Source organism: Lepidochelys olivacea (assembly GCF_965140295.1).
Source record: "Lepidochelys olivacea isolate rLepOli2 genome assembly, chromosome: 1".
Taxonomy (NCBI): Eukaryota; Metazoa; Chordata; order Testudines; family Cheloniidae; genus Lepidochelys; species Lepidochelys olivacea.
Genome location: NC_140411.1, coordinates 54,391,499 through 54,679,856, shown reverse-complemented (window position 1 = coordinate 54,679,856; position 288,358 = coordinate 54,391,499). Strand labels below are relative to the sequence as shown.

Sequence of the window (288,358 nt, the reverse complement as noted above, 5' to 3'; positions counted from 1 at the left end):
CAAGAGAGACAAAAGAAAGGAGCAAAGGGGGAAGCAGAGCAAAATGAATGTGGGTAAAGGAGGACCGTCTTTACTTGCACACACAGCCTGGAAATTTTAGCTGAGTATATTTTAGTCACTTTTATTCAAGTGCTTCTTTGTTATTGTGGGGAGGGGTATGGTACCTCATACCACTAGATACTATTGTAGTAATTTTGATTGGCTATATGGGTCAAAGGTATTAAAATAACTCACTCACCGTCCAACATTAAATACTTGGAAACAAGGTTCGGGGTTTGATATATAGAGACCTCAGCCTGCTTAGCACCAGGGCAAACACACCATTAAAAATCCCTTAAAACCTTTTATTAAAGACACAGGAAAAGAAAACCAGTTAAAACATTTGAAATGTGAAGTATTAAGTAAGGCTTTCAGTTTAGAAATATTTTTGTATCCTTCAGCTGGAAAGAGTTTTAGAAGGAAACAACCCCCTTGATGATGGGAGGCACATGGGGATATCTAGACAGACTGAACTAACCCAGAGGTTGTTTTCTCAAAGCAGGGTTGAGCCTATTTGCTGAACTATGTAGGAAACTGGCATTTTTATTGCTTGTATTATACTTACTGCATTTTGGGGATGCATAAAGAGTTTAGTTTGCAAGGGTGTCAGTCTAGGTCTTTTTAATTCCCCACCTTCCCTCCTCCTCACCCTGCACAAAAACACAACCTAATGCAAAAGGGCAAAGCAGTTCAATTTGCACACACTTTAGTTTTTCTGACTTGCTAACTTGAACAGGCAATGATCTCTATGCTGGATTCTCAGTAGCTTATGACTCAGCTGCTCCATAGAGCTTTAATTCTTGCAGGATGTTTAAAAATACAGAATCTATATTCCTCAACCAATATATGCTCCCAATTCCCATCAATGTTAAAATGAACATCATGAGATAATAGGTTCTGAAGTATTTGACTTCTCTTGGTATTCTTATCATCAAGTTTCAAAGCAGCATATAATCCCCATGAAACTAGAAGTAAAATTTCAGGAGATTGCTGGAATGATACATTATAATTACTAATTTGCCACCATAACATTGAACTCAAAGAACAGTTGCTATGGTCTATATTTTGCAAATGACTTTTTTCCTATCAGAGAACAGATTGTACTGTAGTACACGGTACACTGAGTTGAATTGTTTTCAGCTCATATGTATTTACATTGCAGAGAAAAAACATAGTCTTTAAGTGACACTGGGGTGTAATAATTCTAGTACATGTGAAAACATATTGCACACATGAGGGTGAAAGCTCTTTTTGATATGGTAAGTATTATAGAACTGGTTTTCATGAGATGTATTCTCAAGATCCCAGGTCAGACCCTCTACTGGTGTGAATAAGTGTACCTCCCTTAATTTCAAATGGAGAAATACCAATTTACACCGACTGAATATTTGGCCTAATGGTCACAAGATTTAACTATTTTTCTTAACATTTAAAGGTACACAAAAAAAGTGAGTGGCAGTATCAGATCTTCTATATTGATGTTACCATAAAGACCTTTAGGGCCTGCTTTTTAGTTATGGCTTTTGTTTTTGTGGACACAGTTTGGCTCCCACAAATAACCACACCCAAAATGAATTATGGGTACAAAATATAAGTTTGTCTAGCCACTTTTTTGCATCCAAATCTCAAGCATTTGGATAATGTCCAATGTTTTCGCCCTCACTGAAAAGTGTGGATGCAGCTATTTTGGAATGCAAAATTGTGCCCACAAGAAGAGACTGGGATGAACCCCACTGAAAAATCAAGCCCTGAAAGTTTCAAAAGTGTTTGTGGCATTTATTAAAATAAAAACTGCAAATAGTTGATAAAATAGCACCGGATATTTATTATAGAAAAAGTAGATAAATATAAAAAAAGGAGGACTTGTGGCACCTTAGAGACTAACAAATTTATTTATTTATTTATTTAGAGACTCACTTCATTGGAGCTGTAGCTCATGGAAGCTTATGCTCAAATAAATTTGTTAGTCTCTAAAGTGCCACAAGTCCTCCTTTTCTTTTTGCGGATACAGACTAACACGGCTGCTACTCTAAAACCTAAATAAATATAGAAAATGGTAATAATACCCCTTTAAAATAGTGTCAGACTAGGCAATACAATCTTTACTGCTTAAAAAAAATTATGCAATAGGAGGTGTGTTCTAACTAGAGTAGTCCTTAAATGCTTTGGTTGTCTTATCCCTTTCCTGTGTCTGTATGTTGTCTCTTCAGAGTAGGGACCGGGTCTTCTTTTCTGTTTGTCATGCAGTTGGCACATTGTTGGCTGTATTACTAATTTGTCATTCATTCCCTGTTCATTATTACATTTCCTGTTCATTACTACAAGATGTCCCTATATCCTAAATGCATAGTACTCACCAACTGAAATCAACTAGATTTTGTGGGCTGTATGGTGTTGATTCCCCAAGCCTTGTTGAATGAATAAGCTACAGAGAAAGAGTAGATTCCTTAAGTGAACATACCAAACTGAAGGACTTTTTTTTTTTTTTGGTCAACTGCAATTACTGATAGAGAACTTGATTACACTGATGAAGTAAAACAGCTGGGAACTGAAATGCCTCTCTCTATCTGGTGTCTAATAGAATAGATTCTATTATCATAAATCACACATGTCAATATTGTTGTGGTTTTGGTTCTGTCAGTGCAGTAGTTTTCAACCTTTTTTCATTTGTGTACCCCTAAAAAAATTCAAATGGAGGTGCAGACCCCTTTGAAAACATTAGAAATAGTCTGCGGCCCCCGAGGGGTCTCCAGCCCACAGGTTGATAACCACCACTCCAGTGCAACAGTAATAAAGAGTAATAACAAATCACCAGGACCAGAGGGTATTCAGCAAAGAGTTCTGAAGGAACTCAAATGTGAAATTGCAGGACTACCAACTGTAGTCTGTAACCTATCATTTAAATCAGCTTCTGTATCAGATGACTGGAGAATGGCTAATGTAACATCAATTTTTAAAAAGGGCTCCAGAAGTGATCCCGGCAATTGCAGGCCAGTAAACCTGACTTCGGTACCGGGCAAACTGGTTGAAACTATAGTAAAGAACAAAATTGTCAGACACATAGGTGAACCTAATTTGTTGGGGAAGAGTCAACATGTTTTTTCGCAAAGGGAAATCATGCCTCACCAATCTACTAGAATTCTTTGAGGGGGTCAACAAGCATGTGGACAAGGGGGATCCAGTGGATATAGTGCACATAGATTTTCAGAAAGCCTTTGACAAGGCTCTAAAGCAAAGTAAGCAGTCATGGGATAAGAGGGAAGGTTCTCTTATGGCTTGGTAACTGGTTAAAAGATAGGGAAAAAGGATAGGAATAAATGGTCAGTTTTCAGACTGGAGAGACGTAAATAGTGGTGCCCCCCAGGGGTCTGTACTGGGCCCAGTCCTATTCAAGTATTCATAAATGATCTGGAAATAAGGGTAAACAGTTAGGTGGCAACACTTGCAGATGATACAAAATTGCTCAAGATAGTTAAGTCCCAGACAGACTGCAAAGAATACAAAAGGATCTCTCAAAACTGGGTGAGTGGGCAACAAAATGGCAGATGAAACTCAATGTTGATAAATGCAAAGTAATGCACATTGGAAAACATAATCCCAACTATACATATAAAATGATGGGGTCTAAATTGGCTGTTACCACTCAAGAAAGAGATCTTGGAGTCATTGTGGATAGTTCTCTGAAATCATCCACTCAATTTGCAGTGGCAGTCAAAAAAGCTAACAGAATGTTAGGAATGATTAAGAAAGGGATAGATAATAAGACAGAAAATATCATATTGCCTATATATATATCCATGTAACACCCATATCTTGAACACCGTGTGCAGATGTGGTCGCCTTATCTCAAAAAAAGTATATTGGAATTGGAAATGGTTCAGAAAAGGGCAACAAAAATGATTAGGGGTATGGAACGGCTGCCGTATGAAGAGAGATTAATAAGGCTGAGACTTTTCAACTCGGAAAAGGGACGACTAAGGGGGGGATACTACAGAGTTCTATAAAATCATGACTGGTTGTGGAGAAAGTAAATAAGGAAGTGTTATTTACTCCTTCTCATAACACAAAAACTAGGGGCCTCCAAATGAAATTAATAGGCAGCAGGTTTAAAACAAAAGGAAGTACTTCTTCACACAATGCACAGTCAACCTGTAGAACTCCTTGCCAGAGGATGTTGTGAAGGCCAAGACTATAACAGGGTTCAAAGAAGAACTAGATAAATTCATGGGGGATTGGTCCAGATATCAGAGTTACACATACAGGCCCCTATCCTGCAACTTGTTTCACATAGGCAGATCCCCATGCTTGCGTGGGACTCCATCAAAGTGAATGGGCTTCTGTGCAGGGATCCACTCATGCAAAGTATGTTGTTGGACTGTCTGGCTCTACATAAGTGCACAAGGGAAGACAAATAACCCACTTTCCCACAAGACAGAGACAAATGCAAGCTTTTCACTCAAGGAACACCATGAATGCATGAAACTAGCACTCACCCTGGTACTACTCTCGTCAGAGAGGACAGGAATGGAATCATGAAAATACTTTGCACAGGCCAGCAGATCTGGCACTGTGTGTGTGTGTATAGGGAGCTGGGTGGGGGTGTTCACTGCTCCTTTCAAAAGGTGGTGCATTGGCTGTACACTCCTTAAATAGGAAAAGAAACTGTGTTTAGTTGAGGCATTATACCACCAGGAACTCCTGATGGGTAAGTGCACATGGTACTCTGATATCATGGTGATGAGCATACTTTAAATTCAGAGATGGATTAAGGGAATAGCCTAGCCCTTAAAAATAGTCTCCATAATGGCATGTAGCCACAACAGTCCATTTGCCAGTAGGGGAAAAATTTTGAAGCAATGTCCATTTTTCAGGGTTTGAAATAAACCTGTATTCTGTGACTCATTACATTTGTAATTAAATCATTGTCTTATGTTCACCAACATCTTTCAGGTTTGTTTTTTTTTTCTTTAAAAAAGCTGTTTTTAAGCAATGAGAAACTTTGTTTAAAAACATAACTAAAATCTTCAGGGGGGGATGAAAATTTTCATTGTGTCAACTTTTTTTTTTGCAACGTTTTTTAGAGACCTTTATAATGAACTTTTCATACAAAAAATATTAACCAACTCTAGTTAGAAGGCATTAGAGGGCCTCTTACTGTCTTCAGTGGACTTTGGATGTAGTCCCGGAAGACCCAAAACTAAAATTTGAAACTGATCAAACACTGGCTTAAATGCAAAGCTGCACTTTAGGTTTATTGTTTTTAAATGTTTCCTCACAAAAAAAAAAACCCTTAGAGAAATCTTGTTTATTTGTGTACAATTTTCCCATAATTGGAATCAATCACTTCTAAATAAAATATGAATACCCTCATAATTGTACGAATGTTTGATTGCATTTTTGGCATATTTTATTAAACATAAAGTAGAATTTGACTGATAATAAGTGATTTTATTAGGCACATAGTTTAATTTACAGCATCAAATTTCTCTACTAACTTAAATTTAGATCAAGCTCCACTTCCCTATGACCATTTTGAAAAGTGACATTTCGTATGTGTAGCACTTTAAAATGTGCTTTCAACTAATGGTGTCAAATCGGAAACCCAGAGATATTACAGTGCAGTTGCAAACTACACTGGAAGAATGGTGATCTCTTATAGTAGCTCAGCCACATAAGACATCTGAGTCTGCTACAGCTATAGGACTGCCGAATGCAGAAGTTAGTTCTTTAGCTCAAGTTCAAGAGCCATCTGCTCTTGGTAAAAGAGGTCTTAGGTTCAATCCTGCATCAGCCCCAGGGGAATCAGATTACACAATGATTCCTTGGGGTACTATTATTTTGAGGCTGCACTTCTGAAAGCCATGACTGTACATTGTTTAAGCATTTGTGGGTAATGGAAATGGTTGAAGTCCAGTATTTTGATTCTGGCCTAGTTTAAACTAAAATTTAACAGTGGCTTTGACACTTTATTATCTAAACTTTTATCATTTAATTATACTGTACTGAAGAAAGAAATAACTTACTTGAGCATATCTTTATAAATGAAAGTCATTAAAGGCCTTGAATTGTCTTTGCTGCTTTTGTGTCTCAGTTCTCTTCTCTCATAATTACTCTAGATTAGCCTAAATTTCCCATATTCAATTATTAAAGTAGTGTGTATTCACTGGAGAACACTTGTTATTACATGCATTTCTGATCTGCTTGATGAGGTTAGCTTTGTTTTAAGCATGTGATGCTTTTGCTAATAGATGCAGTCTCCCTTTAACTTTGTCCTTTCAAATCAAACACCATTATTGTGTCAATAACGGCTGGATTGGCCCCTGGGAATAAGTCATCCCTTATATTCTTGCTGCCCGTTTGTTCCATGGGGGAAGTAATTGATGCCAGCCCTTTTCCTGATGCAGTTTGCTTACTTTCACTTCTTTTTCCTTGGTGCCTCAGCTGTGTGGGCTGGTGCATTGAGAGGGCAGAGGAAGATTCCATCCACCCACAAGGGAAAGAAAGTGAAGTCATGGCTGAGCACCCAGTACTGTCTCTCCGCTATAGTAATTGTGCAACCTTATTCTGGTGCACGGGCATCTCCTTGCCCCTTTCTCCTATGCGTAGGAGCATAGTCACAGTCCTCATGTGGTTCTGAAAGAGCAGCCAAGAGGATGAGTTTCTCATTTGCCCGGTCTTACCTGCTGACTGAACACTACTTTTCTTGCAATAAAACCATGGAGCCCTTAAACAACTCAATTTTATTGAACGAGGTAACAAGCTTTGCTGATATATTAGCAAATTGCTAACAGTATTTTAGCAAAAGGGTAGTAGCAATTTAAGACATAGTATACCAGAATGGAGGATGCTTAGCACTTTGTAGGAGACACTTGGTTCCCTGAAAGATCAAGCCATTTGAATTAGAGAACTATCCTCCCCCACTCCTATCCCCTTGACACCCAAAAACAGAGCACCTGGTGATTTTTTTTCACCCTTTTCAAAGTAACTCGTAATAAATTACTCTACACGTTCTTACAACTATCACAAATTGGCCAGGGAAAGAAGGGGGTTCCAATCAAGGTAGCTATAGAGATTTACTTTAGAGTCTACCATGCCTGTCACAGTAACCTCTGGCAAAGAGGAAGTAGGTGGTATTGATGTGACAGCCTGTGCTTGGAAAAAGCATGGTGCTGGAGATTGCCAGTCACACTCAGCAGCTTGCAGGACATGGGGAAACTGGGTCTTTCTGTAAGTCATGAATGTACATGCCAAAGGAGTAAAATTCTGTACACATTATTAAAAAGGGTGAATATTTCATAAGAACAGCCATACTGGGTCAGACCATGGGTCCATTTAGCCCAGTATCCTGTCTTCCTACAGTGGCCAATGCCAGGTGCCCCAGAGGGAATGAACAGAACAGGTAATCATCAAGTGATTCATCCCTGTTGCTCATTCCTGCTTCTGGCAATCAGAGGCTAGGGACACCATCCCTGTCCATATAATAGCCTTTCTACACTAAAGTGTTAATTACATATGGATAAATGATGGTGCAGTTATTCCATATAATTCATTCAAATACGGTACCTTCTTTTTTTCCCCCTGGCAACACCAACTCACCAACTTAGTGAGGAGGGCTTTCAACTAGGTTCAAAAGGGGAAGGTGACAAAAGACCACAGGTAGATATAAAGGAAAAAGTGACCTTTACAGAGGGCTGGAAGTTGTGTGGGGTTGAGAGGGGTGAAGAATGGAAAATGGGTCATAGAAGCAACAAGAGGGAATACAGGCAGGGAATCTGCTCAATATTTTAGCTGTCTATACACAAATGCAAGGAATAGAGGAAATAAACAGGAAGAACTGGAAGTCTTATCATACAAGCTAAATTACTACTTAATTGGCATCACTGAGACTTGGTGGGATAAAACTCATGACTGGAATATTGGTATAGAGGGGTATAGCTTGTTCAGGAAGGACAGGTGGGGGAAAGAGGAAGGAAGTGTCGCATTGTATATCAAGAATGTATACACTTTTCTGAGATCCAGATGGAGGTAAGAGGCAGACCAGAAGAAAGTCTTTGGGTGAAGATAAAATAAAAAACCCATGGGTGATATCTTGGTAAGAGTCTACTATAGATAATCAAATCAGAAAGATGAAGTGGATGAGGCATTTCTAGAACAAAGAACAGAAATATCCCAATGCAAGACCTGGTAGTAAGGGAGGACTTGAACTACCCAGATATCTGTTGGAAAAATAATATCGCAAAATGGAAGATTTTCAGTATGTTCTTGGAATGTATTGGAGACAATTTTTTTTTTCCAGAAAGTGGAGGAAGTAACGAGATCCATTTTAAACTAGAGTCTGATCAACAGGGAGGAACTGGTTGTGAACCTGAAAGTGGAAGGCAATTTGGGTAAAAGTGATCATGAAATGATCTATTTCATGATTTGAGGACTTTAGAGAAGCAGACTTTAACACACACTCAGAGAACTGGTATGTAAGGTCCCATGGGGAAAAAATCTAAGTGGAAAAGGAATTCAGGAGAGCAGGGAGCTTCTCACAGAGAAAATAAAGACACAATAGGAAACTATCCAACAAGTCTAAGATATGAAGATTACTAAGATGCCAACAGGGGCGGCTCTACCAATTTTGCAGCCCCAAACAGTCACCGCCAAATTGCCGCCGCCGCAAGAGCGGCAGAGCTGCTGCCCAAAAGCCGCCGCAGCAGGAAGAGCAGCGGAGCTGCCACCGAATTGCCGCCGTGGAACACGGACTGCCGCCCCATTCTCAGTGCCGCCCCAAGCGCTGGCTTGCCACTATGGCAATATGGCTGCACCAGGAGCTCTTTAATGATCTGAAAATCATACAGGAATCCTATAAAAAGTAGAAACACGGACAAACTGCTAAGGATGAGAAGAATAGATCAAAGATATAGGGATGAAATCAGAAAGGTTATGCTACAAGGTGAGTTATACCTATTAGGAGACAAAATAAGGCAAGAGAACAACAAGGAGTCCAGTGGCACCTTAAGACAAGAGAAGGTCTTTAAGTGTATTAGGAGCAAAAGGAAGACAAAGGAAAGAGTAGATCCACTACTTAGTGGGGAAGGAGAGCTAATAATGGATAACATCAAGAAGGCTGAGATGTTTAATGCCTATTTTGCTTCAGTCTCCATTAAAAAAGTTAATTTTTACCATATATTTAACACAATATTAACAGCAGCAAGGGAGAAGGAACACAGGCCTGGATAAGGAAGGAACAGTTTAAATAATATTTAGATAAAATTAAATTAGGCAGTGCCTAATGAAATCTGCCCTAGGGTACTTAAGAAAATACCTGAAGAAATCTCAGATAATCTTCAAGAACTCAGGAAGGACAGGTGAGATCCCAGAAGACTGGAGAAGGGCAGACATAGTACCTAAACCCATGACATTCTCACACGCAAACTAGGAAAATGTGGTCTAAATTAAAGTAATACAATGTGGGTGTACAACTGGTTGAAAAACTGTACTCAGAGAAGTTACCAATAGTTCACTGTCAAACAGGACGTATGAAGTCGGGTGTGTCCTGGGTCCAGTACTATTCAAGTACCAAGATGATACGAAGATGGGAGGGGTTGCAAGCACTTTGAAGGACAGGATTATAATTCAAAATGACAGTGGCAAATTGGAGAATTTGTCTGAAAAACAGCAGGATGAAATTCAATGAAGTCAAGTGCAGAGAACCACACTTAGGACAGAACAATGCAAATACAAGATGGGGAATAACTGGCTAGGCAGTAGAACCACAGAAAAGAACTGGGGATTTCAGCAGTTCACAAATTGAATATGAACCAACAATGTGATGCAGTCCTCAAAAAACTAATATCATTCATAGAATCATAGAATCATAGAATATCAGGGTTGGAAGGGACCCCAGAAGGTCATCTAGTCCAACCCCCTGCTCGAAGCAGGACCAATTCCCAGTTAAATCATCCCAGCCAGGGCTTTGTCAAGCCTGACCTTAAAAACCTCTAAGGAAGGAGATTCTACCACCTCCCTAGGTAACGCATTCCAGTGTTTCACCACCCTCTTAGTGAAAAAGTTTTTCCTAATATCCAATCTAAACCTCCCCCACTGCAACTTGAGACCATTACTCCTCGTTCTGTCATCTGCTACCATTGAGAACAGTCTAGAGCCATCCTCTTTGGAACCCCCTTTCAGGTAGTTGAAAGCAGCTATCAAATCCCCCCTCATTCTTCTCTTCTGCAGGCTAAACAATCCCAGCTCCCTCAGCCTCTCCTCATAAGTCATGTGTTCCAGTCCCCTAATCATTTTTGTTGCCCTTCGCTGGACTCTCTCCAATTTATCCACATCCTTCTTGTAGTGTGGGGCCCAAAACTGGACACAGTACTCCAGATGAGGCCTCACCAATGTCGAATAGAGGGGAACGATCACGTCCCTCGATCTGCTCGCTATGCCCTTACTTATACATCCCAAAATGCCATTGGCCTTCTTGGCAACAAGGACACACTGCTGACTCATATCCAGCTTCTCGTCCACTGTCACCCCTAGGTCCTTTTCCGCAGAACTGCTGCCTAGCCATTCGGTCCCTAGTCTGTAGCTGTGCATTGGGTTCTTCCGTCCTAAGTGCAGGACCCTGCACTTATCCTTATTGAACCTCATCAGATTTCTTTTGGCCCAATCCTCCAATTTGTCTAGGTCCCTCTGTATCCTATCCCTGCCCTCCAGCGTATTTACCACTCCTCCCAGTTTAGTATCATCCGCAAATTTGCTGAGAGTGCAATCCACACCATCCTCAAGATCATTTATGAAGATATTGAACAAAACCGGCCCCAGGACCGACCCTTGGGGCACTCCACTTGATACCGGCTGCCAACTAGACATGGAGCCATTGATCACTACCCATTGAGCCTGACAATCTAGCCAGCTTTCTACCCACCTTATAGTGCATTCATCCAGCCCATACTTCCTTAACTTGCTGACAAGAATACTGTGGGAGACCGTGTCAAAAGCTTTGCTAAAGTCAAGAAACAATACATCCACTGCTTTCCCTTCATCCACAGAACCAATAATCTCATCATAAAAGGCGATTAGATTAGTCAGGCATGACCTTCCCTTGGTGAATCCATGCTGGCTGTTCCTGATCACTTTCCTCTCATGCAAGTGCTTCAGGATTGATTCTTTGAGGACCTGCTCCATGATTTTTCCAGGGACTGAGGTGAGGCTGACTGGCCTGTAGTTCCCAGGATCCTCCTTCTTCCCTTTTTTAAAGATTGGCACTACATTAGCCTTTTTCCAGTCATCCGGGACTTCCCCCGTTCGCCACGAGTTTTCAAAGATAATGGCCAATCGCTCTGCAATCACAGCCGCCAATTCCTTCAGCACTCTCGGATGCAACTCATCTGGCCCCATGGACTTGTGCACGTCCAGCTTTTCTAAATAGTCCCTAACCACCTCTATCTCCACAGAGGGCTGGCCATCTCTTCCCCATTTTGTGATGCCCAGCGCAGCAGTCTGGGAGCTGACCTTGTTAGTGAAAACAGAGGCAAAAAAAGCATTGAGTACATTAGCTTTTTCCACAGCTTTTTTAATTCTGGGATATATTAACAAGAGTGTCATGTGTAAGTCATGGTAGGTAATTATTATACTATACTTGGCATTGGTAAGACCTCAGCAGGAGTGCTGCATCCAGTTTGGGTTGCCACACACATGAAAGAGGTGGACAAATGGGAGAAAGTCCAGAAGTAAGCAACAAAAACGATACAAGATTAAGGAAACCTAATCTAGGGGGAAACGGTAAAAAAAATTGGGTATGGTTAGTCTTCAGAAAAGAGACCTGCGGGGGATCTGCTGTCAGTCTTCAAATATGTTAAAGGCTGTTATAAAGAAGACGGTGATCACTTGTTCTTGTCCTACCTTCAGTAGACATGGAAAAGTAGTGGGCTTGGTCTGCAGCAATGGAGATTAAGGTTACATATTAGGAAAAAAACCTTTCTAACTATAAAGGGATAGTTAAGTACTGGAGTAGATTTCCAAGGGAGGTTGTGGAATCTCTATCTATCACATTCCAGGTTGCAATCTGACCAATGAGTGGTTGTGTCACCACCTTTCCTGCAACCACAATGCTTTGCTGCTGTAGTTCCCAACCTGGGCTCCTCACAAATATCCAATCAGCATGCAGGTCACATCCTGAATATCTGTATAGCTGTAGCCTACCAGTAAAGCTGACCCCAGCAGCCTTGGTCATACCTGCAAGGGTGACCATAACACATGACCAGTCTTGAATTTTTCCCCAAAACATGTGTTCTGCACTGTCCAGCCCTCTCCTGGACAATCCCGATATTGGAGCTCCATTGCCCTGTAAGAGGTCAATGAATAACAGTTTGCATCCTCAAATGGAGTTACCATTTAAACAACACTGGATTAGTTTTGATTAAAGAATGAGACAAGGTCTATTTAACTACAAAGAGATAGATTTCAGGTGAGTATAATACAAGGAACTAAAGTCAGAAATGATTACAAGAGAAATAAAGATAAGAACATAAAAATGGTCATACTGGGTCAGACCAAAGATACATAGAATCATAGAATCATAGAATATCAGGGTTGGAAGGGACCCCAGAAGGTCATCTAGTCCAACCCCCTGCTCGAAGCAGGACCAATTCCCAGTTAAATCATCCCAGCCAAGGCTTTGTCAAGCCTGACCTTAAAAACCTCTAAGGAAGGAGATTCTACCACCTCCCTAGGTAACGCATTCCAGTGTTTCACCACCCTCTTAGTGAAAAAGTTTTTCCTAATATCCAATCTAAACCTCCCCCACTGCAACTTGAGACCATTACTCCTCGTTCTGTCATCTGCTACCATTGAGAACAGTCTAGAGCCATCCTCTTTGGAACCCCCTTTCAGGTAGTTGAAAGCAGCTATCAAATCCCCCCTCATTCTTCTCTTCTGCAGGCTAAACAATCCCAGCTCCCTCAGCCTCTCCTCATAACTCATGTGTTCCAGACCCCTAATCATTTTTGTTGCCCTTCGCTGGACTCTCTCCAATTTATCCACATCCTTCTTGAAGTGTGGGGCCCAAAACTGGACACAGTACTCCAGATGAGGCCTCACCAATGTCGAATAGAGGGGAACGATCACGTCCCTCGATCTGCTCGCTATGCCCCTACTTATACATCCCAAAATGCCATTGGCCTTCTTGGCAACAAGGACACACTGCTGACTCATATCCAGCTTCTCGTCCACTGTCACCCCTAGGTCCTTTTCCGCAGAACTGCTGCCTAGCCATTCGGTCCCTAGTCTGTAGCTGTGCATTGGGTTCTTCCGTCCTAAGTGCAGGACCCTGCACTTATCCTTATTGAACCTCATCAGATTTCTTTTGGCCCAATCCTCCAATTTGTCTAGGTTCATCTGTATCCTATCCCTACCTGCCACCGTATCTACCACTCCTCCTAGTTTAGTATCATCTGCAAATTTGCTGAGAGTGCAATCCACACCATCCTCCAGATCATTTATGAAGATATTGAACAAAACCAGCCCCACGACCGACCCTTGGGGCGCGCCACTTGATACCGGCTGCCATCTAGACATGGAGCCATTGATCACTACCTGTTGGGCCTAACAATCTAGCCAACTTTCTACCCACCTTATAGTGCATCCATCCAGCCCATACTTCTTTAACTTGCTGACAAGAATACTGTGGGAGACCGTGTCAAAAGCTTTGCTAAAGTCAAGAAACAATACATCCACTGCTTTCCCTTCATCCACAGAACCAGTAATCTCATCATAGAAGACAATTAGATTAGTCAGGCATGACCTTCCCTTGGTGAATCCATGCTGACTGTTCCTGATCACTTTCCTCTCGTGTAAGTGCTTCAGGATTGATTCCTTGAGGACCTGCTCCATGATTTTTCCTGGGACTGAGGTGAGGCTGACTGGCCTGAGTTCCCAGGATCCTCCTTCTTTCTTTTTTTAAAGATGGGCACTACCTTAGCCTTTTTCCAGTTGTTCGGAACTTCCCCCGGTCACCATGAGTTTTCAAAGATAATGGCCAATGGCTCTGCAATCACAGCCGCCAACTCCTTTAGCACTCTCGGATGCAACGCATCCGGCCCCATGGACTTATGCACGTCCAGCTTTTCTAAATAGTCCCTAACCACTTCTTTCTCCACAGAGGGCTGGCCACATACTCCCCATGCTGTGTTGCCCAGTGCAGCAGTCTGGGAGCTGACCTTGTTCATGAAGACAGAGGCAAAAAAAGCATTGAGTACATTAGCTTTTTCCACATCCTCTGTCACTAGGTTGCCTCCCTCATTCAGTAAGGGGCCCACACTTTCCTTGGCTTTCTTCTTGTTGCCAACATACCTGAAGAAACCCTTCTTGTTACTTTTAACATCTCTTGCTAGCTGCAGCTCCAGGTGTGATTTGGCCCTCCTGATTTCATTTCTACATGCCCGAGCAACATTTTTATACTCTTCCCTGGTCTTTTGCCCAATCTTCCACTTCTTGTAAGCTTCTTTTTTATGTTTAGATCCGCAAGGATTTCACTGTTAAGCCAAGCTGGTCGCCTGCCATATTTACTATTCTTTCGACACATCAGGATGGTTTGTCCCTGTAACCTCAATAGGGATTCTTTGAAATACAGCCAGCTCTCCTTGACTCCTTTCCCCCTCATGTTATTCCCCCAGGGGGGATCCTACCCATCAGTTCCCTGAGGGAGTTGAAGTCTGCTTTCCTGAAGTCCAGGGTCCATATTCTGCTGCTTACCTTTCTTCCCTGTGTCAGGAACCTGAACTCGACTGACTCAGGGTCACTGCCTCCCAGATTCCCATCCACTTTTGCTTCCCCTACTAATTCTTCCCGGTTTGTGAACAGCAGGTCAGGAAAAGCTCTCCTCCTAGTTGGCTCCTCCAGCACTTGCACCAGGAAATTGTCCCCTACAGTTTCCAAAAACTTCCTGGATTGTCTGTGCACCACTGTATCTCCCAGAAGATATCAGGATGATTAAAGTCACCCATGAGAACCTGGGCGTGCGATCTAGTAGTTTCTGCGAGTTGCCGGAAGAAAGCCTCATCCACCTCATCCCCCTGGTCCGGTGGTCTATAGCAGACTCCCACCACTACATCACTCTTGTTGCTCACACTTCTAAACTTAATCCAGAGACACTCAGGTTTTTCTGCAGTTTCATACTGGAGCTCTGAGCAGTCATACTGCTCCCTTACATACAGTGCTACTCCCTCACCTTTTCTGCCCTGCCTGTCTTTCCTGAAGAGTTTATAACCATCCATGACAGTACTCCAGTCATGTGAGTTATCCCACCAAGTCTCTGTTATTCCAATCACGTCATAATTCCTTGCCTTCACCAGGACCTCCAGTTCTCCCTGCTTGTTTCCAAGGCTTTCTGCATTTGTATATAGGCACTTGAGATAACCTGCTCATCGCCCCTCATTCTCAGTATGAGGTAGGAGCCCTCCCCTCACAGACGTTCCTGCCTGTGCTTCCTCCAGGTATCCTGCTTGCCAAATTACCTCAGGGCTTTGGTCTCCTTCCCCCGGTGAACCTAGTTTAAAGCCCTCCTCACTAGGTTAGCCAGCCTGCTCGCAAAGATGCTCTTCCCTCTCTTCGTTAGGTGGAGCCCGTCTCTGCCCAGCACTCCTCCTTCATGGAACACCATCCCATGGTCAAAGAACCCAAAGCCTTCTCTCCGACACCACCTGCATAGCCATTCGTTGACTTCCACGATTCGACGGTCCCTACCCCGGCCTTTTCCTTCTATGGGAAGGATGCATGAGAACACCACTTGCGCCTCAAACTCCTTTATTCTTCTTCCCAGAGCCACGTAGTCCGCAGTGATCCGCTCAAGGTCATTCTTGGCAGTATCATTGGTGCCCACGTGGAGAAGCAGGAAGGGGTAGCAATCTGAGGACTTGATAAGTCTCGGCAGTCTCTCCATCACATCACGAATCTTAGCCCCTGGCAAGCAGCAGACTTCTCTGTTTTCCTCATCAGGGCAGCAGATAGATGACTCAGTCCCCCTCAGGAGAGAGTCCCTGACCACCACCACCCTTTGATAGACCTAACTTCCATGAATTTATCTAGTTCTTTTTTGAACCCTGTTAGAGTCTTGGCCTTCACAACATCTTCTGGCAAGGAGTTCCACAGGTTGACTCTGCATTGTGTGAAAAAATACTTTTTTCTTTGTTTTGAACCTGCTGCCTATTCATTTCATTTGGAGGCCCCTAGTTCTTGTGTTATGAGAAGGAGTAAATAACACTTCCTTATTTACTTTCTCCACGCCCATCATGATTTTATAGACCTCTATCATATCTCCCCTTAGTCATCTCTTTTCCAAGCTGAAAAGTCCCTGTCTTATTAATCTCTCCTCATATGGCAGCTGTTCCATACCCCTAATCATTTTTAGATAAGCTATTACTAACAGGGTTTGTTGCGGGGGGGGGAGGGGAGAAAACCTGGATTTGTGCTGGAAATGGCCCACCTTGATTATCATACACATTGTAAGGAGAGTGATCACTTTAGATAAGCTATTACCAGCAGGAGAGTAGGGTGGGGGGAGAGAAAACCTTTTGTAGTGATAAACACCCATTTTTTCATGGTTTGTGTGTATAAAAACATCTTCTGTATTTTCCACAGTATGCATCCGATGAAGTGAGCTGTAGCTCATGAAAGCTTATGCTCAAATATATTTGTTAGTGTCTAAGGTGCCACAAGTACTCCTTTTCTTTTTGCGAATACAGAATAACATGGTTGTTACTCTGAAACTAATCATTTTTGTTGCCCTTTTCTGAACCTTTTCCAATTCCAATACATCTTTTTTGAGATGGGCGACCACATCTGCACGCAGTATTCAAGATGTGGGCATACCATGGATTTATATAGAAGCAATATGATATTTTCTGTCTTATTGTCTATCCCTCTCTTAATCATTCCCAACATTCAGTTTGCTTTTTTAACTGACGCAGCACATTGAGTGGATGTTTTCAGAGAACTATGCACAATGACTCCAAGATCTCTTTCCTGAATGGTCACAGCTAATTTAGACCCCATCATTTTATATGTATATCTGGCATTATGTTTTCCAGTGTGCATTACTTTGCATTTATCAACATTACTTTGCATTTATTTCATCTGCCATTTTGTTGCCCACTCACCCAGTTTTGAGAGATCCTTTTGTAGCTCTTCACAGTTTGTTTGGGACTTAACTATCATTGTTGTTTTGTATCATCTGCAAATTTTGCCACCTCACTGTTTACCCCTTTTTTTCCAGATCATTTATGAATATCTTGACTAGGACTGGTCTCAGTACAGACCCTGGGGGGCACCACTATTTACCTCTCTCCATTCTGAGAGCTGACCACTTATTCCTTCCCTTTGTTTCCTATCTTCTAACCAGTTCCTAATCCATGAAAGGACCTTCCCTCTTATCCCATGACAGCTTACTTTGCTTAAGAGCCTTTGGTGAGGGACCTTGTCAAAGGCTTTCTGAAAATCTAAATACACTATATCCACTGGATCCCCCTTGTCCACATGCTTGTTGACCCCCTCAAAGAATTCTAGTAGATTGGTGAGACATGATTTCCCTTTACAAAACCCATATTGACTATTCCCCAACAAATTATGTTCATCTATGTGTCTGACAGTTTAGTTCTTTACTATAGTTTCAACCAGTTTTCCTGGTACTGAAGTCAGGCTTATCCACCTGTAATTCCCGGGGTCACCTCTGGAGCCCTTTTTAAAAATTGGCATCACATTAGCTATCCTCCAGTCATTTGGTACAGAAGTTGATTTAAATGATAGGTTACAGACTACAGTTAGCAGTTCTGCAATTTCACATTTGAGAATAAATGCTTTCTGGTGCTAAAACTTAAACTAGACTTGGTCAAGATAAAATTCTTACTACATGCTCCCAGTAACAGGGCTCACCAAATTTCAGCTCAGATCTCTCTCAAAGTCAAACCACTGCTCCTTTTGTCTTCTTACGTGAAAGAGAAAAAGCTAGATAGGCTGAGATATCTTGGGGTATTTTTCCTCCTCACTTCTATACTCCAGTCTCCCTTTGAAATGCATTTACCTGAGATTTACCCTTAGATAAAGTTCATTCCCATTATGAGGTTGGAGTCTTGTGGTGAAAGAGACATGCTGCTGTTTGCTAAAATGTATATCAATCTGTTCTGCTCCCTTGTTTGATAAAGAATGGCCACTTGACAGATGATTGCACATCAACCTTGATGACACCTGGCTAGAGGCACCACGTTATCCTTCATCTTTGAGAACAGGTTTATTTAGTCTCCAGACTTGTTTGGAAACCACATTTCCAGCATAATTTCATTTTATGTTCATACCTTTATATGTAAAATTCTACATACATTTCATCATGATATTGACTAGAGGCGTTAATTTTCAAATGATACCTCGTAAGGCATATTTTGTAAAGAGATTATTACAATAGTGTGTATTGGGTGCATCCGGTCACACCATCACTGGAGGTTTTTAAAAACAGATTAGACAAACACTTGTCAGGGATGGTCTAGGTTTACGTGGCCCTGCCTCAGAGTAGTGTGAAGGAGGGATGTTCTGGTACAGCCTCCCAATAGGAGTTTTTGTGGCAAATAACTTACTTTGAAGAGAGATGGACAACTTCATGAGTGCAATTGTATGAACAGCTTGCTTGTGATGGTAGGAGGCAGGGTTCAGCCGCTCTGTGGCTCACTTCCCATTTATGTCTTATGTTGCAAAAATACCATGTTTCAGGGCTTCAGCTGGCCATCTGCAGGGGTCAGAAAGGGATTGGGATGGGAGGGTTGGTCTCCTTCCTCTGAAGCATCAGAGATGGCTATGGCTGGAAATGGGACACTGTACAGCATGGGCCAGTGCTCCGAGGTGGCCCTGAGCATTTTCTCTGGTGATTGGTTGGCTGGTTCTCGTTTACGTGCTCAGGGTCTATCTAATCAGCATATGGGGTGGGAAGGAATTTTTCCCTAGATCAAATTGGCAGTGACCTTGAGGGTTTTTTTTCCTTCCTCCAGGATTATCTGGGTGTATCCGTGTGATGCAGAGATCTCTTGGTGTCAAGTGGCAGAGGCACAGGGGGTGCATAGTGTTTTACAGGAATCTTGTGGGTTTTATGTATGCATAATAATTCTTTACCAAGAGCCAATAGCACACTGGACATCATAATCATTGCAAAGTTTATGTGTGGATAATATTTAAGGAGTTAGGTGTCTATACTGAAAATTATGTTCTTAAAGCTGGTTAGCAGGAGGTGACATGTTTCAGACAGGTTCCTTTCAGGCAGGGGGTAACAGACACTCATCTCCCTGCCTGATCATTGTATCCCCCACTGTATGCTTTTCGCAGACTGACCCTGATGCTGATTATGATCTTGCAAAATCTACAAAAAAAAGAGTATGCGTGTGTGTGAGGGGGGTGTCCTACTTATGGATAAGGACAACCAGTGGGAGGGGAGAGGAGCGTGCCCTACTTATGACTAAGGACAATGAGTTTTGTTCTGATATGTATGGAGGTGACAGCAGGCCCCCGGCATCTTTTCACCATGGAGGCAAGCTGACAGTGAATTTTTTCATAAATGGAAGATCACAGACAAATCTGACTGTAAAACACTGGAAGGACTTCAGGTGAGTGTTGCTCTAAAAGACAGGAAAAAAAATACTTAGTTAAATAAGCCTAAGCTCTAGAACAGAGGTTCTCAAACTGTGGTCCATGGACCACCAGTGGTCCATGAGCTCCATTCAGGTGGTCCGGGGATAGTTCCCTCTAAGGTGCGCACCTGGGTGGCTGCACACGAGAGAATGAAGGGCCACCCACCTAATTAGTGGAGCCACACAGGCATGGCTCCACTAATTAGGTGCCTGGACCCTGGAGAAGACACACATGTAAGGTGAGATGGTGGCCTTGGGGGGAATAGAAAGTAAGTGGGAAGGGGCAGTGGGGTGAGAAGAGGGGGTGGGGGAAATTTGGGATGTGCAGGGCTGCGGTGGCCAGAGAAAGAGGTGACTTTCCCCAGCTCCAGGGCTGCGGCTGCTGAGGAGAGACAGCCCTCCTTCCCAGCCTCAGCTCTGTGGCTGCTGTAGCGGGGGAGAGACACCCCCCCTCCTTCCCAGCTCCATCTCGGGGACTGCTGGGGCAGGGGAGAGCCCCCCTCCTTCCCAGCTCCAGCTCGGGGGCTGTGCCGGCAGGGGAGAGAGGGCACATCCATTGCATTAGAAAGGTAAGACTACTGATATTAAAATATGAGTTTGTGCTTTTATTTGTAGAACAAAAACGTTAATTATTCTTACCTTTTTTTAAAATACAGCACTTTTATCCAAAGTGCTTTACAATAGTTAGCTAATGGTACAAAGAACATTTGGAAAGATCATTAAGTGGTCCGCTGAGACCCTCAGCATTTTTCAAGTGGTTCGCGCAAAAAAAAGTTTGAGAACCACTGCTCTAGAATATATCTTATGATTTTATGTTATATGTAACCATTTGTTTCCAATACTTCTACTTGCTATCACTTGAACCCCTGCGCTCCAATCCACGAGTCCTCCGAGAGTCTCCCTGCAGTATCCAGTCCCTCATCCACTGGATGTTTGCAGAATTACCAGATGCCCTGGTCCCAGAGGAACAGCACACCACAGCTCACTAGTTACTTAGAACACAATTCCGCTTAATACACGGCACTTAGATTTGTTTATAGAGAAAGCAAGTATATGCTTATTTAACAAAGGGTGGAGATTCAAGTGATAGCAAGTAGAAGTACTGGAAACAAATGGCTACATGTAACAAAATCATAACTTCAGAGCGGAAATTAATCATACAGGAGGACCCACCACACACTTAACAGATTTCAAACTGAGGCCTGGTGTAAGCTATGCCGTATTAGAGGGAACATAAGTCAATGGACTCCATGCAGAGCACCTGTAAGTGGGACTGCCAGCTGGTGACACATGAAACAGGGATAGTGCAATACACTAGTAAGATTGAATTTTGAAGCTTTTCTGTTTCTAGAAGTCCAGCCACATTTCAGATCTTGAACAAGCAAAAACCCTCAGACAGTTTAATTATAAATGTATATAGTTAGCAGCATGCATTACACAGTATTTTTCTGGGACACTGGTTTTAATCATAGAGTATCAGGGTTGGAAGGGACCTCAGGAGGTCATCTAGTCCAACCCCCTGCTCAAAGCAGGACCAATCTCCAATTTTTGCCCCAGATCTCTAAGTGGCCCCCTCAAGGATTGAACTCACAACCCTGGGTTTAGCAGGCCAATGCTCAAACCACTGAGCTATCCCTCCCTCTTTAGTATCACAGTTATCTTGCTTAAATATAGAATTTCTGTGGGATGGTGTTATTTTCCCCTCATTTAAATGAACCCAAATATTAATGTTACAAAAATAACTTCAGTAACCTAGTGTGTTTAAGGTTTTTTAAAAAATACATGTTAAAAAATGTCCCTTGAGTAAGAGAAAAGTAGAACAGCAGCATAAATTACATGCACACTACTACAGCATGCTAAAACCGTGCCATTTCCATTGGTAGTAATCCAGATGATCAAGAGTCTTTCTGAACTTAATGTCTGACAAAGAAAGGGTCACTGACATTCTATCTTCATATGGCACCCAAGTAATTGAATCACAAAATTAAACATTGATTCGCAACCAACATCTGCTAACATAACTGTGCCCCCCAAAAAGATGGACCAAAACCAGAACCATTTATCCACCTCCTCCCACACAAGAGTTGAGCCCAGATCTAAACCAGCATGGTTTTGCAATCCAAATCCAGTTGGTGAGGTTTTGTAATTTAGAACAGCCCTGTCTGCTTTGTCAAATATTCAATACGTTGAGTATTTTTAATTTTGATCACATTTTTAATTTTATTACTGCCCCATTTTTATAGTTCAGGGTTCAGTATTTGATATATCAACTGACATATTTGATCTGGCAATAATTAATTCTTGCCACTTTATTTTATTCTTCTCTTATTTTAGTCTATTGGCACTACTTTGCTAAAAAAATGTAAACCTACATTTTTAGAAGAAATAGGAGTGCCTAGAAACCCATCTGTTCACCTTTTACATGAACTCTTAATACTAGATTGCGAACTCTCTTGGACAAAGTTAAAGTCAACTAATAAATTGTTTGCTATGAATAATTTTCCTGCTCTAGTACTTAACCAGTCATGTTTGCAAATACCCCAGAAAATATTCAGTTCAACCACAGATGCACTAGGTACTGTATTGCATGACCAAAACCATTTCCTCTAACAGGCAGTTATTCTAGAATTGATGTCAATCACTCCCTCCTTGGGGTAGAGTCTTACATTCATATCCTAGAAAACACTGAGTCAAATGTCAAATAAGTAACAAAAATAATATCCACTCTGTGCTTTTTCAGAAACTATCAACCTAGAAAATACCACTTGATAAAGGGGTCCAAAAATGTCATCACAGAAGATGGCCAGATTTATCAGTTCAGAAGAAAATCAGATCATGAGAACTTCACAATTTTGTATTTAGAGTTTGCCTTCAGTCCTGACACTGAGCTTTAGTTACTAAAGGTTACTTATGCCATGTCTTGTATCATATCAGCATGTAAGTAAGTTCATCAGCATGATGTTATCAACTAAAAGCACTGAGATTTTTGTAATAAGTGTCTATCCATATGGATCGCAGGTATCTCATGTGAAAAGATGTAACATGAGGAGATTCTAGTAGCTAGTCCAATAATTTAGAAATAATAATGTACCTATCTGGACTTTTTTCCCGTTAACTTTGCCAACTCTGCTTGATTTCTCTTTATGAGTCAAGAACACAACTATTTTTCTACTGTATCAGCAACTCCACTAACATGCAGCTAACAGCATTATTCTTAGTTCCAGCATGGTCATGTGGCAAAATGTCACCCAAACCAAAATATCCTGGAGCTCTATTTAAAAGAAAGGATAATTAATAAGAGAACAAAATTTAAACAGTGGTGTTTGATGTGAGAGATTTGTTACAAAAATAAACTTCAAAGCAGACTTAACCTCTATGAGCCAAACCTTTTAATGGATATTTTTTCATATGCATTGTGTATTGTATCTGATCCAAAATGTTGCACATATATTTAAGAGCTCAGAAAAGAAGACAGCCCTATAAAATATGCTGTCTATAGAAATAGCCATATTTTTTTTAAAAAAGATTGTCTACTTGGCCCCTGATTCAGCAAGGTACATTAACTCATGCCTAACTCTGCAAGTGAGTGATTTCAATGAAGTCACTGCAGTGGGACTACTCATGCTTAAAATTAACCACATGCTTAAGCACCAATTTGAATCAGGGCCTTAAGCAATCAGCACTTTCCTCCACTCTAGCCATAAATCATTAGGGACCAGATTCCAATACCCTGGCTCATGCTGAAAAATACCATAGCCTGAAAGTTATCCCATAGATTTTATTGAGATTACTAATGGAGTGATGTACTAAAAAGTGTGAGTAGTAGGTATCAGAATCTGACCCTAAAATTAATGTTTTTTAAGAAACTAATCAAGTTTATTCCTAATAAGAATACCTAATAACCTTGTGTTATAACCCCCATCCTTCCATATCCAAAGGACTACTCAGATCTCTTGCTGGGTTATGCTTTACTGAAATTGTACACTTCTCTGGGCAGAAATTTACCAATTATATTTATTGCTAAAACAGCTAGTACACTCAGGTTGCTGTACAAGTAACGAATAATAAAACTCAGTGATCAGCTTTATCCCTGATGCAACTCCATTAGCCACAGGAATGGATTTGGAGGAATTCGATTTTTGTAGTTTACATTGCCTGAACTAGAGTTCTTAAATCCAGGTTAGAAAGCTGTGGTGTAGGCAAGAGTGATCAAGGTAGCTCTAATTGTGTCTTGAGCTACTTTACTGGTGAGAAAATAATCTGGTCCACTATAAGTACATTTTGTCCAGAGTTGTCTCAAATACCAGATATGTCCTCTGAAGTGCCAGCATTCCTGTAGAACATTAGGACTCTAAAGAATGCTACCATTGTCCGTAAGTGGTCACACACAACACGTTTATTCATTCCACTGTCACGGTTTCACTTTCATTCTGCATACCCAATATTTAAATTGATTTGCATATGTGGGAGACTGGAAGAAGACTATAACAGAATATGAATTCCATGGCAATTTGTACTCCAGAAAGATTTTCTGAGCTGCTGGTCTGTCCAAAAGTAAAGTGATGATGCTGTGGAGGAGAGGGACTTATTAGAAGGTTATGACAAGGTCAGAGTGACCTGGGGCTTGAAGATGTGCCATGAAAAGAAAAGGAGGAATACAGTCCTATTGAAGAGTCACTGAACTTTCAGAGAGGAAGTTTTAAAAAAGTTTGTACAGCCTTTGGATAAACATCCTACTTTTGGTTGCTTAACTAAATTGATCAGACCAGTGCAATGAACCTGCTGGTTTGCCCATCAATAAGTATTAACCATCAGCCCTTGAACGCTCTACTTTCAATGGAATAATTTTGCACCATTCTTGTACTCTAGGGTGCAATTAGCTAAAGGGAAAGGGGTTTATTCTCCTTACCCTTCAGTTTCACTTATATTTTCAATGACAGAAGGCTAAAGGGGTACTTGTTTTAATCAGATTTGTGCTATTACAGGTAGTAATTCCTATTTTTAGTATTATGTTATGTTGTTCTGGGAGATTTTTTTAATTGCAATATATTATTTAAGGATAATGCATATAAATATGGATAGGAATAAATGGTCAGTTTTCACAGTGGAGAGAGGTAAATAGCTGGGTCCCCCAAGGATCTGTACTGGGACTATTCAACATAAATGATATGGGAAAAGCGGTAAACAGAGAGGTGACAAAATTTGCAGATTACAAAATTTGTCAAGATAGTCAAGTTCAAAGCTGACTGTGAAGAGTTACAAAGGGATTGAACAAAACTGGGTGACTGGGCAACAAAATGGCAGATGAAATTCAACGTTGATAAATGCAAAGTAATGTACTTTGGAAAACATAATCCCACCTATACGTACAATGTAATGGGGTCTAAATTAGCTGTTACCATTCAAGAAAGATCTTGGAGTCCTTGTGAATAGTTCTCTGAAAACGTCTGTTCAAGATGTATCAGCAGTCAAAAAAGTGAACAGTGTTAGGAACTATTAGGAAAGGGATTAATAATAAAACAGAAAATATCATATTGCCTCTATACAAATCCACGGTCTGACCACACTTTGAGTACTGCATGCAGTTCTGGTAACTCCATCTCAAAATAATATTAAAATTGGAAAAGGTGCAGAGAAGGGCAACAAAATGATGAGGGGTATGGAACAGCTTCTGTCTGAGGGAAGAATAAAAAACCTGGGATTGTTCAGCTTGAAAAGAGATGACTAAGGGGTCTGTGAGAGGGGGACACTCACCTCTTGTGAGTCCCTCCTCTTGGCTGGGTGTGATCCTGTAGTGCTCTTCTTCTCCACTCCCAGCACCCTATCGGCTGTCAGCCTTCCTAGGCAGGTCTTCAGCAGCTCAGCCCTTCAGCCAAGTCACACACAGTCAATATGCATGAAGCAACCCCTTCTGGAGTAACAAAGGTCCAATAGGAACTATTGCTGTGCCCTAATTAGTGTCTTCAGCCCTGTCTCTGGGTTCAGTTCTCATCCCCTTCTGGGCTAATTTTAAGTGCTTCACTGACTTGTTATAGAGCACTGCCCCAAGGCCTTTCTCCCTGGATATTTTGTCTTCACCAGCTCTCGCTGGCCCAACTCTCCAGCCAGGTCATCTCTCCAGTTCAGTTCCATACCTGGGGTAGTGATATGCGGGTAGGTAACCAAGAGTTCACCAGATAGCCTCCCTGCCCTTACCAAGGTCTTCATCCCCATCCCAGAGCCTTTTAAATTCCAGTCTTCTAAGAGAGCCTTATCTCTTTCTCAGGGCTTAGGCTGCTTCCTTGGTGACCTGTGGGTCCGCCCGCTACTCTAGGTCCCAACCCAGGGACCTATGAGCATCAGTCACACACTGCTCCCTTTAACTCCTTCAATTAGCTGCTACTGCTTTCCCTGGGCTTCTTCCCACTGGGTGTCTTTCCATTCATCCATTACCTTAGGGTTACAGTTCTTAGGTCCACTCTCTCCGGTAAAAATGTAGCCAGAAATCAACTTCTGGTTATCTCTCAGGTTTTGTCTTCACTACCAGGGAGATTGGCGCTGCTGCAATTGATGCAGTGGGTGTCAATTTAGGGCGTTTAGTGAAGACCCGCTAAATTGATGGCAGAGCGCTCTGCGGTCGACCCCGATACTCCAGATCTTCTAGAAGAGTAAGGTAAATAGACAGGAGAGCATCTCCCATTGACGCAGCACAGTGAAGACACTGGAGTAAGTCAACCTAACTCCATCGACTCCAGCTATGTTATTCACGTAGCTGGAGTAGTGTAACTTAGATCGACTTACCCCAGTAGTGAACACAAGCCCTCACACAGTTGTGGCCAGAGCAGAGCACCTTTCCTTGCCACTTAGGTTGCAGCCAGGAACTAACCTGCTAAGCCCCTGCAGCTCCTTTTAACTGAGCCTGCTGGGCTCTGATTGACTGCTTCTTATGAGGCCTCTCTAGGAAGGCCTGGAGGATCCACCTTTGCTGCTCCATGGGGTCTCCAGTAGGAGGCCTCGAAGAGCCAAGTACATTCCATCATAGGGGGATATGATGGAAGTCTATAAAATAATCAATGGTATAGAGAAAGTGAATAAAGATATGCTATTTACGCCTTTACGTAACACAGGAACCAGGTTTCAGAGTAACAGCCGTGTTAGTCTGTATTCGCAAAAAGAAAAGGAGTACTTGTGGCACCTTAGAGACTAACCAATTTATTAGAGCATAAGCTTTCGTGAGCTACAGCTCACTTCATCAGATGCATATCGTGGAAACTGCAGCAGACTTTATATATACACAGAGAATATGAACCAATACCTCCTCCCACCCCACTGTCCTGCTGGTAATAGCTTATCTAAAGTGATCATCAGGTGGGCCATTTCCAGCACAAATCCAGGTTTTCTCACCCTCCACCCCCCCACACAAATTCACTCTCCTGCTGGTGATAACCCATCCAAAGTGACAACTCTTTACACAATGTGCATGACAATCAAGTTGGGCTATTTCCTGCACAAATCCAGGTTTTCTCACATTCCCCCCACCCCCATACATACACAAACTCACTCTCCTGCTGGTAATAGCTCATCCAAACTGACCACTCTTCAAGTTTAAATCCAAGTTAAACCAGAACATCTGGGGGGGGGGTAGGAAAAAACAAGAGGAAACAGGCTACCTTGCATAATGACTTAGCCACTCCAAGTCTCTATTTAAGCCTAAATTAATAGTATCCAATTTGCAAATGAATTCCAATTCAGCAGTTTCTCACTGGAGTCTGGATTTGAAGTTTTTTTGTTTTAAGATAGCGACCTTCATGTCTGTGATTGCGTGACCAGAGAGATTGAAGTGTTCTCCGACTGGTTTATGAATGTTATAATTCTTGACATCTGAACCAGGAACCAGGTGTTACCCAATTAAATTAATAGGCAGCTGGTTTATAACAAACATAAGTACTTCTTCACAACACCCAGCCAACCTGTGGAACTTGTTGCCAGGGGATGTTGTGAAGGCCAACAGTAAAACTGTGTTCTAAAAAGAACTAGATAAGTTCATGGAGGATAGGTCCATCAATGGCTATTAGCCAAGCTGGTCAGAGATGCAACCCCAGTCTCTGGTTGTCCCTAAGCCTTGGACTGCCAAAAGCTGGGACTGAACAACAGGGGACTGATCACTTGATAATTGCCCTGTTCTGTTCATTCCCCCTGAAGCATCTGGCACCAGCTACTAGCAGAAGACAGAATACTAGGCTAGATGGACCATTGGTCTGACCCCATCTGGCTATTCTTATGTTTTTATGGGTCATATTGTATGCTACAGTGTATTGTACAGCAGGAGGGGCATAATGGGGCTAGGAAACAAAGAGGATGACTGTCTGAAGGTCATGACTGTCTGAATGAGTTGTCCCCTCAGTTGGGAAAGGGTTTGAGGAACACAGAAGGAGCAGTGGTGCAGCCCCTCAAACCAAAAGATCCTGGGGCTCTGAAGAGCCTGAGGTGGGGGAGAGGATGGGATTACTCCCTCTGACCACAAAGGAATGAGTGAGAAAGGAAGTCAGAGAGGAGGCCTGGCAGTTTGTAATCACCACAAGCAAGAGGTCATGGTGGCATTCTATACAGTTGGAGATAGGTGAGGATAGGCAGGCTGTGGCCATCAGACAGAAGAGAAGCAGGAAGAATCTCGCACAGCTAGAAGTTTCAGATCAATACCAGGTCCTCAGCATGGAAACCATAGAAGATACCTCTCAAAATCCAGCAGGTCCAAGTGAACTGACAAATGTACAGGACACATGTGTGGATGGAAGCTCAGCACAACCTGTAAGAAAAAATCAAGCTTACCCACCAAGTGTTCTTCTGTAAGGCATTTGACTTGGTACCACAACAACATTTTGATTAAAAAACTAGAATTATGTGAAATTAACATGGCAAATATTAAATGGATTGAAATCAGGCTAACTGATAAGTCCCAAAATGTGATCATGAACAGGAAATCGTCAGAGAGCAGCTCTGTTTCCAGAGAATCCTGCAGTGATTGGTTCTTGGCCCTAGGCTATTTATCATCTTTAGCAATGATCTAGAAGAAAAACGTTATCACTAATAAAATTTCCAGATGGCACAAAAACTGTAAGAATGGTAAATAAATAATGAAGACAGGTTACAGATTCAGAGCAATCTGGATCAATTGGCAAACTGGGTGTAAGCAAGCAATGTGAGTTTTAAAGTGACTAAATGTGAACATTTTGATTAAAAAAACTAGAACAATATGAAATTAACATGGCAAATGTTAAATGTATTGAAAACAGGCATCTGGGAACAAAAAACGTAAGCCATACTTACAGGATGGGAGACTCTATGCTGGCAACTGGTGGTTCTGAAAAAGGCTTGGGGGTTGTGGTTGTGGTAATCAGCTGAACAGGAGCTCCCAGTGTGACACTGTGGCCAAAAGAGCTAATGCAATCCTGGGATGCAAATATGGGGGAATCTCGTGTAGGAGTAGAGAGGTTATTTTACTTCTATATTTGAACACTGGTGCTACTGCTGCTGGATTGCCATGTCCAGTTCCGATGCCCACAATTCAGTAAGGATGTTGATCAGTTGAAGAGGGTTCAGAGAAGAGCCACAAGAATGATTAAAGGATTAGAAAACATGCCTTATAGTAATAGGCTAAATAGATTAAGTCTAATAAAAAGCAGGATAAGGGGTGACTCAACTACAGTCTATAAGTACCAATATGGGTGTCAGTGACTGAGTCATGGGTAGACTGGCATAATGGTTGGAGCAACAATCCTGCCTACCAGTTAGAGCTGAATCCAGCCTGGTCAAGATCCTGGAGTGAAGCCAAAGATCAAAACTGGGAGTCAGAAGGCATAGCCAAGAGCTGGCACCAGGAGTCAGAAGCCCTGGAGTCATAGTCAGGAGACAAGGAACCATAGCTGAGGATCAGAAGCCAGGATGGAGTGGGGGTGGGGCAAGAACAGGTACAGGCTAGGGCTAGAGCTGGGGTGGGGGTTGGGACAAAACCAAGTACAGCTGCAGATGAGGAGCACATTGAGCAGCCACTTTGCTGCTGCTACTGAGCTTTAGTATTCATCTATTGCTCCTGTAGCCAGTCAGGTGGCTCGTCGGCTGTACAGCTTTAGTCAGGGCCAACTGCACGCATTAGGTTGCCAAGAGACTGGCTCTGTTGCTGGTGGCCCCTGACAGTGCCCTTTCAAAGGTGCCTCCTAGGGGCAATGGGACCTGATTTCAGGGGGTATTTCTGGTGGAAGGCACATATGAGTTCTGGAGTGTGGACATTTTCTAATTGTTCCCATGATCACTCTTCCAGTCCATAACCCTTCTAATCCACCAGATAAGAGCTGGATAATAACTCACTTGGAGTTTAGGATTCCCTAGACCTCATTTTCCTCTTGGCTCTACACATCTAGAGGAGGGGTGGTGAAAAGGAGCAGCCAGGAAAGGGATTTTCCACATGGGGTTTGGGAAGGGCCACATGGAAAACTGGGTGGACCTTCAAGGATTCTAGCAACTGCAGCCTAAATGTTAACAGGGTTAGTTTGTGATCTTAAATGGGCCTAGGTACTGGTGGTCTAATTTGGCTGAGGGAGAGTGGATTCGAGGTGTCTGAAGGACAGACAGACCTTATCTTCTAGAGACAGTGGGGCTTGGCATTTTTGGTCAGTGTGATGTTTGTGTCTCCTTGGCAACTTACAAGTGTTCGGTAAGCTCTTAATGCACCCAGTGAGGGTGGGCAACTAGATTTGCTTGCAGCAAGAACTGGGGAGTCTGTAGGTGCAGTCAAATGGAAGTGAGGGTGAAAACGTAATTTGCATAGACTTATTGGGTGGATGCATGGGTGGAGTTGTTGTACACAAACTCTGTGTATGGCTGGAGGGTGATCCATGCATCTTGAGGATAATTGAGAAAGCAACAGAGGTATTGTTTGCGGACCTGGTTCACCATTTCTGTCTTCCCATTTGTTTGTGGGTGATGGGAAGGGGGCTGCTTATCTCCTTGGCCTAAGAGTTTGCACCAAAACCAGGAAATGAACTGCAGACTGTTATCTGAGACCATTCCTGTCGGCAGCCCATGGAGCTGAAAAATATTATCTGGAAAGAGTCAGGCTGTTGCCTGGGCAGTTGGGAGGAATGAACAAAAATAAAGTGCACCATCTTAATGAGGAGATCACCAGTGACAAGGATGACAGTGCAACCCTGGGAGCAAGGTAACTTGATGATGAAATCCAAGGATACCAAGTACCAGGGCTGACAGGGCTGACAGGGCTGAAGGTCCATAACACTGGGTCTTGGAGCAGCCAAAGTGGCCAGCAACCAGGGTATCATTGCACATCTTTAACACCTTGAGTCAAGGTTGGCCCTCTGGGATGTAAAGGCACCATCTGTGATAAAGTAAACCCTCCTTCAAATGAAACCCCAGACTGGGCAGAACGCTAGGCGCATTTAGGATCTGACCGATATTAGTAGCCTGGAGGTCTTGGGAAAGAGGAACTACAGGAGGGACATCAGGGTTCTTGTGTGTTGTCTCTCTAATAAAATGTGAGGGGCTTAAAAAGGTAACCAAGGGAATCACATCTGACTTGGTGTCTTTGGCGTCTGCCTTCTCTTTCCATGATCCAAGGCGGTAGGTGATGACAAAGTTGAATCTGGCAAAGAAGTGTGACCAGGGGATCTGTCACTAGTTAAGGTTACGAGCAGTTTGGAGATATTCCAGATTCTTGTGGTCAGTAAGAACCTGAACTGGGCTTTTTGGGTATAACACGATCCAATGGCTGGAGGGTGAAACTAGACAAATTTAGACTGTAAATAAAGCATAAGTTTTCACTAGTGAGAGTGATTAACCTTTGGAACAATTCTCTATCATTTTAAAATCAAGATTGGATATTTTTCTACAATATACATTCTAGGAGTTATTTGGGGAAAAGCCATATGGCTTGTGTTATACAGAAGGTCAGACTAGATGGTCAGAATGGTCCCATCTGTCCTTAGAATCTATGACCCTGGTCCTGTTGTCTGTCTTGCTCCTAGCAGCATGGCTCCTGCTGGAATCATAGTGACATAAGACCCACATCTTGTTCCCATACAAAAACCCTGCTCTGAGATGATGCAGACATGAAGCCCCAGGTAGTCCTACTCAGACATTTAATTTAGTCACTGATGTACCTGATTCTCATTTACTCTAGTGCTATATAAGGGAGCCTGTCACCGTGCCAAGGCCCTTCAGGAGAATTCAGGCTTAATTGGCCATTACTACCAATGCCTGTGGGCTACACCTAGGAGCAATCAGATACTCCTGGTGGCAGCTTTTAGCTAATTAGTAATGGAACAGCTGAGCTAGAGAGAGAAGGATAGCAAGAAGGGAGGGAGAAAAGGAGCTCTAGAGATGCAGAGTAGGCCTCTGTGGGGGTCAAGTTCTGAATGAGGGCTTTGAGATGATAGTAAGAGCCCCAAGATAACTGTCAGTATCCATGGGGAAGGGGGACAGAGGAGAACTCCCGTCAATAAGTTCTGGGAAGAAATCTGCTGTCTACCTTTAGACCAGAAAGGACTACAGTTTGAGCCTAGCTCCTGGGCTGAGAGTAGGAAGCTTCTGCAGTATTTCAGGGGAAAACAAGTGTCTCTGGGTTGCACAATCCCTTCCCTCCCAGACCATAATTGGCTCACTCAGTGTCCCTGCCCCCTGAAATACTGCAGGAGACAATCAGGCCCTGTGTTATTTTAATGAGATTCTTTAGGGAGGGGGGTTCCTTCAATTTTCTCACGGACTAACACTGGAAGTCATGATTCTTTAATGTTAGCTTTTCTCAAGTTTGTAGGGAGTAAAATGAAATGACTGACTAAATCAAGAAAACTAGCTTTACAGGCTGTAATCCACTAGCTCTGTGTCAGCATCTATCACATCCAGAAGCAATTTATTAAAGTCAGAGAAAAAAAAACTGTCTTAGGTCCTGTTGAAAGAGATTCTCAGGAGCTTTAGTCAATGAATACTCTGACATACTCGAGCTAATCAACAGAAAATAGTTAAATGAGAGATACTTTTGACAGAATAACCAACAAAGCTATCTTTCTTTTTTAATCTAAGAGGAAAAAATGAAAGCATGTAAATATAGAAGACTTTGAGCACACTCTTGAAAGTGAACTGTCTGATTAATGTATATAGTATACCTTACATTGCTCAAAATTTTGGAGCTACAAGTCACTGTCAAGGAAGAACATCATTCAGACCAATTATAAAGATAAACTGGGCCAAATTCTCTACTGTTGTAAATGGACAACCTCAGTTGATCACAATAGTGCCCATTTATGCCATCAGAGAATTGAACTGATTATCTACACTTTGAACATGATCCCCCTCTCACTTATACTAGTTGTACTCCAGTATAGCTCGTATGACTTCAGTGGAGTTACTCTGGTGTTAAGGGGAGAAGCACGCCTTTTACATGTGACACAAAGGAATAGAGCTGGCTGGGAATTTAACAACAGTTTTTCATTGGGAAACGCTGATTTATTGACACTAACAGGAAAGGGTCAGAGTAGCAGCCGTGTTAGTCTGTATTCGCAAAAAGAAAAGGAGGACTTGTGGCACCTTAGAGACTAACGAATTTATTTGAGCATAAGCTTTCGTGAGCTACAGCTCACTTAATCGGATGCATGTAGCTCACGAAAGCTTATGCTCAAATAAATTTGTTAGTCTCTAAGTTGCCACAAGTACTCCTTTTCTTTTTAGGAAAGGCTCAGTTTCATTAAAAGTTTCTCAGGTTCAAAATGGTTTTTCTGGAGTGTGTGTGTTCTGTTTTTCCATGAACAAATTCAGATGGTCTCAATTTTGTCTTGATGAAGAATGGGAAAAATTTTGAAATCTCAACATTTTCCTGGGCCAGAGAAAAACAATTGCCCCGCTCGATTTACAAAAGAGGCTCAAATGGGTTTGATCAGAGAACTCCATTGCATCATTTGTTGAAGTTAGTTTCCTGACCTCCTTATACTTGAATACGTGAAATTATTTCAATGTCTTTTTTGTTTGGTTGGTTGTTTTAGATGAAAGATGAGTGGTCATTCAAGTTTACTTACTAAATGGTTTTCCTGCCTCATCAAAGAGCTGAGATAATGATACTGATTTCCTTTGTGAAATGCTTTGAGATCTACCGATGAAATGTGCTACTTAAGGGCTTGGTATTCTTATTACTGTATTGATCAGCACAAGTTAGTGTCAGATCACAACAATTACAGAACCAATGTGTGATTAACTCTGTTCAATGTATGTTTTCCCAACTGTCATTACATTTCTAAGGAGCTTGGCCATCTGGAAGGGCAGATCCCATTTAGAGAGTCAGTTAATGAATCATGTTGCAGATGAGACTTGAACTGCTGTCCCTTATGCAGGTTAATTGATACGATTCGAGCTTTGTTTCCACCTAATCAGAAATAAATCATTCAGACTTCAAGGATATGCCAACTTTAGCATAAATAAGGGGTCAAGGGTCATGATTTTAACACTCAATCCCAGTAAGTCTTATGGACTTGAGTACTCAACTCTAGTATTTTTGTAAAGGAAACTAGAAGCCATTGATTTTGAAAGTAGCCCTCCCCATTGAAATAAACCAGGAGGGTGTTTGTGCACTTTGACAGCCTATTAGTTAGAGAACCACAGCAAATGATGTAAGGGATGTGCAAGTCTCCTATCACAAGGGGAAAGGACAAGTTTGCTCTACTGTATTTGTAACACTGTCTCAGGGCAGGACTCAGGTACACTCTGAAAAAGATGAAAATAAATGGGCCACCTTGCTGTTGGAAGCAAAGTGTGTTTCTTTTGGCAGTGAGATGCCCAGTACAGAGACTGAGTTTTGTTTTGACAGAGGTCAGATTTGATCCATATTTAGAGTTTCTTCAGGTGAAGGAAAAACGGTGGTAATTTACATTGCCATTCGTTTCTTCATTATGTGGCAGATTCTGCTCCCCCACTCACACTTCCATAGATGCTGAGGACTCTCATGACATTGTAATCTCTGAGTTTTAATTATTAGAAATAACTGGATTTATTAGAAGAAAAAGCATTGGTGTCAAAGATTGTGTTACATGTGATTCCTCCTTACAATGATTGAAGATCACTTCCATCACGCCTGAAGTATAGTTATTTGTCCTCATTTGTACACAATAATTTAGGAGTAAACTGGATTCTGAATGGCTGTTTTGTTTGATTTTTAAAATTTTATCTTTCTAAATCAATCTATATGAAACATCGAACCACCTAATATCTTGGTTACTAATTTTATCTGATGTAATTAATCACTGTTCTACTTTGTTTCTTCTTTCAGGATGCAGAGTAGATTTTTTTTTTTTTTGAGATTAACACAATTTATCCGAATTACTTGTGTGTTTGAAAAGGCTACTACATTTGGAGAAACTGATTTATTTTCACAGTTACAAAGGAAACTGCATTTATGTCTCTTCAAGAAGTCTGGATTGCCAATAGCATTTTACACACATTATTGCTATAAAAAGCAGCTACATTTTCCTAGCAACAAGAAACATTTTGAGTAAGGTGGAGAGGAATTTTTCACTTAAATGATTTTTCCATTGGAAAATCCTGTTTTGGAATTCCTGGTCAAAAGTGGGAGACAAGAGTCCCCCTCATCCCACATGAATGCCCTAACTACCAAGTTATTGGCTATTCCAGAGTGAGTGGGTCTTTTGCTGAATTTTTTTTGAAAGGTCTCTGTTTTGTCCTGATGCAGAATGGGGACACACTTTTTGAAATCTCAACAATTCAAATGTCAGGAAGACCATTTGCCACCCAGCTCTAATTCTGAGAGCAAAGACTATATCTAAAATTACTGTATCAGAAGCTGTAAAGTGGTAAATATTCAGAAAGGAAAGTCATCACATTTTAATTAGATTGCTGCAAATGTAACTATAGTACAAAAATATCTCGAGTTCTACAATGACATTGTATGAAGTTACAGATGCATAAAAATCAATTTGAATCAGGATAGTGACATGTTATAATTATAGTATTAAAGTACCGGCTTCCATCAAGTGTTCATGAGCAAGGAGACGGCAGTTGTGTTCAAGAGGTTTTTCAAATGTAATTAAAAATCTATTGTATTCTTTATTCATCAGGGGCTTGATTCTCACTCCCTTACTTATGTGCTGGACCGTACTCCTCAAATACTTCCATCTATTATAAGGGGATTATTCGATGAGTAAGGTCAGGCTTAACAGGTGTAAGGGCATCAGAATCAGCTCTTGTGTAGGGTATATCCATATTTTATGTACATTCCTGCATCTACTGTTACTACAGAGTCATAGAGTTTAAGGCCAGAAGGGACCATAGTCTGACCTGTATTTTACAGGTACACCCAACACCCTCACACTGAACCCAACAACCAGAATTAGACTAAAGTATTACAGCCCACAGGAGACTAAACAATTAGGTGTCACAGGCAGAGAATAGAAGTGGCTGAGGTGCACCAGTGACTGAGGCCCTCACAGTGGCAGAGGAATGATTAAGTGAGATATACCCAAAAGTTAAAAGGAGGGGAGGGGTTTGTGTGTGTGTGCGTGTGTTTGTTTTTGCAGTGCGTTTAGGAGCCTAAGCAGTAATGGGCCCAATTTTCAAACTTAGTAGTCCCCCTATAGCATTTGGACACTTAAAATAGCACTTTGAGTAAGAATGTTTAGAGCCAATTTGAGCATCAAGTTAAGTACAATGATAAGTCCAGACAGGGTCAATGAGAAGCCAGATTTAGGCATCCTATTAGAGAGCCTACATGTGATGAAGTGAGCTGTAGCTCACAAAAGCTTATGCTCAAATAAATTTGTTAGTCTCTAAGGTGCCACAAGTCCTCCTTTTCTTTTACAGAAATGCTGGCAGTTATTTTACTTGGTCTTGGAAAATCGTGTAGTCAAATACACAGAAAGCCAATGTGTAAGAGATCACATCAGTTCACACTTAGAGAGTATGAAAAAAGCCTACAGACAAATGACCCAGTGAAATTTCAAAGCAGTTGCTGAACCTAGTTCTACAATGAACACTGTATTTCATACTGATGGAAATATGTTAAAACAGCATGAACTTGCCTTAAATAAGGATTCAAATTTGTGATTAGCAGATGCATTTTTTAAACAAAATCAGAGCAAGATGGTGCCATGTTATTGTCTGGAACTGATAGGAACCTGACTGAGGCTCAGCCTAAAAAAACTGGAGGTGATATAGTTGGGAGACACAAATTGAAGAATTTACAAGGTTTTTGACTCTGACATTTGCTGATGGAGCAGGTCTACCTTTTGTCAAAGAGACCTGCAATACTGATATTTGTTTTCTGTCACAGAGATTAAAAAACAACCTCCTGTTGAAGGAACATAACCAGTCTGGTGCCAGGTCCATCCACTGCCACAGTATACAGTGGTATAATGCTTCAGCCCGACGGTTGGTAACTGTATGCTGGTTCCTGCCCTCTGGTTCTGTTGCCTGAACCTGATGTCCTGGTGTCCTGACTTGGGCTGATTCTTGATAACTGAATCTTGTTAGGGTTGCCAATTTTGGCTGACCATATTCCTGGAGGTTTCATCACATGACATAATCTTTAATTAAAGATTAATCTTTAATTCCTACAGACTCCAGGACAATCCTGGAGGGTTGGCAACCCTACTCTTGATCCCTGCCCTCCAGTTCGTATCTTGACTCTGATCTCCTGGCATTCCAACCTGGCCTGATTCCTGGTAACTGGCTCCTGGCCCCTTGGCCTGTGTCTGACACTAACCTCTAGGCCAGGCTGCCCGAACCCTGGTCCTGACAATGTGGTTTGGTGGGTTCATCCCAGAAGAAGGCAGGTGGTTATATCACTTCCTCCACCCCAGGAGTCCACCAAGGGCTTCTATATCAGCCCTGCAAGCAAAAGGTGCTCAGGACATGCACTGAATCAGTATACACAGCACCTCCCATGTGCTCTGGCCCCACCCACTTTTTTGACTGTGCTCTCCAACTCCATTTTCCCTGGTGGCACAGAGGCTACAGGTGGCTTGCATTATTTTTCAATCTTTCCCCTCATCCCATACTAAGCCATCTTTGTATAATGCTGTGCTAGAGTTCGTACTGATCCTTTTATCGTACAGGGAAATCACTGCATTTTATCTGGGTTACATCTGCACGATTTTATCTGTATGATACTCACAAATGTCAGCCTGATACATAAGTTCTTTGTTTACAAGCAGTATGTGTGGAGAAGGTACACACAGGTACTCTCGCAATCAACAATGCTAGGGAAGGAAACAGAAAAAGTTGTTTGACTGGAACCAAATAAATACCAAATTTACCCCGAAATGTAGTACAAAAAAGTACACAAAAGCAGTAGCAGCACTGTGAGGAAGTCCATACTGCTTTGGCTGTACTTTGCCCATCACTGTGGTATCTAGGTACCATATGTCTATGGTCTCAGAAAATTGTCTTTCTGAAACTTTCCTGTAAAGAAGAGGTGGGCAAACTATGGCCCGCGGGTCACATCCGGCCCACGGGACCATCCTGCCCAGCCCCTGAGGTCCCGGCCAGGGAGGCTAACCGCTGGCCCCTCCCCCGCAGCGCCGCTGCCGCGCCACCAGCACTTCTGGCCCGCCGCTCCTGCCGGGCAGCGCAGGCCGTGTGGCTGGCTCTGGTAGGGCTGCGAGCTCCTGCTGCTCTGAGCAGCATGGTAAGGGGGCAGGGAGTAGGGTGTTAGATAAGGGCAGGGGATCCCTGGGGGCAGTCAGGGGATAGGGAGCATGGGGTGGTTGGATGGGGCAGAGGTTTGGGGGGTGGTCAAGGGATGGGGAAGTGGGGGTTGGATAGGGCATGGAAGTCCTGGGGGTGCTGTCAGGGGGCGGTTGGATTGGGCGGAGGTTCGGGGGGGTGGTCAGGGGATGGGGGGGTTAGATAGGCATGGGAGTCCCGGGGGGGCTGTCAGGGGGTGGGGGTGTGGAAAGGGGTCAGGGCAGTCAGGCCACAGGGAGCAGGGGGAGGTTGGATAGGCGTGGGAGTCCTGGGGGGCCTGTCAGGAGGCTGGGGTGTGAATAGAGGTTGGGGCTGTCAGGGGACAGGGAGCAGGTGGGGTTGGATACGGGGTGGGGTCCCGGGGGGGGTAGTTGGATAGGGGCGGCGGGTCCCGGGAGGGGGCGGTCAGGGGATAAGGAGTGGGGGTGAGAGTTGGATGGGTCAGGGGTTTTGAGGGGGGCAGTCATGGGGTGGGAAATGGGAAGGGGCAGATAGGGGGCAGGGGCCAGGCTGTTTGGGGAAGCACAGCCTTCCCTTCCCAGTCCTCCATACAGTTTCGCAACCCTGATGTGGTCCTCGGGCCAAAAAGTTTGCGCACCCCTGCTTTAAAGTCATAAAATGCCTCAGTCTCCCACATCAGCTGCAAATAGTTCTTTGTTATGAGAGGTTAGAGCCTTGCCAGTTTAACGCACTTTGTTCTCAGGTGGGAGTGACTACATCTGAAAATGTTGCAAGCCAAATCCTGCTAGGAACAAAAGCCCCTTCAACCCTTTCCTCCAAATGTATATTTCAACGCAGTTGGGGGGCTGAGCTAAAGCTACACTTCCTACATTCTACACTTTCTCGGGGAAAAAGAAGCTAAAGGAAAGTACCCACAATGTGAGCTGAATAATTTTGTCAATGGATTAAAGTTGAGGGGCGGTCTAAGTCCTTAAGCAATTTGAGGCAGAATCTCTTTACATCCAGGGTAGTTAAAATGTAGGACAGGATGCTCGGAGCCATGAGAGAAGCAAGCAGCATGAATCAGTTGAAGAGACTGAATACATTTGTGGAGAAGAAAAGAATCTGAGGCTGGAGCGGCATTTGAGTCTGATATGCAGTTTGAGGAGAAAAGAATTGATTTGTATTTCCCAGAATTGATAAGGGCCAGTGGATCCTGATGTCTCTCTCATTACAATGAAATGTACGTTTATTTCTGTTGTATGCACAGAATGGGACTTAAGTGAGCCCTAGGGCTTGAGCTGTTTCTCTGCAGAGGGGTGAATTTCAGTTGTCAAGAATATTCATTATTGCTCATTAAGAGAGCACACAGCGACCTCGTTTCAAATAGAAGTTGAAAACTCATTGTTTTGAATGTTGGGTTTGTCTGTGTTTACTGTTTGAAGGGGGTTTATTAGTCCTTGCATTTTATTACATTATTTGCAAAGGTCCCTGGCACATACGGATGACAGTGCAGAAAAGCATGAGTACTAACAAATAATAAAATCAACGGCAGGCAGACAAGCTTCTGTAAAACCAGCTCAGTGTCCTCCTTTAAATCCCTCCTTAAAACTCTTCCCTGCCGTGGTGTCTACAAACTCGAGCTAGCTTTAATCAGGCTAGAGCTCAAGTCTGTAGACATGATGGAAGGGAAAAGAAGCTGGAGGTGTATGTGCTTCAGTGCGGGCTTCACAAGTCTACCTGGACAAGTACTGCGCTAACCCAGGCTGAACCTTGTGCTGGCACGGCTTCACTGTTGCAGGCACAAGCTAGAAAGATTAAAGCTAGCTCACGTATGTCTACTTGAGCTGCAATCACACCCAGTGACTGAAGTATAGACGTTCCCTTGGATTTAGATTGTAAGCCGTTTAGGGCCGTCTCTCTCTGTAATAGGCGTGTACGGTGCACAAAGGGACCTTGCCCTCTTGGTGCTGCTACCAATACAAAATAAGTTTCTAAGGCCAGCAACAGTCTAACAGGGAAACAAGAACAGAAATAGGTCAGATCAATTCAGTGAGCACAAACAAGACTATCAGTCCAGACGGAAAACATCAGTGCAGCTGTTCATTTTCCTCCATGGGTCGTCGTCTCCTTGCTTTCAGAGATGCCCAAGGATATCTCTGGTGTGTATGCTGCTGGATGACATCTGTCTAAGCAATGCTGGAAACGTGGTGTTTGTTTTAATTATGTTCTAGCTAATAAGCTTGATAACATGCAAATCAGATAGTATTCAGACTCATAAAAAGCCAAGAAAATCCAGGCATTTCTGGCTTTTTCTGCCTGCTTGTTAGTGAAACTGCATTCACAGAAGTGCAGCTAATGGCTGTGTTGCATTGTTTTTAAATTAGGAAAAAAAACTTACATTTGCCAGCCCCCAAAATAGACCCATACCATCCTTGTTCCCTTTCTTGGGAGCCCAGCAGAGGTGAGAACGGACAAGCTCATAGTTCAAGCATTTAAGTGATACTAAAATTACTGGTTTCGGAGTAGCAGCTGTGTTAGTCTGTATCTGCAAAAAGAACTGGAATACTTGTGGCACCTTAGAGACTAACAAATTTATTTGAACATAAGCTTTCGTGGGCTACAGCCCACTTCATCGGATGCATAGAATGGAACATATAGTAAGAAGATATTTATACATACAGAGAACATGAAACAATGGGTGTTACCATACACACTATAACGAGAGGTTTCAGAGTAGTAGCCGTGTTAGTCTGTATCCGCAAAAAGAAAAGGAGGACTTGTGGCACCTTAGAGACTAACCAATTTATTTGAGCATGAGCTTTCGTGAGCTACAGCTCACTTCGTCGGATGCATTCAGTGGAAAATACAGTGGGGAGATTTATATACACAGAGAATATGAAACAATGGGTGTTACCATACACACTGTAATGAGAGTGATCAGGTAAGGTGAGCTATTACCAGCAGAAGGGGGGGAGGGGGGACCTTTTGTAGTGATAATCAAGGTGGGCCATTTCCAGCAGTTGACAAGAACATCAGCTTTCCTGATCACTCTGGCTCTGTCAATCTGTTTCTTCACTTCAGCAGGTGGGTATTGTAGTTGTAAGAACGCTTGAGGTGTTTGTCTCTGTCCCAGGTGGAGGGTCCACCCCACCCACCTGGGGCGGGCAAAAGCAGGGAGGGCTCTGGCACCCATGGCAGTGATGTGCCACGCCCCTGACCCCCACTGCCCCCCCATTTATTCCCAGAGACCTCCTGTACCACCACCTGCTATGCCCCCACTGTACCTCGTTCTCCGCTCTGGGTAGGAAGGCTACATTCCTGGGCCCTTGTGTGCAGTGCTGCACCACCTCCCTGGGATGGGGGGATTCAGACACCTGTAGGCAGCTGCGGGGTCAGTAATGCATGCAGACCCAGACCAGGCAGAGAGCGGCGAAAACTGCTCTCCCTCATAGCATGGGCCTTTGCCACCTGCTACTTTAAATTACACACCGCACCTCTTTTAAAATGGCGCTTGGCTCACTCCCTTCTGGAAGTTGCAGTTTACCTCCTCTGTCCAAGCAAGCTGGGGGCTACAACTCCTAGAATGCCCAGTGGACTACCCCTCTGCTGTGCAATTCAGAGAGCTGAGCTGTGACAGCTGCAGCCACTCCATTCTGGTGAGTGTGTTGTGGTCAGATCCCTGTGTGGATACAAAATGTGTATCCACATCTGAGCTGCTATTCGCAAAAACGATCCACTGATATAAAGCGGATACCTGTTACAAACCACAGTTAGTAGTTCTGCAATTTCACATTTGAGTTCCTTCAGAACTCTTGGGTGAATACCATCTGGTCCTGGTGACTTATTACTGTTTAATTTATTCATTTGTTCCCAAACCTCCTCTAATGACACTTCAATCTGTAATAGTTCTTCAGATCCACCTAAAAAGAATGACTCAGGTTTGCGAATTTCCCTCACATCCTCAGTTGTGAAGACCAATGCAAAGAATTCAGTTAGTTTCTCCACAATGGCCTTATTGTCCTTGAGTGCTCCTTTAGCATCTCAATCGTCCAGTGGCCCCACTGATTGTTTAGAAGGCTTCCTGTTTCTGATGTACTTAAAAACATTTTTGCTATTACTTTCTAAGTCTTTGGCTAACTGTTCTTCAGATTCTTTTTTGGTCTTCCTAATTCTATTTTTACACTTCATTTGCCATAGTTTATGCTTCTTTCCATTTTCCTCACTAGGATTTAACTTCCACTTTTTAAAGGATGCTTTTTTTGTCTCTCACTCCTTTTTACCTTGCTGTTTAGCCACAGTGGCACTTATCTTGATCTAAATAACAAAACTCCACCAAAACAAATACACAATTGCTCAGGAAATTGCAAGGGAAGTGAATGTGTTTTGTTCAGCTTGTTATACAGATATTTCAATCAGGCATAAAGGTGCAGGAGACCATAAGGCATCCAGTGAACGTATGGGATATGAACATAAAAGAGAAGATAAAGGAAAAGATGTTTAGTTTTCCTGCTCTCAAAGAAGAACCGAACCAGAAAGCAATTGCAGTAGAGATGTTATTTACTGTTTTTCATTGAACATAACTTGCCATTGGCAACAGCAGACAATACAGCCCTAGTATTTTGCAAAACATTTTGCAGTTCCAACATTCCTAAATGAAATGACTATGAATATCATTTAAATATGGCTTTTACTGTTAATATTTGGGGTTATGCTACTGCTTTTTTAATGGTGGGTTTAGAATTTAGAGATTTATAGAAAAATATCATGCATTATATTTCAGCAAATAATCCAGTGGAAAGAACATGTGGTGCTATTATCTCATTACTTGGTGTGGTAAATAAATGGGTATGCCTCCCATCCTGTTTCTCACAGGGCTGCACAATCAGAACTAGTGGATGCTCTACAAGCTATCATGGCAGAATGTTACAATGTCTGTGTGACATTCCCCTCTGGTGGTCTAGGTGATGCGCTAGATCACTCCAATCCTTGACTCTGGAAGCCAGCCTTACCCTGCTCTGCTGTGAGAACCCCCACTCCTGGGCTGTTCACGCACAGTCTCTGGCATGTAAGCTGCTCCCAGCTACTTGCAAGCGAATGACACTAGCCAATATATCCGGTCCCAGACACAACCCTAGGAACCTCCATCTTGCAGTGTCTGCTGGACACTGCAATCTTACATAAGTTCGTCAATTTAACAAAGAAATTGATATGTACCAAGCTTGTTATCCCCAGGGGAGCCTCTGACACACTTCAAACCAAACGTACTGTTTTAGGTAAAATAAACAAATAGATTAGCTATGAAGATAGATTTTAAGTGATTATAAATCAAACCATAACAAGTCAGATTTGGTCAGATGAAATAAAAGCAAAATGTTCTTGGGATAAGTGTCATGTGATGACATAGCATGATGTTGTATTATATCTACAAACGGGCAAACCTCTAAACGGCCACAGTTTGAGTTCAGTTAGTTATATTTCTTGTTACCTATGTAATCTAGAACTTGGCTTATGCTTATTTACAAAAGAAAAAAAGACAGAGAAAAGGTGTATTTCTTCAGTGTCTGTACTTTTTCCTGAAATGGGAATCCAAATAATCTGAATTCACTTTGTCAGACTGCCTTTCAGAGATTTGTATTTCACCACTGCATTACATTACACACGACAGCCTATTTCCTGAGAGCCTATATGTGGAGCATGCTTATAAGGATAGTGCCAGATGTTTCTTCACATCCGGGTCCAGAAGCCCATCCATAGATCACAAGGAAAATTTGGACAATACAGCCTTTTTAAAAAATGAACAACTCTTTTTTAATAAGAATGGTTAATTATTTTAAAGGAATAATATTTATATTTTCAACTAAAAAAGGTTAATCGAATACTAGTTTGACTGTAATAGGACTATTCATGTGATTACAATTAAGCATGTGTTTAAGTGCTTTGATAGATTGGGTTCTTGCTGTAAACTTGAACTAGTGTAAACTGGATTCAATGGAGCTAAGCTGATTTATGCCAGCTGAGGATCCAGTGTGCTTCTAATGCATACAAGTTCCTGTTTTTATTATATTTTGTCTCCTATTAAAGAAAAACAAACAGGTTATAGCTTAAGTCTTTATTCATTTAGTGTACTTAAATTATTCTGTTTACTGAAATAATCTACAAATAAATTCTAGATGAGATTACTAATTTGGTTGATAAAGATTATGATGTGATATACTTACACTTCTATAAGGCATTTGACTTGGTACTGAATGGCACTTTGATTAAAAAACTAGAGAGATATAACATTAACATGGTGCACACACTAAATGGATTAAAAGATGGCTAACTGATAGGCCTCAAAATGTAACTGTTAACAGAGACAACGGAGGGACTGATTCTTGGCCCTATGCTATTTAACATGTTTGTTAATGACCTGGAAGGAAACAAAAACCACACTATCAGAGGCTCGTTCACCTTCACATCAACCAATGTGATATATGCCATGTCATAAATATAAAGGGAAGGGTAAACCCCTTTGAGACCCCTCCTGGCCAGGGGAAAGCTCCTCTCACCTGTAAAGGGTTAAGAAGCTAAAGGTAACCTCGCTGGCACCTGACCAAAATGACCAATGAGGAGACAAGATACTTTCAAAAGCTGGGAGGAGGGAGAGAAACAAAGGGTCTGTGTGTCTGTCTATATGCTGGTTTTCTGCCAGGGATAGACCAGGAATGGAGTCTTAGAACTTTTAGTAAGTAATCTAGCTAGGTATGTGTTAGATTATGATTTCTTTAAATGGCTGAGAAAAGAATTGTGCTGAATAGAATAACTATTTCTCTCTGTGTATCTTTTTTGTAACTTAAGGTTTTGCCTAGAGGGATTCTCTATGTTTTTTTAATCTAATTACCCTGTAAGGTATCTACCATCCTGATTTTACAGGGGGGATTTCTTTATTTCTATTTACTTCTATTTTTATTAAAAGTCTTCTTGTAAGAAAACTGAATGCTTTTTCATTGTTCTCAGATCCAAGGGTCTGGGTCTGTAGTCACCTAGGCAAATTGGTGAGGCTTTTTACCAAACCTTGTCCAGGAAGTGGGGTGCAAGGTTTTGGGAAGTATTTTGGGGGGAAAGACGCGTCCAAACAGCTCTTCCCCAGTAACCAGTATTAGTTTGGTGGTGGTAGCGGCCAATCCAAGGACAACGGGTGGAATATTTTGTACCTTGGGGAAGTTTTGACCTAAGCTGGTAAAGATAAGCTTAGGAGGTTTTTCATGCAGGTCCCCACATCTGTACCCTAGAGTTCAGAGTGGGGGAGGAACCTTGACGTGCCAGCAATGCCCCTCTGTCATGTACATTGGTCAAACTGGACAGTCTCTACGTAAAAGAATAAATAGACACAAATCAGACGTCAAGAATTATAACATTCAAAAACCAGTTGGAGAACACATAAATCTCTCTGGTTACTTGATTACAGATCTAAATTCTTCAACAAAAAAACTTCAGAAACAGACTCAAACTAGAGATAACTGAATAGGAATTAATTTGCAAACTGGATACAATTAACTTAGGCTTGAATAGAGACTGGGAGTGGATGGGTCATTACACAATAGTAAAACTATTTCCCTATGTTTATTCCCCCACCCCCCACTGTTCCTCAGACGTTCTTGGCAACTGCTGGAAATGGCCCACCTTGATTATCACTACAAAAGGTTCCCCCCCACCCCCGCTCTCCTGCTGGTAATAGCTCACCTTAAGTGATCACTCTCATTACAGTGTGTATGGTAACAGCCACTGTTTCATGTTCTCTATGTATATAAATCTCCCCACTGTATTTTCCACTGAATGCATCCGATGAAGTGAGCTGTAGCTCAGGAAAGCTTATGCTCAAATAAATTTGTTAGTCTCTAAGGCACCACAAGTACTCCTTTTCTTTTTGAAAATCATCACTGATATAGTTTTGCAGAAGACAAAAATTGGGGGAAATGGTAAATAATGAAGCGGACAAGTCACTGATTGAGGATGATCTGGATCTCTAGGTAAAATGGGTGCAAAACAATATGCATTTTAATAAGGCTAAATGTAAATGCAAACATCTTGGAACAAAAAAATGTAGGACATACTTGTGGAGGGGTGCGGGGGGACTCTCTCTTTTGAAGCCGAGACTCCAAAACAGATTTTGGGGTCATGGTGAATAATCAGCTGAACATGACCTCCCAGTGTGATGCTGTGGCCAAAAGGGCTTAATGCAGTCCTTGGATGCATAAACAGGGGAATCTCAAGTAGGAGCAGAGGTTATTTAACTTCTGTATTTGGCACTAGTGTGGCCACTGCTGGAATAGTATGTCAAGTTCTGGTGCCCAGAATTCAAGAAGGATGTTGAAAAGTGGGAGAGGGTTCAGAGGAGAGCCATGAGACTGAGGAAAGGATCAGATAACATGTCAAAGAGTGACAGACTCAAGGAGCTCAATCAATTTAGCTTAAAAAGAAGGTTAAGAGGTGACTTGATCACAGTCTGTGAGTACTTAAATAGGGAACAAATGTTTAATAATAGCTTTGTAACAACATCAGCACCCACCTCTTGTGGGTGCACCCTTTTCTCTAGCCAATAGTGCCTGCAATCACAGACTTTTCACAGGGTGACACCCGCCTCTTATGGGCAACCCCCTTTGGTTGTTGGGTGTGAGCCTGCTTTCCTTTTCTTTGTTCTTTCAACGTCTCTCATGAGTGCCTCTCTTCCCCCCGGCTGGTGGTTCTCTCAGCTGGTATTCGGCAGCTCAGCCCTCCCGGCCAAGCCACACATGCTGTCCCCCTTTCTGGAGTGTACAGTCCAAGTTCTTTCTCAGCCCTGGTATGGGGTTGTAGGTCTGCGGCTTCTTCCCTGGGGCTCTGCCTTCTTCAACCACCCAGCCCCCATCTCGGTACCCTCAGCTGGCATCCTTTTCAGCAGCCCTCCCTGGGCTCAGTCTGCAACAACCAGACCAGCAGGATCTCTCGCCTGGTCTGGCCACGTCCTGGGTTCAGTCTCCTGGGTTCAGCCTGCCCACACGGACCTTTACATGGTCCTGCTCCTACTCTATCCAGCCAGGCAGCTGGTCTTGGGTGGCGTTCCATGGGCTCAGTTCTGCCTGGTGACCTCTGTGCTGTGATCTGTCCGTGCCCTTCTGCTCGTATAGCCATCCAGGCACCCAGTCCTCCCTTGTCAAGCTCCACACAGCAACTGAACTTCTCTGCTCTGCTGCTTGTCTTATATAGGGCCCTTCTGACCCCAGATTGGCTGCTCCATCAGCCCCTCTGATTGGGCACTCCTCTGCAGCCACACTAGGCTGCCTGGAGGACTTCTTGCTGCTCTTTTCAAGGGCAGGGTGATGCAGGGCGACGAGGCCTCCAGCAGGGTGCTTGCAGACTCAGTCCACCCTGCCACATGCCTCCCCCTTCAGACAGGCTTGGGTTGGTGGTTCTTCCCCCCAGTCTTTTCTCATGCTCCCGTTAGGGTGTACTCTGCTTGGGCTACCTCTGGCTCTCTTTGGCCTCTGGCTCTGCCCAATAAATAATTACAGCCTTGTCATTTCTGTGGCTGCCTCTGGTTCTGGCCCTCCCTTGGCTTCTGCCTCTATCTTCATTTGCTTTTGCCTCCGCCTCTGCCTCTGGCTTCACTGTTTTGTTGCTGCCGCTGGCTTTGGCCCTTCTTCGGCCTCTGGTCTCTTGCAATAAAACAGTTAAAAGCTTGCAGTAAAACAGTTAAAAACATGCCCTAGTAAAACAGTTAATTCAGACCTGGCCCCCTTTAGACAGGGTCGGTCCGAAGATCCCACTTCTGGTACAGTAATGTAACGGCATCAGCACCTACCTCTTGTGGGTGCCCCCTTTTCTCTGGCTGATAGTGCCTGCAATCACAGTCTTTTCATGGGGCAGCCCCCTTTGGTTGGTTGGGTGTGAGCCTGCTTCTTTGTTTGTTTGTTTGTTCTTCCAATGGGGTGGCACCCGTCTCTCACCCCCCCCCCCCCCCGGATGGTGATTCTCTCGGCTGGTCTTCAGCAGCTGAGCCCTCTGGCCAAGCTGCACACGCCCTTTCCCCTTTCTGGGGTGTACCCTCCAAGTACTTTCTTGGCCCTGGTATAGGGCCGTAGCTCTGTGGCTTCTTCCCCGAGGCACTGCCTTCTTCAACCACCTCGCCCGGTCTGGCCGGGTCCTCAGAGCTATTAAAGTGCCTAACTCCCACTGAATTCAATCTGAATCTGGGTCATGGTCCCTAACTCACAAACGTACTTTTTAGTGGTTCTGTGAAAATCAATTTTGATCTCACTGTGTTGACCAATATACTGGGCATATATATATAATATAAAATCACATCATCAATATGTATGCACCCGCAATATATTAATTTGGGTTAAGCTCACAATATCAACATAACATTACATACACACATACATTCATATTTCTAGCTGTTACATTCACTGAATTGGCCTATATCTTTCTATAACCCTGTTCACTTATGTTAAGTATCTCACTTTGGAAAGCTGAAGTTACCTTTAACATTAGAAAATAGAAAAATTGTCAGAGGCAAAATATGTTAATATTCTGCCCCTGTACTAGTTGTGGAGTTACCTTCATGGGCCACTACCTGGAATGCCAGTATCTAAAAGGAAGGTAGAGAACAACAAGTTAAGGAACTGGTACAAACTGATGGGTTGGATTTTAATGATGCATAGAGTTTTGTAATTTATTAAATCACCCTATAAATATTCTTAGCTGAAATATGTAACTTTGGAAGGATACCTTCTGTGTAAGATAAATTTAATAATGCTCCATGAGTCGGCCTTCCATAAACCGGTATCGTACTGAACCTTTTTCCCCTGTATTATTATTGACTTTTAGCAATGAACCTGAGTGATAGTGGCTATTTGGTCTCTTGAGCATATTTCATAGCAAACCAAAGTGTGATCAAGCAATTGACTAAACAATTCAACACTTGAGGGGCTAGGTGCCCAACTCACTGAAAAATCAATGGGAGCTGAGTTCCTAATTCTTAGGCTATGGTTTTCAAAGGAGCCTATATATTTTTAATATCAAATGTATTACATATTAGCCATCAATATACTGCTATAACATTGCTTTTATGAAGCCAGGAGTTGCAATGTCTCTGGCTACGGTCTGGCGGGGAGGACTGTGCGAGGACTGTGGCTCCTCCATATGAACACATAGTGGTGGTTGCTGAGGGGAGCTGGCATGTGTGTAAACAGCAGTGTGCCCACAGTAGCGTGGGCAGCGGCAGCTCGGCAATGCAGAATACACACCCACCATTTTCAGGTGGGGGTGTACTTGGCATGGCTCAGCTGTGCCTTTGCTGCTGCTGCCCCCGGTACCATGGCTACACGCATTCTCTCATGAAGGTACTGTGACCGTGTACATGAACAGAGGGATCACATCCATTGCTCATAGTGTACACAGAGCCTTTGAAAGCTTTTAAAAACTGGTATTTCAATCATCGCTTTCGTTTATACAGTGCCTTTTATATACCATTTTAAGACCTCAGTTCTTCTTGAAATGTATCATTTTCTTTCAAGAATGGCCAAACAATAATCCAGAATCTACAGTGTACCAAAAATACTGTAAGTAAAATAAGTGCAGTTAGAAAGGCAAAGGGTTAACAAAATTAACAGAAAAAAATATCAGGCCATGGTGTAAGCTTTTATTTTTCAGTGACTTCAATATTTCAAGGAAGACAGGGACCATCTTTTTGTTCTGTTTGTACAGCTCCTACCCCAGTGGGGTCCTGGTCCAGGGCTTGGGCCCCTAGGCATTACAGTAATACAGATAATGAATAAATTAAAGCTGATGCCTCCAATATGTCCATCTCCTTCACTGAACACTTGGAGTTAAATGTTAGAAAGAAAAGTTTTGGCTTTTTGGTCCAGGATCTTCCAGTTCTGAGGAGTTAAAGGGAAGTTCAAACATAACTTCATTTTTAATATTAGCAGGGTCAGCATGTCATTTTCTTTATACTTAATCCTGCTCATTGATTTATTTATAGCTTGTTTACATGGTTTCTGAGCTAAAACAGGATCTGCTTTATTTCCAGAGGAAAATAAACCTTACTTTTGGGAAGCCTGATAAAACATTGATTTCTTTTTTTTTTTAATGCAAACTCATTTAACTCTCATTGAATGTTACCATTACTAGGACTATTAAGGCTTTACACATTCTCATTTCTAGATGCTATTGCTGAAGTAACTTATTTTTTTCCTTCTAAATCTGTTATTTGCTGGAGTGGGTATCACTGCTTTGGACAGCTCTAGGGATTAATTTTCCCTGCCAGGTTGCCTATGTGTCATCCCAGAGGGTTTGCCCTGAGACATCCTCTGTATCACTGATTACTAGCTATTCCTTCCAGGTATTTGTTACAATGTTTTGTACACTGTAATGGTGGGACTAGAAAAATAACTAAGATTGTGGACTATATTCTCTATTTCTTTTGAATATAAAAGCTTCCTTTACCTCCATATACATCAGAGTAAGTGTCTAAGGACAGCTCAGCATCCAACACTTGTTGGATTTGAAAACAGGAATTACAAAAAAATCTATGGGTTTCTGTAACGTGTCTGGCATGACAGCATGTGTACTCCTAATTACAGGTATCTTCTTCCATCAAGGGTGAAATCCTGCCCTCATTGAGGTCAATGGTAAAACTCCCATTGACTTAAAGAAGAGCTGGATTTCACCTCATATGTCTAGTAAAACAGTCATCCATGATCCTATATTTTATTTTATTTTAGCTGCTGTTTTTAATTTTGCTTTTATTTTAGCTGCTGTTTTTAGTCTAGCATTACCCCTTGAAACTATCTGTTCAGCCTGAGGGGAAGGGTAGAGGGAGAAGAATTATAATTGCTAGCACTGTAAGAAATTCTTAGATCTGACCCACAGAGATATCAAGCTCTCCCTGAGAAAAAAGGGGAGCTTCTCCACAGGCAATATTGATATTAGCAGCATTGATCTCTATAAGTGGCATTGATCTCTATAAGTGACAAATGGCACCTTGTCACCACTAATAATCATTGTTTGACTGGATTCTTCTTGATTTAAGCTCTTAGCCTGAGATAGGTGCCTAAATCCAGGCTGAAGGGAGGCACCTATTTCTGCTTGTGATCTACAGCTCTCAGGCAGTTTGGGCACCTTAGCACTTTCTCATGAGATAGTGTTCGGCAAAACAGCCCACGGTGGAGTGGGGGGTGCTAAGGCAGGGGGAGGCCTTATAATGTTCTCTCTTGTAATGTTTAGCCCAGTATTAAGCTATTCATGTGGGAGGCTCTTAGTTTGAGTCCCTTCACATCAGGCAGAGGGGGAATTTGAGAAGGGATCTACTACATCTCAGGTAAGTGCCTTAGCCACTTGGCTATGGGATATTCTGATAGGGGTTTCTCACCTATTATTAACCAATTGAATAATTTGTAACTGGGGCAGAGAGAATTATTCTATAGTCCAGTGGTTAAGGCACTCACCTGACAGGTGGGAGATCCCTGTTCATATCCCTTCTCTTCAACTGGCAGCAGGGGGGTTTCAACTGGGGGGTCTCTGACATCCCAGCTGAGTATCCTAACCACTGGGCTAAAAGTGGCATTCCTGCCCCACCACCTCCCCAGCTGTTCTATGTGGAGTTAGGTGGTTTCTGAGCACACCTACCAGATCAGGTAGCTGGGTGAAACAGGCAGTCCTCTGCCTATCTTTCCCCACTAGTGGATACAGTGGGACTTAGGTGAGAGAGAGGCACCAGTGCACATGCTCAGAAGCAGAAACATGGGCACCTAGGGAACTTTTACAGCAGAAATGTAGGTGCCTAATGAGTGTAGCACCCTTCAGGGTTAGGTAGCAGCCAAACCCAAATGGGTATTTTGTGGTTCAGTGGCACCTAAAAATGGGACTCCACTGCCTAAATACCTTTGTGAATCTGGACCTAAATGACTTGGGGAGCAATTTGTGGTGGAAAATGCATAGAAGCAGGATTCAGGTAAGCATGCCGACATGGTCTTAGCTGGCAGAATTCAGAGCTCTGACAAATGGTTTACTACAGCTCTGAAGCCAAGATCTGTGGCATTATTGAAGGAGGAGCACTCTTAGATTTAAGAGTCTCAAAGCCTGGGACAGGACAGAACAGGGGAGTATCCATGGACCAATCCCAATTGAATAAATATAGCACAGATCTGTATTAACTCTTTCTAGGTCCCCTCTGTCAATGCTACTTCACTGACTGTGTGTAGTACCTTTCATCCAATGCTCTGAAAACTCTGCAGTCACAATTAATAAGGCCTCAGAGCTAGAACTGGGCAATATTTTATGACAAATAAATTTTATGACAACTGCATGCTTGCTTTTGTGAATTGTCTGCAAACAGACTGATATTTTCAGAATGTAGTCACCATTCCAAATGATTTGCTGAATGCTTTATCAAAATAACTCTAGGCTCCCAGCTCATTTCTGAGCAGTTCGTTTTGAATATTGTTTCATAAATATTCTGTAATCACAATTTCTGTGAAAATCCCTGCCTATCCATGTTTGCCAGAATATTCAAGAAACTCAGGCGCACACACTTAAATATGAGAATAAATAATCCTGGCTATGTATATGAAGCATTCATCCAGCTTCACTGACCACATGCCTTGAAGCAAATGAGTATTTCATAACCAGTTTTTCAGGTAAACTGAAGCAGAGGTTAAGGCCAAAATTTTCCAACGTTACACCTGTTGACTAGCATCCTATTCCATGAATAACCCCACAGAAATCAATAGGATGAGTCAAAGTAAGAACTACTCAGTGGGCTAGATCCGTACCCGGTGTAAGTTATAACAGCACCACTAGGGATTTGCAACAGCTAGGGATCTATTCCAATCTGATTAATAGTGGCAGAATCAAAATTGTGCCCAGAGGGAGACTGCAGATCAGCGTGGGGGAAGGCTGAGGCTCAGACAGGTAAGCTGGACCAAGATTCCCTCTACTGCAAATTCATAGACCAGGGTCTCCTTGAGGCCTGGGGACAAGGCAAAGAGGATAGAACTGGCCGAGAACATGAATGCCCCAAAACCATAGCAATGAATGCCCACTGGCATTCAATAGCATCTCTGCCTCAGATATAATGCCTCAGGAAGCTTCCCTTGGGGCAGCTCACTTCCCTACCACCACCCCACACTGGGCTGTTCATTAAAGGCACAATGCATCCCTTAATGACTTACTGTAAGTTTTCCTCTCTGTGCTTAGGGAGCATTGTGGGTGGGGAAAATATTTCTTCTCTTGTGTAATTGCATCTGTGCAAATAACCCATAATTACTATGACTTTCAAGAATTTCAGGTTTTATTATTGGCATTAAGAATGATGAGTAGTTTGCCAAAACCCTCAAAATTGCTTTAGACATAGAAAAATCACTTATTCTAATTACTGAGCTCCCATGAGTCATACAGCATTTTCTCTCTTTGTAGATTAATTTTCTCTCTATAGAGACCTTTTCTATTTCTAAAATATTTGTATTTGTCATTCAGTCACTTTAAATTTACAGAAATATATTTGCTGTCAACCCAGAAGAAAACACGTATTCACCGACTGTCTTCATAGCTCACACAAGTAGAGAGCACATCTTTATGGTTTCCTGCTTATATCTCAGATGATTTCCAAAATTTAGTACCATTTGAAGAACAAATCAAACATCAGACAATAAGGGCCAGATATTACCAAATGCTCAGCTCCCATCAGCTCTTATGGCTCTCTATGGGAGCTCCTAAGGGCTGAGCCCTTTGGAACATTTGGCCCTTTTGTTTAAGCTTCTGAATGGGAGCTGCATTCTTTTTGGGGGGGGGGAAATCTGTGCCTAAATCATCAAGAAAATCAAGCACAGGGTTCATTTCACAGGGAGGAATGGGCAGTCACCAGGGAGAAAAGAAACACGAGATCGATAGACTCTTTACATTAAAGAAACAGGAAGTGATAACATAAGAAGTGCCACATTCAGGATGAGATTGTTCTTAGCCATGCTGCAGTCACAGAGGAGTAGAATGAAGCAGGCATTTCCTCCCATCATCCTCCCCAGCTCCACCCCAAACACACAGATGCCGTACATTGCCTCATCATTGTTTTTGTGCTCCACCAAGAACAGGGCTGCACACCAGATGTACCCAGGAAAACTGCATTGGGAGAGGCAGGGAGCCGGTAGAGCTGGCTGGCTGCACTGTGTTCTGCACTCAGTACAGGGTTTGTACAAAATACATCTCTCCTCTCCTATTCAGTGCTACCTGTGAGTTATTTGTATTCCTGAGGCACAGTGTTACCCCTGGCTTCTCTGGAGTTGGTGCATCTCCATACAGCCCATCTGCCAGTGATCAGGGTGTGAGCAGTTGCACCCTATGCTTACAGGCAGAGGTCAGAGCCAATGTCAGAAATCAGAGCCAACAGTCAGGACTCAGTTACCTGGAGCAGGGCAAGGCCGGGGCTATCTCAGTCATGAAAAAGCTTTTGAGCAGCCACCCTGCTACTGCTGCTGGGCTTAAGAGCTGGTCTGTTGACTCTTCCAACCAATCAGGCTATGTAGCCAATCAGGCAGCCTACTATAGGCCAGCTGTACTTGTTAGATTGCCCAAAGACCGGCTCCAGACTGGATCTTCTGTAGGCCCCACTTCCTCAGACTATTGCCTGCATACAAATGAGAAGATCTAGCCCTTGGTATTGACATAAGTTATTAAACAGAAAAACTGAAATAAAATCACAGTGAGAGAAAACCATTATTATCCAATATAAACACAAATGCGCCTCTCCCTGCCATTACTTGCTTCAGGTTTATCAGCAACACCCGGTGGCACCGAGTGCTGGAAGAACAAGCAGAGCAGCAGTTATGACAGGAATGATAAGGCAGGAGGAATTGTGAGAGACATTGAATTCCACTTCTAGCTTTACCAAGCAGCATCTTTATGGCAGGAAATGGTTAAACGACAGCCTGGAGGACTGTATAAAGCACTTCTGGGGAAGTGTGGGACTGATGAAATGACAGGGAAGCATAAGCCCTGATTCTGCAAGGAGGACTATGCAATTAGACCCTTTATGCTTCACTTCAGTAGGGTTCTGCAGGAGTGCAGGGACCCACAAGTTAATATCCGGTGGAATCAGACCGTCAGAGGACTGGTATTAGAAATAGAAGAGCTGTTTATGAGAAAATGCTACTAAACACTGATGGGATATTTGGGGTGACTGGTTAGATACTAGCAAGGGACAAACTTGGGGCCTTGATCCTGTTTCCATTGAAATTATTAGCAGAAGTGTCATTTACTTAAATGGGAAGAGAATTTAGCCCCTGGACAGATACTGGGGAAACTGATGGAAATTAGAGTAAGAATGAATTATTTGGAAATTGTATGGTCAGTATAATGAAAAACAGAATACTGTATAATGACAGAAGTATTTACAAGGCACCCTTGAGCAAGAAAACATATCTTGGGTTACATTAATGAATCTCTCTTTCTAAGAGTTGTGTGGGAGTTTTTGATAAATAGGGGTTAATGGTGTGTGTGTGTCTGACAGTAGAAACAGTGAATTGTTCACAAGTCTCCTTCCTTTGTCATGCAGATGTGTAGTAACAGAATGATGTGGCTTGTTACACATATGTACAATGATTGCAAATTGTCTCCACAGCACCATCTATCGGTCTTTCATTGAGAATAATACCACGGAAAATGTGCTACTTAGAAACCATGTATCTGACAATTGATAGAATATAACCATCTTCGCTGCAGGCTTTCTCCCCCTGCTCTCTTTCCCTCTCCTCTCTATGCAATGTATACTAATATTACATAGGAGACATATTAGTATTCTAAATTCAGATAAGTGGAAATAACCTCTTTAAGATTACTCATTGTGCATTGGCCTGAAAATTTGGGGAACATGTTATTTTATTTTCCTGGTGTAGGAGATCTGACATGGTGTAGTAGAGCTCAGTATCTCTTCAGCATAAAATACAAAAAAAGGTTAAATAATGTCTTAAACATATTAAAATCAAAGAGATTATTTGCTGTTGTACTGTGAAAATTTCACAAAGCTACCTGTGGTATTCTGAAGTAATAACTATTATTAATAAAATGACTGGGTTCTGTTTGGATCATTTCTATCCAATGATAAACAAATGAAAAAGAACACGCAAAGGATATTACTCCACAATTGCTATTTGAAAGCAATTTTGGTCTTTTAAATCTCCATTAATATCTTCCTCACAGCCTCCTCATTTCCTACTGCTGTCAAAAGACTTGCATTTAAAAAAGCTACCTATTAAACATGGCTCTTGGGGTATCACCATTTGCATCTCCACATGAATAACAGGATGGACTATCAGGGATCCCTTATAGCAATGTACAACTGTTAACTCTTTATGTGCATGAAGAAATCTATATATATTGAGATTAACTACTGTCCTCAGAAATGCAATCATTACTGTGGTAATTGTCCATACTTACAGGCAAATCACACCAAATCTGAGTGAGAAAATTCCCTTTATGTATAGGTATTGTTATTATACTTACCACCATAGTATCTGAGGGCCTTATAAACAGAGTGAATATAGCCTCTCTCAGCACTCCTATGAGGCAGAGAAGTATTATCTCAATTTTCCTGATAAGGTACAGAGAAGTTGAGTGACTTGTCTGTGGTCACACAAGAAGTATATAGCAAGCTGGGAATAGAACCCAGATTTCAGGCCCTAATTTTTCATAGTCTAGTATCCCATCCACATGATCATCCTTCTTCTGAAAAGGCAGAACATTTTGCAAAATGTCTCAAAGTTAGTCAAGAGTGAAATATTATCTTGCCAGCTGCAGAAAATATTCTACTAACATACGGAAACATATTACACATTTTCAAATTTATTAGCCCCAATCAAAAAACAAATCCCTATGTTGATTTTTCCCTCCTGTGAAAATTGCCTTTCACTTTCATTACAAATAGTACAAGATTTGAAGACAAAACAGTTTCTAGCATTGCTTCAGATATAGGTGTGTAAAAATGCGCGTGTTGTTTCAACAAATTAACTGCCAATTAAATATTAAGAATCAAATTGTCAAAAGGAACATTTAATGTCCTGATATTGCAAGCTGATCCACGCAAGTGGATTTCTGTGCCCATGTCTACGTTGCAATAAAAAAAACCCGGCCCAGAGCCCCAGAGCCCGGGACAGCTGACTCGAGTTTGCAGGCCTAAAAATAGCAGTGTATAGACATTCCAGCTTGGACTCCCAGGCTTTGAGAACTACCCCCATCGTGGGGTCTCAGAGCCTGAGCTCCAGTCTGAGCCCAAACATCTACACTTTCTAGCCCTGCAGCCCAAGAACTGCCAACCTGAGTCCACTGACCTGGGTCAGCCACAGCTGTGCTGTGGGTCTTTTATTGTAGTGTAGACATGCCTGAATCCCAGTGACATTGATACAACCTGGCACTTGTGAAAAGAGCCACCCTGGTCGGCCACAGTTTGCAGCATCAGAGTCTATATTTCTGTTCCCGAGTTGTATATACTGAAAATCCTCAAATCTCTTCATGCAAGCAATATTTGAGAGTGCAAGTTGGTTCATTCATAAATCTTGGCTGCACATATAAATCCCACCTTTTAGAAACACAAAAACTTGGTTATTCAAAACTGAACACATATAAAGACATGAAAAGGCAGGCATTCCATTTTGGGAACGAATTTAGGAAGCCACTCTGAAAATGTAGCCCAAAAATTAACTTAGATTAAAAGAGGAAAAAATGAGCTAACACAACCCTAATTGCCACCCCATACACATACACATTAAACCACGGGTCCCCAATGCACTGAGATGACATAGAGGGGCTTCCACATTAGAGGGAGGGGAGAATATTACTGCTTGGGGTCATGTCCCATCCTTCTCTGGAAAACTGGGCTCCTTTCTGTTCTTTTCCTGCCTTCTGTTTTGTTGCCTCAAGCACTGGGAGCTACAGGGAGAAGCAGGGACGCGGTGCGCTCAGGGGAGGAGGCGGAGGCAGAGAGGAGGTGAGTTGAGGTGGGGAGCTGCTGGTGGGTGCTCCAGTCCCAGAACACCAATGGAGTTGGCGCCTATGGGTACAATGAGCTTCTGTAAGGATCATTGCACTTTAACACACAAGTATCACTAGCTAACAGGAGAAAAATCAACCTCAATTTCTCCAAAAGCCAAGTAATTTGTAGCACACCCAGAAGTTTAACAGACCTGGACACCAGTGAACTGAGGGAGAGGAGGAGGAGGAAAAAGGAAGTGAGTTCTAAAGACAGTGATTCATTACACAGAACACCCTACGGGTAGCTCCTTCTCATTTGTATTAAGGAGCACTACAGCTGGGGAATCGTCGGGGATCTCAGCTACAGCAGCATGGCACAGGGAGAGAGGCAGCCAAGTCCTGAGCCATTAAGGGTATGTCTACATAGCAATAAAACACCAGACAGCTGAGTCAGCCTTGTGGGGCTCAGGTTGCAAGGCTATAAAACTGCAATGTAGATGTCCAATTTCGGGCTTGGGCTAGAGCCTGGGCTCTGGGACCCTGCAACAGGAGAAGATGTGAGAGCCCAGGTTCCAGAGTGAGTCCAAATGTCTACACTGCAATTTTATAGCCCTGCAGTCCAAGCCTTGTGAGCTCAAGTTAGCTGACATGGGCCAGCCTCAGGTGTTTTATTGCAATGTAGACATACTCTTAGGGCTTTGTCATGGAGTGAGGATGGTTGCTCAATAATTTATGACTGCAGGTATGTTTAGATGCTAAGTGTCTGGACTCCACTATTCAGAACCACTTTGATGGCAACAGACTTCCACCGAGGCTCACCGTTTTGACCTAGTTTGGATTCAGTGAAAAAACAATGTCTTGATTCTCATTGGTTCCTGAATATTAATCTTATTATTTGGATTTCTACAATTATAAAAAGGGCTTCTATCCTGAGCTCGGTGCCCTGTCAAGTTAAAAAAATAAAACTAAATAGCAGCTTAACCCCAGGTTCAGCCCACAGAACTAAACCCCCTGAGAACATAACACACAAAAGTCCTCTCCTTCGAAGAGCCTGACAATCCTGGGGCAACCACAGAGGGAGCCAAGTCAGGCAGTGCCATGACCTGTAAGAGGATGTGAAATGTTTCCAAACCGTTTTCAAATAATGTTATTTAGAAAAGTCCTTCCATATGTATAATAAAAGCACTCCCCTAACACTGACAAATCCTGCTCCATGGTCTCTATTCATTCACTAAAAAGGACCTTTTCACAGGTATGCAATTTTAAAGGCTTTGGTTTTGAGCCCTAATCTGCATTTAAGCACAGAAATGGCAATACAGTACACTGCGTGGAAGAGAGAGCGTTAATAATATGGAAGGCCTGATGTGGGTTGGCTAGAGCAATTTACCCCACGCAAAAAGGACTATGGTTGGTGGAAATGCCTGGCAGGTAACAATAGAACTAATGGAATTAACTTGTTATGAATTTCAGAAATTAGACTAATAAAGAGCAGAAATGCTAATCTCTATTCTGTGCAATCATTTAGCCTCCGAAATAAAGATAGAAAAGCTCTGCACTGCAATTAGAGATAAGTATTGTATTTCATAGTATTTTGCATTTTGTATTATTTTGCATAATAGTAATAGATCTATCTGTATATTTTAAATTGTATGGAAACAGCAAACACCTGAGGAAAACTTCCTCCTTTATGGCTTACCAATGAAAATGTAAAATGCATTTATACTGAATTGGTTAGAGAGATTATTTTAAATAAGTGTTGCAAATTCCTTTTTAATGCATTTTATTATGTAATAAATCTCCATTTTAGGGAGAATTTCACATTATATCCCTTTTAAATTTCATCTCTCCTATAAGAAATGTCTTTATTAATACAAAGGGCTAGGATGATCCTGACATTAAAGCACAGGAATCGGAATTAGACCTGCATTCTATTCTTGGCTATGTGAAGGACTTCCCACCTGAAATTAGGCAAGTCATGGGTTAACTTTTTCTATCCCTCAGTTTCCCCATCTGTCATATAAAGATAATGGACCATCTCCTCAGTGAGTGTAAACTGATGCAGCTTCACTGATTCCCTTGATAGAGCTCTGGTGCTTTACATCTGTAAAGATCTGCTCCATTAATTCTTACCTGCCTTCCAGTGCTGTTGGGAGGCTGAATTAATTAATATTAAGTGCTTTGGTATTCTCAGATTTTACACAAATGCAAACTTTCACTAAACTCTGGTTTCTGCCTGTTTATGAGTCCAGGAAACAAAACCAGTGATACATCCGGTGTTAGTTACACATATTTCAGGCACCAGAAAAAATAAGCAGCTTGGATGGTATTTCAAATACATAAAATCCGATAAGACCAGGAGTATCAGAAGTGATCAGCAGCTAACATATTAATGTGTTTTGAGGAGATTTTATCCTGAGGAGTGGAACTTGAGAAGGAGGGTCAGGGTTCAAGAGGGACCTGATTTCTTGTAACATTGTGGGCTTAGGAATGCAGGCCCAGCTAGGCTGCTACCCCACAAATTGTATTGCCTCAGCATATACACTGGCCTCTCAGTGTCTTCCCTATAACTCTGCTTTGTGTGCCATATTGATTACCACTAATGATAAAACTGGCACCTAGACATATGCTAGAAATAGCACAGCTTCATTTAGATGTGTAAAGACAAAAAGGGCCAAATCCTGCTGACCTTAATCAAAGGAGCAATTCCTTGCATTTCAGTGGAAATTCCCATAGGAATAAGACCAGCAGGATTTTATCCTGAAAATTAACTTCTTTGCAAATGGTAATCACTGGCGAGATGCACAGGGGATTGATAAGAGGTTATGATATGGAAAATGCCAAAAATTGTTAAAGCACATCTGTACTGGCTTAAAAAACTCCCCACATGGTTCAGTTCATCCCTGGAAATAGGAAATCTCACTTTGATACACATGCAAAGACAAGGGAATACTGATCATTAAAGGTCTCTTTGAAAGTGATAAATTAAAGACCTTTCATATGTGCAAAACAGAATTCTCTCTCTTTTAAGATAAAATATGGGAACATGGATTTTAAAAAAGGTCCTATTCCCCTCCTGCAAGTAAAGAGTAACTACCTCTGAAGGCAATGGCCTTCTCTACATGAAGAATTTGAAGCCGTATTCCTACCTTTGGTCTAGTCCCGTGCAGCACCCCCAGTGCTAGGAAAGACTGAAGCACAAATGTACAATGTGTGCAGGCATTTTTACCACTGTATCACCTGGACCTGCTCTGACATGGTGATGCCCTGATGTCCATTCTAAGTTAGCACTTCTACTCCAGTCCAGTGGCATGATTTTCCCTCCACGCTTCATCTCAGACTGTCTTTGCACTGCTATCTTTCTCCCAAATGTAATTTATATAGTTAGGAAGTAATGTGTTGAATTCAGCCTGGACGTAAGCAGGCGCAACTTGATTGGCCTCAGAGGAATTAGACCTGCTTATTGGCATGGCTGAATTTGGACCAATATACCTTGACCTCATCAGTCCAGTTAGCATATTAGGTGAAGGATGAGGCAGAGGTCCACTGCTGTGTTTCTGCATTGCCTGCTGCTTCATACAACTTCCCAGGGGCCCTATTCTTTGCATGATAAGACCCCCACTGCCTACTTCTCCACTGAGAATTTTAGCAATTCCCTCACCAGTGGTCTAGCGCCAATGCATGATGCTAGCCTGGTGGAAGTGGCAGAGTAGAGCTGCATAGGGATTTTTATCACTGTGTCAACTAGATCTAGGTTTGGTCAACATTTGATGTTGCATGAAATCACCATCATTTCCCTTGTCTGTGCTGGCATCCTAGGGGCTGGAGAGCGTGTGCAAACTGCAGCCATTAATAACGCTGCTCATTGATGTTTGTTTTCAACAAAATCCCACCCCCTTTAAAAAAAATGTTGCAATCCCCTCCTTTCTCTATTTTCAATGTGATAATCTGCAGTTGTGTATCTCATCGCCAGAGGCTGGCCTCCCACACTGGGAGTCCCCATAGGATTCGAGAGAGCCCTGAGATGCAAGCAGGATGAGTGGCTATCAGGGCACGACCTCTGCCAGCACCATACTGAACACTGGGCAGGAAGACAATGGAGGAAGTGAGGCCCTGAGCATAGCCAGGCAGCCCTCTGTTTCTGTGGCACAGTGCCTGGCAGTGAGCGTGCATCCCTACATTTGTTGGCTTAGCCTATTTGCCATCACCAGCTTGTGCACACCACTGGACTGGACTAAGTGCCTGGGACTGTCACCTCCCCGCTGGTGGCGGCCATCCGGAGCTGTGTCTGCAGGGTTGAGTTAGGTTGGAGTCCTGACCAGACCAGCTCTTTGCTCTCATGGTTCTGAATGGGGAGTAACAGGACCTGTCTTAACTCCACCCACATCTGTCTCTCCCTTTGCCTGGTCAGTCCAGAGAGCTGTCAGGTTATTGGAGATCAAGTGCCTGATGCATCCAAAAGGACGCGGAGGGGGTCCCAGGTCAGCGCTGAGCTATGCCCCTATTGCCATGACATTGGGTTTTAGTTTATTCTAGGCAATGCATTGCACCATCTGTAAAGTGCCCGCATGCAACTCCCCCGTTAGCCCTAGAAGGGACTTTCAGAAAGTTGTATCTCCAGGGATCTGCAGTCTGCAAAAAGAATGGGTCAACGTGCATTTAAGTGTTTTCAGCTAGTTATTGGTGAAGCAAAACACAACTGATTTTTTTTATAAATACAAATTGACCCCAGTCTTTGACATAACGCTCCTGATGAATAGCTTCTGCAGCATGGCTGTGCCCAGGCACTGCTTTATGTCATCATGCTGTTTTAATACTTCCAAGAAGTGTTGGCTGGCTAGTTGGCCTTTCCCTTTAAGACTTTAGCAATGTTAGAACACACATGGTTGTGAGCTTTGAAAAACAAACAAACTGCGTTTCTAAATGGATGAGCTAACGCAGAATGAAACACCAAGACTTCATGTAGGGTTTGTGGTGCTAATTCTAGGTCTGCTTGAAAAACAGAGAGGAAATATTGTATATATTTTATGCAAAGGCAGGCTTTTTTATTATTTGTTTACTGTGGAAGTGTGGCAATTTCCTCACCTTAATCGCTGTACTGGCTACAGTAGAAGTTCTTTCTGCAAGTTGAGCAGGAGTTCAGAATCAGCTGGGATTTGATTTTAAGCAGGCAGGCTAGGAGGATGATTGAGTCTGAGGGCACAAGCTAAGTTAAGCAATGTAACTATGTAACTGACACTCGTCTGCCTGTGTTCCTTTCCCCCTGTAGAGTACAGCAGTGCACACTGTTCTCCTCAGGACCCAAACCCAGACTTAAGCACGTGGACTCCTTCCTTCTGCACATTGTCTTATTCCTAAGGGGTTTAACTTGGTGTTATAGGTATTGTCCTCATTTTGATTAAAGATGTAGGGAAATGGTGACTAATCCCGTTTTCCCTGGTCTAGGAGCTCTGATTAATTTGCAAACTGTATATAATTAATTTAGGCTTAAATAGAGACTGGGAGTGGATGGGCCATTACACAAAGTAAAACTATTTCCCCATGTTTATCCTCCCCACCCTGTTCTTGCCAACTGCTGGAAATGGCCCACCTTAATTATCACTACAAAAGGTTTTCTCTCCCCCCCCCCCCCTTTTGCTGGTAGTAGCTCATCTTAAGTGATCACTCTGGTTACAGTGTGTATGGTAACACCCATTGTTTCATGTTCTCTGTGTATATAAATCTCCCCACTGTATTTTCCACTGAATGCATCCGATGAAGTGAGCTGTAGCTCACGAAAGCTTATGCTCAAATAAATTTGTTAGTCTCTAAGGTGCCACAAGTCCTCCTTTTCTTTATGTGATTTTCTCTGGTATCTGAGTTTCGCGGGAAAAGTGACAGTTCTTGCATTAAAAGAGAACAGCCCCACTTTCAGCTGAAGTTTATCACACGCACTTCCATTGAAATGGTAACGGGTCAAGAAGGTCCGCAGCGGGGTAATTCTACACACACAGCAGGAAGGCAGCTAGCTAGCTACCGCTAAGAGAGAAACTATTCCAGAGGTTTCTTGCTTCTCAAAAGAAAGCAGCGGTTGAAACAATCTTACACTTCTGCAAGGTGCGATGTTACTGCAGCTGGGGATGATTGGCTCACCTTTATACTGTATGGTATACGAATGCATAATACTGAGTGCAAATATTGTAGAGTTTGATACTGCTGCACCGACCCTTGTTTTTCGGGGGGCGCAGAGAACCAAACGATTGTTTGCTGTTGTGTTTTCGTTGTGCATCTCAGGGCTTTGTCCATTCAGCTGTCACAGAAGGGTTTCTTTTCAGTCGCTGTTTCTGTGCTTTATTTTTTTTAACCAGTCCTTTTCGCTCTTCTTGGCGCACAGCTGAAAGGTGTAAGGACATTGATTGTTGGCTGTTCACGCCTGACTTCACTCCTGGACGTTTTTATAGAAAATAATAATAATAAAAAAATCAGCCTAAAACATTTTCAAAAGAAAGGAAAGGGTCACGCCAAACTGGCGAGGAATGCCTCTAGGCGGAGGGTGGCTGAGAGGCTGCAAGAGGCCACCTGCACCCTGTGTGCCATTGGAACGAAGCCTGCAGAAAGCTGGCTTTGCTCCTCGGTGGGGATTTCAGTATGATCCCCTGATTATCCTGCAGGCGGCGCTTTTAGGTATTTACGGTGCCTCCCCACCAGACCAAAAGAAAAAAAGTCCGTAGGAGAAGCAGCTCCGCCACACACCAAGGAGGGAAAGACAGAAAGAAATGATCGTGCGGGAAAGCTGACAGAAGAAACCAGCGCGAAGACAGTCCAAGGGGTGATCTCCTGTGAGAGGTATCTCTCCTGTGGCAGAGGTGTCTTAATACCGGAGAGCGGATCTCCTGGGCAGGAAAGCATCAAGTTCAGCTTATTTGTGTTCTTTTCCCTCTGATGTTCATGCCTCGCAGTTTCTCTTCCAACGGGAAACATTGCATGGGAAGGGACTGTTACTTTTTCCAGTCGGTATGGGATTCCCAGGAAGAGTAATGAGACACCACAATAAACAGCCCGGGAGGAATTTGCCACTCATCTGTTGCACTAAAGCGAAGCTACAGGCGCTGTCTCCTTGGGTGGAAGTGTTGAAGACCACCTGAATCGGGGGAGAGTGTCTGAAAGATGAAGAGAATAACATAGAAATGGGGAAAAGTGGATGAGGTGGGCGACTGCAAAAAAACCAAAACCATCCTAAATGGATTTAATTTATAAATGGAATTGAAATGTGCCCTGATAACAGTTGAAGTAAAAACGCTGGATAGCAACGCATGCATATAAACCAAGTAAGTTCTCACCCATTTTGGAATATTTTCTTCTTGACGCTTTGGTTTTATTGTTGTTCCTCTTAAGAGACGCCACCAATTACTGGAATTAACCAACTTTTGCCCAAATAAAAGCACGCGGTGACTACAGGGGTTTTGTACCCTCTTGGACGTAGCATTAAGCAACATTTAGGTTCCCCCCTCTTCCCCCCGCTTTACATAACAAACGTGGCTTTTTTTTTTTAATCGCAATCAGTTTAATTGTTGACATTGTAGAAAGTGCCATCGTTTGGATTATTGCAAGTGAAGTCTGACACCTGCAGGATAACTGAGTATATGAAAAAAACGGAAGGGAAACAGTTTTGTGACGACGACGAGGTGGTTCAGAAGTCGCTGGTAGACAGAATCGGGGGGGGGGGGGGTTGCGTTTGCGATGCTCATAATGTGAACCAATGGATTTATGCAGAAGGCTAATTCTTTGAGACAGGGCTTTCCGGAAGGCGAGTGAAGCTGTTTAACTGGACAGAGACTGGTTGTAGAGTTAGCATGCATGTGCCTATAAGGTATAGCGGAGAGCAACTAAGGGACCATGACCCACAGCCGTTCAGGTGAGGGCTCAGAGTGTATCAGAAATCACCTTTGTCTCATTTTAGACTTTGAATTTCGCTCACATATATTATTATTTGGCTACGGAGGTGCATAAGACAGCGCTTTCAGAAAAAAAAAATTGGTCCCACCCCTCCCCACCCCAGGTACAGTGCTTGACTATGACAACTATCAGGCTATAGCAAAATATTTTTTCATGGGTTACCAACCTTGTAACTGCTAACACTCAACCTCTTGGAAGGCAGTTGTAGGGCCATTGACAGGCCATTTTTTCTTTTTTTAGGCATGCTGAACTTTCTGAAACTATGATGTAATAAAACTGCAGCACTTCAGTAACAGCATATCTTCACGTAGGAAAGGATGAGTGATTAGTGTTCTAATAATAATTTATCAGCTAAAAGCATGGGGATATCACAATAGAGTTTTAGTAGGACGTCATTTCCAGACAAGTAGCAACTCTGTGGGCTGTTTCTTTATCCTGCTATCAACTTGCTATCAGGAAGAGTTACTTCTTTCCCTGATCTGTCTTTGAAGCTTTGATACATCAGTTTTCCTATTTATCCTGACATTGTGAAGTTAAACATTGTTTCAGTTCTGAAAATCAAAGTTGATGGGGAACAACTGCACACCAAGTGCAGCAAATTTCAGGTACATCTTGTATTTTTTCAACCTTAAAGTATTGTGGTTTTTTTAATTTAATTTTTTCCTACTAACCATTGCTACTATAAAATCCTGGAAAAAAAAACATAAAGAGAATCTGGTGTGAGGAGAGAGTGTGAGGTTGATGGCAAATGAACATGATGAAAATGAGCCTGATAATGACTTATATGGTAAACAAACTGACTGAAGGAATTCACCCATGCATTGAATTTACATTTTCAAGCTCCTGAATATTTTGGCTATTTTACAGTAGTCATAATTCTGTTGAAAAGAAGCAGTTGAACCTTAAATAAACACTGACAGAAAATTTATACTAAGTAAGGGTTGAATTGTAAAATCCACTGTGATTGGCAAGACCTGCAGCTTTGTTGTTGTATTGTTATTATATTTTACAAGGCAGTGTCACTAATTTTTTTATTTGTTTTACTGGAATCAAATGAGTGAGTCCGTGTTCGCATGGCAACTGAAATTTATATTTATCCAAAGGTGCCTGATAAAAGAAGTAGTGGCAGTTCTTCCTGAACTAAAATATCTTCTAGCTAGAAGTAAATAGAAATGCTACTCCAAAATGCTTTCTGGTTAGTAGGCACTTCTAAAAAATTAAAATAAAAAGAGACCACAAAACAGAGTTCAGACAATATATTCAGAGAAGGATAGTTTCGTTATGATAAATGCATCCACATAAACTCTATGTAATATAGCATGTACACAGTTAAACAGTAATAAGTCACTAGGACCAGATGGTATTCACCCAAGAGTTCTGAAGGAACTCAAATGTGAAATTGCAGAAGTACTAACTGTGATATGTAACCTATCATTTAAATCAGCTTCTGTACCAGATGACTGGAGTATAGCTAATGAGATGCCAATTTTTAAAAAAGACTCCAGAGGAGATCATGGCAATTACAGGCCAGTACAAGCCTAACTTCAGTACCAGGCAAATTGCTTGAAACTATAGTAAAGAACAGAGTTATCAGACACACAGATGAACACGATTTGTTGGGGAAGAATCAACATGATTTTTATAAAGGGAAATCATACCTCACCAATCTACTAGAATTCTTTGAAGGGGTCAATAAGCATGTGGACAAGGGTGATTCAGTGGATATAGTGTACTTAGATTTTCAGAAAGCCTTTGACAAGGCTTTTAAGCAAAGTCAGGGAAGGTCCTCTCATGGATCAGTAACTGGTTAAAAGATAGGAAACAAAGAGTAGGAATAAATGGTCAGTTTTCAAAATGGAGAGAGGTAAATAGTAGTGTCCCCCAGGGGTCTGTACTGGGACAGTCCTATTCAACATAATCATAAATGATCTGTAAAAAGAGGTAAACAGTGAGGTGGCAAAATTTGCAGATCATAGAATATCAGGGTTGGAAGGGACCTCAGGAGGTCATCTAGTCCAACCCCCTGCTCAAAGCAGGACCAATCCCCAACTAAATCATCCCAGCCAGGGCTTTGTCAAGCCTGACCTTGAAAACCTCAAAGGAAGGAGATTCCACCACCTCCCTAGGTAACGCATTCCAGTACTTTACCACCCTCCTAGTGAAAAAGCTTTTCCTAACATCCAGGGATGAAAGTAACTGAGGCCACTTACCGGTAGGGGTGGGACAGCTCCGGCCTCCAGAAGGGGCGGGGACTCGGGTAGAAGGGGCGGGCCTGGGGGAGTCAGCGTCCCCCAGCCAGCCCTTCCAGTTTGGCTGGCCCGCGCCGCCCCGGGCTCCTGTGTTGATTTAAAGGGCCTAGGGCTCCGGATGCCGCTGCCGCCGTAGCAGCAGTGGTGTCTGGAGCCCCGGGCCCTTTTAAATCGCCGGCCCCAGGGCAGCTGCTCCCTTTGTCGGCGGCCGGGGGGGCCAAAAGGGGCAGGAACGTTAAAGCGCTGCAGGGTCCTTTGCCGCGGCCCCGCCGACGGGAGGGCGCAGCAACATAAAAGCGCGGCGGCGGTAAAGGACCGTCCTTAAATCGCTGCTGCGGCAGCGCTTCAATGTCCCTGCCCCTTTTGTCTCCCCTGTTGGCGGCCCTGCTGGGACGGACCCAACCAGCGGGGCCGCCGACAGGGGGAAGGGGCAGGGACATTAAAGCACTGCTGTGGCAGCGCTTTAAGGACGGTCCTTTGCCAGGGCAGCACTTTAACGTTGCTGCCCCTTCCCCCCTCTCCGTCGATGGCCTGACCAGTACAGACCCTACCAGCAGGGCACCGACAGGGGAGGCAAAAGGGGCAGGGACATTAAAGCGCTGCCGCGGAAACGCTTTAATGTGGGCTGGGTATGGGCCGGTGCGGTTCTTACCAGTACACAGTACCGGCCCCTGCCGGCTCACTTTCACCCCTGCAAACATAGAATCATAGAATCATAGAATCATAGAATATCAGGGTTGGAAGGGACCCCAGAAGGTCATCTAGTCCAACCCCCTGCTCAAAGCAGGACCAATTCCCAGTTAAATCATCCCAGCCAGGGCTTTGTCAAGCCTGACCTTAAAAACCTCTAAGGAAGGAGATTCTACCACCTCCCTAGGTAACGCATTCCAGTGTTTCACCACCCTCTTAGTGAAAAAGTTTTTCCTAATATCCAATCTAAACCTCCCCCACTGCAACTTGAGACCATTACTCCTCGTTCTGTCATCTGCTACCATTGAGAACAGTCTAGAGCCATCCTCTTTGGAACCCCCTTTCAGGTAGTTGAAAGCAGCTATCAAATCCCCCCTCATTCTTCTCTTCTGCAGGCTAAACAATCCCAGCTCCCTCAGCCTCTCCTCATAAGTCATGTGTTCCAGTCCCCTAATCATTTTTGTTGCCCTTCGCTGGACTCTCTCCAATTTATCCACATCCTTCTTGAAGTGTGGGGCCCAAAACTGGACACAGTACTCCAGATGAGGCCTCACCAATGTCGAATAGAGGGGAACGATCACGTCCCTCGATCTGCTCGCTATGCCCCTACTTATACATCCCAAAATGCCATTGGCCTTCTTGGCAACAAGGGCACACTGCTGACTCATATCCACCTTCTCGTCCACTGTCACCCCTAGGTCCTTTTCTGCAGAACTGCTGCCTAGCCATTCGGTCCCTAGTCTGTAGCTGTGCATTGGGTTCTTCCGTCCTAAGTGCAGGACCCTGCACTTATCCTTATTGAACCTCATCAGATTCCTTTTGGCCCAATCTTCCAATTGGTCTAGGTCCTTCTGTATCCTATCCCTCCCCTCCAGCGTATCTACCACTCCTCCCAGTTTAGTATCATCCGCAAATTTGCTGAGAGTGCAATCCACACCATCCTCCAGATCATTTATGAAGATATTGAATAAAACCGGCCCCAGGACCGACCCTTGGGGCACTCCACTTGATACCGGCTGCCAACTAGACATGGAGCCATTGATCACTACCCGTTGAGCCCGACAATTTAGCCAGCTTTCTACCCACCTTATAGTGCATTCATCCAGCCCATACTTCCTTAACTTGCTGACAAGAATACTATGGGAGACCGTGTCAAAAGCTTTGCTAAAGTCAAGAAACAATACATCCACTGCTTTCCCTTCATCCACAGAACCAGTAATCTCATCATAAAAGGCGATTAGATTAGTCAGGCATGACCTTCCCTTGGTGAATCCATGCTGGCTGTTCCTGATCACTTTCCTCTCATGCAAGTGCTTCAGGATTGATTCTTTGAGGACCTGCTCCATGATTTTTCCAGGGACTGAGGTGAGGCTGACTGGCCTGTAGTTCCCAGGATCTTCCTTCTTCCCTTTTTTAAAGATTGGCACTACATTAGCCTTTTTCCAGTCATCCGGGACTTCCCCGGTTCGCCACGAGTTTTCAAAGATAATGGCCAGTGGCTCTGCAATCACAGCCGCCAATTCCTTCAGCACTCTCGGATGCAACTCGTCCGGCCCCATGGACTTGTGCACGTCCAGCTTTTCTAAATAGTCCCTAACCGCCTCTATCTCCACAGAGGGCTGGCCATCTCTTCCGCATTTTGTGATGCCCAGCGCAGCAGTCTGGGAGCTAACCTTGTTAGTCAAAACAGAGGCAAAAAAAGCATTGAGTACATTAGCTTTTTCCACATCCTCTGTCACTAGGTTGCCTCCCTCATTCAGTAAGGGGCCCACACATTCCTTGGCTTTCTTCTTGTTGCCAACATACCTGAAGAAACCCTTCTTGTTACTCTTGACATCTCTGGCTAGCTGCAGCTCCAGGTGCGATTTGGCCCTCCTGATAACATTCCTACATGCCCGAGCAATATTTTTATACTCTTCCCTGGTCATATGTCCAACCTTCCACTTCTTGTAAGCTTCTTTTTTATGTTTAAGATCTGCTAGGATTTCACCATTAAGCCAAGTTGGTCGCCTGCCATATTTACTATTCTTTCGACTCATCGGGATGGTTTGTCCCTGTAACCTCAACAGGGATTCCTTGAAATACAGCCAGCTCTCCTGGACTCCTTTCCCCTTCAAGTTAGTCCCCCAGGGGATCCTGGCCATCCGTTCCCTGAGGGAGTCGAAGTCTGCTTTCCTGAAGTCCAGGGTCCGTATCCTGCTGCTTACCTTTGTTCCCTGCGTCAGGATCCTGAACTCAACCAACTCATGGTCACTGCCTCCCAGATTCCCATCCACTTTTGCTTCCCCCACTAATTCTACCCGGTTTGTGAGCAGCAGGTCAAGAAAAGCACCCCCCCTAGTTGGCTCCTCTAGCACTTGCGCCAGGAAATTGTCCCCTACGCTTTCCAAAAACTTCCTGGATTGTCTATGCACCGCTGTATTGCTCCCCCAGCAGATATCAGGAAAATTAAAGTCACCCATGAGAATCAGGGCATGCGATCTAGTAGCTTCCGTGAGCTGCCGGAAGAAAGCCTCATCCACCTCATCCCCCTGGTCCGGTGGTCTATAGCAGACTCCCACCACTACATCACTCTTGTTGCACACACTTCTAAACTTAATCCAGAGACACTCAGGTTTTTCTGCAGTTTCGTACCGGAGCTCTGAGCAGTCATACTGCTCCCTTACATACAGTGCTACTCCCCCACCTTTTCTGCCCTGCCTGTCCTTCCTGAACAGTTTATAACCATCCATGACAGTACTCCAGTCATATGAGTTATCCCACCAAGTCTCTGTTATTCCGATCACGTCATAGTTCCTTGACATCACCAGGACCTCCAGTTCTCCCTGCTTGTTTCCAAGGCTTTGTGCATTTGTATATAAGCACTTGAGATAACCTGTTGATCGCCCCTCATTGCCAGTATGAGGCAGGAGCCCTCCCCTCACAGACATTCCTGCCTGTGCTTCCTCCCGGTATCCCGCTTTCCCACTTACCTCAGGGCTTTGGTCTCCTTCCCCCGGTGAACCTAGTTTAAAGCCCTCCTCACTAGGTTAGCCAGCCTGCTAGCAAAGATGCTCTTCCCTCTCTTCGTAAGATGGAGCCCGTCTCTACCCAGCACTCCTCCTTCATGGAACACCATCCCATGGTCAAAGAACCCAAAGCCTTCTCTCCGACACCATCTGCGTAGCCATTCATTGACTTCCACGATTCGACGCTCCCTACCTAGGCCTTTTCCTTCCACGGGGAGGATGGACGAGAACACCACTTGCGCCTCCAACTCCTTTATTCTTCTTCCTAGAGCCACATAGTCCGCAGTGATCCGCTCAAGGTCATTCTTGGCAGTATCATTGGTGCCCACGTGGAGAAGCAGGAAGGGGTAGCGATCCGAGGGCTTGATGAGTCTCGGCAGTCTCTCCGTCACATCACGAATCTTAGCCCCTGGCAAGCAGCAGACTTCTCGGTTTTCCCGGTCAGGGCGGCAGATAGATGACTCAGTCCCCCGGAGGAGAGAGTCCCCGACCACCACCACCCGCCTTCTCCTCTTGGGGGTGGTGGTCGTGGAACCCCCAACCTCAGGACAGCGCATCTCATGCCTTCCAACCAGCGGAGTCTCCTTCTGCTTTCTCGCCCCAGACATATCATCTGGTCCACTCTCCGCAACGATACCTGTGGAGAGAACATGAAAGCGGTTAGTTACCTGTGTCTGTGTTACTGGAACCCGGACATTCCGCTTACCTCTTCTGGAGGTCACATGTTGCCAAGCTTCTTCACTGGTCTCTTGGCTCCTCTGTGCAACCTGCTCTATATCTGTAGAGCTTTGTGCCCCTAGAAGCCTAAACCTAAGCCTTTGTGCCCCTAGAACATCCAACCTAAACCTCCCCTGCTGCAACTTGAGACCATTACTCCTCGTTCTGTCATCTGCTACCACTGAGAACAGTCTAGATCCATCCTCTCAGGTAGTTGAAAGCAGCTATCAGATCCCCCCTCATTCTTCTCTTCTGCAGACTAAACAATCCCAGTTCCCTCAGCCTCTCCTCATAAGTCATGTGTTCCAGCCCCTTAATTATTTTTGTTGCCCTCCGCTGGACTCTTTCCAATTTTTCCACATCCTTCTTGTAGTGTGGGGACCAAAACTGGACACAGTACTCCAGATGAAGCCTCACCAATGTCGAATAGAGGGGAATGATCACGTCCCTTGATCTGCTGGCAATGCTCTTACTTATACAGCCCAAAATGCCGTTAGCCTTCTTGGCAACAAGGGCACACTGCTGACTCATATCCAGCTTCTCATCCACTGTAACCCCTAGGTCCTTTTCTGCAGAACTGCTGCCTAGCCACTTAGTCCCTAATCTGCCTAGCCACTTGGTCCCTAGTCTGGTGCATGGGATTCTTCCATCCTAAGTGCAGGACTCTGCACTTGTCCTTGTTGAACCTCATCAGATTTCTTTTGGCCCAATCCTCTCATTTGTCTAGGTCCCTCTGTATCCTATCCCTACCCTCCAGCATATCTACCACTCCCTCCCAGTTTTAGTGTCATCTGAAAACTTGCTGAGGGTGCAATCCACGCCACCCTCCAGATCATTAATGAAGATATTGAACAAAACCGGCCCCAGGACCGACCCGTGGGGCAATCCACCTTGATCCCGGCTGCCAACTAGACAAGGAGCCATTGATCACTACCCATTGAGCCCGATGATCTAGCCAGCTTTCTATCCACCTTATAGTCCATTCATCCAGCCCATACTTCGTCAACTTGCTGGCAAGAATACTGTGGGAGACCGTATCAAAAGTTTTGCTATTGTCAAGGAATAACACATCCACTGCTTTCCCCTCATCCACAGAACCAGTTATCTCATCATAGAAGGCAATTAGGTTCGTTAGGCATGACTTGCCCTTGGTGAATCCATGTTGTCTGTGCCTGTTCACTTTCCTGTCCTCTAAGTGCTTCAGAATTGATTCCTTGAGGACCTGCTTCATGATTTTTCCAGGGACTGAGGTGAGGCTGACTGGCCTGTAGTTCCTTGGATTCTCCTTCTTCCCTTTTTTAAAGATGGGCACGACATTAGCCTTTTTCCAGTCGTCTGGGACCTCCCCCGATCGCCATGAGTTTTCAAAAATAATGGCCAATGATTCTGCAAACACATCTGCCAACTCCTTTTGCACCCTTGGATGCAGTGCATCCAGTCCACTGGACTTGTGCTTGTCCAGCTTTTCTAAATAGTCCTAAACCACTTTTTTCTCGACAGAGGGCTGGTCACCTCCTCCCCATGCTGTGCTGCCCTGTGCAGCAGTTTGGGAGCTGACCTTGTTCGTGAAGACAGAGCCAAAAAAAGCAGAGTACATTAGCTTTTTCCACATCCTCTGTCACAAGGTTGCCTCCCTCATTCAGTAATGGGCCCACACTTTCCTTGACTTTCTTCTTGTTGCTAACATACCTGAAGAAACCCTTCTTGTTACTCTTAACATCTCTTGCTAGCTGCAACTCCAGGTGTGATTTGGCCTTCCTGATTTCACTCGTGCATGCCTGAGCAATATTTTTGTACTCCTCCCTGGTCATTTGTCCGATCTTCCATTTATTGTAAACTTTTTTGTGTGTAAGATCAGCAAGGATATCATTGTTAAGCCAAGCTGGTTGCCTGCCATATTTACTAATCTTTCTACACATCGGGATGGTTTGTTTGTGCAACCTCAATAAGGATTCTTTAAAATACAGCCAACTCTCCTGGACTCCTTTCCCCCTCATGTTATTCTCCCAGGGGATCCTGCCCATCAGTTCCCTGAGGGAGTCAAAGTCTGCTTTTTTGAAGTCCAGGGTCCGTATTCTGCTGCTCTCCTTTCTTCCTTGTGTCAAGATCCTGAACTCGACCATCTCATGGTCACTGCCTCCTAGGTTCCCATCCACTTTTGCTTTCCCTACTAATTCTTCTCGGTTTGTGAGAAGCAGGTCAAGAAGAGCTCTGCCCCTAGTTGGTTCCTCCAGCACTTGCACCAGGAAATTGTCCCCTACACTTTCCAAAAACTTCCTGGATTGTCTGTGCACTGCTGTATTGCTCTCTAAGCAGATATCAGGGTGATTGAAATCTCCCATGAGAACCAGGGCTTGTGATCTAGTAACTTCTGTTAGTTGCCGGAAGAAAGCCTCGTCCACCTCATCCCCCTGGTCCAGTGGTCTATAGCAGGCTCCCACCATGACATCACCCTTGTTGTTCACACTTCTAAACTTAATCCAGAGACTCTCAGGTTTTTCTGCAGTTTCAAACCGGAGCTCTGAGCAGTCACACTGCTCTCGTATATACAATGCAACTCCCCCATCTTTTCTGCCCTGTCAGTCCTTCCTGAACAGTTTATATCCATCCATGACAGTACTCCAGTCATGTGAGTTATCCCACCAAGTCTCTGTTATTCCAATCAAATCATAATTCCTTGACTGTACCAGGACTTCCAGTTCTCCCTGTTTGTTTCCCAGGCTTCTTGCATTTGTGTATAAGCACTTAAGATAATTCGCTGATCGTCCTGCTTTCTCTGTATGAGGCAGGAGTCCTCCCCTTTTTCACTCTCCTGCTCGTGCACTTACCTCAAGGCTTTGATGATACAACACTACTCAAGATGGTTAAGTTCAAAGCAGCCTGAAAAGAGTTACAAAGGGATCTCACAAAACTGGGTGACTTGGCAACAAAACGGCAGATGAAATTCAGTGTTGATAAATGCAAAGTAGAAAACATTAGAAAACATAATCCCAACTATGCATATAAAATGATGGGATCTAAATTAGCTGTTACCACTCAAGAAATAGATCTTGGAGTCATTGTGGATAGTTCTTTGAAAACATCCCTTCAATGTGCAGTGGCAGTCAAAAAAGCCAAGAGAATGTGGGGAATCATTAGGGAAGGGATAGAAAATAAGAATGAAAATATCATATTGTGTCTATATAAATCCATGGTATGGCCACATTTTGAATATTGCATACAGATGTGGTCGCCCCATCTCAGAAAATGTATTGGAATTTGAAAAGGTACAGAAAAAGGCAACAAAATTTAGTGGGGATATAGAACAGTTTCCATATGAGGAGAGATTAATAAGACTTGGACTATTCAGCTTGGAAAAAAGATGACTAAGGTGGGATATAATAAAGGTCTATAAAATCATGACGGGTGTGGAGAAAGTAAATAAGGAAGTGTTATTTACTCCTTCTCATAACACAAGAAGTAGGGGTCATCAAATGAAATTCAGAGGCAGCAGGTTTAAAACAAACAAAAGGAAGTATTTCTTCACACAATGCACAGTTTATCTATGGAACTCTTTGCCAGAGGATTCTGTGAAGGCCAAGAGTATAACTTATTTCAAAAAAGAATGAGATAAGTTCATGGAGGATAGGTCCATCAATGGCTATAAGCCAGGATGGATGGGGTGATGTCCCTAGCCTCAGTTGCCAGAATCTAGGAATGAGCAACAAGGGATGGATCACTTGATGATTACCTGTTCTGTTCATTCCCTCTGAAGTACCTGGCATTGGCCACTGTCGGAAGACAGGATACTGGACTAAATGGGCAATTGGTCTGACCCAGAATTGCTGTTCTTATTTAGTGTAAGTCCTACATCACATTACAAAAAAAAATTATCGTAGAGCATGCTTCATCAGGCACTTAAATACTCTAGTGGTAAGGGACATTTCACTTCCTAGATTGATTCCTTTATGGAAAGAATGGACCTGAATAGTTTAAACAAACTTGCCTACACAATATATCCAGATTTCATATAACATAGCACTATCCACCACAGCAGCCAGTTTTCTGTGAAGAAAGAAGCTGGATATCACAGTGATAGGTGCCTTGGAAATATTGAAGAAAGATGGATAACTCTTAGGATCTGATCCTGTAGACCTTATTGAGACAAAAGGAAGGATTGGACCCCAGGTTTCATCACCAAAATAATTTAAGGATTCTATTCCCCATCCATGGAAGATACTGGCAAAACTTCTTAGGGTGTAGGACGGGGCCCTAAGACAGAATTATTGCTGTATCTTTCCCCATATCTTTTCTTTCTGTTCAGATTGTCAGAGAGATTACTCCAAAGACAATCAAAACATACAGATGGATGTCTCTTAAATTCAACCCTACTCTCCTTCTATTGATGCTGACACCATTTCTTCTAGTAGCTGGTCTCCCTTTTCAGAAGACAGTCCATGAAGAAAGCATTCAGTCCCTCAGTACCTTTTCCTACTTAAGGCCCAACACTGCCAGGGCCACGCTCCTCACCTGGCAGGATTGTGATCATCATTTTGAATATGCCAGGGCCAAAATATGTTGCCTGTTAACACACATGATAATGAGCAATAGCACTCCCTTTTTAATAAAGGTTAGTTTGTGTTAGACCACTAAGGCCAACCCATCAAGTACTTGTTCAAGATGACTTGTAGAAGAAGCTATGTGGCCCAGAGAGCTAAAGTACTAGCCTCTCTCTTCCAGAGATATCTGTTTAAATCCTAATTTAGGTGGCAAGTAAAAAGTGAGTTTGTCTTGTCCAACACCTGTGGAGATTTGTCTCTATCCCCCAAACACTATGTCGTTTGGCAGCCTCTTCTCAGGAAGATATGTGGGACTGGTGCAGCTGAAGTGCTGCAGGTCAGGATTGGAGTTTAGTGGCAAAACAGTAGGGAAAGTCCTGCGCATCACCAATCTGTGTGACACTTGACCAGATAGGCTGTGCTATTATCCCCTTACTTCCTCAGGGCTACGTTCCCTTTTCAAATGTTAATTCAAAAAAGAAACAGATTTGCACTGGATCTGAAAAGACAACATGGAAGCTGCTAGAAAAGGCTTAATTATAGCATATTTTGAGACAAAGTAAACAAGAATGGAGGGGGGAGGCATTCACAGCAGTTGTTCTACTCAGACTAGAGCACATAATGGCTTTATTTATTGTCAGATGTATTATTATCTCTGGTCTTCTATGTGATTTCAAATCCAAGCTATGTTGGTTTACAATATAGCTGTTTCATCAGCCATAAGTTTTAAAATTACTAAAAGCAAGACAATCTAGACTTAAGATGAAAATTTGCTTTTAGTTTACCCCTTTGTAGCCATATTTTGCATCAGTGTATGGTATTAAAAATCAGTCCTTTTTTTTAAAAGCCCCGGACTCGTTGAGGCAGAGGAAAGACAGACTTCTGCCCTTAGCTCTGATCTGAGTGATTTAACATAGACTTTGATTATATTCTGCTTATTGAGATATGATATTGCTGAACAGTTCCTTGTGGTGTAATACACTGTAAATAAAAAGGCTCTAAAAAGTGAACACACATAAAGGGCTAATAAATTAAAGCTACTTTTTTGTAACAAAAAAGCAAGGGACATCCAGGCAGAAATTCTTTCTAGGTACATTAAATGTTTGACTAATGCAACTTGAAACTGGCAAGGTAAGAAAGCACTGAAATAGGAGTTAAATACTTTGCACAGCAAGGTTTACAAGGTAATGAAAGATTATCAGGATGCTGCAGAGAAGAAAAGTAATTAATATACCTCCGTGTAGGTCATTTTCATCCCTGCAGCGCTGGGCCATTTCACAGCTTAAATTCCAGAAGTGCTGCTTCTACTTTTAAAAAAAATGTATTTCTTATTCAGATAGTGCAAGAGGTGTGCTAAAAATGTCACAGAATAAGTGCGTATAAAATAAGATTTGTCTTTCTTTCCAAATTATTTTGAAAGTGGATTTTAGGAAAAGAGCTTTTGAACATTTTCTGGGTTTAATTTTTCTCAAATCAAATGTTCAAGAGCCTGAGCCGTCCAAAGCTAACTTCTGCATCTGTGAGCCAGAAGCTCTGGAAGCTTCCTTGGTTCATAGATTTATAGATTTCCAAGGCCAGAAGGGACCATTGTGATTATCTAGTCTGACCTCCTGTATAACACAGGACAGAGAACTTCCCCAAAATAATTCCTAGAGCCAGGCAGGCTACACTTGTCTGAACATATCTCCCTGTGTCTATGGTATACAGGATTAGGTGCTCAAATACTATGATAATGAATGGGAAACTGATAAGTATGATTTTTTTTAATTAGGCTTTTCTGCGGTAGAGTCTATGAGGCCCCAGCACTCCATTCTCCTGGACTGGATCCATCCTTGTGGTGATCTCCCCTGTGATCTAACTGTTGTTTTAGTGTCTAGTGGTGACTTCTCCATCCCAAGATATCACCTCTATGAATTCCCAGAAGGTTCAATTTCTTTGGGCTCTCTTCTTTCATCTTCACCCTTTTTCCCTTTCTGTCATTTTCTCTCTATTTGTCTTTACATGAAAGATAGCTGGAGATATCCCTGGATATTTAAGTGATTCCTCCTTCTCAACCCTAACTTTGATCAAGTAAGCGTGTGGCTTTTATTTCAACAGTCAGCCAAATATCTCACGTGCAAAAGTGAATCTGCTGAATGAGCAGGAGGAGCACTGCCAAAAACAACCTTAACTCCAGATCTCCTGTTTACATCCACTAAGCGAGACTGTTTCCACTTGCATAAAACCAGAGCATCCAGGCTGTATGGGTCATGGGTCCAGAGCAGCTGGGGAGATGGAATCTACCACTACTGCAGCCTAGAACCAGGGTTCAGACCTGTGGTTCATCCCTTCCCTTCCCAACCTTTGAGAGCTGCCAAAGGAAATTTCACCTATTGTTTATAACTGTGCGGTCACACTTAAAACTCACCTCTCACTTTTCTCCCCACATTCTCTAATGTCCAAATCTCATACAAAGTTATTCAGGGAACACATTATGTACATCTCAAGAAGCAGACCATTGGCTCACCAAGTCTCGTGAACAGATAGTTGTGCCCCATGGTGCAAAGTCACAAGCATCTTCTCTGCTTAAGTAGCCCTGACTGGCCAGCTTTTATGGTTATGCACCCTCTGCATGCTCTCAAACCTGCTGCAGGCCATATAGAACAAAAAGTGGGCATGGCTTTTGTTGGTTTTCAGTTTCTGAAAATTTGTCTGTGATGGGGTGTTCATCCCCATGCTAGCCTAGAAGGGGGTGATGAGGCTGAGAAGTGGCCAATTAACCAGATAAGCCACAGCCGAGGTGGCCTGTGTAACCCCTGAATGATGATGGAACCCAGCTGAGAAGAACTGAAGTGGCTAGTATAAAGCCAGGAAGTTGGCAGCAGAAGGAGGCCACAGTGAGGGCTCTGGAGGAAAGGAAGGAAATATAGGGGCAGAGCTCAGGGAAATGGCAGTTTAGATGGTGCCGACATTGGCTGCTGATTAGAAGGACCCAGAGATGGAACCTCGAGTAGACAGTGGGCCCAGGTTCCCCTACCAGCCACTGGGGAAGTGGCACAGTCCTGGCAGTGTGGGAGAAGACCACCACTTTTGGATGGACAGACTTTTATAACCCCCAGAAGGGAATAACACACAGTGACCTGGCTGAGGGCCAATACAATGAAGAGAGAGGACCCTGAGTCACAGAGAGAGAGAGAGAGGCAGCAGGATGCACGAATGAGTGACAGAAGGGGGTGTTGGACCTGGAAGGAACTCCTTCCCAGAACAGCCAGAAGGAGGCACCCCAGTGTTGACCGTGCCCAATACCCATGTAGAACATTTAAAAATCAGAATGCTCCAAGTATCAATTTTAAGAATCAACAAAAATAAAATCTCCACCCTTGAATCCAAATAAACATGATACTCATTTCATCTGCTCCCGCTCCTAGTGAATGGCTCAGGAAAACAGATGGCTGTGCTACTTAGTATGATGCCCAGCATATTTGGGTTCTTTCAGACCAAGGAATCGGTAGTGAATTCCACAATCAAAGGCCCTGCACTGAAACCCACCACAACCAGCTGCCAAATATTAAAATCTGGAGGCTGTGAACTCAAGCCATTGGACATCTCTATCTTCATGGCAGTAGATTTGGATGGGGAAGGGGAGGTCTTTTAGGTATGCTGGACCCTAGCCATATAGGGTTTTAAAGAATGAGGCCAACAATTTGAATTGAAACCAGAAGTGAAGAAGAAACCAATGTAGTGTCTGGAGAAGTGATATATTTTTCCTATATGGTCAATATGTTTAGGCAGATAAATTCCCACATTCTGCATCTGCTATAGATTCCAAATGATCTTCAACTCTACCCATGTGTAGAGCAGACTGTAGTTATCCAATATGAAAATGAAAAAGGCATGGATGTCAATAGCAAGATCTACGTTGAAGAGAAATAGTCACTATTATCTGACCAAATGCAGATTTAAAGATTTGCCTTATCTTCCTTGCACCCATTTCTCTAGGTCAGGACAAAAACTAGAATGTTAATTGTCCTTGTCTGGGGAGAAAAATGTAAAGGCATTCCTTACTCAGCATGTATTTTATCTTTAGTAGACTAGAAAACTGGTGTCATATCTAAGAAGTGTACTGGACCACACAGAGAGCAAGAACTTAGTCCTAGGACAATTTCATCTTCTTCTATATTGCTATAGACTTCTGGCAACTCATTATGAAAACAGAAATGCTGTAAATACAGCTGCTGTTTGTTACTAAATATTTTCTTATTAAAACATTTCCTTTTTAAAAAGTGGGAAAGTCCCACTTACATTTTCCATCGGGGAACTGAATTAACAGCATTGGTAGTGTGTGCATTTTGGGGGATATTGTGTCTGATTCAAAACTCACGTATAGTAAATATGTATACAGAGAATTTCAGCAAGAATGTTTGTGCTGACAAATCCACAAGCTGTGGAAAGGGATTTCTAGGCCAACTGTTTCCTAGGCAAACTAAATCAGTGACAGAGTCCTGTCCTCTTCTGCAGGATGTGCTTGATCCTCACCCACCAGTGTCAAAACTCCCATTGACTTCAGATGTACAGGGTCTGGCCTTCCAACCATAGCATTGTAAATACAGCATACCAAACGAGTGCAAGCACCCTGTCATCTGTTCTCAGAGTGAGTTAAAATTCATGTGAGGACAGGTTAGCTAGACTAAAATGTGGTGTTCTGTGCGTATGTGGGAAATTCACCCCTCTGCAAAGTGCCAACACAAAGACTATGCACCACCTAAGAAAACTTCAGATTTTTTTCATCAAAAACCTCAACTGGAAAGTTTTCAGCTGCACTCAGACTCATTAAAAAGTCTAAATTTTCTATGGAACCCCCCTCCACCATTATTCAGTCAGATCTAGCGTGGACCCTGCATTGGCTGCTCAAATCCCGCCTCTTGCAAAGAAGAGTTGCACTACCTACATTGTATTCAGTCTGCCTATGTGCAAAGGCGTCTAGCCTTTGCAGATGCTCTCAAGAGCGTGTTTCCCCCGCCCCCCTACAACCTACCGTAGGCCACTGAATACTTGGTTACAGCTAAAAATATTATCTTTGGGTTCTCAGGTGGTGATATCCTTGCTTTTATCTCTAGCTATGTGGAGTTGCTTGTTCATAATATATCATTTCCTGGTAAATCCTCTTGTTAAACTTGACTGCTGACTACTGTGGCATCCTCTGTTGGAGAGGAATTAAAATATCTCATTTCCATTTTGTTTCGATGCAATTTTATTTAAACTAGGAGAGAGAATGTTGGATTTCATTTTGGATAATAATCCTTTAAGACAAGCTGTGCTGCAATCAGCCAACAATACCAGATTTTAAAAATGTTGTTTATACTGATATAATCAGCTTGTTTTTTACATTTAACTTATTTGTATAGAGTGGTTGAACCTGCAAAGTATTCACAGCTGTAAAATTTAGGCTAAAAAATTCTGCATGGAGCCTTCAAATACCAGCTAGTTACCATAGAGAGGGATAGTCTGACCTTGTGTAAAATCAGGGACTACCTATAGAAAAGAGCTGCTAACTTTCCCACCCTCCTAGAAAAAGAGATGCCCATCAAAAAGGCCAATCCAGTGTCCAAACTTCTATACTTTTTAATTTTAAAGCAATTTTTTTAGTAAGTGGACCCTACAGTGTTATAAAATAATTAAGGTTTATGACACTGATGTAAAGCATATGTTATATCCATTTTTAACTGATGGGGGGTCTTGTCAAGCCTCAGTTTCCCTAAAATCTCCCAATGCAAATCAGTGGGAGAGGAAGGAATAGAATCCATATTCTAATTTCTGTGCTCGAACTGCTAGTCACATTTTCTTTTATAGGGGAAATGAAGTCAAGCACAGCACAATTGTAATGCCATATTTTGGTCTCTCCACTTAAATAGAAATATTTTCATTCATGGTTGTTTAACTTAATGGTCTTAAATTGGAACATATTTGTTTATATATTGAGGCCAGATATACCAAATGCTTAGAGCTTGGAGATTATACAGTATGTTTATTGCTGCAATATCTTCATGTGTAACTAAACTTCTAATGTGTAACTCTTCTCTAAATTCTCCTGAAGGTCTATTTTTTCCACAGCGCTTATAACATGCTTACTAAGTAAGAACTCAACTCTCTTCCGTATCTGAGTTCCATTAGGTACAGAAGACAGGTGGGGGAAGCTATCAGAAGCTGGTTGTGTCTCCTTGATTCTGTGCCTGTCAGACCCCAGTGTGAGTAAGAATAATCAAGGGATTGCTATAATTTAGGCTCCTCACAGATGGTCTGAAGGGCCAGCATAGGGAGTGGACCACTACCACAGCCCTGACATGCCCCCTTTCCTCCCTGGACATAGCCGCTACAACAGGGTGGGGGGCTGTCTGGCTGATGCAGGAACTGGTTCTGCTGTCTTTATACCAGTGAGGAGTTCTTTTCTACTAAGGGAATTCTCCATGGGCTAGTTACACATCCAGAATCCAGCCCCTTTACTGTTAGTGGTGGAAACAGGCCAGATCATAAGATAGAATCAGAACTGAAGTCTACCCAGTTACTCTGTCCATTTATCTAAAAAACCCAAGCCCAAACACATGATTTTATTATAAACAGACACTTCTTTCCCCCATCGTACTGTGCATTCACCACATTGAATAAACATGTATTCTTGTTGATATTATAGAATCATAGGACTGGCAGGGACCTCGAGAGGTCATCTAGTCCAATCCCCTGCACTCATGGCAGGACTAAGAATTATCTAAACCATTCTTGATGGGTGTTTGTCTAACCTGCTCTTAAAAATCTCCAATGATGGAGATTCCACCACCTCTCGAGGCAATTTATTCTGTTGCTTAACCACCCTGACAGTTAGGAAGTTTTTCCTAATGTCCAACCTAAACCTCCCTTGCTGCAATTTAAGCCCATTGCTTCTTGTCCTATCCTCAGAGGTTAAGAACAATTTTTCTCCCTCCTCCTTATAACAACTTTTTATGTCATTGAAAACTGTTATCATGTCCTGTCAGTCATCTCTTCTCCAGACTAAACAAATCCAAGGTTTTCAATCTTCCCTCACAGGTAATGTTTTCTAGACCTTTAATCATTTTTGTTGCCCTTGACCTTCCTCCCTTGCCCTTAATTAGTCTTGTCACCCACCACCTCATCATTCTGTCAACTCCAAAAATAGTTCATAAGCTCCTTGGAGCAGTGAAGTTGTCATCTGTTTGTTTTGCAATGTGACAAAACTCAGAAAGGAACCAACCCATTTCACCTCCAAGAACATGGCTGGTCCAAGTTATCCTGTGTGGGGGTAATACATCCTCCTTAATGCACAGGAAGATGTGTCCACGGAACCCAATTAGATGGTGTATCTGCAAAGCAGCTGTCATACTCTGGAGTATTACCAAATGGATTATTAGTTTGTCACAGCTTTCGACTGAACCTATCAGAAAATCTTAATTATCCAGAAGCATTGCTGTGGAGCACTGCTTTCCCCTGGTGTTTATCACCCTGCTTCCATGCTATTCCTACTATCTAGGCACTACTGACTAAGGGCAAGGTGGATTGGGGTTGAATGAGAAATCAGGACTAAAAATCAAAATGCAATCTCCAACATGGCAAAAAATGGATGGTATTAAAAAAAAAAAAACCCACCACCACCAACCCCACACCAGTCAAAATAGCAGGCCCCTTCACTTCAAAACAGCCACATAAATGATTTGTGGAAAAAGCTTACGACAACTGTGAGTTATATCACCAAATTAGAATAGGGCTGCTTATGTATTTATCACAGAGAATTCTTACTGACAGCTCCAAAATAGACATACTTGTATGGCTTGTTTTGCTTTTATTAACATAGCAGTTTGGTACACATTGTACAAGGAGAACTAAACATGTTCAAGTCTCTAGTTATCTTATTTCATTAGTGTTCCCTTGTTCTGTTTCTTATTTACTCAGAGCAAATGCAATATACTTACCTTAAACAAACCCTTTGCACCTAATGAAGGGGTATAATTAAAGGCTACAATAATCAATAAACACTTCATTGTAAGGAACCTTTATGAGCAACAAGGAATACACTACATTTTGCAGTATTTGGTAATAGAAGCCCTGATTTAGGAAAGTATTTTCAGTATATGCTTAACTGTAAGCATGTGTTGAAGCCAATGGGATTATTTCAGCACATGGTTAAAGTTAAGTACTTGCTTAAGTGCTTTCCTGAATAGGGATGCTTTTCTGAATCAGGGCCTAAGGATTGTAATTTGAAGTATGAGTGAAATATTACTCATGGTAACAGAGAAAAAACAACAGCATGGCACAACTTCATACATGGTGTTGATGAATCTCAGTTCAAAGGTTTTATACATATAAGATAATTTTAAAGAAGTCCATTAGTGCATGTTGCTTTTTTCAGTCTAAATCCTTTTTTTGCATTCTTCCCAGGTGGCTTTCTAGGTCATAAACTTTTTTGGCATTTTCTTCTCAGTGTTTTACTGTTCATTGGATTAATTATTCGAAAGATACAGAGTTAAGGATTCCCAGCTGTGGTATATACACACATCATAAACATTCTAATGGTTTTCTTAGACTCTGTTTTTGATCCCAGTTTGGCCCATTTTCACCACTCAAGCACACAAAAGGCCATAAAGTTATCTTTTATGGCTACCTGTCAGTATAGGGGAAATCCTAAGGGGACGAGAGACAGTTCTACTCCCCATTAAATCCTCAGTGATCTCCAGCTTGTGGATTAACCTCTGGGGGTCAAAGACATCTTGAGATTCAGATTACAGCAGTCCTAAAGCTGCTGTAATTTATACCTGGTTGGCCCCAAAATCTGAGATCCAAAAAAAAAAGGTGGTATAAAACTACTTTTGTCCTCCCCCATCCCCAGATCCTGTGGCAAGTGCTGCTTGACCACACCCAAGAATTAAGTCAATATCTTTGATTCCATTCTTTATTATCCACAAAGTGCTCCCCACCCCAAGGTTTTATGTACAACAATTCTTCAATCAATTAATCATATTCATGTAAGCCTAACAACAGATTCTTACAGTGTTTGATCTTTAGATGAACTGCACATGGCCTCCATCATATAAAACTGCTGGAGGAAGCAGGGCACAATACTCTTATGGGGCTTGGGAGTCTTCATGAGAAATTTCAGAGTAACAGCCGTGTTAGTCTGTATTCGTAAAAAGAAAAGGAGTACTTGTGGCACCTTAGAGACTAACCAATTTATTTGAGCACAAGCTTTCGTGAGCTACAGCTCACTTCATCGAATGCATACTGTGGAAACTGCAGAAGACATTATATACACAGAGACCATGAAACAATACCTCCTGTGAGAAAACCTGGATTTGTGCTGGAAATGGCCCATCTTGATTTTCATACACATTGTAAGAGGAGTGGTCACTTTGGATAAGCTATTACCAGCAGGAGAGTGAGTTTGTGTGTGTGGTTTTTGGAGGAGGGGTGGGGGGTGAGAAAACCTGGATTTGTGCTGGAAATGGCCCAACTTGATTATCATACACATTGTAAGGAGAGTGATCACTTTAGATAAGCTATTACCAGCAGGAGAGTGGGATGGGAGGAGGTATTGTTTCATGGTCTCTGTGTATATAATGTCTTCTGCAGTTTCCACAGTATGCATCCGATGAAGTGAGCTGTAGCTCATGAAAGCTTATGCTCAAATAAATTGGTTAGTCTCTAAGGTGCCACAAATACTCCTTTTCTTTTCATGAGAAATCTGCTTCTGGTTTTAATGTTTTTGATGTGCCTGATATCACATTCAGACTCAGCACCTTTTCTTTGTCTGAGGATGAAGAGGTGACCAGTAAACTGTAAAGGTTTAACTTTGGGATGCAGACTGAAACAAGGATCATATACACAGAACATAGAATTGTTAGTTCAAGTAAAAGCCAACTGCAGTTTTTTCCAATAACATAGAAACGTATTTTTTATCAAGGTCCCATAACAGTAAATTATTTTCTTCACTGATCATTCTCTGGATAGGGAGAATTCACAGACATTCACTCAGTATGTTGTCACCTTTATTGTTTGACAGCTAATCTTTTTATCATTTATAATCTTCTTATTTTTATTGCTTTTCATTATAATTATTATTTTTTACTGATTTAGAAAAATGACATGATCCATGCTCCAAAGAGCTTGCAAACTGATTTTGACAGGCCGTAATGAGAAAATGTAACCAGACAAAAGGTTGGATCTGAAGAAAGAATGACAGGAGCAACTCCCATTTCTCCCATTAGTCTTCTTAGACTTTCTTAGTTTCAATTTTTGTCAGAAACAGCCTTTGATTCAAAGGCAAAAAGACCCTTCCTGTGGTAAATTAGCTTGCCCTAAACCCAGGGAGCAGGAGGAGCATATTTTGAGTTAACGTATTAATATTTTACATTTTACCTTATGCACATCATTTCCCAAAACTTTTCATAAAATTAAAATACTTATTTTTTTAAAATAAACAAGTTCATAAATCAAATTGCATTTGAGGTATAAAAGTTGATTAAGAGAAGAAAGCTAAAAGCAATAGTAATTAAGCATGATTTAAAAGGAGGATTAACAGCTGTAGAACTGAGAAAGATTAGGAAGGTCTTTAAATAAAACACATCACATAGAAGGAAGCACAACAGGAAATAGACCATGCCCATGAGATTTCAGAGGGGCACTGAGAATACAGGTAGCATGCTGTTAAAGAGTGAAGAGCATGGTTTGAAGTATAGCGGATAAAAAGATGAACTAGTACAGTGTAGATAGATCATGGGGAGTTTAAATGTTAAGAGAACCTTGAACTCAATCTTGCATTTGGCTAGAAGGCAGTGGAGTGAATAACACATATGAGGAACATTTGGTTTTTAGTGTAGACAAGAACTTGAGCTGCTGAACTACCTTTCCAATGAAACTGATATTTTTAATTAATATAGATATTTTCATAGTGTTCAGCTCTATGCCAATCAAATGGCGATTCTAGATGCATGAACTAGTATATACCCTTTTGCAATCCAATGCTGCAAAGATTTATGCATGTACTTTATAACTTCATTCACTGTGTGTGATATCTTAGCCAATATCTTGCAGTCAATGGGAATTTTGCCATTTGGAGGATATCAGTATGTTAATGATACTTTGTATTGCGCACAATATCCTCTGGAAGGAGAAGACAAAAGCAAAGCAGAATGATCTGCTGTGAGTCTTGGAAGTCGGGTAAGGACAACTAGGAACAAAGATAGAAAGGCTTCAAATAGGGATCACTGATGAGAAATATGCTAAGTTTCAACAAACTAATGCAGTCATGCAAAAGAGAACATTTCTTTTTCAAATAAAATTGAAAAACATACTTCAGTTTCAGGCTAGGAGTAGTAATTCACAGAATCACAGGGCTGGAAGGGACCTCAGGAGGTCATCTAGTCCAACCCCCTGCTCAAAGCAGGACCAATCCCCAATTTTTGCTCCAGATCCCTAAATGGTCCCCTCAAGGATTGAACTCACAACTTTGGGTTTAGCAGGCCAATGCTCAAACCACTGAGCTATCCTTCCCACCAAATTCTTACTGCTATGTATTTTAAAGTGCTGCATAATTGTTGTTGTTATTTACTCCATGAGGTAAGCATTGCTATCCCAATTTACAGTTTGGGAATTTGATAGCTTAAACAAATTGTTCCATGCAGGGTGTGTCTACACAACAACAAAACCCTGTAGCAGCAAGTCTCAGAGCCTGGGTTAACTCACTGGAGCTGGCACTATGGAGTTAAAAATAGCGGCATAGACTTTCCTGCCTGGGCTGGAGGCCGGGCTGTGAGACCCTCCCTGCTTGCTGGGTCTCAGAGCCTGGGCTCCAGCCCAAGCAGGAACAGCTACATTGCTATTTTTAGCTCCGCAGCGCAAGCCCCAGTCACTTGACCTGGGCTCTGAGCCTCACTGCTGCAGAGTTTTCTTGCAGTGTGGACATACCCTTAGTGACCCAGTGGGAGAGCTGGGATTAGAATTTAGAAGATGACCGTTGGTATCAATAGGGTGAAATCCTCACCGCACTGAAGTCAATGGAATTTTTGCCATTGACTTTATGAGAGTCAAGATTTCAGCCCTAGAGTTCAGTCCTCGAGGCCACACTGCTTCTCAAGAAAGGCATGCTATTTTTGATCAGTCAGGGAAAGACATTACTCATTTGACTGCAGATGGATACATTCATTTTGGAAAAGTAAAGGTTTTTCTCCTGGAAATGTTGAATCAATTAATTGTCATGCTCTCTGTTTAATAACTCTGAGTTGGATTCCCTTTCTTCTTGAACCAACTTGGGAATTGTTCCCAGGAGAAAGTTAACACGAATGGGAATGTAACTGGTTATGCGTCATTCAATCTTAGACAAGAAAGGAAGATTTATCAGATCTCTGCTATTTTGTTTACGGGAGCCTATTTCAATGCTGGGAGCATAACTCTCATTCTTCCATTTCAAATGTATGTCAAACAGTTCTGTTCCTCAGCATGAAAATCTTTGAATCATTGAGTTCTGGAAATGCTTGCTAATACTGGTAATCAATTGTTAGATGGGGTGGGATCTGAGTTACTACAGAGAATTATATCCTGGGTATCTGGCTGGTGAATCTTGCCCACATGCTCAGGGTTCAGCTGATTGCCATATTTGGGGTCGGGAAGGAATTTTCCTCCAGGGCAGATTGGAAGAGGCCCTGGGGGTTTTTTGCCTTCCTCTGTAGCATGGGGCACGGGTCACCTGCTGGAGGATTCTCTGCACTTTGGAGTCTTTAAACCATGATTTGAGGACTTCAATAGCTCAGACATAGGTGAGAGGTTTATTGCAGGAGTGGGTGGGTGACATTCTATGGCCTGCATTGTGCAGGAGGTCAGATTAAATGATCATAATGGTCCCTTCTGACCTTAATATCTATGAATCTGTAATGCCAAAAAATGTATTAAAGTTCTGCTTGCTACATTCCATGATAATCTGGTATTAGAACAACAGATCCAATGTGTCAATTTTAAAAAGGAATTTTGCTATTTACTTGAGCCTTCAATGTTTCAGTCTGTTGATGCCAACTCTCCATCCACCTGAGCTTGTCACGCTGAGATTGGTGAAGAGATGTCTCCATCAGTCCTACAGTATGCTTTCAGTATGACAGTGTTACAGAATTCAGTATGACAGAATTTAATCGAGCAGGAATCCACTGAGCCATTTCGCCCATGTGAGAATGTGTAGAGTTAGACTAGACAGTGATCCATTCAGAAAGCAGGATTGTTTCCCATTCTTTACAGTGTGATTAAAGAAGTCACAATTTTAACATCTCTCTCCCCTTCCTTAAACCATTAATTCAGTGTTTGTGCTTCACTTCAGGAATCAAAGAAGAGTAAACCCCGAGCCAGTCTCAGGATTTATGAGTAGGCCAGTAAGATGAGCCATTGTTTCATCTCTTTTCCCTTCCCATTTATCAATCTAGAAATGCATACTATTATTTGTACCGAGGTAGTGTCCAGGAGTCCCAGTCATGGACACACAACCTGCTATGCTAGGCGCTGTACAAACACAGAACATGAAGACAGTCCCTCCCATAAACAGCATGTGACCACCTCCATCACTTTAGTATCTGAGCACTTGACAGTCATGAATGGATTTTATCAGTGCAATAACCTGGGTGGTTTTAGCCTCAGTATTACAGATGGGCAACTGAGGCAGACTGTAGATTAAGGCCCAGATTTTTAATGGTATTAAGGCATAGCTCTGCACAGCACTGGAATGCCTAACTGATTTAGGAGCCAAAGTCATTGAAACTCAATTGGACTTAGATTCCATAGTGCCTAAATCATTTTTGAAAATGGGACTTTGGCTCCTAAATCAGTTAGCTGTTTCAACTCCTAAATATCCTTCAAATATGGGCCTGTGACTTGGCCAAGGCTGTATAGAAAATCTTTGGCTGAGGCAGGAATTGAATTCAGGCCACTTGAATCCCACTTCAGTGCCCTAGCCACCAAGTCATCCTTTCTACCTCTTAGGTCCATCCTCTTCCTCTCCTTTTAACCATCGTGATCTCTCCCACCCACTGGTTGCTTTTTGTTGTCTTCCCCTTTCATTCTGGGTATGCTCCTCTTATTCCTCTCCTATCTCATAGGGAAACTGCCCTATTTCCTCTTCCTCACCACCTCACCCACAATGTTCCAGCAGCTCACAGGAAAACAAGCTCTTCCATTGCCCCTTCTTCCCCTCCCATATGGCCAAAGGTCTAACTGGCAATGAAATGAAGGAGCTAATTCAGTTGGAGGTAAATGGCTGATATCTGGGAGGGAGCTTGAAATATCCCTAGGGAAAGCAGGGAAAGCTTAGGCAGCATCCAAAGGCCATAAATTGTTCAGGGTGCCCCCAAAAGTTCAGAAAAGCTGTGATCACAAGCTTCAGGCTTAGGGTTGGCTGGAAAACAAGAACTCCACTCATGAAAAATGTTATTTATTTTCATTAACTAGACATTTTGAAAAAATGTTGTGGGGGAGGGGGAAAAAACGAGAAAAAGTGAGACCCCCTCCCCTCCACACAACCAGTAGAGCCAATAGCTTGAACCTGTATGTCCCAGATTCCTTGTGAGTGCTCTAAGCACAAGACTATTGATTATACTGATGGGGCTCTCTCTCACTGGTTTTCACAAGCAATTTCCTCTTGAAACTGAGAAAGTTTGATTTCATTTAACTGGAATTTTCCAGCAAAAAAATTGTCAGAAAATTCCCAGCCAGCTCCAGTCAGTAGTTCCTAAGATCAACTTTGAGTGGGTACAAGGGAATAATCAGTGAATTTTAGGAAAAATAACTATGATGCTTTTTCCATCCTAACAATTACCTTCCATTCTGAAGGTTTATTTTTGTAATGAAAAGGGCTGGAGACCTACTTAAAAAAAATTAGTCCATAGGCTAACTGGCTATCCAGAACTGTGAACCCACATCTGCAGGCTTTCATGGGCAGCTAAATCTCGAGTCAACCCACTCATTGTGTAAAGTATGCTATGTCCTAGTACTGTTTTGTGATTTGAAAGTAATATAGGCATGAGACACTTGAATTGTCTCTGCATTTTACATTGTATGGAGTGCTGCCATGTCCTTTTCTCAGATCCTTTAATGCAGCCGTTCTCAAACTTCATTGCACCATGACCCCTTTCTGACAACAAAAATTACTACACGACCCCAGGAGGGGGGACCAAAGACCGAGCCCACCCAAGCTCTGCTGCCCAAGCCCCACCACCTTGGGTGGGGGGAGGGGCAAAGCTGAAGCCCAAGGGCTTCTGCCCTGGGCGGGGGGCATGTAACCTTAGTCCTGGTCATTGGGGCTTAGGCTTGAGCCCTGGGCAGTGGGGCTTGGGGTTCAGACTTGCTGGGGCCCAGGGCCAACACCAGCCTTGGCGACCCCATTAAAATGGGGATGTGACCCACTTTGGGGTCCCTACTCTCAGTTTGAGAACCCCTGCTAATGCAAAGCTTGTTCTCGTTGACATGTGTTTTGAGCTGGGTGATCAAACATGCACCTGACTATATGAATGCCTGATGTATTGTTGTTACTGACATGTATCAGACTATTTGATAGCTCTACAACAGAGACCAGGGGAAATGACACATTTAGAAATCATGCATAACTCTTTCAGAAACAAATTCATGCATCTACACAGTAATCTTACTCTGTTGTGAATATTCTTTATAAATAGTTCTATTTATATAAAATGTTGGTGAAAGTAAAAGTGAAATGGCAAAACACACTAGCATATAGAACCTATGAGGTCCTTCATACCTCTATCCTGGGTGATCAGTGGTGAATAGTCCTTATTGTCTTCATGGTCAATCAAGTGGTTCAATTTGTAACCCACCATTACAAGCCAATATGGATGTATTTCCTCCTTTCTTTTAAGCCTTGAAGCATCACTCTCATTCATACAACACATGAAGGAAATGAATCCTATAGAACTGAACAGTGTAATAATGAGTCAGCAGCAGCAAGGGCATGAAAAGCGAGACACAGTGACCAGATTTCATTTGTTTGTTTTTTTTTTGTTCAGACTGATTGCACTGGACATCTGACTGCTTGCACTGCTTACACATGTAACAGCCATTTGCCCTCTGAGCTGTATCTCAAAATCAAAGTGCTGTGGAACATGCATTGCGTTTTCTGTACCAAAACTGCTGTGAAAGGAGAGAATATTTTTATACTCTAATTTTAGGATCAATGCAGAAGGACCTTGCTGACATGGCTTTTCTTCATACATATTGTAGGAAGTCTGTCTGTGGAGAATGACACAACGGCCAAGATTTTCAAAAGTGATTTTGCATGCCTCTGTTTTTAGATGCTCATCTTGAGACACTTTTAAAGGTCCTGATCTTCATTAAGTGCTGGGCACTAGTCCTCTCCAAATCAGACCTCTTTAAGATGTCTCATTTTGGCCAATCAAAAACTGAGCTATCCAATATCACTAGTTGTTTTTAAAAATCTTGGCCTATCTGTCCACCATAGACCTCTTACTCTGTGACTTTATACTTTGAGAGTTTCCTCTTTGGGGAAATGAATTTGCTTGAAAAGAATTTCACTGCTCCACCATGTGAAATCATTTCTATTGTGACAGTGGCCAAAGACTCCAGTGAGGGCTATATTGTATGAGGCACTGTATAAACAAAACAACCCCAGTATAGGTCCTGTCCCAATGGCTCACAATGTAAGATCATAAATATTATCACTCCTTGAATTAGATATTAGTGGTTCCACAAGGTCTTTTACATATTCACCCCAGTGCAAGGGATCTCATTCCTGTTTACCTGATTGCCTTTTTTTTCCTTTCTGATTTCATTATAAAAATATTTCTCTCACAAACCTAACAAGAAGCATGTATCCTAATAATGACTATTAATAATAATTTGTAATATAGTAGTGCTTAGAGACCCAATCAAGGATTAGGGCCCCATAGTGAGAGGTGCTATACAGATAAGTAACAAGAAGATATCCAAGGTGTTGATTAGTCATTGAAGTTCAAGAAACAAATACATATTACCACTTTGAGTCAGACAATCATAAAAGGGACATACAGCTGAAAAGGCATTGTCACTGAAAAATTGTTCTCCAATATGTGAGAGTTAGCTTATGGGTCAGACAATTCCGTCTATGACCTGCATATTACCCTGAGAATCAAGAGTGAGTCAGAGGAAAGTAGCATTCAGAAGAAGAGAGAAACCCTATCATTCTGCACCCTAGATACAATTCTCTGCTCTGCCAGCGCAGCTAGAAGCATAGCTAATGAAGGAACAAACCTCAGAGATAGACACTGCTATTGGAAAATACATTCCACAGCTTGGCATCTGGGTCTTGCAGCTGCCAAGTGCAGTCTGTTTATAGTCATCATAAATGTTAACTCTATTGCTACAAGAGAGTAAAGAGGAAGACAGGAAGAAGCAGCAGGAGCCGTAGGAACAGTGAAGATGGTTCAAATTCAGAATTCTCATAATGGAGTACTTATAGCAAGGCAGACAGGGTGGCACTTCGTTCTAATAGTCCTTTATGAGGTGTACCTGATAGCAGCTCTTTCAAAGACGTTTATAAACGGACATACAGCATGAATTGCAATTGAGTGCAGTGGAGCTATACATTTCACTCACATGAATATAAAAAGAATGAATACTTAAAAGAATGGTCATGATGTGCTTTTATCATGGTGTTCTGTACAATAGGAAACGAGATACTAGGTGACAGTATACATCAAAAGCGTTACTGAAGCTTGCTTCCAAATCAGAGTCTGTATCTAAACTCATATCCGCAAACTATTCAATAAGCAATGTTGGCTGTGGATGTTTCCATGTTCTATCCGTTCAGGTAGAATAAATAGTATTTCAACTTTGTTTAAATGTAAAGGAGTACATGAAATGATAAAATAAATGTCACACCTCTACCTACCACTTTAGTTTTTAGAAATGGTATTGTACTGCATGTCATTTATTAAAGTGCTAAAGACTGTGAATGATTAATATTAAGGAGATGACCTTTTAAATAAAAATGGTCTAGATTCCTCAGTCTAGCACACATTGAAATACTTAGAAGAATAGAAAATAGTGTTGTTAATTGAAAACAAAAATACATAAACATTTATTTAAATGTAATTCCACCACAATGTGCTCATGCAATTTATTGTTAGCATAGTGAGTCTGCAGAATTGCTTGTTTGCTAGTGCAGGCTAAAACACTTAAAGAAAAATAATTCGTTAGAAAAAAAGTGATTGGCCCTGCATTTGAGAGCACTTGGTTAGTTGCAGGGAGTAGGGACATTTTGTGTAGAGCTGCCTTTTAAGAACAAGAGTTGTTATATAAAACACAGAGCATTCTTTCTTACATCAACAGGTACTGCGGCCTCCAACAACTCTGCAAAACATAATTCTCCTTGGACATTTTAATTTAACATAACCTTTAGAAGTTGCTACAAATGCTTTGTGCAGCTCTTTCACTTGGACTGTAATCATGAAAAGCTGTGGTCATGGGGCAGGGGAGGGGAAAGTCACCATATTAATTTTCAAAAACCTATTTTGTTTATTGATCGTGAAGTACTGCAGTATGTGCAAATACAATGAATTATGCATATGTCTACATTAGCTCGTGAATTTATTCACTCAGGAATGAAGTATTGTCTTGTAAAATGAGACACCCATCCTATTCTTCCTTAAGTACAGTGGGTGGGCTTCCCACATGTGTTAGTATTCAAATAAAACTGAGTGACTGTTTTAAATCTTTAGCACTTTAATTAGCACTGGCCTTTGATGGGCAAGCAGTGGAAAATGTCAGATTCTGTGTACTCCCGCATTTAAAAATATATTGTCCCCAAACCCTTTCCAATTAAAGGTAAGGGGGGAAATCTGGTCTCCACTCTCATAAACAATGGAATATTTTTTATCATTAAATATATGCTGTGACAGAGTGCTGGGAACCAACACCTATTCAGTTCCGGGAGCGTGCAGGCACAAGCCCTCCCACATCTGAGTGTGAGAAGAGGAGCTACTGAACCCAGGGCCCAAGCAAATTCGAGGGACAACTAATGACAAATAGGATCAGGAGTGAGGGTCACAGGGTCATAAGCAGGTAACCTGAGGGGGACACTGAGCAGAGAACCCTGGACAGAACCCACTGCTCCTCAAAGGTGTCTGTGGAGCCAGCGGATGTGGCCCTGAGGAACTCTGCCTGGATGCATGAGAGAAGGGAAAGGTGGAAATAGGACCCAAAGTTGCAGAGCCCCTCCCTGACCAGCATCCTCCTCCTGGTAGGATAGATAGCCACCTTGCCCAGCGCCAGGAGGAGGTTGACGAAGAAGTCTCATGACTTCGTGGAGCCACGGATGGGTTGGAAACCAGCAGCTGAGTTGGCACTCTGGTCACTTAAACACCAATTAATTTCTGCTAGGGAAATTTTGGCCCTTAATTAATGGATTAGAATAGGCTGGAGGGAAGGACTAATGAGCAAATTGGCCTATTAATAGAGAAGATAAGAAGGCATGGGAAGAAAGTGTATGTGGGTGTGTTCTGAGGAGAGAATGAGGAAAAACTAGGTACTATGTTGTATGGCTCAGCAACGTGGTAGGAAGAGCAAATGTAAATAAACTGCACTGGGATGTTTGTCAACTGAAGGCCTCTACATCTGTAGACAGAGTGGAAGACAAGACTAGCCTGTCACATGTGGCTATATGGGCATCTTCCTATCTAGTTATATTTCAAGATCTGATTGTGGCATAGAAGCAAGAGCATGGTGAGTGGGTATTCTCCAGAAATTCTCCTGTGTGTAATGACACTAGGGTATTTTGCTGCTGATTTCCTTTGTCTGACAGGCCTCCAGTATACCATCAATAGCAGTTTCTGCTTCAGATATAAGCTGCTTCCATTGTTCCTACTGTAATACTCAAGTGGACAGACATGTATGTACTGTTAGCATCTAGTAAGTGGTCTATGATATGAGAGGGGAAAGCTACATCATAAAATCAAATGCAAAAATTCCATAAGCAAAACATAGTTGAAATAGTACATTTTCTCTCCTTATTCAGTCTGGAACTGAACCTGTTCCTACTGAAGTCAGTAACAGAATAGGTGAAATTCTGGCTCTGCTGAAGTCAGCAGCAAACTCCCATTGATGGCAATATGGCCAGAATTTCAGCCAGTGACTTTGTGCAAAATCAAGTTCTTAGTTATAAAATAATCATAGAAGCTAAAGATGGAAAATATTTATTTTTACCAGATCATCACTCCATCCCCTGGCTCATGTGGGATTTTCCCTGCAGTATGCTTTGGCAAATGTTTTGGCTGGTCTAGTTTTAAAATATACTAACGTGATGGGGATTCCACCTTTCCTTTTGGAAACTATTCCATGGTCAAATATATCTGTTAGTCCCCCCACCCTCCCAAGATAATAGATTAAAATTTCTTTTGTCCAGGTTCATCCATATTTTCATATTTATACCTACTGGGACCAGCATATTTTTCCCCCTATCCTTGATATCTAAACTTTTCAGCTACATGCAGGTAGTTCCTTCCTTAGCTGTCATGTAGCCAAGTGAGACATATTTAGGGCCCAATCTAACTCCCATGAAATCAATGGTGCTCTTTCTATTGCCTATAATAGGAGTTAGCTATTTTAATCTGGCTTCAGAAGACCATTTCTATTTATGAGTAGAACTGGGTGAATAATACAAACATTTTCCCACTAACATTTGTTCAATTTTAGGTATGAATTAGCTTTTGGCACATGAGCAACCCACTGGAGCTTGCTTTCCATGCATATTTGTGGCTGAGTTTTACTAGCATGAATTCTCAGAGAGCAAATTTAAAACCAGCTTTCCATAGGCATTCCTTACACATTCACCCATAAGAACATAAGAATGGCCATACTGGGTCAGACCAAAGGTCCATCTAGCCCAGTAGCCTGTCTTCTGACAGTGGCCAATGCCAGGTGCTGTAGAGGGAATGAACAGAACAGGTAATCGTCAAGTGATCCATCCCCTGTCGCCAATTCCCAGCTTCTGTCAAACAGGCTAGGGCCACCACAGCCCATCCTGGCCAATGGCCATTGATAGACCTATCCTCCATGAACTTATCTAGTTCTTTTTTTTAATCCTGTTATAGTCTTGGCCTTCACCCAATCAGGGAATAGGAAGAATGCCATGCAACGAATCATAACTGAGCAGTATTACTTGAATTCAGCTATTGAGATTCAACTACCAACCCAGTATGTAAACAAAATACATGAAAATGTTGTTAAATAACCAGTAAATTGGAGCTAATCACAATCCTGCTCATGGACATTCTGCAAACTTTCATCAAGGAAACTGCTAAGCTTTCTCTCAGCTCTAATGGTGAGCTTGAATGTATTGTAGTGGAGATATTATACATCTGATTGGCAACTGGGGCGTGGGGGAGTGTAAACAAAAATCTTAATTCTGAGTAGTGTTTATTTTTGGAGATCCTTAAAAAATGTGGGTTGAGTGTGGGGATAGTGTGCATGTGCACACAGAACCAAGGACTTGATCCAGAGGCCAGTTAACTCAGTGCCCTGGCTCAGGTCCCAGACACCCAACTTCTTTCAAAAGCCTGCCAGCTGCAGAGCACAAGCATAACTCTGCTGGTCTTTTGCTCCCCCTCCACAGGATTTTTTGGCTACCAGTTATACTTACTTGAGGGCATGCTAGCCATCTTCAATTAGCACAGCAACCTCATTCTTTCTACTCAGCCACATTTATGATGCAGATTGGATCAAGCCATTGGTCCTAAGGCCACAACGAGTAAGAGAAAAATTGCTTGATATGTAATTGATGTGGTTATTGGGCAGATGAAATGATAGATTTACAATGCTATCTTGTTTGTATTTTAAACGGCACATGCCTTCATTTTATATTAAATTGCTCTGTTACGCCTGCAACTCAGAGATGGAAGAAGCCTCAGACTATGTTATAGTCAATTCTCCTGTAAATATTTTAGATTTAAGGCATCTCACTAGGCATTTAAGAGGTTGAAAAGACATGTGACCTTTTTTGACATCCATTACACAATTTTCTGGGTAAATTCTGGCATGCATTAGTCATTCTGACAAGAAATGGTATGAATCTAAAAACAGAGATGCACAGGACTGTACACAGGAAATGACCTGAATTGACAGCTTCCTTAAAAATATTAGTTAGATCCTCAGCTGGTGTAAATGTGGTGTAGCTCTATGAAGCCAATGAGGCTCTAACAAGTCAAGGATGTATCCTTGCATCCATTCTTTTTATGAGTGCCTTTGGAACAGCCTGTCACAATGTCCTTCATAATGGCCCTGAAGGAGCAAAGCACTTAAGCATGACAACCAATTCAATTCACATGCTTAAATACCATTTAAGTCACTGGGAATTAAGGACATGCTAAAGTGTGTTGCTGAATCATGGACAGCTTTCCCCAGCTCTCTCTGGTAGATTGTGATCTACCTCTGAATCAGTAGCTGCTACCATTTACATTTGTCATCCCTGTAAATACTGCCTCAAATACAGAGCTGCCAGGACATTTCCAAGAAATGGCCGTTAAACATCACTCTTTACTGTGAGATCGACCTTTGATATAACCTTGAACGAAACATGGCATCTCACCGTATCCAAGTGACTGATTGGTATTCTTAACTGGGAACTGAGTAGTCCCCTATGGAAAAGGGGCAACTCAAATATTTCACTATAAACTCATCCCTATTGGTATTTTTAAACTGCCATTAAAAGAGGGTCCTGATTTTACACACAATGTGATTTTAACAATGAGAGGGTTTTTTTCCAAGCACAGACAATAATTATGCAGCTTCAGAATCTTCCTGTGAGCCTATTCAATTAGCATTCCATGCATGATCCTCTCTCCCACTTCTTTCTGAAGCTGTGCTAGCTTTATTTAGACTGAACTGCTTTCCCTTCATGATAGCAATTGAGTTGTTAGCTTCTGTAGGATGACGTGGCCAGGAAATCTACAGCAAGTGTGGCAGGTTCAGTGTTGTGATAAGCTGTAAATTGTTGTCTCTACTAGTTCACAATAACAGAAAGAGAAATAGTCAGGTTCAACAGGTAATTATTGTTTCCCTTCCTGTTACTGCTACTAATTTGCATTCTTCAGCACTGAGGTAAGTGGGATACCAGGAGGAAGCACGAGCAGGGGCACGCGAAAGGGCAGGGCTCCTGCCTCATATTGAGAAAGAGGGACGATCAGCGAGTTCTCAAGTGCCTATACACAAATGCAAGAAGCCTGGCAAACAAACAGGGAGAACTGGAAGTCCTGGCACAGTCAAGGAATTATGATGTGATTGGAATAACAGAGACTTGGTGGGATAACTCACATGACTGGAGTACTGTCATGGATGGATATAAACTGTTCAGGAAGGACAGGCAGGGCAGAAAAGGTGGGGAAGTTGCACTGTATGTAAGGGAGCAGCATGACTCTCAGATTTTTCTGCAGTTATGAGCTCTGAGCAGTCTCTGGATTAAGTTTAGAAGTGTGAGCAACAAGGGTGATGTCGTGCTGGGAATCTGCTATAGACCACCAGACCAGGGGGATGAGGTGGACAAGGCTTTCTTCCGGCAACTCACGGAAGTTACTAGATCGCAGGCCCTGGTTCTCATGGGAGACTTCAATCACCCTGATATCTGCTTAGAGAGCAATATAGCGGTGCACAGACAATCCAGGAAGTTTATGGAAAGGGTAGGGGACAATTTCCTGGTGCAAGTGCTGGAGGAACCAACTCGGGGCAGAGCTCTTCTTGACCTGCTTCTCACAAACCGAGAAGAATTAGTAGGGGAAGCTAAAGTGGATGGGAACCTGGGAGGCAGTGACCATGAGATGGTCGAGTTCAGGATCCTGACACAGGGAAGAAAGGAGAGCAGCAGAATACGGACTCTGGACTTCAGAAAAGCAGACTTTGACTGCCTCCAGGAACTGACAGGCAGGATTCCCTGGGAGAATAACATGAGGGGGAATGGAGTCCAGGAGAGCTGGCTGTATTTTAAAGAATCCTTATTGAGGTTACAGGGACAAACCATCCCGATGTGTAGAAAGAATAGTAAATATGGCAGGCGACCAGCTTGGCTTAACAGTGATATCCTTGCTGATCTTGAACACAAAAAAGAAGCTTACAAGAAGTGAAAGATTGGACAAATGACCAGAGAAGAGTATAAAAATATTGCTCAGGCATGCAGGAGTGAAATCAGGAAGGCCAAATCACACCTGGAGTTGCAGCTAGCAAGAGATGTTAAAAGTAACAAGAAGGGTTTCTTCAGGTATGTTAGCAACAAGGAGAAAGTCAAGGAAAGTGTGGGCCCCTTACTGAATGAGGGAGGCAACCTTGTGACAGAGGATGTGGAAAAAGCTAATGTACTCAGTGCTTTTTTTGCCTCTGTCTTCACGAACAAGGTCAGCTCCCAGACTACTGCACTGGGCAGCACAGCATGGGGAGAAGGTGACCAGCCCTCTGTGGAGAAAGAAGTGGTTCGGGACTATTTAGAAAAGCTGGACTAGCACAAGTCCATGGGGCCAGATGCGCTGCCTCCGAGTGCGCTAAGGGAGTTGGCGGATGTGATTGCAGAGCCATTGGCCGTTATCTTTGAAAACTCATGGTGATCCGGGGAAGTCCCGGATGACTGGAAAAAGGCTAATGTCATCCCCATCTTTAAAAAGGGGAAGGAGGAGGATCCTGGGAACTACAGGCCAGTCAGCTTCACATCAGTCCCTGGAAAAATCATGGAGCAGGTCCTCAAGGAATCAATCCTGAAGCACTTACACGAGAGGAAAGTGATCAGGAACAGTCAGCATGGATTCACGAAGGGCAAGTCATGCCTGGACTAATCTAATTGCCTTCTATGACGAGATAACTGGCTCTGTGGATGAGGGGAAAGCGGTGGACATGTTGTTCCTTGACTTTAGCAAAGCTTTTGACATGGTCTCCCACAGTATTCTTGCCAGCAAGTTAAAGTAGTATGGGCTCGATGAATGGATTATAAGGTGGATAGAAAGCTGGCTAGATTGTCGGGCTCAATGGGTAGTGGTCAATGGCTCCATGTCTAGTTGGCAGCCGGTATCGAGTGGAGTGCCCCAAGGGTCGGTCCTGGGGCTGGTTTTGTTCAATATCTTCATAAATGATCTGGAGGATGGTGTGGATTGCACCCTCAGCAAGTTTGCAGATGACACTAAACTGGGAGGAGAGATAGATACGCTGGAGGTTAGGGATAGCATACAGAGGGCCCTAGACAAATGAGAGGATTGGGCCAAAAGAAATCTGATGAGGTTTAACAAGGACAAGTGCAGAGTCCTGCACTTAGGACGGAAGAATCCCATGCACCCCTACAGACTAGGGACCGAATGGCCCAGCAGCAGTTCTGCAGAAAAGGACCTAGGGGTTACAGTGGACGAGAAGCTGGATATGAGTCAACAGTGTGCCCTTGTTGCCAAGAAGGCCAATGGCATTTTGGGATGTATACGTAGGGGCATTGCCAGCAGATGGAGAGACGTGATTGTTCCCCTCTATTTGACTTTGGTGAGGCCTCATCTGGAGTACTGTGTCCAGTTTTGGGCCCCACACTACAAGAAGGATGTGGAAAAATTGGAAAGAGTCCAGCGGAGGGCAACAAAAATGATTAGGGGACTGAGGGAACTGGGATTGTTTAGTCTGCGGAAGAGAAGAATGAGGGGGGATTTGATAGCTGCTTTCAACTACCTGAAATGGGGTTCCAAAGAGGATGGATCAGACTGTTCTCAGTGGTAGCTGATGACAGAACAAGGAGTAATGGTCTCAAGTTGCAGTGCGGGAGGTTTAGGTTGGAGATTAGGAAAAACTTTTTCACTAGGAGGGTGGTGAAACACTGGAATGCGTTACCTAGGGCCGTGGTGGAATCTCCTTCCTTAGATATTTTAAGGTCTGGCTTGACAAAGCCCTGGCTGGGATAATTTAGTTAGGGATTGGTCCTGCTTTGAGCAGGGGGTTGGAGTAGATGGCCTCCTGAGGTCCCTTCCAACGCTGATAGTCTATGAACGCTCCCAGAAATCCTTGTGCATCTTACCAAATTCTAGTCAATATAGCAACATGCCCTTATAAATATCTGATAACCCCTTGGGTGCAAGATGAGATGAAAAGAATACAACCCCCCCGCATCTAAATAACAGTAAACACATGGATGGAAGGATGCTCTTCTATTTGAAGGTATTGGACAAGAATTTAAGAGGTCTGGCTTGAACTCTCAGTGCTGCCACAGATTTCTTTAGTGACACTGAGCAAGGCAGCACAATCTCTGTGCCTCAGATCCCCGTCTTCAAAACAGATAATATTTCCTTTCATCTAACTCAGTGTCTGTTTTGACTAAGGTTTTCAGGGCATGGATTATTTCTTATATGTACAGTGCCTAACTCAATGGGGCCTGGTCTCAGCTGGGAGTTGTAGGCAGACTGTAATATAAACAAACTAATAACAGTTATTTGAGGAATTCCAAAGTACAATATAGCAGTGTGTCAAGATAATACTGCTGTGAGGGGATCTCTCTGTAGTTCAAGTTGTCAGCCAGCATCTTAAAGCTGGACCCAGAATTAGGCTATTTCTGACCACTCTTCAAGTAAAGCTTCTGATAGGGACTGTATGCAGCCCAGAGTCATGCTTCTGAGTCAGGCAAGAAAATAAATAATAACCTGTTTACTTTTTAGTGACTAAAAAATAAGCGTGGGAAAGGGAATCTCTCCCCAAGTGAACGATGTCTTATGTTTATACAGACTTTATATTGTAGACTTTGCAGTGTGTTGCCTCCATAAGTTGTATGGGCAAATAAATGTTAGTTGAACATCCCATTGATTTGAAAGGAAGTTAGTGTCCATAGAAAAAACACCAAAAGAATAAAGGGGGAAATTAATGAAAACTATAGTGCAAACCTCTCAAGACTCTAAATAGTGCCTGGTGTGGTATTGTTAATTAGAACTGTGTTCCATTATCCTGTACTAAGATATTCAGAACAACATGAAGTGTTATGTTGCCCCATGCTGGGATAAGTTAAGGAAACTGGCCGCATTTATTTAACATCTTTGTTTTTACTAGCACTCTCTCTCTAATGTAACTTTAAAGTAATGTTGTTGCGCTTTCTTATTTTTCAGTTGTAAGTAGAGTGTTTTTAAAAGGTTTTTACTTACCATTTGCAATAATTTAGGGAGCAAGCTTCTACCATTAGCAGACCCCAAAAAAGATTTGACTCAACCAAGTATAGATCTTACTGTTACTTATATTCAGTTTATTTACGATTCATATCTGCACACAGCTTTATGTCCTTGAGGCAATAGAAATTGATGCACAGAGGTAAATTTTAACCAAGCAGAACACACCCAACAAAACCCCCAACCAATGTACAGAAGTAATCTGTACAACAAGACTTGCATTTCACACAACATGAAGGGTTAAACACTATCCTCAGCTCCAACTGTTTGGTGCTTTTTAAAAGGCAGAACTCATTTGTAAATTAATTTCCACTGTGCAACACCTGAGCATTCCTTAATATAACAAAGAAGCTGTCCTGCAGATCAGGGGAGCACCAATTACCTCAGTGAAGCCTGGGTTCTGTAAGGAGTAGGTTAGTGTGTATGGATATGTCTACACTGCCATTTGATATCCACAGCTGGCCCACGCCAGCTGGCTCAGGCTGCAGGGCTGTTTAATTGGGGTGTAGATATTCGCAGGGTCCTAGAGGCCAGGTTCTAACCTGAGCCCAAACATCTATACTGCAATTAAACCATATACAATTAAACCCCCAAGCCATATGAGCCCAAGTCAGCTGGCACTGGGCAGCTGCACGTTTTTAATTGCAGTGTAGAGATATCCTATGTGTACAACTGCCTTGTGTGATCAATAACTGGAATTGCTCAGCTGTGCTGAGAACAGATGAACGTTTTTCATAAGATCAAGCGTTAGAGGTCTTTAATTTGACTCAGTAAGATCCGAGTTCTGTTTGGTTCTTCTAAGTTTCCTTTATGGTACCTGCCACTGGGATTCTGGAGACCCTTACAAAGTTGAACAACGCAGTATGACTAGGTCAGTCTTGTGATTTTTGTCTCTGTTCCTCTCCCCATATGGAAGAACAGTGTGATTTAAAAAAATATGTACTATGAGTTTCTATTACTTCATCAGGGGTCTGAGCATGGCTCAGCCACTGCAATGAACATGAAGAGTCTACGAACAGATTTGGTAAGAGCAAAGGCCACAGCTTTTATTAACTGTATAATATAGGAGGTCTAGGAGAGGAGCAGCCAGACAGCCCCTGCCCAGCAGGATCAATCCATGCAGTTCTCTAACCAAAAGTCCATAAAAGCTGTGCAATTCTTAATGGAAGGCTACCCCAGTGTTCAGGACAGCAAAGTCCTTAGGCCCCCGTCCCTTTCCATATACAAGGCATGAAGGCTTAGCCAAGTTGTGCATTGGATAGTGAAGCCCATCCTTCAATGCGCAGTATGGGTCCTGCCAGGTGCCACCCAGCCATTGGCTGGGACTGCAGCAACAACCCCTTGCTAATCATGTAACCTGTATTGTCAACTGGTTCCACAGTTATGACACCAACAGTACAGATCCCACCTCTAGCGCTGCAGAATGTGAAAGACCCCCTACTCTTTGCTGTAGGTTTCACCATGTATGTGCAGGGGAATGGGGAAGGATATCGGGAAGGCACTCCCATGATACACAAATGAGCAGTCAAGCTGGGAGTAGGGACTGAAGGCCCCCAAACCCTGCCACTGCACAAATCCCCAAGGAGAGGACTGGGGAGGAGTAGAGGGTCATCACTTCTTCCTAGAAGCCTAGAGGTATCTTTCTCCCTACTCTGGTGAAGGAGGGCTTGTAATTAAAAACCCAGTGAATAACGAATGGGAATGTTTTGCTGCACACACCTGGCTCTATAATTCCTGTGGGCCAAGTCTTATGCTCCTTACAGTCACCTTACTTCAGCAAAATATCCATCAAAGAAGTGAATGATCACAGCAAGATTTGGATCATTGTACATTTCGTGCAGTTAAATTCAGACACTTGGATTTCTAATAAATTCTGATTCTCTGAAGGTGTAACAAGCATTTCCTAAGGGTGCTCACTGTTCTTTATGGGGAAAACCTGAATGCTTTGAAACTTTTAATCTGCATAGTTTGCATAATTAGCATGGAATCTCAGGATGGAGTTCAAATAGCTTTGTTGATTCAAGGAATAAGAAGAGAGTAGGAGAGAGATGTCAGTTTTCAAGACAAAAGGAAGAGGGTTTTTCTCATCTCTTATTAGAGTGTCATTTATAATAGGATGGATCCATAGTTATTCAAGTTACAGTCATGTTAATTGGAATTCATAAAAAATGTTAAATATACTACATCTTCAGGCTTACTTTTTGATCCAAAATCTTCCTTCACATCACAGGGAACTGGAGTTCTCATGATTTTATTAGTTTAATTACAATAGATACAGTCTGTTAAAGCCACAAGATAGAACGAGGTTGTACTGCCCTTTGCTGAGGTATTTTTATCATTTGGGAGTGGAGGAGTCTTGCCTCCCCCCAAGTTCTGATATTGTCCATAGACTTTGGCAATATATATTTTTACAAACTGAAAATAAAGGAATACATATCACTGCATCTGGAGTGCATTGTGAGGCAACAGTTAATCAGTGTGATTCATCTCATTTACACTAGTCAGAATAAGGAGTAACTTTATTCAGTATAATTCAGACAGTGGAATTATACTAAATCAAATGGGATCTGGTCTACATTTAAAAATTAAATTGACCTACCTTTGTCACCCAGTCATTAGGGAATTTTGGGTGCAATCTGTGCGGGTGGAGAGAAAATAGCTTCAGTTTGCATTGGTTGTAATTGAACCTGTCTGCAGAGAACTTTAGAGATACTGAGGAGAAGACAGGAGTGTCATGACTGAGCTTGAGCAGTCTGATCTAGTGCTCAGAGCAGGAGCTGAGGAGAAAGCCAGTCATATACCAGGACATTAGAGTCCAAGACAAACTAGAGGATCAATGAGGAGTCAGGTAGGGTCAGGTTACCAGGAGAACAGAATTCAGAGTAGCAGCCATGTTAGTCTGTATCCGTAAAAAGAAAAGGAAATTAACATTTAGTTGAGCATAAGCTTTTGTGAACTACAGCTCACTTCATATGGCATCCAATGAAGTGAGCTGTAGCTCACAAAAGCTTGTTCTAATACATTTGTTAGTCTCTAAGCTGCCACAAGTACTCCTTTTCTTCAAGGAAAACAGAAGTAGGTATTGCAGGAGAAGCAGCCCATAGCAGGGAGATCCCAATTATATATACAACTTCTTGTACTTAGTTTACATAGAAGCTTTGAACCAATCAGATTCTAGGACTGGAGTCCACTGTGAGGGTTCAGCTTCTATTCTGACAATTGCTAGCTGGTCATTTGGTGGCAGGTTGGAACTTACTATCTCCTAAGAGCCCAGAAGATCTGATCCAAGACCCATGGTCTCTGACAAGGGGAGTGTAGCAGGGTGGTCACCCCACTCCAGCCCTGAAGAACAGCTGCCACTGGGAATGGCTAGGCTGATTAGGGGAAGCAGCCACAGCTGGGGCTATGCCCCAATCAGGCCACAGTTGGCCCTTAAGCTGAAGGAGTCTCACTCTAGCCCTGAAGGGGGAAGGGCTAGGGCTAGCTGCCTGGGAGCAAGGTACCTGAGGTGGTGCAGTGCTGGGAAAGGGCAAAAGGAGCTCCAGTCTGGTAAACCCCAGGCTGAAGGCCTATGCAAAGGTACTGGGGCTGCAGAGGGGTAGCCTGGTGATAGGACCTGCTGCCTTTGCCTAACCCCTTGCCAGTGATGAGTGGTCATTACAGACTTCAGTCTGTTCCAGGGAAGTGGGGCTGGATGATTGCTGGCAGTAGCCACTGAGGCAAGGTGGGTGTAGAGGGTTGGGGGTTCCCCTGGGAGGGGAGACCCAGAGTGGGGGTCCTGCTGGGGCAGAACCCTGAGGGAAAGGGGTACTGGGGTCTGGGAGGGATACATAGCCAGCAGCAGGTGAGACCCCAGCCTGCAGAGGCTGCTCCTTAGGCTGGAGAGAGAGTTTGATCAAGCCCAAAAAATTAATTGGGTCCAGCAGGTTAGGCTGCAATTCTGAGGTATTGATAATTTGCTAGTAGCAAAATTAAATTAGTTTTGCTAACTGCCTCACTCACATAATAAATCAGACTCAGAATGCTAACTTGAGCCTTTCCTAAGGGAGGACTGTAAAAGATGGTCTGTAATGGAGTTCAGATCTCTGATCAATCCCATTTTTAAAAACTAATGAACAGATTATTTTGCTTGTTCAGGTTCTGTTTAAGAGATTGCTTTATCATGAGGAGTTCTCAATTCATGCAGGGTGAAGGGTACCACACCAAAAAATTACATTTCCAGTCTGAACACTTCCCCCCCTCAGATTGTTCCTGACTCAGTGCCACCTAAAACTCATTAAAAATGTATTCTCATTAAGACAGACCTGTTGAGTCCCCAGATTCATTGATACATAATTTTATTCCTCAATTTGAGGCAAAAAGTTGTGTCATTTCACCCTGTAATACAGGAGAAGGAGCAACACCATGAGTCATCTTAAACTCATGGTAGTATTTTTTATTATATTTAGTCTTACCTGTGTAATATATTCCACTCCTTCATTTGAGAAGGATGATACTTAGGTAGTTATACTGCAGCATCTTGTTCCCTATTCTATAATGAAGGTGGTGTCAAAAGCTGTCAGCCAGCACTTCCATCACGAACCTGTTTCCAGTTTATATTATTAACATTCATTTGTAGAGGAGACTTGCTTATTCCACCCATAGGACAAATTCTCATTGATCAGTTTAAAAAAAGAGACACTTGTATAATTACCTAACAGTTTTAAGATTATCACACAGATGATTAGTTGAATTTCCACTGTGTGCTCAAATAAGGAGAGGGGGAAGATTTAACCTAGGAGATCTGGGTTAAATTCTCATCTGCTCCAGACTTCCTGTCTGACTTTGGGCAAGTTACTTAACTTCTATACCTCAGTTCCCCCATCTGTAAAATTTTCTGCCTGGAGAGTCTATTTAGGTTGGCTTAATTCCCAAGATGAGCAGCAGGAGGCACTGCACCAGTGAGTCATTGCATCGCTACAGGGAGTGCTTAGGGCTATCTAAATTAGCCTGTGCACTACTGAGGGCTGTATGATTTTGAACTGAAGGGTTTCCTAAGTGAGAAAGAAGGAAAGGCAGGAACAAGGTGTGCCTGCTACATTTTCCTTAATATTTCCTTGTATTACCACTATCGCAGGGAAAACTAGTGCAGATTAACCACTGGCATTTTAACCATCATGTCCTTAATCAATTATTTCCAAACTGACTATCAGCATTTTTTCCCTTAACTGCTACAACTTTCTCATTCTACTTTCAAATATTTGTGTTTAATTACTAGCATTCTAACTGTATTTTTAAATAGAGACTTGTCAACAATCTTAACTTTGTGAAAACAAAGTTTTCTTTAACCTTAGAATATATAGTACATGTTGAGATGCAGTATGTTAAATCCAAATATATGTAAGGCAGAGCATACTTCCTCATAACGTGTTGTTTCAAATTAGCCAAGTTTCCTGATTGAATATTTCTTGAAATCAGTAGAGTGTTTCAAGTGACTTCAGAGCTCTTAAGATGTTTGTAAAGGACCTAGTAGAGTTCTTAGCCCTACTTAACCCAAAAACCTATCCTAAAGGAGGGAGAAAAGACTGCTCACCACTGAGTTGGAGGATGCAGGTAAGCAATGAGCAGCAGAAACGGATTAACTCTTCAGAGCAATGAGACTGTTCTCAAAGATATCTTCAATGCCTAAAAATGACAGTAAGTTTGGTTTGGGAGTTGGGTGTTATCTGTTCCAGAGTAAGTTTGTCATAGGACCATGATGGATATAGATCTGATCTCCTATTAGAGATGCCATAGTTAAGCTGTACATTTACCATGAGATGCTTATACTTGTATACATGACACGTAGACAGAATGGTTTCTAAATAATTTGTCATAGTCTTCCATGTTTCCTTAGCTGCTCTTGTGTGTCCTGAAGGCTGTTGTGTGGGAATGGGAGTATTTGGAGCTGGAGGAGAATGTCCAGAAATAAAAATACTCCACGTATAAGCATCCATCTGAAGGACAAAGCCCATGGGTGACTATCTGTACTAGAAATAGCAAAATGTAGTAGAAATGTTACCAAAGCACTTATCACCCATGACATTCTATTATTTCATCTGTTTTAAGATATGGGGCCTGAAGAAACTCTACAAAAAGTGTGTAATTGAAGATATGAAATTAAGCTTTGTCTACTGGGTTACATTGTTATACAAACCAGGGCTCACTCCATTATAGCAGAAATTTGTCAGGGATTCTCTGCCACAACTCATGTGAAGATACTGTCCTTAAAAAAAAAAAAAAAAAAAAAAAAAAATCTGAGAAGACTGTAAATGCTGTCATCTCCTGAGGTTTACTCTTTCTAAACTTTGTTTTAAAATAATTATGTTTCAGGCTGTAAGTCTTTTCTTCCATAGTCTTTGCTATATAGGGCACATGTTGATGTTTCAGTTTATAGGGTTATGGGTCAAGGAATGTTTTGATTCTTAATTTAGGCCCAAGAATGAACCGTGGAGTGAGTTGGAAGGAATATTCTAAGTTGAAAACCAAAACATACCAGGAACCTTAAACTGAAACATCTGACCTTTGTACAGTGGTATGTCAAAGATTTAGAGTCCAGACCATCTTATGTGTTTTAGAACGGTTTCCAAGTGCATCCGGTTATCTTTGTGAGCATCATTAAGATTCTAAACTCTTTGTGGCAGTGACTGTCATTTTGTGTCACAATACAGGTGCAAGACTATTGTCTGCTGCTAATAAATTAGAATAAAAATGTCATACTTTCAAAATTACTGTTAAAATGCAACAAACTGCTTTTTATTGTAAGCCTATCCTAAAGCCTAAACACTGAAAAATGTTGGCAGCAACTAGTTAGAAATGTACTTTTTTTTTTGTACTTTGTAATTACTTGAAGGTTACCTCTTTTTGCAATTAAGAGAGGCTTTATGAGAAATTCAGATACAGGATCACAGGGCTGAAAATCAAAGCAGCAAATATCATTCATTTCAAAATGAGTGACTCTCAAAGGGATGTATAAATTATAGAGCAGGCCAAACCTGATGAGGATTTGGATGGCTTAGGGATCAGGTAATTGGTAGATTGCCTCCTAAGAATTGAGCTTCCAAGGCAGAATCTAGACAGGGCTAAGTAAAACTGTTATGCTCAGCCAGCTTGAACCATAAACAGAATAAAGGGAAGATCTTGTAAGCACCATGATCACTGAACACCACAGAGGCTGAGTCCCTAATGCTAATTACCATCAGATCAGTAATTCAGATCCAGGGTAGGACTGCAATGAATAAAAGTCATTTGCATTTTATATTAAGGTTTAAATGTGTAAATTTCTTATATAAGGGATTAATTGTTGTGGGAGTTTTACAGAAATAAGTAGATGGTTATAAAGGTTCAGTAGGTGGTAAAGTGTTATAGCTAATAGTCATTGGCTTTTGATGACTTTTCTATGGCCCATGTGGAATGAGATGGTGGGTTAAGTCAGTTGCCTGGTAGACCAGTGTTTGCATCACAACTGGGACTAACTGACAGCTTCCAATGTGGAGGACAAGGACTGAATAGGCACAATGAACAAACTATTGTCTCTTGCAAAGAGGTGCTGCATTCAGCTTGGGGTTGAAGCACATTGAGCAACAAGTCCCTCTCCTTTCCTGCTATTCAATACCTGTTCTGAGTGTTAACAGAGGGCTACAGTAGCCAGTCCAGGGCATTTCTGAAGCAGTAATGTCACTCCAGAACTGGAAAGAAAATTATGGTTTTGGGACACTAGAGGCTGCTGTGACGAAGGTGCATGTAGGTTGCTTGAGCTCTGAAATGGCCCACAGGCAACCCCCAAACATTGTGGCCTAAAACCCGCATCCAACCCCAAGAAATATTGCACCCAACTGCTGAGACCTCCAAGATGCCCTCTAGCTCTGCATCTTCCTTTCTGAATCTAAAAACACTGAAGAAAAGGAAGATCTACCGCAAGCATGACCCCCTCCTCAAACAAAATGGTGCCTGAGAAGATGGAAAGCAGATGATGGCTGAACCACAGCCGTTTGCTGCAGATACTGTTGAAATTAAATCTACAGTTTCCATCCTACAGAACACAGTGACTGAGATTCAGAGCACACTACAACTTCTATCCAGATGAATGGGTGGAGCAGAACACACTTTCTGAGGTGGAAGATTTCAAAGAGAACAGATTACGGGTTAAGAACTGTAATCATAAAGACAGAAGACCAAGGTAAATGATCTAGAAAGCCACTTAAGATGATGTAACCTCAGGATTGTGGGTGTCTGAGTGACTAGAGAGGTAAGCACCCTGAATTTGTCCCTAAATTGCTAAACTAAGGGCAGGTGTACACTAGTGCTTAAGTCAATTTAACTTAGGCCACTCAGGTGTGAAGAAAACACCCTCCTGAGCAACACCAGTTACAGTGACCTAAGTGCAGTCCACACCAGTGCAATGTCGGTGGGAGATGCATAGCTTTTGCCTCTTGGCATAGTGCGTCTTCACTAGATGCGCTACAGCCGTGCGGTGGCATCGGTGAAGCTGCACAGATGTAGTGCTTCTAGTGTAGACCTGCCTGAAGTTGCTAGATCTTTTGGTAGATTTGTTTTGATACAGAATGGGCACGCCAGACTCTTGCCCCAAGCCTGCCCCAGGAGGTGGGCTTAGAGCATTGTGAAATTCCTGAACTTTACCACTAAGGAGCTTATGCTACAGAAATCCAGAGGGGACAAAAGGCGCTGCTATGGGGAGAAAATTAAAATACTGCTCTTTCAAGATTATACCGGTGATATGGTTGCAGTGAATGCAGCTTTTAACCAAGCTAAACAATTGACCAGGAAGATGGACTTGAAATAGTTTAATACCAGAATGCTCCATATTAAGAATGGTGAGAAGACAGTATCGTTCCGTTCCCCTCAGGAGGCAGAAAAAGGACTAAAAATGTGAAGCCTCCTGCCTCACTCTGAGTCCTCTATGGAATAATCTGACTGCACAGAATGTCTGCCTTGCTCCATGAGATCTGGTAGAGTTTCTTTAAGGAAGTTGATGGGGGCTAGTTGATCGTGATATCCTACTTACTTCGTATTGCCTTAACTCACAGAAAAGGAACACCTGAAAAAATAAACATTTGATTAGTAATGGTGTATATTTAGCATTGTTTTGTTAGATGATGCTTCCTTATGGACTAAGGAATCAAAAAGGTTCTAGGATTACTATAGCTGTGATGATTGGTTGGGGACCCACAGGCTGTGAGAATCTCTAAATTTCACCGGCTCTGGTTGTCCCCCAGGCAAGGGTGTGTAGTATGTTTTGGACTGTTTAAACATTCTTTTTTGAATGTATGATACTAATGTGAATTTCTTTCTCAACTACCTTTTCTGCTTTGTTTCCCCCCAACCCCCTTTATGTTATTCCTCTGTCTGCTCCTATTTCCTTCATGCTGCTCTAGAATATGTACTTGGAAGTGACACCCTACCCTTGGATGATACAGCTTTTGCTTAGATATGAAAGAACTGTATGCTGCTCAGGAAAAATTTGCAATTTCTCATTTATTCAGAGCGTGACTTTATATTATCTGGTATATTTTAACAATGAAGAAGCCAAAAATTAAATGCATCTCTTGGAATATAAAGGGTTTTAATAAGCCTATTAAAAGAAAATATACTTGTTGCTTAAAGAATGTTGACATTGCTGTGTCCCAGGAGACATCTGACAGAACGTGAAGTTTGTAAACTGAAGAAATTGGATGGTCTCCCAGTTTCTAGATGCTTTAATTCTAAAGTTGCTTAATATTCTGAGAACAATGTCTGACACTGAAGGCAGTGTTACTGTCCTCAGGACTGAAATGGGCACTCTGGGCCAAATCAAGAGGATTCTAAAATTTTTCGCAATGTTTTTATGTAAGTGACATGGACTGCCATCCAATTTATTATAGCTTCAAATGGGAAAGAAACTCTAGACCCAATCCTGGGCCTGGCCTGCACTGCTTCCCACAGCTCCCATTGGCTGGGAACAGTGAACCGCAGCCACTGGGAGCTGCGAGCGGATGTACCTGCGGATGCTTTAGGTAAACAAAGCATCTCGCGGCCCGCCAGCAGCTTACCCCGAACAAGCTGCGAACTGAATTTGGGAATCCCTGATTTAGATAATGGCATACAGAGTACACTTATAAATTTTGTGGACAATACCAAGTTGGGAGGGGTTGCAAGTGCTTTGAAGGATAGGATTAAAATTAAAAATGATCTGGACAAACTGGAGAAATGGTCTGAAGTAAATAGGATGAAATTCAGTAAGGACAAATGTAAAGTCCTCCACTTAGGAAGGAACAATCAAATGCATACATACAAAATGGGAAATGACTGCCTAGGAAGGAGTACTGAGGAAAGGGATCTGGGGATCCTAGTGGAGTCATGAGTCAGTGTAACACTGTTGCCAAAAAGACACCCCACAAAACAAAAAGACCACCTCGAACATCATTCTGGGATGTATTAGTAGGAGTGTTGCAAGCAAGACACGAGAAGTAATTCCTCAGCTCTACTATGCACTGATTAGGCCTCAACTGGAGTGTTCTGGCTACTACATTTCAGGAAAGATGGACAAATTGGAGAATGTCCACAGAGCCAAAAAAAAATTAAAGGTCTAGAAAACATGACCTATGAAGTAAGATTGAAAAAAACATGGGTTTGCTTAGTCTGGAAGAGAAGCCAGAGGGGACATGAGACATTTTCAAGTACATAAAAGGTTGTTACACAGAGGGAGGAACATGGTGCTTCTTAAGAAGCAATGGGCTTAAATTTCATCCAGAGAAGTTTAGGTCAGACATTAGGAAAAACTTCCTAACTCTCAGAGTGGTTAAGCACTGGAACAAATTGCCTAGGGAGGTTGTGGAATCTCCCTCATTGGAAATTTAAGAGCAGGTTAGACAAACACCTGTGAGGGATAGTCTAAATACTTTAGTCCTGCCATGAGTGCAGGGAACTGGACTAGATGACCTCAAGGTCCCTTTCAGTCCTATGATTCTATGCCTCTTTCAAAAAGGAATGGAGAGAACATAGAATTGATACCCTCATGGAGGTATTGATGCCCACTGCTTTTGTCCCCTCTCCAGTTATTTTAGATTGATGGGCGTTCTGATGTTATGAAAACAAATTTCTGTCCTGAAAGACTGAGTTGGCTTTCCTCTGCTTGAAGCAAAAAACACTAGGAATCTGTCAAGAGATCTGGTAAGCTGTTGGCATATAAACTTAAGCAAAAGACTAACAGAAATAAGTTTGCTGATATTGCAAACAGCAGTAATAAATTATACACAATTTCAGTTTTATTCAAAACTATATTTAGCTGAAGAGGGAATCAGTCCAAAGGCCCTAGATAAAGTATTTAGTGGATTCTCTGCTACAGATCTGACTCTCAGAAGGAACTTTTAGATGCCCCTCTACAAATCCCAGAACTGACTCAGGCTATAAAAGAAATGAAGGTTGAAAGACTCCTGGTGCAGACAGATTCCCAATTGAATTTTACAAAATGTTCTCTGAAATGTTAACACCTGGATGATTGAATATGTTCAATGAGGCCAAGAATGAGCAAACTCTCCCGACTACTCTGGGAAGCTGTAACCTCAGTTATTCCTAAACCTGGAAAAGACCTTGGACTATGAGGTCATTACAGGACAACTTCTTGAATCAAAGGTGATAAGATTTTAGCAAAAGCTCCTGCTGTGTGATTGGACAAAGTTCTCACACATCAGACACAAGTCAGGTAGGCTTCCTTTATAATAGATGTAGCTCAGATATTTTGCATCAACTGATTGATATTATTGCCTCTTTGAGAGTTTCTAAAGAGGCCTTAACTCATTTCTTTAGATGTCAAAAAGGCCTTTGAGGGCATAACATGGAACTTTCTATATTTTGCTACCAATTTATTGCTTGGATTAAGCTTCTGTATGCTAACCTGACTTCCAGGATACAGAAGTTACCAATGGTATTAGTTCTTCCCCATTTTCACTGCAGAGAGGTATGAGGCAGGGGTGCCCTCTGTTTGATTTTAGCTGTGGAATCTTTAACCATTGCCACCCAAGCAGATCAACATATTCATGGTATTAGGGAAGACCAAAAAACCCCACAATTATGCTCTGTGCAGATGATGCTCTTTCATATCTAAGCCCCAGGTTACCATTCTTACCTTCTAACCCTTAATATATTTGGGCTCTTCAGGATATAAAATTAATTGGGGGATGGGGGTAAATCAAAAGCCTTAGGTGTTAAATATACCCACAAAGACCTTTTCTTAAATTGGTATCAATGGCAATCTTAAATATTTAGGAATACCAATTCCCAGAAATATTTAGGGCATCCCAAAGAAATCTAGAACCAATTATTGCCCATGTGGTTATTGATTTGGAGAGATGGAGTCTGTTAACCCTCAGTTTGTGGGGTAAATATACTGAAAATGAATGGCCTTTCCAGAATTTTGTATGTCCCGAGGGGTCTCCCAATTTCTATTCCTCATACTAATTTTATGAAATTCAATATTATTTTCAGAATGTTCCTTTGGAGTAAGGCATAACTAGTACTTTCCCCTACTCCCCACAATCACAGTGGAGTAGGTCATTGTTAAAGACACTTCAACTATATAATGCTCAATCCATGTCTGGGGGATAGGACATTTACCAGCCTCATTCCTACCTCTGCCACTGACTTTCTGTGTGATGTAGTTCAGTTCCCCTACCCAGTGAAATTAATAGTCAGCATAGTTAATAAAGGAAGTACTTCACCATGTACAGTTAACCTGTGGAACTCATTGCTATGGGAATGTTGTGAAACTGGATTTAAAAAAGAATTAGATAATTCATGGAGGATAGGTCCATGAATGACTAGTAGCCAAGATGGTCAGGGATGCAACCCCATGATCTGGGTGTCCCCAAATCTTCAACTGCCAGAAGCTAGGACTGGATGACAGGCGATGGATCACTAAAAATTGACCTATTCTGTTCATTCCCTCTGAAGCATCTGGCACTGGCAGAAGACAGCATACTGGGCTAGATGGATCATTTGTCTAATCCAATATGGCTGTTCTTAAAGGTAAAGAATATATGAACCATCATTGTTAAGACCGAGTTTCATGGTAGCATCTAATTAATTTGTCACTGGATTTAAATAGCCAGATGAAATATAATTCTGCAGCATTTAGGGGATCTATAGGATGATGGTTGTCCTGATTTATAAGTGACTACAGGGTAAATAAAAGCCTGCTTTCAAAATGGAAAGATATTCACTGCCATTCTACAGAGGCTTCTCTGGACGTATTTACACATTTGAAGAGTTTGTTATACTTTACTACTTTTGAATAATATTTTGTTTCCCAGTTTGATTTGCATAATTCCTGAAGAGCAGTTACAAGGGCCTATTAAAACACAGCCTCAGAATTTGGTTTTTTTTTTTATGTAGGGATGAAAATTTAGGGCTAGATGTAAAGCAATCTCACTAGTGGTCTGGTTCTGCAAGTTTGAGCCTGTCATCTTGCAATATAAAAACTGGGTAGAGTTTAAAAACCCTCCACCCCACAGTCCCCTATATTGCAATCCAAAAGAAAGTCACCATACCTGAATATGGTGTGCATGTATCTAGACACACACACCTGAAAATACTGTGAAAGCCTGTATTATAATGCATATATCACAGTACATGAATCTGGACTGTTTCACAATTTGTATTAAAAAATCAAGCATATAAAATATCAGTGGAAGACTTTGGGAGGCCTGGAAATAATCCAGTAGTTCCTTTACACACTCATACAAACCTCAGGGCGGTAATAAGGAGTGGATGAAATACAGGTAATCAGACTGGTACAAATATGTTACATAAAGCAGAGGATTACAAAAGGAAAAACCTTCTGGGGAAGAAGGATAGGTGCCCTTTGCCTGCCAAGGAGGGGACAAGAGACTTTTCCACGTAGTCAGAAGGAGAAACCGTAAAACCGCCTTCTCAGCAACCAAGAGGCAGGGTAGGGGAATCCTTTTCCAACAGCCAGGAGGAGATGGAGGGTAGAAACTCCCTTGCTGAGAAGGGGATTAGTTAGAGCTTTGAAGCTAAAAAGGAGGGAAAGCCCTTTGCAAGCCTGCTTTGTAAAGCATAAGGGAGAAAAATCAGTGCATACACAGGCACATCCAGCCCTTTATGTTTGTTCCCAAAACTCAAATAGCAGCACTGCCATGAAATAATAATGAGCTGGGGAAGCATTATAGCTAATTAGTTCTTCTTTATACTAGTGGTGGTGTTTGAGCTCTGGAAATGAACTGGTTGGTCATATTTAATCACTTAGTGTTCTCCTGTGCACCACATGGCCAGAAATATATCAGTAGGAGAGGAGCACAAATAGACTTACTTTATACCATACATGTTTATGTGCCATTGCAAACCTGTGTGCAGGTACCGCAAGGCGCCTCATGCAGGATGCATACAGTAGGTCTGGATAAACAAAATGGTAAACTACGTGTGCTTTATCTTCACTGGTGCTGCTATTGGTGGATCTGCACCGGTGAATGGTATCCTGAAAAATGCTAGTGTAGACAAGTCTTGTGTGATGAGACACCTAGGTACATCTGCTTCTACCTCCCCTTTAACAGCTGCTCTAAAGCAGGCCAGCTTTGCTTGTTTAAAATCAATGCTCAAGCATTTACTTATTTTGTGATTGCTAGCTGCTATCAAATTAAAGTGGGGTTGTTCACTGAAATAGATCTGGCCACCAGCCGATTGGGTTCTTTACTTTCTCACCTGATACAAACTGAAGTTTTTCATTTTATTTCATTCCACTCTGACATGTTTATATTCTTTTCATTTTTGAAAGGGAGGTGTGGGGAGGATTAATAATTAAAGGCATTTGAAAGTCAAGATAGTGGTAAAGATTTCTGCCTAAGGAGGACAGATTCCCAGAAATGTAAAATATGACTTTAGTTTTGGAACTTTATTATGTACATGCTGAAAAAAGTGAAAATTAACAAGCGTCTAAAGCACTGCAAAATAGTTGTCTATATACCCACTGAAAGGTACAGATTTACTCAGTATAACCTGGATACTTTCAATGATTGTGGTAGTTGCTTGCAGACAACCATGCAGCCTAAAGATTTGGAAGAAGTGAGCAAATTTGCTTAGGTAGTTCATTGTGGACATAATGATAAATAATGGGATGAAACCGAGCATAGGACAAATATCAGGGAAGCATTTTGAAGTGAAGCTTAGTTCCATAATCCTATATCTCCCTAGATGAGTGGTGGAACATTTTCATTTTGAGTTACCAAAATCCTGGACTGGTAGGGGGAAATACAAGAGCCGAATATTCCTTCTCTAATTTCTGTGATAATCATTGGGAAATCCTTATTCCTGGTATTACTAGTACCACTGGGCGTTATAGTGGATGACAAAGTGAATATAAGTCAGTGTGATGCTGCTGTGGACAGAGTGACATTTGCCTTTTTCCTTTATCACATTCTGGGGTGTATTAACAGAGGCATCATAAGTAATGGGGGTCAGCACCTACCTCTCATGAGCACTCCCTTTGGCCATGTCTGTAATCTCTCATTTTGGAATGGGGCAGCACCCACCTCTCTCAAGTACCCCCTTCTAGTCAGGTATGAGCCTGCTGTTTCTTAGTTCTTGGTTAAAATGGGGTGGCATCCCCCTCTCACAAGTGCCTCCCCTGGCTAATGGTTTCTTCATCAGATCTTCAGTGACTCAGTCCTCTGGCTGAATTACACTATCTGTAGGTGGAATAAACAGCCCCCTTCCAGGGTATAAAGTCTTTACCTTCCCACCAAGGTTTTCTCCCTGGAGACACTGTCCTCCTGTTATAGGACAAGAGCCTATCACAGTACCCTCAGTTGGTGTATCCTTTTCAGCAGCCCATCACAGTACCCTCACCTGGTCTGGCTAGCTTCTGGGCTCAGGCCTTGCTTGGTCCCTTCAGCTCCTTCTTCACTCCCGTGGTCTTCAGTAGCCCTCACCGGGGCCGGGTCTTGCCTCCTTCAGCTCCAAGAAGCAACTGACTGCTCTAGCTCTGTTGTTTGCTCTTTTCTGGGGCATGGTGAGGCAGTGCTGCAAGGCCTCCATCAGGGAGCCACTGGACATAGTCTACTCCATCACAGTAAGTCATGGTTCTGCTTTACTTAGCATGTCTGTTGAGGCCCAATCTGGATATTGTATCCAGTTTTAGGCACCACACTTCAGGAAAGATGGGAGCAAATTGAAGAGAGTCCAGAGGAGAATGACAGAAATAAGTATTATTGACATATGAAATATGAGGAAAGGTTGAAAGAACTGGGCATATTTAGTTTAGAGAAGAGAAGACCGATGTGGGGACATAACAGTATTCAAATATACAAAACACTTGTTATAAAGAGGGTGATGATCAATTGCTCTCTGAATCCACCAAGGGCAGGACAAGAAGTAAGTGGTTTAGTTTGCAGTAAGGGGCATTTAGGTTAAATTTGAGGAAAAACAGCTTGAAGTTATCAGTGCTTATGTTAACAACAGCAATGGGATCTAGCTGGTGACAAAGTCAGATGGTGTAACTCAGCTTGCTGGATATACATTTGTGTACCTTCTCTCTCATTTGACATTTGAACTCATCTTGCTGCTTTTGTTCCTGCCACTGCTCATGCTGGCTGTGGACAAATACTGCTGATCCATGTTCTGCCTGTTTGATATAAATTCCATGAATGCCAATTCAGGGTCCTCTTGTTTAATGTCAGGTGGATATGAAATGTTGGCACAATGTAATGTGATTCTCATTAGCTATCTGAGAGAATGGCCTGCTAAACACAGGGTTGTGAGTTCAATCCTTGAGGGGGCCATTTAGGAATCTGGGGCAAAAATTGGGGATTGGTCCTGCTTTGAGCAGGGGGGTGGACTAGATGACCTCCTGAGGTCCTTTCCAACCGAGATATTCTATGATTCTATGAGAATATGTGGGAAAGAATTTGCCTATTAGAAGATATGTGTGAACAATTGACACTATAGTATCTAAGGTGTGTGAACATGAAGTGGATCAGCTTTGGGAGTGAAAACTAGGTCAGGGAGAAAGGGGGAGGGATTGGTGTTGTAGAAGCAGCTTGAGATTTTTTAACAAATTTTCCAAAAATCACATACTATTTGTTGCACACACTGAGAGGCAATAGATGTGTGGTGAAGTAGTCACTATGTGTGTGGCTTCATGCAATAGAGCCATAGGACAGATGTCCATTCGCTTTACTTTATTCACTCCATGGTCTCTACCTCCTCACAGCTCCCAACCTCTCCTCACTCACAGCTCCCAACCAGGTAGAAATGGTCTGTATCGACTACTGGTTAAAATTCTGAGGACACGACATTTCATTTTAAATTTTCTCATATAAAATAAATCTGACATTCCAAGGAGAGTGAAATTATAAGAGTATAAGATTGCTTGAGATGAAAGCTCTCATCCAAGCAGCTGGTTGATTTTCAGAAACAAACCTTAGAATACTGTGAGGTCCCCCAGTCCCTGGGAGTGAACTCAGATGCTTCAGCATAAATAGCATATTCAGATGGACACATTATGCCGCTTGACAGGTTGCCCAGAAATTTTGCTTGGTCAAAGTTTCATTTATGGCCCAATCCTGCCAATTGCTGAGCTCCTTCTAAGTCATGCTGAGCACGCTCCACTCCTGTTGATTTCCCTGGAATGCTCAGCACCTTGTGAGATCAAGTCTTAGATACTTAATGAAGTCAAGCAGAATGACTGTTTCTAAAGATGGGGAGAGGACTTTACAAGAATTTCCCCCCTTCATCCATTGAGATTTGTCTTAAGTTTTCAGAAACTCTTAAATTCTGCTTGCCATGTCACTGTGTGATAGCCCATGTTACTACCCTGACCCAAGCATGGTGTGTAAGTAGTCTCAAGAGGGGACTCAGTAAGCCTGACCCCACAATTACTCTTCAGCATCCTCCTTGTTCCAGGAAGCGCATGTATAGATAGGCGGGGAGTGTTCTTACGCTCCTGTCTGGACATGTTGTCCACATCACAATCTAGCCCTAACCTTCCAGCGTAGGCATAATGAGCTCAAAATCCATATTGTTTTTCAGATTTTAAACTACTTCTGAGTCTCAAAAGAAATTCTCCTTACATTCACAAGTCTAACTGCCAACGGGATGTTGGTGGTGTTTTTGTTGTTTTGTTTTGTCTTTGAAGGCTCATGTACGTTTTGATTCTTTTATTGATTTTCAACATATATACTCACCAAGATTGATAATACATCTGATACAGTGCCTGTATCTTAATGGCAAAAAAGAGAAAGTGTTTTTAGGTGTTATGAAACCAGAACGATTGCTAACGTTAAAGAGATCAGTGCATTACCCAGATTCAACTCCACTTGTAGCATTCGATTCAGTTGGCTGTAATGGCTATTTTGCAGGTAAACTAGCAAGCATTCTTCACAAACAATAAATTTGTCACTAGGTTGTAGGGAAGCTCTGGTTAAGGTGAGCATTGCAGAGAAGACGTGCTAACTGTGTGGCTAGATAGAAAGAGGTACTAATATCAATCCATTTCCATCTTTTCCTTATTAATCCATTCAGTTGGATACCAGAACCAGTTGGATACCAGAATTTTCTGGAAACCAGAAAATCAGGTTTTGATTATTTTCCTTGTGGATTTCTTTCTGCTATTGCTGTTATTTTTGTATACATATGTGGCTTGGATACTTATTGCTGTCGGAGTCCAGTATCTCCACATTTCTCTGAATCCCTTGTGGGCTCATTTCTCCTTTTCCTTACCTGCGTCCTACACTCGGGCAAATTTTCCTGCCAGCTCATATACATTTTGGATTGAGCCCTTACCTCTTATTTTGTACTAAGTAGGACTCTGATGCCAAGATTGTCTATGCCGGATCTCCAAAGTTAAGTTCCAAAATCCAAATGCAAGCACTTAAATAAGTGTCCTACTTTCCAGAAATGCTGAGCACCAGCAGCTCTCATTGACTTTGATGGAAGCAGGTGGGTGCTTGCTTTTGAAAATCAAGCCCTTTGCTTCATTGTCTAAGTATTTAAGAGCCTAACTTCAGGCAGTCTATTTAAAAAACCTTGGTGTGAAGGTATATTTACATACCTGCATTTATTATTTATACCATTTAGAAACATCTTGAGGATTATAAGTATAAATGGTGTAGATACTACATAGTATCGAAGGATAAGTTTCCTTCATAAAATCTTTGAAGGTTCTATAGACAAACCAAACTATTCCCTTTCAGAATACTGTAACAATTTTACTTAATTTACAGTACAAAGTAATAAGTTGGTTTCAAAAAGTGAGCATCCAAATAATATGATTTTCAATGTTCAGATGCCTGAAAATCATGGAGAAAATGAAATTCCTTCTCAAAGGGGAAAGCAACCCTGCCAGCATATCTTTGTCTAGAGATAATTTGACATTTCTCTAGTCTTTTGTCCCCTGTGAATAACAGACTGCAGGAACTCAACCATTTCTGGGGTGACACACAGCAAAGGTTTATCAGCACTTTAACACACACACTATATAGCACTTTAAAACAGTAAATAAAGAATAATAACTAATTGAAATAAAGGAGAATTCAGGTAGGCAGAATATAATCAGGCACCATCAGTGTGCTCAAGACTGTATAAAATACAGAAGAAGACATAGTCCTTCCCCCAATATGTGTCTATAACAATTAATAGTAACTTACATTTATATAGCACCTTTAATTCAAAAGAACCCAAAATACTTTATGTACTATATGCCCTACAGATGCAACCTCACCTACCACAAGAATAATTCCCAGGGGAATCCAAGTAGACAACATGTGTTAGGTACAATGACTTTGTCCAGGATGCAAGGATGAATAGCTTCAGTCTTGCAAAATGTTTCATGTGATTTTTGAATAACCACCAGTTATTTCATTTTTGGTTTAACATCTTTTCTGAAAGGTGACCTCTCCAGCAAAAGATTATGCAGATACCATCTACGTATCGTGTTCATTTGTCTCATACATGTTGTACTGTAATGAAAACATGTTGGAATGATGCATGTTGAAAAAATTCAGACACTTCCTAACATGCAGATGCTCTTGAGTGCTTAATATTTATATACCACTTACTCCATTACAGTAGCATCACAGGGATTTTTTTAATTTAAATATATTTGCAATGTATAAACCATTGTAGGCCTTCTCTTTGGAAACCACTCCCTGTATGGTCTGTGACTTCACGCAATGCTGCTTCTCTCAATGGGAGACGTGCAGTAACACATCTGTGACCTTGATAGAAATAATTTTAGAACAGAATTAAATGACTCAACTCAAACATTTACACATAGAAAAGTATTTGCTACTGTTTAATATTATAATTAATAATAAAAGTGTTTGCCACAGATTAATATTCCACCTTTCCCAGTTGGGGGACTCAATGGAGGTTACATTTAGAACAAACAGAAAAAAAATTTGTTGTATTTTTCATTCAGTTTGCAAAGACAATGTGTGGCATTTACTGTTGTAAGAGGTCATGTAGTCAAAGATTGTAACTGGATTTTAAACTGAGCTGGAGAACTGCTGTTATTGCTGTGCTTTCTAAGATAAAGCTGATCAAAATTCAAGCTTCAAGGTGAAAGATGACTGCCATAAGGATCAAAGAAGAATTTTTTTCTCATATGTGCATCATTGTACAATTAGTTACATGTAGCATGAGATTGCTTTTGCCTTTCTTTGGATCATCAATTATTTGGCCTTGTAGGAGAGAAAGTACTGCACTTCTATCTAATCCATGTACTGAGGTTTTTGTACAATGACATAATTTTCTGAAAGTTATGCTCTTCTGCAACCACAAGTGGTTGGGGTATGTACAGGAATCACTTGGTGAAATTATCTTGGCCTGTGTTACGTGGGAGCTTAGCTGAGTTGTTCAGAATAGTCCCTATCTCTATGATTTTAGCTTGGCTTCTGAGCTTTATAGTGAAATCCTGCTACATTGAATTCCTGGTACTTATGACCCCTTTTGTTGAGATTTTCTAAACCACTTTTTGATTTTGGTTTCGTCAACTGTTACCAGATTCTCAAATCAAGTGAGTATTCCCAATGTGTGAATACAGCTGTGGGTATGACTTCAATCCACACTAACACCTGGATACACAAGGTTGTTAAAACTCCATGGCTTGACACTGGTTGAACCAGTACCTAGTCAGACCCCAGGTTTGGGGTACCACAAAGGTGAATACTGCCTCTTGTGTGTGCCTACTTAGTTCCCTCTCAAAGAGGAAGTATCATACTCCATAAATCAAATTCTACTCAGTCACACCAGGGAAAACCAGAAGTAACTCCTTTGAAGCCTATGGAGTTTAAAAGTGTGAATCAAGCTTCTGACCACGCAGAATTCATGATATCATATATGGTCTAAATATTATAAATGTTCCTGTGTTAGTTAATTCCCGTTTCTGTCCTGAGGCAAATGGGTAGTTTTATATTTAAATAACATGAAACATATTGGAGCAGAATTATTTGTCAGAGAGGAATAGCTTATATGGGAATACAGACCCTATATAAAATTTAAAATGTCACGTTACAAGTAGGTTTCATCTCAGTGAGCTTTAAAATAACTTTCCGTGACCGAGATGAAGAAGATAAGCTATTTGATTTATAGCCCAGTTCCAAAATAGAAAATTGATTGTAAATGCCTTGTCACTAAGAAGGAGCTGGAGGTGATGAGACTGAAAATAAGTTTGAATTTATTTTTAATTTTACTAAAGGATGAATTTTGAGTGATCGGGTTTGGTTGCTAGTTTTGTCGTCGTCCCCCCATCCCCGCCCCATTAGCTATTTTACAAGATTTTTACATTGAACTTTCCATAAACCTGTGGTGGCATAATGTCTTTTTAAAGACCTTTTCATGTATCTGGATTTTTGATATTTTGGGTGTTGTCACAGACTTACCAAACCTGACTCGACCAGGTTGCATGGCTTCAAGATAGTGCTGCGCCTGATTTGCCCAAAGACCTTGGAGGGTGGTGTTGAAATGCAGATGGATTAAGCCAAGTCTGCAAACCATAAGAATCAAGGATAAGGTTCAAAAGCCTCACTTTCCAGGTCAACAAGCCACCTGAGGGAAGACTGACATTCCAGAACCCCCAGAACTGATCACTTCAGGAAGGGGAAGTCATGACACCAACAAACAGGCCACTCCACTTTCCACCATATTCACAGAGCTGGTTATCTCATCATAGAAGGCAATCAGGAGGCCAATAGAAGGCCAGTCAAATATTGAGTCTAGTTTTTTTTTTACTAGATCTCAGTTTGATTTTGGTCTGATAGTTATAATGCTTTGTTAGTTTAGTTTAATATTATTAATAGAACCTTTGCTTCAGTGATATATTGTCTTGATTTTATTTTTGTTTTAATAAAATGTAGAAGAGATTCTGAGTCACATTTCTTTCAGTATTCAACCTGGGTCCAGTATCTCTCAGGACCTGGGAGAATATTAGCCAATCAACTTAAAAGCCTGCCCAGCTCCCCCTCATTAATCCTTGATTCTCAAATTTTACTCCGTTTTGTTTTTCTTTAACAAAATAAGTCTCCTTTTGTGACCCCCTCAAAATCCACATAAGATTCCGAGTGCAGCAGACTGCATTAGGATGTTTATACTAGTGAGTATATTTATACACAGACATGTTCACTGCTGGCTCCGTATCAGCTCTACATCAGTAGAGGGTGCTTATGGACAGTTTAAGTTTATTCTTGGGGGGGGGGTCCTTAATTTATGTGTCTGACATGGGCCACATCTGAAAGTTTTTATTAGCCAGAAGAGCTTGTAATGGTTAGGCAGTATGCCAACCACACCCCTTTTTTGACCAAATCACACCTTCCCTTAGAGCTTCACTATCTGAAGCACAGAAAACACATGAATCTGCACATAAACATCGTAGAGTGTCGAAGAATCACTGCAGCACACCTCTCTCAGGTCTCTCTTCAGAGAGAAGCCTATATTGAATGAATACTTCAGGATTTCACCATTAGAGCACAATGTCTGTGCTATTGTTGGAAATGTTACATAAAGAAACTCTGGTTAGTGCAGTGAGCCTTGAAAGCTTTGCTTTGTAAAAGATGAAGTTGGAGAGAGCCCCTCTGATTTAATCTGGAGGATAACACTGGCCAAGGAGATAGTGAAGTCAACTAAATTGGATGGAGTATTCTCTCCTTTAAAGTATTCTCTGGGTAATCTCCTGCTCTCTCTTTCCTCCCCTTCCCCGCCCCCCCCAAATTGACTGCCTCCAATCAATGGTAGGTACCAGGCTGACAGCCTTGCAGACTGGAGTCGTCTGTGAATTCACAGAAAAAGTCCAGTTCAGACAGCGGCAAGGAAGTTTCTCTTATGTTGCTCCGCCAATATGCCTTAACCCTGATCCAGAAAGATTCACCAGTAAGGATGAGCAAGCGGTGAAGGCTCCATGTTCATTCCTACTCTTTCCTGAGAAGGCCAGCATGAGTGCAGTTAGAGCTAGTTGCAGTAGTCAATTTTTTAATGAAGGCAGCTGTCCAGTAAGAATAGAACTGAGGAGACCAGCTCATGAAAGCTTATGCTCAAATAAATTGGTTAGTCTCTAAGGTGCCACAAGTCCTCCTTTTCTTTTTGCGAATACAGACTAACATGGCTGCTACTCTGAAACCTGTATATACCACTAAGCAGCTATCAGCAAATAAGAACTCTGAGCTGAACCTTGCTCACTCTACTCACAAGTAGCCACACTGATCTAATTGGGGATAGCTGTGTGAGTGAGGCAAGCAGGATTTGATCCTGTGTTGCTGCCAACTTGGGCTTTATTTGAAGAAGTGTTAAACAGGCCAGTTCTTGAGCTTCTGTAAACTCATGTAGCTTTGTTGACTTCAGAGCTATGCTGATCTACACCAGCTGAGGTAATTCCACTCTAATGTCTCCATATCACTTAAGTCATCAACTGAGTCATACTTCACATATTTTAATGGGAAAACAAATCCTGTATATAGTACTTAATGATATAATTCTCATAAGCCCCTTAAACTTGGTCATTAAACATTTTTCACTCTGGGGAGAGGATCCCTAAGGGCTTCTCTCCACATGCAGCAATCAATGCAGGTCTAGTGAAGACCCGCTAAATCGACCACTGATTGCTGTCCCATCAACTCCGATATTCCATTGGAACGAGAAGCATAAGGTAAGTCGACAGGAGAGTGTCTCCCATCGAACCAGCACGCTGTAGACATCGCAATAAGTCGACCTAAGGTACATTGACTCCTGCTAAATTATTCATGTAGCTGGAGTTTCATAACTTAGGTCAACTTAGCCCTGTAGTATAGACCTTGTCAAGGTTCCTCCCCCACTCTGAACTCTAGGGTACAGATGTGGGGACCTGCATGAAAAAACCTCCTAAGCTTATCTTTACCAGCTTAGGTCAAAACTTCCCCAAGGTACAAAATATTCCCCCCGTTGTCCTTGGACTGGCCGCTACCACCACCAAACTAATACTGGTTACTGGGGAAGAGCTGTTTGGACGCGTCTTTCCCCCCAAAATACTTCCCAAAACCCTGCACCCCACTTCCTGGACAAGGTTTGGTAAAAAGCCTCACCAATTTGCCTAGGTGACTACAGACCCAGACCCTTGGATCTTAAGAACAATGAACAATCCTCCCAACACTTGCACCCCCCCTTTCCTGGGAAATGTTGGATAAAAAGCCTCACCAATTTGCATAGGTGACCACAGACCCAAACCCTTGGATCTGAGAACAATGAAAAAGCATTCAGTTTTTACAAGAAGACTTTTAATAAAAAATAGAAGTAAATAGAAATAAAGAAATCCCCCCTGTAAAATCAGGATGGTAGATATCTTACAGGGTAATTAGATTCAAAAACATAGAGAACCCCTCTAGGCAAAACCTTAAGTTACAAAAAAGATACACAGACAGAAATAGTTATTCTATTCAGCACAATTCTTTTCTCAGCCATTTAAAGAAATCATAATCTAACACATACCTAGCTAGATTACTTACTAAAAGTTCTAAGACTCCATTCCTGGTCTATCCCTGGCCAAGACGACTACAGACAGACCCTTTGTTTCTCTCCCTCCTCCCAGCTTTTGAAATTATCTTGTCTCCTCATTGGTCATTTTGGTCAGGTGCCAGCGAGGTTACCTTTAGCTTCTTAACCCTTTACAGGTGAGAGGAGCTTTCCCCTGGCCAGGAGGGATTTCAAAGGGGTTTACCCTTCCCTTTATATTTATGACAGACCTGCCCGTAGTCTGTATTCTTTTTGACCAACATCTTGAGTGACACTGGCTCTGGAGGTGAAGTGTTTCATGCCTTCTGTGATAGCCTGCAACACATTTCCAAACAACTACCTAAAACCAATGGGTTGTAGCAAAACATTTATTAAGAAAATAATTTATTCAAACCAAAGTAATGCAAGTATATCCAGTCTTAAATTTGACAAGAGCTAATCTAGAAAGGTACAATCTATGTAATCATGTTCAATGTTTATGTCTTAGTTTCATTGTTTCTGTTCTCCAGACTGCTAGTTTGTTTGTCTTTTATTCAATGTCAGCGGGAGGCAAACCCACAGCCAAACCAGGGCCGCTTGCTCAGCTGCCCCTCCAACAGACCCCCTTTATGGAGCCATGAGCACAGGTATGTACCTGGTGCAGTTCACCACTTCCCCTGACACTTGCCCCTTCTGTGGCATGAGGGAGACCCTGGCACACATTGAGTGCACTTGGCATTGGCATTGAGTGCACCAGGTTCCAGCCACTTTTCCAGCTCCTCCAGTACTCTATCCTCAGGTTCTGGCTGCACTTCTCCCTGCACCTCCTGATATTTGCACACTGCATCCATGGCCCCATAAAGTCGTGAGACCTCCTCACCAATCTCCTCCTGGCGCTGGCTAAGGTGGCCATCCACACATCAGAAGGAGGAAGCTGTGACTTTGGGGCCTTTTCCACTCCTCCCTTAGGTCATGTATCCAGGCGGAGTTCCTCTGGACTGTAGCCACTGGATTCCTCGATGCCTTTGAGGAGCAGTGGGTGGTGTCCAGGGTTCTCTGCTCCATGTCCTCCTCTGGCTCTCTGCTTTTGACTCTGTGACCCTGACTCCCATCCCTGTTCTTTCATTTGTTGTCCCCTAAATTCACTTGAGACCTGAGTCAGGTAACTCCTCCCCTTAGGCTGAGAGGCACGGCCTTTAGATGTGGGCAGATTTACACATCCCCATCCCCAGAGCCTCAATAGGTGTCCCTGCAACAGACTTCTTCATGGAGCTGTGAGTATGGGCGTGTACATGGAGTGGTTCATCAACTCTCCTGACACCTGCTCTTTCTGCAGCAAGAGGGAGACCCTAGCACACTTTTATATTGAGTGCACCAGTTTGCAGTTCCTCTCCTGGCTCCTCCAGAACCTCCTCCTCCGGTTCTGGTTGAACTTTCCCCCGCACCTCCTGATTTACACACTCTAGCTGTATCCTCACAAAGTCAAGAGACCTCTTCATCAACTTCCTCCTGGTGCTGGCCAAGGTGACCATCCACCACGTCAGCAGGAGGAAGCTGGATGGCAAGGTGCTTTGGGTCTGTGGGGCCTATTTCCAATCCCTCCTGAAGTCATGTCTCCATGCAGAGTTCCTCTAGGCTATGTCCACTGGCTCCCTGGACACCTTTGAGGAACAGTGGGCACTGTCAGGTGTTCTTTGCTGAGTGTTCCCCTCTGGATCTCTGCTTTTATACTTGTGACCCTCGCTCCCATCCCTGTTTTTGCATTTGTTGTTGGAACTCATTTGATGCCTGGGTCCAGTGACTCTTCCCCTTAGGCTGAGTGGTGCAGCCTTTAGATGTGGGCAGATTTACACCCTCCCATTCCCAGTGCTTCAATAAGCACCCCCCCAAAACACCTTCAGTGAGTCATCCCTCGGGCAGGCGGCAACATTTCAGCGGGACTAACATACCTTACCCACAGAGCCTGCAGTGACTCAGCCTTCAGGCATGTGGCAGCAGCCTACCTCTGAGCAGAGCCTGGGCACATGACCCCCAGGCTCAGGTAGTTTCCCAACCTCAGCAGAGCTGCAGATCAGTCTGTGCAACACCACTACTCAACCAGGAGCCCTCCGGCTGCACAACAGACTCTCTCCATTTCCAGCCTGCTCTTAATGCAGTTCTTGTTCCTGCCCCAGTCTTGTCCTTCCCTACTCAGACCTTGCTGCAGCCTGGCCACTGTCCTGCTCTAGCCTTGTTTCTGCCTCCTGACCCCTCGGACTCTGACCACCCAGCTTCGACCTTGGGCCTCTATCTAGACTCCAGCTACGCTACTGATTTGCCTTGTCCACAAACTCTGACCACCCAGCTTTGACCTCTCGCCTGCACCTGAATTCTGGCTATGGTACTGATTTTGGTTTGTTTATGGACTCTTCTCTTGATTCTGACCCCAGATCTCAGTTCCAGCACTACCCTTGGCCCAATCCCAATCCTGGCTTCAACCTCCATTCCAACCACTAGGACTGAGTATTGGGAGACAACACCTGGCAGTAAGTTAGGGCAGTCAATGAGAATTCTAGCCCTCAAGTCCAGTATCTCTTGAATCCATATAGGGGTACACTAGTTGACTTTGTGACCTGGTGTGATCTTATTCAGAGAGGTGATCTCAGAGGGAGACATGACAATCTGTCTCCATCATCCATTATTCCTTGCATACTCCTTAGAATCAATGGGTTTTGCTGTCAGTTGGGGTTCCTGGCTTCTTTAGAGCAAGTAAGAGCTACCAACTTAAAGGGCAACCTCAAAAGGAGCACCCCCAAAATTCAATTTCTCTTGCCACATAAATGGCTGTTTGTTTCTCAGATGAAATTAGTTCCATTCCCCCAGTCCTTGGCCCTAAGAGTGGTCTTATATCAAATAGGACTTCTTGTCAGATTAAAGTGAGTCTATCACAGATATAGACTTTAAAAGATCTCACTCTTCCATCAATCCCTGCCATGAATAATACCACATAAAATATGTTAAATTGATCATAGAGAAATGTGTTCTGCACTTGTCCTAAATGTGCAGGTTTCTTGAGCATAGTGTTCCACATTCACTACCTATGAGGTCCTCACCTAACTCACACAACTAGTCCTAAAAGCAAACCTACAAACAAAATCCAAAGTGCTCCTTAGACATTGTGGTAGCATATGCTACTCTCCCACTGCTTATCCCACAAAAGGGTAAAATGTACATGCAAACCTACATGAGTTAAAGCTGCTGGAGTTAAAGTAACTTTCTCCCCTCAGGAATAACAATGGCTCAATGGTGAACTCAGAAGTCACTCCCGTGGATTTTACAGAGCTCCCTACCATCCTCCCAGGGGCCTGACCTCTTGTACAGCACCTGAAGGAGACATGCTGTCATTCGCCATCTTCCCAGACCTATGCCCCAAAAAATAAAAGGCACAAAGGGGGGTTGGGAAGTTAGTGTGGGTTCCACCAAAAGTAACTCCAATTTACCAAATAATTCTTTCTGATTCTAAGGGGAGCATGACCTGGAAGCCAGCCACCTTCTACCCTCCCCAAAAGAGTGGAGATCCAATTTCATGCAGTTATGTGGAGGGACTCTTGTGTAGTCTAAGGCCAGGGAGAAGTATGCGGTGGAAAAAATAGTATGTGATTGTTTGTTTAATTAAAGACTGTATCATAATCCGCAAGTGCAAAGGGGGGCGGGGCTGAATTAAAGCTGCACATGCAGCCGAGACTGAATAGAAGTACTAAGGACTTCGAGACTGCTTCATTGGTGAGGGAGTCATAAATATGAAGCAGTGCCTCCTAAGCCTAGACAATTCATTTTGTATGGGGTCCAGTGTATGAGCCAGAGGTCTACACTACATTAGCTTTAATTTAGCACTTTGCACTAGTTTTCCAACTTTCATCCACTTAGGTTCAGAATAAGCTGTATCTAAATCTTCCCATTTTAACAGTAATTTTAATGGTTTATTTTATTAATTAGACAGCAATATAATTTGGAAGTTTGTCTTTTAAGATATCTTAATTTGCATAGTGCACACTTTATGTAGTATGTATTGTAAGCCAGTCAAATTTAATCACATAATTGTACATGATTTATATATATAAAATGAAACTATTTACAAACTGTTTGTTCAACCATCTCTAGTGCTATTTCAGTCATAAAAATCACTATTTGCAAATATTTGTAGAAAGATAGAAACATTTGTAAGCTAAGTGATTTGGACTGAATCACTTGACCAGCTGTGCTCATGATCATTTTTCTGGATATGGAAACCAGGGCTAAATGCGTTTTGCAAGTAATTCTGTATTTGAAGATGTGTGCAAAATGCAGATTTTTCAAAACATAATATTCCCAGTGATCTAAAAGTAATCATCCCTAGATAATTCTGAAATGTGTAAAGTCTCCATTACTGAGTGAGGCTTGTGTTTCTGAATATTTCAGTTAAGTCTTTTGTTTTATATTAAAACAAAGATTGCTTTGTGCAGTCTTGCAAAATAAATGTAGGTACGTTTGGAGGAGTCATTTGTGAAAGATACAATAAACTGAAGGAGATCATATAAATTTGAGCCTACAGATTGAAAGTCAGAGCTGATCAATGTTGTTCTATTAATTTTTAAAGTAACATTATTTTTCACTGTTTATCTCATTGTTGGTAGGTTAGCAGGAGTCCTGAACTCATTGCATGTTGAATTCTAGCTCATTGATTTTCCTCAGTACAACAGAGGGGTAGGCGGCACTGACATCCAGTGAGCCAGTTCAACGTTAAGACTCTTTTGCTCATTTATAGCTCCAGTCGATGATCTTGCTCATTTAGGTTTGATCCTGCCAGGTAATAAGCATTTTCTGGAAGGTGCAAGGTGCCCTCTGCTCATCTCACTCACTTCATAGGGAGCAGTGGGTACTGACCATTTTGTCCAAAAAGCAGAGCACCTGCTGGGATCAGGCCCTTTATTTGCAAGATCTCCTTTCTCAGTCTCTGGTTTGCTTCATCAAGTTATATCTTAGATTCATAGGGCCAAATGCTGCCCTCTATTACACCAGGTGCAATCCCATGGACTTTAATGCTTGTGTGCAACTCAGGACAGAAATTTGTCACAAAAGATGCATATTACCTTCTGGGTCTGATGAGCATCTTATGGTTCCTAAGGTTCCAATTTTTAGAGCACCTAATTTGTCTCTTCAGTATCCTTCCTCTGAAACACTCTGTGGTTCTGTAGCAGATCTGTAGAGTCTGTGGCAGATTAAATCAGTTGTAAATTCACATTTGCTTAGCTCTGCCTTCTCTGTACTTTCAGCAGTGGGTTTTTGACTTGTCTCTTGATTTTTAAATTAAGGGATGGTGTTTCTTCTCTGTTGCAATGATTCTGCAAAGGTTGCACAGTCCTTATGACTAGCACACAGATCTTCAAGAACCATCACTTTACAAATCAGTGTTCTCGTTTCCTTTCAGTCCCCATCCCAGTGGATTGGTGGACTGGCTCTCTGGTTTCTTTCATGATGGGAACAAATCCAGCCCACAGCAGAAGAATTCAGAGGAAAACCTCTGGAGTTCCTGTCCTCGTTTGCTATTTCTGCATGAGGGCACATCTAGCTCTGAGTAAAGATACCAACATGTGCCACTGTCAATCTATATTTCAAGATACTTGACGATGCACTTCCACTTATCTGTAGAGAGGGCCAAGCACGAAACTGGTAGTTTGATACATCTGTAAACACCTTGTGCATTATTATGACTCATGAATATATTATAAATCATTCAGGGGGGCATTACACCAGTAATCAAGCTCTATGAATTAATTATGTTTTTTTAAACATTTTAGTTCAGATGAGCTCCTCATATCATGAGGCTGATCTCTTTATTTGCTGAAAATAGAAAGAGAAAAACAACAAAAACAATCAACAATTACCAAAAGAAGGAAAAGTGTTATTTAGGAAAATGTGTTTGTTAAACGCATGTCAGCAGCAAGAGAGGGAAAGGTTACAATTTGTTTTTGTTCTTCCTTGTTATTTCCTGGTCCAAGAATGAAGATGTTAGTAACACATATTCTCCAGAGATTTCTGAAAGCCTGAGGCCACCTTAATGCCTATCTAAGAGTTAAGAAAGATTAATACCATAAAAAAATTAAAAGTTCATCATAATGTTGTCTGAACTTTTCTTCCTATAAACCACTCTGATCATATTATGCCATAAGCATCTCCATCTTCTCTTATCTCATGGGGTCAAATTAATCTCTGACTTTCTTTCAAATAAATGGAGTTGCAATAGAGATGAATATACCCCATTTATTTTGTACCATGCCCAGGAGAGAAAGGGAGAGAAATAACAGTTTCTTTTAAATCAAACACAAATAATTCAAATTAACAGGTGGGCAACTCAACCCTGATAAAAGAAAATTCTTTTTCACACAGCTAGTAATTAAACTGTGGAACTCAGTGCCCAAGGAAATCTTTGAAGCCAATAACTTAAGATTCACAAAGGACTGGAGATTTATAAGGATATCAGGAACATCCAGAGTTCTTGGCACTCAACTTCAGGGCATTTCTCTGTCTGTTTGTATGTAGCACAATAATTTTTGAATACTAAACCCAGTCAATCCCAGAATTTCCAGGAATATTTTCGTCATCTGTGTGCAGAACCCCACTGGTTTCAGTGAAAATCAGAGCACCAGAAAAGCCTGATTCTGAGGAAGTCAGGACACAGATTGCTTGATGCTGCAGGGGGAGGAATCTCTCCCCCACTTCCTCCCCGCATAGCTGCCTACACATATTAGATGCAGCAGGTGATCTACTATGTGGGGAGGTAGTCTGTGGGCTGCAGTCTAAGAGAAGTAAGGGAGCCTTAGAGGGAGGGTTTTTAGGGGGAGATGCAAGCACCTAGTGGGGGGGGAGCAGAATGGCAAGAGAAAAAGTGAGGACTTGGGGAGGCAAGAGAGTGTGTGGCTATGTGGGGGAGGGGAAGGCAGCAGGTACCAGAAGAATGGGGCAGTGGTGGTAGGGGAAGCAGGGATCCATGGGGGAAGAGGGACAGAGGCAATGGAGCAGGGTAAGGAAGCAGGGAACCAGAGGGGAGTGGGGGAAATGGTAGTGATGGGGGAAGCAGGGACCTGGTGGGGCAAACTGGAGTTGGGGATGGGAGGGAAAGCAGGGTCCTGGAGTGGGGGAGTGGTGGAAGGTGCAAGAAGCTGGATCTGGGGTGAGGAAGCAGAGACCTTCGCAGGGGGAAGTGTGGAGGTGGGAGAGCAGTGCGGAGGTAGAGGGGGGAAGTGGGGAGGAGGGTGGGTGGGGGTTGAAAGCAGGGACCTGGGAGGAGTGTAGATGGGGAGGGGGACAGCGTGAGAAATGGAAGGTGGAGGGGAGCAGGGACATAACAAAGCCTAGGTTTATCAGCTCAACTGCCCCAAGTATTGACTCTGGAAGGAGAAGAGCCATGTGGGGGGAGAGAGGAATAAATTTCAGCTTGGGGGTTGGACGGTGGTGGTAAAGGAGGGTTCTTGTGCCGGAGGGGCATGGAACTCAGGTGGTAAGGGGATGGTGAGCAAGTTGATGAGTCACTTAAAGGGAAACATTTAGAAAAGAAGGTACACAGAACAAGGACATATGCAGCTTGGTTACTGACTTTCCTCATACCACTTACATAGGATTACGTAAAATTAGTTGTAGTTTGTTAACTAGGGTTTGATGCTAGGGTTGCCAATTTTGGTTGGGCATATTCCTGGAGGTTTCATCACATAACATACTCTTTAATTAAAGATTAATCTTTAATTCCTGGAGACTCCAGGACAATCCTGGAGGGTTAGCAACCCTTTTGATACACACGTGTTTTACTGGGTTTTCCCCCTCCTTCAGAGGATTTTCTCCATGTCTCTGTCAAATACCCAAGATTCCCCACATTATCCTCTTGTTTTGTATGACTCACCATTCTCAAGGCCCTTAGAAATAATTCCTCCTTCTTCCTGAGCAAGACTAGGGCCAACAATGCCACTCCTAAATTGGATGGAGGGGTTGTAAAATAAGGGGCTCACTACCGCTCAGAGGCTGTGTTATGTGAGCTACACAAATTCTCACAGAGAGAGACAGAGAGAGAAAGAACTTAGATCACCTGACACCCAGTCTCTCTAACCACTGGGCAATGCTGCCTCTCTACTTGAACTGCAAGGGGGTATTTTATTGATCATGTAACCTAACAGTTTAGATCCCATCATGTTACTACTTTCTTTTAGACCACAGAGGTAACCAGCTAATTGTTGCCCTGACAGAAGGAACAGATATTGCCATGGTCTCCCATGGGCAAAGAATACAATAACAGAGGCAATACATGCTTGGTGATGTTTAAGATATTAGAATTGCGATTGGATATTTGTTTTAGTTTAGAACGTGCTAAGGATTAAACCAAACTCTTGGCCATTATCTATTAATTCTGGGGATTTTTACATATTAAGCGTATCATGGGCAATGTATAAATGTTATTTTACCTTTTTAATTTCTAACTCTAGCTTACAAATCAGATTCAGGATACTTGCTAGAATATATTAGTTTAATAGTAAAAAGGCTGAATCAGATACAAATACTCCAGACTTTAGAAGGTTCACATCTGGATTTGAACTGTGCAAATTAGGTCCATCTTAGGCTTGATAGAATGTGCCAGGAAGAAGCAAAATCTAGTTGATATGGCACCAGACTCAACGAGGGGAGACCTGAGTGCTTGGCTTGATCACTGTGACCTTGGCCAAGGCACTTCATCTCTTTTATTCTCTGTTTCCTCTTTTGGCCTTTGTCTGTGTTGTCTATTTATACCACAGGTTTTTCTGGGCAGAGCCCATCTCTTATTATGTGTTTGTACAGCACCTCTAAATGCTACTATAATTCATATATAGTAATAGTAATCATAAGCTGAACTGTATTCCAGGAATGCATAACTGAAGCACACTTTCTTTTTAAATTGCAGAGACAAAGTATTAGTATGGCATAAAATATGGCCCAGTTCTATTACAAAAGAAGCATCAATGCCCCGTACAGAGACCGCATCCCTCTTCGTATAGTGCGAGCAGAGTCCGAACTCTCCCCCGCCGAGAAAGCCTACTTGAATGCTGTGGAGAAGGGAGATTATGCCAGTGTGAAGAAAGCTCTGGAGGAAGCCGAAATTTATTTCAAGATCAATATTAATTGCATCGACCCTCTTGGAAGAACAGCTCTCCTTATTGCAATTGAAAATGAGAACCTGGAGCTCATTGAGCTGCTTTTAAGCTTTAATGTGTATCTCGGAGATGCTCTGCTGCATGCCATACGAAAGGAGGTAGTTGGAGCTGTGGAACTTCTATTAAATCACAAAAAGCCAAGTGGGGAGAAACAGGTATGTGCAAAATTCACTCTTGCTCTTTGTTTGCAAGCCAGTAGGAATATGCCAGGAATTGTCAAAAGGGAGCCAAGAGTTTAAAAAAAAATGACTATTTCAAATTCAACGTGTAGTGTTTTCAGTATGATCTGTATCATTTTCATTTTGGTTTGAGAGTCTCTGTTCTTAGCATTGGGTATTCTGTTCAATAAGATAATATAATTCATGCTAATACATGGGGGATAAAAATAAGTGCTTTTCTGGGATAGGTGAACGGCTTTGGAGAAAATATTCAGTTGAACCGGGTGTTTCTTTTCAACGTTAATTCTATTTCAGATAATTCTGCCATTTCATTGGTGAAATGATTCCTGGACGTATTAGGGCAAAATCCTGCTTCATGCAGAATTGCAACCTAATAGGAAGAGAACACTAGGGGTGAAATCCTGGTCCCACTGAAGTCAATGGCAACACTCTCATTGACTTTAATGGAGTCAGGATTTCACCCTTGATGTGGAGACCATCAACCACTTCAGTGACTGTGAGGCATGGTCAGTGTGACCCCTGGTCTTCATGGTCAGAACCTCAGCCTTGTCTGCGCGCATAGCGATGGGCCCTCAACCTGCTCTCATAGGAGTGAAGGCAAACCTGTTCTTTCTCCCTATCATCCCTCAAAGGATGCATCATTATATAGAAAATCTTTTTTAGAATAAATTGAAAAAGGCTTTAAGGTGTGTCCCTCTATACCTCCCCCTGACTGCACTAAGTCATCCTCCTTTAGGTGGCCAACATCCTCCATGCCAGACCCACTGTAAGGCCCTATTGAGGCAGGGTAGGATGTAAATTGTAATTTGTCAGATTCTTAGGGATCCTCTGGGATGAAAACCACTCTATAAATAGATGTAAGATTCTATTCTATTCTTATCTATTCCTATTTCCATATATTCTAGGTGCTATATTAGTGCATAGTGAATTGAAATGATTGGAGCCCTTTCATAGGCAATGCATACAATATCATGTAATTACAGTATCTGGTACTTGCTATGGTTATAATTGCAGATGATAAGTAAAAAGTATAATTTTTTTGTCAATAAAATAATAGGAATTCAATGTTATTTTTGGTGAAAGAATACAATATGTTAGGTCCTTACCCAACTGTGTATGTCTGCTTTCTTTGCTCCCTAGTGAAAGCATAATATCTTTCTTTAAATGGCTTTATCTCAGCATAAATGAATGGAAATTAGATTCATTTTATGCTTGCCTCATTTCCATTATTTCTCACCTGATTGCATAGCTCACAGGGTATGAGAAGACAATTCAAAGGAGAAGAATGGTCTTGTTGTTAAGGTACTGGACTAGGACTCAGCAGGTTTGGGTTCAACTCTCCATGAACTCACATAAACTTTGAAGGCCTTAATTCCTCATCTGTGAAATAGGAGCATGTTATAGACTGTCAGAGGGCCAGGTTGCCTAACAGTTAGCATACCAGACTCTTGTGCTCCTGTCAGAGGTTATAGAGATGCCTGATCCTAAGTCACAAATGTTTGGAGCCTCTACCTACATCTGGGCTTTTTCTCTTAAGTGGGGCATGGGATGGGGGACCCTGGCTTTTCCTTTCCATCATGTCCGATCCAGGATAGTTCCCTCTGGGAAGTAACACTGGGAGGGTCATCCCTGCGGGGAGTCAAAGCCTGCCAGCCTGGGCTACTGCCTACCTATGTGCTCCTGGGGTATGGCCCCTAAAGTCCAGTCAATCAGCTAACAGAAAGTCTAAATGAGCAGGGCCTTGCAGGTTTCAAAGGGGGCAGGGTGGTTGGAGAAGGCATGGCCTGGGACTTTACCTGCTTTTTGGTCCCCTCGCAGGCTACGCCTTCAGGCTGACTTCCCAGAGAAGGATTCATCTCTCTTACAGCCTGTCCACTACCCTTTGCCTGGGGTTCTGAGTTTCTTTTAACCCTCTCTTCCAATTGGAACGGGCTTGCCAGGCCCAGAGGGGTGGGGTTAGCTAGGCCCAGTATCGCCTTTTAATAATGATAGATGCTATACATTGGTAATCATGTGGCCTGATGCCAAGAATTCACGATATAGCAGGATGAAGTTAGGATTTCCCTTTATGCATGTGTTATGTTTTCTATTCTCATGCATTATTTGTATTACGACAGTGCATAGGAGCCCCAGCCCTGGGCCAGGACCACACTGTGTTAGGTGCTATAAAAACACAGAACTTAAAAGATGGTTCCCGCCCCAGAAGGTTTACAGTTTAGCAATAAGACAAGAAACAACAAATGGATACAGACAGGTGGGGGAGTACAATGAGACATAGTTGGTCTGCATGATAGGTAGTGGTCTGTGCACAGTAACATGTGGATGGGAAGCCATAGATAAGGTTGTAAGTTCATAATCTATCCTGAGAGAGTTTTTGAACTTCCACTGCCTTTGGCAAAACAATCCTCCTGTCAGTTTGAAACTTTTTGTACCTCATCTTAGAGGAGAACTCAGACTTGTATTCCACAACCCACAACGCCACATTCACTCAGGCAAACAGCACACCCCAGCATACACGATAGAAACTCTGTGGGTGGGCTATGCAAACACTGCAAAATCTATGAATCAGTTTGCATACTTTGAAATAGTTATGAAATGTTTTACAGACACAAAAGGTGCCGATCTGCCCCAAAATATGAGGTATTTATAAACATTGCAAGGCATTTTAGCAGAGTTTGTGACCTGGATTTCTAGCCATGTGCCTCCATTGTGGGCATGCAAGATTCCTCCTGCACAAACATGAGCCTCCACATTGCAAATGCAAACATTGGCATGTGAATATGGACTTTCAGAAAACCTCCTACAAGATCCCTCACCAAAGGCTCTTAAGCAAAGTAGGCTGTCATAGGATAAGAGGGAAAGTCCTCTCGTGGATCAGTAACTGGTTAAAAGACAGAAAACAAAAGGTAGGAATAAATGGTCAGTTTTCAGAATGGAGAGATGTAAATAGCGGGGTCCTGCAGGGATCTGTACTGGGACAAGTGCTGTTCAACATATTCATAAATGATCCAGAAAAAGGGGTAAACAGTGATATGGCAAAATGTGGAGATGATACAAAATTACTCAAGATAATTAAGTCAAAAGCAGACTGCGAAGAGTTACAAAGGGATCTCACAAAACTGGAGGACTGGGCAACAGAATGGTAGATGAAATTCAATGTTGATAAGTGAAAAGTAATGCACACTGGAAAACATAGTCCCACCTATACATACAAAATGGTGAAATCTAAATCAGCTGTTATCACTCAAGAAAGAAATCTTGGGCTCATTGTGCATAGTTCTCTGAAAACATCCACTCAATACGCAGGGACAGTCAAAAAACAAACAAACAAACAAAAATCTAATGGAATGTTAGGAATCATTAGGAAAGGGATAGATAGATAATAAGACAGAAAATATCATTATGCTACTATACCAATTCATGGTACAACCGCACCTTGAACTCTGCCTGCAGTTCTGGTCATCCCATCTCAAAAAAGATATATTAGAATTGGAAAGGGTACAGCGAAGAGCAACAAAAAGGATTAAGGATGTAGAACCTCTTCTGTAGGAAGAGAGATTAAAAGACAGGGACTTTTCAGCTTGGAAAAGAGACAACTAAGAGGGGATATAATAGAGGGCTATAAAATTGTGAATGGTGTGGAGAAAGTGAATAATACAAAAACCAGGGCTTACCGAATGAAATTAATAGGCAGGAGGTTTAAAACAAACAAAAGGAAGTATTTCTTCACACAATGCAGGGTCAACCTGTGGAACTCATTGCCTGCAGATGTTGTGAAGGCCAAAACTAGAACAGGGTTCAAAAAAGAACTAATAAGCTCATGGAGTATATGTCCATCAGTAGCTATTAGTGGATGACAGGGGATGGATCACTTGATGATTACCGGTTCTGTTCATTCCCTCTGAAGCACCTGGTATTGGCCACTGTGGGAAGACAGGATACTTGGCTAGATGGACCATTGGTCTGACCCAGTATGGCTGTTCTTTTGTTCTTTTGCCAAACCCAGGCTGGCAGCGGGCTGAGCGGGGCTGGTGGCCGGGACCCTGGCAGGCAGCAGCGTGCCATTAAAAATCCTGCCTGCCCTGGCCCGCTCTTCTCCACCCCCCGCCCTCCCCTCCCGGGGGCAGGGTGAAGAAGCTTGGTCCTGCCCACTGCTGGTGCAGGGCAGGCAAGGTCCCCAATGCCCCCGCCTCTTCTCCCAGCCTGCTAGGTTCCTGCCCCATCTCCTCTCCCTCCCTCCCTGCCGCCTATCAGCTGATGGCCCTTGCGAGGGAGGGGGACAAGCGCCTGATCGCTGCTCCGGGGAGGAGGCGGAGAAGAGGTGGGGACGGGGCCTTGGGGAAGGGGGGTGTAATCAGGGCATATCCCCTCCAGCCCCCTGTCATGAGCCACTCTGGGAGCGCCCCTGGTCTAGAGTACAGGCACTATACGTTAGTTACATGCTACAGTGAAAGTCAGGCTGCACCCACGCTTTTCCTTGCAGTGCGTAGCTTCATGCTGCAGTGAAAGGCTCAGTAACCTGTAGGAGCCTTTCCCTGCTGCCAGAGCCTCCCTGCTGCCTCCCACCGCCAGAGCCTTTCCCCACTGCCGAAGCCTTTTTCTGCGGGGGGGAAAATGCTGTGGCGGCAGGTAAGCAGCAGAACACTACACTACCGAAAAAATATCAGTGTAGACGTTGGCACTGCTTGGGCCTACAGACAGTCATGTAGGATACATATCCTAGGGTTCAGGCATAATGGGCACCTCAGTTTCCTCACCTGAGCTGTGTCTCTCCGTCTACACTGCTGTTTATACTCACGCTAGCTGTGCCTGCAGTGTCTGTAGTTCTACACGCGGCCGTAAACCCTACGGTAGCCTTGGCTTCACGGAGGTCAGTGGGGCCAGGATTTCAGCCCTAGCGCTGTTTCCTCTCCTTGCCTGACTGACTGAAACCGTTTAAAAAGGAGAAAAATAAACAGTGCACAACGATTTATCCATTTCCGCTATATTGCTAAAGCTCATGGAACGTTCAGGATTTTCATTAACACATGGAAGTTGTCTGAATACTTGCAAATAACAATGAGCATGGCTTGAGAATGATAGTTAAAAAAACTTGCAGCTGTTATTTACAGACGTATTCATGTATCAATATCTTTTTACTGTTCGATAAGGGGATAATATGTTGTGTGGGAAGGTTGTATCTAAAACTTACTTCAGCGTCATACTCAAAAAGCAACATAAGATCATTTCATTAAACTAAAACTAATTCTTAAATATTTTTAGAGTTTAGAAATTCCTAGATAAGGGTCTATCACCAGCCATCCACTATGTCCCCAGACTGTACCTACTTTCCACATTCAGTATACTCTGCATTCCAGACTCCATAGCATGTGTATTATGGTGATTTTGAATTTATTATCATTATATGTATCTATTTGGTGCCATCTGGTGCCTACTAATGAGGTATATATATTTAATCGATTTGGATTCCACTTGACTCCTTCTGTCATTCAGTTAGTGAGAGAGGCTTTTGTGGCATCCATTATATCAATTCAGGAAAAGGTCATTTTTGTCACTTGCATTATGTTTTCTAAACTTTGTTAGATTCCCCAGCTGCTGGATCACATGTAAAAGTGAATAACAGGATTTAAGGTAGCTGAGCTGACTAAACTTATCCATGTTCTTCCAAATTATTAATTTTTCATAACCAGATGTCTCAAAAACTATCTGCCAAGATCTTATTGCCCATTATCCTGACCGATAGTGGAATATCTTTTTGAAAAAAGCTGTTTTCCTTTCAACTTTAGGATGAATAACTGGTTGTTATATCATGCTATTTTGCACCGTGCATACACACCTATGTAATAGAATGGAGGAGACTTTAAACCAGCGGTCGACAACCTTTCAAGTGGTGTGGAACCTTTCAAGTGGAAGTGGAGTGCCAAGTCTTCATTTATTCACTTTAATTTAAGGTTTCGCATGCCAGTAATACATTTTAATGTTTTTTAGAAGGTCTCTCTCTATAAGTCTATATATTATAAAACTAAACTATTGCTGTAAAGTAAACAAAGTTTTCAAAATGTTTAAGAAGCTTCATTTAAAATTAAATTAAAATGCTGATCTTATGCCGCCAGACCACTCAGCCCGCTGCCAGCCTGGGGTTCCGTTCACCTAGGCCAGCAGCAGGCTGAGCGGGGCCCGCGGCCGGGACCCTGGCTGGCAAGGGGCCAGCAGCCAGAACCCCAGACTGGCAATGGGCTGAGCGGGGCCGGCGGCCAGGACCCCAGACCGGCATTGGGCTGAGCGGCTCAGCCTGCTGCCACTCAGCCCGCTGCCGGTCGGGGGTTCTGTCCACTGGCTCCTGCCAGCCAGGGTCCCGGCTGCCGGCCCCGTTCAGCCCGCTGCTGGTCTGGGATCCCGGCCCTGCCCACATAGAGTGGGTATCTACCGTCTCCCTGGTTCTAGCCCATTCTCTTCCTCTCTCTCTCTGCACTGTGCAGAGGCTGGAAGTGCACTGAGCACAGGGTTGCCTGAAGGAGCAGGTTGGGGATTGGGGTGTAGGGTCTGGCCAGGAGCTAGAATGAGGGAGTAGGGGCTCAGGGTTTGGGTAGGAGGTTTGGGTGTGGAGTGCTTACCTGGGCAGCTCCCATTTGGTGCGAGGGGTGCAGGAGGGAATGTGGGGTATGTGTGTTTGTGCAAGGGCTCCCGTTTGGTGCTCAGGGTGGGGGTGGGAATGTGTGGGGTGCAAGAGTCAGGACATAGGGTATGGGGGGGCTAGGTATGTGTGGGGGGTGCTGGGGTCAGGGCAGAGGGCTGGGGGAGTGTGGACCAGGGTCATGGGGATGCTCCCAGCCCCCTGCCCAGAGCGGTTCATGGCAGGGGGCTGGAGGGAATATGCCCTGATTCCACCTCCTTCCCCAAGGCCCCGTCCCCACCTCTTCTCCGCCTCCTCCCTGGAGGAGAGAGCGGGCGCTTCTCCCCCACCCTGGCAAGGGCCATCAGCTGATGGGCATCAGGGAGGGAGGGAGAGGAGGAGGGGCAGGAACCCAGCAGGCTGGGGGAAGAGGCGGGGGAGGAGGGACCTTGCCTGCCCTGCACCAGCAGTGGGCAGAACCAAGCTTCTTTACCCTGCCCCCGCGGGGGGTGGAGAAGAGCAGGCCGAGGCAGGCAGGATTTTTAACAGCATGCTGCTGCCTGCCGTGGTCCCGGCTGCCGTGCCCACTCAGCCCGCTGCCAGCCTGGGTTCGGCAGCGGGCTGAGCGGGGCCGGCAGCTGGGACCCGGCAAGCTACAGAGTGCCATTAAAAATCAGCTCTCGTGCTGTCTTTGGCATGCATGCCGTAGGTTGCTGACCCCTGCTTTAAACAGATAATTAAATAGAATGGAATGCCGTAGCTTTAACTTAATGTTAAAGATGTGTGCAGCTAGCATCATATATGGTATGTACTGTATTTCATTAAAATTGTGTGCATGGGTATTTTTGGAACCAAATATTTGAGAAAGTTAGACAGTTAGAGAGTCTTTGAAATAGCTAATTAGTGGAGTGACAAATCAGTGTTGTAACTCTTCCACTGCTACCGCAGGGGAATTAATTTGCTAAGTTGTTCTATCGGAATTCCAGAGGGTATATCATAAAAATATGTATCAAGTGGATGTGCATAATATGAAGAGTGTATTTAAATGTTTCTCTGACCTGGAGTGTAGAATTACATTGTCACCTGGGCACCAGCAGACAGGCTCCCTGCTTTCAGTTCTGGTGCCTAGCCATGATATGGCTCACAGAAGCCGGAGCTGCAATTGCAGGAAAAATCCTGCGCAGCCCTTGGCTGGAGCATGCTTAGTGTGGATGGGATCTTTGAGGAATGTAGCAAGTCTCTACTGAGCATGTGCAACTACAATATTTCAGGTTTCAGAGTAACAGCCGTGTTAGTCTGTATTTGCAAAAAGAAAAGGAGGACTTGTGGCACCTTAGAGACTAACCAATTTATTTGAGCATAAGCTTTCGTGAGCTACAGCTCACTTCATTCAAAGGCCTATAACTAAGACTGCGAGTCTGTCACGGAGGTCTCGGAAATCACAAATTCCATGACCTTCATGACTTCTGCAGTGGCCAGTGCTGGCTCAGGGCAGTCTCTGGGCCAGCAGCAGCAGCAGTTTGGGTGTGTGGCAGGGGGTTCGGGGGAGGGGATTGGAGGGTGTGGGGGGGCGCTTACCTTGGTGTGAGGCGCTCCCTGGGTCCCACTAGCATGGCCCTGCAGCTCCTAGGCGGAGGGGCCAGGGGATGCTGCGCACTGCCTGTGCCTGCAGGCTCCACCCCTGCAGCTACCATTGGCTGTGGTTCCTGGCCAATGGGAACTGCACAGCTGAGCAGCTCATGGAGCCCCCAGGCCGCTCTGCTGCCTAGGAGCTTTTGGAACACACGGTGCCAGGTAGGGGGTCCATGCCAGCCCCACCCCGCCCAGCACCAGCGGGGGTCCTGGGCCACGTGCTGCAACCCAGCCCACCCCCAGCATCAGGGGGAGGTTCCGGGTCACCTCCCTCAGCACCCCCAGTGCCCCTGGACTGCCCCCCCCCCCGAGAGCACCCATGGTCCCTCGCCCAAGTTTTAGTTAGGGGTATATAGTAAAAGTCATAGACAGGTCACAGGCTGTGAATTTTTGTGTACTGCCCATGACCTGTCCATGACTTTTACTAAAAATACCCATGACTAAAACATAGCTTTACCTATAACTTAGTCAAATTTGGGCAGATTTTCACAGAGATAGCAAAAAGCACATGTCTGACAGAAAAGGCCACATGCTGTCAAATGTCAAGTCCCAGTACTCAAATGCCCAAATCAATACTCAAAGTGTGGAGGTGCTAAAGCGTCTCAAAGAAAAGGTTACAGGAATTTTTTTAACATGGGCCAAAACAATGTATTTTTCATCAGCCTCATCCTTGGAAATGGCTGAACTGTTTGAGCTGAAAGTTTTCCAAAAAAATTCCAGCCTGAGGCAGACTCTTAACCTGGAAAATTTCAGCCGAACAATTAAAATTTGACAAAGATACAAGCAAATGAAAACATGCTATAATGGGTGTCAAGGTTCCTCCCCCACTCTGAACTCTAGGATACAGATGTGGGGACCTGCATGAAAAACCTCCTAAGCTTATCTTTACCAGCTTAGGTCAAAACTTCCAAGGTACAAATTATTCCACCCGTTGTCCTTGGATTGGCCGCTACCACCACCAAACTAATACTGGTTACTGGGGAAGAGCTGTTTGGACGCGTCCTTCCCCCCAAAATACTTCCCAAAACCTTGCACCCCACTTCCTGGACAAGGTTTGGTAAAAAGCCTCACCAATTTGCCTAGGTGACTACAGACCCAGACCCTTGGATCTTAAGAACAATGAACAATCCTCCCAACACTTGCACCCCCCTTTCCTGGGAAATGTTGGATAAAAAGCCTCCCAATTTGCATAGGTGACCACAGTCCCAAACCCTTGGATCTGAGAACAATGAAAAAGCATTCAGTTCCTTACAAGAAGACTTTTAATAAAAATAGAAGTAAATAGAAATAAAGAAATCCCCCCTGTAAAATCAGGATGGTAGATATCTTACAGGGTAATTAGATTCAAAAACATAGAGAACCCCTCTAGGCAAAACCTTAAGTTACAAAAAAGATACACAGACAGAAATAGTTATTCTATTCAGCACAATTCTTTTCTCAGCCATTTAAAGAAATCATAATCTAACACATACCTAGCTAGATTACTTACTAAAAGTTCTAAGACTCCATTCCTGGTCTATCCCTGGTAAAGACCAGCATATAGACAGACACACAGACCCTTTGTTTCTCTCCCTCCTCCCAGCTTTTGAAAGTATCTTGTCTCCTCATTGGTCATTTTGGTCAGGTGCCAGCGAGGTTACCTTTAGCTTCTTAACCCTTTACAGGTGAGAGGAGCTTTCCCCTGGCCAGGAGGGATTTCAAAGGGGTTTACCCTTCCCTTTATATTTATGACAGGGAAGTATCAGGTAACCTTAATAATAGGTGATGCTGCCAGCCTTGCTTATAATATAACATACATACGTACCTATCTATAGCCATATTTACTCTCCAGTCCTGCAAGGAGGTCTGTCCACAAAGAATTCCTTGCAGGATCAACACCTTAGTTGGTAAATGTTCAGCTTTTTCATGGGAAGAGGATATCTGCAATATTGAGGCAATAATATTGCAATTATTTATCATGATGGTTTTACCATGTCCAAATGTCTGCACTAGATGTAGCACAGAACATACAATTAAGCAAGGATGCTGTTCTGCAGGGTTAGCAGTGCAAGATATTAGGCAGGGCATGAGTGAAGGAGAGAAAACAAGAAGAGGTGGGGTAGGGATGAACAGCAGGGTTAAGTCTGAAGGGGGGAAATGCAAGAAAGCAGGGGATAATCTTTTTAAAAGAGATCCTTTTTGCATTTTCACAGCACCACTCACTTTCCTTCCTTGCATTCTTTTCTTCTCTTGAAGATACATATTCAAATCATTTGGCTTCAGCTGAGGAGATTGAAAAGCTGAGGCTGCCCATTTGCTAGTGGCAAATCACTTGATCATTCTGAGTAAACAACTATCGCAGTGGAATTGTTGCCACCAGTCAAAGAAGAGGTTTGCATATTCATCATACAGTTATTGAGAAATAACCACACGTGTTTATGCAGATCCATGAATCCTGACAGCCATTAATAGCCAATCAGAGTATAGGTATACAACTACTGGGAAATAACTGTATCGCGATTATGAAAATCAGACACCCAGAACCAAAGTGCAGGAAACTGCTTGATTTGGAAAATACTGTAGTTAGCTTCAGTAACTGTACAACAACCGTGCAATGTGATTGACTTAGACCTATTCTGTTACAGCATGTCTTGCAGCATTTTTTCTTCATAACCACTATCTGAAAAAAGAAAAGGAGTACTTGTGGCGCCTTAGAGACTAACCAATTTATTTGCATCCGATGAAGTGAACTGTAGCTCAGGAAAGCTTATGCTCAAATAAATTGGTTAGTCTCCAAGGTGCCACAAGTACTCCTTTTCTTTTTGCGAATACAGACTAACACGGCTGTTACTCTGAAAACTATCTGAAAAGGAACATAAGAATATATTGTAGGGGTTGCCATGTTTAACTATTGCTTTCCTGCAAGCTCTTTCCAATCTTGCCCAGTTCTGGATGATTCAGAGGAAAGCAGGAAAACCTTAGAATTGTGCTGAGATTCACTAAGGGACTGGGGCGGGGGGCGAGTATTTCTTCTATGTCTTCTGGCAATTGGTTTATGCACCAGAGCAAGAGGATTTCTACATAGCCAATACTAGGCCAGGAAGCTGCCTCTTTTGGAATGGCCTTAAAAAATTAATTCAAAGTATACCCTAAATTAATGAATAGGGAATTACTGGTGTGAGGCAGAGGCAGGAAGAGAGAGGGGGCTGTACACAAGTAGGATATGATAAATTGTACATATAGTAAACAGTGCAATCTGTTCATGCAGTCTTTTGAATATGCCACCCCCAGAAGCTCATAAATTGCACTCTATTCATTAGGCACCAACTGTGGTATTTGTTTTGAAAATGTCTCCCACAGAAGCTCATAAACTGAGTTCCACACAGTAGATACCAAGTATGCTGCTTAATTGCAGTCCATATGGTAATGAGGGTGGAGGAAGCAATGTGGTGCCATTTTGTAGAGGATGAAGAGGACCGTCTTGATGTGGAATGTGGGGGCATGAGAGTTCATTCTTCCTCCTGCTAAGCTGCCTGAGCGGTAGCAGAGGATTTTCCCCAGTGGTATCAGATTAATCAGAATTTTCTGACAGGTTGAGAATTCTGATAGGCAGAAATGGATGTGAGAGGCGAGGGTTAGTTTAGTTTGTTAAGAGAGGACCCAAAGCAGTCAACTCACATGTACCATCTTTTCATGTAATCATTTGATTAGTTGAAGTGTACATTTGGCTGCTAGGGAGAGATACACTGTGAAGATGGAAAGGATTACTTGTCTGGTAGATGGAAAGCTGGGTTTGTGGCTAGCTTTCCAGGAGTGTTTTTTTCAAAGATTTTCTTTTTATGTTTGCAGTAGAATTGTTCATAAGTGCACTAACCCCCTTGGCAAGAAGCCTTAAACAATGTAGATGTTTTTGTGCGCCAGTAGTGGGGTTAATGGCTTTGCAGAGAAAATTGTGATCACTACTAAAGCAAAACTTTTGATTCGGCTCCCATAGGATGAATTAATTTTCATGAATTTTCCCAGTTCCTCTTGTATTGCTGCCACAATGTTTTGGTTTCATAGTGACACTGGCAGGTATTCATCACTCATGAAGGCAGTATGCCAAACGAGATGGACCCATGACCTTATTGAGTATGCCAAATCCTATGCTCCTAAATTGGAATAGAGGCTAAGGAAGAGGAAATACAGGAGCATCTAGCACCATACAAAATGATGAGCCAGATTCTCAGTGAGTGATATCACTGATGCTGATTCACACTAGCTAAGGATCTAGTCCTTATTTTATTAGGGTTTGGTGTACTAGTTCAATAACTTTATTCTGATATGTGTAATACTTAGTTCATATATGGTCCTTCTTATAGATAACTGAGCCAACCCTCCACCAAAAATGTAAAACGTTTTTCAAAGTTTCAAAGGGTTTAGTTAACTTTTTTCATTATTTATTATTTTTGCACATGTGCTGGTCCCAGCTGGTACTGCAAAAGAAAGTGCTATAATACAGAGAGAAAGGTGAGCACTGAACAGCGACAGTACAACATTTTTTAAAAGCTTTGAACTAGAACCACCCAGAGGACAATTCCATTTCACAAGCACTTTTGAGGTTTCAAATTTTGTTTTTATTCCTCATTAGAGCAAAAACAAAAGCCTTCAAATGTTTTTGCAAAATGGAATTGTGTCAAAACATCCATTTTCCACTCTAAAAGGCTTTCTTCAGTTCTGCTGTCTCTCATCACAAGTGACCAGAGAACCCTGGACCTAAGAAGTTTTCTGGAAGAAAGCTTTATCAGAATTGATATATTTCCACAAAATGATTCAGCTCTCACAAAAGAGCATATTTCAAAAACATTTCATTGGAAATGTTCAGACCAATTCTACTTTGAACATTCAGGCAGTTTGATTTGTCTTTCTCCTAATATGCTAACATCACTCACGGCTTGCTTGACCAGTGTTATGATGTGACAGCAAGAATTCTAGCTTTCCTTTAATAGTTTTTCCTTAACACTATCATATTTTTTTTCAGTGTAATCATGGGCTGATGTATTTTTTCAGTCCATTTTCACTTTGGGTTTCTTTTTCACCACTGCTTAGAGAGAAAAAACACGCCTCTATGCTTGTCGTTAGTCATTATGTGCACTCGGGCAGTGCCCAGTGATACTTGTTCTTGACTAGTTTCAAAGAGGCACAATGTCGGGGCACATGGATTTAATCAGAAGCAATTCTCAAGAATGTTAGAATATTTTAGCTGCCACTTTTGGAGTGTCTGCTTCCGGGCCAATAAAGCAGTTGACAGAAACTGAAGGAAGGACATGTCTGCCTACCAATAAAGTTGACAAGTCATTGAAAATGAGCATTTTTACCTACAGGCTATGTTTTGGAGCAGTTTACAGACCCAAGGGAGGTGGAAGAGGACACTGGATAAAATGCTGAGGGCTTCTTTTGTCACAAATCACACATACACTAGAAAAATCTAAACTGACACAAATATATGTGGCCTTCTGTTTCTCCCGCTACATGTTATGGGAGGAAGGGGAGCAAAATAGTACCCACGCATTTGGGGAGGGGAACATTATTTTTTTTTACAGGAAACCCTTGACCCCTCAAAAATGTTCTGCCTCAGTCAGGGTTACATTTGTAATTCCCTGGGTAAAACCCTCCCCTGCTTCCCCAGCCCAGATCTATCAGTGCCTTAATCTTTCCTGCCCCCTCAAAAAAAAAATTAAAAAAAAAATCACCCAGTCTCTACTCTTCCCTCCCCAAATTCCATCATTTCACACACATTCCCAATCCTCATATGCCATACTCCCACTCCTCAGAAAAAGAAAACAAGAGTTCCATACTCTTACCCTTGATGGAAATATGTCACTTAAAGTCTGTAAGCTCTTACTCAAGATAAGTCTACACAGCAGCTGGGAGGGCACTTCCCAGCACAGGTAGACAGACCGGCACTCAAAATAGCAGCGAGGCTGCAGCAGTGCGGGTAGCAGCTTGGACCAGTCGCACAAGGACAACACCCCCTGGATCCATATTTGGGCAGCTAGCCCAAGGCCCTGCCCATGCTGCTGTGGCCACAGAGCTATTTCTAGCATCTTAGCGTGAGCAGAGCTAGCATGGTCCTAGCTGTGTTGGGAAGCACACTCCCAGCCACTGTGTAGCCATACCCTTTAATGAGAGCTTTGGACCAATGCTTTACCCTCCTGTGCTTTTTATCTTTGTGAGGTTAATCTAGTGCCAAAATAGGTGATGTGATGTACCTTTTTTAGGCTAGATTCTGATCCCATAAATCACTCCAAGTAATGTTACTCCACAAGCGGCTCCACTGAAGTCAGTGGGATCAATTGTGGATAAAGGAGCCTAGTACAATGAAGGCTGAGAGGGGATATGATTGGTCTCTATAAATACATCAGGAGGATAACCACTAGGAAGGGAGAAGAGCTATTTAAGCTAATGACAATGCTGGCACAGGAACAAATGGCAATAAACCGACCATGAGTAAATTTAGGCTTTAAAAGATTCAAAGAAGTTTTCTAACCATCAGAGGAGCAGGAGGATCTGGGACAGCCTCCCATTAGGAGTAGTGGGGGGCAAACAATCTAACTAGCTTTAAGATGGAGCTTGATAAATTTGTGAATGGGAGTACATGATGGGGCTGCTCCCTGCATTAATGGGAGGGGATTTGATGATCCAGGAGTTTCTTAACAATCCTATACCCTGTGTTCCTCTGTTCCCATGCAAAGGTGTCTGCCCCTTTAGGGGTAGATTTTCAATGCCACTTTGGGGTATAAATATGTAGAGAGGTGCCTCGTGGGGTTCTCAAAAGCACTTTAGGCACTTAACTTCTGGTGCCTAAATACCTTTAAAAATCTGGCCCATGGTGAATAAGATTGCATTGTCTTTGAGCTGCCACATTCTTTCTCTACACCACTCTACTCACTTTCTCTAAACCAACCAAAATGAAAAAAGACATAACAATACTATAACTTGCTTGAAAATTTTCCTTTCTTTGTTTCAGCTGGGTCAGAGAGACCACAGTCATATGGTATTTGCCCTGCACTCCCAGGAATTGCAAAGGCATAATGTGAATTTTTCTTGTTTTAAATAGTGACTTAATTTTTTGTCTTATTCATTTTGAATTTGGGGTGAATTTTGGTATCTTATTTGATCCAATTTTGTCCAAATCTAGAGATTATAGGACCTGATCCCTAGGTCTGGCTGAGTTATGCTTGTTCCAGGACCTCAGGTTTGGGCAATGGTGTCTGCGTGATGTACCTTCAGTAGGGCAGCCAGGTGGCCGGTTTGGTCCCTGGTGTAAATTAAAGCACCTTCATGGCAGCCCTAATGTATGGCAGCCTGCTGTCAGACACTGAGCCAACTGAGGATTGCTGGAACACAGGATGGTTCAGCCATGTCACTCTTGCCTCCACAGGCACTTACCGTGACGGGCTAGGCTGACTTTATGCCACCCTGGGATTATCCTACGCCAGAGAAATCTCCAGATGCCCAGTTAGGGTAGTGTTAAAGCTTTGTGTTGCTAGAGTGGTGGTCATCAGACTCAAGGATGTGGTTTGTAATCTCCTCTCTTTGTAATCTCTATTAACATAAATTCCAAAATGCTGCTCCACCCCTCCCCCCTGACCCTCCGCTCACCTACTAATGTAACTTTTCTGGAGCAGCACTGTCATAAATATAAAGGGAAGGGTAAACACCTTTAAAATCCCTCCTGGCCAGAGGAAAAACCCTTTCACCTGTAAAGGGTTTAGAAGCTAGGATAATCTCGCTGGCACCTGACCAAAATGACCAATGAGGAGACAAGATACTTTCAAAAGCTGGGGGAAGGGAAAAACAAAGAGTCTGTCTGTGTGATGCTTTTGCCAGGGACAGAACAGGAATGGAGTCTTGGAAGTTAGTAAGTAATCTAGCTAGATAGGCGTTAGATTATGATTTCTTTAAATGGCTGAGAAATTAAGCTGTGCTGAATAGAATGGATATTCCTGTCTGTGTGGAAGTTTTTTGCTTTGCTTTGGGGCCAGAGCAGAGGCAAAAGGGAATTATCTTTTCTGAATTGCAGTTTTCTCTACCTAAAGGCAGAGTAGTTAACCTCCTGCAGGGAAATTCACAAGTCTTCACAGACCTGAAGTTTTGTTTTTTTTTATCTAAAAGTAACTAGAGGGGTTTTCTGCTTATTTGCCTGGAGACAAAGGTGTTAGGGTTTTGGGGTTTATATTAATTTTTTTATTGTTGTTGTTGGGGTTGGGGTTTTTTTTTTGGATTTTTCTGTAGGCTGATGATCACTATCAGCGAATATAGGTAGCCTATTACAGCACAGCAAAATTTTACAAGCTAAGATTTGTTTGTTTTATTTCTAACCCTCGGGTGTAAAGTTAGTTAAAAACAGAGAGGTAAAGATGACAAACACCAAGGCACTACACAAATTGAAGTTAGCCAAACTGGAGGCAGTGAAAGAAGCCGAAAAAGCCTAAAAGCTGCTCACAGGAGAGAAATGGAGGGAAAGGACAAAGAAAGGGAGGCAGCGAAAGAGGCAGAACAACACCAAGCGGCTGCTGTCAGGAGAGCTAGGAGGCAAAGGAAAAAGAACTGGAGGCAAGGGCCAAAGAACTGGAGGAGAAGGAAAAAGAGAGGAAGCATGAACTGGAGATGGAGAAGGCAAGGGCTCAGCAGAATATACCAACAAACCCTAGCAATCCTTCTCCAGGTACCACTTCCCATCCCAGAAAGTTCCCCACCTACAAGGCAGGCGATGATAACGAGGCCTTCTTAGAAAACTTTGAAAGGGCCTGCCTTGGGTACAGCATCTCTACAGACCAATACATGGTAGAGCTGAGGCTGCAGCTGAAATGCCTAAGGCACAAATGAACCAGTATGAACTGTTTAAAACCAAGGTGAGAGTCAGAATGGGGCTAATACCTGAGCTTTCCTATCGGCGATTCAGAGCCCTAAGGTGGAAACCAGACGTGTCATTTATCCGACATGCCTACCACATTGTGAAACATTGGGATGCCTGGATATCAGGAGCAAGTGTTGAATCTCCAGTAAATTTGCCCTTCCTAATGCAAATGGAACAGTTCTTAGAGGGTGTTCCTGAGGAAATAGAAAGATACATCCTAGATGAGAAACTCAAAACTGTAATCGAGGCGGGGGAGATTGGAGCCAAATGGGTGGAGGCAGAGAAGAAAAAAACTGGTTGTAGTTGGAGCGGATACCAGAAGGGACAACCTCAGACCACACCCTATTACCGGGGGCCATCCAAGGTCCCACCTACCCCCCCCCAAGGAACCCTGCAGCCACCTTATCATCCCGCCACACCATTCTCCAGCAACCCACCTCGCCCCAATGACCCTTCAGCTGGACGATGTTTTAAATGTAACCAGCCGGGGCATGTAAAGGCCAACTGCCCCAAGAACCCCAACAGATTACAGTTCATTGCACCGGAATCACACCAGAGGTCCTCAGGCCCAGATACCTCCCAGATACCCATGGAGCGGAGGGAAACTTTGAGTGTGGGCGGGAAGAAGATCACCGCATAGAGGGACACCGGAGCACAAGTGTCAGCTATCCATGCTTCCTTAGTGGACCCCAATTTAATCAACCCAGAGATCCAAGTGATGATTCAGTCCTTCAAGTCCAACTCTTTCAATTTGCCTACAGCCAAGTTGCCTGTCCAGTACCAGGGCTGGTCAGAAACGTGGACTTTTGCAGTCTATGATGATTATCCCATCCCCATGCTGTTGCGGGAAGACTTGGCCAATCATGTGAAGTCAGCCAAGAGGGTGGGAATGGTCACCCGCAGCCAGACTAAACCAGCCATCATGCCTAGCGCTATTCCGGATACTTCTACCAGGACCCAGTCAGAGGTGATGGACCCAGACCCCGGGCCAATGTCTGCAACAGCAGTAGTGGATCCAGTCACAGAGACCCAGACAGAGCCAATCCCAGAACCGGAACTGGCGGAACAACCAGCACCAGACCCATTGCCAGCAATGAATCCAGTACTTGCAACCCCAACACCAGAGGGCCCCACCGAACCTGAACCAACAGAAGCCCATAACCCTAACAAGAGGCTCAGCTGGAGCCTGAACTCCAACATAGTGTCCCAGCAGAGAGCGGTTCACAGTCAACGGAAACAGCCCCGTCCCCTACATCGCTTCCAGAGGGACCAAGCATAGGTCCACAATCCAATGAGGAACTGATGTCTCCAGCATCAAGGGAACAGTTCCAGACCAAACAGAAAGCAGATGAAAGCCTCCAGAGAGCTTGGACGGCGGCACGGAGAAACCCACCACCTCTCAGCTCTTCTAATCGATCCAGGTTTGTTGTAGAAAGAGGACTTTTATACAAGGAAACTCTTTCTGGTGGACACCAGGAAGACTGGCATCCTCAGAGACAGTTGGTAGTTCCAACTAAGTACCGGGCCAAGCTCTTGAGCTTAGCCCACGATCATCCTAGTGGCCGTGCTGGGGTGAACAGGACCAAAGACTGTTTGGGGTGGGGGGGTCATTCCATTGGGAGGGAATGGGCAAGGATGTTTCTACCTATGCCCGGTCTTGTGAAGTATGCCAAAGAGTGGGAAATCCCCAAGACCAGATCAAAGCCCCTCTCCAGCCACTCCCCATCATTGAAGTTCCATTTCAGCAAGTAGCTGTGGATATTCTGGGTCCTTTTCCAAAAAAGACACCCAGAGGAAAGCAGTGCATACTGACTTTCACGGATTTTGCCACCCGATGGCCAGAAGCAGTAGTTCTAAGCAACACCAGGGCTAAAAGTGTGTGCCAGGCACTAGCAGACATTTTTGCCAGGGTAGGTTGGCCCTCCGACATCCTCACAGATGCAGGGACTAATTTCCTGGCAGGAACTATGGAAAACCTTTGGGAAGCTCATGGGGTGAATCACTTGGTTGCCACTCCTTACCACCATCAAACAAATGGCATGGTGGAGAAGTTTAATGGAACTTTGGAGGCCATGATACATAAATTCGTAAATGAGCACTCTAATGATTGGGACCTAGTGTTGCAGCAGTTGCTCTTTGCCTACAGATGTACCACATCCCAGTTTAGGGGTTTCACCATTTGAACTTGTATATGGCCATTAGGGGCCATTAAAGTTGGTGAAGCAGCAATGGGAGGGATTTACACCTTCATCATGAACTAACATTCTGGACTTTGTAACCAACCTACAAAACACCTTCCGAACCTCTTTAGCCCTTGCTAGAGAAAATTTACAGAATGCTCAAAAAGAGCAAAAAGCCTGGTATGATAAACATGCCAGAGAGCGTTCCTTCAAAGTACCGGACCAGGTCATGGTCTTAAAGGTGCTCCAGGCCCATAAAATGGAAGCCTCATGGGAAGGGCCATTCACGGTCCAGGAGTGCCTGGGAGCTGTTAATTACCTAATAGCATTCCCAACCTCCAACTGAAAGCCTAAGGTGTACCATATTAATTCTCTAAAGCCCTTTTATTCCAGAGAATTAAAGGTTTGTCAGTTTACAGCCCAGGGAGGAGATGACGCTGAGTGGCCTGAAGGTGTCTACTATGAAGGGAAAAGTGCGGGTGGTGTGGAAGAGGTGAACCTCTCCATGACCCTTCGGCATATGTAGCGACAGCAGATCCAGGAGCTGTGCGCTAGCTACGCGCCAAAGTTCTCAGCCACCCAAGGACTGCCTGAACAGGCATACCACTCCATTGACACAGGTAATGCTCACCCAATTAGGGCCCAACCTTACCGGGTGTCTCCTCAAGCTAAAATTGCTATAGAATGGGAGATACAAAATATGCTACAGATGGGTGTAATCCGCCCCTCTGGCAGTGCATGGGCATCTCCAGTGGTTTTAGTTCCCAAACCAGATGGGGAGATACGTTTTTGCATGCACTACCGTAAGCTAAAAGCTGTAACTCGCCCAGACAACTATCCAATGCCACGCACAGATGAACTATTGGAGAAACTGGGACGGGCCCAGTTCATCTCTACCTTGGACTTAACCAAGGGGTACTGGCAGGTACCGCTAGATGAATCCGCCAAGGAAAGGTCAGCCTTCATCACACATGTCGGGCTATATGAATTTAATGTGCTCCCTTTCGGGCTGCGAAATGCACCTGCCACCTTCCAAAGACTTATAGATGGTCTCCTAGTGGGATTAGGAGAATATGCAGTCGCCTACCTTGACGATGTGGCCATATTTTCGGATTCCTGGGCAGAACACCTGGAACATCTACAAAAAGTCTTGGAGTGCATAAGGGAGGCAGGACTAACTGTTAAGGCTAATAAGTGTCAAATAGGCCTAAACAGAGCGACTTACCTTGGACACCAGGTGGGTCAAGGAACTATCAGCCCCCTACAGGCCAAAGTGGATGCTATCCAAAAGTGGCCTGTCCCAAAGTCAAAGAAACAGGTTCAATCCTTCTTAGGCTTGGCCGGTTATTACAGGTGATTTGTACCGCAATACAGCCAAATTGCCGCCCCACTGACAGAACTAACAAAAAAGAAACAGCCAAATGCTGTTCAGTGAACTGAAGAGTGTCAGAAGGCCTTTAACCAGCTTAAAGCGACACTCATGTCTGACCCTGTGCTAAGGGCCCCAGACTTTGACAAACCAGTCCTAGTAACCACAGATGCGTCCGAGTGTGGTGTGGGGGCAGTTTTAATGCAGGAAGGACCTGATCGAGAATTCCATCCTGTAGTGTTTCTCAGCAAAAAACTGTCTGAGAGGGAAAGCAACTGGTCAGTCAGTGAAAAAGAATGTTATGCCATTGTCTACGCTCTGGAAAAGCTACGCCCATATGTTTGGGGACGGCGTTTCCACCTGCAAACCGACCATGCTGCACTACGGTGGCTTCATACCGCCACGGGAAATAACAAAAAACTTCTTCGGTGGAGTTTAGCTCTCCAGGATTTTGATTTCGACATCCAACACATCTCAGGAACTTCTAACAAAGTGGCTGATGCACTCTCCTGTGAAAGTTTCCCAGAATCAACTGGTTAAAATCGTCCTTGAGATGTGGAAAATATTGTTAGTCTTTATGTACTTGGTAGTATATTTAGAGGTGCATGTGTCTTATTAACTCTGTTTTTTCCCAGAGCTCCAGGAAGAAATCCCAGCCAGCGTTTCACCCTAGCTGTGATTTGGGGGGCGTGTCATAAATATAAAGGGAAGGGTAAACCCTTTTAAAATCCCTCCTGGCCAGAGGAAAAATCCTCTCACCTGTAAAGGGTTAAGAAGCTAGGATAATCTCGCTGGCACCTGACCAAAATGACCAATGAGGAGACAAGATACTTTCAAAAGCTGGGGAGAGGGAAAAACAAAGAGTCTGTCTGTGTGATGCTTTTGCCAGGGACAGAACAGGAATGGAGTCTTAGAACTTTAGTTGGGGATTTAGTTGGGGATTGGTCCTGCTTTGAGCAGGGGGTTGGACTAGATGACCTCCTGAGGTCCCTTCCAACCCTGATATTCTATGATTCTATGATTCTAATTTAGCAAGTAATCTAGCTAGATATGCGTTAGATTATGATTTGTTTAAATGGCTGAGAAATTAAGCTGTGCTAAATAGAATAGATATTCCTGTCTGTGTGTCTTTTTGTAACTTAAGGTTTTGCCTAGGGGGATTCTCTATGTTTTGAATCTAATTACCCTGTAAGGTATTTACCATCCTGATTTTACAGAGGTGATTCTTTTTATTGTTACTTCTTTTTTACAGTTTCTTCTATTAAAAATTCTTCTTGTAAGACCTGAATGCTTTTTTCATTGTTCTTCAGATCCAAGGGTTTGGGTCTGTGGTCACCTATGCATATTGGTGAGGATTGTTACCAAACCTTCCCCAGAAAGTAGGGTGCAAGGGTTGGGAGGATTTTGGGGGGAAAGACCTTTCCAAACAATGCTTTCCTCATAAAATAAACCCAGATAAATGTTTGGTGGTGGCAGGGGAAGTCCAAGGGTAAAATAGTTTGTACCTTGGGGAAGTTTTAACCTAAGCTGGTAAAAGTAAGCTTAGGAGATTTTCATGCAGGTCCCCACATCTGTACCCTAGAGTTCAGAGTGGGGAAGGAACCTTGACATGTCTCTAAAATGTGATTGCACATCTGTGAGTCACTGCAGACTTTAGTCCCAACCATTGTCACTCTACTTACAAATTCTTCGTGTGAGGGTGGTGGGGTTTTTTTTTTCTACAAAAAGATTGTGTTACTAGATATGTTACTAGGACTTTGTTTTGTTCCTTTGGCACAACAAGTGTGTGCTTTTCTTCTAGCTTAATTTTAGACTTAGGAAACTGGGTGAATCAGAGGATTATTAATGAGGTAGAACACTTATCAGTGAGGTCTTGGAAGTCACGGAAAGGAAGGCAGAGGTTGACAAAATGTTGGATGGCTTTTATTTAACCTATTTCCCACGGAAAACAAAAGCTAAAAATGCTTGGAATAGATTTATGATGTCACATATTTACCTAGTTATGTCTGTTTTAACTAGTTACTTTTAATTGGGCGCTAGTTTATAGTAATCACCATCATATATGATATTAATTAGAGCTGATCAGGAACTGGACTTTCCATTCTGTGGGAAATTCTAACATTTCAAATGAGAACAAAAAGCCAACATTTCCTGAGAAATGAATTTTTTTAAAAGGTTGGAACCATTAAAATATATTTTCAATAGCATTGAAATTTTTCTTATTGACTTTATCATTTCAATTCATTTTACATTTACTTTATTATATTAAAATAATAAGGTTAATATTATGTTTAATATTATGTATATATATATAAAATTGCATTTGATATTGAATATAAAAGTCAAAACAAAATGAATCAAAACATTTCAGCATTGTTAGTGTGATTGCCTGCATAGACTCAAACATTCTGACGTTGTCAAAATAACACATTTAACTTTTTCTCATCAAAAATGTAATTGAAATTGGCGTGTTCCCACAATAGCGACTTAGATTTTGACAAATCTGTATTTTTTAACAGAAAGCTATTCCACTGAAATATTTTCAATCAACTCTAATATGCATGTGATAAGAGGATGAATGTGTGCTCTTTGTATTAGCTTGGAAACTATAACCCATCGGAGAGCTTTTCAGTGGCTTGCTATATATGAAATGGCTTTGGTGGCTCTTAGTTCAGTTCTAAGTGGACCCAAGTACTTAATAATAATGAATAAAGTACTTTGGCCAAAATTTTAAAACAAGAATATAAAAGAAGGGAAGAACTCCACAAATTCAAGGCCCTGAACTTGCAACTAAATCTGTGTAGGAGCACCCCGCTGCCCACATAGAGCTCCTGGTGGAGCTCTGCATGGACTGGGGCCTTGGTCTTTAGTTTTAGGATTGTTGGATTGACAGGTCACTATGGAATGGTGAGATGTACAAGGAATTCTATTGGTTTGCCTAGCGAAGGAGCACGGGAGATTGTTATAGATGGATGTCATTGCTGTATAGTGACAGTTTCCCAGGCTAGCATGGTACTTCTTCTGTCTGCCGCACTACATTCTGCTTATTATCTTTCTTCATTTCTTATACCTCATTTCTCTGTTCTCTTTGGTTCTTTTTCTATGATTTTCTGACAATATACAGCAGCCAACAAATGTACAATTTTACTGTTTGAGATAATGAATCTGGCTTTGTATCGTATTTACCTTTGTATTTTTTCCCCTTATTTATTTGCCGTTGTTACAGCTCATCTTTGTTTTCCTTTAAAACAAATAATTCAAAATAAAACAAAAACCTTGAAGCTTAAAGATAGGTACCTAGATATTTAGGCACTCAAAGAAGCGGGTTCATTTTCATAGGTGCTGAATAGCCACACCTAAAATTAAGGTAAGTAGCAGCTCTGGGTGAACCATATAAGTGTCACGATGGATGAATGGATGCGTAGATATTAGCGCCTAGGGTCTCATCTCCTTCTTTCTGAGTCCCAGTTACCTCTTCTCGGCCAATTCCCTGACTCTCTAAGATTACATCTTCACTATGAGCTCGGGCTGTGATTCTCCTGCTTGCGTGTATATACTCATGCTAGCTTGCCTTGAGCTAGGAGGAGTATAAATAGCAGAGTAACTGTGGTAGCACAGGCAGTGACAGCAGGGGCATGGCTGAGCCATGCCAAGTATAAGGGGACTGTGTTCCCCTTACTAAAACTCGGTGGGGGTGTTTTGGTTGGCTAGCTCCCAGTACCAAAAGAAAGGGGAAGGGTGGATGGGGAATCAGGACCCTGAGACTGACAGTCCCCAGGAACAATGGGGAGGGGCCAATGTTCAGCCTGATTGACAGGGCGGGCAGGCTAATCGGGGAGTCAGGAGGCCGGGGGTGGGGGGTGGTGTCCCATCCTCCATGTGAGCTGGAATTGCCTGGGTCAGACAGAGTGGGCCGAGCTAAGGAGAAAGGCGGGGCCCAAGCTGAGCTGGGAGGAGAGCCATGCCAGATCCAGAGGGGCCAGAAAAGCAGCCCAGGAAGCAGGTCAATGATGGGAGCAGAGTCACAGAAGCAGCCCAGGGAGCTGGAGGCAGAGTGGAGCAGGAGCTGAGGCTGGAGCAGTCCAGAGCCAGGTGCGGTGAGCAGCTGAGGAGCGCGAGGGGGACCCTGGGCAGCGGGCCCAGCACAGGGAGATGCCCCAGCCAAGATGCTTTGCAGGCCAGACTTGGAGGGGGATCGTAACCCCAACGGGGCAGAGGTGACGCTGGGAAGAAGGGTCCTGCCACCTAAAGCATGAGAGCGTGTAGCCACTGCCAGAGCGAGTGTCCAACCCGCAGCATCCCTGCAGCACCGCCAGGGCCTGAGAAGGGGCCTGGGATTTGTGAGGAACAGACTGTGAACTTTCCTTACATCCCAGAGATGCTGGTTGTGATGTCCCTGTGCCACAGAGCGGGGTTATGTGTTTTCCTTTAACTTTCCCATTTTTTCCTTATTTTTTTAAATTGATTGTTGTTTAATAAATCATATTTACTTTGAACTGTGTGTAATGATCAGTGGGTCAGGGAAGCATCCGGTGTAGAGAGTGGGGACACCCTAGCTCCTGTCCTAAGTGACCACGACCGGGTTGGGGGTCGAGCCTCCCCCCCAAGAATCCTGGGCCCAGCCTTGTTGGGGTTACGAGGACTCTCACACAGGAGAGTGGAAGGGGAACCCTCAGGTCAGGCAGACCTCTGGGTAAAGGGAGTGGGAGCGAGGACTCAGATCCTTTTGCTAGCCCATTTCACCAGGGTAGTGTATAAGCCAGGAAAGTTCCCCACGATAGCAGGACCATGCCCCCGCTTACACAAGTACAAACCAGTGGATATGTTCTCACAGCTCAGCTGTGCCTTTGCGGCTGCTTCCTTTGCCATGGCAGCTACATTGCTATTTATACTTGTGCTAACTCCATGAGAGCTAGTGTGAGTATGTGTACCCAAGCAGGGGAATCGCAGCCCTACCTCCAAGTGTAGATGTCCCCGAAGGACGTCTTGAATATCTTATGGGCATTCAGGAGTAAGTCCCCTTTCCATGATATCGCATTGTAAGGAACAGAAAAAAATCTTGGATCTATTTTTATCATTAATATTGGTATTATCGTGGTGCCTAAGAGCCCTAGCCAAGGACCAGGACCAATGGTGAGCTGGAGCCGGTTCGCACTGGTTTGCTAGAACCGGTTGTTCTGCGAGGGACAACCAGTTCTAAAAGGGCTTCTAAATTTAACTGGCCAAAAGTGGTGCTCCAGCCCTGAAGCACCCAAGGGGAAATTTTGGTGGCTGCAGAGCACCCACCGACAGCTCCCACCCCCAGCCCCAGCTCGCCTCTGCCTCCTCCCCTGAATGCACGACCCTGCTCTGCTTCTCCGTCCCCCCAGGCTTCCTGCGAATCAGCTGTTCGCGCAGGAAGCTGGGGCGGGCTGAGAAGCAGGTTGCGGCTTCGCACTCAGGTGCAGGGAGGCAGAGGTGAGCTGGGGGGGGGGGCGAGGAGGCCCGCCTGCGCTGCAGCAGGTAACCCGGGGTGGGGGTGCGCAGGGGAACCGCTCCCCGCCCCTGCTCACCTCCGCCACCCTCAGCCTGAGCGCGAAGCCGCCGCCTGCTTCTCAGCCCTCCCAGGCTTCATGCCGAACAGCTGATTCGCAGGAAGCTGGGGGGGGGAGGAGGGCAGAGAAGCAGAACAGGGTGGTGAGTTCAGGGGAGGAGGCGGAGCAGAGGTGAGGTGAGCTGGGGCTGGGCGCAGGGCAGAGAGCTGCCGGTGGGTGCTCTGCACCCACCAAATTTTCCCCATGGGTGCTCCATCCCCAGAGCACCCAGGGAGTCGGCACCTAAGGCGCCACTTTTGATGTGATCAGTGGGGGAGCAGCCGCTCCCCCTGCTCCCCCCCAGCTACGCTCCCCTGCCCCAGGAGCCAGAGAGACCTGCTGGATGCTTCCTGGGAGCTGCCCCAGGTAAGCATCTCCGGGACTCCCCATATCGCCCCCCGGCAGGTGCCTCTGGCTCTTAGGGGTGGGGTGGGCACCCACTATGGTGGCCCACGAGACCCTCCTGCCCGGTTCTGGGGGCAGTCAGGGGACAGGGGCAGGGCTCCTGGGGGGGCGTCAAGGAACTTGGGGGGGTTGGATGGGGCAGGAGTCCCGGGGGGAGGGAGTGGGCAACGACCACCTCGTGGGCTGAGGAGGGAACCTGTTGTTAAGATTTTGGCAGCTCATCACTGACTAGGACCCCAGTTTGCTAAGTGCTGTACAAACACAGAACAGATCTGGTGCTTTCTTTACAAGGCTCTGGTCAGCTTCCCTGTTTAAATATCTTATGCACTCTACAGTTTCCCTGGGTCAGGAGTGCTCAAGAATGCCCCACTCGTACCCCAGGAACGATTTGAAACTCAGTGAATTTGAAGAAGTCATCACAACAGAGATTTAGATGGATTTCAAAAATGTTAGGAGGCAAGATTGAGATCATAGTACACAAGACTTACGAGTTCTTCTTTGATTATTGCACTAGTGTGCTAGGTACTTACAGATGAATTAGAATAAGATCCCTGCCCCAGTCTACTTATATTCTACGAAGACAATGTGCAAACAAGGGATGGGGAATGAAATACAACAAAAATGGAAGAGACCGAGCGCTGAAATTTGCACATCTTTTACTTCTGCTTCTCTCTTCCATGCACCCACACCCAGAGTTCTTGGACTCCCCTAGCTTGTCTGCTCATCCATATGAATAATCTTCAGTTGCAAAAACTTCAGGAAAATGTAACAAGAAAACAAAAATCATTTGACTTTGGGCAAATGTAAACAGCTGCGCCCTAGAAAGCCTTCTTAACTCTGGGATATGTCTAATAGCCACAGTGCTGCTGAGCCTGTGAGAGTCACTGTTACAATAAGACCTGCTAGCTTTCCATCCTCGCAGGACTTAAGGAAGTGTTGCATATCTTTTCTGAGAGCTCTGTCAAGGATTTCAAATGTGTGACTCATTCCAATTAGAAATTTGAATAGGCCAAATCCTGTGCTCAGAAACCCTGATGAAAAACTGGCATAACTTCATTAACTGCAGTGGAATTGGAGTAATAGTGAAAGGTGCTGAGTGCCATGAGAGCAGTCAACTCTAAACAGGATTAATGCCTGATAATGCTGTAAGTGAGAGAACAATTTGACTCAGTCACTTTGGCGTTCCATACATGTTTAGTCAAAGTGAATGGGAAATCTTAAATTAATAATAGTAGATTCAGGAGCTAACTTCATGATGTAATAAAAGCCAGTCTTCGGGCTTACCATTTAAGTGTAAATGTTTCTGTGAGTTAATGTTGCAGTGATTAAGAGACTTTTCTATATTTGGGTAAATTCAGATGGTCTGAATTCCAGAATGTGTGCATCAGCCTTTAGCTGAATTACTTCAAGATGAAAGACTTTGATAAGCTATGAGGAAAAACAAACAGCTAATGAACCAGATATACAGGTGAAAAGACCAGATATACCAGTCAATCACTGTAATGCTATGCTGTTTGAAGTTGCATCCAGATTAACATTTCAGAGAAGATTGCAATTAATGTCACGTTAAGAGAGCCTCGGGTTCGAGCGGGGCTAGAAACAAATATTAGTTTAGTAGAGTCAGACTACAAAAATAATAACTAGTCATAGAGACATATGAATATCTTGAAAAATCTGTGGGTTTTGACTTCTATCTTTATACCCTTGTGTTTTACTCTTTTATCTCTCCCCTCTTCCCCTCTGATTCTCTGATTTGGATGCCCAGGGCAAAACTGATTGGTTGTGGCAAATGCTGTCAAAGTGCAGTGCCTTTACTCACAGTAAACCGTTGTTCTGCCATACAAGGGTCCCGAAAATCACTTCAAATAACTTCAATTTCCTCACCCTTACTTTGACTTCAGAAATCAAAGTATTGTACCATCCTCGACAGCCGCCAGCTGTGCACTAGTCAGCTGGCATTTCCATCTGTTTCCAGAGCTGGTGAGGAAAGTACTTACTGCAACTGAAACTTAGAGGAGAGAAAAAAAGGGGACAAACATAATTTATTAAAGAAACAAACACCAGGCCAGATTAATTTAGTGGTAAAACAGCGTGATGCCCTTCTCCCTACTAACACTGGCTTTAAGTCTCCAGTTCACCCGGCACTGCGTGAAGAAGAGATGTGAAGGAGCAGGAGTCCCCAGAGGCCAGAGTTCCTCCAGGGATTCTGGGGGAGTTTACACTGAAGGAGAAGCTCTGCTACCCTGTCACAGGGCAACCCTAAGCTCCTGGCAAGCTGCTCCAGCCCTACTGTATGATGCAAAGGAGGGCTGGGTTATAAAGAATCTTTTGGGAAGGCTACTGCCAGGATAGCCTTGATTTAATGCAGTGCATGTGCTCCTGATTGTGATACAGGGACAATGCGGAGACCTTGAGCCCATCACCTTTTCTTGCATGCTTCCACAAGGGCCAGCCTAAAGGACCCCAATCTCGCTGTATCTAAAGTGCCCAAATGGTATATTCTTTCCTCTCTCTCCTTGCACACTCGCAAATGGTACTTCCAAATCAGGAGTAGTAAGGCAAAATGTTACTGAACGAGAGTAGAACCTACTCAGCTCTGAGCTGGGAGGGTTGAATCCCCAGCACAGAGTTGAGCCCTGTATGGGCCCTCTGTTTTCCTGCACGTCTGATGGACACAGGGCATGGGTAACCTGCTCCTATGACAATCCTCCTGTACTCTCCCCTGGAGGTGGAAGGGCCATGTCAGGCATCCCAGAACCCACTCCTGCCATTGGGCTACTGTAGGCTCTGTGCTACACTTCACCAATGTTGCACAGCTGTGTGTGTGTGTGTGTGTGTGGTTTCCATCCATCTCCTCTCCTTCCAGTACATCTTCTCAGCATCTAATCTAGTTATTCTGGTCTAGCAACATGCTCTGGATTTTAGCAGTCAAAGTCAGAAGGCATTTCACCCAAGGATGTGTGTAGCTGTGAATTTGCATAGCACGTTACATAAATATTTCAGCATTAGCAGTATTGCCTCCTGAACTTATTTTCCCAGTACCAGAATGCAGCTAATTAATGCCTTAGGGCCCAGTTCTGCAATCCATACACTGAGTAGCACTTAGTCACAGAAGAAATTGAAGGTGTTTGCCTATAAAAGATGCTCTATGTGAAGAAGGGCTGAAAAATCAGGTATGTGGGGGGGAGTACTCACTGGCAGCAGGGCAAGAAATACCTACCTAGTTCTGCTGGTTTCTTCTTCTCCTCGCATTGTTCTCACGCACTTTCCCTGTTTGTTATTAACTTTTCCTCAGTCCCAGGGTAGCATTCTCTGAAATGCTTCTAGTTCCATGCGCAGGGCCAGTTAAACAAGCAGGACTGCAGGGTCTCAATGCGAGGATGAGACGATGGTCTTGGGAGGAGAGATTTAAGTTTATTAGGAACTGAGGAACTTTTGGGAAAAGGAGAAGCCTATACAAGAAGGATTCCACCTAAATCGAAAGAGAACCAGATTTCTGGCTTTTAAAATTAAAAAGGTCATAAAGGAGTTTTTAAATTAAGGGCTGGGGGAAAGCCAACTGGTGCAGAGGAGCACACAGTTCAGACAGAGACATCCCTTAGGGGACAGTTTATTAATGGAGATATTCTGTATTCTAGGAAAGAGGAGAGGCTAGAAGTTGATAAAATACAGGTAGGAACTGAAGAGAACCAACCAATCAAAAAAAGTGCCATTTACTTGCATCACCTGAAAGACAACTATATAGTGATAATTTTTATAAGTGCTTATATACAAATGCTAGACGTCTAAATACTAAGATGGGTGAACTTGAATGACTGGTATTAAATGAGAATATTGATATACTAAGCCTTACAGAAACCTGGTGGAACAATAATATGCAATGGGACATGGTAATAGCAGGGTACAAAATATATAGGAATTACAGAGTAGGTCTCACTGATCCTACTGGGTTCTGGGAAGTAGGTGGGCTCAAGCCCACCCACTGCTAAAGGACCCTCTCACAGTCTTTGGGGAGGATCCACAAGGTTCAGGAACTCAAATAATTACAGAGGACAACCAAAAATGTAACCGGGGCAGGTGTGAAGGTCAAAGGGTGAAACAAAGGGAACCTGAAGGGACATTGATCAGAGAACACCGGACAGCGCCCACTGCTCCTTGAAGGTGTCAGGGGAGCCATCGGATGCCTCCCAGAGGGACCCTGGCCGGATACAGGACCGAAGGCAGGATCAGAAATAGGCCCCATAGTCACAGGAAACCCCCTCTGCCAACCTCCTCTCTCTGGTCTTATAGATGGCAACTTTGGCCAGTCCTAGGAGGAGGTTGACAAGGAGGTCCTGCGACTTTGTGGGGACACGGATAGGGTGTGTGTATATGAAAAGGTAAGAGGAAAAGTGCATCCAGAAACGTAAAAGGATGTTCAGGAGAAGCCGGAACAGAGGCTTCAACCTGGTGCATTCCAGGTATACGTGCTCCAGGGTCTCCCTTGTGCTGCAAAAGGGACAGGCGTCAGGGATGGGGGGGAACCATGCCAAGTACATGGCCATGCTTATGGCTCCATGGAGGAGCTGCTAACTAATATCCCCTGCAGGCCTTGGAACTAGGGTGGAATATAAGCTGGCCCACTGGGGTTCCTCATCCTCAAAAGGTGGCAATAGGCCTCACCACATCGTATTGGGGCGGGACACCAGGGTGAGGAAATGAAGGATGTGGAGAATGAACATGTAGAGATGTTTCCGTGGTGCAGTCCGGAAGTGAACCGCTGCAAATTGGCTTGTGGTATATGGGTGGGACGGCTGGGGGGACTCATGAGCCTGATGAAAAGGTCCGGAGGGCCCGGGGTGCAGGGTTGGCGGGGAGTACCCTCCCGCAGGATCCGGTCGAGGTAAACCCGAGCAATGGGCAGTAAGGCTGCCCTCACCTCCGGAAGTACATGCTGTGGAGTACGGAGGGTGGAGAGCCCCATGCGCTAAGTGAGCATCAAGGGATCCACCCAGTCTCCCTTGTTGTAGTCCAGGAGGTCTCCGACTCTGGTGACTTCTGCCAGGATCAACCTCTGTAGGTTTCGCTGGTGGAGGAGTGGCACTAGATGTGAAGGAAAGCATAGAGTCAAATAGACTAAAAAACTTAAAGGAATCAAACTGAACCATTGAATCTCTATGGATAAAAATGTGTTGCTTTAATAATAAGCGTATAGGAGTAAGAATTCTCTAGATAAGAACGTAAGAACAGCCATACTGGGTCAGCCCAAAGATCCATCCAGCCCAGTATCCTGTCTGTCGACAGTGGCCAGTGCCAGGTGCCCCAGAGGGAGTGAACCTAACAGGTAATGATCTAGTGATCTCTCTCCTGCCATCCATCTCCACCCTCTGACAAACAGAGGCTAGGGACACCATTCCTTACCCATCCTGGCTAATAGCCATTAATGGACTTAGCCTCCATGAATTTATTCAGTTCTCTTTTAAACCCTGTTATAGTCCTTGCCTTCACAACCTCCTCAGGAGAGGAGTTCCACAGGTTGACTCTGCGCTGTGTGAAGAAGAACTTCCTTTTATTTGTTTTAAACCTGCTGCCCATTAATTTCATTTGGTGGCCCCTAGTTCTTATATTATGGGAACAAGTAAATAATTTTTCCTTATTCACTTTCTCCACACCACTCATGATTTTATATACCTCTATCATATCCTCCTTAGTCTCCTCCTTTCCAAGCTGAAAAGTCCTAGCCTCTTTAATCTCTCCTCATATTGGACCCGTTCCAAACCCCTAATCATTTTAGTTGCCTTTTTCTGAACCTTTTCTAATGCCAGTATATCTTTTTTGAGATGAGGGGACCACATCTGTACGCAGTATTCAAGATGTGGGCGTACTGTGGATTTATATAAGGGCAATACCATATTCTCCGTCTTATTCTCTATCCCCTTTTTAATGATTCCTAACATCCCGTTTGCTTTTTTGACTGTGGCTGCACACTGCATGGACATCTTCAGAGAACTATCCATGATGACTCCAAAATCTTTCTCCTGATTTGTTGTAGCTAAATTAGCCCCCATCATATTGTATGTATAGTTGGGGTTATTTTTTCCAATGTGCATTACTTTACATTTATCCACATTAAATTTCATTTGCCATTTTGTTGACCAATCACTCAGTTTTGTGAGATCTTTTTGAAGTTCTTCACAGTCTACTTTGGTCTTAACTATCTTGAGCAGTTTAGTAGCATCTGCAAACTTTGCCACCTCACTGTTTACCCCTTTCTCCAGATCATTTATGAATAAGTTGAATACGATTGGTCCTAGGACTGACCCTTGGGGAACACCACTAATTACCCCTCTCCATTCTGAAAATTTACCATTTATTCCTACCCTTTGTTCCCTGTCTTTTAACCAGTTCTCAGTCCATGAAAGGATCTTCCCTCTTATCCCAACCACCTGATCAGGATGGTGACAGTGATTGTGAAATGCTCCAGGAGATTAGCAAGGCAACAAAAGCAGAAAACCCAATAATAATGGGAGATATCAACTATTCCCATATTGACTAGGTACATGTCACCTCAGGATGGCATACAGAGATAACATTTCTAGACGCTATTAAATGACTGCTTCTTGGAGCACCTAGTCTTGGAACTAACGATTCTTTATTGAATCCTAAGGGGAGCACAGGATCTGGTCCAAGAAGTGAATATAGCTGAACTGCTCAGTGATAGTGACCATACTGTAATTCAATGTAACATCCTTGTAAAGGGGAAAATATCAAAGAAACCCACCAAAGTAGCATTGAACTTCAAAATGGGGATATATACAAAAATGAGGAAGCTAGTTAAATGGAAATTAAAAGGAACAGTCACAAGAGTGAAATGCCTGGAAGCTGCATGGAAAGTATTTAAAAACACCATAATAGAGGCTCAAACTGTATGTATACCCCAAATAATAATAAAAAATAAGTCAGAGTACCAAAAAATGCCACCTTGGCTAAACAGCAGAGTAAAAGATGTGGTTAGAGGCAAAAGGCATCCTTTAAAAATTGGAAGTCAAATCCTAGTGGGGAAAATAGAAAAGAAAATAAGTTCTGGCAAGTCAAGTGTAAAAGTGTAATTAGGCAGGCAAAAAAAAATTTATAAGAATTAGCAAATGACACAAAAACTAACAGCAAATTTCTTTTAAGTACACGAGAAGCAGGAAGCCTGCCAAACAATCAGTGGGGCCCTGGATGATCAAGGTTCTAAAGGAGCACTCAAGGAAGACAAAGTCAAGGCTTAATGAATTATCTGTATTGGTCTTCACTGCACAGTAGCTCAAGTTGATTCCCTCACCTGTGCCTTTCTTTTTAGATGACAAATCTGAGGAATTGTCCCAGATTGAGATGTCAATAGAGGAGATTTTGGAACAAACTGATAAATTAAACAGTAATAAGTTACCAGGACCAGATGGTATTCACCCAAGAGTTCTGAAGGAACTCAGATATGAAATAGGTTACATACCACAGTAAGTAGTTCTGCTATCACTTAAATCAGCCTCTGCACCAAATGACTGGAGGATAGCTAATTTGACACCATTTTTTAAAAAAACTCCAGAGCTGATCCTGACTATTACATGCCAGTAAGCCTAACTTCTGTACCAGGCAAAATGATTGAAATGTCAGTAAATAACAGAATTATCAAACACATGGATGAACACAGTATGTTAAGGAAGGGTGAACATGACTTTTGTGAAGGGAAATCATGCCTTACCAATCTATTAGCATTTTTGAGGGAGTTAACAAATATGTGGACAAGGGTGAACCAGTTGAGATACTGTATTTAGATTTTCAGAATCCTTTTGACAACGTCCCTCATTAAAGACTCTTAAGCAAAGTAAGCCATTATGGGATAAGAGGGAAGGTCCTCTCATGGATCAGATAGGAAACAAAAACAATAAATGGTCAGTTTTCAAAATGGAAATAGGTGAATAGTAGGGTCCCCCAAAGATCTGTACTGGGACCTGTGCTGTTTAACATACTTATAAATGATTGGGAAAAGGGGGTATACAGTGATGTAACAAAGTTTGCAGACAATACTCAAGATAGTTAAGTCCAAAGCTGATAGTAGAGATTTACAAATGGCTCACAAAACTGGGCGACTGGGCAACAAAATGGCAGATGAAGTTCAGTGTTGATAAATGCAAAGTAATGCCCATTGGAAAATATAATCTACATACAAAATCACAGGGTCTAAAGTAGATGGACAGAAATCTTGGAGTCATTGTGGATAGTTCTCTGAACACATCCTCTCAATGTACAGTGGCAGTTAAAACAAACTATTCAACTATTGATCCCTTTCCCTTTTTAAAGGGGCACTGTAACCCAATGACTTCTTGGTGCTAGCTGGCAGGGGTACAGAGGGTACATAGGGTTTTACAGGAATCCCCTGGGTCAGATATATGCACAGTAGTTCACTGAAGAGGGTAGCATGTGAAGTATCTACTGAGAGCCAGGAGCCCACTGGTCATCACAACTGTTGTGAAATATATGTACAGATAATATTTAAGGGGTTATTTATCTATACTGAAAATTATATTCTTAAGATCTTGGAGTTAAGGCAGGTCACCAAGAGGTGATATATCTCAGAAATGTTCTTTCAAGGCAGGAGGTAACAGACACTTATCTCCCTGTCTGGCCATTTGTGTATTGTAAATTGTATGCCACATACTTAGCCCAATTCGAATTGAGAGATTGCAAAATATACAAGAGAGGAAATCTACAGGAAGAAATAAATAACAGTGAGAGGTCCTGTTTATGAAGAAAAACAAAGGATTGCTCGAGAGTGTAACGGAACACACTGAGTCCTTCACCTAGGAAGCAAACTGACAACGTGCTTGTCTTATGAAAGAAGGGTCATAGCCAACCTGTCTGCAAAAATGCAGCAGGAAGTTTGGGTGAGCAATACTGTGGTAGACAGGAAAGTATCCTGTTAATTAAGTCTAAGCTCTAGAAGACATACAATGATTTTATTTTATATGTAACTATTTGTTTCCAATACTTCTACATGAATCTCTATGCTTTGATAATAAACTGATACTTGATTTCACTGTAAACATGTCTAAGTGTTCAGTGTGCTGAGAGGAGCAGTGATCTGAGGTGGTACTGGTAAGGTGGAGTGTAACTGTTTCTTTGGAGGCAGTGGATTGGTGAATGCTGTGAGTGTCCAGTGGACATGAGGCTGGACACACCAGGGAGACACTTAGAGGGCTTGGGAGTTGGAGTATGCCTGTCGCTAATCTGTAGAGTGACAGTAGGGCTTGTGAGGCCTGGCGAGTGCTGGTATTGCCCATGGTCAGAGGGTTTGGGAGATGACCCCTGGCAGGCAGAGACAAGGCTTCCTCATGTTAAAGGCAGGTGGTAGTGAGGTGCCTCCCAACCCTGGGTACCCCTAGGAAGCGTCACAGGCACCATTCAAAATGTTGTGTGTGTTGTTTATATAGCAGTGTGTGTGTCGGGGGGGGGGGATCATTGCTTGTGCACCATGTTACAAAGTGACTGTAAAAATAGCACATTGGTGCTGTAAACAGCTGCTCCCAATGTGCCTTCGAAGTCTTATGTGCTGAGTTCACACTTCCCTTCCGCTCAGCACTGCAAAGCTGTACAAGAGCAAGCTGTTCTTCATCACATATATACATACTTGGTAGAACTGCTGGATAAGTTCTCATTCCAGACTCTTTATAGCTAGTAAAGATGTACAAAGTAGACACATTTTCAGGATCACCTAGCACTGGTAGCAGTTGGCGAAATTTTATATTGTGCTAAAAACAAGGAATCAGAAGTTTTGAAAGAGGAACAAATGTGGAGTGTAAAGATTTCATATTTATAAGGTCACTTTCTTGAATGGCACTTTAATAGCTGGACTGGGAAAACAGAAGTTAATCTGGGGGTCCAAAAGAGAAGGAACATAGAAAAGAATATAGGCTAGGTTTACTCCTGAGGGCATTCTGCACCAAAAAATTAAAAATTCTGTGCACAACATTTTAAAATTATGCAAATTTTATTTGTCAAATAAATGTGGAGGCTCCAGCATGGCATTGGGGAGCATAGGCCACTGGCTGCACAAAAGTGGGAGATCACTGTGCAGCTCCCCACCCCAGGACATGGACTCAGCAGTAAGGCTGCACCCAACTCTGACAAAGCACAAAGACTGGGCTTGCCCCAGAAACACCCCAAGGCTGTGCCCCTCCTTGCCAGATGCACCAGGTTTGGGCAGGCAGGCTCAGCAAGGTAGGATCCAAGTGGAGGGGTTTAGTGTGGGGGGGATCCAGGTGTGGGTCGAGAGGGTTCTTTGTGGGGCAATCTGGGTGCAGCCGGCTCAATGGGGGATCCAGGCGTGGGTGGGATTTGAATGCACATGGGCTTGATGGAGGGTTCTGGATGCAATGGTAATGGAACTTTGTAGGAGGGTCTAGGTGATGGTGGTTGGGGCTCAGCAGGGAGTGGGGGGCTGGGTATGGGGACATAGAGCTCAGAAGGGGGGTCTGGGTGTTGGGGGGGCTCAGTGTGGTGGTCCAGATGCTGCAGGAGTAGGGCTCAGTGGGGTGGGGATCCAGGTGCGGGTGGCTTGTTGAGGTGATCCAGCTGCAGGGGGAGTGGGGCTCATCGGGGGGGGGGGTTCTCGGTGTAGGGAGTGAGGCTCAATGGGAGGGTATAGGTATAAGGGGGTCTGGATGCATGGGGATTGGGCAGATGGGGGAGCAGCTCCCTGTACAGTGATCCCTCCCCCTGCAGCTGAGGAGCGATGGGTGCAGGAAGTGTGGTGGGGAGGTGGGAGTTTGCAGAGCTTCCTACAGCTGTGGGAGAAATCTGTGGGTGGGTCTGACATGGCCCCGGATGCTGTGCAGGGGAAGAGGAAGTCCCCTCCTCCTCAGCACAGCCAGGACTAGCTGCTGAGCCTGGCGCAGGATAGAAGCTACCAGCCGGGTCTTCCCCAGTCCCACCCCCTGCCGCACATTGCTTTACCTCTCTGCCAGCTGCCCTGGACACCCAAAACATACTGCTGGGGAGGGATGCATGACCACTCTTGTGGCTTCCCTTTGCATCCCCATCAGAAAGTCATTTTTCTGTGTGTATGCAAAGAAATCTATGGGGGACATAAATTCTGCGCGCACACAGTGGTGCAGAATTCTGCCAGGAGTATGGATTATAGCGCTATATACAAGGAGAATTAATAAGGGTCAAAGAACAGTTATGAGCTAAGGGTTTACAAAAAACCTACACACAAAAAGGAAGAGTATTTTAAAACTCTCTTGTGTTGTTTATTGTCTGTCCTTTATATGTTATCTGCTTAGGGCTTTGTCATACAAACCATCCCATTTTCCTTCAGTTAGACTAATCTTGACACCTAATAATAAGTGTATTCAGGACTGGGCCTTACAAATGCAAGCTCATTGTGGCAGGGACCTTTTTTTCTCTCTGACTGGGAGACTCAAAGCCCCAGTGATTTCTCCAGCCATGCCTCCTCTTTATAAAATTTAGATTATCTCATCAGGGACCAGAAACAAAACAATCTTTCTTAAGTGACTTATCACACAGCCCAGATAGACATTATGAAAAGCTGTAGCCGACTGTTTGAGAATAACCATAGGCTACAATTTGTTAGAGCAAATGATTGATTAAACAATTACAAATAACAAAAAGATGTTGTGAAAAGATCACCTAGTTCACAATTTATGAATCAAAAAAGGAGCTGCATTTGCCAAATAGAATATTAATTCCAAATTGTTTTGTGCAACTTTTTACAAGAAGAACTATCCCGTAGCTTAATTTACTGTTGCTGCTGTTGAAATAAGAATCTCTAACTTTTCTCACTTTTTTGCACAGGTGCCACCAATACTGCTGGATAAGCAGTTCTCAGAATTCACACCAGACATTACACCCATTATTTTGGCTGCCCATACGAACAATTATGAGATCATAAAGCTTCTTGTACAGAAGGGGGTTTCTGTACCTAGACCACATGAAGTCCGCTGCAACTGTGTTGAATGCGTCTCAAGCTCAGATGTGGACAGCCTTCGCCATTCTCGATCCAGACTCAACATTTACAAGGCTCTGGCAAGTCCATCTTTGATTGCGTTGTCCAGTGAGGATCCTTTCCTTACAGCATTTCAACTGAGTTGGGAGCTTCAGGAACTGAGTAAGGTGGAAAATGAGTTTAAGTCAGAATACGAAGAGCTGTCGCGTCAATGCAAGCAATTTGCAAAAGACCTCCTGGATCAGACACGGAGTTCCAGAGAATTGGAAATTATTCTTAATTACAGAGACGACAATAGCTTGATAGAAGAACAGAATGGTAATGATCTTGCACGATTGAAGCTGGCAATTAAGTACCGACAAAAAGAGGTAAGTGTGCTGGAGAATGTTTAAGCGTATTTAGTAGCAATAATGTGATAGATAATTGCCTGGAATACAGCCCTTTAAGAGAGAGAACTTCAGATTGCTGCTTATTTTTTTGTTCTACAATGGCCTCTTTTTATTATCGGAAGAACTTAAGAGGTTGTTATGGTTTATTAAAACTGGAATTTGAAATATTGTATCATATCACAGATCCTGGGGGACTATCTGTTTTTCACCTGAGCAAACGTTATCACTAGCACAGAATAATATTAAGCAAGTCTTTGGTAACAGAGTAAGAACTGCAAAGAGTACTTCTCAAAACCGATTCATTAACTGTCTGGCTGTTAAAGTGGGCATGTCACGTATTTACATGCTAGTTAAATTACATGCCTGTTGTTACGATAGGTTTGGTGACTAATTAATATCAATAAATCCTAAAAGTTTGATACTTATTTTTGGTTTGAATAAGCATCCAAAAGGAGATACTATTCTAAAGATTTTCCAGGTATGCCAAACTGGACTGGAAATTTAATGAGAATCTGAAATCCCCTGCATGCCTTTTAAAATTTGTAAGGTTCTTATGTGCTGTGGTACAGTATAAGAACCTAGATAGAAAGATCAGTTTTTCATGAGATTTCCAAAATTTGTGTATCTGATCCTAGCTGGAAATTACCAAATGTCATTTGGGAGTTTTGCTTTCAGCAGCAGCTCCAATGCAGAAGTGTAAAGTCAAGCAGAAAAGTATATCAGAGCATTTCAAACCTTAGTAGTACTGCTACTAACAATAATAATTTAAAATGATTCTATTCAGGTTTTAAAAATGGGCAAAGGTTCAAGGTGTCGTTACTTTAATTGAACCTATTCACCCATTGCTATTAAGTCCCTGATCCTGCAAACAATAACCTACATGCTTTACATTAAGTACACAGGTAGAGTTTGCAGAATCTGGGCCTAACCTAGTAAGTTGTGGTTTCATTTAAGCTAACATTTACCAACACATGGAAGTCAACATCAAGATCTACTGAGATCTATCTATCTATCTATTTGACTTGGAAAAGGTCTATGTTGCTTACTTATCTCATATTTAAATTTCATGGTATGCCATGGTTAAGACCACTCCATATGATCTAATTCTGGAGAAGGACCTACAGTTGGCCTTTAGTATAGCAAGAAGTGGTTGACGCTATTTTTCACTTGCTGTTTCATTATTTCAGGAAGCATGCTCACCAGTTTCCTAAATTACTTACTGCCATGTACTTTCAGAAATTGTACATCAGACCTTTTTTAGAAGCTAATCTCTGTGTGTTTCATTTGTATTTCTTAAAATGTGAAATCCTACTTTATAATTTATACTTCATTTAGCAAATTTTTAACTGTGACTTGGATCTTCCAATGGATTCATGCATTTAAAAGCAGTTCTGATTTTGAACAGTGATTTGAAATCCTAATTGCAAAGCTTGAATTTTCCTAATTTGAGTCTTAGGTAGTGAGAGACATCTGCAAGTGCAAGCGGCTTGTATAGTCCCAGCTGATTTCCATGCCTAATTAAATTGCAGTAATACAGATGTTTACCCTTTACAGAGTCCTTGTAATGGCAAACATTAAAGCAATACTGACTCTCAAGGTAATGATTCCAAATCACTGGATCATCTACATTTCTGATATTTTTTTTTTCAATTTCTATTAATCTTTTTCACTATTTCTCCCTCAGCAGCCCCTTAAATGGAAGTAGGTTCTGCTTATTTTCTCTGCCATATTCTTTATTTGCTTATTAGATGGTGGAACAAATATTGTCAAACACAACAGACCCATTATTTTATTTCTAATGACTACAATAAGAGAAGGCATTGTATGAGATACAAATATGGAAAGCCTAGAAAACAAAACAGTTCTATGACAGCAAACTCAGGGCTAAATTCTGTCGGGCCCTGTGCAGCTGTATTCTGGGAATTCCATTTTACCTCATCCATTGTATCCACTCCGGCAGAGGCACCAACTCCAGGGTGCTCTGAGGCTGAAGCACCCACGGAAAAAAAACTAGTGGGTGCCGGCGGGCCCCGCTGATCAGCTCCTCCTCATTTCCCTCAGCACCTCCCACCCACTGAGGATCAGCTGTTCAATGGCAGGCAGGAGGTGTTGTGGGGGAGGAGGAGGAGCGGGGGCAGAAATAGGCAGAGTGAGGGTGGGGTACTCTCAGGGAAGGGGACAAAACATGGTGGGAAGAGGTGGGGCAGGGGTGGGGTCTCGGGGGAAGAGATGGAGTGGGGGCGGGGCCTGCGGCAGATCAGGGGTTGACCACCCCCGAGAAATCAGAAAGTCAAAGCCTCTGCACCCAGGATCCCACCAAGGATCCTGACCTAGTACTGTAGCCATCCAAGCGGAGGATATGATCATTGTCCCATCTCCTCTGTGCATTTCTGGTGACTGGCAGAAGGTGTTAGAGGCAAAGTAGGCTATTCCTGTGTAAAAGGAATAGCAGGGAAAGATGTGGGCTATTCTTTAGATATTCTGTTGTTTGATCTGACCTGTCTTAGAACATCATCTCTTGGGTGATACAACTGACCTAGTACATGATTTTGTTTCTCAGCAATCTTATTTGAGTTTTAATCGTTTTGTGGTGGTGGTGGTTGTTTTTTGTTTTTCTTTCTCTCAACTTAACTCAGTCAAGAAATAGAAGGAAAAATAGCCTTTACTGTACATCCAACCCCACAAAATTAAAATAAACAAACCAGCTGAACAATAAATTTCCTTCCCTCCCTGACACATCAATCATCCCATACCTCTCATCCTTTATTATTATTACCATTCATTATTAAAATTACAGCAGGGCTGAAACTGGGGCCCATTGTGCTAAGCAGAGTACAAATACATAGTACAGTAACTCTTCACTTAACGTTGTAGTTATGTTCCTGAAAAATGCGACTTTAAGTGAAATCATGTTAAATGAATCCAATTTCCCCATAAGAATGAATGTAAATGGGGGGGTTAGGTTCCAGGGAATTTTTTTTTTGCCATACAGTACAGTACAGTACTATAGTTGGGAGGTGCCCCCACCTTACCCCACACAGGCACAGCCCACTGGCATGGGAGACAGTGAGGCAGGCAAGGAGGCTGAAGGTGCTGTAGGCTAGGAGAGGCATGTTGCACAGCAGCTGCGGCAGCTTCCCCTACTCTGCAAGCACCAGGGGTGGGGGGCTCAACCCTCAGCCCGCCCACTCCACCCCTTCCCCCAAACCCCCACCCTTAACACGCCTCTTCTTCCCCTCTACCTCCTCCCCCTCCCTCCCCTGCCTCCTGCCTGCAGCAATCAGCTGGCTTGTGGCGTTCAGGGGGCAGGAGGGAGGAGTGAGGACTTGGCGCACAGCCTCCCCCTCCCTTCCCTGCCTCCTGACTGTAGCAATCAGCTGGTTTGTGGCTTTCGGGAGGCAGGGGAGCCTGTGCGCCAAGTCCTCGCTCCTCCCCCTCCCTCCTGAACGCCTCAACCCAGCTGACTGCCACGGGCAGGAGGCAGCGGGAGGAGGGGGAAGGAGCTGATCCGTGGGGTCTGCCGGTGGGCAGGAGGCACTGTGGGGGGGGGAGGGGAGGAGGCGTAGGGGAGCTGTAGAGAGGCTTCCAGCTGTGGACAAAGCAGGCAGCCAAAAGACGTTATCGCGAAGGATTGCACAACTTTAAATGGAGCGTGTTCTGTAATTGAGCAGGGACACAAGATCGAAACAACATTAAGCAAGAGGACGTTAAGTGGGGAGTTACTGTAAGAGACAATTTCTGTCCTGGAGAGCATCCAGTCTAATTTAAGACAAGAAGCAACAAGTCAACATAACAAAAACTGGAGGACGGAGGACAAGGATTATAGGAACATGTGATTCAAATATTCTTTTCTTTTAAGTTTTAAGATGGGAATATTTTTGTTTATTTCTGATATCACTAATTTGTACTGACATCTATAAGTGGTTTACCACAGGCATCATAGCAGATGTGGGTCTTGAGAAGGATTTGAAATAGATCAGGCTCGTGACTTTATGGTTTGACATGGGGGGAGAGTGTGCCATGCACCAGTTTTGTCGTGGTACTAGTTCAGAGGTGCTTGTGAGAGAAGTACCCAAATGGGTGAAGAAGAATTGCACGGTTGTTGTGCAAAGGAGGGTAACTCTTAAAAACACAAGGCAGGATAACTAAGGAGAAGTGGAGTCATGGAGGGGCCTCAAAAATGAGGACAGGATGCTTGATTGAACTGACATAGAGATTGAAAAAGCCTCTCTCAAGTGGATGTGGTCCCTTTAAAGGCAATATGGTGGTTTACAAGCTGCTGCTACTGTCTGTACATTATTCTGCATAAAGATAAATAGTGAACATCCGTTTGCAATGCTGTCAGTCCACATCTTTCTTGAGTGCCAAATTCCCGTTGTAAAGAAAAAACAAAAAGCCTTCAAAAATGTATGCAAATCATTTTGGAAGCTCTGTGCAGTAAAAGTTGCTCATGTTCTGCATTTGTATTCTGTTGATGTCTGCCACAATACTGTGATCATGGCATTCAGACTTTCTCAGGAGGTATCCCAGAAAAATTCCTTCCCAGGTTGGAATCCTCTCAGAATGAATCACTAAGTGGGGAGTCTATCTGATGGACAGCCTGCCTCTTTTGCTTCTTTAATAAATAACAAGGTTGAAGGACACTTAGATTTTGAGGTGGAGAATGCCTGATGACACCATTGATAGCTTCTGTTGATAATGATGTTATCAGTCCAGTGACTGGAATATCACACACTGTATTTTTGGACAACTTAGTTGCAATATTACTTTAACATAGGATGCAGGTTAAAGCCCCCAAGCTAGGTTTTTTTTCCACTCTGTTAACACTCCTGGTGCTGATCGATTGCAAGAAATGACACTTTGCTGCTGCTGCTGGTCTGACTCCTGTCCCTTCCGTCCCCCACTTGCCTGTTGCCTGCTTCCAACACCTATTGTTGCTAGGTAACAATTAGCAATGCGCATCAGCTGTTCCCTAATGTCCCACAACCATACAGCAATGTGCAATGTGAACATTTAATTGATCAGTCTCAGTTGTTTACACCAATTGACATTGACAGTGACAACTGCCAATGACCTGATTAGTCATTTCTGCTATCACTGTGCTAGGATCATGGGGCATGATGGACAATGCCAAAAAGCTTTCTGTTTTCCTAATCAAATATAAAACTTTATCTGATTCACATAAGATTCCTTTCATAAGTATAGAAGGGATGGTAAGAAATCATAGAATTGTAGGGCTTGGAAGGGATCATCTAGTCCTGCCCTCCCACTCCCGTCATATAACCCCATATCTGAATCATAGGCCAACATTTTTCTGTCAACAAATCCAATGGTCAGTCTGAATGCATGTAGACTGTAAACTGCCCAGGACAGGGGATAAAAATAAATAAATAATAAACAATTATCAATTGATCATTTTTCTTTTGCAATGATTTCAAAATGCACATTACAAACCTGAGGGATATATACAGATGGTTTTGTATGGAAGAGTTATATTTCTGTATTATTTCCTCAGAGATATGTACTTACATGGTATCACAGATCTAAAATGGTACTTCAAGAATGACAGGAAATACTATCACCTTGAGAAACTCTATCCTCTAACCAGGCACTGAGCTTGAATGCCAATATGTGTTCTTTTGAAGCTGCAACCAGCCAATAGAAAACAACATGTATGTGCATGCTCTGTCAAGTGCGTACACACACACACACACACACACACACACACTTTGCTTCCATTATAGTGATGCCTTACATTAACTATACTCTTACAATAAAGGTATTTTAATGTTTGTGGTTCCAGATTAGATTAAAGGGATTTTTAAAGATTGTTTTTTCCTTTTGATATCACTACAGGGCAGAGTTAAGGTTATTTTGGTGCTATAGCTATACAGTTCCATACCTTGACATGTTTGGATTTCTTTTAGGTGGATCTTAACTCTAAAATATCTGGGTTTATAATGGTTGCTTTTGGAGATGAGTATAAAATCTTTGTGATGTTTATTACTCTTAAATTATTTATACATAATCTCAGTTTTAACTCCCTTTTACCTTTTTCTTTGTCAGGGGATTATATCTTGGTATCTGTACATCTGGAAAAAAGTACTCAGTAAAACATGTGAAATGGGAAAAAAGATGCTTGAATGGATGAATGTTCTCTGAGTTGGTGTCTGATATCACAACAGTTTTTACAGTAATGTAATAGCATTGAATTCAATGTATTTAGTCCTGATTTATACTACTTCCCGAAACAGTCGCTCCATGTTTTTGTCTCCATAGTGAGTATGACTCAAACCTGCTCTAATGATACATATTTATAGTTACCATTGATTTCAGTGAGACCCGTGCTCACACATCCAGGGCAGAATTTGGCTTTTCTCATTATCAGTTTTGTTACTTGTATACTGCTTTCTGTGGACAATTTATTAGCAAATAGTCAGATCTCAGCATGGAAGAAACACAGAATTTTAAGATTATTCTCAGTCTTTTTCTTCTGCATCTGCATCCTTATTCAGTCTTCATCCCTATTCTTTGAACACTCTTCTTCCTTTCCTCTGTCTTCTACCACTGGCTGCATTTTCAGAATTTGGTCATTGATTTTAATGCAAGTCAAATGAATAAAGTCAGGTTTCTTTGCCGCTTATTGTTCTGCTTTTCCCCCTTACATACTTATCTTATTGTAATCCTCCTTTCCTTCCCTTGCATATCTATATGGCTAAATCTCCTTGTCTGTCCTATGGTACCCAGAGTGCTTTGCTTGGCTTCTCCCAGCAATTCATTTCAGTTTTGATCTAAGTGCATCTGTTTACTGTCCATTTCCAAGTCCACATTCATGGGATTCTGTCAGCAGGTATTAGTCTGGCCTAGATGCTGACCTCTTCTCTTTGTTGTTGCTATGTTCTCTACACAAATATATTAATTTTTTTGCAACACCAGCAATTAGGAAAATCAGTACCCCAGTAGATGGAGAGGAGCAGCAGTAGAGAAGTCAAAAGCAACAATCTAACATGAGTGCAAGGGTTGAAGAAGGGGCCAGCATCTGATAAATTGAGACATAATATCAAGAAACAGCAGAGAGCTTTTAGGAGACCAGAAAGATAAACATTGTTCAATTTCAAAAGCCACACAGAGTGGCCTTTGGGAGGTCTTTAAAACCTATTAACAGCATAAAAACAGTCAATGCTAAACAAAATCCACAGAATTTTCTTGCAGACTTTACAGTAAATGTTATGTCTTAATGTTCCAAACCCCTATTTTTCAAGAGACGTTAAAGCAATATTTTGTGCTGTTGTTAGTGAAGCTGTTTATGGAGTGACTGATAAATAAGAAGCACATTTTTGAATGATCAGTGAACATTTGTTAAAATTTGCCAGTCATGCTGTATTCCAGTGCTCCTCATTCTATCTGTAGTCACTAAATGGTTCTTTTGAGACCAAGCAAACCTTATTCATTCAAGCAATCTTTAATGGAGGTCCCATTGACTTCAGTAAGTCGTAAGAGTTACAGGATGGAATCCTGGGTACTCACCCTATTTAGTTAGGTGGTTCATGTGAAAGGATTAATACAGAAAAGAGAGGTTTCAGAAGATGGTAGAAACAGTGTCATGGCCTTAGGTTATAGTTAACCAGTGAGATGTGTTCTAGTGGTGTAATGTTTTGGGGTCCAGACATCCTTCAGATTAAATCAATGGGAGTTTTTCATCAACTTCAGTGAGGGTGGAGCAGAAGCAGAGTTCTATGTTAGTTCAGTGAATTTTCCCTCCACCAGTTGTAGTCCAGGTAAACGATATCTGATATTTTTTTTCCTAACTTGTATTTGACAGCCTCAACGTTCTTAATCAAACAGACAAATTGTTTCTTCTCTTTCTCATTCTCGTACCAATTTCCTTCACCACTAGAAAAGGAGTACTTGTGGCACCTTAGAGACTAACCAGTTTATTTGAGCATAAGCTTTCGTGAGCTACATGCATCCGATGAAGTGAGCTGTAGCTCACGAAAGCTTATGCTCAAATAAATTGGTTAGTCTCTAAGGTGCCACAAGTACTCCTTTTCTTTTTGCGAATACAGACTAACATGGCTGTTACTCTGAAACCTCTTCACCACTAGAGCTAGCCAAAATCTTTTAACTGAAACAATTTTCTGTCCAAAAATGCAGTCTTGTTAAAATCTAAACATTTTTGCGGGAACGTGTTTGGGAAATCTAAATATTTGGTGGGAATATGTCGATTTTGATACAATTTTCAAAGGGGAAAAAAGTCAAAATGTTTCATTTTGACAATGTCAAAACATTTTGATTTGCCAATGTTGAAATAATTTGTTTCTGCTCATTTCATTTAGACTTCCGTATTAAAATATGAATTAAAATATTACATTTATATATTATATTTAATAGTATGTATATATTATAATATTTTGATATAATAGAAAAGTTGAATCAAAATGATAGTCAAAATAAAATATTTTTGACAATGCTGAAACAGAACATTTCAATAATCCTGAATTCATTTTTATCAGGATTTTCATTCCATGGGGAAATTTTGAATTTTTGGCTTTTCATTCCAGTTTGCAGCAAAAAAAATTTCAAAGCATCAGAATTTCCAGCATCATGGAAATTCCAGCTCTGTTTAGCACCATTTTCTCATTGTTTTATCACTTTGATGCTGGTGCCAGTGGGGAGCATACCTGAAGCAGGGAAAGCACTACATGCAAGGGATGTTAAGAGTATAGAATATCAGGGTTGGAAGGGACCTCAGGAGGTCATCTAGTCCAACCCCCTGCTCAAAACATTGTCCAGCCCCAATTTTTGCCCTAGATCCCTAAATGGCCCCATCACGGATTGAACTCACAACCCTGAGTTTAACAGGCCAATGCTCAAACCACTGAGCTATACCTTCCCTCTTCTAGATCAGCTAACTATTCCTGGCTTTGGCTTTTGTGTATTCACCAGTGATTAAGAAATGTGAGCAAGACTATACTAGTTGAATACCAGTCCTCCTCTCCTACAAACACAAAAACAGAGAAACTGACACATACCGTACCATCTCCCCTTTATTTGTACCTAACATACAACAGCATGAGATTTTCATTTTTTAGCTCTACAGTCGTTAAGCTTGTGACGGGGCCCGCTGAGGAAATACATGCACATTTCAGTTTGTAACTAATGATGGCCATATTTGTTTGTTTGTTTTTTCCTGATCAGAGGGAGACCTACAGGGGTCAAAACATCAGCTGCTTGCTGCACAGTCACATGTTATGTATTAGAAGATAAGATTTTCCAGTATTTTTACAGTTTGTTTGGTTTTACTCTTCAGAGTTATATGTAACTTTGATTGATTTTTGCGTTTTAGCTTCATTATTTAAGGTTAACCCCATTTTTGTTTGTTTTCCTTTCTTTTAAAAAGAAATCTCGTTCTTGGTTTCTTATTTACCCAATTTTCTTCCCTCTCTGTGAGTCAAGGCACACATGAGCTAGATATGTTAAACATTTGCAAACCCAAGTGCCGAAAGTTAGACTCCTAAATCCATATTTATGCACATAAGTAAAAGTAGCCTGATTTTCACAAGTGCCACTCACATTGACTTTAATGACATTTCAATGTGTTGTCAGACTTCTAGAAATCAGGCTCCTTTAATCTGGTGCTTTGAACTGAATTTCAGAGCTGACCTTCAAGGTCAAGGTTAAAAATGTTGGCCAGCATTTTCTGATTTTTGAGTGCTTACCACAATATTCTCATAATATAGTTTATCTGACATGGAATGTTAATAATTTGATGATGGTGCTTCTCCAGACACGGGAGTCACAACCAGTTCACTTCTTGTGTAACTAAGAGGTTACAGTCTTCTGAGCACCTAGGCTAATAAACAGCTCAGCCTTGGTGTTTACATTCTATTAACATCTTGGCCTGTGACTCCTGAGCTTATTCAGCCTGGCTAGCACTACATAAACAAGAAGCAGCCACAAATTACCATATTATATTTTTGAGCAACGTGATGTTGAAAGCTCAATAATCCTTTCGTGGCTAGATTACCAATAACTCAGTCTATTTAATAAGTTTCCCAAGCCAAATCTTGAGCATCATACTCAGTGTGAACTCAGTTCTTACTGTAGATTCCTTAATGAAGCCACTACGAGGTATTCTTTGATTAAACGCTGAAGGATGGATTCTGCAGTCCATAAAGTTCATTTTGCACCAGGTAAAGGAGGTAAGGGGGCATGTCGGTGGAGCGGGTGCTGAGAGCAGGATCGAAGGGGACATGGTTGAGTCAATCTCCACTACACTAGATTCATTGATGTGTAAGCTCCAGAGCAGAAGAGGTTAGAGTAGTAGTCCCTCTGCAGCTCTAATTTGCATTAGGTGTCTGGAGGCAAAGGAGTCACAACCAGTTCGCTATAGACACCACTCCCCGCTAGATTTGAGTGCAGCTTGGATGCAGTGGAGAACCGGAGTCTGAGTAAATGGCTCAGGATTAATAATTACAGCTGAGAGGGGTGATCTGATACCAGACAAGCCAAACAACTGCTGCTGCCCTGCTAGCTAAAACAGAACCAATGGTCCTGGCACATACTCTTGGGAGATGCTCAGGATTTCTGCTTGGCTTTGACAAGAGTGCCAGGTGCTCAACACCTGTCAGGATCAGGCCCAGGCTATTCTTTACAATGTAGTGTGTACTCTGCAGCAGATGACAACAGGCAAATCCTAAGGTTCTCAGTCCAATACTAGGGGTAGGGGTATTCAGGCTCTCCAGTAACCTGCATGGATAATTTTCCATGAGTGCTTTTTGAATTCATATACATTAACACTTGTGCTAAGAGCAAGAGATAGAAACTGTTCAGTGATTTTGAGGCAAAAATAGTAATACATTTCAAAAACCTGAGGTACCCTTAGTGAGGATCTTAGAGATTAGAATTTGCATTTCATGTTGCAGATATACTTTGAATGACTTCAGCAGCCCTTCTTAATTAACATCCTTTCCAAATCAAAAGACTGAATGATTGTATACGCAAGAGAAATAACAGGTCAAATGTAACACCTCTGGTCAGTCCTTTGTTTGAAAGAAATGTGGAAGAAGTAAAGAATGTAGTTATTTTGCAGCCATGTGTCAGGTAATGAGCGTAGCCATGCAAGCATTAACTAAAAGAACAAAAAGGTGTAGCCTAGTCAGGCGTCTCCATCTAAAAATAATAATAATAATAAAATTACCAAACCCCAGAAAAGGGGTTTTATTATCCAGAAAAGCTAACTTGGATAATATTTGGACATTTTAACACCAAGAGAAGATATGTTTAGTCTGTGCAGCCCATAACTGTAAGAAGTGAAGTATTCAAGTTTGGGATTATGTCTCCAAAACTCCCATTTCTGCAAACTCTCAGTCATAGTCCTCAAGCACTTAGATAAACATTTGCCAGGCAGGGGCAAGTTACTCTAAAATAGCCCATATGTTTGCTTTGTAAATCATTTAGAAGCCTTTGTGTTTATAGATAAGACTCCACATATTGTTAAATAGCATAAATTATGTAAGCAGCTTATCTGCTTCACAAGTTTGAAGTATGACTATAATTGGTTATATGCTGCCTATGCTGAATGTGGTTTACATCTCCCAGTGGAAGGTGCAGTGGTTCTTATTAAAAAGATCACATTTATTCACAGTTACCACAGCAGTGGCAATAGGCATACCATAACTATGGAAGTATAAGGATGCACATGATGGAAAATGAATTTCAACATTTTAACTTTTTTAATTGTTCAGCGTGTGTCTACAAGCTTTTGCGAATGATGAATGCCAGGTGCGTACTTATCCCATTTCATTTCAATTCCAATTAAACTGTTAACAATGCTGATGTTCTTCAATTCCTGACACCTAGCACAAGTTATTAAGTTGGAGAGAATAACACAGTACACAGCACTGATAAGGAACAGCAGCTCTTTTCCATTTTCAGTTCCCTTCCTATAAGCATTTGGATGCAACTGTATCTTCCTTGAGAATATTGTTAGTATGGTCAGTCCTAGTAGATAGAGTTTATTCCCCTGTGAGTGTATGTCCATTAGCGTCTGCAGAGTTACATGTGAATTCTGTGAGAAGAACAGGCTTCCATTGTATATCTTCTTTTACTTATTCTGAAATTAAAATGAAGATGGTTGGTTTTGTTGTTCATATGTCCATGTAGAATGATCATCACTGAAAAGGAAACATTTCCATATTGCCAACTCCAACAGTTCAAAAATTATTATTAATATGTTTGTTCTTGTGAAAGTTGCATGATAATTAAGTCTGATTTCTGATTTTTGAACCTTTGGCAGAAAGCCTTCTGATGCCCATCTCCATGTATGTGCTTCAGAATGAAAAGTTCTGCTTGAAATGAAAAGAAAATGGTCCCATAAAAATGGGATGTCTTCCTCCTGACAGGGAGACTCTGTTTTCCTTCTTCGAAGTGAGGGATGACATCTCTCCCATCTCCACTCCCTGCTGTCACTCAGCAGATAACCTCAATCCACCTCCTCATATCCCTGGCATGATTCAAAATGCCTCCTGCATCCTCTCTCCTCTGGCTTTCTCTAACCTGGGAAATACTGCAAAATAAATTCTAGTAATAGTCATTTGAATTTTTAAACTAATTAGCTTCGACTGTGCTCACAGACCTCGTGTTCAGCTTACTGTGAATATTCTAGCAATGGACGTAACAGGCCGGAATGTTCAGAAACAGTGACTTTAAGTGACTATTGAAGAATATCAGCAGAAAATGAATTTGGAACTTGTAAATCTGAACATTTACGTCAGAAACGCATTTCTTAGAGTAACCTTTATCTGAATAGGCAACACAATATAATTGTCCAGTCAAATTGTCCAGTCAAATTGATATTGAGCCTGTGCATTTAACTGCTTGTGAACAGTCTACAGAATGTAAATAGTTTGCAGTGAATAGTTTCAAATAATAAAGAAATTTGAGAAAATTAGGAGCAGTTCATGGACAATTTGTGAACAGAAAAAGATGTAACATTCTTTGACTAAATTATTCACTATGAATTATCTACTCCACTTCCCCCATCCTCGTCCCTCTCCCAGATGGCACACTCCAGCATTCTCTCTGCTTCTTCCATGCATGCTCCAGGACCCATGGCAAATTCTAGCCACTCCCTCTTCATCTTTAGCTCACCTTTTGCAGTCTCTCTATTCACAGCACATCCCAGTGCCCTCCTCTTCACCTCCCCATTGGCAAACTCCAGCCTATCTGATCCCCTCTTCCCTAGCACACTCCAACAGGATCCCTCCCCTGCTATATGCATCAACCCACCTATTGCTGTCTCCACTGATACATGTCTGCCTCTCTCCAATTCCTGGTTAATTTTACTGATTTCTTACTTACGTGGGTGGGAATACAATTGGAGTCAGGATTGCATCCAGAGCGGTGGTGAAACTGATTTAATAAACAAGGGCAAGAATTATGTGCACTTCGCAAACAGATGTAAGGGGAGAAAACAATTCAAAAGTTCTTTTCCCCAATCCAGATAGTGTCCCTTTAGTTCAGAAATGCTTAGTCAGAATTTTAAAATTACCTCACTCCATCATGCCTGACTTCATTGTTTATCCCTGTTGTTCCTTATGATCTTTACTTTAAAAAAAACCCTAGCAACGTTTCTTACGTATATTTTTCTTGTGTGTTCTAGAGTGCCTTTAGGGCAGTGGTTCCCAAACTAGAGGCGCCGCTTGTTCAGGGAAAGCCCCTGGCGGGCTGAGCCAGTTTGTTTACCTGCCGTGTCCACAGGTTCGGCCAATCGCAGCTCCCAGTGGCCGTGGTTGGCTGTTCCAGGCCAATGGGAGGTGTGGGAAGTGGCGGCCAGCACGTCCCTCAGCCTACGTCATTGGCCAAGAGTGGTGAACTGCATTGGCCAAGAGTGGTGAACTGCAGGTAAACAGATCGGCCCGGCCCGCCAGGGGCTTTCCCTGAACAAGTGGCGCCCCTAATTTGGGAACCACTGCTTTAGGGCCAGACACAGATGAAAGGGCCCTATCGTTCTAATGAGATAGCATATTCATGCTGCTTGCAATGTAGACAGAGTCAACTGCTCAGAGCTAGACAATGGCATTTCTGTGACAGCCCTGCAGTTGTTCCTAGTGTTTCTCCTTCCTCCATATGATGAAACAGGTTGCTCCCCCTCATATACTGACCCACTCTGTAGGTCAGTGCAGAGGAGGAACTGGGGATGAGGGACTGCTACTTAAAGGACTTTGTGAATCTATACTTTTCCCTGATCCCCATATAAGAGGCAATTGGTCTAGTGACCAGGGCCCTTGCTTAGTAGTCACACAACCTGGATTCTAATCCTGGCTCTACCACTAATTTGTTTGAGAGCTTGGCAAAGTCATTTTGTCTCCTCCAACCTTTTATCTTTCTTATTCGATTGCAAGATTTGACTGTTTCTCACTATGTTTCTGAGTGGTGCGTAGCACAGTCAGGCTCTCATCATAGGTGGGGCCTCTATGTTCTACAGTAGTGGTTCTCAAACTGTGGGTCGGGACCCCAAAGTGGGTTGCAACCCTCTTTTAATGGGGTCACCAGGGCTAGTGTTAGACTTGCTAGGGCCCAGGGCCGAAGCCAAAACCTGACCCCCACCGCCCAAGGGCCGAAGTCCAAGGGCTTCATCCCAGGATGGCGGGGCTTGGGCTTTGCCCCTCCTCTCCCCGTCCAGGGTTATGTAGTAATTTTTGTTGTCAGAAGGGGGTCACGGTGCAATGAAGTTTGAGAAACCCTGTTCTACAATAATAAATAACATGGGACTCTCACAGTTTGGTATTTATTATTCCTAATGTGTCACAGAGTGTTACACCAATAAAATAAAAACCAGCAGGATCTTATTAAAGGGGAAGAGGCAAAATACCACATTTATTGTGAATACAGAAAGAATCATAGTAAGCAGTTAGTTATAGCTATAACATTCCATTCAATCTCATATTTATTCATACATTCATTCACACACACACAGAGGTTCTGCAAGGTTGTTATCATAGTTACCAGCCTTAGAGTTGCTCATGCCAAGCCACTGGCCAGGTGGCCTGGACATGAGGAGGGAGCAGGGCCTTGTCAGATGCACATCTGATGTTCCTGGAAGTTGGTTTGCAGAATCAGACCCCAAAGTTCTCACTTTCCAGAGTCCATTTTTATAGGAATTTCTTCCTATGTCAGTCTCTGGGAATTGCTTCATCATACTGTTGCTGAATCAATCAGCAGATGTCACATTCCTGGCGGCTCTGTGCTGCCAGATGTTATCTTGTTCTTTGGCTCTCCCATTCTTGAGGCTGTGGGGTGGATTCCAGTCTGCCTCCGGGGGTCCTCTGGTTATTTCCACTTGACGCCTTCTTCAGCCGATGGACATTGGATTCTTAGACTGGCACCTCCCTGATCATTCAGTTATTATCCATACCAAGCATCCATCCACATACATCCTTGATCTCTATTTTAATCACAATTGTTAACAAAGCGAGATGAATACAACAAAAGGGCGGGGAGTCTCTGGGTGCTGTTTCTGTTGTTACAGAGTATTGCTTTGAGTCTCTCTCTGTGTGAGTAGTTGTTGTTACAAAGAATTGCTTTGAGAACAGACTCTGTCTTAGAAATGTACTAACACAATTAGCAGCTTGCAAGTTTCACACATAGAGGGAGAGAAACAGTACCAAAACCCAAGAGACCTCTTAATTAGCAAAACCCTGGAATTTAAACTATGGGGAATCAAACTCATTTGTGATTTTAATACAGAACTTCTTTAATATGATCCAACAAGAGAGCATTTTTATAATCTCCCTATTTAATCATAATTCAAGATAAATAAACTATAAGCTAGATTCTCCCCAGCTAATGCCATTTATTTTTGTTTTCAGTGGTGGCTAATCCACTGCAAGACTGGCAGAACAAATAATCCAGAGCCTCAACTACACAGGGGACTGGGAGGAATAAAGCCAGCAACCCCAAAAGTGAGTGGCATTCATTGGTAAAGGCTCATCACCAGGAGGGTTGAGGAAATGCCCTGATTCAGCATCAGATAAAGCTCTTGATGAGCCTTGGCAAAAGTGAACAGTGCCCCGGAGGTAACCCTGAAGGCAGTTTCAGGCCATATTACAGCTTGGATCTCTGCTTGAGTAAATCTTTTCTCCTGTTTATGGGACTTAACTGGTGCAAGGAGGCGCAATTTACACCACCCTCTACCTGTTTGTGTGAAATTGGCCCCATTCATTTCTTTATTTTATAGTAAAACTCTGCCTAGATTAATGATGCATTGAGAAAATGATGTTTTAAAGATCATGTTGTGGAGAAGCAAAGAAGATCATGCCGTTTGGTAATAAAAGATCAGAAGAAATAGCTGTAGTGTTAACTACAGCTTCAGTTCCTTTGAAATTAACCCGTTAAAGTCTATACATTCAACCAGAGGGTGTGCAGAATACGGCAGGAAGGCTGGCTTTAGTCAATGTCCATTTACATCTCATGAGATGTTGCTTGGGTTTTGTAACGGAGCAGGATGCGTTTGCTTTTTGCTAATGTGAGTCAGAGATATAGACTGTGACCAGCTCTTCCTCTTCTATGTTGCTTGTAATTTCTGATCTCTTCTCTTGCATTCACACTGTGATGTATTTGCCGGAATTGACGTGACATAAACGCTGGCCAGAAATATGAAGGGACAGAATAAGGAAAGGAGAGCATCCAAAAGCACGTGTCCTTTAACTGTGGTCTGCACTTACTGTTTATAATGCGTTTCCCTCACCTGTCCACTTGAAATAGAACCGGGAACAGGTAGTGTGTGCTGCACACAGTGATCAGCAGCGGCGCAACAACCATTCTATTCATCTGACTTCGTGGGTGTTTGAATTTGATTTGGCTACATAGGTATCAGCAGCCTAGTAGAAGGAAGGGGTGGCCAGTTGAGGATGTGCAATGTTAATCCTCTATTTTACACACTGCACCAAAACCATCCTGTCCTTCAAAAGATTTCATTTCTAGATACAACACAGAAAAGATATCATCAATGTCACAGCTTATCGATATGTCCAATCCTGAAACCTTCTGAGTTTCACCTGCATGTTGCTGAGCACTTATAGTGTTTTCTGCACTCATTGATGTCATGGGAAGGCTTAATTCTTATAATAGGATCATTTTATCTCACTATAAATTATTTGTAAGGTAATATCATATGGAATGCACACCAGATTGTCTCACACAACTGTACATACAATAAGTCACAGTACAGTATACGTAACGCCAGATTGTCTCCTGGTGTAAATTGGGGTCACTGCATGGAAATCAATGGAGTGCCCCCAGTTTACACCAGTTGAAGCCAATGGAGCAATTCCATTTTGCACCATCTGAAGAATTGGCCAGTTTTCAGTCTTGGCTTGATTTCCCTTTGCTTTAATACAATCTGCACTAAAATAAAAATAGTTTTAAAAAAATGTGAGTTTGAGCCCAAGAAAAGCAACTGTTACAAATTTCCCCCAGCTGAAATTTACTCATGATTTAACCTCAGGAAATTGAGCAAAATCAGGCTTATAGAACTCAGTTCTGTTCTAAGATGTATAGAGTCAATAAGAGTTGCATCAGTATATCAGAGGGTAGAACTGGACCCCAAATTGGTTTTGTTTTCTGTGACATATATATGTAATGTGTTAGAGAATGGGAATGTCCAAAAAGAAATAATGCCATGAGCTAGGGTTGCCAAACCTCCAGGATTGTCCTGGAGTCTCCAGGAATTAAAGGTTAATCTTTAATTAAAGATTGCCATGTGATAAAACCTCCAGAAATTCATCCAACCAAAGTCAGCAACCTTATCATGAGCTGACAAGGCAGCAACTGCATTCACCAGTTTAAACAAGACTGGGTTATCGAAAATCTACAATTTAAAGATCAAACTACAAGTCTTCAACTGAGACGTCATTCTCTTCTTACCATACGGATGCGAACACTGGCAGTCCACCAAAGGTACTGACAGATGTCTAAATAGCTTTGAAAACAAATTCCTTAGAAAAACACTAGATATTAATTGAATTACAGGAGAATCTCAGAGTTACAAACACCAGAGTTACGAACTGACCAGTCAACCACACACTTCATTTGGAACCTCAAGTATGCAATCAGGCAGCAGCTGAGACACACACAGTCAAAAAGAAAAAAAAAAAGTAAATACAGTACGGTACTGTGTTAACCATTAACTATTTTAAAAGAGTAAGTTTAAAAAAAAATGGGCATTAACAAAACTGTTTCTGAGTAGCAGCCGTGTTAGTCGGTATCCGCAAAAAGAAAAGGAGGTCTTGTGGCACCTTAGAGACTAACAAATTTATTTGAGCATAAGCTTTCCTGAGCTACAGCTCACTTCATCGGATGCATGCAGTGGAAAATACAGTGGGGAGATTTATATACACAGAGAACATGAAACAATGGGTGTTACTATACACACTGTAAGGAGAGTGATCAGGTAAGGTGAGCTATTACCAGCAGGAAGGTGGGGGGGGGACCTTTTGTACTGATAATCAAGGTGGGCCATTTCCAGCAGTTGACAAGAACGTCTGAGGAACAGTTGCGGGGGGCGGGGGGGGGACAGGAAATAAACATGGGGAAATAGTTTTACTTTGTGTAATGACACATCTACTCCCAAGTCTTTATTCAAGCCTAAGTTAATTGTATCCAGTTTGCAAATTAATTCCAATTCAGCAGTCTCTCGTTGGAGTCTGTTTTTGAAGGTTTTTTTTGAAGAATTGCCAATCCAGTCCTTGCTTACAGAGAGCTCCCCAACCTGAAGCAAATACTCACCAGCAACCACACACCACACCACAAAAACACTAACCCAGGAACCTATCCTTGCAACAAAACCCGCTGCCAACTGTGTCCACATATCTGTTCAGGGGACACCATCATAGGGCCTAATCACATCAGCCACACTATCAGAGGCTCGTTCACCTGCACATCTAACAAAGTGATGTGTGCCAGCAATGCCCCTCTGCCATGTACATTGGCCAAACCGGACAGTCTCTACGGAAAAGAATAAGTGGACACAAATCAGACGTCAAGAATTATAACATTCAAAAACCAGTCGGAGAACACTTCAATCTCTTTGGTCACTCGATTACAGACCTAAAAGTGGCAATTCTTCAACAAAAAAACTTCAAAAACAGACTCCAACGAGAGACTACTGAATTGGAATTAATTTGTAAAGTGGATACAATTAACTTAGGCTTGAATAGAGACTGGGAGTGGATGGGTCATTACACAAAGTAAAACTATTTCCCCATGTTTATTCCCCCCCCACCCCCGAACTGTTCCTCACACATTCTTGTCAACTGCTGGAAATGGCCCGCCTTGATTGTCACTACAAAAGGTTTTTTCCCTCCCCCGCTCTCCTGCTGGTAATAGCTCACCTTACCTGATCACTCTTGTTACAGTGTGTATGGTAACACCCATTGTTTCATGTTCTCTGTGTATATAAATCTCCTCACTGCATTTTTCACTCCATGCATCTGATGAAGTGAGCTAAAACTGTTTCTGTGCTTGTTTCGTTTAAATTAGGATGGTTAAAAGCAGTATTTTTCTTCTGCATAGTAAAGTTTCAAAGCTGTATTAAGTCAATGTTCAGTGGTAAACTTTTGAAAGAACAACTGTAACATTTTGTTCAGAATTACAAACATTTCAGAGTTCTGAATGACCTCCTGTCATAAATATAAAGGGAAGGGTAAACCCCTTTGAAATCCCTCCTGGCCAGGGGAAAGCTCCTCTCACCTGTAAAGGGTTAAGAAGCTAAAGGTAACCTCGCTGGCACCTGACCAAAATGACCAATGAGGAGACAAGATACTTTCAAAAGCTGGGAGGAGGGAGAGAAACAAAGGGTCTGTGTCTGTCTGTATGCTGCTCTTGCCAGGGACAGAACAGGAATGGAGTCTTAGAACTTTTAGTAAGTAATCTAGCTAGGTATGTGTTAGATTATGATTTCTTTAAATGGCTGAGAAAAGAATTGTGCTGAATAGAATAACTATTTCTGTCTGTGTATCTTTTTTGTAACTTAAGGTTTTGCCTAGAGGGGTTCTCTATGTTTTTGAATCTAATTACCCTGTAAGATATCTACCATCCTGATTTTACAGGGGGGATTTCTTTATTTCTATTTACTTCTATTTTTTATTAAAAGTCTTCTTGTAAAGAACTGAATGCTTTTTCATTGTTCTCAGATCCAAGGGTTTGGGTCTGTGGTCACCTATGCAAATTGGTGAGGCTTTTTATCCAACATTTCCCAGGAAAGGGGGGGTGCAAGTGTTGGGAGGATTGTTCATTGTTCTTAAGATCCAAGGGTCTGGGTCTGTAGTCACCTAGGCAAATTGGTGAGGCTTTTTACCAAACCTTGTCCAGGAAGTGGGGTGCAAGGTTTTGGGAAGTATTTTGGGGGGAAGGACGCGTCCAAACAGCTCTTCCCCAGTAACCAGTATTAGTTTGGTGGTGGTAGCGGCCAGTCCAAGGACAACGGGTGGAATATTTTGTACCTTGGGGAAGTTTTGACCTAAGCTGGTAAAGATAAGCTTAGGAGGTTTTTTCATGCAGGTCCCCACATCTGTACCCTAGAGTTCAGAGTGGGGGAGGAACCTTGACACCTCCATTCCTGAGGTGATCATAACTTTGAAGTTCCTCTGTAATTTATAGCAAATGGCACGATTCATCAGGGAGGCAGCAGGACACGACAGTGTTAAAAATAGCAATGTAGACATTGGAGGCATTGTTTGTGTGTGCAGAGAGCCATGTAGAGTACATTCCCTAGGGCTATGGAATGTCTTTACTCACCTAAGCAGTGCCTCACCGTCTACACTGCTATTTATACCCATGTTAGGGATGTGTACTGTGTATGTACTCTACAAGCTGCCATTAGTGTAGACATAGCCTGTGAGTTACAGCATAGAACTCTACAGAGGAGAAGTGGGGAGATGGCTGTGGTAACTTTAAGCCACCTTTATGCCTTCCCGATCTTGCGCTGTTCTGGGGACCAGAGGGGTCCCAGATGTAACTTGGACTACCCTTGAGATCTGCACAATGCTGCATGCTGTAGCCTCACCCCCAGCATGTCCTAATCTATCCCCAGTTCCACCCCAGGCATGCCCTTACACCAGTGCTTTGGTTGGGGTCTTTGGACGTCAATATTATTGGTGTCTCTGTGGTGCCTACACATCTTCCAGCCACAACCTGGACTTTTAACCACTTGACTCTTTTATCCGATGCACAGAGGACAGTTTGGGGGTGAGGACCTCACCCAGAGTGTTCCGCACCTTGCAGGATGGAGCCCAGGTGTCAAAGGATGTGCTATGGTAAAATCAATGAGTTTTTACTTGTGCTTCAAGGTTCTGTTTTATGGTTTAGCAAGTAAGCTTTTTGCTGTAGGTTTGATCTGAGGAAGATTTCCTGTACTATCAGATGATTTTCAAGATTACTTTGTGGGAAAAGCTTTGCAGGGAGAGTTGCTGAAGGATCAGCTAGGGAAAGAGAGAGATCAAGATAAGAAAGTAGCTACTGCTGTGACAGCTTGCAAAAACCCACCAGTGTTGAACAGTCTCTTTGTCATTCTTTCCAAGCCTGCGAGCTTATGGTGAGCTTATTTTAAGTCAAAGGAGAAATCTCTCTCACACACACATAAAGCAAGCTCTTAAATATCTCTGAAAATATTTCCCTTTCTATCAGACTGGCTCTACTCATAAATAAAGGAACTAAAGCAAATTACGACACCAAGTATCATAATCAGACTTTAAAGGAGAATAGCCTATCCACCTTCCCATTAAAGCAGTATTTCAAGGGCTTTGTAACCTGGCTGAAAAATATGCTGCTTTATTCAGTACGAAGCCTAGGCATAAATGGTTGGAGAGTGGGAGTGTTTTTTTGTTTATGACAACAGGTTTTTCCAGGTGTAATCATTTTTACAGTATTGAACTTACATGAATGTTAGATAAGACCTTGCCAAGGTCTCAGATATGAGATTTTGTTAAGTGGAAGCCAAAGTTGCTTTTAAAAACTGAATGCTCCGTTGTAGCTTTTACAACATGCATAGCTGTACCCTACCAGTGACGGGAAGCATTCTTCTGTGGGAGTGACATGCATTGTGCCATGTGCTTAAAAGCATCTCATATGCAACCTTCACCAGCTGGTAGTGAGGATCAGAGCCCTCACTATTCCCTTACCCTGCCCAGTCCCACTCCCTTTGTTTTATGAAGAAATCCGGCCTGGTAGCCTTGCATATACAAATTTGCCCTTGTGTAAACAAGGCTCAAGCACTGGCATTCTGGCTGCAAGTACAATAGGAGGGATCTCGCTGCATCATCTTCATCTCCAGTAATTAGTGAAACTGGAGTCCAGAGGACCAGAGTCTCATTCAGCAACAGAGTTGAATGGTGTGTAGTGAATTAGTCAGGCTGAGGTCTTCTCATTCACTGCACAATTCAAATGTTATATAGAATAAGGCAGGGGTGTGTAGTGAATGAGAACTGCTGCCTCATTCGGTGGAGCATTCAATAGAATTAGCAGTATGACTTATGGGGCCACAAATGTGACCAATGAGGATAAAAATAGCTATTGAACAACAGTCTAATTCACTGAGCACCATCCAATGTGTGCTCTGAATGAGGCAGATGTCCTTCTGGGATAATAGGATGTGACCATATCATTAAAAACTGTAGCACACATATGGGGTCTGAGGGATATGCAGGGTGAAGCTTGCATAGACCATCTAAACTTGGGCATCTCCAGCCTTTTAAGTGATTTGTTGTGTCCCTTTAGGGCTCTTTTCATGTAGCACTTAGTATGGAATAGGAGATTTGGAATCACATTCTGAAAAATAACAACAAAATTCTGAGTTTAGAGAATGTTATACATATGATTAGGACAGGGTTACTTAATACAGCAAAGTACAGTACAGTTGAAATGAATAGAAAATGTTCCTTTAAAATAACAGTGGGATGTCTGGCAGAGTGATTAAAATGGCCCTCTCTTAGAAATGTATCCTGTATGACTCACTGGAGCAGCAGTTTGTACATCCATGCAGACAATGACAGCAGTCTCTGCTGTATGTTTTTCTGCAGGCAGACAAGTGTCCTGTGTACTTTCCATGTGAGAATGTGCCCTCAATCCTTAAATGGTCTGAAAGGAGGTGTTTGCTTCTGGCTCTGCATATACTATACAAATCTCCTCCACCTGTCTTGCTTCTTACCCCTACACTGCTAATATGTGCAGAGGTTTATATCTTTAAAAATACAAAATAAAATATATTTGTTTACTGAGAACTAAAAGCAAAGACTTTTTTTCTTTCTCGTTCATAAGTCCAGCTGAGCAAATATATCCATAACTTTCTGAGCCATGATGCACTAGGAGGCTATACATTTTGGAAAGATCAATCTGGTACAGAAATGTAACATTGCAATACAGTGAAGCTCATAGAAGAGACCACTCTTATCATGCAACCACCCCAGAGTATCCCAAAAGGTACCAAATACATTAGTGTACCAGTTTCGAAGAGACTGATATAGGAGACCTCACCCTTGGGGAAAGTGTGGGACATTGCATATACACAGGAGAGGGACAAATTTCCTTTCACAGGAGCAGTTAACCTTTGTGGAGCCCAGACGGCCCACAAAGCATTTATGGGCCTACAGTGGCAGAAGCTAATTTCTATTACATCAGCAGCTGATAGCCAAAACCATCTCCTTTCTCCTTACCCATTAGCCTCAGAGGTGTCTGGCCCATTATGTGATCTCACTATGGCAGAGCTCAAAGGGAAGGCAGACTTTTAGGAAACCTACACAGAAAGTAACACAGACCTCTGGTCTGCATAGACTTCCTGGGCCACATTGCACAGGGATCTTTGGAGAGCAGGGTTTGTGGATCTGTGATTATGCTTCCCACATACTAGTGGCAAGAATTCACACAAGCCTTAGGCATGGAACTGGGTGATTATAAAAGCAGAGGGGTACAGGCGTGCAAGAGCAAGGCCACACAGAGAGCTGAAGGGGCGGATTTGGAGAGAGACAGGAGGTCACTACAGTACTATCAGGCCACTCAAGCTGCATGCCGGGGTCCACAATTTCACCCTTCAAGAACAGAGACGTGGGACTTGCATAGTACAAAAATGTAAAGACATGTAGAGCTCCACAGACAGTGAAAGACCAAATCTGTTCCATAGAATGCCAGAGGGAAACTCCAATCGGAGCATGTTTATAATGGTGGCTGATATAATTCATGCATCTCTTATCATCTGGAAAAAGCATTAAGTGGGTGACTAGCATTTCTTTTGCTAATGCTCTCAGAACAATGGTCATTGAGAGTCAGTTACAACCTAGTTTTCATGCACTCACTAGTGGCTATAATTAACCTGATATCTTAATATTTAACGTTATGAGACAAGCATCTACATCTTAGTAAAACAGGAACTATGAGTTAAAGAGGAAAATAAAAAAACTACTTGCAAAAAAAAGCATATATATATGTAGGCAATTGCATACCTCATGTTCATGTTTATTTACTGAACTAGAAAACCAGACTTCCCTACAATATTTTAATAGCTGTATTATAAGGAGAAGTATTATATGATATTATTTAATTAAATCTCCTTTGTAATTGTGCTGAGTTCTTATTTATCCCTGATGTATTTAATTCTGCATTCAATCAGTCTGTGCTTTTCAAAGACTGGATTCATGAAGACAGACAACAAAAATGGTTGATGAAATTCAACATTGATAAGTGCAAACTAGTTCACATTGGAAAAAATTAATCCCAACTACACATATATGACGATGGGGTTTAAGTTAGCTGTTGTCACCCAAGAAAGAGATCTTGGAGTCATCATGGATAGTTCTCTGAAAACTTCAGCTCAGTGCACAGTAAGGGTCCAAAAGGATAACAGAATATTAGGTACTATTAGGAAAGGGATAGAAAATAAGACATAAAATATCATAAAGCCACTAGATAAATCCATGTTGCTCCTAAACCTGGAATACTGTGTCCAGTTCTGGACGCCCCATCTAAAAAAAGGATACAGTGGAACTGGAAAAGGTTCAAGAAGGGCAACAAAGCTGATGGAGAATATGTCACGTCTTCCATACAAGTAGAGACTAAAAAAGACTGGGACTGTTCAGGTTAGAGAAGACATGACTGAGGCGGGTCAGGGATATGACAAAGGTCTATAAAATCATGAATGCTGTAGAAAAAGTGAATTGAGAAGCACCCTTTCCCACAATACAAATCCAGGGGTCACTCAAAGAAATTAATAGGCAGCAGGTATATAACAAACATAAGGAAGTACTTTTTCACACAATGCACAATTCATCTGTGGAATTCATTTTCGTGGGATGTTGGGATGGCCAAAAGGGTCACTGGGTTAAAAAAACCCAAAAAACAAAACAAGGTAAGTGCATAGAATAGGTCCATCAATAGCTATTAGCCAAGATAATTAAGGATGCAACTCCATGCTCAGAGCTACCTTAATCCTCTGGCTGGAAGAGAAGATGGGTGGATTTCTCCAAAATGTCCTATACACTCCCCCTGAAGCTCTGATATGGGGAGTAGTATGGCTGAACTGACAGAGAGCTAAGTAAATATTTTGGCTGCTGTGTTTTATCCCTACACATGATGCACAGACAATTACAGTATAAATGTTTGAAAGTGATTAAATAGTTACATGCATTTGGCAATAATATGTCTCGATGATATGAAGCAGACAGGCCCTGTTTGTTATCAAATGGAATAACCACGTGTGGCAAAGAACTGACAGGAGTAAGGACCTGCAGCTAGCCTGCTTTCCTGCTAGCTTAACCACTAGACTGTCTAATGAGCACAGCTAGGCCCCCAGTTAGCTGTTTGATTGGTCCAACCTCTAACTGAGGGGATCAGCAGACCCAGCTCTTAAGGCCAGCAGCAGCATGGTGCTGGCTGGTCAAAGCATAAGCCTGTAGCTATGTTAGCTCCTGCCTTGCTCCTGCCTTCTCTGACTCCAGATAACCTGTTTCTGATTTCTGGTTTGGACTCTGGGCTTGACCCCTGGCTCTGATTCCTGGTTCTTACTCTGGCTTTGACCCTTGCTTCTGTTTTCCTGCTCTAGATCATAGAATCATAGAATATCAGGGTTGGAAGGGACCTCAGGAGGTCATCTAGTCCAACCCCCTGCTCAAAGCAGGACCAATCCCAAACTAAATCATCCCAGCCAGGGCTTTGTCAAGCCTGACCTTAAAAACTTCTAAGGAAGGAGATTCCACCACCTCCCTAGGTAACGCATTCCAGTGTTTCACCATCCTCCTAGTGAAAAAGCCCCTCCTCCCCCAAGTATGTTGTATATTACATTATATTTTACCATAATAAAAGGTACTGGGGCATATGCTGATTTCAGTTACATCAGTGCAAACAATGGTTTTACAATGAGATCAAAATATGGTCCATAGATGTGAGCAAGGGAAAATGTAAATGAATAGCAGATTGTACCTGAGTGGAGGAGGTAGATGTAACAGGTCAGCTTCATGAACAATTACTTTCTTTCAACCAATAATTAAAACTAGGGCTGTCAATTAATTGCACTTAATTCACGGGATTAACTCAAAAAAATTAATGACAATTACAAAAATTAATTATGATTAATCACAGTTTTAATCGCACCATTAAACAATAGAATATCAATCAAAAATTATTAAATTTATTAAATACTTTGGATGTTTTTCTACATTTTCAGATATATTGATTTCAGTTACAACACAGAATGCAAAGTGTACACTGCTCACTTTGTATTATTTTGATTACAAATATTTGCACTGTAAAAATGATAAAAGAAATACTATTTTTCAGTTCACCTCATACAAGTACCATAGTGCAATCTCTTTATCGTGAAAGTGCAATTTACAAATGCAGATTTTTTTTGTTACATAACTGCACTTAAAACCAAAACAATATAAAACTTTAGCAGCTACAAGTCCACTCAGTCCTACTTCTTGTGCAACAAATTGCTAAGAGAAACAAGTTTGTTTACATTGTTAATGCTGTCCGTTTCTTATTTACAATGTCACCTGAAAGTGAGAACAGACATTCGCATGGCACTTTTGTAGCCGGCATTGCAAGGTATTTACATGCCAGATATGCTGAACATTCATATGCCCCTTCATGCTCTGGCCACCATTCTGGTGGACATGCTTCCATGCTGATGACGCTTGTTAAAAAAATAATGCATTAATTAAATTTGTGACTGAACTCCTTGGGGGAGAATTGTATGTCTCCTGCTCTGTGTTTTACCCGCATTCTGCTATATATTTCATGTTATAGCAGTCTTGGATGATGACCCAGCATGTTGTTCGTTTTAAGAACACTTTCACTGCACATTTGACAAAACGCAAAGAAGGTACCAATGTGAGATTTCTAAGGATAGATACAGCACTTGACCCAAGGTTTAAGAATCTGAAGTGCTTTCCAAAATCTGATCAGGATGGGGTGTGGAGCATGCTTTCAGAAGTCTTAAAAGAGCAATACTCCGATGCGGAAACTACAGAACCCGAACCATCAAAAAAGAAAATCAACCTTCTGCTGGTGACATCTAACTCAGATAATGAAAATGAACATGTGTCAGTCTGCACTGCTTTGGATTGTTATCAAGCAGAACCCATCATCAGCATGGACGCATGTCCTCTGGAATGGTGGTTGAAGCATGAAGGGACATATGAATCTTTAGTGCATCTGGCATGTAAATATCCTGCAACGCAGGCTACAATAGACTGAGCGATTGGCTGAACAAGAAGTAGGACTGAGTGGACTTGTAGGCTCTAAAGTCTTATATTGTTTTGTTTTTGAATGCAGTTATTTTTTGTACTTAACTCTACATTTGTAAGTTCAACTTTCATGATAAAGAGATTGCACTTCAGTACTTGTATTAAGTGAACTGAAAAATACTATTTCTTTTATTTTTACAGTGCAAACATTTATAAAAAAAATAAATATAAAGTGAGCACTGTGCACTTTGTATTCTGTGTTGTAATTGAAATCAATATATTTGAAAATGTGGAAAATATCCAAAAATATTTATATGAATGGTATTCTATTATTGTTTAACAGCACGATTAATCACGCGATTATTTTTTTAATCGCTTGACAGCCTTAATTAAAAAGCATATTGATTATATAGAATTCCTGTAGCCTCCCTCTCTTCCCTACTTTACACTGACCACCACCACCATCCAATCCATACCAAACACCACTGCAAAGACTATAATCCTTGCTTGTAAATCTCAGCCCTCATTCTCCTTTTTGGGTCTCTCCACTTATCTCCCTTTTCTCTCTCATGCATCATATGAAAGCTTCTTGCCATTGCTTCTCTGCACAGCTGTCCCCTCTCCTTATCCAACCTCCTCTCTCCCCTGTCCATCTGTTCTTTGAGCCAATACATTGGGATTTGTGGAACTGTGTCTAGTGCCTTATGAAAGAGAATTTTCATTCAGTAGACCAGGAACAATTTGGGATAGAAAGGACCCGAAAAACTTGCGTTTTCATACAAATTCTGGAACTTTTTTTAAGTTCTACAACAGTGAACCTGATTCTCCATTGCCCTACACCAATGTACACAAGTGACTGCAAAGTGGATCTAAAATGGTACTAAATCCCAATGCTTGCATTTTATACCCACTTGGCAATTGTGTACATGTTTACACAAGGTACAGGGAAATGGAGAATCTTACCCATGGTGTTTTAAAGGAATTCAGAATGCACGTCATGATAATCACTTACTTTCGAACCCCATCTCTTCTCCATTTCAACTACCAAATTTTAGAGAATGTTATCAGAGGCAGGCCTTACATGTCACATCACAAAGAAGGCAAAAGGGAAACTACCCTTCATCAATACCAGTCCCTTTTAGGCACTCTGTCATGACCCCCTTTTTTTTTATGTATGTAACCCATGTAACTCTCACTGATGTCAGAGTGAAGACATTATATGGGCTGTTGCATTTATTAGACTGGATAGTAAAGTGTTACAATGCAAGATCTTAAAATCTCTGGGGCAAAGACTTCTTTGTACTATATGTCTGTAGAGCTCCTAGTAGAACTGGACTCTGACTGGAGCCTCTAGGCATTACAGTACTGCAAATAGATATTTGTAAAAGAAAAAAAAATCTTTAGTTTACAATGCATTTCTGAAATCCTTTGTGTATTTCCTGGATTGCAGGTGATTATCCTCATCATGATGATCCCAGGTATATAAATAGAGAGTGCAAGAATTTCAAAGGCTTCAGTCTCAGTCCTAAAACCACTTATTCATATGCTTAACTGTAAGGATGTGAATTGATCCTAAACACGTGTGTAAGTGTTTTCAGGATCAAACTTTAACTGGCATCTTTCTGTTGCTTTCTCTTTAGCTGATGTTATCCATAGTACTTGAGAAAGGCGTTTGTTGTCAATAGGAAATATATTAACATAAATCTTAATGTGGCAAAACTACTGATCAGAATAAGTCAACAACAACATGAAACTTGAGAACTTGCGAAGGGCCTATCTGCCAGGGATGTAAGTGTGCAGCACTTTAGGGTGTGAAACTACAGCACATTAGTTTGCTGTTCAGTAATGTCCTATGTGGACCCTGCTACCACACACTAAAAAGAAACAGGCCTATAGGAAAGATCTGCAAGAAGGAATTCAGAGTCATTTGTCACAATGTAGAAGCATATGAATAGACTAAAGCAGAACAGCCGGTGGTATCCTTCATGCTTCCAAATTGCTGGAAAGTACTAGGAACACATTGTACATGAAAATAAGAAACACAGTGGCTGCTAATAAAACGGATCAAGAAATATCATGTCAAAGAACACATAATATAACACCACGGGGAGGTTATTGATACCATAGAATGTAAACTTTCCCATTAAGAAAGTAGAAATAGACTTCAAAGACAATATTCTGGTATAAGCAGTGCATGCATAATAAACCAGTGAACCAAAGAATCTACTTTTTTACAGTTGTAAAACATTAAGGTAGAAAAATGTAAAAAGTTTTAACTTTAACTTTAAGCATGTGAATAGGCCTAATGACTTCAGTGGAGCAAGTAGTGTGCTTAAAGTTAGACATATGCTTAAGTACCTTGCTGAATCAGTGCCTAATTTAACTGCAGTGTAGAATCTACTGAGTATTATACTGAAATGGAATAGTCTTACAGTAGGGATTTGCTACAGTTACTGAGCCATCAATCTATGGTTATCTGTGTGTATGTGTTTGTGTCTTAAACAGGATTATCAAACCCACAAACCACGATTGCCTCAGTGCAAGATCCTAGGTTCAAAGTTTCCTAGTTGTGACATGATATGACATGAAGACAAACAGTTTAAGAAGATATGACATGAATCTTCTAACAGAAGGGGCAGAGCTCTGCGAGTAACTGCTTCAACAGCATCCATGTTCTCTCTTCACTCAGCATTTCCCATCATTAACATTAACAGCAATTCCATGACTCACGAATTCGCAGACATCAAGCTACAGATGCCAGTTTCACAGACATTTAGCAAAGATTGCTTTTATGCTATTCCAGCCAAAGGCTGAGCAATCCATTCCTTGAATTGTGAGTTAGTATCCTCCTGATGAGCCACTTATGGATATTGCAAACTGTACATTGGAATACTGGAAAGCAAAGAAATCATACTGGGCTGATCTTGTAAGCTTCACTTTGGGAATCATAAATTGTCCCTTGAAGAGCATGCATGAAGGTATTTTAGCATAACAGGATATATTATAGAAGATCTGCTATCCAAATTACTACCAGATAATGGAGAACATCTGGCATTGCTGAAAACGAAACTTGCTAAATTTATGAACAGTCAGTGTTGTAGTCCTGGTGGAGACACTGAGGCTAATGAACTGTATGAAGATTAAATATATATTAACCAATTCTATCAGTGACTCTAGGTCAGATTTTTAAAGATATCTGACAGAGTTGCTAAAAAAAATTCTATGGAAGTTTTCCATCGTAAGATGACGTTTCATCAAAATTGAAGAATTTAGTAGGAACATATTCATAGATTCTAAGGCCAGAAGGGACAATTGTGATTATCTTGTCTGACCTCCTGTATAACACAGACCATAGAGTTTCCCCAAAATAATTCCTAGAGCATATCTTTTAGTCTTGATTTATAGATTGTCAGTGATGGAGAATCCACCACAACCCTTGGTAAATTGTTCCAATGATTAATTACTCTCACTGTTAAAAATGTATGCCTTGCCCTGCTAAATCGAAGAGTTCATTATTAAATATATGTTCCCCATGTAGGTACTTATAGATTTTAATCACGTCACCCCTTAATCTTCTCTTTTTTAAGATAAATAGATTGACCCCCATTGAATCTATCACTATTAGGCATATTTTCTAATCCTGTAATAATGTTAATGGCTCTTCTCTGGGCCCTTTCTAATTTATGAACATCCTTCTTGAATTGTGGCACCATAACTGGCACAGTATTCCCACAGTGGTTGCACCAATGCCAGATACAGAGGGAAAATAACTTCTTTACTTCTACTTGAGATTCTCCTGTTTATGCATCTAAAGATCACATTAACTCTTTTGGCCACTGTGTCACACTGGGAGCACATGTTCAGCTGATTATCCACACAACTCCCAAGCCTTTTGCTAAGTTGCTGTTTCCCAGGATAAAGTCCCCCATATTGTAAGTTCTGTAACATTCTTTGTTCCCAGATGTATGCATTTACATTTAACCTTATCCACCCAGTTTATCAAGCGATCCAGATCATTCTGAATCAGTGACCTGTTCTCTTCATTATTTACCACTACCCCAATTTTTGTATCATCTGCAAACTTTATAAGTAATGATATTATGTTTTTTTTCCAGGTCTTTGATAAAAATATTAAATAGTGTAAGGCCAAGAACGGATTTCTGTGGATCCCACTGGAAACAGACCTGCTTGATGATGATTTCCCATTTACAGTTACATTTTGAGACCTATCATTTAGCCAACTTTTAATTCATTTAATGTGTGCCATGTTAATTTTATATCATTCTAGTTTTTTAATCAAAATGTCATGCAGCTCCCAGTCAGACACCTTACGGAAGTCTAAATATATATGTCAACCCTATTACCTTTATCAACCAAATTTATAATCTCATAAAAAAGATATCCAGTTAGTTTGACAGGATCTATTTTCCATAAACTCATGTTGATTTGCATTAATTACACAACTGTTGTTTAGTTCATTATTAACCAAGTCCTGCTGCTCCATTATCTTGCCTGAGACTGATGTCAGGCTAACAGGCCTATAATTATCTGGGTCATCCTTTATAAAAATTGGCACAATATTAGCTTTTTCCCAGTTTATAGAACTTCTTCAGTGCTCCAAGACTTATTGAAAATAAAGATTAATGGTCCAGCAAGCTCCTCAGCCAGCTCTTATTGAAGCAAGATCTTTTGATTTTTATCATAATGAAACATTGCAATATTGCTGAATGAAATTATTTGGGAATTTTCATTCTGCAAAACTTTTTGAAATTTCAACTTTCATGCTGATTTCAGAATGAAAACAAATTTCAAAATTTAGAATTTCCTGAAAAATGGAAAATCCATTTTCCAACCAGCTCAAGTATTTAGGCATCTAAAAATGCAGATAGCTGCCTGGTGAGGTTTTCAAATGTTTCTTGGTGCTTACCTCACATTGATTTTAGTAGACGTTAGGCACCTAGGTGCTTTTGAAAGTACCACTAAGCACCTATCTGCATTTTTAGATGCCTAAATACCTTCGAAAATCTGGCCTTCAGTACTCTTGCCTTTTCAGTTGCCCCATGTGGTGCCCATTCTTGGCCTTCCTCCCTCCAATGCTTGTGTGTTTGCTTCTTCACATGTAAACAACTGACAGCTGGCAATAGCAGCTAGAGGTCCATTATTGCTAGATGCATAACACCCGTGAGACTGGGCTCTTTTTTTGCTCACTATCTCAGATAAGTTATGCATACTGTCAGTGGTTAACTGCTGGCAACTGGTATTGGCAGCTTGTCTTGTCCAGTGCATCAGGGTCCCACTTCATTTATCCAGTGAGCTCTTGCTCTGTTGTGTGTGTCTTGTGTCTTTATTTTCCATTTAGTGATGCCCCTGACATTGAAGTTTTCCCATCTCCTGTAACAGCCAGCTTTCTGCAGTTATTGACATATCTGAACCTTAGTTAATTAAAGGTTTTTGACTCTAATATTTTTATGTGGGAAGGGGGCAGTCCACAGCTGTAAACAACAAAGACTAATAATAATGAATGAATCTGTTAGGACCTTTTTGAAAAATACCACAAACCTTTTCCATTTATAACCACTAGTGTTCAGTGAGTAATGTATTTGAGAAGAGTCACACAGTAAACAGGGAATAGATCCCAGGTTTTCTGATTACCAAGCTTATGATCTTTGGTGAATCTTGAGTAAGAGTATGAAGGTTATATTACCTCTGGATTTGGCTCTGGTGTGGCTACTCCTGGAATACAGTGTCCAGTTCTGGTGTCCAGCATTCAAGAAGGATGTTAATAAATTGGAGAGGGTTCAGAGAAGAGTCACAAGAATGATTAAAGGATTGGAAAACATGCCTTACAGTGATAGACTCAAGGAATTCAATCTGTTTTTGAGGAATTATTTAAGCTCAGTACCAATGTGGATACAAGAACAAATGGACATAAACTGGCCACCAGGAAGTTTAGACTTGAAATTAGACGAAGGCTTCTAACCATCAGAGGAGTGAAGTGTTGGAATAGCCTTCCAAGGGAAGCAGTGGGGGCAAAAGATCTATCTGGCTTTAAGATTAAACTCGATAAGTTTATGGAGGAGATGGTATGATGGGATAACATGGTTTTGGTAATTAAATATTCATGGTAAATAGTCCCAATGGCCTCTGATAGGATATTAGATGGGGTGGGATCTGAGTTACCCAGGAAAGAATTTTCTGTAGTATCTGGCTGGTGAATCTTGCCCATATGCTCGGGGTTCAGCTGATCGCCATATTTGGGGTTGGGAAGGAATTTTCCTCCAGGGCAGATTAGAAGAGGCCCTGGAGGTTTTTCACCTTCCTCTGTAGCATGGGGCACGGGTCACTTGCTGGAGGATTCTCTGCTCCTTTAAGTCTTTAAACCACGATTTGAGGACTTCAACAGCTCAGACATCGGTGAGAGGTTTTTCACAGGAGTGGTGGGTGAAATTTTGTGGCCTGCGTGATGCAGGAGGTCAAACTAGATGAGCATAATGGTCCCTTCTGACCTAAATATCTATGAATCTATGAATCTATTTAGCTTAACAAAGAGAAGGTTGAGGGGTGACTTGATCACAGTCTATCAATATCTACATGGTGAACAAAATTTGATAAAGGGCTCTTCCGTTTAACAACGGTATATGAAGATCCATTGGTTAAAAGTTAAAGCTAAACAAATGTAGACTGTAGATAATGCATAATTTTTTTAACAGTGATGATAATTAACCATTGGAACAACTTACCAAGGGCTGGGGTGCATTTCTTCATCCCTGGCAATTTTGAAATCAAGATCAGATGTTTTCCTAAAAGATACACTCTAGTTCAAACAGGAATCACTTGCAGGATGTTCTATGATTCGTGTTATGCAGGAGGTCAGAATAGATTATCAGACTGGCCTTAGAATCTATGAATAAACCAGTCCTCTATTCACTGAACCATACTGCTTAATATTATTTCTTATTAAGGTAGTGTAATGGATTTATGTGTCTCTAGTGAAAATCATATGCAACGCTTGCATGTACCGTCCACCCACAAAAATGAGTCAAGTGATTTAGTCTTGTTCAAATGATACAGGAAATTTGTAATACACTTGTACAATACTGTTAGAAATAAAGTCGACAAGTGTAAATCTGAAAATGCGTCTGGAGCAGATTTAGAGTTATTTTCAGGAGGTCTAAACAAAACACTTGGGGAAGGCCTGGATTATATATATGGCTGATAGAACTGGGTAGTTGAAAGAAACGGTTGCAACGAAAGGAGATTTATTGCAACTTCAGGAAATTGTTCACTAGCTATGCCAATGCTGTTATCATATAAAAGCATGAAATTGGAGGTCTGGACCTTTTGGAAATTAATAAATCATCTGCATCTGGACGTGCTGCTTCATGGATTCTGTTTTATATCTCTGCCTGTGTTCTGCACCACAAGAGCCACTTCGCTATATCTGCAGCTCATATAAGACTTACGTGGCATGTTTATACATGTTTTGAAACATGCACAGTTATTTTTGTCTCAAATTTTTACATCTGCTAGTTTGTTTAAAGTACATTAGATTAATATCTCATTGGTATTTGTATATGGAGTTACTTGGTGTTTGGCATTTATTGGAAGAGGACTTCTAGGTCATTGTTTTCAGTTTGCAGTTGTTCATAAACTAAACAGATAAGGGAAAGATAAATGGGAGATGAATTGCATCTTTCATTTAAAATTTGTGTTTAAATTACATCAGAGGTTCTTGATGTTACTTGGTTCCTGGAGAAGTGGACTTGATTTCCTTCAAAGCCTGCAAGATACTTTAATTACAATTTCAGCCTCAATGAAAATGACTCAGTGAGCAAATCCAAACTTGCCCTGTAAAGAGGGTTTCAGAGAATATGAACATGAACCCCCTCAAAATCATTTTCCCAGTTGTATTGAAACATGCTGCTGAGTTGAAGGGATCTCAAGGGACTCTGCTAATGGATATCAACTTTCATTTAAAAATAATATTCTAGCCTTTTTCATTGTGAAGATGGCCTTGAAAACAAACTTCATTATCAGCCAATGTAAACTCATCACTAGGCTTGACAGAAACAAGCATCAGGGCTACACTTCTGCAACAGGAAGCTAGTTGGGAGCAGAAACCAAACTCACATTTTGAATGGGTGTATCCCAAAGAATCATCTTTTTTACCCTTCCAAAAATCCTTAGGTTGGCGTGGAAGACAGGAAATGTGAGGCAGGATCAGACCAGCTATCCATCTGTACTATATGCTTTCTTTGACAGTAGTCAGGACCAGATGCTCTTGGGGAAGGGGCAAGAAATCACATAGTGAACAGACAGCTAGAAGTTATCCATTTTGTTCACATATATGAAGAATTTGTAGTTTGGAAGGCCACAATTTTCCTTTATTTAGATCATGTAATAGCCATATGATCAGGCAGGAACAGAATCATGTTTGGGTATCGGGGCAGAACATTGTTTTACAGGCCAGCTCAAAAATGTTCCAGTTGGTTAACAAGCCTTGTTGTTACATTAACATTTTAATTTCATTTCACATTAGTATTTTAGCCCTTTTTGAGATGAGAGTTGAGCAGCTGCTGCTCACTCCTACAGCTACCCTGCCCCAGGTCCGCTTGGTATTGGCAAAGCACTGGTGCGAGTGAATCTCCCCTCCAGTGTCTACCTTGCAAGCTGCACAGTACCAATTTTGCCAGGTTCTCTCTCCAGAACTGCATAAGGAAGAAGGGAGGCAGGACCAAGCAGCAGCACTGAATGTGATTCCTACAGCCGCTAAAGCCCACTTGTCTCCCGCCTGTGCCTGCCTGTCCGACTCAAGCTCACACTGGGAAGAAATGGGAGCCCTCCTTTCCCCAGATTCCTCATTACTATCTGTTAGCATATAGGCTTGTTTGTGAGCCTGAGATAGAATTTTGGGTTTGACATTTTGATACTCTTATATCTTATACTAATATGTGTGAAGAGCAATGAACAAGGAGTCTGTGTGTTGCATTTCCCACAACCAGATGGGGCTTTTAGTACAGTGGGAAAAGATAAGGGATACAGTTAAAGTGTTACAACGTATGGTGGCAGTATAATATACAAGCATTCACTAGAAGGCTGCCTGGCTCTTCCCTCAAGCTAAGATCAAGCAACCAGTTAGGAGGGGCAAAGGGGTTGGGGCGGGGGGGGAGGCATAAGAAACACTAAAAGCCGAAGAAAAGCCTGGCCTTGGCCAGAACACAACCCCACTCCTTACCCCTCCCATGGAATACAAAAGAGGTGGGATGAAGACCCCAACTCATGACCCTCCAAAATGGCACATGACCATAAGTTGTAGGGGGTGGGACTAGGGGTGTGCACTGAAGGTATATTTGGGCCTGCTAAGGAGAGGGAAAGGGGACTAGGGAATGGGGACACAGGCAAGGCTCTGAGACGTCAGATCTGGGAAGGGGGACATGGGGTAAATGCTCTGTGGCATCAGAGCTGGGAACAGAATACTGGGAAACAGACTCTGCTGGTGTGTAGAGCTATGGAGGTGCCTGCTTGGAACTAACCCCAATAAACATTGAATTGCCTGCACTTCGGACTTCTAGTCTTCTGCTTTCTGTCTGCATGACAAGAACCAGGGGACGCGGTGAAGGGATAGCTCTCTAATACTACCACCCAGGATAAACTTACTTCTCCTTATCCACCCCGGACAAGCCAGGGACATCTGCTTCCACCCCAAATCTCAGATTAGCCAGGGAAACGTTGTTCCTTTTCCTGACTCCCTATATCAAGCAGGTGAGGCCTGGAAAGAGGGAAGGAGTATGGAACTGATGCATTTTTAGGAAATGAGAATGATATAGAATTGACAGATATTGTGGTGAGGGGGAAAGAGCATGGAACTGTCAAACTTGGGGGGGGGGGAGAGAAAAATATTAAATTCGGGGAATGTCACATGTTGCCAAGTGAGGTGGAAATTTTTTGAGGGACACCTTGTTAAAACATTGGCAGCACATCACATTGAAACAAGCTGCTGTACCTGCATATGGTATTATTACAAGCAGCTCTAACTTGAGATAAACATCTGAAACTTTTAGGGCTTAATATTTTTCCTAATGAAAGAAACAGAGAACACTGTATGATTTTTCTTTTTCTTCCTTTCATGATTCTTACAGTATAACTTATTTTCTTTTTTACCCTTTTCTTTTTTCCCCATTCAAAAATAACAAATTAATAGTCAGGGGATCAGCCTCAGAGCTAGTGCATGGTAAGCCACTATATCTTTATTGAAAACACTGAAATTCTACCAGCATGCAGCAGGTTTGAATTTGGTCCAGGGAGTTGGTTCCCTTTAATTTTACTAACAAGATCCACACATATAAAGAAAGATGCACATTGAATTTTAATTGAGTGCCAGATTCTGCCAAACCTACAATGTAAAGTAATACTTTCCCCTGCCAGTAGTTCCAGTAATTTCAGGGACTATTTAAAAAGTAATATATTACTTACCATGAGTAAGGATTGCAGAATCTGGCCCTTTGTAATTATAAGGTTTTATCAAAAAGTATGACACATATACAACTTATAATTACTCTAAATGCATATGATTGGAATTCAAAGCCATCTAAAATTGTTCAGTATTGATGCTTTAAAAAAAAAATCCTTGCACCAAACAGAAACTAAATGAAAAATTGTTAATGCATGGCTATATTAAGTTTTTAATTTTGATTGACTGCACTAAGTATGTGTGTGTTTGATGCAAAAAGGAGCATGTTTCTTTTTTAACCTTTACTCTGTTTGATGTGAGTGTCAATTCTATTATATGTCTGCTTATGTCAGTTCTATTACGTCTGTCTCCCAGTATCAAAGTTAGCATATGAACTATATGATAAAGGAAATCATATGAAGAAAAGTCTGAAATACACCAGAATCTTCTGTGAAACATTGAAAATGGGTATAAAGTGTATATATTTATATGAACAATTACAATTGTAGAAAGTACTTTTAAAGTTACTTTTAAGAAAAAGATCACAATGTAAAAATAAAAACAGGCACTAGGCAGTATACAACACATTGTAAAATAATAAAATAACACTGTAAAATATTGTAAAGGATGAAAATGAATATGAAAAAGGTTTACTAAGAAAGGCAGGGAGTATTAGGGATGGCAAGTTCTTTAGACAGAACTAAATTAGAGAATTGTCAGGGAATGTGATGGGGAAAAGCTTTTTTTTTTATTATTGTATGCACTTCTACTTTTTTAAGATGTTAAATTACAATCCTGCAACAACAATAATTCTTTGCATTGCCATAGTGACTTTTATCTGATGATCTTCACGTTCTGTTCAAGAGCTGAGTGAATAATGGGAACTTTTTTTGTGCATATGTATTTGAATCTAAAACAAATGTTGATACATCCATGTCACAACCCTTTTGTGTCTGATTTCCATTAACACTTGAGCAGTTGAGATTTACTAGCGTAAATACTTTTGAAAAGTGAATTTTAAGGGCCAGCATTTGTGCTGTACACAGTGTGAGCTGTACCACTTCTGGGGGAGTAACATGAGGGAGTATCCTTTGGTAGACACCATCTCTCCCAAAAGCCCCTGGCTTCATGGAGGCACACACTAAACACCATCCTTTAGGATGAGGTAGAGATGCCTGGAGTGCCATAATGGGGCTGAGCCAAATACCTTCCTGTCCTCCTCACCCATCCTCTTTCCAATGGCTGACTTACTGGAGGAAGGAGGGACTTATCAGTCCTTGTTCAGATGGCCTGCTATTATGACCAGTACTTGCATAGGCTGTGTAAATAGCATGGTGGTTTCTGAAAAGCTTTCCTCTATGCCCACCCAAAAGCCAATAACAATATGGCCCTAAAGTTGGCCTGTGGAGGAAATGAATGGGTAACAATCACATGGAATTGACTTTGTCCTTTCTTTCTTTTCCTTTAGTTTGTTGCCCAGCCCAACTGTCAGCAGCTGCTTGCATCCCGCTGGTACGATGAGTTCCCAGGCTGGAGGAGGCGACATTGGGCAGTGAAGATGTTGACATGTGCCGTGATTGGACTCCTTTTCCCTGTCTTCTCTGTGTGCTACCTGATTGCTCCCAAAAGTCCATTAGGGCTGTTCATCAAAAAGCCATTTATCAAATTTATCTGCCATACTGCATCCTACTTGACTTTTCTGTTTCTGCTGCTCCTTGCCTCTCAGCACATCAACAGGTCGGAGTTGAACATGCAGGGGCCACCGCCAACTATCATTGAGTGGATGATATTACCGTGGGTCTTGGGTAAATGTATTACTAAAGAAAATATAGTGGAAAATGTTTAATCCAGACATATTTTGTGAAGATTATTGAAGCAGGAATACATAGTGGAATATTGAATCATAAGCATTTCCATCCCAGAATAGAGCAGTAGGCCATCTTATCTAGTATTTGGGGACTGTATCAGGCAATTCAGAGGAAAGTTAAAAAAAGCCAGTCTGCTCCTGGCCAGTTATAATTCTATGCCATGGTAGGGGGAAGGGAGTAAGATTCAAGGGATTTTCTTTCTGACCTGAGCTGATGATTAATATATGCCCTGTAGCATGAGGATTGATAACTTTGTGATTTCTATCCACTGTAGTGCAGATGTTATTCTGATTTATATAAATTACCAATTTGAAATTTACTAGACTATTCACTTTTTTTAAAAAGTATCTATTTACTTCTCTTATCTTTCAATTTATAGTCCCTTTAACATTTTATTTAATACTTGTTTTTAGCTGTAAGGATGTTCTGTGACAGAGAACAAGACAGTTTATAGTACTTGCAGAACTTATAGTCTCAGAGTGTGTTGTTACTAATTTTAAATATCTCCAAAGGTCACAGCCATATTTCACCAATAATGAAGGTGCACAAATTATAATTAGCTCTGGTCAAAATTTTCCAATAAGCTTTTTAATCAAAAATGGTCATTTTCAAACAGGATTTTTTTCTGTGAAAAATTATTGACTAGGGCTAGTAAACAAATGTCAGTCAAAATATTTTGCCATCAGAAAATGGGGTATTGTTAAAGTCAAAAGTTTCCACGGTGGGGGACAAGGGGGAAGGAATGATTTCTGCTGAATTTTCTGTCCAGAAAATCAAAAGTAAACGTTTCTGCCTGGTTTCACCTAAAACAAAATATTTTGTTTGGGTCACCTGATTGTTAACCTGTATGTGCGCCTGAGCGGGTGCAGTGCCTCATGGGAGCTGTAGTTCCAGTTCGCTGGTGTTCCCATTCTCGCCTTTAGCCCCTCCTCACTAGCCACACTACATCTGCCAGGATGTACTGTAGTCTCTTTTATTTTGGTTTAGTTCAATCAAATCAGGTTTAGTTTGGTTTAGTTAATCAAATCAGGCTAATCTACAATAAGTCTGGTTTAAACCAATATAGGAGTGTCCACACAGAGGTTCACACATGTTTAAACCATTACATTGGTTTAAAATCACAACTTTAGTTAAACTGGTGCAACTGTCCAGTATCAATAAAGCTACACACAGATCCTTCCTCACAGTAGGCCCCTGACTTTCTTTCCATCCTCACAGTTCTCTATGAAGCTATTGCTCTGTCCACTTCCACAACCCTTCCTAGACTCCCCACCTGTTAGCTTCAAAGGAAAATGGTGATGAATTTTATATTTTTGGCCCAAATTGAGAGGGCCCCAGATAGTGTTGATCATGACATTTAGGATATGTCTACACGGCCCTGCAGTTCGGCCTATGTGGGTGTGATTTGCAGTATGTGCTGGCATGCTGCACTGTAACTCCCCCGTGTGGAAGCTGTGGGTGCAAACTAGATACCTTTCAGTTTGCATCTGCAGCAGCCACATGGGATAGTTAATGTGCAGCATGATAGCACGCACTGCAGTGCACATCCATGAGGTCCAAACTGTGGTCCCATGTAGAGAAGTCCTCAGAATGCAGCTAGATAGTGCCTGAACACCCATGGAGGGGAATGGGAAGGGACTGTTCCTCATTTGAGCCCCAGCAGTGAAAACTATCCCAAAGGGGGCAAGGAGGGGGTAGGATCGCACTTCTCCTATACTCCCCAACAGCAGGGATGCATGTCCAAAGGAAGAGTGAAACATGCACAGACTCCTGCATGCTGATATGCTCTGAGAGGGATTGTGATTTGTGAGGTATATTGCCTTCTAGAGTTTGCCCTGGGCACGGGGTAACATAGCTTCCCTCAGTCCCCAGCACTGGGCTACACCTCAGTGTCACAGCTGAGCTCCAAGATTTATTGTCCTTTGTTTGTTAAATCTGGTTTTTAATCTAAAAAGAAGACAAAATATAGCTGTTTTTGCCAAGAAATTAATCAGCCTGTCAGGCTGGTTAGAGTTACAAATCATACTGACGAGCCAAGCTAATGTCAGGATTTGGGATTCAATTTTTTTTAAATCTTTTCTAATTAGTTATTACAGTTTTTGTATTAACATGAAACAAAGCAAACAGAACCCAGTGGACCAAGTACCGATCCTTTTGCGCTGTGCTCTGGCACATTTCTTCCCTACAGATAGAAACTCCTATCTTGAGCAGAGAGCCTTCCTCAGCTGCCCTCCAGCTGCTCAGCTCCAGCCTAGCAACTCCAGGCTGCAGTTTTCCAATATCACAATGCCAGGAGGGCACAATACCCCCTCTCCCCAATGTCCCTGGATTGGGGGATAATCAATCTTCATCAATACTTAGCTGTTATGTAGATCTAAAATGCTTTAAAATGGATAGTATCGTTTTCCCATTTTGACATATATGTAGGTAAATTATGCATTTCTGCTTACTGGATGCAGATACATTTTGAAGCATATACTGAACTGATGTAGCTCTAGAGTAAAAGTCTTATTTTAAAATTGGGAATGTAACCAACTAATCCACTTTCCCAAAGCAAAGGTTATCCTGGAGCAGCTACAACACATCTCAAGGCTAGTAACTGTTTTAAACAATATACTCATGTTTCTTTCTCCTTGTTAAGACAGTTCTGAATGTCATTTACATTTTAACGTTACCTCTCTTACTGTATAAAGAAAAGGAGGACTTGTGGCACCTTAGAGATGAACACATTTATTTGAGCATAAGCTTTTGTGAGCTACAGCTCACTTCATCAGATGCATTCAGTGGAAAATACAGTGGGGAGATTTTATATACACAGAGAACATGAAACAATGGGTGTTACCATACACACTGTAATGAGAGTGATCACTTAGGGTGAGCTATGACCAGCGGGAGGGAGGGGAAGAACCTTTTGTAGTGATAATCAAGGTGGGCCATTTCCAGCAGTTGACAAGAACATGTGAGGAACAGTGGTGGCGGGGGGAGAGAAGGGGAAATAAACATCGGGAAATAATTTTACTTTGTGTAATGACACATCCACTCCCAGTCTTTATTCAAGCTATGTACATTCGCCAAACTGGACAGTCTCTATGGAAAAGAATAAATGGACACAAATCAGATGTCAAGAATTATAACATTCATAAACCAGTCGGAAAACACTTCAATCTCTCTGGTCACGCGATTACAGACATGAAAGTGGCAATTCTTGAACAAAAAAACTTCAAAAACAGAATCTAACGAGAGACTGCTGAATTGGAATTAATTTGCAAACTGGATACAATTAAATAAAGACTGGGAGTGGATGGGTCATTACACAAAGTAAAACTAATTCCCCATGTTTATTCCCCCCCACACACTGTTCCTCAAATATTCTTGTCAACTGCTGAAAATGGCCCACCTTGATTATCACTTCAAAAGGTTTTCTCCCCCTCTCCCCCCCCCAGCTCTCCTGCTGGTAATAGCTCACCTTACCTGATCACTCTTGTTACAGTGTGTATGGTAACACCCATTGTTTCATGTTCTCTGTGTATTTTCCACTGCATGCATCCAATGAAGTGAGCTGTAGCTCATGAAAGCTTATGCTCAAATAAATTTGTTCGTCTCTAAGGTGCCACAAGTCCTCCTTTTCTTTTTGCGGATACAGACTAACACGGCTGCTACTCTGAAACCTCTCTTACTGTGAGTACAGACAAATGGGAGCTATACATATTCCTGACTTATCCTCAGTATGGATCTCATAGTACATATGGCTCCATCATTTAATACTTAGGAAGCATTAAAATTGTCCATAATTATCTAAACTCTCTAAAGATCAAATATTAATTACCATTTTTGTACTAGTATGTAAGAGACAATGTGTATAATTAACAAATTTATGAGTCCTTAGAATAGGAAACGCTGTGGAAGAACCTGTATCAGGCTACTTACTCAAAGAGACAGTAATTTTATAAGAAAAAAAGATCATTTAAGGAAGTTTCTTCATTCTTTTTTTGTTTTACACAATTTACATGATTACACAAGTTATATTACAATACCTGGTGATTATCTCTGCAGTAATAAAAGCCTGTGTAACTAGGACTAAGGGAATAAAACTAAAAAAGAAGAACTTTTAGGCTTAATATCTGGATAAACTTCCTGACAGGGAGATCTATTTGTTTGTGGAACAGTCTCCCAATTGAAGGGGTGGAACTCCTATTTAAACAAGACTAGATGTACAATAGGGAGCAATCCTTCACTGCCAGGAAAACTGTATTATTTTTAAGGCTACTTTTTAGTCACGGGCATTTTTAATAAAAGTCATGGACAGATCACGGGTAGGAAATAAAAATTCACAGCCCGTGACCTGTCCATAACTTATACTATATACCTGACTAAATCTTGGGAGTGCCACAGGTGCTCGGGGGGTTGGGGGGGGGAGAGCACAGGCGCTGGGAGGCCAGTCCAGGGGGTGGCACGGATGCTTGGGGAGGGAGTCCGGGGGGCACCGTGGGTGCTCTGCTGGGAGCAGCCTGGGACCCCCTCTGGTGCTGGGGCTGGCGGGCTCTCTATCCAGCTTCTCAGAAGTGGTGACATATCCCTCCCTAAGCTCCTAGCTCCGCAAGCTGCCAGCTCCGCAGCTCCCATTGGCTGGGAACCATGGGAGCTAGAAGCTGAGGGAGGGACATGTTGCCACTTCCGGGGAGCCCCCCCGTAAGGTAAGTGCCGGACAGAGCCCTCATGCTCTCCTGCACCCCAACCCTCCTCCCTGAGCCCCCCACCCAAACTCCTCCTGCTGCTGCTGCTGGGAGGGGGGGGTGGCCCGAAACTGCCCCAGCTGTGGCCAGTGTGACTGGCCCAGTCATGGCTCCATGACTTCCGTGATCTCTGTGACAAACCCGCAGCCTTAATTATTATTAATTATGAAATTGGCATCCCAAACTTTGCTAATTGTTTTCATAGGAAAAATAAAAAGACATTATCCCTGCCCTGAAGATCTTACCACCGTTGAGGCAATGAGCAAGAACAATAAACAACAGAAGTGAGGGAGTGATACAGACAAATCTTTTTCATCACTAGATTCAGGATTCCAAGGCCAGAAGGGACCATTGTAATCATCTAGTCTGACCTCCTGTATAACACAGGCCAGAGAACTTCCCTAGAAAATTATCCGTGCCATCACTAGCTTCTATGTGATCACCCTGTTGCCCCTCTTCACTATGCCAGCAATGTAAAGTGGGTGAAACCAGACAGAAACAGCTCTCTCCTGAAATGTCTCTGGTGTAAGGGGCTTCCCTAACCAACATACAGCTGCCAAACCAGCACTACGGGAGCCCAAATCACAGCCCCTGGTGTAGAGGACAAGTCAGAGGAGAGATGATACATGACTGGAGCACTGCTGCAGTCACACTGTTCTCAGCTGACAGACAATCCATAGGGGGCCATTGCAGTCATTGTCTTGAGTTTAGAGCAGCCCTGAGACTGCTCTAATTTATGTCAGACCTCCAGATAATTCAAGAATAGGAGGACAACAAAGTTGGCTTAAGCCACCTTTGTCTTTCCCCCTCCAGTCTTGCCCTTAGCACAGGAATGGAGGAATAGACAATAAGGACATTCACTTCTATGAATTCTATAGTCAATAGCTGTGTTTTAATAAACTCATTGGTGTTTTTCCCAGTCTGTTCTCTGGGAACGTAGCAAATGGCAATGGGCTCTTGATATCATAGTAATATTAGGTTGGCGTGCATATACTTCAGATGGCTGTCTTTTTTCTGGACCATTCTGCAAGTGACCTCAGAGGACATAACAACAAGAGAGAAAGTTTCTCTGACCAAAAAAAAAAAAATCACTGCATTGATAAGGCTCACTTACCATAGTTGTGCTAGATTGCTGGGGGAAAGAGTGAACAAGAGTGTCAGAAAAAGAAAGAGAATAAAATATTTTCCTCAAAGAAGATGAGGAACTTCTATGAGAGGAAAATTCTTAAGAATCATAGAATATCAGGGTTGGAAGGGACCCCAGAAGGTCATCTAGTCCAACCCCCTGCTCGAAGCAGGACCAATTCCCAGTTAAATCATCCCAGCCAGGGCTTTGTCAAGCCTGACCTTAAAAACCTCTAAGGAAGGAGATTCTACCACCTCCCTAGGTAACGCATTCCAGTGTTTCACCACCCTCTTAGTGAAAAAGTTTTTCCTAATATCCAATCTAAACCTCCCCCACTGCAACTTGAGACCATTACTCCTCGTTCTGTCATCTGCTACCATTGAGAACAGTCTAGAGCCATCCTCTTTGGAACCCCCTTTCAGGTAGTTGAAAGCAGCTATCAAATCCCCCCTCATTCTTCTCTTCTGCAGGCTAAACAATCCCAGCTCCCTCAGCCTCTCCTCATAAGTCATGTGTTCCAGTCCCCTAATCATTTTTGTTGCCCTTCGCTGGACTCTCTCCAATTTATCCACATCCTTCTTGAAGTGTGGGGCCCAAAACTGGACACAGTACTCCAGATGAGGCCTCACCAATGTTGAATAGAGGGGAACGATCACGTCCCTCGATCTGCTCGCTATGCCCCTACTTATACATCCCAAAATGCCATTGGCCTTCTTGGCAACAAGGGCACACTGCTGACTCATATCCAGCTTCTCGTCCACTGTCACCCCTAGGTCCTTTTCCGCAGAACTGCTGCCTAGCCATTCGGTCCCTAGTCTGTAGCTGTGCATTGAGTTCTTCCGTCCTAAGTGCAGGACCCTGCACTTATCCTTATTGAACCTCATCAGATTTCTTTTGGCCCAATCCTCCAATTTCTCTAGGTCCTTCTGTATCCTATCCCTCCCCTCCAGCGTATCTACCACTCCTCCCAGTTTAGTATCATCTGCAAATTTGCTGAGAGTGCAATCCACACCATCCTCCAGATCATTTATGAAGATATTGAACAAAACCGGCCCCAGGACAGACCCTTGGGGCACTCCACTTGATACCGGCTGCCAACTAGACATGGAGCCATTGATCACTACCCGTTGAGCCCGACAATCTAGACAGCTTTCTACCCACCTTATAGTGCATTCATCCAGCCCATACTTCCTTAACTTGCTGACAAGAATACTGTGGGAGACTGTGTCAAAAGCCTTGCTAAAGTCAAGAAACAATACATCCACTGCTTTCCCTTCATCCACAGAACCAGTAATCTCATCATAAAAGGCGATTAGATTAGTCAGGCATGACCTTCCCTTGGTGAATCCATGCTGGCTGTTCCTGATCACTTTCCTCTCATGCAAGTGCTTCAGGATTGATTCTTTGAGGACCTGCTCCATGATTTTTCCAGGGACTGAGGTGAGGCTGACTGGCCTGTAGTTCCCAGGATCCTCCTTCTTCCCTTTTTTAAAGATTGGCACTACATTAGCCTTTTTCCAGTCATCCGAAGAATAATTTGAGTTCTGATAACTTTATTAGTAGTAGTAGTATTCAGATTGTAGAATTTTCTAGGTTGGGTCCATCTCACGTTCTTGAAAGGGCATGGAAAATTCCTATTTTTCTGTTGTTAATTTTTCTGTTGTTAATTTTCATAACACTTTTAATATTTCAGCATGGGTTTGTTTGGATAAATTGAGTGTGTATTTCTATGGTCTTCTCTAGAATATTCAGCTTACTAAGGCTCTGGATAGTATTGAATGTAAAAAGAACAGGGATTTAGTCAGTTTTTTTTAACAATGTTTTTCCATGCCTTGTTCTTTCTGTCAGATTGTTTGATATAGGTTATTAGAGAGTGAGAACCTGTAGGGAAGGAGGAGGCTTGTAAATCGTGCAAAATACACACCTTCATGGCTTAAGAAATTCTAGGTGGGATGTGTGGGATAGTATAGTCTTATTGAGCATTGAAAGCAAAATGTATCTGAATCAAGAGGTGGTGCTAGCCCACGGGGGCCCCAAGCCAGAGTATCTTCGGTCCCCCTCTTACCGATCCCTTTAAATCATAATTGCATTATTTCTGCAAATCAAAAAATATACCAATACAATATATAATAATATACTTGTTAAGTCCATGTTAAATAAGATTAATGATATTTTTGGGGTAGTACTAAACTGGGGCACCCTGGAACTGCATGGGGCAATTGCTTAGTCTGCTTATATCTAGCGACACTACAAACTGATATGCAAAAGTTCAGTGTGAACTGTTTATAGATATGAAATTAATGGGGGCATCATTACCAGTAACAGGTCAGGAAAGCATAGCATAAAATATTGATCAGCAGGTACTGGAAATTGGGTTGTTAGAGGGAGCAGAGATAAAGGGTGATGTGGCCACCCAGATGAAATAGCACACAGTCAGGTGGAGACAAAGGAAGCATGGTGGAGGAAAATAAACACTTACATTATGGAACAGATCTCTAGCCAAGAAGATTCAATGAATACATATGATATCTGTGAGCTAAGAGAGTAAGTTAAGCATAAATTATGTGACCTTCAGAACCACTGTAACCCAGGGCTCAAAAATGAGAGGGAACGAAATCCTGCTTTTTCACATAATGTTATTCGTTTCCTTTGTTCTGCATATTAAGATTGCCCAACAGTTTCCATTATAAGATCCTTCTTTCAGTTGCTTATAACTTTGCCAAACTGTAACTGTTTGGGCTACAATTTTCTTTGCAGGATGTCAGCTAAAATGGTTGAGCCATTTCCAAGAATGAAGGTAGAAATTTTTTGTTTTGTTTTGCCCATGTTAAAAACTTGAACATCTTATGCCCCCTACCCCCATATTTTGTAGTCACAAATGGATGATGCTAACTGAACAAGCAGGTATTCAATATTTTTTTTAATCTCTTTATTGTTCAGTGCTTGACCCTAGGCCTTTTTTACTGCACACCATTCATACCCTGCTGTGAAGGAAGAATTATTAATTTCCTCATCGGCTTTTCTGTAATGTGTATAACTATAGCATCTGATATATAATGTAATGTATGAATAGAAAGCTCAGAATATAAAGGTAGTTCCTTTAATGAACAATGACCTTTTGAGCCTTGAGTTTTACATAGCCTTTTATCAGTTATGACTGACTTCCCTCCCAATGGCAATGGCTTAGAATGACAAACACTCTATTTTTACAAGATAATATAAAAGGTTATAGCATCCAGGTGAGCATTTATCCCAGTCGGCTGTTTTACTGTAGCCAGAACACTTTATTGATGGAGTCAGTATTTGGCAAGACAGTACATAATACCTGGAGCTTGGTCATATTTTTAAGCAAGCAAGCGCCATCACTGGTGTTATTCCAAAACTGAAATAATTTTATCTGCTAAAGTTACAAAATGTGCAGCTTAGAGGACTATTCAAATGATTTGTTCTAGTACACATAAAAGTACTACTGAAAAGGTTAATGTAGTCACTACTATAGAACTATGGATTCATGCAAAAATATTTTGAAAAAATATAGGACAATTTAAAATTCAAATATGACTATATATTCAGTTTAACAATGAGATTAAGTACTTACTGATTTTCAGAAGTGCCACAGTGACTTGGGAGCACAAGTTTCATTGAAAAGCAACAGGGTTTGTGCTCCTAAATCACTTGGGCCCAGCTCCTCAAAGGTATTTAGGTATTTACCTCCCATTGATCCTTTTAGTATCTGAGCCATAGGCTCTTTTGAAAATCCCACTCTTAAATGATAAATATTCTAGATGAATATCTCCATTAAATTGCTTACCGGGCACTGAAGCACGGTAATTACTAATTAGAGTAACAAGAAGTGTATAAATTAATTAGTATAGGATTGTAGCAATGAACTGTTGGGCTTGATGTTAACATGTATAAAATTAAGGCTCTCTGAGGTAATATAGATATAAGCCCAGGTTTACCCTTTTTATCCCCCATAGAATCTTGTGAAAGCAAGAAACTAATTTGTAAGTTAAATAAACATAATAACGGTCGGCATATTAAAGCCACAAGCAATGCCAATGAAACTTTAAAAGATTATAAAACATATTCCGCAAGATTTATACCTTACATGGAGTGCAGGACATATTTTGTTTTAAATTGCTATATACAGGCTTCTGTGCAGAATATATCTGAGAGCGTGGAAGGAGCAATATCCCATTTGTTGAGCAAGGGTCAACAGCGGCACTTTGCAAAAATATTGTTTGCTTCACTATATTTTTTGCAATAATTCCAGTATTTCTCCATTTGTGACACTGAAGACATTGTTATCTGTAAAAAAGATTTTCCAATTCTGCCTTCATAAAATTAAGAGTCTTCATTAACTTGTTCCTGGCAGAAATTAACCATTTCCAAAGGGGAAAACATGGATTTTTAAAATTAAACCCTAGCCTGCATCTGAATTTCTGAAGTCAAATCAAAACCATTTCTCCTACTTTGCTGTTTTCCCCCCATAGAGTGAGACTTTTGCATACATCACAATTCAGTCTATATAGTGGGGAAATATGTGTTCATGTCTGTTTCAGTTCCACTTGGATACAATTAGATAGATAGAGGGATGGATGATTAAAATATTAGCTAGATGTTGTCATGAATTTTAGTTATATTCAGCAACTGGTTAATTAACAGCTTGATCCTGTGAGGTGCTGAGGACCCTGACTGCCATTGAAGCCAGTGGGAATTAAGGGTGCACAGTACTTTTTAGGATTCAGCCCTCATTGCCTTTTGCCTGTAGTAGGTCCATAATCTCCCAGAGTCTAATTATGTACCTAAATATAAATGAAGGGGCTGAATTTTAAGAAGGTTTGGAAACGTTGGCAAGTAATAACCATTCATTCACGGTGGCATTAGGTTACAGAAAGAATTTACTTCCACAGCTCATTCCCAACAAGAGTCTGGCACAGCTAGCTCCTGCAGACGTCTTTTCCTCCCTGGATTGTAAACTACTGAACCACTTAAAATGAGATTTAGACAGTAAATCAAAAGAAAGCAGCTGAGGATGTCAAAGAATGAAAAGGAATACAGCAATTACTGTCTGTTCAATAGGTCTATTCAATTAGAATCCTCAGGGTAGTTTAATAAAACACTCTGTTTGTAGCCTCCATGGCACAAGTTGTTTTCTTTATTAACCTGAAGAAATGTACTCAGATACTGTTTTTTTGTGTTTTTGTTTTGTTTTGTTTTTTTGGTTATTACTGGCGACTCATATCCTGCAGAGTCTAAATAAGTTAGCCACGACCAAATGCTCTGCACACAGAGGGCCTTTGCAAGAGGCTGACCAAAGAATACTTTCAAAAACATCTAGGACCAGTTTTTTAAAGGTCTCTAGGTATCTGAAAATGCAGATCGATTTCTAGTGGGATTCTCAAAAGTGCCAAGGCCCCTTTTGAGAATCCCACTAGAAATCGATCTGCATTTTCAGATACTAGAGACCTTTAAAAATCTGGTCCCTACTCACTTACGAGTTTATGTCAAAATAAACATAAAAATTGATGCCTTTGATATACTCAAGACCATGAAAACTTCATTTAACCCACTGAGGCACCTCCTAGTTCACAGGATCCCAAGATGGGTAAACCTGAAAAGTTTTGGCTGTTCGTTTCAGAAAAACCCAAAGGTTCCTAAAACGGTTAGCCATACCAGACTGAGCTGAAATTTCACAAGATATTCAGTGTTACTGCTTCTGGTCTGTCAGGTCAGAAATACTGTGACACCATCATCTCATGTATTATTTCTTTGCCAGAGCCTTGAACTGCAGTGGCATGACAAAATGAGAGGAAAAAAAGGGAACATAATTAAAGCAAGGTAGATGTACTAAGTTACGTCTCATTACAGCTATCGCTATAGTTATCAACAACAATGCCTATGTGTTTGATAGTAACATTTTGGCAAAGGATTTTCAATGTATTTTTAATGTAACTACTATATCTATATACTTGGTTTTGGAAAGTGCCAGAGTACAGAAAATGGCAGGATTCTTATTTTATTTAATTAATTATTTAAGAGACAATCCCCCTGTAATGGGCGCAAGTGGGCCCCTCTATTTTCTGCCACTTCAGCACCCACAGATCAGCCTGAGACCTCTGCTTTGGTGCAATCACCCATGCTCTTTATTTACAGTACAAGTTCCCACCACCTTGTAGCTACAGACAGCGTCACGCTCACAGCCTCAGGGACTGCTAGCTTTTGCAGCCAGCAGGGGAGAGCAGCCTCTAACTCCCTAGATCCTCTCTTTCCTCTTCTCCTGGCTTCCTTCCTGCCAGCCTTTATGCAGGCCCTGGCTAGCGAGGCTGGCAGCTGTCCCCTATTTGCAAGTCTGGCCTGGGCTTACTCAGCCAGCTCCAATTCCCCTTTCCTGATTGGAGCTGACGTGACAGAGGGCTGGCTCAGGGTTTCCTAGCAAGCACCCTGTCACACCCCTAAAAGATTTTAGCTATCTTGGCAAATGGTTAAGGGCTCAATACTACTGTCTATACTTGCACTGAGTAGTACCCCACTATGTAAGTAGTTCAACAATTGGACCAAAATCATGTGCTAAGGTACTACTCCATATCATTACAGGTGATAGAATTGAGCTCTAAATATTTTGTGGACTGTTCAAAGCAGATTGCCCGAGCTGTTAGCACTTGCAAGTACATCCCTGTGCAGTATGCATATTTAATACCACCCATATCTAGGTACACATTCGGGGCTGCTGGTCCCTCCCACCACTCATGCTGCCACAGCTACGTTTTATTGTTACCAAGCTAGCTCAACTAGAGTTGGCGTGATTATGTCCCCTGGAGCTGGGAATCACATCTCCGGCTTGAAGTATGAAAATAGGAAAGTGAAGGCAAAAAGGGCCTGCGTAGGTCCAAATGGTGATTTAGTGGCAGAGCAGGGATTAAAACACCATTATGGCTCGCTTTGAGTCCCATGCTCAATTCACTAGACCATACTGCCCCTTTAATCCATCTCTTCTTGGCTTCGTATTCCATATGTGAAAAGTAGTTCATTGTGCTATATGTAAAATAGACCTGTAAAAAGGAGGGCCTTTTAGGGGGAAGATCCAACTGCCATGGAAGACAGTAGAAAGATTCCCCTTCATTTTAATGGGCATTGGCTCTGGATCTTAATGAGCTTTTTTACCTGTGAATAACTATCAAAGGTAAGTTCGTCAGCTGAACTATTTTACAGCTTCATAAAAAATGTTTTGTCATAAACCTACCTGCAGGCAGTAGTTGAACTTGGCATGTCAGAAATTCACTGTTGCAAATCTTGATAGTACCCTTGCATCTTACTTCCCATCATTTGATGTTGTTCAAAGTGATATAGCAACGGAGTGGCTGGCCAATTGTGGGAAAGGTGGGAACCAGCATCTGAATGGGATCCACAGATATTTTTTAAAATCTAAAAGTATTTTTACTAGTTCAAAATACTGTTTCTCTTGCTTCTTTTTCCACCAGTCCTGACATTAATATATACAATGAGACATTAGTCATGACTTTGAGAATTCTGGAATATACTTATAAACAACAGAAAGCAGTTTTGTGTTGTGGAGACAGGATAACATTTTCATGAAGTTTCCACACATGCTTGAGAATCTATTTTATTTTGTAATCATTCTGGATTTGCTTTCTGAAAGGGGATTTAACCAAGATGCATCTGATTATTTTTGTCAATTTATATATCATGACTTTGGAATTGATTAATTGTTTTAATGGGAAATGGGGGATAAAGTGTTGTTTAAAAGTAAAATTTATGGTGAATGATTTAGGAGATTCATTAATAATGGGATTAATCATCCGTGGCCAAAAATTTTTATAATCTGACAGGTATTTGGGAGTTTACGTGAAAGGAGATTTTGGTCTCAACCCAAACCTTAGTGGATGGATATCTTCATCACCCAAAACATTACAACATTTGATATCTTAATTAATTGGCACTCTCACCATAGATGCCAAGGAATAAAACAAGCCAGAGACTGAACTACCCTTCCCCCATTAGAGTTACATTGGTGAGGCTGTGCAAGGAAACTTGTATTGCTATTGTCTGTGCTGTTTGTGTTTGGTAGATAAAAACGGATAACAGTATTTTTTTTTATTTTAAAAACAAGTATCAAAATAATGAAATGTCCTTTTCTTAAAATTAAGCTGAATCTAGTTTTTTTTTTAAGAGCCATTTGACTTTTGTTGTTGTTGTTGTTAAAACTGTTTTTCAGTGAGAAAAAATGGCTTTTCAAAGAAGATAAAAACTTTTTTAGGAAATTTTTGTTTCCTTTGAATATTTTTTGTTTTAGTTTTTCCAGGAAAAATGAAAACTACACACATTTTGATTTTCTGGAAAACTGAATTTTTTTAGATGTTTCAGTAAACACGGTGGGGTTTTTTGGTGACATTTTTCAATTTCAGACAACGAAATCCCCAATTTTTCTAAACCTGAAAATTTTACAAAAATCTGAAACAACAAAACAGTATTTTTTGAAAAACCAAAAATATTTCAATTTTTAAGTTTCTTCTCTTTTTTTTGTCAAAAAACTTTTTTTTAAATTTCCCATTATTGACCAGCTCTGGTTTTATACATTATAATTCTCAAATTGGCCTCAAGACAAAGTCCCATTCACCAGTTTTCTGCTTTAGTGGTAAGCAGCCAGCTTTGGGTCTCCACTATATCTGCTGTCTTCTATTGAATTGCATACAGCTTGCAGTGTTCCTTTTCTGGCTTGCAATCCACTTAGAAGTGAACAAATGTTTCATCTAATGTGTGTTCATCATCTCAGCATGTATTTGCAGTGCCCAAGCTCTTTCAGCTTTCTATCTTTATGCTCCAGCATCAGATTATAAAGATGGCAGACAAGAGTTTAAAAGTCAAGCTCTTTATAGGCCCTCTTGAAAGCATTTCTGCCTTAAGAATGCCATTATGAGACCTGTATTTCATAATTAAAGAGACTATTTGCAATTTCATGATCATTTTCTGAAACCTAGGCAGTGCTTGGAACAATGGTTTCTGTAATATGGCTGATTTCTGCCCATAAACTCATAAAACTGACAAAGAAATGCTAGCTATTTTTAATTTCTTTTATGAACCATCTGGACATTGTTCTGTTGTAGTTTAGATAATGCTTTGAAAGCATTTGTCATTAAGTTATTGTCTGCCAGAAAAAACAGCCCCCAGCCTTTGTGAGGTTGTGTCAACTCAGATCTTAGGCTGTTTGCAATGTCAAATTATTTCAGCAGCGATGCTTCCCCATGACCACTTTATTTTAGTTCCCGTAAACGTTTGTCTTACTAATCATCCCAGTGCCATTCTGCATTGTCCTCAAGCAGTATACTAAGTGGAATACTTAACTGATATGAATTAGAGAAAAAATTATTTAGGTTGATATAGCCATGAATCTCTAAGGCCTCCTTGTGCTGGGGTCTTTCCATTTACACAATTGTCTCTATCCTTGAATCTGGTCAAATTTCCCAACAGCAAGCCTGTCATAAATATAAAGGGAAGGGTAACCACCTTTAAATCCCTCCTGTCCATAGGAAAAACCCTTTCACCTGTAAAGGGTTAAGAAGCTAAGATAACCTCGCTGGCACCTGACCCAAAATGACCAATGAGGGGACAAGATACTTTCAAATCTGGAGGGGGGTGAACAAAGGGTTCTGTCTGTCTGTGTGAGGCTTTTGCTGGGAACAGATCAGGAATGCAGACTTACAACTCCTGTTAAATTAGTAAGTAATCTAGCTAGAACATGCATTAGATTTCCTTTTGTTTAATGGCTGGTAAAATAAGCTGTGCTGGATGGAATGTATATTCCCATTTTTGTGTCTTTTTGTAACTTAAGGTTTTGCCTAGAGGGATTCTCTATGTTTTGAATCTGATTACCCTGTAAGGTATTTACCACCCTGATTTTATAGAGGTGATTCTTTTACCTTTTCTTTAATTAAAATTCTTCTTTTAAGAACCTGATTGATTTTTCATTGTTCTTAAGATCCAAGGGTTTGGGTCTGTGTTCACCTGTACAAATTGGTGAGGATTCTTATCAAACCTTCCCCAGGAAAGGGGGGGTAAGGCTTGGGGGAATATTTTGGGGGAAGACGTCTCCAAGTGGGCTCTTTCCCTGTTCTTTGTTTAAAACGCTTGGTGGTGGCAGCATACGGTTCAAGGACAAGGCAAAGTTTGTACCTTGGGGAAGTTTTTAACATAAGCTGGTAAGAATAAGCTTAGGGGGTCTTTCATGCAGGTCCCCACATCTGTACCTTAGAGTTCAGAGTGAGGAAGGAACCTTGACAAAGCCAAATTCAGGGTCTCTTAGTGAGGTTAGCACCTCTATCACTCAGTCCTTTGAAGAGAGGATGACTGAGTGTGATGCTTCCTAGGGATACCTTGGTTGTAAGGCACCTCACTATCACCTGCCTTTAGCATGAGGACATCTTGTTTATTTAACAAAGAAATTGTTTATTTAACGAAGACTAGAGATTCAAGAAGAAGCAAGTAGAATTAATGGAACCAAATGATTACATTTAAAATAACACGCATTCTAGTCTAGACTTATCTAACAAGATATTTTCAGGGCCTGTAGAGTTTAGCTCACTTCAAAGTCTTTCTCCCAGTATTTTACAGTCTGTCTGTCTGTGACCCTTGGTACATAAAACATGCATGCTGGCAGCTTGTCTCCTAGGTGAAGAATATGGACACATCCCCATACCCCTAGATATATTCCAAAAATGCATTGTCTTTACTCATAAACAGGAGGCCCCTCTGACTTCCCACTGACTGTTTTTTCCTGAAGGCTTCTTGTATGTTCTGCAAGAACCTGGCTCAGTGTGTAAATAGCCTTCCATTGTGATGCATACAGTACTCAATTTACATATAACCAGACAGAGCGAAAAATGTCTGTTACCTCCTGTCTGAAAGGAACGTGCTTGTCACCTCCTGGTGACCTGCTTTACTTGCAGACCTTAAGAACATAATTTCCAGTATAAATACAAAACTCTTTAAATATTATCCTTACATACATTTTGCAGTGGTTATGAGGACTGGTGTGTTAATGGCTCTCAAGACAGACTTCACTATAATGTAGATATCAGACCCTGGGGATCCCTGTAAACTCCTCTGCACCCCTTATGCCCTCTGCCAGTTGGCATGAAGAGGTCCCTGGTCACACTCCAATCTCCCCACTCCAAAGTGATTGACATTCAGCAGCACAGCTATAATGGGTCGGGTATCTCTTTAAAGGGGATGCTCCTTCCCTTATATACGTGGACAGCATCTCTGCACTATGATGTAGCAGTAACCGGTGCCGTCTATGTACACTGAGTCCTGCCACCTGACAACATTCAAACTTTTTGTAACCCTGACTTATAACATGTGGTAGGGGAACAAAGATTAGTTTCTTACCAGCACTGTGTGTATCAGGCCCTTTATTTTCTGATGTCAGGGAAAAACATAACAAAACTATCTTTGGCACCAATGAAGGCAAAAGAGGCAATGCCTCCTTGGAGTTGAGTCTGACATCTCCTCCGTGTAGCCACCTTAGGTGAAAATATTGATTATGACCAAAAGGCAATTCCTAATTATAGAGTTTATTAGTACAGAGCTCATCAGGCCTCTGCCTAATGCTATTGAAAGAGACAACTAAGGAAAAGGCGATAAACAACATATGGGTATTTCACCCAAGTGTAAATAGAGGATTTCAGTCTCCATTGCTGTCAGCTTGGCACCTTTAATGAACATTTAAATTCACTTAGAGAAGAAAGTAAAACTGAAAAATGTGAAACTTCCACTGGTATCTTTAACCAAAAGACTGTACATATTTACGTAAAATGTACATTTTAAAAGCTGTGTTTTAGAGCCTCATAATATGCAAGCATTAATTCAGCACATTCTCCCAAGGAAGGCCTTTAATTATTATAGCTTTAAAGTGTCTCCACATGCCTTTCTTTGGAGCTGTTCAGTTGAGCTCACATCACACGCAACATTTCCCAGTGGCTGTAAATATTTCTGTATTACTGTGTCAAAAGCGATACACGGGGAGTACACCTGAAAACTGTTCCCAGATCACCAGATTTAAAATGAATGTTCTATGTTTTTTTAATATTTCAACTAGAAATATTTTGCTGATGACACTAAGGATTTAGAAGATATAGGAGATTTGTTACCTACCATTGTGGATAACAAAGTAGAAATCTCTATACCTCATGATAGCATAAATTTCTATTGAAATACTGTAACGGTCAGTTTCTTCAGTTATGCAGTTTCCATTGGGATCCATTGGAACACACAGCTAAGGACAGAATATGGCAATAGTTGCTATGTTAGACCACTTTTTATACACTCTTTAGAATGCAATGAAAAAGTAATAGAAGGAAAGCAAAAGAAAATGAAGCTGTATGCTTAGATGAATGACAAGTCAGTTCTCCCTTGCTTAGTGAATGCATTTTGGTAACATGAATCAGAAAATGAAGTCTAAAATGACTGATCTGTATACAATTCTTCTGAAAACCATGCTTAGAACGAATTCTTTTATATTTACAGGTTTCATATGGGGTGAAATTAAACAGATGTGGGATGGTGGACTACAGGATTACATTCATGACTGGTGGAACCTAATGGATTTCGTAATGAATGCCTTATACTTGGCAACAATTTCTTTGAAAATTGTTGCATTTTCAAAGGTAATCATTCTATTGTTAGCTAATATTTATAAACAAATATATTAAGTAAACATGGTTATACTTTTTGACCTGCTTCTATATTTTAAAGTGTCTTAGATTGATTAACTACTATAATGACTCAATGAATCACTTTACTAACCTGTCAGTTTTGCCATCTGTAAAATGGTTTTATCTGTGTCACAGTATGTTGGATGGCTTAATTCCTCAGGATCAGTAAAGCATTTTGAGATGTTTGGATGTAAGGTACTATAAAAATGCCAAGCATTATTATTATTAGGTGTGGATATTTGTACAAAAATGTATTTTACTTCAGATACTCCTTGCATAATTTTTTCTACTGCAGCTTTATTACTAAGGTAGTTTAATAAATAATATGCAACCTCGTATTAGGATTGCATGAAAAATTCAAATAAAAACTTTAAAAATATCAAAAAGCAAGATTTTCACATTTTTGAATGCTTTTACTCCAATTTCATCAACAAACTGAAATTTACCGTAGATTTTGGCTAAATAATAGAAGCATTGTTGGGTTAAATTTGTCCATTTGGCTCACCATTATCCTGTTTTTTGAATAAGAAATATGACATTATTAATATTTGAACTTTCTTCCAGAGAAACATCCATTTGTTTCAAAAGCATGAATAGTTGAAGGCTGCATGTTTTCCATGTGAATTCACAATTTCATGGACATTCCTTGTAAAAATTAAATATTCCAGTTTCAAAATGGTCTCGAATGAAAGAAAAATATATTCAAATTACATTTCAAGAAAAATGTGTCAGCACTTTCACACATCTCTAATCACCTCTGAGTCATCATAACTTTCTAATTTATATTATTCATTATCATCATTATATTTCAATGACTTCAAGTTTATTTCCATCAACTATCCAATACTACAGGGCCAGATTCTCTCCTGTGCCAGGATCCAATAGGCTAAGAAGAAAGTGAGCATCCATAAAGGAGCTGATTACAGCTCCCTATTCTCAAGTCACAGCTGTTCTGGCTGCAGCTGTGGCATAAGTTTAGAGCAGCCCCGGAGCTTCTCTAATTTACGTCAGCGATGGTTCATAAGTGTCCATATGCCCAGTTGATAATTGGCAGAGTGGAACAGAGGCCCTACACACACCTGACCTGCCATCTCCCTCTTCTATCACATCAGGTGTTTCTAAAATTTTTGCCTGCATGACCCCATTTTCACACTTACTGTTTCCTGTGACCCCAGACCACAACAAAACAACATAGTGACCAAGTAATCCAAGAAGTTTGCATATTAAATATATTTAATGCTCGCTAATGTGACACATGGGCTTGCACATTGTGACACAGCTTCTCAAAGTCCGGTGATGTGGTAGAAATTGCATATCTAATCTCCAATTTGACATCTATGGTAGAGCGATACTGCGACTTGACGAACACAAGTGTGCTGAATCCAGCTTCACGCAATTACTTGCTCATGAATGTCACCATCATTTTCAAGGTGCATGCTGAGAATTCAGGATAGTCATTCTTCACAGTGAACCAGAATTCTGGGAGAGAAAGTTGGGCATATGTTACTCGCAAGAATTGATCAGAGGATATTTTGATGAGCTATTCGATTTCAGCTGTTGGCAAATCCATGGTATCAGGCTTGCACTGAAAGTATTTCACACCCAATCATACATTGTCATGTCCAAGTTGAGGGGAAAGGATACAAACTGTTCCTCCATCTGGCTGAGATGCTCAGCCATCACCTGTGTGGGAGGCTCAATAATTTCATTGACAGCCAGGAAATTAGAAAGCTGTGGGAATGATTCCTAATTTGTCTCTAATAGATTATTCTTCCAGAAAACAATTTTCTTCTTTAATCCTGTGAGTCAATCATCCAATGAAGTGAGCTGTAGCTCACGAAAGCTTATGCTCAAATAAATTTGTTAGTCTCTAAGGTGTCACAAGTACTCCTTTTCTTTCAGCAGAAGAATGTGGGTGTTCTTTCCTTGCAGACCTGTATGCACTTCATTCAGTTTCCTAAATATGTCTGTGACTTAGCCAGGAAGGCACATCTTCCTTTGGTCACCTAGAAAATCAACAAATTCACTCTTTTTGCAGTCCATTGCTTGTCTCTCAGTTCAAAAAATCATCCCAGTACTTTTCCTCAGTGAGCTTCAGTGTGGAATAAAAACATGTCATGATCAGATCCCATGTCTTCACACAGTTTTGCAAACAGATGCATGCAAAGAGGCTGAGTCTTGATTTAGTTCACAATAGAGGATACTGCAAAACTTCACCTACTTCTGGACTCAGAGCTTTACGTGCCTGTCGGTCTCTGTGAATCATGTAGTGAGTCCACAGAGCAGACAGAGCAACTTTCTTTACCAAGGCATGCAGACCTGCTGGTGGCCTGCAATAGACCGAGCTCCCTCTGTGCAAAAGCCTACAATGTGATCACCCAGGACATTTTTGTTTTGCATATAGCCATGTAGTACATCGAACATTCCTTGTGCTGTCTTGTGTCCAGGAAGAGGGAGAAAGAACAGAGTGTCTTCAAGGATTGCACACTCCCATGTATTTCACAAAAGCAAAGAAATATGCATCAGGACCCTCAGTGCTCACATCATCTTGAAGAACAAAAACACCTGTGTTTTTCAGACTCTCCACCAGTGTGTTTTCCTGTTCTGCTGCTATCACCTTAATCCTTCAATTCACTGTGTTGTTGGAAAATAATACGTCTTTGAATTTATTTCCTCAGTTTCTCCACACATTATCTTCACCATATCAATTTCATCTGGCAAAATCAAAGTCTCTCCAATTATGTAAGACTTGGCCTGCACAAGGCAGTAACTCACTTCAGATGATGCCTTCTGTGTGTGGTCAGAGACGGACAGGGCTCTCTTGAATTGCACTTGTTGACGTGAAAGTTCTTTCCAACTCTAGAAAAATGACCTTGGTTTTCCTATGTGTTCCCTGTGAAAGGCTAACAAAGGTCATTTGAGTTTATTAGGCTTCAAGCTTTTGCTAGATAATGCTATGTGACATAGTAGGCATTTTGGCCTTTCTTCGCTCTTGACAAAAACATTGGTGAAGCCATATGGAAAGCCTCACCATATCTGCCAGCACATTTCTTGCACTCTTGCTTTTCGCACATAAGTGCATTACTAGACTCACTGCTGGAGAATGAAGCAGATACTCTGCGTAAAAACAAGTCCATTGTGCCTCATCTCACAAGTCAGAAAAAGAAATTCATTGTTAAGCAGATGAGGCCAGGACTTAGGAAGGCCCTGTGTGCTGATACTACGGCAGTACAGAGACAGTGACTTACAATGATTCTTTATGCTTGAGTGCCACAAGGCTACTCAGGGTAGCATAAAAAGATATGGACCCTGCCTTAAGGAGCTCACAAGCTGCTGCAGATTCCCTCTCAGAAAAAGCTAGCACAGGTTCCCACCCGTTCAAGCAGAGAGGATGCTCTGTTGAGAAGGCTGCTGCCCGCAGATAAGCATCTTCTGGATTCAAGTCTCCCAGCTGGATGCTTGCACAGCCTGATGGGGCAAATGGTATCCACACAGCCACCTCCTCATGTGTCGAGACCTGCTGTACACACAACACACCAGGAGGCTGCCATTTTACAAAATGCATGCACCATACGTGCAAGGGCCCACAATGAGGAGGCTGCAATTAGATCTACAAAATGGCAGCCTCCCAGCGCAGGTTTGAGGAGGAGGTCCGGACACGTTCAGGGGCAGATGGCATCATCTCGTGGGCCAAATCTGGTCCCTTGGACCTGCAACCCCATCTACTAATGGCACAACCCCATTTGGAATTGCAACCAATAGTTTGGGAACCACTGCATCTCAACAGGGTGGGGTGGGGATGGGTGCATAGTAGCTGCTTGTGCTGATTTCACACCCACTCAGAGCTTCTAAGGGAATTTTCACCTAGGCAGCTCTGGCCAGATTTGAGTCCCTGTCCATCACTCAGGTAGAGCAAAGGTATTTGAAAAGGCAGAGAAAAATCTGCCCCCTTTTATTCAGAAAGCTAATGGAACGTGCTTTGATGGGCAGACACAGTTTCATATACAGTGACCAGGAAATAGCCTTTTTACTGGTCCAAAATGCAAAATAACAACCTCATTGGTAATGCAAACCTTTCTAAAGCATTGTAGACATCCGATTTTTCCTTTTAGAACAATATTAATTTGAAACCATAATAATCCTTTCATCTCCCAGGCAGCTTCTGCCTTCTGTAATCAGATTTCAAGGTGATGGTGTCTGAAGTAATATGCATCCATTTCCCTCCCAATTAGTGTTATGATGCTAATCAGACTCAAATTGTAAACACAGTAGTGCATAAAACATTACCTTTAATTCTGCAATTATTTGTTTTGTTATATTTGTGATTTTTAAAGCCAACTAGCTTTTTTGTCCTTGCTTTTTTTCACCTTTCCTTTGGTAAAATGATTAAATCAGAGTATATAAATAATGCATCTGATATAAGCAACTGAAATAATGAGTGGTTAATTGATTAATCAATCACATTCGTTTCAGATTCTTAAAATATGATTGTTTTCCAGTTGTACAATAAATGAGGACCAAGAATTACAAACACTACCAATGTGTTATAACATATGACCTTTACTTTCATTTGCTAAATGCTGCATGACTATTTTTTCTGAAATATAGTTTTGCCTGTATTTACTGAAATAATTATATAGGCCCAATTCTCAAATGTGTTCCACTCTAGTGGCACAACACAGCCAGGCACCCATCTTAACCAGCTTCCTTGTATAAGAGGCATAGCAGCCCAATGCTACTCCCTGGGGAAAAAAAAGAGTTAATTGCTGGAAGAAAAAATCCTGGCTGATAACAAACCTTTGAGGCTGCAAGCAGCTGAATGTAATTTAGCGCAGCCTATAGGCTGCTCTAAATTACATCAGGGACTGGAGTAGCCCCTAGTTGGGTCCAGGATTGGGACAATGCAAAAGGATATCTTAAAGCCTTTTTTGCCCATTCTCCCACCCCAGTGCTAAGTGTGTCTTATGTTCATCTGAGGACCAGGGTCCAGATCCTCAAAAGAGTTAGGTGCCTAAATACCTTTGAAGATCTGGTCTCTTATACCTGTTTATATACCAAAACACAAGTTAAATGTCACATGGTTCTAAATGAATTGTAGTCTCATACATTTTAAGTTCATAAAGGCATGATTCATTTTAAGGGATGTAGCTGCTTCGACTGAGGATTATAAATACAAATAGAGCTATTTATGCTGCAAAACAAAGGATTCTGTTTATATTTTGAAACTACAGTATATTTTGCACTGCTAAGTCAAGTATTACTTCTCTCACTTTGATGTATTACACCCAAGGATGCTTATAATGTTTTATTAAAATGAAGCATGGCTTCCATTACTGTGTGTTTTCAGCTGCATAAGAGATTGCACACAGCTGATGTCACTAAATAAGTGGCTCTCACCCATTAGCATGAAATGCTATGTAATTCTATCACTTTGGGGGCAGAGGTGATATTCAGAGTGCAATTCTATCCTGAAAAGTGACTCTAAATATAAACTACATTTATTGTCTCAATCATTTCCACATTGAATCTACTCTGCTAATTAGTACAAGGAGGGGTTTTTTCCCATAAATATGCTTCAAACACTGGGATGCTTAGCCCATCTCTCTGGCACTGTAAAATGGTTTTGACCATTTTATATATTATATTTGGCCAATTCCGAAAATCAGACATTCACTTTCACTGGAGTATTAACTGCACAGTAAGAAAAAATATATTTTCTGTGCTCCAGTTTCATTGTTGTTTAACATCTTTTGGCTGATTATTCTGTTTTTCTCTATTGGTTCTCTGAAATGTACAGTACAAATTGTGACATACATGTCCTAATAACAATAATTTGAATTTATGTAGTACCTTTCATCGAAGAATTTCAAAGCATTTTACAGAGGTAGGAAAAATATTTATCCCTTTATTATAGATGAGGAAACTGAGATACCAAGAGTCATACGTGATTTGCTTAAGGTCAGACAGATGGTCAATAGCAGAGCTGCAACTATCATAGAATCATAGTATCATAGAATATCAGGGTTGGAAGGGACCTCAGGAGGTCATTTAGTCCAACCCCGTGCTTAAAGCAGGACCAATCCCCAACTAAATCATCCCAGCCAGGGCTTTGTCAAGCCTGACCTTAAAAACCTCTAACAAAGGAGATTCCACCACCTCCCTGGGTAACCTATTCCAGTGCTTCACCACCCTCCTAGTGAAAAAGTTTTTCCTTATATCCAGCCTAAACCTCCCCCACTGCAACTTGAGACCATTACTCCTTGTCCTGTCATCTGCTCCCACTGAGAACAGTCTAGATCAGTGGCTCCCTAACTTGTTCCGCTGCTTGTGCAGGGAAAGCCCCTGGCAGGCCAGGCAGGTTTGTTTACCTGCTGCGTCCGCAGGTTAGGCTTCGCAGACCAATGGGAGCTGCTGGAAGCAGTGCAGGCTGAGGGATGTACTGGCCGCTGCTTCCAGTAGCTCCCATTGGCCTGGAGCAGTGAACCGCGGCCACTGGGAGCCACAATTGGCCGAACCTGCGGATGTGGCAGGTAAACAAACTGGCCCGGCCCGCCAGGGACTTTCCCTTCACAAGCGGTGGAACAAGCTTGGGAACCACTGGTCTAGATCCATCCTCTTTGGTACCCCCTTTCAGGTAGTTGAAAGCAGCTATCAAATCCCCCCTCATTATTCTCTTTTGCAGACTAAATAATCCCAGTTCTCTCAGCCTCTCCTCATAAGTCATGTGCTCCAGCCCCGTAATCATTTTTGTTGCCCTCCGCTGGACTCTTTCCAATTTTTCCACATCCTTGCTGTAGTGTGGGGACCAAAACTGGACACAGTACTCCAGATGAGGCCTCAACAATGTCGAATAGAGGGGAACAATCACGTCCCTCGATCTGCTGGCAATGATCTTACTTATACAGCCCAAAATGCCGTTAGCCTTCTTGGCAACAAGGGCACATTGTTGACTCATATCCAGCTTCTCATCCACTGTAACCCCTAGGTCCTTTTCTGCAGAACTGCTGCGTAGCCACTCGGTCCCTAGAATGTAGCAGTGCATGGGATTCTTCCATGCTAAGTGCAGGACTCTGCACTTGTCCTTGTTGAACCTCATCAGATTTCTTTTGGCCCAATCCTCTAATTTGTCTAGGCCTCCTGTATCCTATCCCTACCCTCCAGTGTATCTACCACTCCTCCCAGTTTAGTGTCATCTGCAAACTTGCTGAGGGCGCAATCCACACCATCCTCCAGATCATTAATGAAGATATTGAACAAAACTGGCCCCAGGACTGACCCTTGGGGCACTCCACTTGATACCGGCTGCCAACTAGACATGGAGCCATTGATCACTACCTGTTGAGCCCGACAATCTAGCCAGCTTTCTATCCACCTTATAGTCCATTCATCCAGCCCATACTTCTTTAACTTGCTGGCAAGAATACTGTGGGAGACCGTGTCAAAAGCTTTGCTAAATTCAAGGAACAACCCATCCACTGCTTTCCTCTCATCCACAGAGCCAGTTATCTCATCATATGAGGCAAATTAGGTTAGTCAGGCATGACTTGTCCTTGGTGAATCCATGCTGACTGTTCCTGATCACTTTCCTCTCCTCCACTAGAACGAGGTCTCCTTATTCTCCTTTTTATAACAACTTGACCACACTGTCTCTCCTTAGAATCATATGATAATTTTGGTATTTATTGTTTCTGCTCTAGAGAGTAAAAAGTAATTATCTGGCCACCTTCCCAATGCTTACAACTGACTTGGATGTTAATCTTGTGTATGGTTATCTGTGAATAATCATCAAGAACTGTTATTTCATATTCCTTTGGCATCATTAACATACATGATAAATTTGCTTTGAAGTTCTAGTCTTTACATAGTTCTAATCTGTCCATATTTTGCTTTCTTCCGTTTTCCATAGGTGTGGACTATGCAATTCTGCTATGTATTAAGTATTTATTAAGTAAATGTCTGCCTTTGCAATGTGCCAAAGGGTTGTGTGTGGGCTAGAAGTGGAGTGCAGAAACTCTAAATTCTTACAATATGAGCAACCCAAGAAATCAAATCTCATGCTTCATCAGAGGTTGGTCAGTTTAAGATGATGACCTGTTAGGAACCCTCCACAGAGAGCCTGATCCAAAGCCCACTGAAGTCAGGCCCATGCACTGTGGAATTACAGAATCAAAGCTCTGCATTACCCAGATGGCAGGATAAATTTGTGTTTTTACCTTCTTTGAATTACTGAATATAAGCCATTGCTGTAATCAAGATAAAATACTTGATGTATCTATGATCTTCTCTTGTACGGGAAATCTCATGTTCCTGTAGTCACTTCATATTACTCAATGTCTCATGACTCTATATCGACATACTATCAAACAGCCATCTCATATCCTAATTCTTTTTATGACCCTATAGTGTGCAAATGAACTAAAGTGAGTTAATATACTAAATATACACATACTGTTTTTGAGAAAACTATTGAATGAGCAATTTACAGAAGGCCAGTGGAGGTAGGAAGTTTTGACTGGGTTGGTTTGGTCTCTTTGTAGTAAGGATATTTTTTGGCCTTGTTATTAAGCAAGTCCATTTTCAGTCCTATCATGGTCTGTCTTTATCTAAGATGCAGTTTATATTCAGTTTCAATATAAAATTACTGCAGACACAAATTATAAAATTACAGTGCACACAAAGAAATATGTTAACTCTTAGATTTGCTGAGGGCCTAGAGAACTCTTACATTTGATATACAGTGAAATGCCTAATTGCACTCCATGAACATTTGCAGATTTCAGTCATAATGATTAGGAAGAAGAATGATACAGCAATACAAATTGGAATTTGCAGTTTAAATAACAGATTATAATCAGAATATTTTGAGGCACCTTGTAACACCTGAGAAATAAAGAAGGAATGTCCAAAGACATAATTTATGGAGAAAACAGCCACTTGTGGTTCATAAAAAACTAACAAAAATGAAATAAATATTAGCATCTTTAGAGCAGCCCATTTGCTAATATTTCTTTCACTAGTTTTTTTTTAATGGGCTGTTTTCTCCATAAATGATCTGTTTTCCCTTTTCTCTTTCACTTCTTAGGAGTTACTGAGCTCCTGAGTAAATGTGCTTATTATAACCTGTCTCTCAAACTATAGGTATCAATTTCTTCTAGTATCTTTTTCATTCCATGGCCTGAAAATGCAGTTATTCTCTTCTGCTCTTATTAATATTCCTTCTGCCTTTGACCTGGTCAGTGAATCTCATTCCTCCTCCTTTTTCTCCTCTTGATATCTGTGATTCTGTGCTCTCTTGGTTCTTCTCTTTCCTTGACAAATAGTATGTCAGCAGTTTCATCCATAGTTCTTCATCTTTCCTTGCTTCCCAATGTAACCCTTCTGCCAGGCGAAGCCAGCAGCAACCTGGGCCGGATTTCTTTCCATTGATACAAAACAGAACCATCTCAAGCCCCCACCCAGTAACTTGGGGAAATTACACACACACCTGGGGACTTCTGAGAGGCAATACTTCCCCACTTGCAAGCACAGAGTCTGAGTGTAGAAAAGAAACTTTTAATAAAAGGAGGGAAGTAACTCAGCATTAATTTGGGGAAACACCGCAAACAGGCTTCATAAACCATGAGCAAAAGACCCACCCAGAAGTAAGTTGGGCAGTGTCCTTTTCCCCTCAGGTTCTTAAATCCAGCAACCCAAAAGTCCCTTTAGCGTGCCCATCCCTTCTCTGCTCCCAACTCATAGTTGCTATCTTTGGTCAGTGCAGACCCAGAGTTCAGAGGTGCATCTGCAGAGTTCACCTGCCACCCTGGATGGAGGTAAGGAGGCACCTTACTCACTCTGCTTCTTAGGCACTCGTCTGCCAACCTTCTCTGCCAGCACCCCTGCTGGCTGCTCGCTGCGCCTCTCCGCCTCACCAGCCACTCATTTGCCAGCCGACTGTCAGTCATCTTCTGCAGCCACCTGCCTCTCTCCTGTGACCTCTGCACATCAGTCTCTTAGTGATTTTCAGCTCTTTGCAGGCTGGGCAGAAACACTGTCCCATCTCAAGTGATTTCAGCTCTGACTGAGCATTTAAAATAACCAAAGAGGCTCCCAAGGAAGCCTATTTAGCTCTTTCTTTGAACACTGGGGAGGAACAGGTCAAAGCAGTCTGGGGACTCCTAGGGAGAGGCCACACACCCGCTGGGTGGGACATCTGTCCCCATCCCTCTTACTTTCACAGGGCTCTGGCATTCGAGCCCCAGGCTTAACGAGGTCCTTTCAGCAGAAGGTGACCCCCCCTCATTTGGGGCAGGGTAAGCACAGTCCTGCTTCCTTGTATTCCTACAATAATTACAACATTTTGGTAACAGCATTTAATTCCCCCTGCATTCAGTACTAAAGTGATTTGTAACCCAACACCAGCCAAAGTTGATTACTTTGAGCAAAACATCGCTCTATTTGCTGGATGTCTAAGCAGACCAGGAGCAAACTGTATTTACATTAAACACACCCAAAGTCTCTCCTCCTCCCAGCTAGCTGTCAGGGAAGAATTCATTCCCTGCTTACACCTAACTTGTTGGCATCATTAGTTTCTGTTCTCAATCCCTTCTATACATCTTCCTCTTGACATCATCTGCTCCCCAGTTTCAACTACTACATTTATGTGGATCATTCCCAAACCTACATCTCCACTCTTCACCTCCTTCATTATGTTTTAATCTTGTAACTCCAAGTGTCCTTCTGACATCTTCAGCCTCTCAAATCATATCTCTCCAAAATAATATTTACCATTCTTCCTTCTCTATCACTTCACATTTCTGACCATATAACAGATTCACAATCTCCTAGTCATTTTCAATTCTCTTCTTCCTAGTTCTCCTTTTAAAAATCAACAAAATCCATCCTTTCACATAATCTCCACTACTAAAATATTTGTCCATATATCGGTCATATTTTCCTTCAGTTCTCTTCTCTGCTCACCCTTGTTCTCAACTCTCCACCATCCAATCTATCCAAACCTTTGTAGTTAAAGTAATCTTCCTCTCCTACTTCCCTGGCCCCATTATACCCCTTGTGAATCCTTTCAATGACTTCAGGTCTGTTAGCATATCCAAGTTCCTAGCCATCCCCTTCAAGTCACTACAACCTCCTCTCCCTAATGACATCTTTGTTTTTATTTGTTCACTACTTTTCTTCTCTCTAAATTCCTTCCAAGCCTCTCTTCTCACTTCTCAGTCTTCTCCGCTACATGCCTTCATTTATGATATCCCCTGCACTTGGCAGGTTTCCTGTTCTCTCCCTCTTTCTCCACCAACAAATGCTCAATCAGATCATGTCATCTCTTCAGTACATGGACAGTTTCTTATTATATCTTTATAAAAGTGCCATGTAAGTTTACGGTGATGTCTAAATTATGCTATATTATAATAATATTCAGAAAAGTCACTGTGAAAGGGACAAGGAGCAGTTGCTCCTTTATTCTGTCAGTAACTTCCATATTAAATTTTCTCAGTTTGCAAGTCATTTTTTTTTTGGGCTGCTAGCACTGCAAACTCAGCCATGACGCTGCAGCACAAGGTGTGCTCTTTCTGCCACTTACGTCATCACCAGTAATAAGGATTCTACAATCAGAATTGAACTGATGATTTGGTTAACGATGCATGAGGCAGAATAACATCTGTCCGGTTCTTGCACAGCTGTATTGGCTCCACCATGCTAGCAGTAATAAAAGCTTGATTTTACGAGGAAGGTCACTAGAGTAAGGAACACGGTTTTGTGACTAGGGCACTGGCTGGGGACTCCAACAGGGCTGGCTCCCCTTCAGAGCTCAGTCATAGACTTTCTGTGTGACTCTGGTTAAGTCACTTTTTCTCTCCTGTGTGTCAGTAAAAGGCGGATAATAGCACTTCCCTACCTCCAGGAGATGAATCCACTAATGATTGTTGGGTGCTCAAGTGCTGTGGTATTGAGGGCCATATAAGCACCAAGATAGATATGACTTGACACAAAGGGAGCAAATGTAGCTTGTGTCTGTTGGACTTAGACTTTAGTAGTAGTAGTAATAATAATAATACCTATTTCTTATATTGCACTTTTCATCAATTAATCTCAAAGCACTCTATGAGCTTTAAAGTATTTATCCTTACAACATCCCTTTAGGGAAGTATTATTATCCCTGTAAGCACTTCAGTAGGGATTATGGGCTAGCTTCACATTGCCATGCCTTTTACACATGTAGGGAAGTATTATTATCCCTGTAAGCACTTCAGTAGGGATTATGGGCTAGCTTCACATTGCCATGCCTTTTACACATGTAGAAAATCACTGGGATTCACAAAGCCTACGTCTGACAGCTAGTTTCTTTATACAATGACTAGGGAGAGAGAGGTGCCTCAGAGTGGGATTCACAAAAGCCAGCACACTAGGCATCTTCTCTCCTAATCTAGCCAATGGGATATGCGGAAGAGAGGGATGTGTCCTAAACTCGCCCCCCCCCCCCCAGAAGTTTGGCACCTAAGTTAGGCTGAAGGGAGGCATCTCCCTCTGCTTGGGATTCTCCATGGCGAACCCTCTCTTGGTAGTGGGCACCCATGTGGTTTTTGCAAGAAGTCAGAGGGAGAGAAGAAGAAGACCTCCCTCTTAACTTTTAGCCCAGTGATTAGGGTACACACCTTGGCTGTGGGAGGCTCCTGATTCAAGTCTCCACTCCCATAGAGAAGGGAGGGGAAGGGATTTGACCTGGTTCTGCCACCTTTAAGGTGTGTGTCCTCACTACTGGGCTGATGTGATGCTCTCGCCTGTTGAAGCTATTCCACTGCGGCTACATCATTAATGTTTTAGGACAAATGTTTTATTTAAAATCCATTGCCATGAGAAAGTTACATTAACTGTGTTGTGGGGGATTTTTGTCCTGCTAGTGCATTCACAAATTAAGAACAATTCTTTGTTTGAGACAAAAAAAACCTTTATTTAACTAGCAAATTGAAATAACTAGCAAGAGTCTCATTCAGTGTGAGCCTATATGCCATTTTCACATGAGGATCAATGTGGAGTGGTCATCACATACAAATTCACTGCATTCTCCACATTGCTTGTGGCTCTTCTGGCCACCTTACCGTGGCAAATATGGCAGTGTAGCCAAGGGACAAAATAATAGAGCAACACATCTGGAATACATTTGTACCTCACATACATTTTTGATACAGAAAAATGTTTTTTATGCTAAAATAAAAAAAATTCACATGTGCCTAGGTGAAAATGTCCTAAAACCACATATTTGGAGGGCCACCAGTTCTTTAGTTATCACAACATATATGCTTATGGGATACAACTTTACCCCATGAATATAGAGTTAAAAAAAGTCATTGGACAATGGGATACTGGATCTCCCACCTCTCCCAAGTGAGTGCCCTCAGCACGAGGCTACAGAATTATTCTCATGCTTGCTTGTTCTTTCTCTCACTGTGACCCAATGACTCTTTCATCATTTATCCACATGGAACAGTTTCAACAGGAGAGACTGAGGGAACCTCACCTCAGGCTCTCCCATAGCTCAGTGATTAGGGCATATAGCTGAGAGATAGCAGACTCCAGTTCACCTCCCTTCTCCCTCTCAATCGGAGTGGGAACTTGAGTTGGTCAGGTCCCACACCCCAGGTGTGTAGACTGAGGTACAAGTTCTGAGGGAGGTCCTCTTTCCCCCACTGGGTGTTCTATGCGATCTCGCCTACCGGATCAGACCCCCATAGGCAAACTCTGAGCATGCTTACCAGATCAGGCCCCACAGTTCCAATGCCTTTCTTCCTCTGGTTCATGCATTGCTTTGGGGCTAAAAAGTCCAGATACCTGGCCTGAGGTAGCAGTGTGTATGCGCAGAGGCAGAAACATAAGTGCCTATGGAGATTTTACTGAGAAAATGTAGATATCAAGTGAATTTAGATGCCTACAGTGTTTTGGGAGCAGCTGAACAGAGGTTTTGTGAATCCCACTGGGCCTTATTCTGGGATCTAGGTTCCTAAAGTGGTAGTTAGCTGCATAAGTCCTTTTGTGAATTTAGTCCTGTGTCTTCAGAAATGTTCTGTACAGCACAGAGCATATTAAGGATACTCAATAGATAACTGATAAAAATTACAGAATAGTATTTAGAAAGGTTTTATTTTAAAATGCATTTCAACTTCATGGAACCTGTTGCTAGGCTTGGAATGTTAAAGGTTCCTGATTACAAGGATCAGACTGACTGAAAATGAGGTAAGTAAACAATTAGGCATGGCTCAAAGGGAGAACAAATAGATATTGTCATTGTTTTAATACTGGAGATTAAATGACATTGTTATTCTTTATCTACTGTATAGCAACTTTTCAGTGATTATCAGGCCTTGATCTATCAAATGCTTATATATTGAGTCCTTATTCATTTGAGTCATTTCATTGACTTTGCAGGATCCAGCACCCACTTTCTACATTTTGAGAAAGCCAGACCTTCATAAATTTGCTAAATACAATTACAGTGTGTACTACTTTTCTACAGTCTGTCACAGACAGTTACAAAAAGACCAGACATGTAATCCTTTCACTGCATCAAAATCATAACAAAATACAAAAAGACTAGTATAAATTATCCTTCAGATGAAGTTCTGGATAAGGACAAACACACAAGCCATATTTGTTCTAATATTAAGATTATAAACTCCTTTGAAGAGACAAACCAGACACAGTACATTCCAAAAAGGGCTAATTTTTGTTGTATTGGTGCCTGATTAAAATGGCTCAACAAAAAAACTGAACAACTTTGGTTTCTGTATGAAAACAAAAGTATAACTTTCTCTTTTCTGTTTTTTTTCCAGTATAGTGGGTTTCTCTCACGACAAAGCTGGGATATGTGGCACCCCACATTGGTGGCTGAGGCATTGTTTGCTATTGCGAACATCTTTAGTTCCCTGCGCTTGATCTCATTATTTACTGCAAATTCTCACCTGGGACCTCTGCAAATATCTCTAGGAAGAATGTTACTGGACATTTTAAAGTTTCTATTCATATACTGTCTTGTGCTGCTAGCTTTTGCAAATGGGTTGAACCAGCTGTACTTCTATTATGAAACAAATGAACCCAACAGCTGCAAAGGAATACGGTGTGAAAAGCAGAATAATGCATTTTCAACGTAAGTGGCATATCTACTTTTCATTTCATACGTGCAATATTTTACTGCTTAGACTGGCTCAGACTGTAAGCTGTTTGGGGCAGAGATGTCTTTTGTTCAGCATTTGTACAGCATCTAGCACAGTGGCGTCCTGGTCCATGACTGTCTCTAGATCATACAATACAAATTATTAATAATAATTAATTAATTAATAACTACAGCACTTTATGATAATGTATGGGCTATGCTAGAAAGACGTCCACAGAATTAACTTAAAAGGTTATCAGCTAAAATGAGATAATAGTGTAATTTTGGCAATAAAATACTGATCTGGCTCCAAAAAACCGTAAATTTAACCTGATAAGAGTTTGCTTCTACAGGCAAATGTTGCTGTGGTTTTCTTCTATTTCTGTTTGTTAAGATTAAAGTGGCATCTTCTGAACAACTCCAGTTTTCAAAAATGTCAGGATTGTGTGTGGATAAATTGGATGGACAAGGTTCCATGGAAGCAGGACAAGGGAAAAAATCAGCCCAGGCTGCCAGGAAGCCTGAGCGCAAGGCCCCCTTCAATTGAATTTTTTGTAAATGTTCAATCTCTACATTCTCACTTTTGTCTTACAGGCTAAATAGTAATGAATTTCAGTTATTTATTTTCCTTCACTTTGAAAGTCAGTGATTTTAGTTTAGCTATATCAAGTGACAAGTTTAGTGCTCAATCTGTATTAAATGCATTTTAATTCTCTCCTTGAACTTTCATCTTCCACACTGAATCAAATTTCTGATACAAACAGCTGTTACCACCTGAGTTCTGTAAATCATATTTAGCTACTCACCTACATTTAAATTGTGCCAAGAGCACTTCCCCACCAGGGTGACGTTGAGGGAGGCAGTGATAACTAGGCTGTCTCCCCTGGGGATCTGAAGAGGGGTGCTGGCAGTGGTTATGGACATAGAAGGGGTTGTCTAGTCAGGCTATGGTGGCTCCTGCTTCTTCAGTGCATGAGAAATTGCCAGCAGGGGAGTTTAGTGGTGCATTCTGTCTATGCCTTTACAAGAACTGCAGAAAGACATGCTGCACTCCTTAGAGGTACCCAGGTCCCAATTCTCCACTTACTTGCACCAGATTTACACATCTGTAACTCCAGAGTCCAGTACAGTTACTCCTGACTTGCACTGGTATAAAAGAGAGGAGAATCAGGCCCTAGGACTTGCATAGACATAGTGTAAAGCCTTGCTCCACACTGCCCAGGAGCATAGGGCTGATCAGGGCTCAAAATAATAATTTGTAGTGTATTAGCACAACTTTGTGTTACAAAGAAGTGATATTATTTCAAACTGTTTAGCTCCTACAGATCTGTTTCAAAGATGGCACCTTGTTATTTGACATTCTAGCTGCTGTGCTAGCCGTATCTCTAAGGGGATGTTTTATAATTTAACTGTAGATGCACAATGTCATTTTGTGATTGTCTGCTTTATCTTTGAATTTCTGAGCTCTTTACTAAACAAAATGTATGCATGGGAATGCCCCTAGAATTATACAGCTCCGTTTATCTAGAAGACTCTCAAAGCACACTATCAGTTGAATATACAAACTGTTTACTGATACAAACAAATCATTTTAATCCACTGCTGCTTCTTCTTTCATGTGGCACACCCACTGCTGAAATTCAGTCACCAAATTAATTTAGAGGTCCAGTTCTGGCCCACTGATGTTAAGGCAACACTCCCATTGACCCCAATGGGATCAACTTTAGGCATGTGAGCCAAAAAATTTCAAGTGTAGGTATCTATATTTAAATAACTGGCCTGATTTTCAGAGGTGCTGAGCACTGAATTGAATAGAATCAGCCATTTACTGAAGGGCCTATTTATGTATTTAGATGCCTGGCTTTAAGGACTCAAGTTTGGAGAGTTTACCAAAATTTCCCTGGGAAATTACATACTTCTGTGTATATTGGGGAAAATCCTGTCCTCTGCTATCACAAAGGGCTTTGGCTGTGCATGTGGGGAAAGATTTGGGTATATATGTATATTTGCTGCTGTTATTATCTATTTATTTTTCAGGTTATTTGAAACACTACAGTCATTATTCTGGTCTATATTTGGTCTCATCAATCTGTATGTGACCAATGTAAAAGCACGACATGAGTTTACTGAGTTTGTTGGGGCCACCATGTTTGGAACCTATAATGTCATCTCGCTGGTTGTTCTACTCAACATGTTAATAGCCATGATGAATAACTCTTACCAGCTCATTGCTGTAAGTTATTTCTCCTTATTAAATCACTTGTAATGAGTGCTTTTTCCAGCATTAAATCCCATTTAAATATAGAATATGGGGACACATTCTCTGATGTCTTCTAGTTCCTTTGCACTGCCCTTCAGGCACAAACAGACTAGAAAACTGCTGGATTTGGCCAGATGAGAATTCTCCCAGAATTCTGAATGGTGCAAAGCTGCTCCTGATACAGCAGTTGTGTTGTGGGAGGGGCAGGGTGTATCAGGGTTGCTATCGATTGGCATAGGTTAGTGCAGACTGTTCTAGCCAGGGTCTGCCCTGAGAATCAGGAATCTGCAACAGGCTAGTTGCATATTTTCTATTTAACACTCAAGATTGATTAAGTTTTAAAAGGCTATTTTCCAAACTTCAAGCCAAATCAATGGTTAGTACTATATACAGTGATTCTTACAGAGCATAAAGATAAAATTAATGGGAACTGGTTGTCCAAATTCCTTAGGCAACTTTGAAAATTTCAGCCATTGGGACAAACATAAATGTAGATGTAGGAATGATCCTTCATTCCTTGCTCAAGCAAAGCACCCATTCACTTTAAAGAGAGATTTGCTTAAGTAGGTATAGCAGGATCTGGTGCGTCTTCAGACCAGCACATCTAGAGGGTTTAAAATATTTACTTCCCCACCTTCAGTGCTCTAAGACTCTCTGCAAATGCTAATCCCTTGCAGGAGAGAGTGCAGTAACAGAAACTGGTGTAGTTTCACGAAGTGACGACTTTACACATTGCACAGGCTTTCCTACTAACAGTGAATGCAAAGATGTAGTGGTATCTGATTTGATGACATATAGGCAAGCTGCAGTAGAGGCCTTGGACTTTTCTTGCATTGTTCCTGTTTTTTCATTTAATGAAAACTGTCTCTTTATACTAATCAGAACTTTGGGGGTTTTTTTTATATATCTTAACACTCATTAAATAGATTGATCCTTGGCAGATGCAGTCATGACTAGAACTGTGTGAAGAATATAAATGCCACTTCGGAAAGGATTTCAGAATTTGGTTTTGATCTGATTAGGAATGAAATCAGAAATTTTTGAAATTCTCTGTGAAAGAAAATTTTGAAAGAATCATTTTGTTTCAATTTTGACTCTTTAAAAATTGCCTATTATAATCCATGCTCTAAACAGGAACCTGAACCTTGGCCTCACCTATGCTAGGTGAGTTCCCCTGATCACTAGGTTAATGGGTATTTGAAGGAAAGCAATTTCTTTTCTTTTCTCCCCCTTAAAAAATATGTATAGGGAACTGTTTTATTCTGATGCAGAATGGGGAAAATATAATCTCAAAAATGTTCCTGGGAAAAGCAAATTGTTATCTGCCCACATCTACCTATATGTTAACAAACCCACAGCTCTATATAGCACTGTCCTGAAAACAGGAGAGCAATTAGTGTTGCCAATTCTCACTATTTGATTGCAACTCTCACTATAGTTGGTGTTTATTTAAATACCCAGCTCCTGGAGGCATATGATTAGGTGAGAATCTCAACTTTCATTTAAATATATATATATGTTTCCATCCCTTATGGTTGCAAGGAAAAGCTCAAAGCACCATCTGAGAGTATCCAAAAGACTTAAAAACCAGAAAACAAATTAAAAGAATCCAATATTATTTTTAAATGCATGATTTTTGGGAGACCTCACTCATGATGTTTGAATTTTTGAGGTTGGCAATTAACAGAGCCCCCACAAAATGGGACCCACTTTGACCACATTTCCCAGGTCCCACAGCCTTGTTCAAGCTAGTACATCACAAAGTAAGTGAATTGCTCCATGTAGAATGCATGCTGTTATGATGATATGGTACTGTAGCAAAAGACTGCTAGACAGTTAGTATTTTTTCTATTTGTAATTTTCCTCTGCTGTCTTAGAGGTATTTAATTATTTTAAATAACTGTAGAAATGCAAGAAAGATTAAATGTGACATAATATCCAGACTATTTCTTACTGGGTAAAACAAGTCAATTGCAGCATTAAAATTTCTATCACAAAGAGACAGCTGTGTTTTTTTCAAGCCATTTAATTAGCACGTCAGGATATGTTTAGCTTTATATTATAGGACCCCTGTAAGTTTTTTTTCACCTTGTTAATTTAGCAGTTTGTTAGTTATTATATTTCTTGTATACAGGATCATGCAGACATCGAATGGAAGTTTGCTCGAACAAAGCTTTGGATGAGTTACTTTGAAGAAGGAGGGACTCTGCCCACTCCCTTCAATGTTTTACCAAGCCCCAAGTCTCTCTGGTATCTGATCAAATGGACATGGAGACATCTGTGCAAGAAGAAGATTAGAAGGAAACCTGAAAGTTTTGGAACCATAGGGGTAAGGAATAAACCATCCTGGTTCTTACTTGGTCTCTTCCCATCCCTTTCTAAATAGATGGTTTTTAGCCTTGCAGAGCTGGAAAGTCATGTAGGCCTGGGCCACACTTCGCAGTTAAGTTGACATAAGCTGCCTTATGTGGCTACATTTAAATTTGTCTCCCACCGATGTAAGTGCCCCATTAGAGTGTGACAGATTTTGGTTACCAGTCTGCGTGGGCCCACAGTTGATCAGGCTGGGGCCACAGGATCTTTCTGGGGAGGAGATGACGAGGCACATCAAGTGTCTAAATTTTAAAGCTTTATTAATAAAATAACAACAGAGAATGTTGGAAACACTCCCACGTCACTCGGGGGAAGAAAGAAAGCGTTAATGCCTCAAGCCCTAACCCACTTTCATGCTCACACACGCCTCCCAGACTGGCCAAGTCTGGGTGTAATATCAGAAGAAGAGGGTTGGGGGAAGGTGGATGGGAGTGCTGTCCTGGGCCCAGGCCGTCCAAGGATCTGCTGTGCTCTCCGAATTGCTCCAGCTCTCAAGAGGGTTTTAAGCCCTGGTCTCCTTTGGGGGTGTTCCATTCCGCGACCTCTGTTCCTGGTGCTCTTTGTGTCAGTCCAAACTGGCTTGCTGTGGCCTTCTTGGTTTCCCAAAACATCACGGCTCCGGAGACTTTGTTTTCCCTTCTATTGGCCTTCGCTGTCGTTGTCTCATTTGCATTCACTGTTCTTGCTGTTATCGTTGCAGCTTTGCTCCACTTAGTTTTTCTCTTCTTATGGCTGGTCGGGGGTGGGGGGTTGGACTCTTCCCCCTTCTGTCTTGGCAGGTAGTAGCTGGCTTTGGGCTGAAGTCAGCTTCTTATCTTCGGACTGAGCTTGCTAGCTGCAGTGTTGAGTTAACCCGTTCTCTGCTCTCTTCTTTCTCTCCCCCCTCTGAGCCTCTCGTACCTGCAAAGGAAACTTCCACTCCCCACTCACACACCTCTGACCCTCCCCAAAATGCCTTGTGATGCTTGCGACAGCATTAGCAATATACAGTGCTGATCTGCCTTCCCAGGGGACTCCCTAAGGGGAGGGGTCCATTGGATTGTTACAAGAGCAACACAGTAACCCCATCTCCCTGAGCAGCATTGAGCCATGGTCGATGTGTTGCAGTCAGGGTAGCATGAGTGTAGACAACTGCGTTACTGTATTGTCCCCAGCAGTCCTCCAGCAGCTGCCTCACAATGCCAGGCACTGATGGCTCTTGTCACAGTTCTGAACTCCACTGCTCAGAGATCACAGAGGCAGGAAGCTCCTTCCCTCCCCCACCCCCACATTTTAAAACCCTGGAAATTTGTGAAGTGCCTTTTCCTGATTGCCCAGCTAGCCATTCCCCACTGTTGTGTGTAACTGCCCTACTGACCATGCCGGCTACACTTTCCAACCTGGGTCTCCGGGGCCTGTGGGGAGAAAAGGCTGGGTAGGCACAATGACAGACTTGCTGTGGAACCGTGGACCTCGGTGAGCAGGTTGCCCGTTGATTCAGGAGAAGGGCGACGACAGGGATCAGCAGCGGTGCTGCATGAGAGCGAAGGAACTGTCCTAGGGAGGCCAACAGTTGATCTGGTGCTGAGCCACAGATCTGCCACTTTTTTACAAAGTGCTGCATGCCATAATTGGTGGAAACCCCACCACCACACTGCAGATAACTCTGGATCCCTTCGAGGAGCCTGAGTCACAGGCCCCTGCTGTGAACAGCGAGGAGGAAGAGGAGGAAGATGGGGGACATCAGATCGGGGGTTCAGCTATGCCGTGAGCCAGAAGCTGCTTGAGACTCCACCACAGTCCAGTCAGGCCCAGCAGTCGAGCACGGGCGAGCCTGAGGCAGGGGAAGGAACCTCAGGTAAGTGTGTAAATGTATTTCCCATTACAGTGATGTACTGATGCAGTTCCCAACTTAACAGGACACAGCTATCAGCTTTTCATTAATGTACTCGCACTAGAAAAGATAGCGGCACAACACAGAGAGGTATGGTTGTTATCTGCTTTACATTCCCGTCTAGAGTTAGGCTGGGGGGGTTCGGGTGGGGGACAGTCTCAGGAATTTGCTTATGTACACAGGGATAGCTCCTGAATGCACTTGAGAAATCTAGATGAAATTTTCATGGAGGCACGCAGCAATCCTCTCTCAAAGCTTTCTAGGGATGGCAGTCTTATTTCTTTCTCTGCGGTAGGACACTTTCCCACACCAGTCAGCGTTATCTTCTGCAGGCACCTTTGCAGTAAACAGACTAGTGGATATGGGCTCGAGCTGCTTCGGGACACCAGCAGTACCTGCATTTTCTGTCCCTTTATTACCCTCATGAGTGAGATATCAGCAAAAATCACCGCCACCTTGGAAATGGGTGCCAATATTCAGTGTCATTGCCCTATACTCATAGTTTCATATAACTGAGCAATTCCCTTTTCCTTTCCCTCACCCCATGCTCACCATGGCTGGTGCTGAGAGTGGTGCGGTGCACAAGCACTCCGAAGCAGAAGTGTCAATAAGTACATCTTGTTTAAAACTTTAGGGGAGCAAGGGAAGGGAGTTCTGAATCTTAACTTACACTTTCCGTTGTGACTATATTGACAGCGGTACCTCTGTGTGTGTGTTTTGTCTGCAGCTGCTGCCATTGTGGCCTTGAGGGGGGTTCCCCTTCCATATCTGTGGAACGCCTGAGCTAGATAAGGAGGAGAAAGAAGAGGACTCCGGATGACATGTTCAATGAGCTCCTGCAAGCCAGGGCTGCATCAGACCATGAGCAGAGGGCCTGGAGGGTGAATATTGCAAACTATATGGAGAAGGAAAGAGCAGACGGGAGAAAGGAGTCCCAGCAGGAAGAGGAGAGGAAGATGCACCAGGACATAACGCAGCTTCTCTGGCAGCAAACACACATACTGCAGACTCTTGTGGACCTTCGTTTTCAACAGTCACATTCCTGCCTTCCTTTGCAGACCATGGAGAACCCCAGTATAGCACCTTTCTTTACCGCCATCACCCTTGCACGTGGCATCAGGTGTCTGCATCCCTACCCCTACCACTCCACACAGGGGAACAGTAAGGCCAGCCACCACTTCACATACACAAACCTGTCAGAGCAGTGGTGGGAAACCTGCAGCTGCAGGTTGCCCACCACTGTGTCAGAGCCATTGTTGCTGTATGTGTAGCTAAAATGGACATGAATGTTCCTTTCCCTTCTTAAGCTCTGTTCCATAAAATTTAAGAAGTTTTTAATGCATTTGCTCTTAACTTGCAAAGAATTTTTTTTGTAGTATTTTTGTTACTCAAGAAAATTCTATTGTTTGGAAAATTATCCATCTTTATTAGTTCCCAAAATGTGGTGCAAAATGTCTAGCGGTACTGAAAACACCCTCTTACTTGTTATTATATGGTGTGACACAGCTCATAGGATCAGTGAAAAAAACACAGTATAATGATCATAAATGTATAGCAAGCACCACAAAATGAATAGGTGCATTGACAGTGTTATATTCATTCATGTAAACCAAGCACCATACAATACCTAACAGGCCCCAAAATAGCAGGTCCAGGTAGAGCACAGTACACCACAATGCATTAAGGTGGCTCACTGTTAAAGTACTCTTTCATAGCCTCCCTGAGCCATATAATTCTGTGTTGAGCTCTTCTGATAGGCCTTGTGTCTGTCTGCTCAAACTCAGTAGACACTGCTCTTCCTCCACCCTCCACCCTGGTGTCCACTTTTCCCTGTTTGCTTCACAGATATTATGCAAGACACAGCAGACAGATATAATGGTTGGGATGCTTTTTCTCACTGAGATCTTGTAAGTAAACAACACCAGCATCCCTTCAATCTACCATCAGCACACTCATCACTTATTCTGTACCTGCTGAGTCAGTAGCTGAATCTATCTTTGGTGCTGTTGAGGTTGCCAGTCTATGGCTTCATGGCTCAGGAAAGCAAGAGGTAGGCTGGATCCCCCAGAATCACTACTGACATTTCAACATCACCAATGGTAATCCACCAGTTGGAAAAGAAAGTCCCTGCTTGTAGCTTTGTGAGCAGTCCTGTGTACTTAAAGATGCAAGCATTGTGCACCTTCCGTGACAAGCAAAGATTGATATCGGTGAAGTGTTCCCGGTGATCCACCAATGCTCGCATAACCATGGAAAAGTAGCCCTTTTTGTTGATGAACTGTGTGCATATTGCCAACAGTCACAGTCCTTCATGGCAAGAGAAGATTAATGGCCATGCACATGTATATGACAACGGCCCCACTGTGGATTTTTGAATGCCAAAGTGATTTCCCCACAGACTGGTAGCAATCCAATGTTGCAGACTTGCACAGTGTGATTTCCACTCGCTTCTCCGCTGTCAATGCAGCTCTCATTCTGGTGTCCATGTGCTGGAAGACTGGGGCGAGCTTGGCACACTGATCCAGGAAAGCGGCCTTATGAATCCAAAAGTTCTGCAGCCACTGCTCATCATTCCAACCCTGCATTATGATGCGATCCCACCAGTCCGTGCTCATTTCTCAGGCCCAGAAGATCTCCACCATCTGCAGCTGCCCAGGGCGCACCACCAACAACCTTGAATTGGATCTTGCTATGTCCCACAGCAAACTGTCCTTCAATAAATCATCATGTTCCCCCCAGGTTTGGTTCTTCTTGCTGCTCTGCAAATACAGCAGGACTGTGCATCCTGTGCTTGCAACGCTCAAAACACTAGCGCAGAGCTGTGCAGGCTTCTGTCGGAGATGGCAGACAGTGAGGAGGGCTGCGCAGATTTGTGGAATTTTTAAGAAAGGTGCAAAAATGGCATTATGAGATGTACAATGTTGCATGCTGGGAAGTTGACCCCTTACTCCCAGTCATCACTGCGTGACTTGTTTCTTCCCCACCATGCATTGCCAAAACTTCCCAAAAGACAGTGTGCTGGATGGGGGCGAGTTATACACTGGGATACTTATCTGTGCACAGTACTGTCTCCATGTGTCGGCACTGCCCATATTCACCAGCACTCCTGGTGAGTACGAGCAGTGTCGACACATGGAGACAAGTATGCATACCCACAAGCCATATACTAACTGCGACGGTTTTATGTCATTGTAACTTGCGTCAGCACAAGTTTGTAGCATAGCCATGCCCTTAAGATATGTCTACACTGCAATCATAGCTGTGACGACAGCACATATAGACATCCCTGAGCTAGATTTGATCTAGTTTAGCTTGAATAACAATAGCAGTGAAGCTGAGGCATCTTAAGTTGACTAGCTGCCCAAGAACATACCCAGGATCCCAGGCCAGCTGCCATTCGTGCTGCTGTGGCTTTACGGCTATCATTATTCCAGCGACCTAGAGCAAAGCTAGCTTGGATATGTCTTCACAGGCAGCAATCACACTTCTTCTTGCAGCGTAGATGTCCCCTTGGGTTTGAAATGGCGGGGAAGAACATGACAATATCTTTGTGGTGTGCCATACTGACAGTGAGTGGCATTCATGGCATGCTGTTGAAGTAGAGAGACACGTGTATCACACATTTATGCACTATCACCTTGAAAACATGACAGCGTGGTGTCAAATATTGCACCTTTGCCAAAGACCTGCCTGTGGGGTCCAAAAGAGATACCTGTGGCTCCACAGCCATAGTTTAAGTATCACTGACATACCATAGACAAATAACATATATCCACAATATGGTACAGCATATAATGAATATGTGATAATGTGCTATTAAGTATTGTAGGGATCTGGAAGCATTGCTCATGAAGAGCCATTCCTATTATAGAGGAAACCTCTTGGAGGATAAGAGCACTTACACGATGCAGGCAGAAGTATTTTCTAATTTTCCTGTATGTGTCATGCTAGATCAAACATGCCCCTATTATCATCATCATTCAGCACAGACTCCTGATGCATGGAGCATAAGGAATTGGGAACCTTTAGAGGAAGGAAGTAGAAGGAAAAGGGAGGAGTCCCCACAAGAGAGGCAAATACTGGTTGATCCAGTTATCAGGACACTAGCCTTGGATTTGGGAGACATGGATTCAACTTCCAGCTCAGACACAGATTTCCTGTGTGACTGTGAGCAAGTCACTACATATCTCTATGCTGTCATTCCCTATCTGTAAAATGGGGACAATAGTACTTCCCTATCTCACAGGAATGTTGCCAGGATAAATACTATGAAGATTGCGGAGTGCTAGACACAATGGGAAGGGGGGGCATATAAATAACTATAAAGGAAATATACTAGGGATACAATCCTAGCTTTATTAAATTCAGTGGCAAAACTCCCACACACTTTAATGAAGGCAGAAGTTTACTCAGGAGCAGGGATTGGGGAAATTACATGGAGGATCTGATGTATTCTCCTATCTGGGCCATTTTTTTATTCATATATACTCCTCTCCCCTTACCTGTTTTCTCTTTCCAACCCCCATCAAATGAATGATGGTCTAGACTTGCCCCACTCATTGTCCTGTCATATCCAGTCATTCACTTTAATCAGTGAGAGGTTTTTCTCCTGGGTGGAAGTATAGAGAACCAAGTATGCAGAGATGACTCACATGTGATGGATATGCAGAATGACAGGTGAAACTAGTTCAGATTTCCTGAAAAGATGCTGAATTCATGTGTTCCAGACCGTGGCCTTGTAGGACAGCATTTGCATCATGAAAGGCTGGTGTGATTGGTTTAGCTGCCACTACTGTAGCTAGGAAAGAAAGAACAGAGAAGGAAAAGAGAGAGCCACAGAAAGGGAGAAAATAGATGTCAGCAAAAAAAAAAAAATACAAGGGGGTATGAGGATGACACTGAAACAGATTCTGAAAAATAGACTGCAAGAATCAGAGAAGTGAAAAAAGATGGAGACATTAAAACTCACATAGAAAAGTCAGGGATAGAGAAAGATTGATTCAGAAAGAAAGAAAAGCAAAACAAAACCCATGAGCTGAATTCAGAAAGAACGATGGAAAACTACAATGAACCCCAAAGTCCAGTAACAGAAGATAAAGAAACAAGTGCAGATAAGAGCCAGACAGAAAAAAAAGAGTGGGATTATATTTAAAAGAGAAATATGACTCACGGTGGCAATGTGTTTGTGTATTTGAAGGTGGGGTACATAACATTCATTTATTAAACATTTTGAGCCAGATTATTAGATGGTCTAAACAACTGTGTTAAATTTAGGGGGACTATTCCAATTCACACCAGCAGAGGATCTGGGGATCTACTATGTCTTTTAAAGAGATTAGTGATTAATATCAGTTCAGAATTAATTTAACTTGAATCCTTTTATAGATATTAATCACTTGGAGAGCAGTTTTAAAAATACTGTTAGTGGTAAAGTAAGTCAGGTAATATCATGATGGCACCCAACCTGCCCATATTATGACTGTGTTTCAGTGTTTAAAAACAGGCAGTGAAATAAGTTGCAAATAGGTTTTGTTGCAAATAGAATTGATCAAAAATGCCATTGTTTTTTATAGGAAAATTTGAAAAAAAAAAAAAAAACCACCCCCTTTTTTTTTTCCAAAATCCACTGTGATTTTTTAAAATGTATTTATTTTTGTTTTTTGATGAAAACTCAATATCTTTGATTCTTTGTTTTGTTTCTCCCTCATCTGTCCTCTTTCTCTTCCCCTCTCCCCCCGCCCCAAACCTTGGTTTCTGGTAAATTATATGATACAAAGGGAGGAAAAAGGGGGGGGGGGGGCGGGGAATACTGAAAAGTGATTTTTTTTGTCTTCCGGTTTTTCATGGGAAAAAACACAAACATTTTGAAAGAAACAACATTTTCCAGAAAACTTTTTGTGTAAAAAAAAAAAAAAAAAAGCTTTAGTCTGCCAACAAATTTTTGAGGGGAATTTTCCAACCAGTTCTCATTGTCAGAGCCTCCCTTTTTGTTTGTTTGGAACATGACTAGTGAGAAGAAACATAGTTTAGTCTGGAAGTTTTTCTCTGCTTGTGACTCTAAGGCCTGATCCAAAGTCCAGTGAAGTTTTTCTACTGACTTCATTAGGCTTTGGATCAGGCCTAGAGCGGACACACATGCTTTCTTGGGGGTACTTCCTTTTGAGCTCTATACATACCAGCCTGTTGAACAGCCTGCCTTCCAAAAAGGGTGAATTCCCCCTTGGTGCAGTGGGCTTGGCTGGTGCAGGGTACACTATGTGAGTCTTTCATACACCTCCCTTTGCCAGTTATTAATTTTCATTTGTCCTGAATGAAAATTCTCTGCAACTACCAGAGTCCACTGTGCAGTGGACAGCCTATCCTCTGGGTTGATCAAATATCACACTCAGCTAGTTTATGAAATCTTTCTCCTATCACATTGCTTTTCTTTGGAAAAGCGGGCTCTTCAGTAGGTGGATCATTTGAACAGCTGATTTCACTAAATCTAAACATTTTACAGGAATATACTGATTTCATCAAAATTTTTGATGGGAAATTAACAAAATGTTATCTTATTGACTTATGTTTACAATATCATAGATTAATTGAAATGATGAAGTCTAAACATTTCTACAAGGGTACTTCGAGATTTCCAACATGCAATATTTTGGATCTTTCATTTTGTGGTAAATTTTGACCTTTCATTCTGATTTGGGATGAAAGAAGATTTCAGAATGTTGAACTATTCCACAGAATGGAAATTCCATTTTCCAACCCAACCACCTCTACTGCTCAGCTGTTCTGAGGTCATCTACTCCAAGCACAGATGCTGCTTGCTCACAGACAGTGTAAAAAAAACAGTGATGTTCAATTGTAATTTACCAGCACTTAGGTTCTAATACTAAATGCTGATTCAGAAAGGTCTTGTACCTTCAAAAATTATTGCACACTTATATTTATTTTATGTATTTGTTTTTATTTTTGCTAATGTCATTTTGACATAGCCCAGTATATGCAGTACTGTCTTTAACTATTATCACAAAATGGTTCAAAGTTAGTACTTCATTGCACATCTCTAAGATGGGGCAGTCAATAGGCAGACTGCAAGATGCTTTTGAACAGACCACGAAAGCTTTTATTTACTTATTATTATCATTACTGTTATTGTGGTATAAAAATGTTTCTCTGTAGTCTGGACCTTGACTGTACCTTGACTAAGAAATTTGGACCTTGACAAAAAATAATTGACTACCCCTGTTCAAAGATAACTAGTATGCTGCTGTTTTAAGCAATATAGAGTAGCTGCATTGATGTACTTTTATTAGCTATGGATTTGTAGTGCAGTTTTATTGACCTTTTTTAGGCCTACATTTTCCAGACTAATTGTCAAGGTTCCTTCCCCACTCTGAGCACTAGGGTACAGATGTGGGGACCTGCATGAAAACCTCCTAAGATTACTTTTACCAGCTTAGGTTAAAACTTCCCCAAGATACAAACTATTTTACCCTTTGCCCTTGGACTTCCACTGCCACCACCAAACATTTACCTGGGTTTATTTTTATTAGGAAAGCATTGTTTGGAAACGTCTTTCCCCTCAAAATCCTCCCAACCCTTGCACCCCACTTCCTGGGGAAGGTTTGATAAAAATCCTCACCAATTTGCATAGGTGACCACAGACCCAAACCCTTGGATCTTAAGAACAATGAAAAAAAGCATTCAATTCTTGAAAAGAAGAATTTTAATAGAAGTAACAATAAAAAGAAGCACCTCTGTAAAATCAGGATGATAAATACCTTACAGGGTAATCAGATTCAAAACATAGAGAATCCCTCTAAGCAAAACCTTAAGTTACAAAAAGACACACAGACAGGAATATCCATTCTATTCAGCACAACTTAATTTCTCAGCCATTTAAAGAAATCATAATCTAACGCATATCTAGCTAGATTACTTACTAAGTTCTAAGACTCCATTCCTGTTCTGTCCCTGGCAAAAGCATCACACAGACCCTTTGTTTTTCTCCCTCCTTCCAGCTTTTGAAAGTATCTTGTCTCCTCATTGGTCATTTTGGTCAGGTGCCAGTGAGGTTATCCTAGCTTCTTAACCCTTTACACGTGAAAGGATTTTTCCTCTGGCCAGAAGGGATTTTAAAGGTGTTTACCCTTCCCTTTATATTTATGACACTAATCAATGTCTTTTGGTGTCTAAAATTAAAGTACTCAACTTGGCTAACCACAATCTGTGACCACTTTTGAAATATATGCCCTAATTCATAAAAATAAATAGTGTTGGAATAAATTATTTTCCTACAACTATGTGCCATGTTTCACTATCCAGATTTGTTATTGATGTAGGATGAAATCAAATTTCAGAGCTGTTATTTAGTGTTTTATCACCATCACCCACTTGTAGATTTCTCCATTCCAAATTTTAAACTCAAAGTAGTCTGAAGGACATATAGGGGAAGGGATTTGCTAGGAACACGTTGTGTATTTCCTCGTGCTGCTGACTTACATAAGCATTTAAGAGAAACAAGGTGGGTGAGGTAACATCTTTTATTCCATTGGTGAGAGAGACAAGCTTTCAAGCTTACACAGAGCTATTCTTTAGGACTGAGAAAGAAGAGCTCTGTGTAAGCTCAAAAGCTTATCTTTCTCACCAAAAGAAGTTGGTCCAAGAAAAAAATGACCTCACCTACCTTGTGTTTCTGATATCATGAGACCAGCACAGCTACAACAACACTGCATGATCATTTACCTCTATTCCATTTTACTCAGGTTCTTATACCACCCTCATCCCATTATCTGAGCACCTTCCAGGATGTATTAAGTGATGCAACTAGCATTTGTCACATGTTTCTCCTTTTTTCTCACCCTTTTCTTTCCAAGGGGAAAATAATGTGAGGTTTTAGTTTTTATGTATCTGCTGTGGTTTGTTAGTGAAGGTTAGGTCAAAGGAGTGCAATCGCCTTTGGAACGGAAAGTGGTGACATTTGAGGTGGTGGTTAGATTGTGCAGGAGTTTCTTGCACAGCCCTGGATCAGCCCCAGAGAAAGCAGTGTCTCCTTCAGAGACAAGCTTTACCCTAGCCATGGACAGCTGTGTTGTTCCTGAAGATTGGCACTGTCAAGCATGGTACACATCCCAGAGTATCCTGGATCCAGACCATTGAGCTCCTTGATGTTAAGGCCAGACTTTGAATTTGAATTCTACCTTTATGAAAATTTCTAGGTGAAAAACAATTGGCCAGAAAAAGATCATGTCTCTAAAAATAATTTAGTATTATTACATTTCTGACCAGTAAATAGATTTTGCTGCCAAGTCTACAAAACTGTATTGATTGGCTGGCAATTTAATAAATGGGGTAATAGAAATTATTACTACTGTTATTAAAGTAATGATTGGAGTCTCTCAAATGAGGTTTGTGCCAGGTCCTATATAGACACAGGACATCAGAAAGGACTTATTATTACCTTTCTTTTTATCACATGCACAGACAGATTAAGGGACTTGCCCAGTATCACAAGGAAAATTTGTGGTAGAGCTAGGAACTGAACCGGCATCTTAGAGGGCCCACTGCCATGCTTTAATCACATGGGCATGCCTTCTCTGTTACAGTGATTAATATATATATAACTTTTTGCCCATGGCTGTTCTACCCACAACTTTCAACTGCACTTCACATACAGCTGAGCTGCACTTAAACACCAACTTTTCTTTAATAAAAATTCATTAAAAAAATCGAAATCAAAGGTTTTTGAATTCTCACTCTTTTTCTTGCTTAAATGAAAGTGACTGTTCAAAGAGGTCCATTTGGGAGTGGAGCACTAAACAAAGCAAAGGGGAAAGCAGTGACTGTTTTAAGGTATTAACATTTGGCATGTATATAGCTTTCAAGTTTTGAGTCTTGGCAGCAACAATTTTAATTTTATCTTTTTATTAAAAAAAACCACCTAAATCTTGACCTGTAAACATTTCCTAATTTAGCTTTCTCCATAGCAAAGGGAAAGCTGTGAGTGAAGTCATATTGAAAGTTTTAGACACAGCTGTGCTGAGAAGAAGCAGACTATATAGTCCCTTGTGGGAAAACATCCTTAACCTCAAGATTTTAGTTTACTTTGAGTGATTTGATGACAAATTTTCACAAGTGACCTCAGTCTTTGGCTGTCCTGGCCAGCATTAAGCACCTAGAACCTTATGTACTTGCTGTTGACCTCAGATAAAGTTGGAGGTCATCAGTACCTCCAAAAATTAAGCTCTGGAGCCATCATACTCAAAAAAGTCTGTAATTTTGAGTGTGTCACTTCAGACATCTTGCATGTTGAAGTGTGGGCATCCAGAAAATATGGCAATCAAAATTAGAGGCTCCCTTTGAAAATTTGGGCCTTAGCCTTTAGGAAACTATCTGTTTCTTAAGTAGATAACACCTGGGAACTGCCTGTTTCTAAGGAGTTTTAGGGGACTGTATGGGGGTACTAGTGTGGGAGGTCAGAGGGGTTTCTTAGAGTTGGGAGGTAAGGCACGTCTCTTATCTGTAACATGTCCCACTCTTCATCACCCTCACCCTGCTGGAAACTCACATAGGTTTCTGGCACACATTTTTCACAGTTCCCAACCTGAACTGGGAATCAGCAGTGGGTAGAAAGCTCATGGCAGTGAGTTTGCAGAAGGCGAGGATCCATTCTGCTGTGAGGAAGAAGAGAAAGGGAATTAGGAGCTGAAGAAAGGATCTGAGCATTTTAATGGGAGAGGGAGAACTGAGGCGTAGAACACTAGTTTGGCATTATATGTGAACACATGCAAGTGCGCACACATGCACACATTTATTCTTCTCCAGTTTATCAGTGTTGTGCATTAAATACATATTGTAGTTGTCGTAAAAATATTCTGGAGAGATTTGCACGTTGAAAAATATGGTTAGTACTGTCAGCCAAAATCCTGTGTTACCAGGCTGTGTGCTGAATGGTCACCGCACTGCTCCATTGGGAGTTTTGCCACTGACTTCAGTGGGTGCAGGATCAGTAAATAACTGATCTGGCTAATCAGTGTTATCTTGATCCAAGCAGTGTAAGCTGAGGGAGGCTGAACTTGGGCTAATGTGTTTATTTTGTATTTAACTGTAAATACCCACAGTGCTGAGCTGTGGTGGTGTTTTCTGCAATGCAGGAGTCAGCATTTAGTTTGTTTATTGGGTTCACTACCTTTACCTTGAGTTAAACACATTTCAGTAATATCTTCAAATGATTTTTTTCCTGATTGCCAAATCCTCTGTGAATCAGATTTGTCTTCATGAACCCTAATGCCGTTAGGATTTCCTCAGTCTTCTCCCAACAAGAGGGAGACATCTCCACCTGGTGGCCCACCTTAAAACATTGCAAGAGCAAAGCTCCTTTAATGCAGAGTGGGGGAAAGCTACATCCCTTTCTCTGCAAAGGGGTTTAGCCGAAACATTTGTAATCTGTGCGCATAGTACTGGATGTATTTCCACTCAGTCTACAGGTGATGGAGTTAGAAGGGACATAGTAACTTGTATTTAGCATGCAAAAAATGACATAAGACACAGAAATTTAATCAGGAAAAAACACTGGAATAACTAGAGGGCAGCTGCTCACTTAGGGAACCATTCTCTGCAGTGTCTTTTCAGAGAAGCTACCACAACAGAAAATGCAGTGTCCTCCCACCCAACCCTATATCCTGCTGGAGTCTCATCATGACTTTGCAGTAAATTACAAGAGATAACTCAATCACAAATTACAAACCATCCACTAGTACAGAAATGTTACCAATCATAAGTAAATTGTAAATCAGCCTTGACTGCAAGAGCTGGAGAAAATATATGAATGCCTGATGTGTTATAACTTTGGTTTTGTCAGGTATCCTAGACAGATTTTGCCATAGGTTAGACATCCAATTGCATTTGGGATGACAAATGTAGGAGGCAAAAATCAAAAAAATCAATCTTGCTCTCACTAATTTACTCCGTATCTGGCACTGGTGCGATCTCTGCTGAAATAGTGTGTCCAGTTTTATTGTCGACAACTCAAGAAGGATGTTGGTAAACTGGAGAAGGTGCAGAGAGGATTCAAAAGAATGATTAAAGAATTAGAAAACGTGCCTTATAGCGATAGGCTCAAAGAGCTCAATCTATTTATTTTAAGAAAGAGAAGATTAACGGGTGACTTGATTACAGTCTACTGCTCTACATGGGGAACAAATATTTGGCTTCTTAATCTAGTACAGAAAGGTATAACACAGTCCAATGGCTGGAAGTTAAGATAGACAAATACAAACTGGAAATAAAGCATACATTTTTAACAGTGATGGTAATTAACCATTGGAGCAATTTACCAAGGGTTGTGGTAGATTCTCCACACTGACAATTTTTAAATCAAGATTGGATATTTTTTTCTAACAGATCTGCTCTAGGAATTATTTTGGGAAAGTCCTATGGCCTGTGTTATACAGGTGGTCAGCCTAGATGGTCACAATTTTCTCTTCTGGATTTTGAATCTGTTAATATAAGCTAGGGACAATCAAAGGTATAGAATAAGCAAAGACTTCAATGAGCCCATCTGAATTGTTATTGAGGAGATCATTAATTCATGAGCAGAGTAAGAATCAAATTATTTTTTTCCTTCTTCCTGAGACCCCTTAGGTATCTGAGTACAATCAGATGAGATGTCCGTGGCTTTGTTGTTTGTAGTGCTGTGTTTTACACATTTCTTCCTGTGAAGCCTCTTTTTGTTGTCCACCATTTGAGCATTGTCCATCTGGCAAACTGGAAAGGTTTGGCTTTGTTTTGAGTCTGGCTGATGACCCAGTGTTGACCCTTTCATCCAGAGATGAAACATACCATTAATCTGAGGGGACTGCTTTTGCACTACAGTGCAAAAGTTTACTTGGGTTTTCTCTTTCCCCCAAATTCATTCTTCACCACACCGAGCATGAGCAATCAGGCTTTGTGCAGGAAGCTAACAGGGGTGAGGAGGAAGAATTCACTCTCTAACTTGTGGGGTAGTCATGGGGCACTACTCAGCCCCTATATAGCTACTATCCTAGCTTTGAAGGTCAGAATAGTAGCCATTATCCTTCCCCAGCCCCTTTGTGCAGAGGGCGTCTCAGTTTGATCACAGATGCTATGCTCCACTCCACCCTGTCCTACTTAGAGCTTGCACAGATCTCCCCTTTGCAATTTGGAGAAGACACAGAGGATCCACTTCTCATTTTGCCTGTCAGCAGTCCTCCCTCCTATCCAGCTCCAGGATGGGCCTTTCACCAGTAACAAAACTTCCCAGAGACCTCGAATCAGTCCTCCACGTCACTTGCCCCAGTGCATAGCATTGCTGTCCTGCCACTTTCATCCAGCTGTTGAAGTTGTTCTTTTTTTTATACAAAAATCATTCACTGGCATTAATACCACTCAGTATCTCAATCTATTTCTTTTCAGAGGCGTGCCGCTGATAATTTGAGGAGACATCATCAATACCAGGTGAAGGCTCGTTTTTTTTTTTTTTTTTTTAGCATGGGTAATTATTAGAGAGGGATGGGAGAAGATTTACCCTGCCCCTCCCCCCACATATTCTTTAACTGAAACAATTATTTTTCATTCAGAAAACACTTTGATGAAACATTTTGACTGGCTCTAGGAATTTTAAAATTTTTGTAGTGACTTAGAAATGGAAGCAAAAGTGCAGTTCGTTCACTGACTGCATGTCCAGTTAGCATTGCCAGAGAAACTAACACATTATTTTAAATCTTTTAGGAAGTGATGAGAAATCTCGTTAAGCGATACGTTGCCGCAATGATAAGAGATGCCAAAACTGAAGAAGGACTCACAGAAGAGAATTTTAAGGTGACTATTTTCATGCTTATCAATTTAATAATAAAATGTCAAATGACTACAGAGCATCAAACAAACAATCATGCAACTACCATTCACTTACAGCTTAGAGGACCGTCTGTGTGACTTCCCTGACTACATGCATACATTATGCACACAAAATCTTGCTCCTTTTTTTTTTCTTTCCAGTACAATGTCTTTAGACTTTCAATTATGGGCAGCATAGCCTAATGATTGGTGTCAAATGATCTGTGTTCTATGCTTGGCTATGCCAATGGATTACTAGGTCAGTTTGGGCCAATCATTTAAACATTTTGGACCAGGCTTTTTCCAGTGGAAGAACGAGACAACTCAATTGGCTAGCTGGGGATCTTCTCTGTGTCGGGGAATCCCAAAGTGCAGTAGAGCTTGTGTGAATGACCGGACTGCTAGAGTAAGATGGAAATACTTCTACATCACAGAAAATGAGCTCTTCTGCCATGGAGTACAGGGCTGGATGGAAGAGCCGTCAGGTTAGCTGAGGACTCACTTTATCCTTCAATCTAACAGCAATGAGATAGTTTATAGTAGAACTAAGAATAAGTTTATTAACAAAGAACAGAGATTTAAGTGATACTAAGTGAGAGAGAAAGAGACAGGAATGGTTACAATCTAAACAAAACAAAATACACTTTCTAGTGACTAAAACTAAATTCTAGCAACTTATGTTTTTGCCAAAAACATTTGGTCACTTACAGCAAGCTATCAGCAGCTCCTGCCCTTCAGGCCAGGAGAATCAAACTTTCCCAGGCTCAGAGGGTGCTGTTCCTTATGTCCCCTAAGTGATGGATAACCAGAATGTCTTTTTTCTCCCCATATCTTTTCCGAAGTCCATTGTCTTTGTCTCAAAAGCCAGGCAGACTTACTTGGATTGCAGACTCACAACCCTAGAGAGTTCACTAAGTGCTTTCCTCCATTGCTTATTAGTTTGATTGCTTGGTTTACCTTATATGTAAATGTACTTTCACTGTCCTCTGCCTGTAATCAAGCTCGTCAGAGAGAGGAATCCACACTCTTGTGTCTAGAGCAGGCCTGATTTGTACACTGCCTGTGAAATGCATTTCCAGCACACATACATAACTCTTTGTATACATCCCGTTCATACATCACACAAGGATTTCTGGGACCAGCATGTCACCAGTTTACATGTGATACCTTACATGACACCTCTTAGATATGTGTTATGACAACAGTGTGTTGGGGATTATGTGTATCAGGGCTAATATGATGCTGGCAGTTAAGTGCTAAAGTGAGGAAAGATCATTTGATGATGACCTGATCTTGGAAGGGTGATGAGGTTATACTGGTCCTGGTTCCTCAAACTGTGGACTTCAGAGGAAATGATATTCTTAGTGTCACTGGGTGACAAACCATAAAATTCAGCTATTAAAACTTGCTAAACCAAAAGGCTGGAAGCTTCTTTAAACTATCCAGTCATCCTCTGTCTGTACATTTCGGCAGTTGGCGTTGAGGGGCTCTTAGGGTCACAGATCCCCCCTTCCCTCCTTTCTTTTAATCAAAGATTAAATTCCACAGATCTTGATGAAGTTACTAATGGGAGAGAGGATGACCTCACCCACCACACCTCTTCCATTCACTGCTGTGCCTTTCCACTCTCACAGACTCTCCCTAGCACCCATACACTGATACACTTAAAACACACAGTTCCTGGGGCCATCCACCTGGAAGTTACTGCACCTTGTAAAGGGTAATAACATTTGGTGGGTTAAGGAATAGCAGTGAAAATGTTCTGCCTGTATAGGAGTAGCACAGTCTAGGGAGCCAAACATAGATCTGGGAGGTAAGACAGCCAGAGTTCTCATCCTACCACTGCCAGTGATTTGGACAAGGGGTCTTAGGCAATTTACGTAAGCTCTCAGGCTTTCTTCTGGGAAGTATTAATATTTGTTTCTTCACCTTCCATGGGAATTGTGAGGACTGATCAGAAGCATTTGCAAAGCACTTAGAAGATGTCAGAGAAAAATAAAAATTAACATCCATAATACTATGTATTTACAAATGAACATATTTGCTAAAACATTCAGGTGGTGTTCTTTATTACAAAGAGAAAACCAAACGAAACCAAAACAGCTTCCCAAGTTTTAAATGCTTCCTATATCTTCCTAACTTTTTAGGAGTTAAAGCAAGATATTTCCAGCTTTCGTTTTGAAGTCCTGGGTTTGTTGAAAGGAAACAAGCTTTCTAATTTGCAAACTTCAAAAATCAACAAAGAAGCCTCTTCTTTGTTAGAGACTGATGAAAACCGTGAGAGTGGAGGAAATGAGAAAGTAAAGAAAAAGAACTTCAGCCTTTTTGACATAACTACACTGATTCATCCAAGATCAGCTGCTATAGCCTCTGAACCACATAACATAAGCAATGGAACTGCACTGATGGTGTCCAAGCCCATAAAGGAGAAACAAAAGAGAGTGAACTTTGTAACAGACATAAAAAGCTTTGGATTATTTCATAGACGATCGAAAACAAGCTCTTTGGAACTGAGTGCAAATAAAATATACTCTGTGTCTGAAGAAGTTTCACAACAACAGGTGGACAAACAATGCAAGAAAACTACTGAACTGGAAGGGGAAAAATTGGTCATGAACTGTGAATTAAGCGTCCAAGGTCTCAATGAAAAGTGCATGCTAACAAACAATAAGCAAACCGACAGCGAGACTTCGGATTCACAGCACGAGGAGAATGATTGTGCTGTGGAAACCGAGAAGACAGAGGTACAGGACTCAGACCCCCCCACACCAGAGGATTTGCTGGACAAGAAGTTGGACATTACCAGTGACTCGGAGATGAACGAAGAGACAGTTGTTCAGGATGATTATGTAACAACGAGGTTGTGATGCAAGTGGGAGTGAGCATATACAAATATATATATTTTGCAAAGTGCTTTTTTGGGCAGGATGTTTTAAAAGTTATATTAGAAAGTATAGAATTACACTTTATAGTAGTCAACAACCATGGCACATGAAGTTGTAACATAATTAGGTTTCAGAGTAACAGCCGTGTTAGTCTGTATTCGCAAAAAGAAAAGGAGTACTTGTGGCACCTTAGAGACTAACCAATTTATTAGAGCATAAGCTTTCGTGAGCTACAGCTCACTTCATCAGATGCATATCGTGGAAACTGCAGCAGTTTCCACGATATGCATCTGATGAAGTGAGCTGTAGCTCACGAAAGCTTATGCTCTAATAAATTGGTTAGTCTCTAAGGTGCCACAAGTACTCCTTTTCTTTTAACATAATTAGGTGAGGGAAAGACAATAGAGGAACCTTCTGTTTTGTAGCCTGCTTTAGCTTTCACAATTTGTTTTACATTTTTTAATCTTGTATTCTTGTACTGTTGCAATAACCCACAGAAACTTTTTAGCTACCTTTTTTCAATTAAAACTAATGCAATTTCTCTCATATGATAGTTGACTCCTATGATAAATATTTTTCTATGCAAATAAAAAGTAGCTTAATCTTGTAAGCCTTTACTTAACTTTTTTAGTTCCTTAAAGATAATGGGCAGCATAATAATCCATAAGCAGTTTCTGTCAATACAAGTATTTAAAGGGGTAGAAATTTGATTTGCTTCAAATGTTATGGAAATCAATGAAAACATAATATATCATTTATTTATTGAAAGAGTGTTAATAACTGTACATTATGAATAATTTTCCTATTTGGTTATTTAAATATACTTTCTCCTCCCCCATATAGTTATGACCCTACTGGTGACACTGTTAACATTTAATTTGCAAAAAAAATTGGGTTGTATAAAATGTTTCCTTTCTTATAGTAAACAAAATGTTTATGGCTTGCTACAATTTTATGACTGTTTATTCTGAAAGAATCCACAATCAGTACCAGCTATTATTTCTCCAAACATCTGCTTTTTCCAAATGTGGACAAACTATGCACTTCAATATACAATTGCTCAGTAGCTTCTGCCTTCATATTACAACTGCATTTGCTAAGGGCGAGATTACTTCAGAAAAAAATCCTCCTAAATATTAGAAAAATATGACAAATTGCTAAGAATATTTGAAAGGCAAACCTATCAGAGGTTTTCTGGATCATCACAGAGTTTGGGGGAACCTAATGGATGATTTTATACAAAATACTTAGACATTCAAATGTATAATAGAAACCTGATAGTATTTTTCATAAATGATGAGTGATTTATTGTCTTAGTCAAAATGAGTATTTTTAAAATTAAACAGTACGTTTCTTTTTAAGCAGCGACTGGTGTCCTATATTATTAAGATAGAATAAATATAAAAATGTACACTACAAACTAAAGAAAAGCCCATAGAAACTTTTGAATACACCACAGTAAGGTAGCCATTCCATTCTTAAATTCATCTTGTGGTAGGTTTTACAGTTTGTATTGTCCTGTGTTAGGGGATCCCAGCAGACAGAATTACCATATATACTGGACCCCAGGAAGTACATATCAAAGGTGGAATTAACCATGGATGGCACCTTCTCCCTGATTTTGTGAGCTGATCAGAAACCAGATGTTTACAGACACATTTTCTAAAGTTCCTAAGTTGCCCCTACAGCATGTAAGTGCCCTTGCATGTGAAAAACAGGTAACCATGAGCTCATGTGAGTTTTGCATGTAAATATTGGATTTGAATATTCTCTCCTTTAAAAATATACCTCACAGTATAGCTTCTATGTTTGTGTTCTTCATTTCCTTTGATTGTTAGGCTAGCTATACAGCAGTTCACAGATTGATATTGTTATTCCATGATGTGGCAGCAACTGCAGTAAGCTCAGCTGGTACTATGTCTCTTCAAACAATATTGCCTTATAATACTTCTACTGTACAAACTCATTATCCAAATCAAAAGTCCAAGCGTTCTATTCATTTCAGTAGGACTTTGTAAAGTAGAAATAATTGCTAGTGCAAATTATATGGTCTGATACAGCTGTATAAACATTTCCCAAAGTGCTACTTTTACCACAGGAGCGCCTCTAGCAGCAGCCATAGCCTTCACACACTGAGCTGGACCAAAACCATAACCGTGAACGGCACCTCTTTTTCTTTGGAGCTTCAGATAAAAGGAACCCCCCCTCATGGCCCATTGTGCTAGGCGCTGTACAAACACAGAATAAAAAGATGGCTCCTGTACCAATGAGCTTACAACTGGAACCACAATAATAATAATCTAGGCTTGCAGAGATGTTCATGCTTTCAGCTCCTACCATGCAATGATTTCCAAGCAGGAGTAAGCTCCAGCGATGGAACTTGTTGTTTTCTTAGACTACCCTTATTAGTATTAAACTTGGTGGAAGTAAGTATTTTCCCCTCTTCTGCCAGAGAAATACTAGGGATCAAAATTGTAGTCCCTGAGTGCAGCTCCCATTAACATTAATACAATAGGAGCAGCCAAAAAGAACAGAAAAATAAACCACCCTGAAAAGCATTAGCTTGTAACTCAGCACTATGCAGACAGACTGACCCCAACACTGCCCTTGTTGCAGTGCTCCTGCTCTCCCTCTTAACATGGCTCACACTGGGAAAGCCTGTGGTCAGAAGGCATGCTTCCGCACTATTTGCCTTGGATATGATATCATGAGGGAGCAAAACCATATGTCACACTGAGCAGGAGCCACAGATCTGCAACCACTCTTCAATTTGTGGACCCGGAAAACAAAAAAGTTCAGATTTTAAATCACTACTATAGTGTACTGAATGACTCCCACCCTATCTGTTTATTTGGGGCATTCAGCTGAAATTTGACATTCTTTTGTTTTATATTTTTAGGTCAAGGTTAAACAAGAAATCCTGCAAATACCTTCCTACCCAGTTATAGGACAAACCCTATAATTGGGGAGTGAACAATTCTGAGGGAATCTTGTACCTTAGCTATAACTATAGACAGATGCAGAATGTGTGAAAGTGCAAATACTACAAAATTTCTGATCTTTCTAAAACTTCCTCTTTGGCAACATCTTTGCCTAAGGGCATGGGAAGCCTTCCCTCGCAGACACATGATACCGAAGCAAGGGACTAGCCCATTAGACCTCTGCTTCAAATTCTGCCATATTTGGGCAGTAGGGTGAAAAACCCATTTCCTTTCTGTATCCCAGCTGAATATATAATTATGGCCTGGAAAGGGGATGTGTGGAGGGAACGGGGTGGTGTAGGAGTAGGCTTGAGTCAGAGTTGAGTCACACAATGTGAAATGAAGGAAATAAGGCAATACATTTGTCTGATCCAGTTCTTGGCATTTGCTCGCACAATACAGTATGTACCATTTTCTTCTCATTTTAGTGCAGTGATCACAAAGAGTCATATTAGCTATCTAACTTTGTAAAGGGGAAAAGTAAACAGATATAAATTAAAGATGTAATCTAGTCCACCTCCCTTCCCATGGAATTGTTTCTGTCTGCTGTATAATTTTGCTGGGTGTAAACTAATTAAGGTGGTAGGATATAATTGGTTAGCTAATCATGTTACAATAAGTTAGGATTGGTTAGGTAAATTTCAGTAAAATGATCAGTTAAGGTATAGCTGAGGCTATTACTATATAAATTAGGGGTAAACAGGAAGTAAGTTGGGATTCGAAAATAAGGAAAAAGGAACTTGGATTTAAGCTTGCTGGAAGGTCACCCCAATAAACATCAAATTGTTTGCATTTTTGGACTTCGGGTATTGTTGCTCTCTGTTCCTGCAAGCAGGACCAGGGACGTGAGAGGGTGAAGGAATAAGCCCCCTAACAGAGATACCCTGTGATATGCCCTAACCATTGTATTGTATAATTTGATCTTTCCATTGCACATGGAACCAACCCAAGTTGTAACCAGGGTAAGGTTACAAGAAGCAATGGTCTCAAGTTGCAGTGGGGGAGGTCTAGGTTGGATATTAGGAAACACTGTTCCACAAGGAGGGTGGTGAAGCACTGGAATGGGTTACTTAGGGAGGTAAATCTCCATCCTTAGAGGTTTTTAAGGCCTGGCTTGACAAAGCCCTGGCTGGGATGATTTAGTTAGTGTTGGTCCTGCTTTGAGCAGGGGATTGGACTAGATGACCTCCTGAGGTCTCTTCCAACCCTGATAGTCTATGATTCAATGATTCTAAGGGAACCAGATGCCTAAAATATCTGAGGATGTTGGTCTAAATGACTAATTTGGTCAAGTGTTTTTTAAGCGATTTACTATAGCTTATTTGGGGGGAGGCTAATGTTTTTCCTTCTCATGCACAGGCCCCAAAAGGAGCTAAAAAGAAATGTTTATTTTTGTTTTAAACTGAGGAAGGCTGTTCGTTCATGGTCACCACAACAGGAGACGGATCAGACCCTAAACATCTGCTTCTTTAGTTTCTTTTACCTGTCATCTATTCCTCCCTTATTTGCCGCTTTCTATTGTAAATACTGTCTCTTCAAACAAATATGTTCAGTATGGCATTTTAGGAGCATCAGTGTTGTATTTGCAATTGCAACAGATGGAGTGTTCAAGATGTAGCAGCGCTGTGCATTTCGGCCTCAAGGAAGAGTTGAGCTCCCAAAGAGGGTATGATCACTAATGTACACTGCTCAGGAAATTAGTAATATAATCTCACTCAGACAGAACTCGTGGGATATTCTCTCACTCCATGAATTCAGTATGATCAATTCATAAGACCTTGTATTTTATTTTAAATTATTTAATTTGATTTTAAAAAAACAGGAAGAGCATTACTAGATTTGTCTCTTGTGGTCAACTTAAAACAACATGGAATACAACATTATTTTATGCTTTTTTCAGTCAGGCAATAAAAGCCATGTTAACTAATATGGATAAAACTGTCCTCTGAAAATTAGAATCTAAACTTCCGCAGCAGAAAGAAGACCCCCCCAACCTCCCTCCCCCCCCCCCCCTCGGCCCACCACCACCTTTCCTTGATACCTGGTAGAAAAGCTTTAAAGCTTCAAATGCAAAATCTGAAGGATCAATGTGAGAATAGGTTTTCCAGACCTAGGTTTTCCAGGTTTTAGTGCAATAATGCCTTTAGCATATCTGAAAACATTCAACTAATTTTATTCAAACCTAATGGACAGCCTACTTGGCTTCTGAAATATAATCCAAAGAGGGTAAGTATTGATATCTTTAATACCCAGAACAGTACAATAAACCAGCCTGGATAAAAGTTTAATCATTTTTGTAAATTACACATCATATACTAGCAAAGAGATGTATATGATGCCATTGTTAAGTAAAGTAGAGGTAAGTAAGCATGGACAATATATGTGTGGTCAAGTCAGTCAGGATCTCTGTTTCATCAGAAAATGCTGATTAGTTGACCCACAATGTGTCAAGGAAACATCTCTGGTTTGACAAACTTATACTGAAGAATTGGCAGGGTTCTGATGGAAACCTGCCTGGTTTCCTGGTGAGCTAATAGGCAGCCCATACTTTCAGGGTCCATGACTCTGGGACAGCCCTGCCATACAGACTGCCCTGAGGCTGGGAATTCTGGACTTCCAAGTATTTGCAGCTGGGGACTCTGGGCTTCCAAGTATTTGCAGCTCCTGTGCAGTCCTATGAGGACTGCACTAGGACTAGGGACCCTGGGGCTTCTAGGGTCTGCGACTCTGGGGCAGCCTGCATAGTGGGGCTTCCAGGGTTCCTGGAGTCAGGATCCTGAAAGCACCAGGAGCCCGAGCTATAACTGAAGCTTGGCTTCCACATTCACAGGAGGGAGCCTGAAAGCACTGGGAACCCTAGAGATTCCAGACTACCAGGCCAGCTGGCTCATAGGCTGGCTGCCTGAATAGCTGTGGTGAAACTTGTATCATGATCAGTGGAACTCGAGTCAGAGGTCCAATGTTCCTTTGAGGGACTATTATTGACATGACACCAGTAGAATAGGGAATGCATGGAGTTAGATTGGAAGCAGCACAGCCATGTGGACAGAACACTACAAAGGATTTAATAAAGTTCCACTTGTTCAACTTAACTGGCATTCAGTTTCACTTTGTGAATGAAACGTGATGGCAATATCTGAGTTGTGCGTTCTCTGCAGTGCAGAAGCTGGCAGCGTGATCCATGAATCTTGGCCTGAAGCCCACTGAATCCTGGATTTTTGCAGACACAACGATGTACCTGGTGAAAGGAGGCGTTTCAGCTGCACACTGGCCTGGCCATGCAGGAAGACAACAGCAGAAAAGTAAAACTGTTATTCTCTCTTATTGGGGAACAAGGCAGAGACATCTGCAGCACTCAGAAACTCATCACTGCCGCAAGTATCCCAGCACCTTTAGGAGGCCTGGGGACTTATTGCTCCCCAAGGCAGAATGAGCGACACAGGTTTTTCACTGGAGACCAGTCCAAAGGGGAGGGGATAGAACCCTATGTTACTGCCTCATTCACACCGACAGCTACATGATGTTTTGGGGACTTGCCAGACTCCCTAATTCATGACAAAATAGTCTGTGGCATTGGGATCACCACCCGTGGGAGCAGCTGTTCTGGGAAGGCAATACTCACAGATGCTTAGAAATTGCATGTGCAGCAGAAGCCTCAAGAGAAAGGATAAAAGCCCGAGGCGGCACAATACCTACAGAAGAACATGAAGTAGGGCAACAGCAAAGCAGAGCAGGTGGTCAGGGTTACATACCCACAGTGAGATGCATTTACGGTGGGAAACCTCATGACGGGGTCAAGGAGATGTGTCCTAACCAGGAGAGCATTGAAAGGAATTTGATAAGTTAAACTCTTTTAGCTGTGTGTGCAAGGTCAAAGGAAGGTTCCAGAAAGATTCAGTCCGACTTGTACAAGAGCAGGAGGGCAGATCACACAGCAGGGTTGACGCAATGACTCTCCCTGAGTCCAAGAGCCTATCAAGTTCAGGCAGTCAGGACAGGAAAGCAACAGGAGACAATATCAACCTCTATGTGTACAACAATGATAGTATGGAAACTCGCTGTGAGATATCAGCTGGGTAGTGATACCTCCTGCAATGTCACAACATCGAGTGGCTTGGACTCGGACACATCCATGACAGAGAACTGGTGCACTCTAATAATGTACAATGGCAGCATATATGCAGCCCGTAGGAAAATGTGACCTCATAGTAATAAGCAGATGGCACCAACTAAAGTTTATGGTAAGCATCACAACCCCCTCTTGGGAAATACAGCCGTACAACCCATGGAACTGATCAGGATGTAGCATCAGAATTTTATAACTGCAGTGCAAGCAGAAGTGGGAGACTCAGAAACAATGGACAAAATTTGAAAAGCACATGGAGATATTTTCAAAGTTGACAGGTGCCTCAAAGGAAATTGTGACTGTAAGAAGACCCCACAGTGGAGGCTTCTTGAGGCTTCTGCTACACATGCAATTTCTAAGTGCCTGTTAGTGTAAGATCGCCTTCTCAGAGCAGCTGTTCCCATAGGTGTTGAGCCCAAGTGTGCTTGCCATGAATGAAAATTCCTGTGGCAGTCCATAGACCAGTACATGAGGAGCTCAAAAGTCTGCAGAGCAGGGGTATCATAGCACCTGCAGAGGCCAGTGCCACATGGTGATGGTAAAATAGCCATCAGGCAAATTTCTCCTCTGGATAGGCCCAAAGTCATGAACAGGGCACTGAAATTATCCACTGCCCACGACTGCTGACTTGTTGCCAGAATCTTTATGGTCTGTGATGAGAAGAGTAGATTTTGGCACGTAAGCCTGGATAAAGAGTTCAGCAGGCTGACGGCTTTTGCAACACCATTTGGTCACTTCAGATGCCTGCACGTGCCAATGGACATAAGCCCAGCATCAGGAAAGTTCCAAAAATGACTCACAAAATACTGGAAGGACTGTCTGGGGTGAAAATAAGTGCAGGTGATATCCTTATTGGGAGCAATGATACAGAAGCTGAACAAGACCAGTACAGAAAACTACAAGCCTTTCTCCAGCAATACAAGGACTTAACCCCAAAAAAATGCAATACATCAGCATGAGGTGACATACACTGGACATCCGCTCACAAGAGAGGGACTGAAAGCAGATCCCAACAACATCAAGACAGTCAGAAACATGCCAGCTCCAGTGGATGTGAAAGGGGTACTGTGCTTCATCAGAATGATACATTTTCTGTCCAAGTTCTGTCTACACCTGGCTGCAGTAGAGGAATCCATATGTCAGCTCAGGATGTTGAGTGGGACCGGGCAGTTTCCCAGCACTGAAAGAAATCGTAACAGATGCCCCTGGCCTGAAATATTACCAGCCAGGAAAGCCACTGACACTTTAGTGTGATGAATCAGAGAAAGGATTGGATGTAGCTCATTTACGGGAGCAGCTTGTTGCTTAGGCCAGCAGAGCCCTGTCAGCAACTGAACCGGGGTACACCCAAATAGAAAAAGAGCTTCTGGCTGTGGTATTTGGAGTGGAGCGATTCCACCAGTACAGCTATACCCACCCAGGAATAGTAAAATCAGACAACAAAACCCAGTCATGGCAAAGTCCCTTAGTGCTTCAAAGAGATTGCAGCACATGTCGATGTGACTCTAGTGCTACCAGGTAGAAATCAGATATTGTCCAGGATGACTGTTGGTGTTAGCTGACACCCTGAGCAGGTCACAGATACCCAGCATAAGCAAGTTGGGGCTCAGGACATTGAATCCATTAACATGCTGTACTATCTCCCAGGTTCAATAGTGCAGCTAATGGAAATCTATGAGGCTATGGAAAAGGACTACAGACAGTCAAGAGACAGATAGTAGCAGGGTGGCTAGAAGACAAAAGTCAAGTACTGGTAGAAACAGAACCATATTTTCAAATTAAAGATGAGCTGAGTGTGCAGGATGGAATCATCTTTCCAGGACAGAGAGATGTTGTTCCTGCCTCAATACATGAAGACGTCAAGCATATATGCCTTACACTTGGGCATTAACAGCTGTCTTATACAGGCACAAGAGTATGTTTACTGGTTGGGAATAAGTACGTGTAGTGGGGCGGCTGCCCGACTCCCAAAGAGTAGGGGTTAAAAGTCAGCCCTTGAAGAGGGCTGGGCTGAGGGCCAATAGGAAAAGTCTAGGAGGCAGCCAATTAGGGGCAGGCTGGGCCCTATAAAACAGCTGCAGGGCCAGAAGGCAGAGAAAAGTCTTTCTCTAGCTTTGGAGAGAGAAGGACCTAGCTGCCTGAAGGAGCAAAGGTACCTGAGGCTGAGCAGTGCTGGGGAAGGGCAGAGAAGCTCCAGCCTGGCAACTTCCCAGAAGGTACTGGGGCTTCAGGGATACAGCCTGGGGATAGGCAGAAGCAGCTTGTCCTACCCCCTTGCCAATGATGCGGGGCCATTACAGACTGCAGTTTGCCCCAGTGAATGGGGGCTAGATGAGGACTGGCAGTAACCATTGAGGCAAGGTTGGCATATGGGGAGGGGGTTCCCCTGGGAGGGGAGACCCAGAGTGTGGGGGTACTGCAGTGGGCAGAATGCCAAAGTAAGGGGCACTGGGGTCCAGGAGGGACACGGGGGCCTGAGGCAGGCAAAACACTGGCCAGCAGCAGGTGCTCCAAGGGCTGGAAAAGAGCTAATTCCTGGATGACCAGCAGGAGGCACTGCACCGGTGAGTCTGAAATCTGCTACAATAGTCAACTACACTTCCTGACAGATGGGTTTGCACACCTGCTGGTTGTGTGCTAATCTCCAGCAGAAGAAGACACTGTTAACACATGAGCTGCCTTCCCAACCACAGGCAAAAGATGGGACTTGACTTATTTACCTTCAAGGAAATGCAGTACTTTATTACAGGAGACTACTATTCAGCATTTTGGGAGGTTGATTCCCTGCCTGATACAAGAAACAAGTCAGTGTTTAGCAAACGGAAGGCCCACTTTGTGAGATGTGGCATTCCAGACACTATATTCACGACAATTGACCCCATTTATCTTGGGAGGATTCAAGGAATTTGCACACAAACGGAAGTTTGACCACTACACCTCCTCCCTACTATATCCACAGAGTAATGGTAAGGTGGAATCTGCTGTGGAAACAGCTAAGAGTCTGTTACAAAAGGCTGTGTCTTGAGGTTCTGACCCTTTGTTAGCTTTTTTGGCACACTGGAGTACCCCATTCAAGGGGTGCCAAACCAAACCAGTGCAGGCACAGAGGGGACAAAGGATCAAAGCTCTACTACTAATGAGGGGAGAACTTTTGTAGCCAGAATGGAGACATTGGGAAGAGGAGGTAGCCAACAATCAGTGAAAGCAGGCATTAGAGTACAACAAGTCAGCCAAGAACCTACCAGCCCTGGAGACAGTTTTGTTAATCAGGGTCACGTGTTTAATCCTGGCTTAGGAGAGATTCAGGAGACTTTTTTTTTCACAGGAATGTAATGTTGCAGGTTGTGATGGCTCCATGTAAGTTTCCCAAATGAATACACTGCTCTTGGTTTTCTGGTCCTGAGCAGCAATCGGATATGCGTGGGTGGAAGCCCCCATTGATTTCAGCAGAGACTCTACACAAGCGTAAGTGTCTGCCCACATGGGTTCAATTGCAGGCTCTGGACCTTTGTGGGAGAACCTGATTATCATTTTAGAGTAATGTCTTAATGTCTCCCTCTTGCAGAGGTGAACACTCTTCCTACATTGGGGAAAGGTAGAGAATGATCCGTATTTCACTATTCACTAGATCTTCACTCTACTGTGGATCAAACGAAAAACCCCAGAACAAACACTGCCAAACTTTTGGAAATTCGGATCCAGATTTAAATGTTGCAGGTTGGCTCAGTTCCCATATGAACACAGACATAGCACAGGCATGTTCACTGAGGAACATGCATGTTGGGAAAAAGTTTTCATCATTTGGGGCGGAGGGTCGTTTTGTTTGTTATATTTCCCTATTTTGCTCTGTGCAAATATCCTATAAAAACTGAAGTATTCCCACACACTTGTACCCTTAAGCCGATGAAGAGAGAACCAGATGTATGACTCTGAGCCAAGGCTTACCCATCAGTCAGCAATGAACTAAGCAACAAAAAGAGGCTGATTACAGAAAATGTATTAGCCTCACCACTAATGTTCTGAAAAAGAGAACGAGAGAGAGGAAAGCTTTTATGTGGAATGGAAATAAGCAACGACTGTCCTCATTTTTCCTGGGAAATTAATTTCCCCTATAAAGAGAGTAATAGAATCTCACTTGAAATAGTCTCACTACTAAAACTTTGAAGTCTTACATTTGGTGTGTTCCTTTGATCTGCTATGAAACTACATCAGTTGCAGAGAAAGCATAGTATCATTGACTGACTTACATCTCCCGACTGAGCGGAAGTGACACTCTGCACCATGAGCTGCCACTTTTCATACTTGAGTGCAGTTCACTTAGCTCCCTTTACTACGGTTCCCCCTCACTTTGAAAAGCAGAGGCAGTTTTAACACAAGAAGGTATCCTTCGCTTTGATTCTAGAACTATAGTGTCGTGTCCCTGCACGTTTAAACACAGGCCATGTCTCACTCTGATGGTAGCTGGATCTCACTGGAAGATGGAGTGATGGCTGCATATAGTTTGTTTGGATGACTGTTTAAGATGGCATGGCATTTTAATTGCTTTAGAACTGAAAGACTATATATAGATTTGAGGTACTAGTGCTAATTATTTTATTATTATTACTACCCCTACTACATCTGCCGCACCAGACTGTTGACCACAAGTGAGCAGGGAAGTCAAATGTTAAGTGGTCCATGTTTTTGGCTAGTGTGGTTTCAGGAATCCCTAGGAAGTCATTCAAATAAAGTCCTCTTGCAGTTACGGCTAAATCACTAACATCTATAGATGCATATTATAAATAGATCATGTACATGCATCTGATTCTGCCTTCTTGTTCCTTTCTCTTTTTGTCTCTGTTTAATAATTCCTCCTTTCTTCTTTCCATGTTTGAGTTCACGTTCCCATGTTCTTTCAGTCTTTTTACTCCCCATGTCCTTTTCCTGTTCCTACATCTTACTCTACTTTTATTGAAATTTCTCCTTTGTTCCTTCCCATCCCCTGCTCTCTCTTCACTTCCACCTAGTCCAGTCATTTTTCGCACATCCCTTTCCAATTAGTCCCCCATTCATTCATTCCTTCATTCCTAATGTATTGCTCAGAAATCCATCAGACCTTCTTCCAATATTCTCGCCCTCCTATCCATTTACCCCACATGCACCATGCAGCTGAAGAGGGCAGATTTTTATCTCCTCCTGCTGTCTTGATGACCAAGCTGAGGCAAATATTGCAGGGAACAGTGCAATTTTTTTGTTTTCTCCCTCCATCCCTAATAATCAGCAGCAGCTGGTAGGAAGAAGTCTTGCTGTGGGTGCACGTACACACACACACAATCTAATCTCCCGATTTTTGCACAGACTTTCATGATAGTTGACCTCTTTGTCAAGTGAAATCTGAACATGATACATGTGCCACCACATTTAATAGCACTCAACGGTTTAAAACAAGAAGTGAATAAAACCATCGCCAATAGAAACTGCAGGTGGAATTTAAACTAGCAGAATATCATTTACCTCCAATCAATTTGTCTAGGACACTGAGCACAACACTCCTACCCACGCAGAAAGTGCCATCTGATCATTAATGATGATACATGATCTGGATTTGGGTTTCATTTTCATGTCCTATCTGGGTCTTGGTTTATATTTGTTACCCCTTATCCACTAAACTTCATATTCATGCTGGTGCTTTTAAAGCCAGTGCAAGAAGGAAGCTGACATGAAGATAGATGGCAAAGAGTGCTGTAAGCTTTCCCAGATACTTTCTTGGAAATATGCTAACAGACCTTGTTTGTCTTTTGTTTAAGTGCAAATGATTATTAAAAATCATTTGAACCAAAAGACACAGCCTTCCTTCGTCTCATACTTCGTTTATTGCCTTTGAAACAGAAGTTCTCAGTTTTCAACACTTTCCCAGAATGATTTCGTCCCTTACATTCCTTGGGAATAAGAGCTATATACAGGAATAGTCTCTATTAGTCACATTTTCTTTGTTAGTGACCTTATGATCTTTGGTTATTTTTCCATTAAGCTATTCTTCTTTATTTAGGACGTGCAGTTGGGTGGGTTTCAATGTAGTGAACTTGAGTGTATTTTTGATATCCAGATGTTTTGCATAATGTTTGTGACATCTCTTTTTACGTGGGATCTTTGAATAATCACAACAGACGAGAAATTATTAAACAGTCTTTTATCTTACTGTGTTGTTCAT

General features: G+C 42.1%; 1 protein-coding gene across 1 annotated transcript; it reads left to right on the top strand.

The window, feature by feature from the left end:
- Positions 1 to 65,088: 65,088 nt before the first annotated feature.
- TRPC4 (transient receptor potential cation channel subfamily C member 4) lies at positions 65,089 to 275,250 on the top strand. The gene is made up of 11 exons (XM_084617453.1): positions 65,089 to 65,653; positions 138,582 to 138,986; positions 177,499 to 178,017; positions 217,691 to 218,027; positions 236,496 to 236,635; positions 251,506 to 251,819; positions 253,863 to 254,058; positions 256,220 to 256,414; positions 271,757 to 271,798; positions 272,072 to 272,161; positions 274,324 to 275,250. The coding sequence occupies exons 2-11, from the start codon at positions 138,609 to 138,611 to the stop codon at positions 275,041 to 275,043; spliced, it is 2,931 nt and encodes a 976-aa protein (XP_084473579.1). The 5' UTR covers positions 65,089 to 65,653; positions 138,582 to 138,608; the 3' UTR covers positions 275,044 to 275,250.
- Positions 275,251 to 288,358: the final 13,108 nt, after the last annotated feature.

Bases quoted from the DNA above. Each gene is read 5' to 3' on its own strand.
- TRPC4 (XM_084617453.1), top strand. From the start codon at position 138,609: ATGGCCCAGTTCTATTACAAAAGAAGCATCAATGCCCCGTACAGAGAC. The intron at 178,018-217,690 runs GTAAGTGTGCTG...CTTTTCCTTTAG, and splicing joins TTAAGTACCGACAAAAAGAG to TTTGTTGCCCAGCCCAACTG. The intron at 254,059-256,219 runs GTAAGTTATTTC...TCTTGTATACAG, and splicing joins ACTCTTACCAGCTCATTGCT to GATCATGCAGACATCGAATG.